Below are 280218 nucleotides of genomic sequence, written 5' to 3'. Positions count from 1 at the left end.
CCTGGATCCATCTGCATTCCCAGGAATCCCAAATCCCACTTCTCCCAAGGACAGGGACAGCTGGGAGCAGGTTCTAGGAGGGATCTGCACCTGGCTCCATCCCCATTCCTGGAAATCCCAAATCCCATTTCTGGGATAGCTGAGAGCAGTTTCTGGGAGAGATCTGGATCTGCCTCCATCCCCTTTTCCAGGAATCCCAAATCCCATTTCTCCCCAGAACAGGGACAGCTGGGAGCAGGTTCCAGGAGGGATCTGGACCTGGATCCATTCCCTTTTCCTGGAAATCCCAAATCCCATTTCTCCCTGTTCTAGGAGGGATCTGAATCTGGCTCCATCCCCTTTTCCAGGAATCCCAAATCCCATTTCTGGGACAGCTGAGAGCAGGTTCTGGAAGGGATCTGAATCTGGCTTCATCCCCTTTTCCAGGAATCCCAAATCCCATTTCTCCCAAGGACAGGGACAGCTGGGAGCAGGTTCTAGGAGGGATCTGCACCTGGCTCCATCCCCATTCCTGGAAATCCCAAATCCCATCTCTGGGATAGCTGAGAGCAGTTTCTGGGAGGGATCTGGACCTGCCTCCATCCCTATTCCAGGAATCCCAAATCTCAATTCCCTCCCTGTCCCTAGGTTGACCTTCAAGCTGTGTCACCTCTACTGGAACTGGCCGGGCACCGTGCGTGTCCCTGCCCCCTGCAAGTACGCCCACAAGTTGGCATTCCTTGTGGGCCAGGTCCTGCACCACGAGCCCAGCGCCCACCTCTGCGAGCAGCTCTTCTTCCTTTAACCTGCCAGGACCCAGGAACCTGGGATTGGCACCGGGAAATCCGGGATTGGCACCGGGAAATCCGGGATTGCACCGGCAAAAATGGGATTGCACCTGGAATTCCTGCTGCTGTTTGTCCCCCCCTGCCAAGGGCGATCTTCCTCAATTCCCCGTTCTGGTGTTAATTTATTCTTTGTTTGTTTGCAGCAGCGTCCCAGCGCTGTGGGGTTTTATTTTGGGAATTATCCCCACAGGGATGACCCCCAAAGGAATATCCTGCTGCTTTCCAGCCCTCCCAGTAAATTGGGTTGAGTTAATGAGCCCCAAAAGTGCTGCTGCTCCCACAGCTCCTCCCTATGCAGGTGCTGGATGTAAATCGAAAAATTTCAGGGTTTTTTTTCCCCTCCAGTTTCTTGCATTTCCATGCAGGTTTAAAGTTTGGGGTTTTTTTTTTGTTTTTTTTTTTTTCCTGGGCTTTTCCAAGCTGCTGTTAAACAAACCAAAGCTCCAGTTTGGCCGGTTCTCCCGTCCTTGAGGAGTCACTGGTTTTCCAAGGAGAATTCTTTGTGGATTCAGGTGGTTACCCCAGGGAAAGGTTGGAGTTTTCACCTATTTTAGGTGCTTTTTTCCAAGTTGCAATCCCCTCCTTTTTCTATTCCCTCTAACCAGTTTTTTTGGTTCTTTCCAATAAAATCGTTGCTGGCAGCTGCTCCCTGGTGGATTTTTGGGGGGGTGCTGGTGGCCACATCCTGCCCCTCATTTTTGGGGGATCCCAGGATGGAGCAGGGACACTCAGGAGGGGTCACAGCAGCGGTGCCACCAGGGCTGTCACCTTGTGCCCTAAGTTAATCATTTATCCCTGTTTATTTGCCAATCCCCGCGGACTTTGGCAGCGTGGCCCAGCCTGGGGTGGGATTTAGGAACAAATCTTGGCCCTGGGGGTGCTGGGCTGGGATTTTGGGGGTCCCCTCAGCTCTGACCCCATCCGGCAGCATTTTCTATCCCAGCTCTGCCTTTTCCTTGCACAAGGAGAGGAGCCAGGGTGGTTCTGCCTGCTTGGATTTGTCCCCCCTGGGTTTTTCCAGGGGGTCCTTGGGGGTCCCCAGCCCCACCCCAGGGGATTTTTGGTGCTGTGACCCCTCGGGAAGGGTTTGAGGGGGGTCCCAAGGGGTGTTTGGAGGGTCCTTGGGGTGCCCTGTACCCCTCAAGGGTGTTTGAGGTGCCCCCAGGGGGGTGGTGGGGGATCTGTGGGGTCCCTTGGTGCCCTCAGGGTGGTGGTCCATGGGGCCCCAGTACCCCCAGATGGGTTTTTGAGGGTCCCAATGCTTCAGGGTGGGTGTTTTGGGGTGATCCCAGCGGATGTTTTGGGGCAGTCTTGGGGGTCCCAGGTGGGATTTTTGGGGTTTTGGTGCTCCTCGTGTTTGGGGCTCTTTGGGGGTCCCAGTGCCACAGAGAGGGGTGTTGGAGCAGTTAGGGGATCCCGGGTGGGATTTTTTAGGGAGTCCTGGATGGGGTTTTGGGGTTTCCAAGTGGGATTTTTTAGGGGATCCAGGATGGGATTTTTGGGGTTCCCAGATGGGGTTTTGGAGTTCCCGGGTAGGAGTTTTTTTAGGGGGTTGTGGGTGGGATTCTTGGGGATCCTGGGTGAGATTTTTGAGATCTTGGGTGGGATTTTTTAGGGGGTCCCGGATGGGATTTTGGGGTTCCCGAGTGGGATTATTTTTAGGGAGTACTGGGTGGGATTTTTGAGGGTTTCCAGGTGGGATTTTTTAGGGGTTCTGGGTGAGGTTTTTGGGGGTTCCTGGGTGGGATTTTTTAGGGGATCCTGGGTGAGATTTTTGGGGATTCCTGGGTGGGATTTTTTAGGGGGTTTTGGGTAAAAATTTTGGGGATCCTGGGTGAGGTTTTTGGGAGTTCCCGGCTGGCATTTTTGAGGTCCCAGGTGAGGTTCTTGGGGGTTCCCGGGTGGGATTTTTTAGCGGTCCTGTGTGAGATTTGTGGGGTTCCTGGGTGGGATTTTTTAGGGGGTTCTGGGTGAAAACTTTGGGGATCCTGCACAATCCTACCCAGAATCCCCCAAGATTTTTGGGGGTTCTGGGTAGGACTTTCTAGGGGGTCCCGGGTGAGATTTTTGGGGGTTCTGGGTAGGATTTTTTAGGAGGTCCCGGGTGAGGTTTTTGGGGTCCTGGGTGAGATTTTTGGGGTTCCCGGGTGGGATTTTTGGGGTCCCAGGTGAGGTTTTTGGTGTCCTGGGTAGGATTTTTGGGGTCCTGGGTGAGGTTTTAGGGGGTTCTGCATAGGGTTTTTTAGGGGGTCCCGGGTGAGGGTTTTGGGTTCCTGGGTAGGATTTTTGGTGTCTTGGATGAGATTTTTGGGGTTCTGGGGGAGGTTTCTGGGGGTTCCCGGGTGGGATTTTTGCGATCTCGAGAGAGGTTTTTGGGTTCCCGGGTGGGATTTTTGGGGTTCCGGGTGAGGTTTTTTGGGAGTCCTGGGTGGGATTTTTGGGGGGTCCCAGTTGGGATTTTTGAGGGGTTCCGGGCGGGATTTTTAGGGTTCTAGTTTAGAATTTTGGAAGGTCTCAGGTGAGATTTTTGGGGTCCTGGATGAGGTTTTTGGGGTCCCGTGTGGGATTTTTGGGGTCCCGTGTGGGATTTTTGGGGGTCCCGGCGCTGCGCCGCTGAGGGAGCGGGGCCTGAGGCGGAGGGGGCGTGGCCAGGGGCGGTGGTAGCCAATGGGAGCGCTCCCCGTGCCGGCGGCCGCGCGTGCGCGCTGCGCGGCCCCGAGCGGCGGCGGCGGGAGCGGGAGCGGAGGTAGGACCGGGATGGACCGGGACAGACACGGGACAGGCACGGGACAGGCATGGCAGCCCTGACGTGTGACGAGGAACCGGCTGCGGGGACGAGCCCCGCGGGGAGGGAGGCAGCAGAGCGGCGGGAGCGGGCTGGGGCCGGCCCCGAGCCCCGGATGGGGATGGGGGATGCAGGGAGGGATGAAGGATGCAGGGAGCGGCTGTTTAGGGTTTGGGGCCGGTCCTTGGGGCAGCCATGGGAGCTCGTTTTGGGGCAGCCCGTGGGGTCTGGGGCAGGGGAGGGTGCAGGTGGAGGTGGGGTCAGAGGTGCAGGACCCTGTTATGGGATACAGGACTCAATTTTGGGGTGCAGGGCCCAGTTATGGGGTCTGGCACCACCAGTGGAAGCTCTGGGACCAGGTAGCGGCGGTGGGATGGGGAGAGCGCTGGGATGGGGCAGGGAGCGGGCGGCAGCAGCAGCTCCGGCCCGGGGGGCACTGGGCAGGACTGGGGGGTCCCTGTGGGGTGCGATGCCCGGGGGATGTCCCTGTGCCGCTGCCCCTCTGCCCGCCCGGCGCTGCGATCACGGGCAAGGAAAGGACAGGGCTGCGTGCGGAGGCTCCAGGGTGTCGGTGACCCAGGAACGGGTCCGCTGCCAGCCCCGGGACAGCCGCAGGGCACGGAAAACCTCCGGAGCCCTCCGTGCCGCAGGACACGTGGAGCGCGGCTGCCCCGGAAGGCCCCGCGGGCTCCGAGCGCCGGCAGCACCGGGACGGCTCCGGGGCTGGGATTCGGGGTCCCGCTGGCCCTGTCCCCCCCCGGTTTGCGGCAATCCCTGCGCAGATTTCGGGGCTGACGTCGGCGGGGTCATGCTCGGCCGTGGCAGCGGTTCCCGTTCCCGGCGTCACCCTGGGGGATGCGCGGATTGCGGCCGGCACCGCAGAGCTCCGGGCAGATGGGATGGGATGGGAAGGGCTTGCCCGGCCTCGGGAGCTGCGTGCTGCTGTCGTGGCATCGCTCCCGGGCACATCCCTCCCGGGCAGCCGTCCCTCGGCGTGGCAGCGCTCTGTCCGTGCCCCAGCCCGATAAATAAAATAGGTCAGGCGCTGGCTCCGGGCTCCCGGAGCGCATCCCGGTGCGAGAACGCCCTTGAAGGTAGCGGGCAGGAGGCCGGGGGGCTCCGCGGGGGTCGCAGCAGGCCGTGGGGATGGCGAGGCTCGCTGTTCTTTGGGTTTGTCCCGGGATGATGGGCTGGGTGTGCTGCTTTGCCCCGGGATTGCAGCAGGTCGGAGCCCCCCGGGATGTGCCTCTTTGGGCGCTTCTCTTCCTCAGGGGCGGCTCCTCCACCTCGTTTTGCCCTAAAACGGAGCGAGCCTGTGCAGCCTGTGGCCGGCTCTGCCCTTCCTGCCTTTCCTTTGGCAGCGAGGGGAAAGTTGAGGTCCGGTTTTCCAGCCTGGATGTATCCGGCTGAGCCCGGCTTTGGGAGAAACCCCCGGGAGGGGTTTTGGCAGCGGGGAGAGCTGCGTGCCTTGGCACTCGGTGTGCTCCATCGGTGTGCAGGGAGCAGGAGGGCTCCCGGTGGCACCGGGGATTTGGGGAGCACCCGGCTGGAAAGGGCAGCCAGCGGGACAAACCTTTGGCACGCTGAGCTGTGTGCCAGCACCTGTGGGTGTCACCGGCAGCCTGGATGTCCCACGGAGCCCACCTGGAAAGGTGGATTGGGATAGGGAGGAAGAGGAAGGGTCTGGCCTCGCTGGGTCCCTCGGGTCCCCCCACCCAGCAGAGTGTTCCCAGCACGGCTCTGGATGGGCTCCCTCCCTCGTTTTGGGAGGAGAGGGGTTAAGTCAAAGCATCCGAGCTAAGCCCTGGCAGGAGAAGGCTAAAAGCTCCCGGAGAACAAAGCTCACAAAGTGGTGGTAAGCTGGTAAAACCTGTGGGAATGTGGGAGCCTTCAGGGGCACTGGGGTCCTGCACGGGGAGCGGGGTCCTGCGAGATCCCTGCAGCCCCTCGGCGTGGAAATCCTGGCCTCAGGTTATTTTTGGAACAATTGCTTGGCCGGGCCTCAAAAATGTCCTGGTTTTTGGAAGAGACTGGAGCCTGTGAGCTGTCAGCACAGGCCAGGCACTGTGAGGTGTCCAAGGCTGGGTTGGGAGCCCCTCCAGGGGGATCAGGAGGTTCACCTGGAGCCCCACATTGGGACTGGGATGGCTGCTGCATTTTTATTTTCTCCTAAATTTGCCATCCACCTTTCAGGGGAGCTTTCCCAGGAAGGCAGCCTGAGCTCCAGGCCCCTGGGTGCCTCCCAAGGTGGACGTGCAGGTCGTGCCTGGCGTCCCCTCCTCTCCTGCGCCCCTTCCTTTGCACCCCGCGGCCGTGCCACCCCTCTTTTATCAATTCCCGGCACAAATGAAAGGGACAGAGAGGGCAAGGATTGATTCTGGGCAAACACTATAAAGGCACCTACAGTTAGAGCGGGGAAGCTCACTCGGTTCATGGTAATTATCCTGGTTAAATTATAACCTAATGAACAGGCCACCTCTGTCCCCGGGGCTGCCGTGTCCCTCCGAGCGCTGGCATTGCGGCGTTGGTGACACCGAGGGGACCCACGCGTGGCCAGGCCTGGAGGGTGACTCCTCACCCCCCTCCAGAACTGGCACAGCTGGGTGTTGGCACAGCTCTGCCCGCTTCCCAACCATCCTGCTCTTCCCAGGGTGCCCGAGGTGCTGCAGAGCTGGAGAGCCCCCAGGAGCCGTGTGCTGGCAGCCCCCCAGGGTGAGTGAGGGGCTTGGGGTGGCTCAGGGTGGAGGAGGAGGAGGGAGTGGTTTTGCATGGAAAGATTGTGGAAAAATGCTGAATCCTCCGTAGGATCCGGGTGTTTGCAGTGCCATTCCCCCTTTCCCTGAGGATAAATCCATCGGTGGGGTGGAGCAGCCGCGGTTGGAGCGCTGGGAATGCCACAGCCAACAGCAGTGTGGTTTCTCTCCCAGCATCCCAGAGGCACCATGATCCCCAGCGTGGGCCCCCGGAGCTGCTGCCTGCTCCTGCTGCTCTGCCTCCTCCCCTGCCCGCAGGTCCGGGCGGGCAGGGACGGCCCCGGCGTCTCGGCTGCCTCCTTCCTGCAGGATCTGCTCCAGCGCTACGGGGAGAGCCAGACCTTGAGCCTGAAGCAGCTCAAGGCCCTGCTGAACCGCCTAGATGTGGGAGTGGGACACGCCAATGTCTCCCAAACACCTCAGCAGCGCCTCAACCTCTCCCGTGTAAGGAGGAGCCCCCCAAAACCTCCCCCAAAACTTCCCTGAAATCTCCCTGCAGAGCTGTGGGGGTCTCAAGGCTCATTTCTGTCCCTTCCCTCCCCCAGTGCTTCAGCTCTGTGGAGCTTTTTGCCATCCACAACCTGAGCGAGGGCTCCCCTGTGGGGCACAGCGAGTTCAAGGAGTTCTGCCCCACCATCCTGCAGCAGCTGGAGTCGGGGGCGTGCGCCTCCGAAAACCTGGAAAATGAGGAGAATGAGCAGACAGAGGAGAGCAGGCCCAGCTCAGCTGAAGGTAATTGGGGTGCTGGGGGTGGGGGTACAGGCACTGCCTGGTTCTGGAGCTTGGGGACATGAGGAACAGCCAGCTCCCACTCCTGGGAGTTCCCTCCTGCAGCAGCTGGCAGTCCTGACCGAGTTCTCCTCGCTGTGGATGATGCTGTGGTGTGGTTTTCTGGGATAACCTCTGTGCCTCCAGGATAGCTGGATGAGGAGGGGACTCTGCTGTGGGGTTCTCTGGGTGGGAGGGGGTGACCTGGAGGGACCTGCTGGCCTCCAGCTGCCGGTGGATGCTCAGCCAGCTCCCACCCACCCCTGTGCCAACGCTGCCCAAGGTCTTGGATCAGCCCTGAGCACAGCTCAGCTTCTCCCACGCTGGGGCTGGCTGGGCAAAACCTTTTCTGAGGAACCCCTGGCTTCATTCCCACCTTCCCTGCACCAACCAGGATGGTTTTATCGCAGCTGGAGCACCCGGAGCAGCCCTGGAGCCTTTTCCACCCACCCGGGTCCGGGCTCTCCGAGAGCCTCGGTAATGTCTGGCCCTCGTTTCTTCTCGTTCCGCAGTGTGGGGCTTTGGTTTTCTCAGTGTGTCCATGATTAACGTGGCCTCCCTGCTCGGAGTCCTCATCGTGCCGTGCTCCCAGAAGGCCTTTTTCAGCCGGGTGCTGCTGTTTTTCATCGCGCTCTCCATCGGCACGCTGCTCTCTAACGCGCTCTTCCAGCTCATCCCAGAGGTGCGGTAGAACGTCCCTGCCTCTCTCCCGTCTCCGGGGCGGCTCCTCTCTGCCTCCACCCCGCCGAATCGATCCGACCCCTCGTCACCCGAGGCTCAGGGCTTGGCTCAAGGGGCTGCACAGGGCTTTTCTCACCTCTCTGAGCACCAGGAAACCCTCAGTGTCCTCCATGCCACGGCTGAGGAGTGGGAATGTGCCGGGAGAAGCTGTTTGCTCCTGCTTTGGGCATCCACGAGTTCATCTGTGCTCAGCCACATTTCTGGCATGAGCCAGAGGGAAAAAAATGTGAAATATCCATGAAAATATGATCAAATATCCATATAAAAGCACAGAGAACAGCCTGGCTTCCTCTGGAATCAGCCAACTTTTACAAATCCCTTAATTGCCTTTTTTTTTTCCCCCTTACCTGATTTCCCAGCCCAGTGTTCCCACAAGGGTTCTGCCTTCCGTGAGGTATCCTGGTGCTCTGATGGGACCGACAGAAATATCGCAAATTAATTGTGTTGTAATTGCGCAGTTCTGGAGCTGAATAAATCCACCCAGATTGGAAAACTTTGAACGTGGTCCAGGTGCCTCCTCAGAGCATGAGCTGGATTTGGCACATCCAACCTTAAAATTCCAGTGGGTTTTTCCCCCTGGTGTTGCCCGTTTGCTGCTGGGCAGTGAATGCTTCATCTGTACTGGCAGTGGGATGTTTTTCCAAGCTTTTCAGCTCCACAACTGCAACTTTTATTTGCTGGACATAAAAACCAAGCGCCTCTAATTCCTGATCTGCCAGGAATTGAAATGCCAGAGGTACCCTCCAGCCCTGCCAGCACCCGGAGCGCTGTGGTTGCAGGATGGGGCTGGAGTGTACACGGTGCTGGGGGGACCTGGCACTCTGTGGCTTGGGAATGGCTCATGGACCAGAGCTGGGGGCTGGCTGGGACATGGCCTGGCTGGAAAACTCAGCTGAGATTCCCAAAGCCGCCGAGCGCCGGGTTCGCCCTGTGGAGGTGGCGCCAGATGAACAACAATCACTAATGAATGTCCTCTTCTCTCCCTCCCTCCTCTCTCTGTGCTGTCGCTGTGGATTCCTCCCCTGCCCATAACCCCACGTTGATCTCCTCCCTTCCCATCTCCCATCTCCTGGGGTGGGTTTGGCTCTGCCAGTGTGGGGTTACGGTTTCCTCTGCGTCTCCGTCATCTCCCTGTGCTCGCTGGTGGGAGCCAGCGTGGTGCCCTTCATGAAGAAGACATTTTACAAGCGGCTGCTCCTCTACTTCATAGCTCTGGCGATTGGAACTCTCTACTCCAACGCCCTCTTCCAGCTCATTCCCGAGGTATGGAGAGGACTGGTGGGTCTGTGCTTTTCTCTCTCTCTCTCTGGGGCTGTTTCTGTCTCTCTCTGGCTGGACAAGGGGAAGGCGGCGTCGGAGGGGAGCCCAGAGCGAGGTATGGAGGGCTGCAAGCCCCTCAGAGCTGGAGTTTGGAAGGGAATGGCTCCAGGGAGATCCCTGGTTTGTTTTGTTGCCTTTTCTGACTTTTTCTAGCCCTGGAGGTAGGTCCCCAAATGGTTTTGGCAGGTGCTGGATCCAATGCCTCAGGGAGGGAGTGAGGGAGATGAAAGGTGTTTCCTGAGCTTGTCCCCAAAGCAGCTGCTCCTCAGAGGGAGCTCAGAGCTGTGTCACCCATCCAGTGTCACCCCAGGGGCAAAGGCAGATGAAGGGCACTGCCAGGGCCTGCTCCTCATCCTCTCCTGGGTCCCCTCCTGCCTGCAGGCATTTGGATTCAACCCTCAGGAAGATTATTACGTCTCCAAATCCGCTGTGGTGTTCGGCGGCTTCTACCTCTTCTTCTTCACTGAGAAGATCCTGAAGATGCTCCTGAAGCAGAAGGACCAGGTGAGGGGCAGCAGGGGATGGTGGGGTGGGAAACAGCAGGAATTTTGGGATGGTGGGGTGGGAACAGCAGGGAAATTGGGATGGTGGGGTGGGAAACCACAGGGATAACAGGATGGCTGGGTTGGAAAGAGCAGGCATGGTGGGGTGAGAAACAGCAGGAATTTTGGGATGGAAGGATGGGAAACCGCAGGGGTAATGGGATGGCTGGGTTGGAAACAGCAGGGATAACAGGATGGAGGGGTGGGAAACAGTAGGAATTTCAGGATAGAAGGGTGGGAAAGAGCAGGAATTTTGGGATGGTGGGATGGGAACAGCAGGGAAATTGGGATGGTGGTGTTGGGATGGTGGGGTTTGAAACAGCAGGAATTTTGTGATGGAAGGGTGGGAAACAGCAGGAATTTCAGGATGGTGGGGTGGGAAACAGCAGAGATATTGGGATAGTGGGGTGGGAAACATCAGGGATAACGGGATGGCTGAGTTGGAAAAAGCAGGGATAATGGGATGGAGGGGTGGGAAACAGCAGGAATATTGAGGTGACAGGGTGGGAAAGAGCAGGAATTTCAGGGCAGTGGGGCAGGAAAGAGCAGGAATATCAGCATGGCAAGGTGGGAAAGAGCAGGAATATCAGATGAGTGCCAGCCCTGAATCCCCTGATCCCACAGCACCACCACGGGCACAGCCACTACGGCCCCGAGGCTCTGCCCTCCAAGAAGGACCGGGAGGAGGGGGTCACAGAGAAGCTGCAGAATGGGGACCTGGACCACATGATCCCACACATCACCAGTGACCTGGAGTGCAAGCCCCCCTCGGGGGATGAGAAGGCTGTGGTGGGCTCCCTCTCTGTCCAGGTGAGCGCCTCATGCCGTGGCATTGTGACCAAATCAGTTAAAACCAGTTCTGCAGCCCAAATTCTCTGTGTGTGGTGGGACCTGTGATGGTGCTCACAGGGGTCTGAGGGTGAGGGAAGAGATGAGGATCTGACTCCATGTTTCAGAAGGCTGATTTATTATTTTATTATATATATTACATTGAAACTATACTAAAAGAATAGAAGAAAAGGTTTCATCAGAAGGCCAGCTAAGAATAGAAAAAGAAAGAATGATAACAAAGGTTTGTGGCTCGGACAGAGAGTCAGAGCCAGCTGGGCTGTGATTGGGCATTGATTAGAAACAACCACATGAGACCAATCCCAGATGCACCTGTTGCATTCCACAGCAGCAGATAACCATTGTTTACATTTTGTTCCTGAGGCCTCCCAGCTTCTCAGGAGGAAAAATCCTAAGGAAAGGATTTTCCATAAAAGATGTCTGTGACAGGACCAAACAGCTCCACTGTGCCGGTTTAATGATTAATGGGGTGGTTTTCCTATCTGGAGGAGGGATTTGGGTGCTGATGTCCATTTTGGGGTGCTGTGGCAGGACCTGCAGGCCTCCCAGAGCGCGTGCTACTGGCTGAAGGAGGTGAGGTACTCGGACATTGGCACTCTGGCCTGGATGATCACGCTCAGTGACGGCCTCCACAACTTCATCGACGGCCTGGCCATCGGCGCCTCCTTCACCGTGTCTGTTTTCCAAGGGATCAGCACCTCCGTGGCCATCCTGTGTGAGGAGTTCCCACACGAGCTGGGTATGTGACTCCTTGGGGCTGCCCCTGCTCCTGCTTGCTCTGGAGTCTGTCCTTTGTCCATCCAGAAAAGCAGATTTGGGGTGGAATAAACAGTGATGCTGCTGAGAGGGGGGAGAGGGAGGGCTGGAAGCTGCTCTGAGTAATCGCCGCTCTAAAAATAACGAGGTAATATGATGTCTGAGATTTAAATTTAGATGGAGGCATCTGAAGACAAAAAAAAACCCTCAACACCTCGTTGGTTTGGGAGGGTGAGGCGGGTTTGGTTGGGAATGTCTGAATTTGGAGAGGTCAGAGGGGGATTTGGGTGGGACTGTCTGAATTTGGAGAGGTCAGTGGAGGGGAAGGGGGTTTGGGTGGGAATGTCTGAATTTGGAGAGGTCAGTGGAGGGGAAGGGGGTTTGGGTGGGAATGTCTGAATTTGGAGAGGTCAGTGGAGGGGAAGGGGGTTTGGGTGGGAATGTCTGAATTTGGAGAGGTCAGTGGAGGGGAAGGGGGTTTGGGTGTGAGTGTGTGGGTTTAGGGACAGAGCTGTGGTCAGTGAGTGGGAGGCAAGTTTGGGTGTGCATGTCCAAATTTAGGGGCAGATGAGGAGGGAGGTGGGTGTGGGTGTGAATGTCTGAATTCAGGAGTAGTGGAATGGTCAGAGAGGCAGGTTTGGGTGTGAATGTCTGAATTTAGGAGTAGTGGAATGGTCAGTGAAGGAGAGGCAGGTTTGGGTGTGAATGTCTGAATTTAGGAGTAGTGGAATGGTCAGAGAGGCAGGTTTGGGTGTGAATGTCTGAATTCAGGAGTAGTGCAATGGTCAGTGAGGCAGGTTTGGGTGTGAATGTCTGAATTTAGGGGCAGTGTGATGGTCAGTGCCCAGTGCCAGCAGCCAAGGGGAGCCCACACTTGAGCTGGCACATGCTGTGATGTTTGGGGTGTTCTGTGCACTCCAGGGGTTGGACTCTGATCCTTTGTGTCCCTTCCAGCTCGGGATATTCCGGGTTTCTGTGAGTTCAAGTTGGTGCTGTCCCAGTGCTGTTGACAGCCCTTCTCTCCTCATCCTCCCACCTTCTTCTCCCTCAGGGGACTTTGTGATCCTGCTCAATGCTGGGATGACCATTCGCCAGGCACTTTTCTTCAACTTCATCTCTGCCTGCTGCTGCTACGTGGGCCTGGCCTTCGGCATCGTGGCCGGCAGCCACTTCTCTGCCAACTGGATCTTTGCTCTGGCTGGAGGGATGTTCCTGTACATAGCACTGGCTGACATGGTAAATCCTGAGCCCCAAATCCTGGAACCCTGAGCCCTGGGATTTTTTCCTAGGAAAAGCTCTGCTTGCTCTCAGCCTGCAGGCACGGCGGGGTTTGCTCTGTCCCCTTGGCACATGCAGATATCTCTGCTTTGGCTGAAATCCCTGGGATGGCAGGCTGGTGGGTGTTTGCTGAGGAAGGATGGGGCTGTCACTGAGCCCTCCACCCCAATGTTTCCCCCTGCAGTTCCCTGAGATGAACGAGGTGAGCCGGGAGGATGAGCAGAACGGCAGCGCCCTGATCACCTTCGCCATCCAGAACGCGGGGCTGCTCACGGGCTTCACCATCATGGTGCTGCTCACCATGTACTCGGGGCAGATCCAGATAGGGTAGGACCAGCCCGAGCTGCAGCCCTGATCCAATTTTTCCATGGTTTTTTTTTGGGGGGGGGGAATGGTTTTTTCTTTTTTTTTGTTATTTTTCTTTCCTTTTCCTGCTGCAAACATACGACGGTACCTGTGCGGGCACTGATGTCACACTACAGGACAGACGTTGCTTTGAAAGCTATTCCATGGATTTTCTGCTGGTTTAAGGCTGAGGGGAGTGGAATTCCCCTTCCCATAGGACTGACCTGACTTTGTCCAGTGTCATATCCCTTCTCTCCTCGCCTCTCCCAGGAAGGATGGAATGGGGAGACAGGAGCTGCTCCAGCCATGGTGCTTGGAGCGTTCCCATGGCACATGAGGCTGTCCTGACCCCTCTGGGGGTGTGTGATGGGGACAGACAGGGACAGACCCTTCTCAGAGCGTTCCCCACAGCTGTGCTCTCTGAGGATGAGGAGGATGTCACCATCATCCAACTGCTTTTGCTCCGTTTCAGCTTGGACAATGCCCTGGCAAGAGTGGGGTGAAGAGGGCAGGGGTTTCAAAGCACATTTTGGGTGTCAGTGCTCGGAGCAGAGCACACCAAACTGGCTTGGAGTGACACTTGGGCTCCTGGGAGAAGCCTGCCAGGATGCCCTGACCCTCCCTTCAGTCCATGCAGCTGGAATGAGGGACAAAGCCCAGCTCCTCCTCCAGAAGGGGATGAGAGCAGAGCCCTGCCCTGCCGCAGGCTCCAGCCCAGGGATTTCTCTTCAGGCTGTGTCCAAGCTCATGGTGACACCCAGGAACAGCCACCAGTTTTTAAACAGTGCTAAGGTTCAGGGTGGGGTGGGGGGTGTTTTTAAAAGCAAAACTCAGACTGTGAACCTCTTTAGGTTGTGTGTTCCCAGCCTTAGGGAGTAGCCAGAGAAGGGTGTTCCAGGCACCCCCCAGCTCTGCTTCCGGGCTGGCGTTCCAGATTCACTAGGTGAATTACTTATTATCATATTGATAAGGTTGTCCACCCCACCTGTGTTGCTTGAGGTTCCCTCACACCCCTTTTCCTCCCTCGTCCTGTACCTGGTGTAAGCTTGTGGCTGTGTGGATTCAGGGGAATCCCTCGTGGTTTGGTGCTGGATTGGGATGGAGGAGAGGTGCAGGTGTTTGTGAAGTGTCTTCCTTCTCTGCCCACCTGTGCCCGTGTGTGGGGTGTGACAGGGTGGTGGCACCATGCTGGAGCTGAGGCTCTCACACCTTCCCTTTGCCCCGTGAGGAAAGCAAACCTGAGGCTGTGCCAGGTGTTATTCCTGCCCATCTCAGACAGAGGGCCCTGGCACAGGCTCAGCACCCCTGGCAGCGTTGTGCCCTGGCTGGATCTCTGTAATCCCTGAATTCCTGTAGTTCCCAGCTGGGTGATGTTGTTCCTAAGCTCCCAACAGCTGTCACCGAGCCCGTGCCCTGTGGCACTGCCAGGATCCTCATGGATCATCACCTGCACTCGGTGGCTTTTCTAGTCTGGGCATTTGTCCCCTCAGCACCCCTGGATTTTGGCTTTGTCCTGCACCCCAAAACCTAAATATCAATTCTGGAGGAGCAGGGAGCCTTTTTGGGATCACCTGAAGGTGTCACACAGTCCTCGGGTGATTCCCTCAAGGAGAGACAGGCTCTGCTTTGTCCCCTGTGGTGTCCCTTGTGGATTGTCCCCAGAAGTCACTTTTCCCACTGGAGCAGAGCAGCGTGGCCTGTGCTGCCTGGGGCAGTCATTTATCACCTGGCAGGCATTCCCTGTGCTGCAGGTTCCAGCACCAAAGGGCCATTGGAAACACTTTTTCCTTGCTTGAGAGAGCAGCAGCCCCAGCTGACTGAGTCGATGTGGAAAATCTGAGTCCTTTCCCTGGCACAGGTGCCCTCTGCTCTCTCTCAAGGAAGCACTTGGAAAACACCACGTGGCTGGCAGAGCTGCTGGAAAAGCCTCTGTGGGGGAGGACAGGGGGCAATGGGGGGTTTGTCCCCTCTGGACAGTGCCTGGAAGGTCCCCAAGAGCTGGGAGGTGGCACAGAGCAGGGCTTGGTGTTCTCAGAGCCGGCAGGATTCACTGTGGGGATCACAACTCTGCCATCTCCTCGTTTCCAGTTTATCCCTGTTTCCTGGGGAATCTGCAACCTGGAGATTTGGGATTGGGGTGAGAATTGAGGCTGCCCTGCCACCAAGGAGAGCTCCTGTTCCCCCTGGGCAGGCACCCCAGAAATTTGGGATTATGGGGTGAGAATTGAGGCTGCCACCAAGGAGAGAGAGCTCCTATTCCCCCTGGGCAGGCAACCCAAAGATTTGGGATTTTGGGGAAGAATTAAGGCTGCCCTGCCACCAAGGAGAGCTCCTGTTTCCCTTGGGCAGGCACCCCAGAAATTTGGGATTATTTGGGGTGAGAATTGAGGCTGTCCTGCCACCAAGGAGAGAGCTGCTGTTCCCCTTGGGCAGGCAACCCAAAGATTTGGGATTTTGGGGAAGAATTAAGGCTGCCCTGCCACCAAGGAGAGCTCCTGTTTCCCTTGGGCAGGCACCCCAGAAATTTGGGATTATTTGGGGTGAGAATTGAGGCTGTCCTGCCACCAAGGAGAGAGCTGCTGTTCCCCTTGGGCAGGCAACCCAAAGATTTGGGATTTTGGGGAAGAATTAAGGCTGCCCTGCCACCAAGGAGAGCTCCTGTTTCCCTTGGGCAGGCACCCCAGAAATTTGGGATTATTTGGGGTGAGAATTGAGGCTGTCCTGCCACCAAGGAGAGCTCCTGTTTCCCTTGGGCAGGCAACCCAAAGATTTGGGATTATGGGGTGAGAATCGAGGCTGCCACCAAGGAGAGAGAGCTCCTATTCCCCCTGGGCAGGCACCCCAGAAATTTGGGATTATTTGGGGTGAGAATTGAGGCTGCCCTGCCTCCAAAGAGAGCTGCTGTTTCCCCTGGGCAGGCACCCCAGAAATTTGGGATTATTTGGGGTGAGAATCAAGGCTGCCACCAAGGAGAGAGAGCTCCTGTTCCCCCAGGGCAGGCTGGCACCTGCCAGTGGGAAAGGGATGGGAACCCACCCAAACCCAGCCCCTCGTGGATTTTCATCCGTGTCTCCTTCCCCTCGAGTTCCATCTCAGTATTTCAAATTATAACTCAGGTGTTGTAGGAGAGAAACAAAGAGCGTTAACTTAAATGTCACGTGAGTTGTACAGATATTTGTAAAATTCCATAAATAAAATATATTCTGTAATGACGGAGGGTCGCAGGCGTGCTGGGCAGTGAAATCCTCTCGCTGCTGCTGGGGTTGGAGGTGTGAAAAACGCCAATCACTTGTTTTTAAAATTTTTAAAAGTTTAATAGTAATAAAATAGTTATTAAAATAGTAACACAATTAGAGTCATAACAATTTGGACAAATTGAATTAAGACAATATGAGACAATAAAAACAAAGAGTTATGGACGTCTGGGTACCTTTTCTGGGCAGCACAAGCCCAAAAAAGGACCCCCATTAACAAAGGATTAACCCTTAAGAACAACAGCCCGTTGCATATTCATACATCTCATCCACGATGCATAAATTCCATTCAAACACAGGATTCTGTCTGGTCTGGGAAGAAGTTCGTTTCTTCTGATAAGAAGGCCATAAATTCTTTTTCTCTGAAAGATTTAGGTGTCCTGTGGCTGCTGTCTCGCTGCAAGTCCTTTCTTTGAAGCAAAGCATCTTACATAGCACAGTTTCTATTTTAACAATTTTTATAACCTAAAACTATATTTAACACAGTACTTAAGAAAATTAATGCAGCATTGCTTTCTAACACAACACATATTATATTCATTTTAATATTTCCGAAAAGCCAATGATAAAATACATGCATTTTTCACAGAGGGGTGGCACCGCTGCTGGCTCAGGATTTTTCCAAGGGGAAGGTTTGGAGCGGGGCTGGGTGATGCAATCCCGCTTTTCCAGCTGGATTTCCCTGGCTGTGCAGTGCGGCGCGGCTGACAGGAGGTGGCACTGACAACCCCCAGCCTGCCCGCATGGCACGGCCTTTGCGGCTCCAAAAACCCTTCATTATTTATATATATTATTTTCTTTTTTTTTTTTTTTATTTTTCTGAAATATATTTCCGAACCCTGGTTTGGCTGGGAGGTGTGGGATGCTGGATTTGTCCCCAGCTTACACTAGCCAGGCTCCTGGCAGTGTTTGTGTCCTTGTTTTCCTACCCTCCATTAGCGAAAAAAAAAAAAAAAACAAACCAAACTTTGCCGTTCTACTTCTCCTTTTTTGCCTTTTTCTACACCATTTCCCCCCCATCTGCCAGCTCTGAGCAGCAAACTCAATTTTTAGAAACCCTGTTGCAGCTAAAGAAACCAAATCTTGATATTCTGAGGTGGTTTATTAAAAAAAAAATTAATGTTTTATTAAGCAAGGAAGGTCACGGTAAGCGTTGGACTTGCTCCTGCTCATCAGCACTTCCAGGGGGGCTTTGGGTGGGCTCTTTTCTGCTGCAAAATTCTCCTTTTTTTGCTGAATTCTGAGCTGTTACCTCAGAAAACGCTGCAGGATGGGGTCATGGAATTCCTGGAATGGTTTGGGTTGGTTAAAGTCCATCCAGTGCCACCCCTGCCATGGCAGGGACACTTTTTATTATCCAAAGTTGCTCCATCCTGACCTTGGGCACTCCCAAGGATCCAGGGGCAGCCACAGCTTCTCTGGGAATTCCATCCCAGCCAGGAATTCCTTCCCAATATCCCATATAAACCTTGCCCTCCTTCTTCTTCAAGTGGTAGACACAGACCATCGTGTCTATTTTGTGTTTCCCTCAGAAATTTTCTGTCTGGAGCCAGGCTGGGAGAGCTGGGGTTGTTCAGCTGGGGAAGGGAAGGATCCAGGAGAGCTCAGAGCCCCTGCCAGGGCCTGAAGGGGCTCCAGGAGAGGGACTGGGGACAAGGGATGGAGGGACAGGACACAGGGAATGGCTTCGAACTGGGAAAAGTGAGATTGGGGTGGGATTTCTGGGAGGAATGAGGGAGGGGAGGGGTTGGGATGGAATTCCAGAGGAGCTGTGGCTGCTCCATCCCTGGAAGTGCCCAAGGGAGAAGAGAAAGTTCCAGAGAGAGCTCAGAGCCCCTCACAGGGCCTGAAGGGGCTCCAGGAGAGCTGGAGAGGGGCTGGGGACAAGGGATGGAGGGACAGGACACAGGGAATGGCTCCCACTGCCAGAGGGCAGGGATGGATGGGATTTTGGGAAGGAAAGTCCTTTCTTATAGACTTTCAGGCACCTTTCTCCATCTCCAGTCTGGTTTTTTTTTCCCAAATGGAAGACATTGAAAAAGCGTGTGGGAATTTTACACCCCTGAAATGTCAGTGTCCGCTTTATGTGGGAACCTCCTGGATGTGTTTCAGGAGTAAACTTGGGACTCCCACTGCCAGAGGGCAGGGATGGATGGCATACTGGTGAGGAATTCCTGCTTGTGAGGGTGGCAAGGGGATGGGATAAAATCTCCAGAGAAGCTGGGGCTGCCCCTGGATCCCTGGAAGTGTCCAAGGCCACCCTGGGATAGTGTAAGCTGTCCCTGCCCACAGCAGGGGCGGCATTGGCTGATCCTCACAGTCCCTCCCAGCGAAGGGAGCCTGGTTTAGGGGATATTCCCCAGCAAAGCTGTGCCCGAGGGCAGTGCCAAGCACCCTCAGCGCCGCCGCCATGTTGCCCCCCCGTTGCTTAGCAACGCCCCCTTCCCCTCCAAGATGGCGGGCGGGGCGGGGCGGGCGTGGCGCAGGCGCGGGCGTGGGGGGGGCCAGAGGGCGGAGGGCGGTGTGGCGGCGGCGGCGGGGGCGGGACGGGGGGAGCGCAGCGCCGCGGAGCCGCCGCTGCCGGGGCAGCCCAGCGGGTCCGCCGGGAGCACCCGCGCGGCCCCCGCTCCGGGTGACGGGAGCGGAGCGGGGCACGGCGGGCAGCGGTGCCGCCGCCGCCACCGCCACCATGTCCGGGCGCGGCCACAACAAGCTGCCGACCACCGAGCGCATCGTCAAGGGTGAGGGGGCGGCGAGGGCGCCCCCTGCCTGCGCGGGGGGCGCGGGGGGGGCTCGGCGGAGGGGGGCCGCGAGAAACGGGGGGCGAGCGAGGTGTGGGGGGGTCCCCAAGCTGGGGGAGCCCCGAGAAAGGGGAGGGGAATCTGCCTGCTTTATGGGGGGGCTCATGGTTTGGGGGAGGCCGGAAAAAAGAGGGGGTTGAAGAGTGATTTTATGGGAGGGAGCGTGGTTAAAGGGGAGCTCCTCCAAAGTGTGGGAACCCGGAGAAAGGAGGGCGGTTCATTTTGGGGGTCCCCAGGTTGGAGGAGCCCGGAGAAAAGAGAGGGAGGGAACGTGATATGGGAGGAGGGGGAGCCTGGTTTAGGGGGATATTCCCCAGAAATATGGGGGTATGCCTGGTTTGGGGGGGTCCCCAGGTTAGCGGAGCCCCCCCGTCTGGGGAAACCCGGAGAAAGGGAAGGGGGATGCCTGGTTTGGGTGAGGGGAACCTTTAATGGAGGGGGAGCTGGTTTGGGTGAGGGGAACCTTTAATGGAGGGAGAGCCTGGTTTGAGGGGGGGTCCCCAGGGTGGGGGAGAACCGAGGAAGGGCGAGGGCAGCGTGATTTTGGGGGGTATTCTGGAGGGGCAGCCCCGTTAAAGGAGGGCTTTGGGGGCTGGGGATGCCTGGAGCAGTGAGGAGGGGGTGTTCTGATGGGTGACCCCCGTTGAGGATGACTCTGGTTTGGGGGGGGACCATCCCCTGAGTGGGAGGAGATTGTGGGGAGGCTGGAAAATCAGGGGGAGAGCATGGTTTGGGGGGTCATCCCCAAGAGAGAGCGCAGGGGGAGGCCTGGAGCAGCCCCCATAAAGGGGAGCCCTGATGGGGGGGTCGAGCTGGGGGGGACACCTCCTGTTCAGGCAGAAACCTCTGCAGAGGAGCTGGGGGGCACCTGCACTGAGGGGTGAGGGGGACATTTTTGGCCCTCCCTGTTCCAAGAGGATGCAGCCCCCTCCCTCCATTCTGTGGGATGGGGGCACAGCAGTGCCAAGGGTGGGGGGGGGGGGACAGCAGGGGACATCCCGTTTGTGGCATGGAGGGAATCCCCATCCTGGCCTGGGCCTCATCACCCCCCCAAGACTGGGGTGCTGTGGGTGGAACTGGGGTTCCCCTGAGGATCTGGGGGAGCAGGGGGATGAGAGCCCTCCCTGCCCTGATCCAGGCCGGCCCCCCGTGCCTTTCCTCCCCCAAATCCCTGCTCCGTGTCTGGATGCCCTGCGGCCGGTGCCAGCTGGCCCCCTCTGCGGCCCCGTTATAGTAGGTACTATTTTGGAAAGAGCAGAAGACACCGAAGCAGTTAATGAGGAGAGAAATACGTTAGCGGAGAAACTCCTGGATCGGGAGGAGGAGGAGGAGGAGGAGGCTGGGGGGGATGCACATTTCGCTGCCCTAATTGATCCGGTGCCATCCTCGTCCCCATGCACCAGGAACATCCACTGGGTGCCTCAACTTTCGCCGGGAGGCTCCAAGTTACACAATCACCCCGTTATTAAACCTCCTCCCGCCATGGCTTCCATCATTCCGGGCCGCTGGAAAGCAGCAGATTTCCCAGCAATGCTTGTAATCCCCGGCCATGGAGCTGTACCCACCACGCTGCCATCCCTCCCTTCCCCTCTGGATGTGTGTCCAAGCCGTTTTTTATTTATTCCTTCATTTATATATTTATTTTTTTTTTTTTTCCTTTTTAGCCTTTAGCCTGTCATGTGGCCGATCACATGTTTGATGTTAATAACCTCAAACCCAGGGAAAGGGGATCCGGAGCGTGGAGGCCCCTCAGGCTCGGGGAAGCTCCACGGTGGGAGGGGTTTTGTTTTTAATGGGAATCATCCCAAAATGCTCCCAGATTTGGGGGGGATCCGGGGTGTTCCCGGAGCCCTGCATGTGGTGTGGTGATTTGTAGGTCTCCAGGCATGCTGAGTGGCCGGTGCTGTCTGTAAATCTGCTAAATCCCAGGCAGCTGCCTGTGTTTAGGTTGGCCTTGTTCGGGAAAGGTAATGGCAATGCAGCCATTATGATTCAGCTGAGTCGGCCGGATCCGGGCGTTCTCCCTCTTCCTGGGGCTTCCAGATCCTGGGAATCCCTCTCAGAGATCCTGCTGGTCCCTCTCAGCGCTTTGGCAACCCCACAAAAATCCTGCTAATTGCTGCCATTAATCCCTATCCAGGTAGGGTGGAGGCTCAGGGCCTGCTCGCCCCGAAATCGCCCCCAAATCACCCCAAAATCGCCCCAAAATTCTCCCAAAATTGCTTCTTGTTGCCCCAGTGCCTGTGGAAATTTGGGGAGAAATATCTCCTTCTCAGGCCAGGGTTATTGTTGAAAGGTGGTGACAATTGTTCGTGGTTATTAATAATTAAAAAGTGAAGATAAAAGCTCGTTTTGTTCCGTGGAAAATGCCTGCAATTAAGTAGGATGTGGAATTTTAACTATGTTTAACCTATATATTTACATCTCCTGGGCCCTGCAGAATGTCTGAACTGTAATTATGTTTAGTCAGTCAGAGGAAATAGAGTTTTAGGCTAAAACTTGTACTGGGGGAGCTTCATTATTAAAATCACAAATTTTGGGGTGTGTCAAGAATGGATTTTTATGAAAATCTTGAATTTTGGGGCAGGCCATCAATTGCTTTTTATAAAATCTCCCATTTTTGGGTGCTTCAGGAAACTTTTTTTATTAAAATCTTGGCTTTTGGGGTAGGTCAGGAACAGCTTTTTAAATCTCACTTTTTGGGGTTTGTCAGGAGTTCCTTTTTATTAATATTTCAAATTTTAAGGCAATAATTGCTCTTTGTAGCACTGTTTTAGCAGGAAGCTGATGGTGATGGAGAATAATGTCCAAATTTTGATCTCTAAAGAGCACTTGGGAAGATTCTGCTGGAAATCTGAAGGATTAGGAAGTCTGGTTGTCTGAATTATCCCAAAATTGGGCTTGAATTACCTGGTGGATCCATGGGATTGATGAATCCACATCCTAAAAAATCCACATTATTCAGGCAGGTGGGAATGGTGCTGCTGCAATTCTGGAGCTCAGGGTGATTAAAAGAAACCTGAAGTGCTTTTTTGGTCATATTTGGTTGAATTTTTTGGTAATTTTTTGGTTGAATTTAGTGGTCATATTTGGTTGAATTTTTTGGTCATATTTGGTTGAATTTGGTGGTCATATTTGGTTGAATTTTGTGGTCATATTTGGTTGAATTTTTTGGTCATATTTGGTTGAATTTGTGGTCATATTTGGTTGAATTTTTTTTGGTCATATTTGGTTGAATTTTTTTGGTCATATTTGGTTGAATTTTTTGGTCATATTTGGTTGAATTTAGTGGTCATATTTGGTTGAATTTAGTGGTCATATTTGGTTGAATTTAGTGGTTATATTTGGTTGAATTTAGTGGTCATATTTGGTTGAATTTAGTGGTCATATTTGGTTGAATTTTTTGGTCATATTTGGTTGAATTTTTTGGTCATATTTGGTTGAATTTGGTGGTCATATTTGGTTGAATTTTGTGGTCATTTTTTGGTTGAATTTAGTGGTCATATTTGGTTGAATTTAGTGGTCATATTTGGTTGAATTTTTTTGTCATATTTGGTTGAATTTAGTGGTCATATTTGGTTGAATTTTGTGGTCATATTTGGTTGAATTTGTGGTCATATTTGGTTGAATTTTTTTGGTCATATTTGGTTGAATTTTTTGGTCATATTTGGTTGAATTTTGTGGTCATATTTGGTTGAATTTTTTGGTCATATTTGGTTGAATTTTTTTGGTCATATTTGGTTGAATTTAGTGGTCATATTTGGTTGAATTTAGTGGTCATATTTGGTTGAATTTAGTGGTCATATTTGGTTGAATTTAGTGGTCATATTTGGTTGAATTTTGTGGTCATATTTGGTTGAATTTTGTGGTCATATTTGGTTGAATTTTGTGGTCATATTTGGTTGAATTTTGTGGTCATATTTGGTTGAATTTTGTGGTCATATTTGGTTGAATTTTGTGGTCATTTTTTGGTTGAATTTTGTGCACCTGCTCCATTCTTCCTGCCAGAAAGTGTAAAATCCTCTGGGAAGCAGAGCTGTGTCCAGTTGCATCCATGACAAATTCTTTCAAAACCTCAGATATTGCTATTTAGACACCAGAGCAAATAATCCACTGGGATTTTTCTCTATCTATGTGTTATTATTATTATTATTTTGTGTATCATGGACAAAATGCTGGGCTGGGTGCAGCTGGGATCCAGTGCTCTCTGTTCAGAGACATCCCTAATTCCTGGCTGGGATTCCTGAAGTGTTTTCCTGCTTTTCTGAGGCTTTTTAATTGAGGAAAATCTGAAATTTAAAGGAAATCCCAGGAATTGTGGTGTAAAGCTGGGGCTGGTGCTGTATCCTGGAATTGGGTGGATTTTCCCAATTTTCTTAATAACTTGCAGGCACCTTTCTCCATGTCCAGTGTGGTTTTTTTTCCCAAATGGAAGACACTGAAAGTGTGGGTGGGAATTTTAAACTGAAATTTCAGTGTCCCCTTGGTGTGAGATGTGTTTCAGCAGGGAGAGGAATTTGGGACAAGGGGTGGGTGATAAATGGGATATTGGGAATGGAATTCCTGGCTGGGATTCCTGAAGTGTTTCCTGCTTTTCTGAGGGGGTAAATCCCAGGAATTGTGGTGCAAAGCTGGGGCTGGTGCTGTAGCCAAAGATATCCTGGAATTGGGTGGATTTTCCCAATTTTCTTAAGGACTTTCAGGCACCTTTCTCCATGTCCAATCTGGATTTTTCCCAAATGGAAGACACTGAAAGTGTGGGAATTTTAAACTGAAATTTCAGTGTCCCCTTGGTGTGGGATGTGTTTCAGCAGGGAGAGGCACTTGGGACAAGGGGTGGGTGGTAAATGGGATATTGGGAATGGAATTCCTGGCTGGGATTCCTGAAGTGTTTCCTGCTTTTCTGAGGGGGTAAATCCCAGGAATTGTGGTGCAAAGCTGGGGCTGGTGCTGTATATTGGAATTGAGTGGATTTTCCCAATTTGTGCTTTGCTGTCATTTCTTAAGGACTTTCAGGCACCTTTCTCCATGTCCAATGTGGTTTTATTTCCCAAATGGAAGACACTGGAAGTGTGTGTGGGAATTTTAAACTGAAATTTCAGTGTCCCCTTGGTGTGGGATGTGTTTCAGCAGGGAGAGGCACTTGGGACAAGGGGTGGGTGATAAATGGGATATTGGGAATGGAATTCCTGGCTGGGATGGAATTCCCAGAGGAGCTGTGGCTGCCCCTGGATCCCTGGAGCACCCTGGGACAATGAGAGGTGTGGAATGAGGTGGGATAAGGGGTGGAATGAGGTGGGATAATGGATGGAATGAGGTGGGATAAGGGCTGGAATGAGGTGGGATAATGGATGGAATGAGGTGGGATAAGGGCTGGAATGAGGTGATTTCAAGTCCCCTTATCCCCCAGCCCATTCCATAATCCACAATTCTCTGCTGTCACTCTCCTGTTTCACACCCAGCCAAGGTTTTTTGGGAATATCCCAGAGCCTCAGTGACACCTCCACCCTCAGCCCAGCTGGAATCACATCCAAGGAGCCTCTCCCTCCTCTCTGCAGCTGCAGACACAGAGAAAATCCCACAGGAATTGTTCCACACACCCTCTGGGGAGCCCAAACCCAGCCTCAGCTCCATCCCTGCCTCCTCAGGGAGTTCAGAGGCTCTTCCAGTTCATCTCACTGCCTGAAGATGCTTTTGGGGGATGAAAAAAAAAATGTGCAGCTTTCTTCCCACCTTGTTTTTAATATCATCTACAACTCTGGGAGCTCGAGTGTTGGATATTCTCCAGGTTGGGAATTTTCATCACGGAGCAAGCGCCGATAGGAAAGTCAAAGTGGTTTTTTTAATTGAGGAAAATCATAAATTAAAGGAGATTGTGGGGTTTTAAACTCAGTGGTTTGTTTAGTGTTGATGTCTTGCAGGAATTAGGGGGAAAAGGAGCTCTGAAAATGGCTAAAAATGGAATAAAGGCCAAGGTCCATGTGCTCAGACCTTGGGATGCCAAGGGAAAAGTGTGAATGCCACCAGGGTCAAGACATGGAGGGGCATCCCTAAACAGCAAGTTGTGTCATAATGCAGCAACTTGGCTGGCCAGAGCTCAAGGAGGAGTGGGGTGAGGCAGTCCTTAAAGGAGGAACCCCATGGGATCCCATGGAATTCAATTACTTGGCAACCTGATATTTTGGGGGGGTTTCCAGAAAAAAAACTCCAAAACTCATCAGAGTCATTCCAATATTCTTCTTATTGTTATGTATAAACAGGAATGTTGTTTCATTATCCATAAATGGGATGTGCTGGGGAAAGGGGCTGGTTTGGGGCTGATTTTGTGGCATTTCATCCCAAAAATTAATCCAGAGGTGAATATCTTGGGATGACACAAAGTGTGTCCCTGGGATGCCCCAAACAGAACCAGAGCTGCCTCATTTTGGGCTCAGACTTCCAGATCTGAGGATTCTGGGATCCAGGGATGTTCTGCTTGCTAATGAATGTTCCAATTAACAGAAATGCTGGTGGCAAACCCCAAACCCAGCCTTGGGCTCAAAACATGGATCCCATGGAATTCAATTACTTGGCAACCTGATATTTTGGGGGGGGTTTCCAGAAAAATACCTCCAAAACTCATCAGAGTCATTCCAATATTCTTCTTATTGTTATGTATAAACAGGAAAGATGCTGCATTATCCATAAATGGGATGTGCTGGGGAAAGGGGCTGGTTTGGGGCTGATTTTGTGGCATTTCATCCCAAAAATTAATCCAGAGGTGAATATCTTGGGATGACACAAACTGTGTCCCTGGGATGCCCCAAACAGCGGCAGAGCTGCCAGATGCTGAGATCCAGAGATGCTCTGCTTGCTAATGAATGTCCTAATTAACAAAAATGCTGGTGGAAAACCCCAAACCCAGCCTTGGGCTCAAAACACCATTGGGGAGCAGTGATAAAGCTTTAGGGCACATGGATTGGGAATTTTCCCTTCCCTCTGGGAATAGCAGCAGCCTCAGGTGAGTGTGCAGGGGGGAAGGCAAAATAGACACGATGGTCTGTGTCTGCCACTTGGAGATGAAGGAGGGCAAGGTTTAGATGGGATATTGGGAAGGGATTGCCAGAGAAGCTGTGGCTGCCCCTGGAAGTGCCCAAGGCCAGCTTGGAACAAGTTTGGATGGTAAAAGTTGTTCCTGTTGTGGCAGGGCTGGCACTGGATGGGCAGCAGCCTCAGGAGCGTGGGGAGGGCAAAAGAGACACAATGGTCTGTGTCTGCCACTTGAAGGAGGGCAAGGTTTAGATGGGATATTGGGAAGGAATTCCCAGAGAAGTGCCCCTGTTAGTGCCCAAGGCCTTCTTCTATTTTGCCTTCCCCACTGCACACGCTCCTGAGGCTGCTGCCCATCCAGTGCCCATCCAAAGTTGTTCCAAGCTGGCCTTGGGCACTTCCATCCCAGCCAGGAATCCCATCCCAATATCCCGTCTAAACCTTGCCCTCTTTCATCTTGGGATTGATGGATCCACATCCTACAAAATCCACATTATTCAGGTTGTTCCTGTCATGGCAGGGCTGGCACTGGATGGGCAGCAGCCTCAGGAGCGTGTGCAGTGGGGAGGGCAAAATAGACATGATGGTCTGTGTCTAGCACTTGGAGATGAAGGAGGGCAAGGTTTAGATGGGATATTGGGAAGGAATTCCTGGCTGGGATGGAATTCCCAGAGAAGCTGTGGCTGCCCCTGGAAGTGCCCAAGGCCAGCTTGGAACAAGTTTGGATGGTAAAAGTTGTTCCTGTCATGGCAGGGCTGGCACTGGATGGGCAGCAGCCTCAGGAGCGTGTGCAGTGGGGAGGGCAAAACAGACATGATGGTCTGTGTCTAGCACTTGGAGATGAAGGAGGGCAAGGTTTAGATGGGATATTGGGAAGGGATTCCCAGAGAAGCTGTGGCTGCCCCTGGAAGTGCCCAAGGCCAGCTTGGAACAAGTTTGGATGGTAAAAGTTGTTCCTGTTGTGGCAGGGCTGGCACTGGATGGGCAGCAGCCTCAGGTGGGTGTGCAGTGGGGAAGGCAAAATAGACACAATGGTCTGTGTCTGCCACTTGGAGATGAAGGAGGACAAGGTTTAGATGGGATATTGGGAAGGAATTCCCAGAGAAGCTGTGGCTGCCCCTGTTAGTGCCCAAGGCCAGCTTGGAGCAAGTTTGGATGGTAAAAGTGGCCCTGCATGGGCAGCAGCCTCAGGTGGGTGTGCAGGTTGTGCCCCTCAGGATTCCCCTGTTTAATTTCATTTTCCTGCCTATCAACCCTGCAAACGTTAATCCCATTTACCCTCCTCCAGGCCATGAAGGGCCTTGTGGCAATAAATGAGCCCAGATTAATTAGCTCCCATGCCAAAAATGTATTTTTTTATTTCATGAAAGGTGTCAGAGTGGAGAGAGCAGTGGCTTTGGGCTGCTCTGGCTGCACAGAGAAGGGAAGGCTGTTCCTTAGGAAGTAGGGCAGGGTGCTGGCTTAAAATAGCTCTGAGCACTGGGCTGTGCTGAAGGAGCTATTTAGGTAAATCCTGGGGTCTCAGTGGGGGCAGAGCTGCCTGCTAATCTAAAGATACTCCTTGGGGATCTATATTTGTCTGGGATCCTTCCCAGCTTGGCTGCTTTGCCAGGTATTCCCTGCCCGTGTTTAGGGCTGGGGATGGCTCAGATCCTAATGGAATGTGACATCATTAAAGAGCAGCAATGAGGGAACAGGCAGAGTGATCCCATAATGCAGGGCTGGGCTCCCAGGGGCTCCTGGAGGTCAGGATTGCTGTGCCAAGGGGCAGGTGTGGAATCCTGGAAGGGTTTGGGTTGGCAAAGGATCCTAAAGCTCACCTCATTGCACCTTCCACTATCCCACGTTGCTGTAATCCCCATCCAGCCTGGCCCTGGACACTTCCAGGGATGGGGGATCTGGAAATATCCTGGGAAAGCCCCTCAGGATGCATGGGGGAGAGGGCAGATTGAGGTGGATGCTCTAAAGAAAAGGAAATTTCAGTGCAGATTTTAAGGATTTTTAAGGATTTTCCTGGCAGGAGGAGGAATGTTGGGCATCAGAGTGATCCCATAATGCAGGGCTGGGCTCCCAGGGGGCTCCTGGAGGTCGGGATTGCTCTGCCAAAGGGGCACATCCTGGTGAACCAGGTCAGGTGTGGAATCCTGGAAGGGTTTGGGTTGGCAAAGGATCCTAAAGCTCACCTCATTGCACCTTCCACTATCCCACGTTGCTGTAATCCCCATCCAGCCTGGCCTTGGGCACTTTCAGGAATCTGCAAATATCCTGGGAAAGCCCCTCAGGATGCATGGGGAGAGGAGTGATGGGTTTGGGCACAGTGAGGTGGGGGGTGGAGGGTGGATGCTGGAAAGAAAAGGAAATTTCAGTGCAGATTTTAAGGATTTTTAAGGATTTTCCTGGCAGGAGGAGCAATGTTGGGCATCAGAGTGATCCCATAATGCAGGGCTGGGCTCTCAGAGGGCTCCTGGAGATCAGGATTGCTGTGCCAAGGGGCAGGTGTGGAATCCTGGAAGGGTTTGGGTTGGCAAAGGATCCTAAAGCTCACCTCATTGCACCTTCCACTATCCCACGTTGCTGTAATCCCCATCCAGCCTGGCCCTGGACACTTTCAGGAACCTGCAAATATCCTGGGAAAATCCCTCAGGATGCATGGGGCAGATTGAGGTGGGGGATGGAGGGTGGATGCTGGAAAGAAAAGGAAATTTCAGTGCAGATTTTAAGGATTTTCCTGGCAGGAGGAGGAATTTTTGGCTGTCCAGGCTGTTCTGATTTTCCAGCCTCTGAACCAAAACCTCACTGCTGCCTGGTGGGAGCACCAGTTGAGTGATGATTTTCTGGGACAAGGTGATTCTTAATGTCCAAATGGTCCTTAATGTCCTTAATGATCCTTCCAACCCAAATCTTTTTGGGGTTCTGGGATCTCAGATCCCATTCTCAAATCCCACTGCCCCTGTTTCCATTGAGGGCCACTGGGATCCCCTCTGATTGGGATCCTGAGGAGCTCAGGGGGAGTTTTTTCTCCAAAATTCTCCACCAATTTTCCACCTGGAGCTTCCTTTTGGCATGGTGGTCCAAAAGAATAAGAGTTTCCAAATAAGAGTTTAAATGAAATAATTTCTCCAAGGAGAATTTCCCAGGATGAATTTCCCAAGTGATTCAGGGTGAATTTCAGGAGAACACGAGGAAGTGCTGTCAGCCTAGATTGCTCCAGAAAATATTCCCTTTTATCAGCTGCTGAGCATAGCAAGATGTGGTAAAATGGCTTCTCAAGCAGAATATTATCCCAAAGGTGATGTCCTGGAAAAATCCCACGAGGGTTTCTTGGAGGAAGAGTGACCAGGGCACAGGAATTGCTGATTCAGCAGGAGCTGGAGCCTCATCTCATCCTGCTCATCCCTGCCATGTGCAGATCTGGGAATCTGCTCTGGGAGCTGCTCTGGGACTGATTTATCCCAATTTTTGGGGCCTGTTTTTTGCTTTGCTCTGGCTGATGTCCACCAGGAAGATTTGAATTCTGTGCAGCTCCCTTTGGACCATCAGCACCTTGGTTACAGCTATTCCTAAATCTGGGAATAAGCACCTCACAAGGAATATTTTATGCAGAGCAGTTGAATCCAATGAGGATCCAACTCAGGGTGAGGGTTTGAGGCCTGAGATGGGAAGAGAGAAGAGAAGAGAAGAGAAGAGAAGAGAAGAGAAGAGAAGAGAAGAGAAGAGAAGAGAAGAGAAGAGAAGAGAAGAGAAGAGAAGAGAAAGGAGAAGAGAAGAGAAAGGAGAAGAGAAGAGAAAGGAGAAGAGAAAGGAGAAGAGAAGAGAAAGGAGAAGAGGGAAGAGAAGAGAGAGGAGAGGAGAAGAGAAGAGAAGAGAGAAAAGAGAAGAGAAGAGAGAAAAGAGAAGAGAAGAGAAAAGGAGAAGAGAAGAGAAAAGGAGAAGAGAAGAGAAGAGAAGAGAGAAGAGACCAAGGCCCAGATTGTGTCCAAATTCATAATTTTGTGCTCACATTTCCCATTTCTCCATTTTGTGCTCACATTTCCCATTTCTTTTTGCTGCTCCAGCAGGAATTTTTCTGGGGGTTGCTCTGTCCAGGATTCCCACGTGGATCAGCCTGTTCCCTGGAGCACAGATCTTGGAAGGACACAAAGTTGTGTTTGCTTAGAGCAGGTTTGAAATGGGCTCCAGAAGCCCTTGGGAGCCGTGGCAGGGTTGGGTTCACATTCCTGGGATTTGCCTTTTCCACCAAGCCCCCGCTGGGCCTCCATTAATGAGCTATTAGTGGCCAGGCTGGAACCTTGGCAAACAGGTGGTGAATTTCCCTGCCTGCTGACATCCAGGAATCCATCCCTGCTCCTTGGGGGAAGTCCCTTTTTTTTTAAAGTAGCTGCAGCTGTTTGCTCTAAACTTCCTCCTTTTTCCTCCTTCTCCTCCTTTTTTCCTCCTCCTGTTTTTTTCTCCTCCTCCTCTTTTCCTCCTTCTCCTCCTTTTTTCCTCCTCCTGTTTTTTTCTCTTTCCTCCTCCTCCTTTTCCTTTCCTCCTCCTTTTCTTCCTCCTCCATTTCTTTTCCTCCTCCTTTTTTCCCCCTCCTTTTCCCCCCCTTAATTCTTCCTCCTTAATTTTTTCCTCCTCCTTTTCTTCCTCCTCCTTTTTCACCCTCCTCCTTTTTCTTCCTCCTTCCCTCCACCTTTTCCTCCTCCTTCTTTTCCTTTTCGCCTCCTTTTTTCCTCCTCCTCCTTCTTTTTCCTCCTCCTTTTTCTTCCTCCTTTTTCACCCTTCCCCTTTTTTCCTCCTTAATTTTTTCCTCCTTAATGTTTTCCTCCTCCTTTTTCCTCCTCCTTTTCCTTCCCTCCTCCTTTTCCTCCTCTTCTTCCTTTTCTTCCTCCTGTTTTTTTCGTCCTCCTGCTTTTTTCCTCCTTTTTCCTTCTGCTTTTTCCCCCTCCTTTTCCCCCCCTCCTTTTTCCCCTCTTCGTTTTCCTCCTCCTTTTCCTTTTCTCCTCCTTTTTTTCCTCTTCCTTTTCCCTCCTCCCTTTTTCCTCCTCCTTTTTCTCCTCTTCTTTTCCTCCTCCCTTTCTTTTCCTCCGCCTTTTCCTTTCCTCCTCCTTTTTTCCTCCTCCGTTTTCCTCCTCCTCCTTTCTCCTCCTCTTTTCCCTCCTCCTTTTTTCCTCCTCAATGTTTTCCTCCTCCTTTTCCTTCCCTCCTCCTTTTCCTCATCTTCCTCCTTTTCCTCCTCCTGCTTTTTTCCTCCTTTTCCTCCTCCTGCTTTTTTCCTCCTTTTTTCCTCCTCCTTTTCCCTCCTCTCCTTTTTCCTCCTCCTTTTTTCATCCTCCTGCTTTTTTCCTCCTTTTGCCTTTTGCTTTTTTCCCCCCTCCTTTTTCCCCTCTCCTTTTTCCTCCTCCTTTTTCTCTCCTCCTTTTCCTTTTCTCCTCCTTTTTTCCCCTCTTCCTTTTCCCTCCTCCCTTTTTCCTCCTCCTTTTCCCCCCTCTCCTTCTTCCTCCTCCTTTTTTCCTCCTCCTTTTTTCCTCATCCTCTTCCTTTTTTCCTCCTCCTCCGTTTTCCCCCCTCCCTTTCCTCTTCCTTTTCCTCCTCCTTTTTTCCTCCTCCCTTTCCTCTCCTCCTCCCTTTCTTTTCCTCCTCCTTTTCCTTTCCTCCTCCTTTTTTCCTCCTCCTTTTTTCCTCCTCCTCCTTTCTCCTCCTCTTTTCCCTCCTCAGTGTTTTCCTCCTCCTTTTCCTTCCCTCCTCCTTTTCCTCCTCCTGCTTTTTTCCTCCTTTTTCCTTTTGCTTTTTTCCCCCCTCCTTTTTCCTCCTCCTTTTTCCCTCCTCCTTTTCCTTTTCTCCTTTTTTCCCCCTCTTCCTTTTCCCTCGTCCCTTTTTCCTCCTCCTTTTTTCCTCATCCTCTTCCTTTTTTCTTCATCCTCTTCCTTTTTTCCTCCTCCTCCTTTTTCCCTCCTCCTTCTCCTCCTCCCTTTTCCCCCTCCTTTTCCCCCTCCTTTTCCCCCTCAGGCTTTGCAGTGACTCCTTGCAATCCCACCAACAAGAGGCAGACACTGGCTTTGTTGAGTGATGATTTTCTGGGAATACATTGATTTTTAACCTCTGGGAAGTTTGTAGAGCTGCAGGCTCTCAAAGAGAGTTTTTCCAGGCTGGAATTGCAGAGTTTTGGGCTCTGCTTGCTGAGCTGGCACTCAGTGATGTCCCTGCTCTGGACTCATTGGCTCAATGACAATCCCAGGAAAATCCGCATCAGTGCCGCTCATTAGGAGCCAAATCTGAGCTGGAAACTTGCAAGCAAATGTGGATTTTATCACTTCAGGGAGGCTGAGGGTGCCCACTGAGAGTATTTTGAGGTCTCTGATCTTTGGGGATCTTTGGCAGGAGCAGGAGCCAGACCAACCCCACAGATCCAGCTCTGGGTTCAGCTTCATTGAGGGTGTGGGGTGTGAGGAGCCCTGGCTGCCATGCCAGGAGGGTTTGGGAGCTGCTGCCTGCTGAGGCTTAAGTCACCTCTGCTCTAATTAAACCCTCCTGGGTTTAATCCTGCCTGGAGCAGAGTTCCAGCTCCACCTGGTGGGACCAGCACCAGCAAAACCTTGGCCCTGAGCTCTGCTGGGGAATCCTCCTCAGCAAAGGTACCTTGCTTGCTCCTGGCCTCACTTTTACTGGCCAAATTCCCAGCAAGACCAGGATAATCACTGCTAGCCCAAGGATTTCAGGGAGCTGTGAGCACAGAGCAGCAGGATAATCACTGCTATCCCAAGGATTTTAGGGAGCTGTGAGGTTTCAGAGGCTGGTGAGGCACTGGGATGGTTTTCCCTGAAAATCTCTGCCTGCCCCATCCCTGGAAGTGGCCAAGTCCAGCTTGGAGCAACCTGACCTAGCCTGGGGAATCCTCCTCAGCAAAGACACCTTGCTTGCTCCTGGCCTCATTTACTGGCCAAATTCCCAGCAAAACCAGGATAATCACTGCTAGCCCAAAGATTTTAGGGAGCTGTGAGCACAGAGGAGCAGGATAATCACTGCTAGCCCAAAGATTTCAGGGAGCTGTGAGGTTTCAGAGGTTGGTGAGGCACTGGGATGATTTTTCTCTGCCTGCCCCATCCCTGGAAGTGGCCAAGTCCAGCTTGGAGCCACCTGACCTAGCCTGGGGAATCCTCCTCAGCAAAGGCACCTTGCTTGCTCCTGGCCTCATTTACTGGCCAAATTCCCAGCAAGACCAGGATAATCACTGCTATCCCAAAGATTTTAGAGAGCTGTGAGCACAGGGGACCAGGATAATCACTCCTATCCCAAAAATCTTTGGGAGCTGTGAGCACAGGGGACCAGGATAATCACTGCTAGCCCAAAGATTTTTGGGAGCTGTGAGCACATTTCAGGGAGCTGTGAGGTTTCAGAGGCTGGTGAAGCACTGGGATGATTTTCCTCTGCCTGCCCCATGCCTGGAAATGGCCAAGTCCAGCTTGGAGCAACCTGACCTAGCCTGGAATCAGCAGCCCTGGCAAAACCTTGAAACCTTGGCCCTGAGCTCTGCTGGGGAATCCTCCTCAGCAAAGGCACCTTGCTTGCTCCTGGCCTCATTTGCTGGCCAAATTCCCAGCAGGACCAGGATAATCACTGCTATCCCAAGGATTTTAGGGAGCTGTGAGCACAGGGGACCAGGATAATCACTGCTATCCCAAAGATTTCAGGGAGCTGTGGGCACAGAGGAGCAGGATAATCACTGCTATCCCAAGGATTTTAGGGAGCTGAGGCACTGGGATGGTTTTCCCTGAAAATCTCTGCTTGGAAGTGGCCAAGTCCAGCTTGGAGCCACCTGACCTAGTCTGGGGAATCCTCCTCAGCAAAGGCACCTTGCTTGCTCCTGGCCTCACTTTTACTGGCCAAATTCCCAGCAGGACCAGGATAATCACTGCTATCCCAAAGATTTTTGGGAGCTGTGAGCATGGGGGACCAGGATAATCACTGCTATCCTGAAGATTTCAGGGAGCTGTGAGCACAGAGCAGCAGGATAATCACTGCTAGCCCAAGGATTTTAGGGAGCTGTGAGCACAGAGCAGCAGGATAATCACTGCTATCCCAAAGATTTTTGGGAGCTGTGAGCACAGGGGACCAGGATAATCACTGCTAGCCCAAGGATTTTAGGGAGCTGTGAGGTTTCAGAGGCTGGTGAGGCACTGGGATGGTTTTCCCTGAAAATCTCTGCTTGCATCCCTAGAAATGGCCAAGTCCAGCGTGGAGCCACCTGACCTAGTGGAAGTTGTGCTGGAATGAGATCATCTTGAATGTCCCTTCCCACCCAAAGCATTCTGGAATTCTGTGGTATTTCCTTGGTTGTTCATGTCTGCCTGAGGTCTGGGTTGATTTGGAGCCTCTTGGACAGCCCAGAGGGGAGCCCTGAGCATGGCCAGGGCTGTGCTCTGTTTGTGTTTGTGTTTGCATTTCCATACCCAGAGCTGCCACCTGCTTTTTTTTTTAGCCTTAAATGCACCTGGCTCCTGCTCAGCCTTGGGGCCTGCCAGCTTCTCCCAACGTGGCCTCAAATTTTGGGTGTTCCTCCTGGGAGCTGCTGAGGCAGGGACAGATTTGCTGCTGGCTCCATTGCTCCATCCCAGCTCTGTCCCCTTCCAAGAAAATCCTTCATCCAGCTCCTACAATGCAGGTATTTTTAGGGTTATTGTGAGGAGATAATTCTGCTTGTCCTACAAAAAGGAATCTGTGGCTGCAGGTGAGGATCAGAGGCACAATTGGAGTTCTGGCTAAAACTGGGACATGATAAACTGGAATTTATTTCCCCTTTATTTCTGGAACTTCTGAAATCTGGATGTTCCTTATCCAGAGCATAAAAGAAGGGTTGGAACGTGCAAAAATTTGGGGGAAAACAGATGGAAATGGCAATAATAATAATAATAATGATGATGATGATGATGATGATGATGATGATGATGATGATGATGATGATGATGATGATGATGATGATGATGATGAATCTGTGGCTGCAGGTGAGGATCAGAGGCAGCTCTCCAAACCAGAAGCACAATTGGAGTTCTGGCTAAAACTGGGACATGATAAACTGGAATTTATTTCCCCTTTATTTGTGGAACTTCTGAAATCTCTATGTTCATTATCCAGAGCAAAATAGAAAGACTGGAACGTGCAAAAATTTGGGGGAAAACATGGAAATGGCAGTAATAAAAGTTCTGCTTCTCAGCCCTGGAAGTTTTTATTTCCCCTTTATTTGGGAGTCTCTGGAGCTTCTGAAATCTGGAGGTTCCTTACCCAGAGCAAAAAAGAAGGATTGGAACATGCAAAAATTTGGGGGAAAACAGATAGAAATGGCAATAATAATAGTAGTAATACTAATAATAGTAATAGTAGTAGTAGTAGTAGTAATAATAATAATAATAATAATAATAACAATAATTTTCCCTTTATTTCTGGAGATTCCTTCCCCAGAGCAAAAAAGAATGATTGGAACATGCAAAAATTTTAGGGAAAACATGGAAATGGCATTAATAATATAATAATAATAATTCCTGGCTCTTGCTGCTTTTATACAAGAAGGTGTTCACTTCATTTGGAGATTTTTTTTCTCTGACATTAATGTTTGTTATTTGGAACATGCAAAAATTTTGGGGGAAAATAGATAGAAAATGCAGTAAGAATAATATAACATTCTTATTATTATTATTATTACTACTACTATTATTACTATTATTATTACTATTATTATTCCTGGCTCTTGCAGCTTTTATACAAGACAATTTTTACTTTATTTTGAGATTTTTCTTTGACATTAATGTTTATTTTAATAAGGGAGAAGTTCATTCTTTCTTCAGGTGGGAGGTGATGAAGCTCCATTTTTATTTTTATTTTATTTTCCACACAGTTCCTGCAGCTGGAACGAACAATTCTGTGCCATGACAGGGTCAGGCAGCCTGTGCCAGCCCTGGAAAATTATTTTCCAGATTATTTATCAGGGCTTGATCCAATAAAAATAAGAAATAATGATATCAAGCACACACACACTTGCAGGTTCTCTAATAATAATAATAATAATAATAATAATAATAATAATAATAATAATAATACTTTCCCCTTTATTTCTGGAACTTCTGAAATCTGGAGGTTCCTTCCCCAGAGCAAAAAAGAAGGATTGGAACATGCAAAAATTTGGGGGAAAGCAGATGGAAATGGCAATAAGAATAATATAATAATAACATTATTATTATTATCATTATTATTGCCTGGGCCTCCACTCAGTGCTCTGAGCTGGGAGTTGCTCACAGAACTTGGAATTTATGGCCTTGGGGGCTTTTCCTCCAAGGGTTTGTTCCTTATTAATAACTCTGAAAGCTGAAAATCCACCTTTTTCCCAGCAAAAAATGCAATTTCTGTGACTTTTCTGGGCTGGATTTCTCCACATTATTCCCTCTGAGCCCTGGACTCAGCTTTGAATAGATCAATGTAGGTTAGGTGTGAATGGGAATAAAATCTGGGATAAAAATAACTTTGGGCTGTTTGGAAATTGGGAAAAGATTTTAAAACCTCACCCTGCAGTGCTCAGCTTAGCCCTGGAGCTGCTTCTCCCTTCACAGGGGTTTGGGTGGACTTTTCCTGGGATATTTCTACATTTGCCAGCCCATCCAGCTTCCTCAATGTCCAAATCCTCAGTTTTGCCCCAAAATGTGCTTTTTTTGTTCCAAAGTTACCTCACACCATGTGCTCTGTGCTGAGGAGCAAGCAGGGAAGGGGCTTTGTTGGGATTCTCTCCCAGCTGTGCACCAGGAGCTGCAGGGAATCCTCTCTCTGCTTTGTTTTAGTGAATTTTGCACCTTTTTGGGGTTATTTTGGGGGATTGAGGGCATCCCTTTTCCAGTTTGTTGTTGTGAATTTTGGAAATTGGGAAAGAGGAAAATAAAAACCCTCCCTGCTCTTTGTCGTGTGCCCAGCTCAGTTCTGGAAATTCTCCCTTCCACAGGGGTTTGTCTGGCTCCTGGTGGACTTTTCTACCTTTACCAGCCCATTCAACCTCCTCAGCTTCCAAATCCTCAGTTTTGCCCCAAAATGTGCTTTTTTTGCTCCAAAGTTACCTCACACCATGTGCTCTGTGCTGAGGAGCAAGCAGGGAAGGGGCTTTGTTGGGATTCTCTCCCAGCTGTGCACCAGGAGCTGCAGGGAAACCTCTCTCTGGTTTGTTTTAGTGAATTTTGCACCCTTTTTGGGGTTATTTTGGGGGGGATTGAGGGCATCCCTTTTCCAGTTTGTTGTTGTGAATTTTGGAAATTGGGAAAGAGGAACAAACCCCATCCCTGCTGCTCGTGCTGTGCCCAACTCAGCCCTGGAGCTGCTTCTCCCTTCACAGGGGTTTGTGTGGAGTTTTCCTGGGATATTTCTACCTTTACCAGCCCATTCAACCTCCTCAGCTTCCAAATCCTCAGTTTTGCCCCAAAATGTGCTTTTTTTGCTCCAAAGTTACCTCACACCATGTGCTCTGTGCTGAGGAGCAAGCAGGGAAGGGGCTTTGTTGGGATTCTCTCCCAGCTGTGCACCAGGAGCTGCAGGGAATCCTCTCTCTGGTTTGTTTTAGTGAATTTTGCACCCTTTTTGGGGTTATTTTGGGGGGATTGAGGGCATCCCTTTTCCCTGCAGTGTTTGGCCAGCGCTGCCTCTCCAGGCACGGAGCTCCTGCTCCTTTTTCAGTAATGAATCCAGCCCAGGGACTCTGGGATGTATAAACAATCATTTGTGGCTCACTCTGTGTTCTCCTCTGGAGGTGGGGATGGGGCAGCCCTGATGAAGCTGAATTTTAAGTGTATTTTAAGGACTGGGATAGGGAGGAATGGGATTTTTTTTTTTTTACCTGTGGGATTTTTATCTGGCACTGAGGGATGAGCACTGCTGGTGGTGGAAAAGCAGCTTTTTCCCAAATTCTCCCATCTTTAACTATTTATGTCCTGTCAAAGTGTTGCAAATACCCCCTTGCTCATAAAATAAATAAAATCCATGTTAATTTGGCAGGAAATGGAATCTTGCCAAAGAGATCCCTTTGATTTCCCTTTTAATTTCCTTTTCATTTTCCCTTGAGCACACCTGACCTTTTAATCCATTTCACACCTCAAACTTGTCTTGCTTTTGTGTCCTTTTGTTGTGGATGGGCCCTCAGCAGTGTCCTGGTGGTGGAGCAGGAATTCTCTTTTCTGGTGGAACAAGAATTGCATTTTTCTGGTGGAGCAGGAATTCTCTTTTCCTGGTGGAGCAGGAATTCCCTTTCCTGGTGGGGCAGGAATTCTCTTTTCTGGTGGAACAAGAATTGCATTTTTCTGGTGGAACAGGAATTCTCTTTTCCTGGTGGAGCAGGAATTGCCTTTTCCTGGTGAAACAGGAATTCTCTTTTCCTGTTAAAGCAGGAATTCTCTTTCCTGGTGAAACAGGAATTCTCTTTTCCTGGTGGAGCAGAATTCTCTTTTCCTGTTAAAGCAGGAATTCTCTTTTTCTGGTGGAGCAGGAATTCTCTTTTCCTCGTGAAACAGGAATTCTCTTTTCCTGGTGGAGCAGGAATTCTCTTTTCTGGTGGAGCAGAATTCTCTTTTCCTGTTAAAGCAGGAATTCTCTTTTCCTGGTGGAACAAGAATTCTCTTTTCCCGTTAAAGCAGGAATTCTCTTTTCCTGGTGAAACAGGAATTGCTTTTCCTGGTGAAACAGGAATTCTCTTTTTCCTGTTGGGGCAGGAATTCTCTTTCCTGGTGAAACAGGAATTCTCTTTTCCTGTTAAAGCAGGAATTCTCTTTTCCTGGTGGAGCAGGAATTCTCTTTTCCTGTTAAAGCAGGAATTCTCTTTTCCTGGTGAAACAGGAATTCTTTTTTCCTGGTGGAGCAGGAATTCTCTTTTCTGGTGGAGCAGAATTCTCTTTTCCTGTTAAAGCAGGAATTCTCTTTTCTGGTGGAGCAGGAATTCTCTTTTCCTGGTGAAACAGGAATTCTCTTTTCCTGTTAAAGCAGGAATTCTCTTTTCCTGGTCGAGCAGGAATTCCCTTTCCTGGTGAAACAGGAACTCTCTTTTCTGGTGGAGCAGGAATTGCCTTTTCCTGACCATGGATTTGGGTGCCCTTGGTGCATTTACAAACCCCACACCTGCACATTTCACTGTTCAGACAAGCCTGGGTGCAACACCTGGGTTTGTGTGCAGAGGGAAGGTGGCACAGAGGTCACAGGGTTGAATTCTTGGAATGCTGGGAGTGGTTTATTCATAATTTTCATTAATTATTTGGGAGCTGGCTCTGAGGATGAGCTTAACCATTGCCTGGGCATTCCACAGACAACCCTGGAGTTGCAGTGAGAGGAGCAATGGATTTGAGCTGAAAAAGGAGAAATTTAGGGTGGATGTAGAGAAGGAATTTTTCCCTGGGAGGGGCTGGGATGGAATTCCCAGAGGAGTTTTGGCTGCTCTGGATCCCTGGAAATGTCCCTGGAAGGGCTTGGAGCAACCTGGGGTGGTGGAATCTCCTTCCATCCCAAGCCATTCCACAACTCTGATTTCTTTTGGTGAGATAAGGACTTATCTCCTCGTTTTTCGGAGAGGAGCAGGAACTGGGTGAGTCTCTCCACCCTTCTCAGTGCCCTGGAGGTACAAAATTCCAGGTCAGGTTGCTCTCAGGGCTGTTCCTGCTCTTGGAGAGGGAACATCTCTTCCTCGTGGCCAAGAGAATGGAGCATGGATAAAGATAAAATTGAGATGGATAAAATTGAGATGTTTCATTAAAATGAGGTGGCTGAAACCCTGGCAGAGCAAAGGAAGAGTTGGTTCCTGGTCGTGCCCAGCTCCTTGTGGGAGTGGAGCTGTGCAGAGCCAAGGAGGGAACTTACATAAAAGTTCTTGGCTGAAGCCTCAGATCTGATCTTGCATAACTTTGCTCGCAGGAAAAGGCAAAGCCAGGAGCTGCCTGAGCATCTCTGGGTGGGCAGAGCTGGCCTGGGGTCACATCCCAGCTTTGCTGAGCTCTCCAGCCCCATTTTTGGGGTTCTCAGTCCCTTGCTGTGGCTCCAGAGGGGTTGGCCATGCTTGAGGCTGTGCTGTGGGAGGAAATGAGGGGAGATGTGGGGCTGGCACCAGCAGGATCAGGGATTGGATATGGAGGGCAAAAGGAAGGAAAAAAGGTGGAAATGGAATGGACTTGGAATGAGGGAAAGACTGGGGTTACCAGGAAAAGGCAAAGCCAGGAGCTGCCTGAGCATCTCTGGATGGGCTCTGCTGTCCTGGGGTCACATCCCAGCTTTGCTGGGCTCTCCAGCCCCACTTTTGGGGTTCTCAGTCCCTTGCTGTGGCTGCTGAGGTTTTGGCCATGCTTGAGGCTGTGCTGTGGGAGGAAATGAGGGGAGATGTGGGGCTGGCACCAGCAGGATCAGCTGGCATGAGGGAGGGCAAAAGGAAGGAAAAAAGGTGGAAATGCCAGCCCAGGGCTTGCAATGAGGGCAGTGCAGGGGGCTGGGGCTGCCTGAGCATCTCTGGATGGGCTCTGCTGTCCTGGGGTCACATCCCAGCTTTGCTGAGCTCTCCAACCCCATTTTTGGGGGTCTCACTGCCTTGCTGTGGCTCCAGAGGTGTTGGCCATGCTTGAGGCTGTGCTGTGGGAGGAAATGAGGGGAGATGTGGGGCTGGCACCAACAGGATCAGGGATAGCATGAAGGAGGGCAAAAGGAAGGAAAAAAGGTGGAAGTGCCAGCCCAGGACTTGGAATGAGGGAAAGACTGGGGTTACCAGGAAAAGGCAAAGCCAGGAGCTGCCTGAGCATCTCTGGGTGGGCAGAGCTGGCCTGGGGTCACATCCCAGCTTTGCTGGGCTCTCCAGCCCCACTTTTGGGGTTCTCACTGCCTTGCTGTGGCTGCCAGGGCTGTGCTGTGGGAGGAAATGAGGGGAGATGTGGGGCTGGCACCAACAGGATCAGGGATAGCATGAGGGAGGGCAAAAGGAAGGAAAAAAGGTGGAAATGCCAGCCCAGGGCTTGCAATGAGGGCAGTGCAGGGGGCTGGGGCTGCCTGAGCATCTCTGGATGGGCTCTGCTGTCCTGGGGTCACATCCCAGCTTTGCTGGGCTCTCCAGCCCCATTTTTGGGGTTCTCACTGCCTTGCTGTGCCTCCAGAGGGGTTGGCCATGCTTGAGTGCTGGGGAATATGGAGGTGAACGGTTTCTATTTCTCTCTTGTAAATCATTAACCAAGCTGAGGGGTGAATCCAGCAGCTCTGGCAGCTCAGCTCTTTTCTCACTGTTTGAGAGCGTAATTTCAGTGGGAATTCCATTTCTGGGTGAGAGGAATACTAGATTTGTGTTTCCAAACAAGCTGTGGGGCTGCTGGTAGATAAAACCAGCACTGGGAAATAAAAGAAACTATAGGAAGGATTCCACTGATTAATGAATGGAAAAAAATATTATTTTACAGATAAACTTTAGATTTGTTGATAAATGAAATTAGATATTGAAAGGTGAAAGAAACAATGAGGAAGAAAAACCCCGAAATTCCATAAGAATTTTGAAAGGAGGATTGTGCATTAGAGGGAAATCTTTGGTGTCAGGTGTTCCAAGAAGTCTGAACCTCTCAAGTAGCTCAGAAATGGGGAAAACCCCTAAATTCAGTAAGAATTAAAAATTAAAAGGGAGGGTTAGAAGGTTGTGCATTAGAGGGGAGTCTTCAGTGTCAGGTGTATTGGGGAGTCTGAACCTCTCAAGTACCTCAGAAATGGGGAACACCCCTAAATTCAGTAAGAATTAAAAATTAAAAGGGAGGGTTATGCATTAGAGGGAAATCTTTGGTATTAGGTCTTCCAAGAAGTCTGAACCTCTCAAGTACTTCAGAAATGGGGAAAGAGAGAAGGGAAATGTGGCTGGAAAATGGGATAAAAAGGGAGGCTGCAAACTCCAAAAATTTCAGATGTTTGAAGGAGTTTAGCCTGGAGAAGAGGAGGTTTAGAGGTGACCTCTCTACAACTTCCTGAAGGACACAGTCTCAGATTTTGTCATGGAAGGTATAGGTTGGATATTAGGAAAAAATTTTTCAGCAAAAGAATAAGAAAATATTGGAATGCTCTTCCCAAGGGGGTGGTGGAATCACCATCTCTGGGTGTGTTTAAAAAGACTGGACATGGCATGCTGGAACAATGGCAGAAGATGAAGGGGTGGACTCGTAGCAGGGGTTAATCCAAGGTTTATTTCAGGAGCTCTGGGGAGCCCCCACAACCTCAGGGCCAAAGTTACATTTAAAGGGAGGTGGAAATTTAAAGTAGATAACATTTTACTGAGCAATAAGTGAATTTAAGGATGGATTCTGGGGAATGGACATTTAGGACTGGCTGATCACTCAACATCTTGGACTGAGAGTTCTGGATGGAGGGGAGGGGATGTGAGTGACTGACAGAGAGCCAGGGTGGGGATTTGGGGATGATCTCAGCAATGGAGGGGGATCACACAGGTAGAGCAAAGGGATGCAATCTTGGGTAAACCATTTGGGAAAAATACAAAACAAAACTATTACAGATTATTACAAAGTAGAAAAACGCACTACAACACTGGGGTGCTGGGAATGGCCTGAGCTCACCCTGCAGAGCCCATCCTGGGGTGATAAACCAATAAATGAATTTAAGGGATGGATACTGGGGAATGGACATTTAGGACAGTGCATGGGGTGACACTTGGGGGGTGACCCCTGGCTGATCACACAATGTAATGGACTGAGAGTTCTGGATGGAGGGGATGGGATGTGAGTGACTGACAGAGAGCCAGGGTGGGGGTTTGGGGATATCTCAGCAATGGAGGGGGATCACACAGGCAAAGGGAGGGGGTAAATCTGGGGTAAATGATTTGAGAAGAATACAAAACAAAACTATTACAAATTACTACAAAATATAAAAACACGCTACAACGCTGGGGTGCTGGGCAGGGTCTCAGCTCACCCTGCAGAGCCCATCCTGGGGTGACAAACCAATAAGTGAATTTAAGGGATGAATACTGTAATGGACATTTAGGACAGTTTATGGGGTGACACTTGAGGGGTGACCCCTGGCTGATCACTCAACATCCTGGACTGAAAGTTCTGGATGGAGGGGATGGGATGTGAGTGACTGACAGAGAGCCAAGGTGGGGGTTTGGGGATATCTCAGCAATGGAGGGGGATCACACAGGTAGAGGGAGGGGCTACAATCTGGGACAGAAAAACAAAACTATTAGAAATTATTATAAAGTATAAAAACACAGCAACACTGGGGTGCTGGGAATGGCCTCAGCTCACCCTGCAGAGCCTGTCCTGGCCTGCCTGGGGTGACAAACCAATAAATGAATTTAAGGGATGGATACTGGGGAATGGACATTTAGGACAGTGCATGGGGTAATATTTGGGGGTGTTGACCCCTGGCTGATCACTCAACATCCTGATCTCAGCAAAGGAGAGGGATTATTTGGGGAAAATAAGGCGATACAAAGACAAAACCATTATAAACCATAAAACCACAGTACAACAACAAACCTCTGGTGTTTGTGGGTTAAATTTCCTAAAAGAAGCAGGGCCTGTCACTCCCTCTCCACGAGAAGCTGACTCCTTGCCTTGCCTTGCCTTTGCAGCTGTGCCATTCCCTCCCACGCAGCGGCTCACCCTCAAGGAGGTGTTTGAGGATGGCAAACCCAGGCTCGACGTCCTCAAGAGCCACCTGGTGAAGGAGGGGAGGCTGGAGGAGGACGCGGCGCTGAAAATCATCAACGACGGCGCCGCCATCCTGAGGCACGAGAAAACCATGATCGAGGTGGAGGCTCCAATCACAGGTCGGAGCTCCTGGGTGTGAAAAGTGCAAATTATGTGGTGTTGGAGATTTTTGCTCAGACATGGCTTGAAGGAAAAAGGCCATGGAAAAAATACAGCTGATGGGAAAGTAAAAGGCTGCTGTAAGCAGCTAATGCTCAGCCTGTTTCTGTAAACAACAAGATTCTCGGGCATGTTTATGTAAACAGCAGAAGTTCTCAGGTTGTTTTTAATAACAAGTAAATATCTTGTACTTGGATAAGGTATGGGAAAGCAAAAGTGACAAACATGGAGGCCTTGAGAACCAGGGTTCTCAGGCAGTTTTCTCATAACAGGTGAACATTCTATCTTTGGCTGTTTTGGGAAAGTAAAAGTAAGTTTTGAGAACACAAATCTTGGTATTGTAAACAAAAGGAGGGGTTAGAGTTTTCTCTGTAGCCTATGGTGAGCTTGAATTTTGCAATATGCATGAAGTTAATTAACACTGTTATAAAAGGTGGCTGATTTGATCAATAAATCGGAGTCGATGCTGGTCAACAAAGATGGGTTGGCTCCCTTCGCTTTCAGCAATGTGGCTCTACACAGATATTTGCTATTTGTATGTTATATTGTGTGTTAATATTTTAATAGGATGGGAACTGTAGTTTTGTCGTTAAAATGGAATTTTTGTAGTTAGAATAGAAACTATGGATGTGGGATATTTTTTTAAAGAAAGGAGTCAGGTACTCACAGCAAGACAGCAGCCACAGGACACCTGAATCTTTCAGAGAAAGAGAATTTATTGCTCCATTATCAGAAGAAAAGAACTTCTTCCCACCTCGAACTTCTTCCCACCTCACTCACCTTAGGATTAAGAGGAAGAAGTTGTCACTGACCAGACAGAATCCTGTGTTTGAATGGAATTTTTGCATCATGTATGAATATGCAACAGGCTGTTCCTTTTAAGGGTTAATCCTCTGTTAACCTGGGTCCTTTTTTGGGCTTATTTTACCCAGAAAAAGGTACCCAGACTGTCCTTAACTCTTTGTTCTTATTGTCTCATATTGTCCTAATTCAAATTGTTCCAATTTTTATTACTCTAATTATATTCCTATTTTTATAACCATTTTATTACTCTTAAACGTTGAAATTTTTAAAACCAAGAATTGGTGTTTTTCACATAGGAATGTGCTCCCTGTTGATGCAGTGACAAAACTATCTTTTGTCCTCTTAAAAAGGAAATAAACTTAGAATTTTCTCTCCTCAGTTAGGTGAAAAGATACCTCATAGGACCTGGGGGACTTCACCTCAAACTTAAGGTGGACAGAAGCCAAAAAGTTCCCCCTGAGCAATTTTCTAGGAAAAGAAGAGAACAAAGAAATTAATTGTTTTTGTGAGGTGTTTTACCAGGGGCAAGGACCTCAGTTTTTCTCTGTAAATACAGAGTTTTGTTATTTTGCCTTTTATTAAAACCTTTTTGTTTCCAACACTACCCCAGGAGCCATCCTGCTGATTTTATGCCTTCTGAGGCAGCTGAGCTATCCTGGATGTGAAATAAATCTTGAAGAGCTTATAAGACCTGGAGAGGAGACCCATATTCCACTAGAGCTCATGGCTCAATTCCTAAATAACAACCTGGATAACCCCAGCAGGTTTTTTTGCCCTGCTCCTTCCACCTTCAAGGTTTTTTTAACTCTGCTGAGCTCTCACAAGAGAAGATTTTGCTGCTCCTCGCTGCTGCCGTGACCTTGCTTTTCTTAGCGTGGTAATTCTGTCCCTCTTTTGTGCTGTTCTTGCTCCCCCAGTGTGTGGTGACATCCATGGGCAGTTCTTTGACCTGATGAAGCTCTTTGAAGTGGGAGGATCACCCAATAACACCCGCTACCTCTTCCTGGGGGACTACGTGGACAGAGGCTACTTCAGTATAGAGGTGACCATTGGGGGGTGCTGGGGCTGGAAGAAGCCAAAGTGGTGAATTTTGGTTAAAACAGAGCTCAGTCAGTTAAAACCAGCTCAAAATCAGTTCAAATTTGGCTCAGAATCAGTAAAATGCAACTCAGAATCACTAAAATGCAGCTCAGAATCACTAAAATGGAGCTCAGAATCACTAAAATGCAGCTCAGTCAAATGCAGCTAAAATCAGTTAAAACCAGCTCAAAATCAGTTCAAATTTGGCTCAGAATCACTAAAATGGAGCTCAGAATCAATTAAATGCAGCTCATAATCAGTTCAAATTCAGCTCAGAATCACCAAAATGCAGCTCAGAATCAATTAAATGCAGATCAGTAAAATGCAGTTAAAATCAGTTAAAACCAGTTCAGAATCAGTTCAAACCAGTTAAAACCAGTTCAGATTCAGTTCAGAATCAGTAAAATGCAGCTCAGAATCACTAAAATACAGCTCAGAATCAGTAAAATGCAGCTCTGTAAAATGCAGTTAAAATCAGTTAAAACCAGTTCAGAATCAGTTAAAACCAGTTCAAATTCAGCTCAGAATCAGTAAAATGCAGCTCAGAATCACTAAAATGAAGCTCAGTCAAATGCAGCTAAAATCAGTTAAAACCAGCTCAAAATCAGTTCAAATTTGGCTCAGAATCAGTAAAATGCAACTCAGAATCACTAAAATGCAGCTCAGAATCAATTAAATGCAGCTCAGTAAAATGCAGTTAAAACCAGTTCAGAATCAGTTCAAACCAGTTAAAACCAGTTCAGATTCAGTTCAGAATGAGTAAAATGCAGCTCAGAATCACTAAAATGCAGCTCTGTAAAATGCAGTTAAAATCAGTTAAAACCAGTTCAGAATCAGTTAAAACCAGTTAAAACCAGTTCAAATTCAGCTCAGAATCAGTAAAATGCAGCTCAGAATCACTAAAATGCAGCTCAGTCAAATGCAGCTAAAATCAGTTAAAACCAGCTCAAAATCAGTTCAAATTTGGCTCAGAATCACTAAAATGGAGCTCAGAATCAATTAAATGCAGCTCATAATCAGTTCAAATTCAGCTCAGAATCACCAAAATGCAGCTCAGAATCAATTAAATGCAGCTCAGTAAAATGCAGCTAAAATCAGTTAAAACCAGTTCAGAATCAGTTAAAACCAGTTCAGATTCAGTTCAGAATCAGTAAAATGCAGCTCAGAATCAGTTCAAATGCAGTTCAGAATCACTAAAATGCAGCTCAGTAAAATTCAGCAAAAATCAGTTAAAACCAGCTCAGAATCAGTAAAATTCAGCTCAGAATCAATTAAATGCTGCTGAGAATCAGTAAAATGCAGCTCCAAATCAGTAAAATTCAGCACAATAAAATACAGCTCCAAATCACTAAAATACAGCTGCAAATCAGTAAAATTCAATTCAGAATAAGTTCAAATGTAGCTCAATAAAATACAGCTCAGAATCAGTGAAATACAGCTCAGAATCAGTTAAATACAGCTCCAAATCAGTAAAATTAAATTCAGAATCAGTTCAGGTGCAGCACAATAAATACAGCTCAGAATCAGTTAAATACAGCTCCAAATCAGTAAAATTAAATTCAGAATCAGTTCAAATGCAGCACAGCAGAGGGACATTTGATGGTGCTGCTGCAGATCCTGTGGGTTCTGGAGCTTGGGATTGAAGGAATTTGAGTTTGTAGTTCATGTTTGCACTTAAGTGTTTATTATTTTTTATCACTGGTATAGTCCTACAACTCTGAGTTTTGCAGCTTTTGATTAGTAAGGCACAAAATGGCTAACTATTCTTTTAAGAATAACTATCTAATTAAGAAATGACACTTGGATTATTTTCCTTTTTAACTTAATAACTGATTTTTTGAAACTTGTAATGTGGACTTTTCTAATTACAAAATACCACCCAAACTCATGGAAAAAAGGGAAGAAGGTAAAGAAGAACAAGCTGTCTCTGCCTTAAAACTTCTGTCTTGCTTTTTATTTATATTTCTGTATTGTAAAATTCTAAGATTTCTACTCTGTGATATCACACACTTTTAACTAATTACACATCCATAATCTCAGTGTTATCAATTAATTTTGGAAGTTTCTTAGGCCAGATGTTCTCCTGTGAGTCCTGTCAGCACAGAAAGTTGAAAATTCTCAGCATCCAAGGTTCCAGCAGGATCCCAGCAGGCGGTGGGAAGGAAATGTTGGAAAAGCTGCAGAATTCAGGATGGAGCAGGAGGAGAAAGAGCCCCGAGCCTGAGTCACTGCTTCCTTCTAAAACCTTGCAATGGGGTCAGGAGAGAGGAGCAGGAGTCACCTGGGCTGTGACAGGGATTCCATGGCCAAGAAATTGGGAGTACAAAGGATTGTGGCTGCTGCTGCCTCAGGGCAGAGCTGGGATGGGACAGGAAGGGACAGCTCTTAGCAAAATGCCACAAATCCCAAGGGATTGCAGCCAGCTGGATTCACAGAGGCAGAGCTGAGTGCAAGTGCAGCACTTAGCCCAGTTGGAAGCAACGCAAGGAAAAGCTTTTGGAGGAGCAGGGGCCTGAAATGTGGCAGAAATCAGCTGGAATAACAGAGGGAGTGATTTCTCTTGGATAAAAGAGGCTGCAGGAACAGCTGAGCCTGTGGCTCTGCAGAGGAATCTCGGGAAGGAGCTGTCAGGGATGAGTGCAAGGGGCTCTTTGAAGGATTCTGCAGAGGATTTAGGGAGAGCAGGGCTGACAGCTTGAGCTCCAGCAGCCCCTGGCTCCCTTCCAGCCCCAGGCTCTGGAATGCTGACAGGGAGCCAAGGTGTGACGAGGAGCAGGGACATAGAGGCAGAGCTGGGGCTGCTGGGATCTGGGATTTGGGGGGTTTGGGGTGGTGCTGGCAGCAGGAGCCCCCAGGGAGGAAGGGGAAGGACACATCCCACTGTGTGTGCAGGGATTAAATTCCAGAGCAGCAGCTCCTTCTGAGAGAAAAGGTGGATTTTTAAATTTTTTTTGAGCCTTCAAATGAGAGGTGTTGGGCCCTGTGTGTGTATGGATTGTGTAGATCCAGGGTGGAAAAGCCCTGCTCCCACTCTCTGCTCTTAACCCAGAAATGCTGGGGATCAGACTCTGATCTCTCCATCACAGACTCATGGAATGGTTTGGGTTGGAAAGAACCTTAAATCCCATCCTGTTCCACCCCTGGGAGAGACACCTTCCACTATCCCAGGTTGCTCCAACCCTGTCCCACCTGGCCTTGGACACTTCCAGGGATGAGGAACTCTTTCCCAGCTCCTCTGGGCATCCTGTGCCAAGCCCTCCCCATGCTCACAGGGAAGAAATTCTTCCCAATATCCCATCCAAATCCCCTTTTAGTTCAAATCCCCCTTGTCCTCTCTGCCTGTGATAATATGGAATAATTCCAAGAGGATGTATGGCCTTGGAGAATGGAGGTGGTGGGACAAAAAAGATGTTTTAGCTTTTATTTCCTTCTTCCCTTTCCCCCTCTTTTGCAGCAGGAATGCCACAATTTCCCCCTGGAAAATCCCTGTGGTCCCACAGCTCAGGGTGGGCTTTGATGGGCACAGCAAACACTCCAAACATCAGGATAAGGCAGAATCCAGAATTTTTCATCCCCATGTGCTTCTCCTTTCCACCTACTGTTATATTTGCTGGGAAATGCCCTGACACAGGCAGGAATGATGAGTATGATTCTATGTTCTCAGAAGGCTAATTTATTATTTTATAATATTATATTAAAGAATACTATATTATACTAAAGAATACAGAAAGGATACTTAGTAAATGTTAAAAAGATAATAATGAAAATTTGTGACTCTTTGCAGAGTCCTGACACAGCTTGGCCCTGATTGGGCAAAGAGTTAAAATAACTCACACCAGAATCCAATGAAACAATCACCTGTGGATAAACAATCTCCAAACACATTCCAGACAAGCAAAACACAGGAGAAGCAAGTGAGATAAGAATTGTTTTCCTTTTCTCTGAAGCTTCTCAGCTTCCCAAGAGAAAAATCCTGGGCAAAGAATTCAGATTCACATTTTAGAGAATGTGAATGCTGCACACCCACTGTGCTCGAAGAGATTCCCCACCTGAATGCACAAAATCTGCTTTCTGTAGTGGAACAACAGCAGGTTTGGAGTGTCCCAGATGGGAAAACATCCAGGTTTTCCCTGTGGTGTGACCTCTGGGAAGGTTTGGAGCAGCAGCAGCACCTCATGAGTCACCACACCGAGTTGGGATGATCTGAGCAGCTGGGGCTGTCCTGGGCAGAGCCAGGCCTTGGAGTCCCTGTGGATTCCTTCCAGCTCAGGATATTCCTTAACAGTGACCTTTTTACAGAATGAAGCAGGAGGGGAGGGTTTAATTACAGGAAATGATGCCAGACTGGGGGCCAAGGAGGTGTAAGGGCCAAATTTCCCTTCCAGGTGCTCCCTGTGGCTCCAGGTGTTTGCTTGTCCAGGTACAAGGAGGAATTTGTGGCTCACACAAAGCCTTCCAAACCCCCAGCCCCTCCCCAAGGCTCTCAGTTCATCAGCTCAGCTGGAAATCAGCAACAAATCATTCAACAAATTCTTGCTGGGCCTCTGGCTTAGGGAAATTCTCATTTAAAAACATGAATTCCCAGCATAATGAGGCCATGGAGAGTGGATTGGTTGATGGTTTGGTGTTTTTTTGTTTTTTTTTTTTTTTTAAAGAAAAGAATTGTGAGGGAAAAGGGGAGGGAAGAAGCGTGTGAAAGCTGGAATGCTGCTGGAAGGGTTTGCTGGCCTCAGATCCCAGCTCCAGAGTGCAGGGCTCACAGGCAGCATGGAAATCAGGATGAACTCCCTGATTTCCCATGGAAATCCCCCCATTTTAGGGAGATGCTGATGAGGCAGGGCCCTGCTGAAGGATCCCCAGTGGGAAAAATGCTCCTTTCATTCAGCAGAATGGCACAAGAGGGGTCTGTGCTCATGGTAGGGAAGGATCATCCCAGTCCACAAAGCTGGAATACAATGAATAGAATGATTTTGTTAAATTAGAAAGTGAATTGTTATGGCCAGGAACAGAATCCATGGAAAGAGGAAATTTATCAGGAAAAGGGGTGTGATCATGGCATGCACCTTTCCCAGTTTTTCCAATCCAATTATGATGGGATACACAATTGCTATCTGATTATGGAGTCATATGTTAATCTAGATTTAATGCACTTTTTATCCAGAATAATATTAAATATATCCAGGGTAATATACAAGAGATGCAGTCAGCCCTGTAAAGTGGGATTCATGGGGGATTTGTGGGGTGGGTTTGGGAGTTTTTTTCCCTCTGTTCCCACCCTGGCAAGCTCTGTGTGTAAAACTTCCTTACAGATGGTTTTGGGAATGGTGAGGGAGGTCAAAGCTGGAATATAATGAAGAGAATGATTTTGTTAAATTAGGAAGTGAATTGTTATGGCCAGGAACAGAATCCATGGAAAGAGGAAATTTATCAGGAAAAGGGGTGTGATCATGGCAAGCACCTTTCCCAGTTTTTCCAATCCAATTGTGATGGAATACACAATTGCTATCTGATTATGGAGTCATATGTTAATCTAGATTTAATGCACTTTTTATCCAGAATAATATTAAATATATCCAGGGTAATATACAAGAGATGCAGTCAGCCCTGTAAAGTGGGATTCATGGGGGATTTGTGGGGTGGGTTTGGGAGTTTTTTTCCCTCTGTTCCCACCCTGGCAAGCTCTGTGTGTAAAACTTCCTTACAGATGGTTTTGGGAATGGTGAGGGAGGTCAAAGCTGGAATATAATGAAGAGAATGATTTTGTTAAATTAGGAAGTGAATTGTTATGGCCAGGAACAGAATCCATGGAAAGAAGAAATTTATCAGGAAAAGGGGTGTGATCATGGCATGCTCCTTTCCCAGGCCACTTCTGCCAATCCAGTTATGATGGGACACGTGATTGCTAATTATGGAATTATATGTTAATCTTGATTTAATGCACTTTTTATCCAGAATAATATTAAAGAGATCCAGAGTAATACACAAGAGATGCAGTCAGCCCTGTAAAGTGGAAGTGAAGGTGATTTTGGGAGTTTTCCTTCTGTTCTCACTCTGGCAAGCTCCATGTGTAAAACTTCCTTACAAATGCCAGGTTTTGGGAATAGTGAGAGAGGTCCTGGTGGGGGCAGGTTTGGCACCAGCCCCTCTTGTATTTTTAGGGTTAAAAGTCCCAATTCCTCTTGGAATTCCCTCCCTGTGTCCTGCTGAGCTTTCACTTTCCAAGTAGATCAAACCCTTGGCTTTGGGTTTCACACTGAGAGACAGAATAAAGGGAGGAGATTATTTAAAATTATTTAAACCCAAAAAGCTCTGACTGCCTGGATTTGCTCCTTGGCTATTGCAATCAATTCCTGGGAAAGGGATCTGTGCAAAACACCAGGAAGCATCTGAGGCATGCAAGTGTAGAAATTCCCTCATTCCTCATCCCAGCCGCTCTGGAGCCTTTGAGGGCTCTCCAATGTCCTTTACCAGTGTCCTCCTGGTACCTGGCATTTCCCACATCAACCTCCAGCCACAGGGAATGGTCTCTCTCCATGTCCCTGCCCTGTCCAGGAAGAATTGTGGTGCCAAATTCAACCCCATTTCACTTTAAACCCCTTCAAATGTGTTTTAAAAATCTCTGCATTTTAAAAATGCATCCCAAACCCTCCCCTATTGATGCTGCATCTCTGTCTTGCTTTGATGCCAGGGCTGCTTCTTCCTCCAAGTCATTTGGTTCATTTATAGCAGCCTCAGAGCTCTCCTGGCAGCCCAGAAAAATGACATTTCTTTGCAAGCACAGGGAGATTAAAGCTTTAAATCCCAAAGTAATTATAAATGGTTTTGTTGGGAGCATTCCTCCTGGTAACAGATGCAATAAAACATGATTTTGCTACTGGCCTTGGCCCCGTTCTCGTTTGGAATTCCCAATTAATCAAGTTGTTAATGTGGGCTTGAATTCCAAGTGAGACACAGGCAGTGCTTTACAGCTCCTCAGGGTTTTTGGGATCAGCTGGGATGATTCCTGCAGAGCTTACCTTGCAGGTTCAGTGCTCCAGCACCACCAGATCTAAACTGGCTGTGCTGGGAACCAACTGGGAACTGCTTCAGTTTGGTTCTGGTTGTTCCCAGCTGGTTCCTGGGATCTGTGCCCCAGATGGGGAATTTCAAATTGGAGGGTTCAGTGTTTCAGCACCACCAGATCTAAGCTGGCTGTGCTGGGAACCAACTGGGAAATGGGTTCATTTAGATTGTGGTTGTTTCCAGCTGGTTCCTGGGGATCTGTGCCCCAGCTGGGGAATTTTAAATTGGAGGGTTCAGTGCTTCAACACCACCAGATCTAAGCTGGCTGTGCTGGGAACTGGTTCATTTGGGTTCTGGTTGTTCCCAGCTGATTCCTGGGGATCTGTGCCCCAAATGGGGAATTTTAAATTGGAGGGTTCAGTGCTTGAACAGGTTCAGTGCTTCAACACCACCAGATCTAAGCTGGCTGTGCTGGGAACCAACTGGGAACTGCTTCATTTGGGTTCTGGTTGTTTCCAGCTGGTTCCTGGGGATCTGTGCCCCAGCTGGGGAATTTTGGAGGGTGTAAAACACACTTGTGGTGGTTCCTGTTTCCCAGGCGTGTCCTGCAGCCTGTCAGCCTCCAGGGTAAGCTCCTATTAGAGCCTTTAATCCAGCTCCTGGAGCTTGCTGTCCTTATGGATTGTCCTTCCAGCACTCCACAGCAAGGAGGGAAATGTGATAACACTTCCCCATGTGAGATAACAGCTCTGCTGCTGTCAGCCCGAGCACATGGGGCTGAGTGAGCCCTCCCAGCCCTTCCCTCAGGCTTTTTTTGGGGAAGCCAGCATGAAATATTTCTGCTAAAACCCCAGTTTCAGGCTGACTTTGGTCTGTGCCTTATCAAAGGCTCTGTTTTGCAGGTGCTGCTGCTCACAGAGGGGATGTGGAAAGCCCTTTTCAAAGGCAGACAGCTTTGCTAAGCTAAGCTTGTTTTTTAGGCTCAGCTTTTCCTGTTTTGAGCTTGAGCTTCACATGACTGTAGCATAAGCAGAAAAACCAGTGGGGGTGGAAATCAGTGGGGAAGGTGAAGTTTAATTTTCCAGGTGTTTCATGGACAAATGTCTGCCTGCTCCTCTCACTGGTCTCCATCCCAGTGGAGCATCTGGAGCAAACAGCTGCTTCTGCTTTGCTGCTCTACAAAAGGGGTTTTTTATCCTTTGGTTTGTGCTGGAAGCAAAGCTGCCCCCACCCAGCCCTGAGCTGCTTTCTGTTGGCCACGACCTCATTTGTCACTTCTCCAAGTCAGCCCTAATATAGAGAAATCCCGGTGGCTTTTCCCCACTTGGCCAGGAGAAGATGCACTGCCCATTATGGAGCTGGGTTCCACTTTGGGTGTCTTCCCAGAACCTCTTAGTGCAGTCTGAGGCTGATGAGTGCCCTGGGAAAGGATTTTATGACCTGCTCTGTTTGCCTCTCTTGCAGTGTGTGCTGTATTTATGGAGTTTAAAGATAAATCATCCCAAAACGTTGTTCCTCCTTCGAGGGAACCATGAGTGCAGGCACCTCACAGAGTACTTCACCTTCAAGCAGGAATGTAAGTATCAGCAGTGGGAGAAGGATTTGAATCCATTTAAATAATACATTTTAAAATATATTTAAAAAAAAATAAGGTGTTGTGAGAAGGCATGGGCTTCAATTTTTGTGCCTCAGAGCTGTAAAAACCTGTTGTCTTGTTTTCCTGCTCTTCTGCTATAAAAAAATACCCCAAACCCCAAATCTTTAAGTTCTGCTAAGCACCAAATGTGGCCTTTTGGTTTCAAAGCCTGAGTGTGGATGGAAGAAATGGGAACACTTCTCTCCTGATGAGGCAGGCACACACATCCTCCCCTCCCTGACTTCCAACGTGTAATCAGTGCCAAAAGCCTTCCAGCTCCAGATTGTGCAGCTGGGATCAGTGATTGGAGCTGCAATGGGGGAAGGATTTGCTCCTCCCTGTTTGCACTGGTGAGGATCATTTACCTTTCAAATGGTTTTTGCAGTGAAAAGATGGGTTTGTGCACGGCATTTGGATGTTTTTAAAGCAGCGCTGAGGGGAGGTCAGGGAATGATGGGTGTCTGTCATTCCAAGGAATAAAAGAGGTGGAGAACTCAGTGCAAAGCTCCTTTAGGGAATTCTTGCTCAAGGACCCGACCTCCAGAGATAATTCTGGGCAAGGCACAAATCCAATCTTTATCCCATCAGCTCTGGGTGGTGCTGGATGGGGGAAGGCTCAGAGGGGATGAGTCGCTGTTCTTGTTAACTCAGGAATGAGCTGGGAAACACCTCCCAGCTCTGTGCTGGCTGCTGTGCCCATCACCTGCACACAGGTGAGCTCCTGCTGAGTCTGAGCCAGGTGCTGGGGTTGGGTTTTTCCCTTTGGAAAACAGGAGGTGCTGCTTTTCCCTTTCCCTGAGAACCCCTGTTAGTGTCTCTGGAAAATGGCTATTTCTGAGCAGATTTGAGCCTTGGTGTAAGAGCCAAACTGTGATTTATCTATGGGAACATCCTCTTCCCCTCTGCTGGGGTGAGGCATCTCTGGAATTGTCAGCCCTGGAAGATCAGTGGGCAAATCCTGCTCCCAGGAGCTGTGGAAAAGCAGTTCCTGCCCCCATGGCTGTGTGAGGCTGCTGTGCCAAATTCAGCAGTCAGGATGAGTCTGGAGGTGCTGTGGGAAGTGATGGGGTGGCTTCAGCAGCATCCCAAATTTATTTCATGATCCCAATTTTCATTATTTGGGAACTCCTCATCTCCTTGGTGCTGATCTCAGTGCAGGTGTTGTGGAAAACAAACCGAAGGGACATTAATATTGTCCAATTCCAGATTAAAAAAACCTTTTCTTTTACACGCCCAACAATTATTTTCCAAATCAGTATTTTCACAAATGCACATGTGCAGTTTGATTCTAAGTCAGTATTTTCACAAATGCACAGGTGCAAAGTTTGATTCCAAATCAGTATTAGCATGAATACACAGGTGCAGAGTTTTAATCTAAATCAGTATTTTCACAATTATTTATGTGCAGTTTGATTCTAAGTCATTATTTTCACAAATGCACAGGTGCAGAGTTTGATTCCAAATCAGTATTAGCATGAATACACAGTTGCAAAGTTTTAATCTAAATCAGCATTTTCAGGAATACACAGGTGCAGAGTTGATTCTAAATCAGTATTTTCACCAATACACAGGTGCAGTTTGATTCTAAATCATTATTTTCACTAAATACACTGCTGATTTTAAATCAGTATTTTCACCAATGTACAGATGCAAAGTTTGATTCCAAATCAGTATTTTCACAAATGCCCAGGTGCAGAGTTGATGCCAGGTGCAGACTTGATCCTAAATCAGTATTTTCATGAATACACTGCTGATTTTAATCAGTATTTTCTGGAGTACACAGACATAGAGTTGATTCTAAATCAGTATTTTCACAAATACACTGGTGCAGAGTTGATTCTAAATCATAATTTTCAGGAATACATGGGTGCAGAGTTGATTTTAAATCCGTATTTTCAGGAATACACAGGTGCAAAGTTGGACTCTAAATCAGTATTTTCACAAATACATCGGTGATTTTAAATAAGTATTTTCACCAATACTTATTTAAAGTACACACAACTGCAGAGTTCATTCTAAATCAGCATTTTCAGGAATACACAAGTGCAAAGTTTTAATCTAAATCAGTATTTTTCACCAATACACAGGTGCAGAGTTGATTCCAGGTGCAGAATTGATTCCAAATTAGTATTTTCACCATTACACTGCTGATTTTAAATCAATATTTTCATGGATACACTGATGCAGAGTTGATTTTAAATCAGTATTTTCACCAATACACAGACACAGAGTTGATTCTAAATCAGCATTTTCAGGAATACACAGGTGATTTTAAATCAGTATTTTCACCAATATACAGGTGCAAAATTTGATTCTAAATCAGTATTTTCATAAATACACAGGTGCAGAGTTGATTCCAGGTGCAGAGTTGATTCTAAATCAGTATTTTCACGAATACACAGGTGCAGAGTTTGATTCTAAATCAGTATTTTCATGAACACACTCCTGATTTTAAATCAGTATTTTCACAAATACAGAGGTGCAGAGTTGATTTTAAATCAGTATTTTCAGGAATATACAGGTACAGTTTGATTCTAAATCAGTATTTTCACAAATACAGAGGTGCAGAGTTTTAATCCAAATCATTATTTTCACAAACACACAGGTGCAGAGTTTGATTCTAAATCAGTATTTTCACAAATGCACAGGTGATTTTAAATCAGTGTTTTCAGGAATACACAGACACAGAGTTGATTCTAAATCAGTATTTTCACCAATACACAGGTTCAGAGTTTGATTCTAAATCGGTATTTTCACAAGTGCACAGGTGCAGAGTTGATTCCAGATCAGTATTTTCACAAATACACAGGTGATTTTAAATCATTATTTTCACCAATACCCAGAGTTGATTTTAAATCAGTATTTTCACAAATACACAGGTGCAAAGTTTTAATCTAAATCAGTATTTTCATGAATACCCAGTGCTGAGTTTGGTTCTAAATCAGTATTTTCACCAATACACTGCTGATTTTAAATCAGTATTTTCACCAATACACAGGTGCAGAGTTTTACTCCAAATCAGTATTTGCAAGAATACACAGGTGCAAAGTTTGATTCCAAATCAGTATTTTCACAAATGTGCAGGTGCAGAGTTCATTCTAAATCAGCATTTTCATGAATACACAGGTGCAAAATTTTTATCTAAATCAGTATTTTCACCAATACACTGCTGATTTTAAATCAGTATTTTCACTACCAGGTGCAAAGTTAGATTTGTGAGCCATTTAGATTTAGGAGCTGGGTTCCTGGAGTTTATTGATCAGCACCTGAGCTGATCAGAGCTTGATTGGGTTCCTCCCTGCAGGTCGAATCAAGTACTCGGAGCGAGTGTACGACGCGTGCATGGACACCTTCGACTGTCTTCCTCTTGCTGCCCTCCTCAACCAGCAATTCCTGTGTGTCCACGGGGGCCTGTCTCCAGAAATCACGTGTCTAGATGACATTAGGAAAGTAAGTCAGCTCCAGGAGCTTTTCCCTTCCCTCCCAGTTCCCTGTGGGGTTCACTCCTGTGTGGATTTGGGGCTGGAAGGGTGGGAATCCATAAAATCAGAGGGTTTGGAGAAAGCTAAAAAAGGCAGGACTTAGAAACAGCAGAACTGTGATTGGAACTAAGCAGTAGCCATGAGATTGGTCAGCAGAAAAATTATGTAAAAAGTAGAAAAGTAAAAGCAAATAGAATAATGGTCTCTATATTAATCAAATAGAACAATGGTCTGTGTATTAATGCTTGTCTAAAATAAATCCATAAGCTACTGAAAAGTATATCTAAGAAGATATTAGGAAGTTCTAAGCTTAATAATGGAGCTCTGTGCATTGTGTTTTAAGGCTCACAAGCAGGTGTTGTATTTGAAATAAGCAAGCATTGTTTAACCAAAGGTACCTGTGCTTATAGTGGTTGGATGGAACTACTGTCAATGTGCTTTTGCTTTGTGTGATTGGTCAAAAAACTTAAAAAGTGAGTTGTAACGTTAAGTTCTTTGTCTGCTACCTAAGATGTGAACTGAAATGACATCTTCCCATTGTCATAACCATGTAATGAAGCTGATGCTGGAAAATAAAACAGCTCAAGAGGTGTCCCACAGCAGTCTCATCCCGTTGGTGATTTGTACTGTCTCAGTTTGGAATGCCAGATGTCTGCTAAGGAAGGCAGGAGCCTCCTTGAAATGGAGAATGTAAATCCCCTCCTTCCTCCAAACTGCTATAAATTTTAAATTAACGGGCTCTCAGGCAAAAAATATGGGAGCAAGAAATAACAGTTCTTTAATAGGGAAGAAAATAAAAAGATAAAATAAACAATGCAGTAAATAAAAAGATAAACAATGCAGAGTCAGCACCCAAGCTGACACCCTGTGGGTCAGGGTGTTGGCAGCAGTCCCATTGGAATTGTGGCTCAGCCCTCCTGCAGTGTCAGGGCTGGTTCTGCTGGAGCAGGGATCCTGGACAAGGGTGGAGTCTCCTCTGAAGGTCCAGGGGCAGAGGCAGCTGCTGTTCCTCTGGGGAATCCAGTGCAGAAGCCGTGCTGGTGTTCCAGAATCTCCAGATTATATCCAGACAGGAATGCTTGGCTGGTGTTCCCAAATCTCCAGATTATATCCAGGCAGGAATGCTTGGCTGGTGTTCCAGAATCCCCAGATTATATCCAGGCAGGAATGCTTGGTTGGTGTTCCAGAATCTCCAGATTATATCCAGGCAGGAATGCTTGGCTCCTCCCTCTGGGCTCACATCTCCCAATGGGATGCTGTAGTTCTTATCAGCCATGCAGTGACATTCAGTGGCCTCTTATCAGCACATGTCTCCCCAGAGGGAGGAGTGGGTGTGGAAGAGATAAGGAAAACTGCTCATTTAATAGAAGACAACTGCCATGCAGATGGTCAATAGAACACAATTTGCTTGGCAATCCAGGACATGAACAGAGGAACAAAACAGGAATCCTGCCCCAGCTCCTGCTGATGTTGTGTCCCCTCTCCAGTTAGACAGGTTCAAGGAGCCTCCAGCCTTTGGTCCGATGTGTGACCTGCTGTGGTCGGATCCCTCGGAGGATTACGGCAACGAGAAAACCCTGGAGCACTTTGCCCACAACACTGTCCGAGGCTGCTCCTATTTCTACAGGTGAGGGCTGTTCAGGGGGCATTTCTCTCCTCTCACACCAAAATCATGCTCAGGCCACTCTGGGGGGCTTTGCAGTCTACGTGAATTCTCCTCACTTGGCTCTGATACACAAATTCTTCTTTGTTTTTTTGCTTCTTTGGATATTGAGTTGTCTTTGGATAAGAATTTCCTATGTCAGGGAAAGTATACGTTGAATATTAGGAAAAAAATTTTCACCAAAATAATAATAAAGCACTGGAATGCTCTTCCCAGGGAGAATCACCATCTCTGGATGTATTTAAAAAAGACTGGACATGGCACTGGGTGCTATGGTCTGGTTGAGGTGTTAGGGCACAGGTTGGACTTGATGATCTCAGAGATCTCTTCCAACCTCATCATTCTGTGATTCCATGAATATTGAGCTGTCTTTGGATAAATGTGAATTTTGATCTGTCTTTGGATAAGTTACTTTGTACAATTGGCATCTCAAGCAGCAGAGATGCTTCTTTGGACTGGCCCTGTGAGTGGTTTGCAGCACCTGGATCTCTAGGAAATATTTTTTCCTTGCTAAAAAAGGATTTGTGCTGATAGTCCACTTATAGGAAGGATTTAACAGAACCCTTTGCAATTAATTTTTGGATAAAAATATATAATTTGAATAATTTTTGAATAAAACATATTTGGTGTTGGAAAAACATCCAGAAACTGGATGTTTTCTGCAAGTGGCTGCTCCCAGAAACCAAGACCACCCGAGCTCTGAGCTCTCCTTTGCTCTCAGCTGAGTTCTCCTCCCTTTTTGTTTTGCAGTTATCCTGCAGTGTGTGAATTTTTGCAGAACAATAGTTTGTTATCCGTAATCCGAGCTCACGAAGCCCAGGACGCTGGGTGAGTGCTGCAGCCCCGGGGCTGGGCGGGGTTTGGGCTGTGCTAAACGAGGTTTGGGCTGTGCTAAGCCGGGTTTAACTCGTGCTCTGTTTTGCAGGTATCGAATGTACAGGAAGAGCCAGACCACGGGCTTTCCCTCGTTAATCACAATCTTCTCTGCACCAAATTACTTAGATGTCTATAACAACAAGGGTAAGGCTGGGGTTTTGCTGCTCTTATGGGGGTCAGGAAATCTCTCCTCCACTCTGCCCTTCCAAAATCACAGGATAATTTAATTGGAAAAGAGCTCCAAGCCATTGAATCCAACCTGTGCCCAATCCCCACCTTTCGCTGAGTGTCACTTCATCTGTTCCTTGGGCACCTCCAGGGATGGGCATTCCAACCCTCCCTGGGCAGTTCCAAGGCCTGAGCCCCCTTTCCATGGGGAAATTCCTGCTGTGCCCACCCTGAGCCTGCCCTGAGCCCCCTTTCCATGGGGAAATTCCTGCTGTGCCCACCCTGAGCCTGCCCTGAGCCCCCTTTCCATGGGGAAATTCCTGCTGTGCCCACCCTGAGCCTGCCCTGAGCCCCCTTTCCATGGGGAAATTCCTGCTGTGCCCACCCTGAGCCTGCCCTGAGCCCCCTTTCCATGGGGAAATTCCTGCTGTGCCCACCCTGAGCCTGCCCTGAGCCCCCTTTCCATGGGGAAATTCCTGCTGTGCCCACCCTGAGCCTGCCCTGAGCCCCCTTTCCATGGGGAAATTCCTGCTGTGCCCACCCTGAGCCTGCCCTGAGCCCCCTTTCCATGGGGAAATTCCTGCTGTGCCCACCCTGAGCCTGCCCTGAGCCCCCTTTCCATGGGGAAATTCCTGCTGTGCCCACCCTGAGCCTGCCCTGAGCCCCCTTTCCATGGGGAAATTCCTGCTGTGCCCATCCTGAGCTGCCCTGAGCCCCCTTTCCATGGGGAAATTCCTGCTGTGCCCACCCTGAGCTGCCCTGAGCCCCCTTTCCATGGGGAAATTCCTGCTGTGCCCACCCTGAGCCTGCCCTGAGCCCCCTTTCCATGGGGAAATTCCTGCTGTGCCCATCCTGAGCCTGCCCTGAGCCCCCTTTCCATGGGGAAATTCCTGCTGTGCCCACCCTGAGCTGCCCTGAGCCCCCTTTCCATGGGGAAATTCCTGCTGTGCCCACCCTGAGCCTGCCCTGAGCCCCCTTTCCATGGGGAAATTCCTGCTGTGCCCATCCTGAGCTGCCCTGAGCCCCCTTTCCATGGGGAAATTCCTGCTGTGCCCACCCTGAGGTGCCCTGGCCCAGCCTGAGGCCGTTCCCTCTGCTCCTGTCCCTGTGCCCTCCTGGCAGGAGCTGGGCAGAGCCACAAGGGCCCCCTGAGCCTCCTTTGCTCCAGGCTGAGCCCCTGCCCAGCTGCCTCAGCCTCTCCTGGGGCTCCAGACCCTTCCCAGCTCTGTTCCCTTCCCTGGATCCCCCCCAGCCCCTCCAGGTCTCAGTGAGGGGACCAGAACTGGACACAGCCCTCGAGGCACCTCCCCAGCACAGAGGGACAATCCCTGTCCTGCTCCAGCTGCCACCACACTGGTTTTGATACAAAAACCACCCTATTTTTGATACAAACCCTCTCCTCCAGTCACATTCTTGTGCCTGGAATGAAAGAGAGCTTTGTGTGCTGAGCTGAAGTGGTTGACTTAATGTGTTACTGTGGCAATTAACTGTGGAGTCATGAGGCCTGGAATAAAGCTTTCATTCCCAGCACAGGAGAATGGAGCCCTTCTGATGGATGCTGCCATCCCACAGGAGCTGATAGTGTAGGACAGTTTTCCACTTCCCTCTGCCCCTAAACCATGGGGTTCATGGTGGAATTTTCACCAGCTGTGAGGTTTTCACCCCTCACTTTGGATCTTGGCTCTGTTTGAGTTTCACTGTTTTAGGCTGAGAATCAACCTGAGGAAACCAAAATTTCTCTTCTCCTTTTGGAGAGTTGGTAGCTTGATGCTACATGAGTGTAACAGGGTGTTGATAATGAAGGTTTTATAAAACTTGCAGAGGGAGCCAGGCTGGGAGAGCTGGGGGTGAAAGAGGAAGAGGCTCCAGGGACACCTCAGAGCCACTGCCAGAGCCTAGAGGGGCTCCAGGAGAGCTGGACAGGGGCTGGGGACAAGGGATGGAGGGACAGGACACAGAGAATGGCTCCCACTGCCAGAGGGAAGGGATGGATGGGATATTGGGAAGGAATTGCTTCCTCTGAGGGTGTGGAGGGGCTGGGATGGAATTCCCAGAGAAGCTGTGGCTGCTCCATCCCTGGAAGTGCCCAAGGCCAGGCTGGGTGGCTTGGAGCACCCTGGGATAGTGGAAGGTGTCGCTGCCCTTAAGATCCTTCAAATCCAGGATTCTGTAGGTGGAAAGTGCCCATGGACATTTATTCTCTCTGCCTTTTCTCCCCCAGCTGCTGTACTGAAATATGAAAACAACGTCATGAACATCAGGCAGTTCAACTGTTCCCCTCACCCCTACTGGCTTCCAAACTTCATGGATGTCTTCACATGGTCCTTGCCTTTTGTAGGGGAAAAGGGTAAGAGAGATTTGGGGTTCTGTTCCCAACTCCCAGTGACTGCTCCTCATATCCTGAGTGTCACAAACCTGTCCCACACTGCTGGCAGAGTGTTGCAACTCCAGGTAGCACAGGAGAGCAGTTCAGGCTCAAGGAGATCTTCATTACTGGATTAAATTCATGCAAAACCAGCTGTTTGAAAAAGCTTTTACCAATAAAACACTCCTTTCTTGCTCTTCCTGCATTGCTGGTGGGGCTGCTCTTGGGTGCTGTAGCCCCACCTCAGAATTTGGAGATGTTTCTCTTGGTTTGCAGCAGAGGAATTTTAAATTCCTGTTGGCTCCTGGCCCACCAAAAAGGAAGCATTCACTTCAATCCAAGGCTTATTTCATTCTGAACAAGGCGAGGCAGCTTAAAATATGACCAAGACTTTGCCTCAGCTTTTCACCAAAAGGATTTTCACCTCTCCTGATGAGATTAAATTCCACCCCAGTCTCATTTGTTTGGGGTGCAGCTTCACCCTCACCACTCCCAAAGGATTTTTTGACTTTGAGGCAGCAAAGGTCGAATCCCCCCCCTCCCCAAATTTGGCCCTTCTCAGAGCCAGGTGGCTTTGGCATGGGTGAGGATGGGGAGGGGGGACCTTGAGGGAGCTCAGGCTGTTCTGCAGGAATGTTGGCACCTCCTTCCCCACGTCTGGTTCCTCTGTGATGTGCTTGGCCTGCATCCACCTCCTTGGCAGAAGATGCAGCGTGTGTCGTCTGCTCCGGCGCCGCTGCGGGCACCAGCAGGCTGTGCCTAAAAGTGTCTTCAGGCTCCCACTTGCAGGGCACAGACGACCTTGAAATCCTTCCCTGGCCCTCCAAATCCCTCTGCATGGCCAGGCCTCTCTGACCTCTCTGTCTGTGCCTCTTGCAGTCACCGAGATGCTCGTGAACATCCTCAACATCTGCTCCGACGACGAGCTGATCTCGGATGGCGACGAGACCTTGGAAGGTAAAATATCCCTGCTGGCAGCAGAGAGCAGCGGGGGGAAAGGCTGGGCAAGGTCTTTCATGTCTGAGCAGCTCTTGATTTATAGCTGGATGCCCAGCCAGGGTCTCCAGTTCTTTTTGCAGTTTTGGGTAGGGAATGTTTGGGGTTTTTTTTCTCCTTTGCTTTTCAGTCACAGAGAAATTAAATGACATTCACTGCGACAGACACTTCTTGCCAGCTACTCTGGGAATGGTTTCCTGCTCCTTACACAGGCTGCTGGTTATTTTTTCCCCCAATTCAGAATTTTCTGCACCAAAATATCCACCCAGTCTTCTCATCTGTTGCAGTGAACTCCTCTGTAAAGTGGCTTCTCGTGTCACCCCCCTCCCCAAAAACGCTGGGTTTGGCCCTGCTTTTGAGCTGTGCATGAAGGGGACAAATCAGTGGTTGAGCTGATGAGCAGTTTGGATTTTGGGGGGACTCAGGAGTGAGGTGGTGACCTGAGGAAGCTGAGGGGGGCAGCAAGAAGTGGGGCCTGAGCTGCCTCGGCCCCAGGTGGAGACTCTAACCCGCTTATCCCATTGCATTTCCGTTTTGTTTTTCTTTTTTGGTTTTTTTCTTTCCTCCCTCCCATGAAAATTAAATTTGTTTCTTCTATCTCTGTCTTCATCTACTTGTTTCTTGGTGTCTCCTCTCCCTGAAGATCACTACATTTCAAGCTATCCGAAAGGTACCCAGCTAGAATTTGCTACAAGCTTAATTATCACTGCCTGTGCCACCAGATCCTTGAAGTGGATTTCCAGAGCTGACTAGTGGGGCAGTCTCTTCATCCCCTTTCAGTTTTAACATAAGCTCCATGTGTTTTTTAACCCTTCTGCGTTCCTCCAGGAACTCTGAGAAACGGGGGTCACGTTTCTACCTGATTCTGAATGCAGCCACGTAGTGCATGGCTGAGCCATGGTGCATGTTAGCCCTGGGTTTGGCTTCCCTGTCCTGATGTGTACTGGGCCATGTGAGGAATCTCAGCTGAGAGGAGATGGATTTGTTCCCTCTTTCCACCCGAATTTTCCCTTTGATTTCAGCTCCCTCTGTGCTTTTTTTATGTTTCTCTCTCCCGTCGGGTCCGTAGAGCGGAAGGGGAGCTCCCCCAGTTCTGTTGTGTCCGTGTGGGGTCAGAGCAGAGCTGCCAGGCTCGGGCCAGCCCTTCCCTGTGCTCCTTGGATGCCAAAGCTGATGCTTGTGTGCCGCTGCGGGCGAGCCCAGCGGTGCCCATCAGCCCCTCCGTGCCCTGCCTTGCAAAGCGCGTCCTCATGGCTGAGTCATTTGTGTCCCATCCTGTGCAGTGTGGGCCCAGCTGGCGACCTGGCAGCCACACCTCCCCGAGGCCGTGTCCTGTGGTGGTTCTACTCTCTTTAGCCCTCTCGAGTTCCGTGTGTGCCATCTCGTTGGTGTTGCCCTCCTCACCGCCATCCTGGTGCCATCCTGATGCCATCCTGGTGCCATCCTGATGCCATCCTTCCAGCACCGTTCTCTCTCCGGTGTAGCTGTGACTCTGTACAAACCATGATTTCTTTTCCTGGAGTCAGGCAGGGGCTTCATGCTGACCTTCCCTGCAGAGCAGGAAGCCTCCAACGTGCTGCTCTCTGCTCTTTTCTCTCCCTCAGGTGGGACAACGGTGCGCAAGGAGATCATCAGGAATAAGATCAGAGCCATTGGGAAGATGGCACGGGTCTTCTCAGTCCTTCGGTGAGGATGGGCTGGGCACTGGGCTTAACTGGGCACTGGGCTTAAATTGAAGACTGGGCTTAAACTGGGGGCTGGGATTAGTTTGGGGACTGGGCTAAATTCGGGGTCTGGGCTTAAATTGAGGACTGGGCTTCAATTGAGGACTGAGTTTAATTTGGGGTCTGTGCTTAAACTGGGGACTGTGCTTAAATTGGGGACTGGGCTTAAATTGGGGACTGGGCTTAAATTGGGGATTGGGCTTAAATTTGGGATTGGGTTTAGTTTGGGGTCTGGGCTTAAATTGGGGACTGAGTTTAATTTGGGGACTGGGCTTAAATTGGGAACTGGGCTTTAGCTGGGGGTCTGGGCTTAAACTGGGGACTGAATTTAATTTGGGGACTGGGCTTAAATTGGGAACTGGGCTTTAACTGGGGGACTGGGTTTAAATTGGGGACTGAGTTTAATTTGGGAACTCAGTTTAATTTGGGGTCTGGACTTAGTTTGGGGACTGGGCTTAAATTGGGAACTGAGTTTAATTTGGGAACTCAGCTTAATTTGGGGACTGGGTTTAAATTGAGGACTGGACTTAAAATTGGGGACTAGGTTTATTTTGGGGACTGGGCTTAGTTTGGGGACTAGGCTTAATTTGGGGTCTGGGCTTAAATTGGGGACTGAGTTTAATTTGGGGTTTGGGTTTAAACTGGAAACTCAGCTTAAACTGGGGACTCGACTTAATTTTGGGGACTGGGCTTAGTTTGGGGACTAGGCTTAATCTGGGGGCTGGGCTAAATTTTGGGACCAGGCTTAATTTGGGGACCAGACTGAATTTGGGCACTGGGCTGAATTCAGGAACTGGGTTTAATTCAGGGACTGAGCTTAGTTCTGGGACTGGTCTTAAACTGGGGACTGGGCCTTAATTGGGGACTGAGTATAATTTGGGGACTGGGCTAAATTTGGGGACTGTGCTTAATTTAGGCACCAAACTTAATTTGGGGACTGGGCTTAAATTAGGGACTGGACTTAATTCAGAAACTAGGCTTAATTCAGGGACTGCACATCATTTTGGGACTGAGTTTAATTTGGGGACTGGGTGGTGGGGAACACTGGTTAGGAAAAGAAAGAAGGGAAAAACTTCCTAGGACAGGTGGTTTTTCCTCACCCTTTCAGGACACATTTTCCTGAAAGAAAGTTGTAGGCAGGTCGGGGTTGGACTTTTCTCCTAAATAACAAATGACAGAGGGGAGGAAACAACCTCAAAGTACAGCACGGGGGACTCAGGTTGGATATTAGGGGAAATTTCTGCATGGAAAGGGTTGCCAGGTACTGGATTGTGCTGTCCAGGGCTGAGAGGTTGAACAGGTGTGTGGATGTGGCACTTGGGGACGTGGGTAGTGGTGGTGCTGGGTGACCTTAGAAGTCTTTTCCAGCCTTAATGATTCCATGATTCTCATGATCCCACAACACCCACCACAGTGTGTAACTCAGTGTGTAACTGCTGCTGTTCCCTGCAGGGAGGAGAGTGAGAGCGTGCTGACCCTCAAAGGCCTGACCCCCACAGGTACCCTGCCCCTGGGAGTGCTCTCGGGGGGGAGGCAGACCCTGCAGACCGGTGAGTATCCCTGCCCCTGCATCCCCCTGCCCCAAACCCCCTGGAGCAGCTCCCACGGGCGGCCTGGAGGGTGCCAGGGGACCCCAGCCAGGGTTCAGGCCCCTTTGCGGGAAGGATTGCCAAGCAGGAGTAAGCAGAGGTGTAGGTGGGGGTGTGGAGAGATGCCAAGCTGTCCCCGTGTACCCTCGAGGAAGAAAACCCACAGCACCCTGCCTAAAGCATGTTTAGTGCTTAATTGTTTGTTTCTGCAACAAGTTTTTCTCCTTGATTTCCCTTCTAACGCTGCATGGTGCACATCCTCTGCCTCCCCTCGCTGTGCTGCTGCTGTGTGACAGCCTCTGTGTGAATGTGACAGTGACACTGCCTCTGTGTGAATGTGACAGTGACACAGCTGCTTGTTTGTTCTTTGTTCAACCACACCCCTCCCAATCTGCCCCTGTCAAAAGTCATGAATTCCAAACAGGAGGAAGGTCCAGCCAAAGGAACGAGGTTCCTCCAGGGCTGGATGGTTCAGAAAAGTCTCCTCTCAGGTTTTGAGGTAGTTTTGGAGGTTTCTTCCCAAATTTGCTGCCTCCCTCAGCAGCTCAGAAAGCACAGCATCCAATCCTTCCCCTCCCAGGGCAAGGAGGTTGGCTGGTGCTCAGGGAATGAGCTAGCCCAGGGGGAATCCTGTAATCCAGTGTGTTAATCCTCCCCTGCCATGGCCTTTGAAGCCTGGCACCTCCCCAGCTTCCCCCTTCCATGGGCACCGGGGATTTCCTGCAGCTCTCCCCGGGCTGGGGCTGGGGTTTGCCTGGATTAAAGAGTTCACGAGTCAGAAACGTGGCAATATCACTGCCTGCTCCCAGGGAGGGTGCAGCAGCACTCCCAAGCTCATGGATTTCTCTGCCCACAGAGGAGGATGGATATTTTTTCCCTTTTTTTATAGAAACCATCACAGCCCCGTCGCCCCAGTTCTGGGAACAGAGCCTGAGTGGGAAGGTGGCTGCTGCAGCAGCTCTGTCCCTGGATCCCGACAGCACAGGGTCATGCTGTGACGTTCTCCAGCACCTTCCCCTCTCAGGGGCTGCTCTCAGGGGTACCAGGGATCTCCTCTCCCCCAAAATAAGCCTCTCCCCAGGACAGAACAAACAAGCTGGGCCTTTGCTGTTGCCTTACCCGCCCTGCCCGCGCCTGCAGGCTGCCCCCGCTGCCCTCGGCATCTCCCGCCTTCTCCTGCCCTCCTCACCCCTTTTCCCTGTCCTCCTTCCTTCTCACACTCTCCTTTCTCTGTCCTTCTTCCTTCTCTGACTCTCCTTTCCCTGTCCTGACCCCTTTCCCTGTCCTTCCCCTTCTCCCTCCCCGCTTTCCCTGTCCTGACCCCTTTCTTTCCCCCTTTTCCCTGACCTTCCCCTTCTTCCACTGTCCCTGTCCTGACCCTTCTCCCTCCTCCCTTTCCCTGTCCTTCCCCCTTCTCCCACTCTCCTTTTCCTGTCCTTCCCCTTCTCCCACTCTCCTTTCCCTGTCCTTTCTCCTTCTCTCACCTTCCTTTCCCTGTCCTTCCTCCTTCTCCCATTCTCTTTTCCCTGTCCTGACCCATTTCCCTCCCCCTTTCCCTGTCCTTCCACCTTCTCCCAACCCCATTTCCCTGTCCTGACCCCTTTCCTTTCCCTTTTCCCTGTCCTTCCCCCTTCTCCCTCCCTCCTTTCCCTGTCCTTCCTCCTTCTCTCACCCTCCTTTCCCTGTCCTTTCCCCTTTCCTTGGCCCTTTTCCCTTTCCTTCCCCCTTCTCCCACTCTCCCTTCCCTGTCCTTCCCCCTTTCCTCCCCCCTTTTCCTGTCCTGACCCTTTTCCCTCCCCCTTTTCCCCATCCTCCCACCCTTTCCCATTTTGCACATCCCTTCACACTCCCGGTGAATTTATGGGAGCCCCGTCTGCTGGGTGAGGAGGAGGGGCTGTGCCCCCCTTTTGGGGTGCCTGTGCACCTCAGAAAAGGGAAACGGGGCTGCAGTGAGGGGGGCCCTGCCCTCCTGAGCCTCTCCCCAGCCTTTCACAGCAGGGCTTGGCAAAATCTACTGAACAAAGTCACGGAATCTGGGGCAGAGCTGTGCAGCCACAGCTCCATCCTTCCTCCGTGGCCTCCCCAGGACCACGTGGCCTCTGCATTGTGTCCAAAGTGAAAAAAGCTGCAGTTTTGAGGCTAAAATCCAGAGAATCTGCTCAAGGGAAGGGCGCCCTTCCAGATGTTGAGGCAGGGCCTACCAAACCTCGGATGTTGCTGCAGCAGATTTAGGAAGGGGGACATTGCTCAGCTCTGTGGTGCCTTGTTGCTTGGTAACACTTGCAGGAGGTGGAGCTGAAGCCAAACTGGGTTTGGAGCCTGATTTTCTGTTACAACTCAAGGCACCGGGAGCGGAGCAGCCCAGTACCTGCTGCTTGTCCTTCCCTGGAAAACAGGCTGCCCCTCTCCTTCCCACTGCTCCAAAACATCCCCTGGGATCCCTTCTGTGTGGTGGAGGGTGAATCCCACATAACTGATCACCCAAAGGTGTTCTGGAGCCACCCAGCTTGGAGCAGAGCTTACTCCGAGCTTGTCCCTGTGCAGTGCACACAGCAGGAAGCCCCCGCTCTCTGCTCCTCTGTCCTTCCATCAGATCAACCCAGAGGAAAGGAGACTCCCCCTGAGCCCTCGGGGGTCCCCTTCCCCCCTTCCTCTCCACCTCCTGTCACCTTTTTCTCCCCTCTCGCCACTCGTTTGGCACCACCGGGGCTGGGGGGCCGCGGGCTCTGCGTCGCAGCCATGATGTCGGATCACTCACTGTCACTCTGTTTTTGTTCCTTTTTTTTTTTTTTTCTGTTTTGTTTTGGTTTTTTGTTTTGTTTTATTTTTTTTTCCCTGTCTTCATTTCTGCATGCCACTGTTCTTCTGTATTGCAGCCACAGTAGAAGCGGTAGAGGCACGGGAAGGTATGGCTAGAACCCGGCGAGAGACTCAAATCATCTCCGTGTGTGCGTGCGCTCATTTTAAAGAGCTTTACCAGCCCTTAACGGAAGCTTTTTACTCTTGCATCACCAGAAGTGGGGGAGGACAAGGCCCTGCTGGGAAGGAAAAAACACCCAGGGGTTTGGTTCAAGGCTGTTGCAGCTTGAACAGTTTATTCCTTAGTGGGACACCTTTATTTGGAGTTGCCAAAGCGGTTCCTGCTGCGGCGGCTCGAGACCTTGGGGTTGAGGTCCTGCAATCTGCCAGCACCATCAAAACCCTTAGAAAACAGGATTTTGTGGTGCTGGTGTAACCCCTGCCCTCCCCACAGGTAGGCCAAGGTGGAGAGGCAATTCTCTGCCTGTAGGGTGTAGGAATGACGGATCCATGAGGATTTTTCCTCGATGCCAAGCGGGGCCACGCAGCTCTACAGAGGCTTTGCTTACCAAGGGAAGTTGTTTGTGAGCCAGCCAAGTCCTTGTAAAAGATTTGGCAGAGGCTCCTTTTCCTTAAATTCTCTGTAGCACAAAGGAGTTTCACATTTGGTCCGTGTCATCAGGGCCAGGGTGACGTGCTCGTCCCCGCGGTGATGGAACAGGGACATAAAATTCCTCCGTGGGATTCATCCCTCCCAAATCTGCCCGTGTGTCTCCTGGTCATGCAAGAATTTTGCCTTTGTGATCCAAGGACTAGCTGTTCCCTCTCCTGGTGTTGCAGTGTGTGGTTTGTGTCGGAGTTCAGAGCCTTGTGGTGGTGTCTTTGTTCTGTTGTTCTGGGTTTTGCCTTTTTTTAAAATTTTTATTTTCTTTTTAATTGTTATTTTTTAGTGTCGTGTTTTTCAGCTTTGAAATTTTCCTGAGATTTCCCTCTCTGGGGACAGCAAGCACCTGTCTGGTTTATCAAGTTCTTCCTATACTATTAAAATCGGGGGAAGTTTGGGATATTGGAAGGAAATTCTTTCCTGTAAGGGTGGTGGGATGGAATTTCCAGAAAAGCTGTGGCTGCCCCATCTCTGTAAGTGTCCAAGGTTAAACCTGGGATAATTTAACTGGGTGATTTTAATCTCCCAGCCCAAATTATTGCATGCTTCCATGAAAAGCTCTTAGGTAGCAGAGAAAGTCCTAAACCTCCCAAAAAAGAACCTCCTCCTAGAGAGCAGAGAAAATCCTAAACCCCTCTTAAAGAAAAAGAACCAGTTCTTAGTGAGTAGAGCAAATCCTAAACCTCCCTAAAAAGAAGAACCTCCTTTTAGGGAGCAAAGCAAATCCTAAACCTCTTAGGGAGCAGAGAAAATCCTAAACCTCCCTAAAAGGAAAGAACGTCCTTTTATGGAGCAGAGCAAATCCTAAATCTCCCCAAAAAGAGCCATCTCTTGAGCAGAGCAAATCCCAAACCTCCCCAAAAAGAACCAGCACTTAGGGAGCAGAGCAAATCCTAAACCTCCCCAAAAGCAAGAACCTCCTCTTAGGGAGCAGAGAAATCCTGAACCTCCCTAAAAAGAACCTCATTTTAGGGAGCAAAGCCAATCCTAAACCTCTCTAAATAAAAGAGCCTCTTCTTAGGGAGCAGAACAAATCCTAAACTTCTTAGGGAGCAGAGCAAGTCCTAAACCTCTCTTAAAGAAAAAGAACCTCTTCAGGAACAAAGCAAATCCTAAACCTCCCCAAAAAGGACCAGCTCTTAGGAAGTAGAACAAATCCTAAACCTCCCTAAAAACAAGAACCTCCTCTAAGGGAGCAGAGCAAATCCTCAACTTCTTAGGGAGCAGAGAAAATCCTAAACCTGTCTAAAAAGAACTGCCTCTTAGGGAGCAGAGCAAATCTTGAACTTCCCCAAAAAGAACCAGCTCTTAGGGAGCAGAGTAAATCCTAAACCTCCCCAAAAAGAACCAGCTGTTAGGGAGCAGAGTAAATCCTAAACCTCCCCAAAAAGAACCAGCTGTTAGGGAGCAGAGCAAATCGTAAACCTCCCCAAAACGAACCTCTTTTTAGGGAGCAGAGCAAATCCCAAACCTCCCCAAAAAGAACCAGCTCTTAGGGAGCAGAGTAAATCCTAAACCTCCCCAAAAAGAACCAGCTCTTAAGGACCAGAGCAAATCCCAAACCTCCCCAAAAAGAACCAGCTCTTAGGGAGCAGATCTACTCCCAAACCTCCCCAAAAAGAACCAGCTCTTAGGAAGCAGAGCAAATCCCAAACCTCCCTAAAAAGAGCCTCCTTTTATGGAGCAGAGCAAATCCCAAACCTCCCCAAAAAGAACCAGCTCTTAGGAAGCAGAGTAAATCCCAAACCTCCCTAAAAAGAGCATCCTTTTATGGAGCAGAGCAAATCCCAAACCTCCCCAAAAAGAACCAGCTCTTAGGAAGCAGAGTAAATCCCAAACCTCCCTAAAAAGAGCATCCTTTTATGGAGCAGAGCAAATCCCAAACCTCCCCAAAAAGAAGCAGCTCTTAGGGAGCAGAGCACCTCCTAAACCTTGCCTCCAGCTGCTCCCGAACACGCGCTGGCACCTCCAAAACCTCCCCAAAGAATCCCCAAACCCAGCCCGGTGCTTTCTGTCCCCTCCACCTGTCCCCGTTGGTGTCTGGCGTGTGCTGGAGGGCTCCTCTGGGGTTAATTCCATCCTGATGCTGACACCTCCTCCCTGTGCTCCCTTCCCTCCCGCAGCCATCCGCGGCTTCTCCCCGCAGCACAAGATCCGCAGCTTCGAGGAGGCGCGGGGGCTGGACCGCATCAACGAGCGCATGCCGCCGCGCAAGGATTCGCTGCACGCGGACGGCCCCGTGAACTTGGTAACCTCGAACTCTGCGGACAAGAACGGCACGGGCAAGAAACCCCAGTAACGCCAGAGGATCCAAAACGTCATGAATTTTATTTATTTATTAGCGGGGTGGGGTGGGGGCAGGGGGAGAAACCGACTTCACCTGGAGGCACGTCCATAAATCCAGTCCGCATCCGTTCTGTAAGAAAGCGACCATTTTGTAATTTTTTTTTTTTTAATTTATGTTCGATATATATAAAAATGTCTTTTTTTTTTTCTTTTTTTTTTTTTTTTTTTTTTTTTTTTTTGAGTTAGAAACCAATCCAACTGCTAGAGCATCCCGGGAGTGTTGCGCTGTCCAGCTGCCCTCCCCGAGAGGCCAAACCTCTGCTGGGGGGTGTTGGATTAAAAATCAAAAATCAGTCAAACCAGGCAACTTGGGTCGTTGGCTTTGGCACAATTTGGACTTAGCCTGAGCTTTCCACAGCAGGTCCTTCCCTTCAGGATACGGTTGGGTTGGTTTTCCTTTACACACCTGTTTTCTTCCCCAGATTTTTCCTGTTCTTTTTTTCCACCTCTTGCCTACCTGCAGCTGCTGCTTTAGCAACCAATTCCCTGGAAGGCAGATTGCTGGGATCCATCCCTTTTTTCCAAGGTGACAGCCAGGGGCAGCTCCAGGGTTGTTAACACCAATCACAGCACTTTTTCCTTCAGGATTTCAGCTTTATCCCAAAGGAAAATCGGGAGAAGGTGGGGGAAGTGCTGCCCCTTGTTGTGGCTTTTCCTCTTGGAGCAGTCAGTTTGTGCAGCAGAATTCCCTTGGGAATCCCTCTCATTCAGAGCAGAGGAATTATCTCTGCTGTCTGATGATCCCTGGGAAAGCTGCAGGGCAAAGTTTTAAAGGAAAAGGGGGTCATTTACACCCTGCAGGCTTCAGCTCCCCCATTCCCCCACCAGCACAGCTGCCCAGCCCATGGCACATTCCCTGCTCCCCTCTCTGCCATCAGCCCTTGCTGAGCAGTTTGGGGTGTTGGGGACAGGGTGGTCACCCCAGTGTCACCCCCCTGTCCCCCCAGGGTGTGTGGCTTTGGGTGTCACCCACCCTTGGCTGTTCCAGAGGAGCCATGGGCAACTCTGCCTTTCCCAGCAGCTGGAGCAGGGGATGGCTGATAAAAGTTTGAGATAAGATTTGGGCACTGCTGGTTCTGGGAGATGTGGCTGGGTGCTGGTGACAGGACAGCCCCTGGACTGGGGAGCAGGGAGGGCTTGGAAGGCAGAACCGAGTGGATGTGGCAGGAATTTTGGCAGGGAGTTCTGGACAGGGATCCTGGGGGTTCCCAGGGGACACCCCTGGGTGTGGGGTGAGGGATTTTGGAGCGGGAGCTGAGCATTCTGTCACTCTGAGCATTCTTCACTTACACTGGGAGTGCTGGGGAAGGGTTTTGTGGGATTCCCGTTGGTCACTTCCCACATGAGCTGTGCAGGGTTTTGTGGGATTCCCGTTGGTCACGTCCCTGTGAGCTGTGCAGGGTTTTGTAGGGTTCCCGTTGGTGACTTCCCTGTGAGCTGTGCAGGGTTTTGTGGGATTCCCGTTGGTCACTTCCCTGTGAGCTGTGAAGGGTTTTATGGGATTCCTGTTCGTCACTTCCCATATGAGTTGTGCAGGGTTTTATGGGATTCTCATTGATGACTTCCCTGTGAGCTGTGAAGGGTTTTATGGGATTCCCGTTGGTCACTTCCCTGTGAGCTGTGCAGGATTTTGTGGGATTCTTGCTGGTGACTTCCCACATGAGCTGTGAAAGATTTTGTAGGGTTCCAGATGGTGAGTTCCCCTGTGTTTTATGGGATTCCCATTGCTCAGTTCCCATGTGTATTATGGGATTCCCATTTGTCAATTCCCATGTGTTTTATGGGATTCCCATTGCTCAGTTCCCATGTGTATTATGGGATTCCCATTGGCCAGTTCCCATGTGTTTTATGGGATTCCCATTGCTCAGCTCCCATGTGTGTTCTGGGGTTCCCATTGCTCAGTTCCCATGTGTGTTCTGGGGTTCCCATTGCTCAGTTCCCATGTGTTTTTATGGGATTCTCATGTGTTTTATGGGATTCCCATTGGTCCCTTCCCTTCCCAGCCGTGCCCATTGCCTGCAGCTGAGGCAGCAGCTCCTGGAGCACTCCCCTCTCCATCTTTCCCTGTCCCCCTTCTCCCGAGCTCTCTGCAGGCAGGGCTGAGCCTCTCCAGGGGATCTTTGCCAAGGCTTTCCCTGCTTGTTGCCGTCTTCCCTCGGCAGTTCCAGCGCCAGAGGAAAAACAGCAGCTTCCCAGGAAGCTTTCAAATTGTCTTAGGATCAGACGTCACCTAATCCCACGGGGCTCTTTAGGATTCTGTGAGCAGACCGCTGGGTTTCCACACTTTTCAGTCACATGCCTCCACTTTCCCCTCTTTTTTTTTTTTTTATTCTTTTTCTTTTTTTGGTTGTTTTTTTTTTTTTTTCCCTTTGATCCCTTTTTATTTTCCACGCCCACCGCTTTTCGAGATGTTTGCTGCGAGCTTCTCTCCCCCCAGTCCGAGGAGTGGGGCCAAATTGCCTTTTGTCTGTGAGTATTTCTTTGTCCTTTCAGGGCCTCCTGTGAGCGGTGAGCCCGTGTGTGGTGCCCAGGGCTGCCCGTGCATGTTCGGGCGTGTTGTGCTGACCCAGGCTGGGATCTCACCCAAGCCAGCCAGGTTTTAGTCGGGATATTTGGGATGGGAATTGCGGGACCCCGAGCCTGGCAACCCCCTGTTCCCGGCGTGGGGGGGTCAGCAGGGCCCTGCCCATCACACAGGGGGATTTGCTTTGCTGGGCAGTTTGTCCCCCCACCCTCTTCTTCTGCTCTGGCATCACCAATTCCTCCTCCTCAAAATCTTCTTGGACTTTGTGCTTCATGGTTTGGGGGCTCAGATCCAACCCCCTGATGATGCTTGGGGCTGGTGGAACTGCAGCTTCCCAGTGTCCCAGCTCTGGAAAAGGGCTGGATCTTCATTGTCCTGGCCCTGGAGAACGTGGCCAAGGGGTGGAATTTTTATCCCCCCTTATCCCTTGAGCTGCACTGTGCCACCCTGGAGATGGTGGCCAAGGGCTGGGTGTTGTCCCTGTGTCCCTGTGGCACCCACACGTGTGGGTGTCACACTGCCAGCTCCCCTGTTCCCTTTGAAGCACTTCCTGAGGGGGTGAGGAGCAGCGATGGGGCTCTGGGTGCTAATTACCCCCTCAATTAATTAACGCCCCCTCTCCATGCCGCGCTTCCCCTGCCACCGCCCCCAGCCGAGATCCCCCTTCCCCTCTTTTGGGGACGACTTGGGAGCAGAATTCCCTGCCCTGATCCCCACCACGGCAAACCAAAAAATAAAAAACCAATCCAGAAACGCCCCCAAACTCCCCCTTTTCCTCCTTTTCCCCCCAAATCCAGCGCCTCGGGGCTGGGCTTGTCTCTGACCCCTCCTTTCCGAGCTCCCGCCCGTCCCTTCCCCTCCCCGGCTGCCACCTGGAGCTTGGACATCCGGGATTGAGGGGACCCCCCCGGCCCGAGGGAGCCCCCAAATCCAGGGAAAGCCCCCACCTCCCCGCAGCCTGGGTTTTTTTGCATGTTCTAGCAAGGTGCATGTCCAAGGAGGGGAGTCGGCAATGGGGCGGGTGGTGGGTTGAGTTCAAGCTTAATTTTCTTTTTTGGGATTGGGAGAACCCCTCTGGCTGCCTCTGGCACAGATCCCACCTGGCCAGGGGAGCTGGCAGGGATGCAGATCCCACCAAACCTCGGCCAGGGAGGACCTGAAGCCCTCCAGGGGTGCAGTGATGGTGATTTTAGGGTTCTCGATGCTGAAGGATCATACGCCCGTTGCCTGGAGACTGCCTCCTTTTTAATTTTTATTTTTATTTCTTGCTTTTTTTTTTTTTTTTTTTTTTTTTTTTTAGTTCTGTTGAAAGGAGAAAAAAATTGGTGAAAATGTTATTTATTGGCAGAAATTATTTAATATAATTTCTTTTTTTTTTTTTTTTTGTGAAACAAGGAATGAATTTGTTAGAACTGTCTCGATGTAAATCGGAGTCATCTTTAAGGAGGAAAAAAAAAAGAAAAAAAAGTTAAAAATTGACACAGTCACTGTGCTCCACTGTGATTTTTTGGGTTGCTGAGGGGGGTTCATTGCTGCCAGAAAGGAGGATTTGGGGGGTTTTAGAGGCTCTTCAGGGCATCTCCCAGCCCCCAGCACAGGAATTTGGCGATTTGGAGAGCTCTCAGCTCCTGCTCCTCGTCCTTCCCTGGGTAAATAACGCGGTGCCAGCAGGGACAGGACGGGATGTGCCAGCTCTTGTTCCACCCCAGCTCCTTCCTTGTCCCTTCTGGGGCTGCTCCCTCCACAGCGAGGATTCAGGGAGCAGCCCTGGGGTCGGGATCTGGGTGGATCCCGAAAGTTCCACGGGTCCTGCTCAGGGATCCCCTCCTGCATCATTCCCTGGGAGCTGCTGTGGCTCCCACCCTGCCTTCCACACCTGGGATCCATCCCCTCTTCCCAGGGCCAGCAGAATATTCAGGATAAACTCTGGAGGACTCCAGGGCGTTACCCCAATCAATCATCCCAATTCCTTTGGGAATTCAGCGCCACCTCGAGCTCAGCTCACCACGTGCTCCCGTTCTGCTCCTCCCCGCTCCCAGGGCCCGCCCCGGCCAGGATGCTCTGGCTCTCACACCCTTTTCCTGGCTGTTCCCACCCAAACTGGGAGCCCCCAAGCCCTGGCACCGCTGGCAGACCCCGCACTCAGCACCGGGTGGATCCAACCCCAAAGTTCCACACATCCTGCTCAGGGATCCCCTCCTGCATCATTCCCTGGGAGCTGCTGTGGCTCCCACTCTGCCTTCCACACCTGGGATCCATCCCCTCTTCCCAAGTATCAGCAGAATATTCAGGATGAGCTCTGGAGGACTCCAGGGCGTGATCCCAATCAGGAATTCCTTCGGGCTCAGCTCACCACGTGCTCCCGTTTCCCACCTGCTCCTCCCTGCAACATTCCCGCTCCGGATGCATCCAGGGCCCGCCCTGGCCAGGACGCTCCGGCTCTCCCACACCCTTTTCCTGGGTGTTCCCACCCAAACCGGGGAGCCCCCAAGCCGCTGGCAGACCCCGCGCTGGGCACCGGGGGACTCCGGGCACATCCCTGCCCAGGGCAGCATCCCTGGGAGCATCCCCGGGCCCGGCCGCGCGTTCCCGGCTGGCATCGCCGCTGAGCAAACAGGAAACACTCGCCCTTTGTTAATCCCGGCCCGGGCTGCGCGTTAAATATTTATCTGTGAGCGGAGGCTGGTGCTGGGAGCCGCGGGGAGGGAGGGAGGGACCGAGGCAGGGCCGGCGCTGGAGGCTCCTGGCCGGGCACGGGAGCGGGAGGTGAGCGGGGATTTGGGCACCCCCAGGGGGGCTGGGGTGAGGGGGCTGCTCCTGGCATCGCTGCGACATCGAGAGGTGTCACTGGGTGGGCTGGAGGGGATTTGTCACCCCTTGGCAGCAGGGATGGGCTCGGGGTCCCCTCTCGCTGGGTTTAACCCCCTCCGGCCCGGCTGCCATCCCTGCCCTCGTCACCCCGGGATTTGCCAGCGGGATCAGCTCCTTGTCCTCGCCTCGGTGTCCCCAGCTGGCAGCAAGGAGCTGCCTCATTCCCAGGCATTGGGGCGGGGGAGTACACCCTGTCCCCTGTGTCCCTTGTCCCCTGTGTCCCCTCTGTCCCCCGTGTCCGGTGTCCCCTGTGTCGCCGGGCGCAGGATCGCAGCCAGCCGGGGCTCCTGCCATGGTCCCCAGCAGCAGCGGGCGGTGGCCTGGTGGGGACCGAGGGGTGGCAGCGAAGCCACCATCGCCCTTGGAGCTCACGTGGGAGCTCACGGGATGAGGAAGGGCTGGGGCAGCCCCGTTTTGGGGGTGTCAGCACTTTAGGGGAGCAGGAAGCGGCCGGCGGGTGAGTGGGGGGTGCGGGGGGACACGGGGCACCCACAGAGCGGGGCACGGGGGTGTTCCGGGCGGGGACCCTGCCTGGATTCCTCAGGGACGGGCGGATGGAGGGGATGGTGCAGTGGGGATGGGGGCTCTGCTCTGACTGTGCCCCACACCAGGGCTTGGGTGGGCACGGGAGCACAGATCCCATTCCAGGAGCACAGATCCCATTCCAGGAGCACAGATCCCACTCCCCACTTCGGCCCTCACCTCTCAGCATTTCCCTCCTCACCCTCTGCCAAAAATCCCCCGAAATCCCCCTCTCCATCGGTGGGGAAGCGGGGACGCTGGAGGGGATGAGGTGGGACACGGGGGGCTCACATGGGGGTCCCCGGCGCCCCAATCCCTGGGGGATGGAGAGATTGAAGGGATGGAGGAGATGGAGAGATGGAGAAATGGAAGGGATGGAGGGATGGAGGGTCACCCGTGGGAAAGCGGCCGGCAGTGGGGATGGGGTCTCTGCTCTCCCCGTGCCCCATGCCGGCTCTCGGAGGCGTTCAGGAGCACAGACCCCGCTCCTCCCCTCAGTCCCGACCTCCCCCCGGAATTCCCTCCCCGTCCTTTCCCCAAACCCCCCCGAGTCCGCGTCTCCATCGCGCCGGGGGGCGGCGGCGCCGGGCTCGCCCCGTTTCGTAAGCGGGGCCGGGTGCGCGGGAACGCGTGCGCGGGGCGTGGGATGAGTTCAGCCTCTTGGCCCCATTCCCTGGATCCCATCCCTGGAAATGTCACTGGAAACTCTGAATGGGCCGGCCCCGCTCCAGAGCTGGGGGGGCAGCGCACCCCGGGGGGGGACCGGGGCACACGGGGACCCAGCGGCGGCCGGGACGGAGCCGGTGCCTCTCGACCCTCCCGGGGGATGCTCTTGGGGGGCTCTCCTGGAGTTCCACGCTCTGAGGGCCCCCCCGCTCCTTCTCCCGGCCGAGTTCGTGCCGTGGGTTTTCCCTCCGTGCCGCTCGCAGCTCCGGCCCGCTCGCCCCGGGGCTCCCCAAAACCCCGGAGCTTCTCGGGGGGCACCGCACAGGAGGTAAGAGCAGGCTGGGGGGGGCCCAAGGGAACAGGTTTGGGGGGAAAGGACAAGGAAGGGGCCGAGCCCCGTGTGGGGCTGCGCTGGGAATGGCGCGGAGGTTTTTGGGGTGCCCTGGGGGACAGGAGCCTGCACCCCACTTTGTGTGCCCCGGGTCCTCAGTTTCCCCACGGGGGTGATTAACGTTAATTACAACCTCGGGGCTGCCGAGCCTCCAGCGGTGCGGGAAACGGGGGGTCCCGATTGGGGGTCCCACACACACAGAGGGCGCCCGGGAGCCCCCAGGACGCCCCGTTTGAGGCGGGGTCTGGCACCTGCGAGCTCCGCTGCCGGGGTGGGGACGGAGCCCAGGTCACGGGTGTCCCCCGAAGGCCCCGGAGCCATCCCTGGGGTGTCGGGAAGGGCTCCGGGGGTCCCGTCTCCCCCAGCCGCCCCCCGGTCCGTTCCTGGTGAGTCACAGCCCGGCCGCGCGTTCCCGGCTCCCCGTTCCTCCGTCCCCTCTCCCTTTCTGTTTGCGCTGCAGGGCGGGGAAATATTTCTGCCCTGTCGTGTTCCCGGCGCTGGCAGCGCTCCCGGGCGGGCGACGCTGCTGCCGCCACGTGCCCGGGCGGGAGGGCAGCGCCCCGGGACCGGGCATGGGATGGGAACGCGGCGCTGCCATCGCCCCCCGAGCCGCTCCGGGCTGATCCATCCCTGCCCAGCCGGGGCAGGCCGAGGGGCGGGGGTCTGGATTGGCATGGAGAATGAGGTGGGCACCGTGCCAGGGCTGGTTCTGAACAGGAACAGCCCCTTCGCTGAGCTGGGGACGCTGCCACCGCGGTTGTCACCCCACACACGGTGTCCCCTGTGCCTCTGAATAACAGGGGACGCTCCCAGCGCCGTTGTCACCCCACACGTGGTGTCCCCTGTGGAATGACAGGGGACGCTCCCAGCGGTGCGGCTGCGGCTCCTCCGAGCCCCCGTCTCTCCGCCAAAGCCTGGGAATGCCCAGAGAACAGGGACGCCATGAGCACCACAGCTGCTTTTCCCACAGGGCATCCCCCGGGCACCATCCCGCGGCCCCCGGCCATGGCGGGCCGGCTCCTGCCCCCCGACACCAGCCCGGCCCTGGGGGTGGAGGACGTTCCCCGCCTCCTCCCCGCCCCACAGGTGTCCCCGCAGCACAGGGTGAGTGGGGCTGGCACATGCTGGGGGATCCGGGGGGGCTGCACCCCCCGATGCTTTGTGGCAGCCCCTCCCTGTGCCACAGGTGCCCATCATCCGCCACCGCGGCTCCAACACCCTCAACTTCCACTTCCACGAGCCGGAGAGCCGCGGCACCGCCCAGAACAGCCCGGGAGCTCCCAAGAGCTCAGGTACAGAGAGCCCCGAGCATCCTGGGGACACCTGGGGGCTCCCCCGGGCCGTGCCCACCTGAGCCGTGCCCACCTTGCCTGCAGTGAATGAGTGGTACCAGACCTGGCCAGCCAAGGAGCCCAAAGCCCCCAATACCCAGGTGCCCGCCCAGCCCAGCCCCAGCCCCAGGGCCGCCCCCGCCTGCCCGCGGCCCCCGGGCTGGTCGGCGACCTGGACCAAGGACAGCAAGCGGCGGGAGCGGCGCTGGGTGAAGTACGATGGCATCGGGCCCGTGGACGAGACGGGGATGCCCCTGGCCTCTCGCTCGGTGAGTGGGGGCGCAGGGCGGGGGTGTCACCCCGCTGTCACCCCCTCACCACCGCACCGTGTCCCCCCAGAGCGTGGACAGCCCCCGGGACTGGTACCGCAGCATGTTCCGGCAGATCCACCGCAAGCTGCCAGGTGAGCCCGGCTGCGCGGGTGGGCACGGAGCGGGCACGGAGCGGGCACGGCCCGGCCCCCGCTCACCTGCCCATCCCCAGAGCCCGACTGGGACACCCATTCCTGCCCCACCACGGCGCCTCCATCGCCCCCCAAGCCGCGCAGGAGGGGCTCGGCCCCGGCTGAGCCCCCCGGGATGCCCAACGGGATGGACTGGTGAGCCTGGCACAGGGACGGGGGTGCCCACGGCGGGAGGGGGGGCTGCGCTGGCTGAACCCCCCCGTCCTCCACAGGACCCGCTGGGGCGGCACCGGTGCCACCGCCGAGCCTGGCAGCATTTTTGACTACGAACCAGGGGAGTTCTGTCCGCGGGAGCAGGTAGGCAGGGCTGGCACAGGGTGAGGGGTGGGCCCGAGGTGGGCACACCCCTGAGCGGCCCCTGCCCTTTCAGAGCCCGGCAGCAGCGCGGCCGAAGCGGGCTCAGTCCATCGAGGTGAGGAGCTGGGGGTGGCAGGGGGTGCTGGGGGTGGCAGCGGGTCCCGGGGCCCGCGGGCAGTGCCAGCCTGGCCGCCACAGCCCCGAATTGCCCGTGCAGGTGCTGCTGGAGCAGGAGCTGGAGCAGCTCAGCGAGGAGCTGGACAAGGACATGAGGGACATGGAGACGCGCCGGGCACCCCGCCAGGTACCCCCGGGCCCTCCTGCTGCCCCTTGGGCACCCCAGGGCATCCAGCTGTGGGCACATCTGGCTGTGGGCACATCCGGCTGTGGGCACATTCAGCTGTGGGCACATCCAGCTGTGGGCACATCCAGCTGTGGGCTGGCTTTGTGCAAGGCTTGGGCATGCACGTGGTGGGATGCACATCTGGATTAATGCCCGGATGGGTGCATGCACATCTGGGCGCATGTGTGGCTGGATGTGTGCACAACTGGATGGATGGATGTGGGCACAACTGGATGTGGGCACAACTGGATGTGGGCACAACTGGATGTGTGAGCAACTGGATGTGGGCACAACTGGATGTGGGCACAACTGGATGTGGGCACAACTGGATGTGGGAACAAGTGGATGGATGGATGGATGGATGGATGGATGGATGGATGGATGGATGGATGGATGGATGGATGGATGGATGAGTGCACGGCTGGAGCCCTGCGCATCTGGGTGCCTGCACGGCTGGATGTGTGCACAACTGGATGGATGGATGGATGGATGGATGGATGGATGGATGGATGGATGGATGGATGGATGGATGGATGGATGGATGGATGTGGGCACAACTGGATGTGGGCACAACTGGATGCGGGAACAAGTGGATGGATGGATGAGTGCACGGCTGGAGCCCTGCACATCTGGGTGCCTGCACGGAGCTGCATGCACATCTGGATGCGCGCACACCCCGCTGCCTGCCTGGCTGGCTCCGCGCACATCTGGCCCCACGCACGGCTGCTCAGCAGCCCTTGGAGCCGCGGCTGTGGGGCTTTAGGACCCAGCCCGCCCGTCCGTCCGTCCGTCCGGCGCTTTATTGGCGCAGCCGAGCTGGACTCCTTCGCTTCCCGCCGAGACTCGGCCTCCTGGATGATTAATTTTTCTCTCCCACCCCCTCCCGCTCCTCCCGGCAGAGCCCGGCTGCTGCTCCCACCGCTCGCTCCCCTGCTCCGGCCTCCCCGGCTGCTCGGTGAGTTCCGCGGCCGCTCCCACCCCCAAACCGAGGGGGCGAGGGACGGGACCCCGCTCTGGGGGTGGCGGTCGGGCTGTCCCCGCACGCAGCGCCCCGCGGGGTGGGAGCCCCCCGGAACCCCCACGGGATCCCCGCACGGGTGGGAGCGGCGCCGGGCCGGCTGCCCGCAGGGTGGGACGGGGCCGGAGCGGGGCTCAGCCTTTCCCCCGGCCCCGAGCAGGGAACGCCGCGTCCCGGCCTTTGGCTCCGTCCCAGGGGAGGTGACGGCGCTCGGGTTCCCGATTCCCACCGCTGTGTCCCTGCGGGCACGGGGAGGGGACAGCTGTGCCGGAGCACCCCGCGGTGGGATGGGGTGGGCACGCCGGGGTGGGGTGGGCACGCCGGGGTGTCCTCACAGACCCCTCTGTGCCCCGCCAGCAAAACAAACAAACCGACAAACAAACAATCCAACAAACCAACCAACAAACCAACGAGTCCCTCCGCTTGTAGGACCCACCGTAACCCCCAGGGGCGCACAGGGCGGGGGTTCTCCCCCTCCCCAGCCCCTCCTCCGGCTTTGGGGGGCGCATTTGGGCTCTTTCAGCGCCCCCCGGAGCGCGGTTATTCATTAGCCCTCCCCGGCGCTTCCTGCTCGGCCGCAGCGGGGCCGCGCTGCCGGAAAACTTCGGACCGGTCCCGCTTGGCTGCCCCGGGAGGAGCCCCGGGAGCGGTGCAGAGAGCAGAGCGGGGGTCCTGGTTCTGGGGGACCCCAGTGTTCTTCCATTGGGGTACCCCGTGGTTTTGGGCTGCGGGATCCCGGGGTCCTGGTGCTGGGGGACCCCAATATCCTGGCTGATGGAATTCAGGGATCCTGGTGGACCCCGAATTCCCGGTCTGTGGACCCGGGGGTCCATGGGATAAAGGGGCCCTGAGGGTCCCTGATGTCCTGGTCCATGCAATGCACAGGACCCCGATGTCCTGCTCTGTGGGACACAGGGGTCCTGCCACACCCAAGGGCAGCAGGGTCAGAGCAGGGAGGGTTCACGGCCCTGCCCTGAGCCACTGTCACCCCTCAGGAGCCCCCTGTCACCCCAGCGGCTGTGGAGCCCCCCTGGCACCCACCACTCAGCTGCCACCCCCAGCATGGAGCGAGCTGGGCTGGGGCTGGCCAGTGACCGGAGCCCTGGCAGAGGTGAGACCCCAGTGAGCCCCCCTTGAGCCCCCCTTGAGCCCCCTTTGAGCCCTCCTGAGCCTCCCTGAGACCCCCACACCCCCGCTCTTCACAGACACCCTCAGGCCAGGGACCCTGCCCAGCCTGTCGGACCTGGGGGAGCCCGTGGAGGCCGTCAGGAGGGAGGAGAAGAAGGTGAGGCTGGGCCGTCCCGTGCCATGGGGGATTTGGGGTGGCGGGACTGGGGGTGTCTCCTGTAACCCCTCCTGTCCCTCCCCAGATGAAAGCTGCTCGCCTCAAGTTCAACTTCCAGGCTGAGTCTCCCAAGTAAGCGCCGGGGTCACCCCTGGGGTCTCTGGGTGACAGATGGGACTGGGGGAGCCCTGGCACTGCCAGCCGAGCCGAGGGCAGGTCTGTGCCCGCGGGCAGGTGTGACAGTGTCCCTTGCAGGGAGCTGACGCTGCAGAAGGGCGACATCGTCTACATCCACAAGGAGGTGGACAGGAACTGGCTGGAGGGGGAGCACCACGGCCGCGTGGGCATCTTCCCCTCCAACTACGTGGAGGTGGGCGCGGGCCCTGCGGGGGCAGCGGGGCCGGGGGGCGCTGGCGCTGCCCCTCACCCGCGTGTGCCCCCCAGATCCTGCCGCCCACGGAGGTGCCCAAGCCCATCAAGGCTCCCACGCTGCAGGTGCTGGAATACGGCGAGGCGCTGGCGCTCTACAACTTCCGAGGGGATGTGCACGTGGAGCTCTCCTTTCGCAAGGTACCGCGGCTCCGTGCTGGGCCATCCCGGGCCGTTCCGTGCCTCTCCGTGCTCTGCCATCCTGTGCCATTCTGAGCCATCCCGTACCAATCTGTGTCTCTCTGTGCTGGGCCATCCCGGGCCGTTCCGTGCTGGGCCATCCCGAGCTGTTCTGTGCCTCTCTGCGGTGCCATCCCAGGCCAATCCGTGCCTCTCCATGCTGTGCCATCCCGAGCCGTTCATCCCAGGCCATTCCATGCCTCTCTGTGCTCTGCCATCCCGGGCCAATCTGTGCCTCTCAGTGCTGGGCCATCCCGGGCCGTTCCGGGCCACCCTGTGCCATTCTGTGCCATTCTGTGCTGTGCCATCCTGGGCCATTCTGTGCCTCTCTGTTCTGTGCCATCCCGGGTCGTTCATCCCGGGCCATTCCGTGCCTCTCTGTGCTGGGCCATCGCGGGCCGTTCCGTGCCATCCTGGGCCGTTCATCCCGTGCCATCCCGCGCTAACCCTCCCTCTGCTCCCGCCGCAGGGCGAGCGGATCTGCCTGGTGCGCCGGGTGAACGAGAACTGGTACGAGGGGCGCATCTCGGGCACCAGCCGCCAGGGCATCTTCCCCGCCACCTACGTGCAGGTGCTGAAGGAGCCGCGGGTCAAAACCACGGCCGAGGACATCCCCGCCTCCCCCGGCCCCGCCAGCCCCCGATCCCCGGCCCTGCAGCGCTCGCCCGGCCCCCGCAGCCCCCAGGCTCCCGCGGGGTCCCCCCGGGAAGCCAAGCGGGGTCCCGGCGTCGGTGCCACCTTCCCCCCGTCCCCAAAGCTGCCCCACGCTGGCACCCCCAGCCCCTTGGTGGCTTCTGCCAGCCCCCCACACCCTGCGGAGCCGCGGCGTCCTGGCTGGAGCCCCGAGCAGGTGAGTGCCCCCCGCCCTGGCACCGTGCCCCCCGCCCTGGCACCGCTGGGGCTGCGGGTGCCACCCTGACCCCCCGTGTCCCCCCACAGCGCCCGACCCCGGCGGTGGCACAAAGCAGCGCCCGGCCCGAGCCCGCCCCGTCCCACAACGGCTCCGAGATCCGGTGGACTCCGTAAGCAGAGCCAGGGGCGGCCCCGGGCGCGGTGTCCCCACGAGGGTCCCACCCGTGTGCGTGGGGTGGGCTCTGCCCATGGTTTGTGTCGCAGGTACCGGGCCCTGTACCAGTACCGGCCCCAAAACGCCGACGAGCTGGAGTTGCTGGAAGGGGACAGGGTGGATGTCATGCAGCAATGCGACGACGGCTGGTTCGTGGGTGCGTGGCGACCTCCTCGGGGACAGGGATGAGGACGAGGTGCCACCCTCACCGCTCACCGCCTCTCCGCGTCTTTGTGCCCGCAGGAGTGTCCAGGAGGACGCAGAAATTCGGCACTTTCCCCGGGAATTACGTGGCGCCGGTGTGACCCGCGGCCGTGGGGACCGCGGGGGCTTCCCCGTGTCCCGCCGTGTCCCCGCCGTGTCCCCGCACGGGGATGAAGCGCCTCCAGCTCCCTCCCGCCCCTATGGGGCTGCTTCTAACAGGGACGGATCCCCCAGCGCGGGGCGTCTCCCCCGCCCCGGTGCCTTAACGCGCCCCCTCCTCACCGCTGCCGGTGCCACCGGCCCGGGATCGCCCCGGGCTCTGCCCGGTGCCGGGCCTGACCATGACGGCCGGGCCCCGCCGTGCGGGTCCGCGTCCGGGAGTCGCCTTCGCTTCTTTTCCGTCATTAAAGCTCCGCTCAGCGCCGCTCTGAGAGTGCCGGGATTGGGGAGGAGCCGCTCCGGGACGCGTCCCAGCGGAGCCGTGGGCGGGGGCGCTGCGTGGGGCCGCGGGGATCCCCCCACGCCCACGGGCGGGCCCGGGGCGGGCCCAGCGCCGCCGTGCGCCCCGTCGGGGAAGGGGGGGAGCCGTGCCCGCAGCCCGGCCCGGCTCCTCCCGAGGAGGCGGCGCCGTCCCGGGGCCGCGCTCGGCTCCGCAGCCCCGCGGGGCCGCCCGGCTCGGCCGCCCCGGTGAGTGCGCGGGGGGCACGGGGGGGTCCGTCCGTCCGTCCCTCGGGGGTCCCGGTGCGCGGGGAGGTCCCCACTGTGTCGCCGGATCCTCGCGAGTGCCAAGTCCTCGCGTCCCCGGGTCCCCGCGCCTCCTGGCATCGCCCGTCCCCGCCGCTCGCCCCGCGGGTGCCAGGCGGCACCGCCAGACACGGCGGGCACAAAGACGTCGCTGTGCGGAGGGGACAGAGCCCGGAGGCAGCGGGGACACAGGTGGGGAGCGGGGGCCGAGGAAGGGAGCACGGAGAGAGCTGGGGACGGGGATGGAGAAGGGGTGCAGGGACTGGAGAAGGGGTGCAGGGACTGGAGAAGGGGTGCAGGAGGTGGAGAAGGGGTGCAGGACACGACAGGGAGGTGCTGGGATGGAGAAGGGTGCCGGGATGGAGAAAGGGAGCATTAGGGAGAGGTGGGGTGCAGTGTCTAAAGAAGGGGTGCAGGGTCCACAGGAGAGGTTCAGGGCTGTTGGGGGTCTGGGGTGGGTGCCCAGCTGCGTGTGGGGGTCCCCGGGCTGCCCAGGGATGCTGAGCGGGGCTGGGCATGGGGAGGGGGTTTGGGGTTTGGGGTTTCCTCCCGGCTCTGGAAGCCCAGCCCAGGAAATTCTTCCGGGCAGCCTCTCAAGCCCCTCTTTGTGCTCTTGGGATTTTTAACATTCCCGGCGGCTGCGGCCGGGGTGCCCGGTCCCAGATGGGGTGCCCGGTCCCAGATGGGGTGCCCAGCTCCCCCAGGCTGTGCCGGGATGGGTGGGATGGGCTCTGGGGTGGGTTTAGGGGATGCTGCTGCCCATTTCCACCCATCCCATGGGGGCCAAGGGCTGCGCCGCTCACCGGGGCGCCACGGGGACCCTGTGCCACCCCCAGGGGACCCTCAGCGTCCTTTACCAGCGTGGATTTGCTGTGGGACGAAGGACTGGCGCTGCTGGTCCTCGCTGGGCGCTGCCGTGGTGCAGCAGGACCCGTCCCTCGCTGCCACATCCTCCCCTCCAAACCCCGCTCAGCTCTGCCAGGCCACAGCGCCGGCCTTGCTGCCAAGGCTTCACCAATTTCCTGCCTTGCTGCAGCTCCTGGGAACGACCTTGGCTGTCTCAGCTGCACCGCCGGGTGCCTGGGACCCCCCGGGCCCGGGGAGGAAGCCGCCAGCCCTGGGCACAAGAGGAAGCGGCGGTGGCTGCTGTCACCCTGCGAGGACCTGGGTCCCCTCCCCGGAAGGAAAGCACCCTCGGGGTGCGGCGGGGACAGGGAGGCCCTCGCTGTGTGGTCTGTGGGTAGGAGGAGGGGGGGGGGTCCCCTCTGCCTGATCCCCTCAGCACCCGGCATCGCTGACACCCCGCTGCTGCCCGCCCAGAGCCGCCGCTGCCATGCCGGTGACAGCGACAGCGACAGCGACAGTGACACTGCCCGGCCCGGCCCCGTGGGGCTTCCGCATCTCCGGGGGCAGAGATTTCGGGAAGCCCATCGCCGTCTCCAAGGTAGGAGCCCCCCGTGTCCCCCGGCCCGGGGAGAGCCGAGGGGGCTGGGGGCTGCCCCGGGGAGCGGATCCTGTTTGGGGGATCCCGTTTGGGGGATCCTGTTCACCATCGTTGGGGGATCCCGTTTGGGGGATCCTGTTTGCCATCCTTGGGGGATCCTGTTCGCCATCCTTAGGGGATCCTGTTTGGGGGACCCTGTTCACCATCCTTGGGGGATCCTGTTTGGGGGATCCTGTTTGGGGGATCCCGTTTGCCATCCTTGGGGGATCCTGTTTGGGGGATCCCATTTGCCATCCTTAGGGGATCCTGTTTGGGGGATCCTGTTTGCCGTCCTCAGGGGATCCTGTTTGGGGGATCCCGTTTGCCATCCTTAGGGGATCCTGTTTGGGGGATCTTGTTCACCATCCTTAGGGGATCCTGTTTGGGGGATCTTGTTCACCATCCTTAGGGGATCCTGTTTGGGGGATCCCGTTTGCCATCCTTAGGGGATCCTGTTTGGGGGACCCTGTTTGGGGGATCCCGTTTGCCATCCTTAGGGGACCCTGTTTGGGGGATCCCGTTTGCCGTCCTTAGGGGATCCTGCTCCTTGGAAATGACCCTGGCGGCTCCCGCGGCCCCTGGACCGGGCCGTGCCAAATTCCCAGCTGTTGTCCCCAAGGCCGGGGTCCCCTCCTGGCAGAGGGGCTGGCGCTGTTCTGGCATGCCCTGACCATTCCAGAGGGTGGGAACATCCCATCGCAGCAGGGCGGGGTTCGGGGGATGCTGCGCTGCACCGGTGTGTCACTGTCCCTTGTCCCCTTGGTGGAGGTGACGGAGCACGGGAAGGCGGCCGCGGGCGACCTCCGCCCGGGGGATGTCATTGTCGCCATCAACGGGGAGAGCACGGCGGAGATGCTGAACGTGGAGGCGCAGAACAAGATCAAGCAGAGCGCGGGGCAGCTGCGGCTGGAGGTGCAGAGGTGGGTGCTGGGTGCTGGGGCAGCCCCGGGTGCCAGCGGTGTCTGGGGGTCCCCAACCACGCGTGTGTCACTTGTTCCCCCCCTCGGTGACTCTTGGGGCGGTGCCATCCCCACGGGAGGCTCTCCCAGCTCTCTAATTAATGAGTCGGGTGCTAACGAGGCCGGGCAGCGCTGGCAGTGGTTACCTGGGGCCAATTGGGGATGGAGCTGCTGCCTCTGCGGCTCCGGGGCTGCAGGAAGGGTCACACCGTGCTGTGCTCAGCGTTTTGGGGCTCCTGGGGCAGATCCCAAACACTGCTGCTCTCCCAGGGCCCCGGTGCCATCTCCCAGCGTCACCAACGGGGACACCTCGCTGGAGGGGTTGGCCACGCGTTTCCAGGTGAGCCCCGGGAGCCCCTGCATGCTCCAACCCCACAGCCAGGGCTGGTGGCAGCTGCTGGTGCCACCCTCCCCTCCCCAGGACGCGCTGCAGGTGCCGAGTGGGAGCCAAAGAGCCCCGAGGAGCCTCGACCCCAGCCTGGCATCCCTCAGTGCCAGGTACGGCTGCACGGGGCTGTGTGAGGGGCTGGCGGTGAGGAGGGGGCTGGGGAGGGGCAGGGACCCCCCTGATGGCTCCGTTCTGTCCCCCAGCTCACAGCCCTTGGAGCAGGAGTTCACCTGTCCCGGCCTGAGCCAGGTGAGCTTGAACTGGGGGGGCTGCAGGGGCCAGGCAGAGCTGCTGGGGGAGCATGTGTGCTCCAAAACCCTTTGAACCCGGAAACCACCCCACTCTGAACCCCCATTTCAAGCCCCAAACCTCCTTGCTTTGAAGCCCCAAACCTTGCCCCTTTGTGATGCTAAACCTTCCCCCCCTGAGCACCCAAATCACCTCATTTTGAGCCCCTAAACCACTTTCTTTTGAGTCCCAAAACAGCCGCACTCTGAGCCCCAAAACCACTCCCTGCGCCTCCCCCCGGCCCCGTCCCCGCTGTCCCCGCTGTCCCCGCTGTCCCCGCTGTCCCGGTGTCCCCGTCTGCCGTGGCTGTCGCAGGTGTCCCCTCCCCGCCGCGCTGGCAGCGCCCCCGGCCCCGCGGGCACCGCCGCACCTGCCCGGGGATGTTTTGCTCCTCTTGGCAGCGGCGCCAGCCTGGGGAGGCCAAACCAGTTTGGGAGGGCCCAGCCCCGGTGCCGCCAGCCCGGGGCTCTGGGGTGTTGGCCGGGCAGGGACCCGCGGCCGTGGGACACCCCGGGATGGGGTCGGGATGCGCCGGGATGGGGATGGAGACGCCCCGAGTGGCTCCTCCAGCCCCGAGCTCAGTGCCAGGGCGCCCTCGGCCGCCCCATCCTCCCTGCGGGCAGCCGCTGGCTCCGGCCTTGGCGTCTCCCTCCTTTCCTCCCTCCCCGCTTTCTCTTTTTCTTGTTTTCCAAGCCCAAATTGGGAAGCAGCGCGGTCCTTCCCAGCTGCCTTTGGCCGCAGCCCCGGCCGCCCCTTGGCTGCTCCGGCCGCCGCTCCCTCCTTCCTCCCGTTCCAGCGCCTTGTTTGCTTCGCTGCCGGCTCCGAGGGCTCCCTCCCTGCCCCACAGGGTCCCTCCCTGCCCCACAGGGTCCCTCCCTGCCCCACAGGGTCCGCAGGGTTGGGGACACGAGGGTGCCGTGCCCGGAGCCCCCACCCAATCCCCTGTACCCCAGGGATGGCGGCCCTTGGGTCCATCCCACTCTTCCTCATCTCCTCGCCTTGGATGAGGCCAAGGCCCGGCTCCCCCCATGCCTCATTTTAGCTCATTTTAGCTCATTTTAGCTCATTTTAGCTCATCCCACAAAGCCTCGGTGCTCCCCTCTCCCCATCCGCGGGTCCAGCCAGGGGGTCCCTGTGCCCTGTGCCCATCCTGGGGGGTTCGTTCCCATCTGCGGGGCAGCTGCTCGCGGGAACATCGGGAACAACATCGGGAACGTCGGGAACAACATCGGGAGCAACATCGGCTTCCACTTAGCCGGGGAGGGCTCCGCTTCCCGGCCCGCTAAGCAGGAGCAGATGAGGGGAGGGGACGGGCTCAGGCTCCGAGTTATGGGCTGGGGGCGCTGCCCTGGCCCCTCTGGGGGTCCCACCGGTTCCATTTTGGGTGGGAAGGAGAAGCAGCAGCCCCACGGAGCATCCCTGTGGAGAGCTGGGCTTGGGGGAAGCCCTTGGCGCTGTCTGGGTGTTCTTGGGGTGCCTGGGGAGACAGCGAAGCTCTGTGACCCCCCAGGACATCCCTCCCTTCTCCCCCACCAGGAGCGACCCCTGAGCCGCCAGAGCAGCTCCCAGGGGCCCGTCCTGCCTCCCCCTCCCCGGCCACCCTCACCAGAGCCCGGAGCCCCCCAAAACCCCTGGGCAGCCCCCCGGGAGAGGCGCCTCTCCTCGCCCTCCGCCGGCGCCTGCCACAGGTACGGAGCGGGCTGGGGGCTCTGGATGCGGACCCCGCTGCAGGGGAGACCCCAGTCCGTGTCCCCACGCGGATTTGTCACCCGTGGGTGCTCAGGGAGCCCGTGGAAAGGGTTAACTCACCTGCAGGCAGGTGGGGCCGAGGGAGGGCCGGGCAGGCCGGGGCAGCTCCCGGGGTGGAGGGAGCAGGTGGCGGACGGGATCTGGGGTGGATCCCGGAATTCGGGCGCTGGGAACCCCCCCAAAATCTCCCCCCCCACCCCCAGCCAAGGCTCGGAGCCGGCCATGAGGCGCTTGGAGGAGGACTCGGAGGTTTACAAGATGCTGCAGGAGAACCGGGAGCTGCGGGCGGCCCCGCGGCAATCCAGCACCTTCCGCCTGCTGCAGGAGGCGCTGGAGGATGAGGAAGGAGGTGAGGGGGGCACGGGGGGCCGGGGCACGGCTGGCACGGGGGTGGCACGGCTCTGATGGCCTCGTGTCCCCCCAGCAGGTCCCGCAGCCCCCTTCCCCAGCCGCCTCTCGGCCGGGGCCCGCAGGCCCGTGGCCGGGGTGCAGAAGCTGCGCGTCTGTGAGAAATGCGGGAGCAGCATCGCGTGAGTGGGGCTGGGGGCTCGGGGGGTCCCGGGGCGTCCCGGGGGTGGGGCTGTCCCTGCCAGCCCTCCTGGCAAAGCCAAAAGGGGGCTGCGCTCAGGCAGGGCAGGAGCTGTCCCTGACATTGCCCCCGGCAGGGATAAAATAATCCGGGGTGTGGCTGGGGCGGGATCCACCCCTGCTGTCACCGCCGGAGGGGTGAAAATGGGGCGGGTTGTGGGGTGGGAATGGGGCTGGGGGCTCAGGGCAGGATCCATCCTTGCTATTGCTCCTTTAGGGTTAAAATGGGGCGGGTTGTGGGGTGGGAATGGGGCTGGGGGCCCAGGGCCCGATCCATCCTTGACATTGTTACTTTAGGGTGAAAATGGGGGTTTGAGTGGGGTCCCGGGGCAGGACCCATCCCTGCCATTGCTCCTTTAGTGTGAAAATGGGGGCGGTCCTGGGGTGTGAGTGGTCCCAGAGCAGGATCCATCCCTGCTGTCACTGCTGGAGGGGTTAAAATGGGGCTGATTGTGGGGTGGGAATGGGGCTGGGGGCCCAGGGCAGGATCCATCCTTGCTATTGCTCCTTCAGGGTGAAAATGGGGGTGTGAGTGGTCCCAGGGCAGGATCCATCCTGGCCATTGCTCCTCCAGGGTGAAAATGGGGCTGTCCTGGGGTGTGATGGGGTCAGGGCAGGATCCATCCCTGCTATTGTTCCTTCAGGGTGAAAATGGGAGCGGTCCCGGGGTGTGAGTGGGGTTCCGGGGCGGGATCCATCCCTGCCATTGCTCCATGGGGCCGTCCTAGGGTGTGAACTGGGGTCAGGGCAAGATCCATCCCTTCTGTCACTGCTGGAGGGGTTAAAATGCGGCCGATTGTGGGGTGGGAATGGGGCTGGGGGCCCAAAGCAGGATCCATCCCTGCCATTGCTCCTTCAGGGTGAAAATGGGGTCGGTCCTGGGGTGTGAGTGGGGTCAGGGTAGGATCCATCCCTTCTATTGTTCCTTTAGGGTGAAAATGGGACTGCCCTCGGGTGTGAGTGGGGTCAGGGCAGGATCCATCCTTGTCATTGTTCCTTTAGGGTGAAAATGGGAGCGGTCCCGGGGTGTGAGTGGGGTCAGGATCCATCTTCGCTATTGCTCCTTCAGGGTGCGAATGGGACTGCCCTGGGCTGTGAGTGGGGCCAGAGCAGGATCCATCCCCGCCATCGCTCCCGGGCCGCGATGGGGCTGACCCCGGCCGGGAGGGGACCCTGGGGACACCGAGGGTGGCTCTGCTCACCGCGCTGTCCCCACCCTGCAGGACACAGGCGGTGCGGATCCAGGACGGCCGCTACCGCCACCCCTCCTGCTACACCTGCGCCGACTGCGGGCTCAGCCTGAAGATGCGCGGCCACTTCTGGGTGGGGGACGAGCTGTTCTGCGAGAAACACGCGCGGCTGCGCTACCAGGGACCCCCGGGGGCGCCCGTGTCCCCCTCGGTGTCCCCCCGCTCCTGAGCACCGCGCGTGGGGTCACCCCGGTGTCCCCGGGGCTGTCCCACCCCGGGCTGGGGGATGGATGGGATTTGGGGGACGCGATGCCACCGCCCATCTTCACCCCTTGGTGGGTGTGTGCGGTGAGCTGGGTGAGTTCTCAGCCTGGGGACATCGGGAGGGGTCGCTTGGGCACTTGGGGACCGCGAGGGGCTGGCACCGCTTGTGCACTGACTGCAAAGGGTTCTCAGAGGAATTAAACCGGATTCTCTTTAAAATATAATATATATTTGCTCCACTGCCGTGTCTGCTCTGTGCCGGGACCCCAGGGCAGGGGGAAGGGGATTCGACCCCAAACTTGGGGTGCACACAGGGACCCTCCAGACCCAAACCCGGGGTGCACACAGGGACCCCCGAGACCCCTCAGCTCCAAACTCGGGGTGCAGACAGGGACTTCTTCAAACCCCTCAGCCCCAAACTTGGGGTGCACACAGGGACCCCCCAGACCCAAACCCGGGGTGCAGACAGGGACCCCCAGATCCCTCAGCCCCAAACCCGGGGTGCAGACAGGGACCCCCCCAGACCCCCCAAACCCGGGGTGCAGACAGGGACCCCTCAGCCCCAAATCCGGGTGCAGACAGGGATTCCCCAAACCCCTCAGCTCCAAACCCGCGGTGCAGACAGGGACCCCCGAGACCCCTCAGCTCCAAACTCGGGGTGCAGACAGGGACTTCTTCAAACCCCTCAGCCCCAAACTTGGGGTGCACACAGGGACCCCTCAGCCCTAAACCCGGGGTGCACACAGGGACCCCCAGACCCCTCAGCTCCAAACTCGGGGTGCACACAGGGACTTCTTCAAACCCCTCAGCCCCAAACTTGGGGTGCACACAGGGACCCCCCAGACCCAAACCCGGGGTGCAGACAGGGACCCCCCAGATCCCTCAGCCCCAAACTTGGGGTGCAGACAGGGACCTCTTCAAACCCCTCAGCTTCAAACTTGGGGTGCAGACAGGGATCCCCCAAACCCCTCAGCTCCAAACCCGCGGTGCAGACAGGGACCCCCCAGACCCCTCAGCTCCAAACTTGGGGTGCACACAGGGATCCCCAGATCCTTCAGCCCCAGACTTGAGGTGCACACAGGGATCCCCCAAACCCTTCAGCCCCAAACCCGGGGTGCAGACAGGGATTTCCCAAACCCCTCAGCTTCAAACTCGGGGTGCAGACAGGGATTTCCCAAACCCCTCAGCGCTGCTGCCTGTACCCCGAACGGGGGTCCGGGTGCTCCGGTGCCGCTCCTTGTGCTGCTCCCAGAAGGTCAGGGCTGCCCTCAGGGCTGGCTGCCCCTCCCTGCGGCCCTGGGAGGTGTCCGGGTTTATTGGGGGCTGTTGGCCGAGGCCTTTGTCCTGCTCCAGGCGCTCTTATCGCCGCTCCCCGCCCTCCGTGCCCGCCTGCACGGAGATGGCTTTGCTGTTATCAGGGCTTTGCTGTTATCAGGGCTTTGCTGTTATCTGAGATTCGCTGTTATCAGCGGCCTGGGAGAGACCTGTCCCTTCCCCTGTCCCTTCCCCTGTCCCTCTGCAGCAGGGACAGCCAGGACCGCCCGTCCCCTCCTGCCTGGGCTCTCACGGGGTCTGTTTGGGGTGTGCCACAGCCCCCCGTGCACCCCGGGCTCGGTCATGGAGCTCTCACCATCGAATTCCCAATTAATCAATCATCCCACCATCGAATTCCCAATTAATCAACCATCCCGTCATCGAATTCCCAATTAATCATCCCACCATCGAATTCCCAATTAATCATTCAACCATCGAATCCTCAATTAATCATCCCACCATCGAATTCCCAATTAATCATCCCAGAGCAGCTGGGGCTGCCCCTGGACCCCTGGAAGTGTCCAAGGTGCCCCATGGCAGGGGTGGCACTGAAAGGGCTTTAAGGTCCCCACGCAACCATTCCATGGCTCTATGACACCCAGGGAGAGAGGATGATGATGATTATGATGATGATGATGGTCCTGCCCTCCTCCCGCCCTCTCCACGCAGGAAAAAGGGGAATAAACGCTCTGAGCCCTGCAGGGATAACACAATTGAGGCTGGGGGCGAAGGGGCTGCGCGGGCAGGGGGCGGCCCCGCACCCCCGCCCCGCCCCGGGGCTGAGCCGCCCCCCGGCCCTGCCCCATAAAGCAGCGGAGGAGCAGCCCCGGTGCTCCGTGCCCCGTTCCCGGTGCTTTCCCCGTGCTCCGTGCCCCGTGCTCCCGGCCCGTTCCCGGTGCTTTCCCGGTGCTCCGTGCCCCGTTCCCGGTGCTTTCCCGGTGCTCCGTGCCCCGTTCCCGGTGCTCTCGGCCCGTTCCCGGTGCTTTCCCCGTGCTCCGTGCTCCGTGCCCGGTGCTCTCGGCCCGTTCCCGGTGCTTTCCCGGTGCTCCGTGCCCCGTTCCTCTCGGCCCGTTCCTATTCCCGGTCCATCCCGAGGATGCTGCGCCGCCGCGGAGCCTTCGCGGTGCAGCCGCTCCGTGCTGACCCCGGTGAGTCGGAGCCCCCCACGTGTCTGGCTGGGCTGGGGGGGGTCCCTCGGGGTCTCCAGACCACGAGGATCATGCTGGATGCTGGACGGGATCTTCAGGGGTCTCTGCTTTGCGGTGTCTGTGCTGGAGAATGAACCTGGGCTCCGTGGAACCCCAGTTTGTGTTGTCTGTGCTTGAGAAGGACCTGGGGGTTCCCCGGACCCCCCAGTTTGTGCTAAAGGGGGTCCCTGGAGCTCTGGTTTTCATCCCACTCCCTGCTGGGAGGGGCTGCGCTGGGAATTCAGGTTTTCCCTTCTCATGTTTGGGCTGATGTCCCCAAATGCGGCGTGGGGGTCCCCAAAACCCAGGGGCCACCTCCGTGTGTGCTGCAGCTCTGGCTGTGCCGGGACACAGCAGCGACATCTGGGAGGTACCAGGGGCTGAGCTGGAGCTGCCAGAGCGGGGGGCACTCCAGGAGGAGCCGATGGGACCCCCACCCCCGTGGGGCTGCGGTGCCACCCCCGTGGGGCTGCGGTGCCACCCCCGTGGGGGTGCCCCTCGGCACGTGGGGTCCTGGAGCCTGTGGAATTGCAGCGTGTGGGATCCGGGCTGCTGGCAGAGGCCAGGGAGCTGCGCTGGAGGGGCTGCCCCCCGGAATTCCTGGGATTCAATCGTGCTGGGGCGGACGCGCTGCTCCGGGCACGGCTGGGATTCAATCCCACTGAATGCGGATTGTCCCGGGGCTCCCCGGCTCCCCTCGGCCTCCCCAGCCCCCGAGGGATGCACGGTGAGTGCTGAGGCTGCAGCAGGGGCAGGAATTTGGGAGCACCGCGACCCCCGAGCGGTGAATTCAGCCCACGCCGGAGCCCCGAGTGAGTTGTGTGGAATCCGGTGGGATGCAGGCGGCGCTGGCTGCCTGCCGGCGCCCAAACCCTCTCGCCTCCCCACTCCTTAAGCACCGGCCCAGCCAGTATCGCCCATCCCAAGCCCTGCGAGGAACCAGTTGGGAACCGGTCCTGTAATGAGGCGCTCTGGGTGCAGGGCCCGCCTGGGGTGGCTTTAAAAGGGAGCGCCGGGACGCGGGCCCGGCTCCGGCTCTCGGCGATGTGGGGCGGCTCCCGCGCCGGCTGGAAGAGGAGGTTCAGCTGCTGTGAGTGCGGGAGAGGTGGGGGGCGACCCCCCGAGAGGGATTTGGGGGGTGGGCAGCCTGCAGGAGGTGCCAAAGCTCCGCTGTCCCCTCCCCGAGCCCGCGGGGAAGGGAGCGAGGAGAGCCGAGATTGCCGTGGGTGCAGCAAAATCCCACCTGGAGCTGCGGGGCGCTGGGGGCACATCCCGGATGGCGATGCCACCCATGCCATGGGGACAAGCTGGTGGCCCTGGAGCCATCCCAGATCCGGGATGCCATGGCTGTGCTGTGTCCTGGGTCCCTGGCACCGAGCTCGAGCGGGATCGAGGAAGAACCCGGCTCAAAATCCCGGTCAGGGCCGTGGGTGCCCCCCAGCAGCTCAGCTTGGGAGGAGGAAGAGGATGGTGGAGGCCAGGGCTGTGTTTTTGGGGAGCAGAGACAACACACTGGGGTTGTAGGAGTGCATGGGCTGCAGGGCAGGGGGAGAGCAGCCTTGGGCACGGCTGGAGCTGCTCTGGCACCCGGTTTTCTGCCCAGGGAACCCCCAGCTGAGCGCCCCGATCCTCCCTTGCCCCGCAGATGGTCCCTGGGAGTCGGCCGAGAGCTGCATCGTGCACACCTCCGCCAGCGTCTACCGCCGGCTGCAGGAGAGCCCGCGGCAGCCCCGGCGGGGAATGAGCACTCGCGGACCCCCCAGCAGCCCCCCGGCCGCAGGGAGACCCCCCAAGTCCGAGTCCGAGGATTCCGGCGTGGAGACGGCCAGCAACGAGCACTCGCCCCGCAGCCCGCTGGGCTCCGAGAGCCGCTTCTCCCTGGATGGTTTCTCGTTGGAGCAGCCCCCCGGAGATGAGGAGCAGCCCCCCAAGAGCCGCCCGGCCAGCCGGAGGCTGCTGCAGGCAGCGCAGCGGAGCCGGAGGCAGCGCTGCCCGCGACAGCTCAGCCGGCGCAGCGCCAGCGCCGCCGACCTGGCCGAGCCCCCCCGGGACCCCGAGAGGGCCGAGGGGTCTCCTCGGGACCCCCGGGCCGTGCCCGAGCTGCCGGGGCAGGGGTTGCGCTACCTGGAGCACGTGTGCCAGATGCTGGAGCGCCTGGCCAGGCTGCAGCAGGACAACCGCGCCCTGCGGCAGCAGGCGGCCGGAGCCCGCACGACCTCACTGGTGAGGGCCCGGGGAGGGGGATGGCGGGGAGGGGGCGTGGGGGTCCCAGCTCACACCCAGCTCACAGCCTGCCTGTGCTCTGCTCGCCCCCAGCCCGGCCGGCAGCAGCCGAGGAGGGATTTGGGCACCTGGAGGGGTGAAGGGTTCCGGCAGCGCTCCTGCTCCGACAGCCAGGCACCAGGTGAGAGGGGTGGGATGGCGAGACCTGGGGCCAGGTGAGGGGGGTGGGCTCGGGAATGGCAGCGCCGGTGCCAGGTGAATGGGCTGGGATGGCAGAACCTGGCATCAGGTGAGCGGGGTGGGCTCGGGAGTGACGGGACCTGGGGTCAGGTGAGCGGGATGGGCTCGGGAATGATGGGATCAGGGGCCAGGTGAAGAGGGGTGGGATGGTGGGACCTGGGGTCAGGTGAGAGGGGTGGGCTCGGGAATGGCGGGACCTGGGGTCAGGTGAGAGGGGTGGGCTCGGGAATGGTGGGATCTGGGGCCAGGTGAGCATTGGGGATGCAGGAATGGCGGGACCTGGCACCACGTGAATGGGCTGGGATGGCGGGACCTGGAGCCAGGTGGGCACTGGGGGATGCAGGAATGGCAGCACCAGTGCCAGGTGAATGGGCTGGGATGGCAGAACCTGGCATCAGGTGAGCGGGGTGGGCTCGGGAATGGAGGGACCTGGGGCCAGGTGAGCACAGAGGATGCAGAAATGGCGGCACCAGTGCCAGGTGAATGGGGTGTGATGGTGGGACCTGGCGCCAGGTGAGTGGGGTGGGCATGGGACAGACAGAACCTGGAGCCAGGTGAGCATTGGGGATGCAGGAATGGCAGCACCCATGCCAGGTGAATGGGCTGGCATGGTGAGACCTGGCATCAGGTGAGCGGGGTGAACTCAGGAATGGTGGGACCTGGTGCCAGGTGAGCACTGGGGCATGAGGGAATGGCAGCACCTGTGCCAGGTGAGGGAGGTGGGGTCGGGAATGGCAGTACCGGTGCCAGGTGAGCGGGCTGGGTCGGGAATGACAGGACCTGGGGCCAGGTGAGCGGGCTGGGATGGCAGCACCTGGCACCAGGGGAGGGGGGCAGCACATGGGATGGCAGCACGATGCCCCCCCGGCCCCTGAGCCTGACCAGCTCCGTTCCCCCTGGCAGCAGCCGAGCCCGGGCCGTGCCGGCGGCTCTGGGGACACTCGGTCAGCTCCCCCAGCCTGCTGGAGCCCGCCGAGGGCGGCGCCAATGGCCCGGCACCGGACCAGGTACGGCCGGGGGGCATCGGGGGGGTCCCTGGGTGTCCCCACTGATCCCCCCCTGTCCCACAGGACGGCCGCTCGCACTGGGGCCGGGTGAAGGAGCCTGGGGGGTGCCGGGGGGGTCCCTGGGGTGTCCCCACTGATCCCCCCCTGTCCCGCAGGATGGGCGCTTGCACTGGGGCCGGGTGAAAGAGCCTGGGGGGTCCCTGGGGTGTCCCCACTGATCCCCCCCCCTGTCCCGCAGGACGGCCGCTCGCACTGGGGCCAGGTGAAGGAGCCTTGGGGGTGCCGGGGGGGTCCCTGGGGTGTCCCCACTGATCCCCCCCTGTCCCGCAGGACGGCCGCTCACACTGGGGCCGGGTGAAGGTGCTGCTCACCCGCCTGACCCGCCGCTCCCTGCGCGGCAGCCGCTGCAGGTAGGACGGGGGGGGGGGTCCCGCTCGCTCGCACCGCCACACCTGGATGGAGGAACTACGTCACACCTCACCCCATGACGTCACGCCAGCACGGGGCCGGTCCCCAGCCTGGCGCACCGCTTCACGTTTTTTGTTTTTCCCTCAATAAAGTCTTTTCACCCACAAACAGGCGGCTCTGAGCGAGGTGCTTGCTGGCGCGCCGTGACGTCACGCCCCTAAACCCGGCGTGACGTCACGCGAGGGCGCGTCACCGCCGCATCACTTCCGACGGCTTTTCCGCCCCTTTTGTCCCGCCGGGGACGGCCCGAGCGGCTCCCGAGCCCCCTCCCCTGGGCATCCCCGAGCCCCCTCCCCGCTCAGCCCCGCTCAGCCCCAGAGGGGTCCCGCTGCCCGCGGGGTGGGGATGAAGCTCGTCCGACCCCCGGAGCCCCCCGGGCCCCTCCGCGGGGTTTGGTGGGGAGGGGGCGCCGGGGGTCCCGGGATGATGGGATGATGCTGCCCGGGAGCATCGCGGCTTTCTCGCGAGGGGCTCCCCAGTTTGGGGGACAGAGGAGGATGAGGGTGAGGATGAGGAGGGCGCTCGATGCTGTTTTGGCGCTGCTGGAGCCCCTCCTGGCGTCGCCAGCTCTGCGCGGGACGCTGAGGAAGATGCTGCCTGTGCCGCGGGTGAGGAAGATGCTGCCCCGAGCCGCGGCCAGGCGCTCTCCCATCAGGTACCCCGTTCTCCCTCCCTTTCCCCCCTCTCCTGCCGATTTCCTACCGTCACTTGGGGTTTTTCCTTCCCGCGTCCCAGCGCTCCCTCCCGGAACCGTGAGCGCTCCTCCCCGCCGTGCCCGCGCTCACGGCAGGGCCCGGGGGCACAGGGGGTCCCTGGCAGTGCCCCCGGCTGGGTCACGGCCTGATCGGGGCTGCTGAAGGGGTTCCGGAGCACAGCTGGCGATGGGGAGTGTTTGATCCCTGTCCCTCCCCTTCCAGCATCAAACCCTTCCCATGGAATCCCCTCTGCTGTTCCTGAGCCCCCCAGGGGGAGGAGCAATGGGGAGGGGCTCGGGGAGGTGGGGAAGGGCATGGCTGGGGTGTGGAGGGGTCTGGGCACCCCCTGCCCTGCTGCCCCTCTGCCACCTCCATCCTCCCCCTCACTGGGACCCCGTGGCTGATCCCCTGGAAATGGCTGAGGGTGGTGCAGGGGATGCTGATGCTGATTCTCCTTCCAGGGCCCAGGTGAGGAGGAGGAAGGAGCTCTGAGCCTCTCTGCGCCACCCCAGAATCACCTGGAACGAGGAGAAGCTCCCGAGCATCCGACAAAGAAAATCCAGGTGTGGATCCAGATGTGTGCTGGTGTTGGCCGGCCTGGAGAGGGTTAATTCATCTGGTTTGTGAGGAAAATCCTCGGGATTGGTGGTGGGCTGGCACCTGCTAAACCCATCCTGAGGGGATTTGGGGAGGAAGGGGGGGACAACCACTGGGCTAACCTGGAATTCCTGATGAGGAGGAAGATTTGTCCATCAGCAGGGAATGCTCCCCACGCTGGGATGGCCCCAGTGCCCCTCATCTTGGGGTGGTGTTTCCCTCCCCTCTGCTCCTGGAGGTCTGGTGCTGGTGAACTCACCCAGGGGTGCCTCAGCACCTTCCTCGTCGTAGAGTGAGTTTTCCCCTCCTGCCAGCTCTCCCTATTAACGCTGGCACCTTGTGGGCGGTGCAAAACCCGCTCATTATCCACTTTTTACTACAAAAGATGGAATTCTCCTCCCCGAGCGCTGCGGAGAGTAGGCAGAGTGAATCCCTGGGAACGCCTGGGTTTGAGTTTCCATGGGTGACATCCTTCTCATGAGTGCTGGGAGGGCAGGAGGCGCTGGTGGCAGGGACCAGAGCTGGTTTTTGGGGTGCTCGGAGTCCAGGACAGGTGGGATGATGGCGATGAGGTGGCTCGGGAGGTCTGGCTGTGCCACACACGGTGACATTAATGCAGACAAAGCCACCAGGTGGGCTTGAATCTGAGGAGGAATCAACACCTCCAGGCCACAGAGGGATCTCTGCCCACCCTGAGGTCTGCAGGGCTCAGATCCCGTGTCCCCTGCTCGGGCTCACGGGCTCCGTGCGTGGCTGTTAAAATATCTATAAAAATATCTATATTCTGTATATTTAGCATCCCTGCTCTGGGTAACCGTGGCAACCGGGTTTATTTTGCTTAAACCTGGCCTGGCATGTGATGTGGTTGGGAAAGAACAGCCAAGGGGAGAGGGAGGGATGAAGTTCTCTCCATGCTGGGAGCTGGGGAGGAGCCTTGGCACGGGATGATCTTGGGGGGGACCTCGCTGTGTCCCTGCACTGGGGACAGCCACCAGCATTCCCATGGTTCTGCTCCATCTGGGAAGGGAAGGTTTAGTTTTTAGGGGTTCCATCCCCATTTTCTGCATCTCAGGACACCCCAAGCCCTGTTCCCTGTCTCGTGCAGGTTGGCCAAGCCCAGGTCCTGGCAGGAAGATGTGCTGGTTTTCCTGGTGTTTGGAGCCGTGTGCCCTCACCTGGAGCAGCAGGAGCCACCCCAAGGCAGAGAAGGGACTTTGTCATGTCCACCAGAACCTCTCCAGGGTGGGCTCCCAACCCCTGATCCCAAGCAGCACCTGCTCCCGCCCAGGACACAGCAGGCGGCTTCTCCTTATCCTAAAAGCCCCAAATTGTGCTGGAATTCTCCATTCCTGGTGATTTGAGGCCGTTTCCTTCCCGTGCCCATGTTCCATCCCAGTTCTCCTTTCCAGGGACACCCCGAGCCCCCCGCGAACCCCTGCAGTGGCGGCCGGGCGCCAGCAGAGGGCGACAGCGGCACGGCGGTGACAGCGACAGAGACAGCGGCGACACGGGCACGGCACCGACAGCGACACCGGCACGGCACCGACAGCGACACGGCCCAGGCGGTGACAGCGACACCGGCACGGCACCGACAGCGACACGGCCCAGGCGGTGACAGCGACACGGGCAGGGCACCGACAGCGACACCGGCACGGCACCGACAGCGACACGGCCCAGGCGGTGACAGCGACACAGGCACGGCACCGACACAGCCCAGGCGGTGACAGCGACACTGACACCAGCACGTCCCCGGCAGTGGCACTGGCACGGCCCCGGTGGTGACAGTGGCACCGACAGTGAGGCAGCCCCGGGGGTGACAGTGACATGGCCCCGGCACCGACACCGGCACAGTCCTGGTGCTGCCAATGACTCTGCCCCAGCGGTGGCACCGGCACAGCCCCGGTGGTGGCACTGACACAGCCCCGGCCATGCTGCCAAAAACTTTATTGGGGACACGCCACGGAGTCCCTGTGGCTCTTCCCTCACACCGAGGAGGGGCTGAAGCCCCCCCAGTTTTCCATAGGTTTGCTCCTGGCTGGGTTGTCTCCCTTAGGGATGTCCCCACCCGTCCCTGCTCTGGGGTCCCCTGTCCCCACCCTGCACCCCCAGCTCTGGGGCACAGGCTCTTTGGAGCATTCCTGGGAAAAGACGGATGGATGCTCACCATGAGAAGCATCGCCTTCTCCCTGTACATCGAAAAAAAGGGATTTGAGTGATTTTACCCTCCCCTGAGAGTCCCACTGGGCTACTAAGGCACAAAATGAGGGGAAGGAGTGGGGGGTCTCACCCTCTGGGTTCTGGGGGTGCCAAGGGAGGCTGGAACCTGGCAAAATCCAGCATCCCACATCCCACTCCCCATCTTTAGTATCGCTCCCCTTCCTGCTCCTCCACACCCCAACCTTTAAGGCAAAACTCATTCATGCACTGACAAAGACGCAGAGCCGTGGGGTGACGGGAGCAGCTCCAGCCCCACAAGTCCATCCCTGGGAGGGGCAGCTGGGCTGAAAACGAGGGGGATCCCCATCTCCATCCCCTCCCCGTGCCCAGCCTGGCCTCAGTCATCAGCCACGATGGAGAGGGCGCGCAGCTCGCTGAGCTTGGCGTCGTTCTCGCGCTCGCGCTGCTCGTCGCTCAGCCCGGGCTGGTCGATCTGCGCCGTCAGGTCCCCAAAAATCTTGTGCATCTCCGTGTAGTAGACAACCTGTTGGATAAAAGGGGGGGATTGGGGAGGGAGGGGATTGGGGGGTCTCCTCCCCACCCCCCCCCGTGGGTGCCCTCAGCCCCTCTCGGCGGCGTTGGTGTCTGAAATAGCTCCCGCCCACGTTGGCCGTGCCGCCCCCTCGGATTATTACAACTCAACACATTTTAATAACGCGCTGCCCTTCTCCGCTCGCTTCCCATCTGCGAGCCGCGCGTGCGGGGCTGCCACCGGCCCCGCCACCCTCCCGTCCCCGCCTTTGTCACCGGTGCCACCGGCACGAGCCGCCGGCCCGCGCTGCCCACGGCCAGGGCGCGCTGGGCTCGGTGAAGGGGGCACGCCGGGCAGAGCCGTGCCCCGTGCGAAACACGGCGAGGAGGAGGAGGGAGGGGTGTGTTAATAACGTGCTAATTAGCACCGCCAATTATCTCCGGCAGCGAGCGGCGCTTGCCGGCGCGGGAGCCCGTGGGTCAGCGCACGCAGATGGCAGCGGGGTGGCTGCTCCAGCGGGGACAGGGGGGCTCCCAGCCCTGCCTGCGGGACCCCCGGGGCTGTGGGACCCCCTCGGTGCTGAGGGACTGCCAGCCCTGACTGTGGGAGCCTCAGCACTGGGGGTGCCCATCCCTGCCTGTGGGACCCCCAAGTGTGGGACCCTCGGTGCTGCAGGACCCCCAGCCGTACCTGTGGGACCCTCGGGGCTGCAGGACCCCCAGCCGTACCTGTGGGGGACCCTTGGGGCTGTGGGACCCCCACCAGGTGTCGCGGGACCCGTGGCACTGCGGGACCCCCAGCCCTGCCTGTGGGAGCCTCAGCACTGGGGGTCCCAGCCCTGCCTGCGGGAGCCCCGGGGCTGTGGGACCCCCTCGGTGCTGCCTGTTGGACCCCCAGCCCTGCCTGTGGGAGCCCCAGCATTGGGGATGCCCATCCTTGACCCCCAAATGCTGCTTGGGCCACTCGTGGTGCTGTGGGAAGCCCAGAGCTGCCTGTGAGACCCCCAGAACCACAGAACCTCTGGGTCCTTGCATTGTAGGACCCCCGGGTGCCACAGGGCCCTCAGAGCCTCCCGTGGGACCCCTGGCACTGCAGGAGCCCCGGGTCCTGTCCTGGGTATGCCCCCACAGCCCTCAGGGAGGGGTTGGGGCACGCAGCCCCCCAGGGTGGGCAGTGCCAGCGCTGTCCCCATTTCCCACAAGCAGCCCCGGTGCTGAGACATGCACGGTCTCCATGGAGACAGCTCCCCTAATCCTGCTCAGAACGATGCTGATTTTGGGAGGCCTGAGGGGGTCTGGTGGGGCCCCACATTGCAATTGTGGCTGCCTGAACCCCCCTTTGCCAGCCTGGCCGTGCTGGGGGCTCGGGGGCTGCGCCGTGGCCGGGGCTCCCCACGCAGCGGGGCTGGCTGAGTCACAGCAATGCTCATTTACACAGTGACTAACGAACCCCACACAGGGCTGAGCTGGCAGGGGCTCCCCAAAAATCCCTGCACGCCCCCCAAAGCACAACCCACAGCTGGGTCACCCTGAACATCCTCTGAACCCCCCCCTGCCAGCAAGAGATGCCAGAAACACCTGAAATCCTTCAGCAATGCCACAGGTGGGCAGGGATCTGGGGGGCAGGGGTGCCAAGGGGGTGCCACAGCCCTGGAGCAGCCCTCCATGTCCCTTGTCCCCAGCCTGCAGTCAGCTGGGCTCTGCTCAGGCACATATGGCCAAGTGGCACTGCCAATTCCAGCACGGAAAAAGCTGAATCCTGTCAGGGTGACAGGCCTGCAGGCAGATGCTGCCCCCAGGGTTGTTCCCCAAGATTTGGGGACATCTGTCCCTCAGCATCGGTCCCAGGATTGTCCTCCAGGATTGCTCCCCAGGATTTGGGGACAATTGTCCCTCAGGATTGGCTCTAGAACTGCCTCCCCCAGCAGGATCCAGAAATCCCTGAGGATTCCTGCAGGACCAGGATTGCGCCTTAGGATTTTCCTCAGGATTGAGCCCCAGGATTTTCCTCAGTACTGACCCCCAGGATTGTCCCCCAGGATTTTCCTCAGGACTGAGCCCAGAATTGTCCCCAATGGATTCAGCCCAGGATTGTCCCCTAGGATTTTCCTCAGGATTTCCTCAGGACTGAGCCCAGGATTGTCCCCAATGGATTCAGCCCAGGATTGTCCCCTAGGATTTTCCTCAGGATTTCCTCAGGACTGAGCCCAGGATTGTCCCCAATAGATTGACCCCTAGGATTATCCCCAATGGACTGACCCCCAGGATTGTCCCCCAGGATTTTCCTCAGGATTGAGCTCAGGATTGTCCCCCAGAATTGTCCCCAATGGATTGAGCCTGGGATTGTCCCCAATGGATTGACCCCCATGATTGAGCCCAGGATTGTCCCCCAGGACTTTCCTCAGGATTGACCCCCCCTGGATTGTCCCCCAGCATCCACACTGCACTGAACAGGCAGAGCAGAGTGAACTCCTTGGTGCTGCTCCCCTTCCACCCACATCCCACAGCCACCAATCCTTCCCCAGGGACCCTCTGTGTCCCCAGGGCCTGGTGGGTGTCCCTGGGGATGCCCCTCTCCCCCAGCAGCCCCAGTTCAGAACCAGTTGGCACCACCCAGTGCCTTGCCAGCTGAGCCTCCCGAGCTTCATCAGCAAAATCCCACTGGCACTGATCCCCCCATGATTCCTCCTGTTGAAACAGGGGTGAAAACCCTCCCAGGGAGGGGATGCACCCCAGAATGGTGACAGTGCCAGGGGGCAGCCAGCTCCCCCTGCCCTACCTGCTCTGCCAGCCCAGTACTTTTCCAGCTATGGATGCCATATGCTGTGTCCCCATCCCATCAAATCCCAGCTCCAGCTCGCCTTTGAGCCCGAGCCAAGGGCCCCGAGTCCACCTGTCTTGAACTAATTCTGTTTGGGGACGTTGTGTTCTGTGGATTTTCTATAGATCCTGGCCACAATGGCCCCGTGGCTGCTTGTTTGGAGCAGCCCTACCCAAAACAAACCCAGGGGTGCTGCCAGGGACGGGCTCTCCCTGCCCACAGCACCATCCCTGCCTGCCAGCCCCATTTTTGCCCCCATTCCATTCAAACCCAAAGGAATCTCGTGTTTTCTAGCTGGAAAATAAAGCTCAGAGCGGGAAGGAAGTGCTGTTCACGCCTCACGCCAGCCACAGCTCCAAAATCTCCCCCTTTCATCTCCATGTGGCCACTTCAAAGCCCCCAGCCAGGGAAATATTTGCCTCCCTTGGCTTGGCCCGGGCCCGTGGGCGGAGAGAAGAATTTGGTGTTGAATGTTACAGCCCTGCGAGCTCGGGACATGTCCCGGCGTCAGGAGCCACCCAGGCCTGGGAGCACAGCCAGCTGTGCCATGGGAACAGCCTGGGGAGGCTCTGGGAGGGTCTCCCTGGGTCACAGCCATGGAGGTGCTCGGGAGCAGGCTCCTTCCCCTGTCCCCGGAGGCAGCTGCTCCCTTCCCAGCTCAGCGTGGCACTGGATGGTGTCACTGTCACACCATTTGTCTTGCTGCCTCCAGGGCTGAAAAATCAGGAGAATAATGTGGTTTTGCCTTTGGATGGTGCGTTTGACCCAAGGAGAGACAACCCCAAAGTCACAGCACCCTGCATCCCAGTCCCACCCCATGCAGCCTTTCCTTGTGGGATTCACCTCCAGCCTCATCCCACTCCTAAAGAGGTACCTGCAGAAAAGGCTGAAAATAGAAATTATCTCGAGGAACACGACCCCCCCCTGGCTGTTAATCAGCTCAGGGAGGCACAGAGGGAGGGAAAGCTGAGCAGTATTTCCAGCTGGGATGGGGATGCTCCTGCCTGCCCTTCCCAGCCAGGTGCCTGCAGGTGAGCAGTGCTGAGCTGACTCAGGGCTCTGGCTGCTATTCCTGGCTCGCCACTGACTCATTACCTTGGGCAAATCACATCTCTTTCCCACTTGATTTCAGTTAATTTAGTGGGAAAACGCTTCACAGAGCTCCTGAGCCAGGGGGGCACAAACATCCCAAGCCCTCTTTCCCTGGGGGTGGAAGGATGCAGCCAGGGCTGGGAAGGAAGAGGGATGCAGCTCCCATGGAGGCTGCCAGGGAGGGAGGGATGTGAGGAGCTGCATCCATCTGGGACCAGCTTTAAGTCCAGCCTACGGGGGATGCATCAGCTTTGTTGTGACGCTGCCTTTTTGGGTGTTAAAGACGGGATTTCGCTCACTTTTCCCAACAAATTCCTCACCTGAAGAGAGGCAGGGCAGAGAGAAAGCAGAGGATTCCCAAGGAAGAAGAGGGATGTGGATGGAGAGTGTCACAAACAGCCCCAGCAGTGACACCCTGGGCATTCTGAGCACACCTATCCCAAAGTCCTCCTCACCCCAAATTCTCTGGGAATTGAGACACGAATGCAGCGAGAAGCCAGAGGGGCAAATCTGAGGAAACTCACGGATCACAAACCCCAAAAAGGGCAGAGAACATTCAGGTTCCAAGGTCTCACCTACAAAAGGGATCCACAGGGGGACAGGGCCAGCAGGACCCTGTGGTGGCTGCGGGAATTGTGGCTATTCCGGGCTGGAACAGGGAGCCCCGCGCCCGATTGCTAAGGGAACAGCAGGAACAGCATCCCCAGCACCCACCCTGCGGCGCAGGGAGCATCGGCACCATCTGCTAGGTGAATCAGCCTGCAGACAACTCGCTGGCAGCTCGGCGCAGAGGCCCCCCCAAGTCGGAGGTGAGATGGAACACGTGCTCCCGGCACCTCCCCCCGTGGCGCACCTGGGGCCCTGCGGCAGCTCCCGGCCCCGAAACGCCGCAGGAAACGCCCACGGAGCGGGCACCGCCCGGTGCCGCCCGCCTGCCCGCGCCGGGAGCCGCCCGCAGGTTCTCAAAGCTCGGGGAGATCCCAACCTGCCCCTCTGCAGCCCAAGGGAAGAAGGGAGGAGGAGGAGAAGGAGGAGCGGCAGCACGTTCTGGAGGAAGCTGGAGGATGGAAATGAAAGCTGGTGGTTATTCAGGGCATCTCTTCCTGCAGATCTTTGGTGTGGAGATGTCTTCTCCACTCACCAGGAGCCCAAACACCTCAAACCTACTCAAGCCCAAGCTCAGGCCTCCAACCTGAAGGAGATGGCAATGCCAGGTGGACAAAGCCATGGAATTCCAGTGGACAAAGCACATGTGGGACAGGACACGACACAGGTACCAGGAAGGGACAATGTCTCACCTGTGCCCGGACCAGTGACTCGAAGCTGGGTTTGAAGTAATCGATGCGGCTGCTGTAGAACTTGGGCATCTCCTCCAGGAGCTGCTTGTTCTTGGCTTCAAAGTCCTCCTTGACCGGGCGCAGCTCCTCCCGGGCCTGGGGAGGGACACAGAGGGGTCACACTCCTGGGACAAGGATCCACCCCAGGACAATGGGGGGCTTTGCTTGGTTGTGGGGATGAGCAGTGACCAGCCTGGGATCATCCAACGGAATCTGGTGGGATCCACACGACCATTCAATGGTGGAACTCAAGTGACCATCCCATGGGACCTGGTGGGATCCAAGGACCATCCTATGGAACCTGATGGGACCCAAGCGACCATTGTATGGATGGTGGGACCATTCAATGGACCTTGGTGGGATCCAAGTGACCGTTCAATGGAATCTGGTGGGACGCAGTAACCATTCAATGGGACCCTGGTGGAACTCCAGTAACCATTCAATGGACCCTGGTGGGATCTAAGAGACCATTTAATAGAATCTGGTGGGACTCAAGTGACCATCCAATGGACCCTGGTGAGATCCAAGTGACCATCCTAAGGAATCTGGTGGGATCCCAGAGACCAGTTAACAGAACCTGGTGGGACTCAAGTAACCATTCAATGGACCCTGGTGGGATCCAAGTTAATCAGTTAATCCAAACTGACCTGTTAATAGAACCTGGTGGGACTCAAGTGACCTCTCAACAGAACCTGGTGGGGCCCAAGTGAGCAGTTGATGGATCCTGATGGGACCATCATGCTCTGACCCTGGAAAGCCACAGGACACCCAGAGAGGTTGTGCCTTCTCTCCTTCAGAAACACACGGCCAAAACCCATTCCCAGAGCTCAGTGAGGCTGGAGAACGTCCCTGGCCACATCCCTGTCCCCTCAGCCTGTGATTCCCAGGAGCGGCGCTCCAGCATCCTGCCCCACCGTCACCGTGACCTTCAGCTCAGTGCATCCAACTGGCTCCTTTAAACAGAGCGTGGGGAGAACGGGAAATGTCTCTGGGATGGTGTGGAAAAGGGCAGGAGGGGGTGGGCTGTGAAATATTAGACCAGTTCAAGTCTGCCACTTAATCCCAGTGCCATTCCAACGGGAGGGGGGAGCGGGAGAGCCCGGCCCAGCCGCGGCGCCGGCCCTGGGGACAGGGACAGCGTGCCAGGGCATGGCATGGACTGGGCTCCAGGCTGGAAAGGCCTGGAATCATCCCAGCAAAGCAGCAAATTCATCACTGGCCATGAGGCTGGGAGTGTGGAAACTCCCAGGATGGAGTTCATGGGGTGGAACTCATGGGGGAAAAACTCCTGGGATGGAGCCAGGGGAAAACTTCTGGGGTGGAGTTCATGGGGGAAACTCCTGGGATGGAGTTCATGGGAAAAACTTCTAGGGGAAAAACTTCCAGGGTGGCGTTCATGGGGTGGAGCTCATGGGGAAAACTCTTGACATGGAGTTCATGGGGTGGAACTTATGGGGAAAACTCCTGGGGTGGAGTTCATGGGGAAAACTCCTGGGGGAAAACTTCCAGGATGGAGTTCATGGGGAAAACTCCTGGGGGAAAACTCCTGGGATGGAACTCATGGGAGAAACTGCTGGGATGGAGTTCATGGGGAAAAATCCTGGGGGAAAACTTCCAGGATGGAGTTCATGGGGAAAACTTCCAGGCTGGAAGTTCCAGGATGGAACTCATGGGGAAAATTCCTGGGATGAACTTCATGGGGGAAAACTCCTGGGATGGAGTTCAGGCGGTCACCTCCTGGGATGGAATTCATTGGGGAAAATTCCTGGGGTGGAGTTCATGGGAGGAAACCCCTGGGGGAAAACTGGGATGGAATTCATTGGGGAAAATTCCTGGGGTGGAGTTCATGGGGGGGAAAATCCCAGGATGGAGTTCATGGGGAAAAAATCCAAGGACAGAGTTCATAGGGGAAACTCTTGGGATGGAGCCAGAGGAAAACTCCTGGGATGGAGTTCATGGGAAAAACTTCCAGGATGGAATTCATGGGGAAAACTCCTGGGATGGAGCCAGGTGGAAACTCCTGGGATGGAGTTCATGGGGGAAAACTCCCTAGATGGTGCTCACAGGGGAAACTCCTGGGATGGAACCCACAGGGGAAACTCCCAGGATGGACTTCACAGGGGGCAGAAGAGCAGGAAAGCTGGAACAAACTATGGATGTAAATTTGCAGCTCAATAATTAAAAATAACTGGATGAGATGAGGCCCTTTCCCATCAAATCCAGACCCTCTGGATACCCCAGGTTCAGGACTGCTCAAGGCTCCCTCTCACAGGTGTTTAAACTCAGTGTTTGGTTAAATTTTTTTTTTTTTTTGGGGGGGGGAATTAGATCAAAAGTTCATTAAGAGGAAAAAATATATGAAATAACTAAACCCTGCTTAATCACCAGGACAAAAGAATTCCCATTTTTCCAGCCCCAGCTTTAGTCGCTGAGGCTGAGCAAAATAAGCTGCTTACTGTTAAACCAGAGGTGTCTTTTGTTCAGGCTGTTACTTAACACAAAAATTCATTTTTTGGGGGGAAATTCATCAGAAAAACACATTTTCTTTGACTCTGAGAATCAATTGTTCCTGGGAGGATCAAGCCACGTGCTGCTGGAGCGACAGATTTTGGGGAAAAACGCTGGGGAAGATTTGATTTAAAAAAAAATAAAAAACCACAAAACCAACAAACTCATCGCGATTTCGCTAAAATTCGGGAGAGAGCAAAAAGAATCTGGCAAAACTTCCTGTTAACCAATTACTGCAATTTTCCAAGGCGAATTTTTTGGGGAACAGGTGGCAAACATAAAGCTGGGAAATGCTCTGATCTGTTCCCTTCCCCATCCAGCTGCTCGCTCAGACGCGGAGGTCGGGGGGAACCTCGACCTCAGCGCTGCCTCCGAGCTCCCCCAGAGCTCCCAGGGCTCTGATTCCATTTTCCCTTGGAAAAAAAATTCCATTTTCTCTCAGAAAAGCAGCTCCTTCCCTTCACCCAGCACTCCAAACCAGCGTTGTGCTGTCAAAAATGTGATTTTTACACGGATAAAAGACATCCTCCCAAAATGTTCTATTCGTGGCAGGGCTGGCGGATAGGAGGGAAAAGCTTTTCCTGAGTTTTCCCAGGAATGCTGCTGGGATTGTGGCTCTGGGGACACCTCAATACCTGGTGCAGCTTGGCCAGGACAGGGCCAGTTCTCTCCTTTTCCTCATATTTTTCCACCTTGGATTGAAGGCGTTTGTAGTCCTGCAGCGTCTGCTCCCGGCGCTTCACTGCCATGTTCAGGCTTGGGAAAACGCTGCTGAACCTGGAAATAAAAAGATGGAAAAGCTTGGGATGGGGATATTTTGGGTGGATGAAGCACCCAAGGAAATTGTGGAGCACCCTGGTCCAGCAGAAGTTCCTTGCTGTGGCACGGGGTGGGATTCTTCCAAGCCAAACTATCCCAGAATTCTGAATATTCTTAATTAATGTTGTGATTCTCCAGTTCCTGGTTGGAAAGGGAAAGGAGAGGTAGAGAAGTTGAAATAAAAGTCCAGAAAAAATAAACAATGAGTGCAAAATAAATATTAACTGCAGATTAAATAAATATAGTTAATATACAGTTAATAATTAAATATTAACTGTATTATTTTTTACACCATTTGTTCCTTTTTGGATATTATTTTTGGCTTGTTTGTTTTATAGTTTTTTGTGCTTTCTTGGTTAATTTTTTTGCTTTTTCTGATTAATTTTTTGTTCTTTTTTCAGCAAATTTTTTGCTCTTTTTGGGTCACAAACCCAGCTGAAGAGGAGCCCTGAGCCCTCCCCAGAAGGATTCACAGCATCCAACAATTTACCCAGGCGATGGGAAAGATTCCTATTATTAAAATGTGTTACAAATTGAGGAAACATGAACATCTGATGGAGAATATTTTTGAATGTGACAGAAAAGGGAAAAGCAGGAACTGGAACGTTGCTCCTGCCTCTTAATTCCAGGAAATCAAATTATCCCAGGGGATACCAGGGCTGTGGGTTGGGATCAAAAAGGTGATGCTCCCTCTGGAGATAATAATTTAATATTCATCAATTCCAGGGTGATTTTGGCAGGGTTGAGGCCAAGGATTGGTGGTGAAAATTTTCTCTGAGCAGCCTGGTGATGGATTTTACTTCCACGAGGGAACAAACAGCTTTTCCACCTCTTAAAATGGGAAAAAAAAAAAACCAAAATAGAAATAGAAATCCAGCTTGGGGGGCCATTAGCAAAAACAAAAGACAAAAATGTCACTTGACAAGTGTCATTTGCTTTGGATGTGACCCAAATCCAGGGTTCAGGCAGAACCATGGGTGTTCCCAGTCACTCCAGCCCTATTAAAATCCCATTTTCTGCTCGCTCTGGAGGGTGTTGATGGGCTGGGCTGGTGGGTGCTGAGAGAAAACTTTCATCCCTGAGCCTCATTTTGCAAAGGGCAAACGCCAGGAGCAGGGAGAAGTTGGGAAGTTTTGTATTCCAAGGGTTTGGAATGGAGGTTTTGGAGCATCCCTGGGTGAGAGGCTGAACTGGGGATGCGATCCTTCAATCCTGCCTATCCCCCGAGGCTGGCACAGAACAAATCCATTTAAATATAAAAATAAATAAATAAATAAATAAATATAAATATAAATATAAATATAAATATAAATATAAATATAAATATAAATATAAATATAAATATAAATATAAATATAAATATAAATATAAATAAATAAAAATATAAATATAAAAATATAAATATAAAATACAAATATAAAATACAAATATAAAATACAAATATAAATACATATCCCTCTGTTGCAACAGATTGGGGATGAGGAACAACCTGGAAAAGTCATTAGGGAGCTGCTCCAGCTGCCCGGAGAGGATCAGCTGCTCTGCCCTGACATTGCTTTTTATGGGCACCATCCCACACAATGCCATTATATTTAAATGGGAACCATGTCCTGCATGCAGCAGGCTCCAGGCATGGCCCCAGCAGCTCCTGGGCTGCTAAAATCTCTCCTACCTCTTTGTAAAGTCCAAAAATCTGCCAGGAGAAGGGGCAGGGAAATAGGGATGGAGGAAGGGGTGGCCAGATCGAGAGGTCTCAGGGGTTTGGGTTCACAGGATCAGGGAATGGTTTGGGTTGGAAAGGACCTTCAGGACACTCCAGTTGGGGCAGAGAGACACCTTCCACTGGCCCAGGAGGCTCCAAGGCCACTCCAGCCTGGCCTGGGCACTTCCAGGGATGTTTTTGTTCCTTTCCCAACATGGCACACACAAAATGCCAGCTGCTCGAGGTCGCAGCTCCTGCAGGAATTTCTCCTTGTTATTAAAGATGGGAAGGAGCATCCCATCAGCCCAGAGGTTTTCCTGGTTTATTTTAATTATTATTACATTACTCCCCTGGCTGGGGGAGGTTTGGGAAGGACACAAAACATAAAGCAGGGAATAAAGACCACAGGGATGAGCTGAGCTGCTCCACACTGGGAATCCAGGCATGGCAATGCCAGAGGAGATTCCAGGCTGGGAAATCCTCCCTTCCCTGCTGTGCACCTTCCTGAGACGTCCCCAAACCACTGAGGCTCGTGCTGGCACCCAAACCCAGCTGTTTGTGGTGCTTTCCTGCCCTTCCCCTGGCACTGCCCAGGGCTCCTGCCTGAACAGAGCCACGGGACTCTGACTTCCACCCCCAGCCCTTCCCCTTGGAAAAAAGCAGCCAGGGAGGGCTCACAAGACGATCAGCAACGCAGTTGCCATTCACTTTGAAGTTAAATCTGGGTTTTAAAAAGGGAGGAAAAATTTTTATTTCATTTTTTCCCCCCTTTTTTTATTCCCGGTATCGACTCGGTGCAATTTCGCAGCCCCGAATGGAAGGACACTGTGCTCAGGCAGAGCTTTAAAAAATATCTACAGGGCTGGATCTGAAGAGGCTGGAAGTGTGTAGGCACAGCAGCTCCTGTCTCCCAAGGACTTTAATGCATAGATTATACGCTGCATTTCCCATTGCAGGGGGGGCCCAGCTCCCCAGAGCCGCAGCCATGGAGCTCTGAGCGTCCTCAGCTCCAGCCTGGCCACTGGGAACCCTGGAATCCCACACTGCCCTGGCTGGGAAGAGACCTTGAATCACCCTGGTCCACCCCTGCCATGGGCAGGGCACTTTCCACTGTCCCAGGGTGCTGCAAGCCCCATCCAAACTGGCCCTGCAGAGATGAGGAAGTGTTTTCTGGCTTCTCTGGGCAACCTGTGCCACCCCCATCCTCCCAGGGAACAATTCCTTCCCAATATCCTCTTTAAATCTCCCCTTTTTTAGTTCAAAGCCAAGCCCATCACTATTGGAGGTTCCCTCAGTGTGGCTGTCCTCCAGGAGGGAAGGGTTGGGTCATTTGTGGCTGAGCTCTCCCTGTGCCAGCTGAGCTCTCTCTTGGTACCAGCTGAGCTCTCCCTGTGCCCAAATGCTCACCCTGTGCCCACTGAGCTCTCCTTGAGATAGCCAAGCTCTCCCTGTAGGAGTCAAGCTCTCCTATGCCCATCAAACTTTCCTTGTGCCCACCTGCTCCAGCTGAGCCCACCAAGCCCTCCCTGTGCCCACCAACCTTCCCCTGTGCCCACCAAGCTCTCCCTAGTCCAGTTGAGCTCTCCCTGTGCCCACTGAGCTCTCCCTGTGCCCAAGGAGCTCATCCTGGGCCCACTGAGTTCTCCTCGGGTCAGTCAAGCTCTCCCTGTGCCAGCTGAGCTCTCCATGGGCCAGCCAAGCTTTCCGTGTGCCCACTGAGCCCTCCCTGTGCCCACCAAGCTCTCCCTGTGCCCACTGAGCTCTCCTTGTACCCACCAAGCTCTCCCTGTGCCCACTGAGCCTTCTCTGTGCCCACCAAGCTTTCCCTGTGCCCACCAAGCCCTCCCTCTGCCCATCAACATTTCCTTGTGCCCACTGAGCCCTCCCTGTGCCCACTGAGATCTCCCTGCTCCAGCTGAGCTCACCTTGTGCCCACCAATCTCTCCCTGTGCCCGCCAAGCTCTCCCTAGTCCAGCTGAGCTCTCTCTGTGCCCAGCAAGATTTCCCTGTGCCCAAGGAGCTCTCCTTGGGCCAGCCAAGTTCTCCCTGTGCCCACTGAGCCCTCCCTGTACCCACCAAGCTCTCCCTGTGCCCACTGAGCTCTCCTTGTACCCACCAAGCCCTCCCTGTGCCCAAGGAGCTCTCCCTGTGCCCACTGAGCCCTCCCTGTACCCACCAAGCTCTCCCTGTGCCCACTGAGCTCTCCTTGTACCCACCAAGCCCTCCCTGTGCCCAAGGAGCTCTCCCTGTGCCCACCGAGCCCTCCCTGCGCCCACCAAGCTCTCCCTGTGCCCACTGAGCTCTCCTTGCTCCAGATGAGCTCTTACTGTGCCAAAGGATCTCTCCCTGTGCCCACTGAGCCCTCCCTGTGCCCACCAACCTTTCCCTGTGCCAAACAAACTTTCCCTGTGCCCACCAAGCCCTCCCTGTGCCCACTGAGCCCTCCCTGTGCCCACTGAACCCTTCCCACACTCTCCCAGGTTTCATTTCCAGGCAGGATCAGCTCAGCTCAGGCAGGACCGTCCCTGGACTGCTCTGATCTCTGGCTCCTGAAGGAACCAAGGAATCCTGAATTCCCTGTCAGCCCAGCAGCCCTGAACTGCCCTGGCATCCAAGGAGAAGGGGTTTCAAGTCCTGCCCAGGATTTTCTCCCTGTGTGTGGACAGAAACACAATCCCAGGGTGAGTGCCAGGGGTGCCAAACACCCGTGCAGGGCGAGAGGGAGAGCCGGGCTCCTGCTGGTGCCAAGTTATTCCGAGGAATTCCTGACTCCACACGTGGCCCCAGTGTCTCCACAACCATCTCATGCACGTTATTGACAAATGCTCCTGCTGCACAGCCTGGCACCAAGGCTCTGCAGAGCCCCTGCCATCCACAGGCACAGCCAAGCCCTCCAAGAACACCCCTGCAAGGAGCAGGAGAGATTCCCAAAGCCTTTGGAGAAACACCACCAACCCCTCCTGGCAGGGACTGGGATTAACTGGGAGTGGGGCAGCCAAGGAACCCTTTGGAAATGGAGCTTGAACAACTCCACAGGGAATTTCAGGACATGGGGAAAGAGCAGGGAAGCCTCACAAGCAAATCCTGGATGTTTCACTCATCCATCCCTCACACTTGGGGCAAGGGAACAATTCCTGTCCCTGTGAACCCTGGAGCAGGCGTGGCCCTAAAACCCAGTGCAAAAGTGCCACATCCATGAATTTTCTGAGCACTTCCAGGGATGGTCACTCCTGGGCAGAATGTGCCAGGGTTTGACAATTCTCACCATGAAAAAAAATATTCCTAATTTGGAGAAGCACCACCAACCCCTCCTGGCAGGGACTGGGATTAACTGGGAGGGGAGCAGCAGCCAAGGAACCCTTTGGAAATGGAGTCTGGTCCACAGAGAATTTCAGGACATGGGAAAAGAGCAGGGAAGCCTCACAAGCAAATCCTGGATGTTTCACTCATCCATCCCTCACACTTGGGGCAAGGGAACAATTCCTGTCCCTGTGAACCCTGGAGCAGGTGTGGGGTTTGTAACAGATCATGGAACCAGCAAAGCTGAAAACAGCCTAAAACTCAGTCCAGAAGTGCCACATCCATGAATTTTCTGAGCATTTCCAGGGATGGTGACTCTTGGGCAGAATGTGCCAGGGTTTGACAATTCTCGCCATGAAAAACATACTCCTAATTTCTGATACTATCAATAATCCCAACACCATCCTCCTCCACAGGGAACGAGGGGCTGTGACAGCCAAAACCACTCCCAAATCCCCCTCAGGACCCTCTGTAACCCAAAACTTCCTTTTTTAATGCAAAGCCAAGAAAATCAAAGCCGACTCCAAAGAAAACGTGGTGGGAATGGTGGCAAAGGGCAGGTGAAGCAGCACAGGGGCTCTCAGAGGGCCTGCCATGAAAGCAGCTTGAGGAATAAGCTGCTGTTGTTCCCTGTCACTTTTCAGGGAAGGCTCTGAGAGGGGATTACAGCCCAGGCAGCTTAAGAGGAGCAGGTGAGGGGAGATCCGCAGGAATAACGAAAAGAAAACACAAATTACTCTGCTCGTGGCTCTGGGGGGAGAGGGGAAACCTGGGGGTGAACTCCTCACAGGATGACAGCTTATCCTTGGAAAAAACACCTAAATCACCTCGTTCCCTGCATTCCAAATCATGTTCCCACCTCGTCTCCACGCCAGGCTCCCTTCAGCTCCCTGTAATTGAAGGATGGGGTTGGGGAGATAAAAGTGCCCCAGGATTCCTGGTGCGGCCAGATTTGTCTCTTACTCAGCCCAGCTGACAAATCTGGGGCATGGAAATTGGAAATTCCTTCCCATCTCTCTGCTGGGAAGCCCTGGGGATGGAAATTGGAAATTCCTTCCCATCTCCCTGCTGGGAAGCCCAGGGGATGGTGGGGATGCTCGAGGAGGAGTGGGAACATTCTGTCACCTCTCTGTCTTCTCATCCTCTCCACCCCAAATCCTCATCCCACTGCTTCCTCCTGCCCCTTTCCAGTGGCAAAGGGGTGCTGGAGCTTTAAAGATGGTAAAATCTTTAATTCTACTTGTTTCCAAGCATCTCAAACACCCTCATTGGCACCTGTGAGCTGGACCTGGCTGGCACAGACATGGCTCTTCCCTAGGGCTCTTTTTGGGGTATTCTGGATAAGAAACCAAAAGGAAGTGGATAAAAGTGGACAAGATCTCCAGTTGGTGATGGATAGGTAAGAAAAAAAGGAATTACAGAGATGGGAAGCACCAGATGCCAAAGGAGGGGAGTGTGGATGAGGAGAGGGGAAGTTTGGAGAGGCACCAGGAGGGGCTGGAGCAGGGAAGGGGATTCCTGCCATTCCTGTGCTCGTGCCCACACATCCGTGGGGGCCCATCCACCCACCAGGAAGGGGGAAATTAAACCCAGCCCTTCCTCCTGGAGGGAAAAGGTGCAGGAATGGAGAGGCTGCGATGAGGAAGCAGCGTGGGGGATTAGGTGGCCATGTGGCTGCTCCAAATCCTCATTAAGGGCTCGTTAAGGACATGAAATCTGCTTTTCCTGCTTCCTGTCCAGCACCCCTGGAGCTGCTCCTGGCCAGCCTGGGCTGCCTTGAGGCACCATGGGGATGGTGGGATGGTGGGAGGGATGGAGTGAGGGATCCTCACTCACTGAGTGACTCCTCCCAGCTGTGCTGGTGACGCTCAGCTCTGATGGAATTTGTCCCTCACTGCTCTGAGCAGCTCCTGGATTGCACCTCTGGGATGTCCCACAGGTCTGACACCCACTCCTGTGTGGTGGCACCTCGGTGGCAGCACCCTCTGTGCCACCCCTGCCAAAGCCAGGGTGACCAGGACATCCCCATGGCAAATATTGCAATTCTGGGAGTGGGACAATGCTCAACATCAAAGGGATTGTACTGTGCCAGGGTGAGCAGGACATCCCCATGGCCAAACCTCTCCAATTCTGGGACAAGGACATCCACATAGCAAACCTCTCAAATTTTGGGACAAGAACAATGCTCCAGTGAAGTGATCCTGTGGCAAGGTGACCAAGACATTCCCATGGCCAATAATTCTCCCATTTTAGGAACAGGAACATGCTCCAAGTGGATGGCACCAATTCCAGGTGACCAGAACACACCCATGGCCAAAAATTCTCCAATTTTGGGAACAGAACAATGCTCCAAGTGGATGGCACCAAGCCAAGGTGACCATGACATTCCCGTGGCCAAATCTCCCCAGTTTTGGGAGACAGACAATGTTCCAATGGGGTGATCCTCTACCAAGGTGACCAGGACATCCCCATGGCCGAAAATTCTCCAATTTTGGGACAAGGACAATGCTCCGGGGGGGTGATTCTGTACCAGGGTAACCAGGACATTCCCATGGCCAAATCTCTCCAATTTTGGGAACAGAACAATGCTCCAAGGGGATTGCACCAATTCCAGGTGACCAGAACATACCCATGGCCAAAAATTCTCCAATTTTGGGAACAGAACAATGCTCCAAGGGAATGGCACCAATTCCAGGTGACCATGGCATTCCTGTGGCCAAATCTCCCCAATTTTGGAACAAGGACAATGCTCCAGGGGGGTGATTCTGTACCAGGGTAACCAGGACATTCCCATGGCCAAATCTCTTCAATTTTGGGAACAGAACAATGCTCCAAGGGAATGGCATCAATTCCAGGTGACCATGGCATTCCTGTGGCCAAATCTCCCCAATTTTGGGACAAGGACAATGCTCCAAGGGGGTAATCCTGTGCCAGGGTAACCAGAACATCCCCATGGCCAAAAATTCTCCAGTTTTGGGACAAGGACAATGCTCCGGGGGGGTGATTCTGTACCAGGGTAACCAGGACATTCCCATGGCCAAATCTCTTCAATTTTGGGAACAGAACAATGCTCCAAGGGAATGGCACCAATTCCAGGTGAACATAATATTCCCATGGCCAAAAATTCTCCAATTTTGGGAACAGAACAATGCTCCAAGGGAATGGCACCAATTCCAGGTGAACATAATATTCCCATGACCAAATCTCTGCAATTTTGGGAATAGAACAATGCTCCAAGGGAATGGCACCAATTCCAGGTGACCAAGACCTTCCCATGGCCAAAAATTCTCCAATTTTGGGAACAGAACAATGCTCCAAGGGAATGGCACCAATTCCAGGTGACCATGACATTCCTGTGGCCAAATCTCCCCAATTTTGGGACAAGGACAATGCTCCAAGGGGGTAATCCTGTGCCAGGGTAACCAGAACATCCCCATGGCCAAAAATTCTCCAGTTTTGGGACAAGGACAATGCTCCGGGGGGGTGATTCTGTACCAGGGTAACCAGGACATTCCCATGGCCAAATCTCTTCAATTTTGGGAACAGAACAATGCTCCAAGGGAATGGCACCAATTCCAGGTGAACATAATATTCCCATGGCCAAAAATTCTCCAATTTTGGGAACAGAACAATGCTCCAAGGGAATGGCACCAATTCCAGGTGAACATAATATTCCCATGACCAAATCTCTGCAATTTTGGGAATAGAACAATGCTCCAAGGGAACGGCACCAATTCCAGGTGACCATGGCATTCCTGTGGCCAAATCTCCCCCAATTTTGGAACAAGGACAATGCTCCAAGGGGGTAATCCTGTGCCAGGGTAACCAGAACATCCCCATGGCCAAAAATTCTCCAATTTTGGGAACAGAACAATGCTCCAAGGGAACGGCACCAATTCCAGGTGACCATGGCATTCCTGTGGCCAAATCTCCCCAATTTTGGGAGAAGGACAATGCTCCAAGGGGATGGCACCAAGCCAAGGTGACCAGGTCACCCCCTTGCTCTGATGGAGTCAGACAGAGTCAGTTCAGCTGAGACCTGTGGCCCTGGAAATCCTCTCCCAACATGAAAGGTCCTAAATCCTGTGGATTTCCAAACCACCTGGCTTGTTTAAGCCGCTTCCTTCCTTAAATACGGACACAATATGGAACACTAAGACTCCATCCCCAATCCCTGACCCTGCCTTGACTGGGAAGAGCTGGGAGAGTGAAGTCCAAACCTGATTTTGTCCCTTTCTGCCCCAAATCCGCTGCTCTGGTGTGAGATTGCACAGGCAGCTCCCAAAGAGGAGCCCATCCCTCCTGCCCAGCTCCTCGCCCAACCCATCCCCTGAAAAATGCAATATTCTCACTGGAGCTCTGCTCTTTCCCTGAAAATAAATGAGTCACTCCCAGCCAAAGGCTTCTTGGGGCTCAAAAAGCCAAATTGTGAATAACCCTACGAGCCCAGAAGCAGAAGGATTGAAACAATACAAAGCCTCCACCCCCCCAACTAAATCTACTACTGCTTTTTTTCAACATGGTTTAACAAATTCCCCAGTATTTGCCTGGAAACTCCAATCCCTGGACAACTGAATGGAGATTTTACTGCCCATGTGCCTCTGATTACAATATATTACCACTAATGATAATTGTCTGGATTATACTTATCTGCTTCTTTGGCTAATAAACTATAAAAGACCACCAGTGAAGATGTAATAAAGTGCAGCTGTTGGAGCAAAAAAATAAAAAAAAATTAAAAAGCCTTTTTTTTCTAGGTCAGAGCAAAGTTGGGAGAGGCTTGGGAGAGCTGCCTCAGAGAGGGGAAGGAAAACCTAACTGGAAATAAGAAGAGCTCCTCAAGGCAGCTTTCATTAATCTGGAACTTTTCTGCCAGAACTGGTGCTGGGGTTTATCTGCCAGCAGGACAAAGGGAGGGAGGTGCAAACTCTGCAGTTCTCTCCTGCATCTCATTAGCCTCAAAATGGACCCTTGGGCTCCTCAGAAATGTTCCTGGGCAGGGATGCACCTACAAAGGGAAGGAGGAGGGAAGGGAAGGAGCAGTTTTGTTCTTGGTGTGCGGATGAAGCTCCCGCAGCATGGAACATAAGCTGGTTAAAGGCACACAGGGTGAAGCTTTGCAGGTGCCAAAGGGCAGGAAAAGGGGAAAAATAAACCTCTCATCGTGGAAATTCAGAAAGTTGGAGAGAATTGCTGGGATGGAAAGCAGCCAGGAGGTTGGAGTAAACACCCTGGTGTGGAACTGAGGACTGGGCAGATAACGGAGTGTCCTGAGTCAGGGAAACAGGGAATGGGCTGGGTGGGAAGGGATCTGAAGGATCACCCAGACCCACCCCTTCCCCACCTTCCACTGTCCCAGGTGGCTCCAAACTCGCCTCAGACACTTCCAGAAATGAGGCATCCTCAGGGAAATCCATCCCAGCCCCTCCTCACCCTCCCAGCCAGGAATTCCTTCCCAAAATCCCATCTAACCCTGCCCTCTGGCAGTGGGAGCCATTCCCTGGGTCCTGTCCCTCCATCCCTTGTCCCAGGTTCCTCTCCAGCTCTCCTGGAGCCCCTTTAGGACTCTGAGGTCTCCCTGGAGCCTTTACCTCTCTCACACAAAATTGAAGATTGGGAATGTCCTGGTCCCCCTGGCATGGTGACCAGGACATCCCTTTGCCTTGGAGCCGGTTCCTGTTGGAAAATTGAAGATGTTTGGGCCATGAGAATGTCCTGGCCAGCCTGGCATGGTGACCAGGACATCCCTTTACCAGGACATCCCAAAACTGGAAAGGTTTTATCCATGGGAATGTCCTGGCCAGTGTGGCATGGTGACCAGGACATCCCTTTGCCTTGGAGCAGGTTCCTGTTCCAAAACTGGAGAGGTTTTGGCCATGAGAATGTCCTGGTCACCCTGGAATGTCCTCCATGCAAAGGAACAGGTTCCTGGCATGAGGTGACCAGGATATCCCAAAACTGAAGAGGTTTGGCCACGGGAATGTCCTGGTCACCCTGGCATGGCACCATCCCTTTGACTTGGAGCAGGTTCCTGGAATGCTGACCAAGACATCACAAAACTGGAGAGGTCTGGCCATGGGAATGTCCTTGTCACCCTGACATGGTGATCAGGACATCCCTTTGACTTGAAGCAGGTCCTGTTCCTAAAACTGGAGAGGTTTTGGTCATGAGAATGTCCTGGCCAGCCTGACACGGTGAGCAGGACATCCCTTTGACCAGGACAACCCAAACTGGAGAGGTTTTGGCCATGGGAATGTCCTAGTCACCCTGGCATGGTGACCCAGGACATCCCTTTGACCAGGACACCCCAAACTGGGAAGGTTTGGAGATGGGAATGTCCTGGTCATCCTGGCACACCACCACCCCTTTGCCTTGGAGCAGATTCCTGGCATGATGACCAGGAGATCCCTTTGACCAAAACATCCCAAAACTGGATTAGTTTTGGCCATGAGAACGTCCTGGTCACCCTGGCATGATGATCAGGACATCTCTTTGACCACTACATCCCAAAACTGGAGAGGTTTTGGCCATGGGAATGTCCCGGTCACCCTGGAATGTCCTCCATGCAAAGGAGCAGGTTCCTGGCATGGTCATCAGGACATTCCAAAACTGGAAAGGTTTTGGCCATGGGAATGTCCTGGTCACTCTGGCATGGCACCATCCCTTTGACTTGGAGCAGGTTCCTGTTGGAAAATTGAAGATGTTTTGGCCGTGGGAATGTCCTGGCCAGCCTGGAATGTCCTCCATGCAAAGGAACAGGTTCCTGGCATGGTGACCAGGACATCTCTTTGACCAGGACATCCCAAAACTGGAAAGGTTTTATCCATGGGAATGTCCTGGCCAGTGTGTCATGGTGACCAGGACATCTCTTTGACCAGGACACCCCAAACTGGAATGGTCTGGAGATGGGAATGTCCTGGCCAGCCTGACATGGTGACCAGGACATCCCTTTGCCATGGAGCAGAATCCTGTTCCAAAATTTGAGAGGTTTTGGTCATGAGAATGTCCTGGTCACCCTGGCATGGTGACCAGGACATCCCTTTGACCAGTACATCCCAAAACAGGAAAGGTTCTGGCCATGAGAACGTCCTGGTCACCCTGGAATGTCCTCCACGCAAAGGAGCAGTTTCCTGGCATGGTGACCAGGACACCCCTTTGCCTTGGAGCAGGTTCCTGCTCCCAAAACTGGAGAGGTTTTGGCCATGTGAACGTCCTGGTGACCCTGGTGTGATGACCAGGACATCCCTTTGCCTTGGAGCAAGTTCCTGTTCCAAAATTTGAGAGAGTTTGGTCACAGTTCCAGCCCTCAGAGCATCTCCCATGGGCACATGGAAATGGATTTACTGTCCTGAATTCACCAGCACAGGATTTCAAACCCAAGGCTGGTTTGCAGGGAAAGGGATTTGTCTTTCATTTCACCAACTAACACAAGCTGAGGGAAAAAAAAAAAAACCCCAGAATATCTCAGAAACACAAGTTCTTCCAATTTTAACAGAATGCTGGAAGAAAAAGTTAATGTATCTTTCATGAGGACAATCTAGATAATAAGCAACACAATTCCACAGCAAAAGGCTGGGATTTTTTTTTTCCTTTTTCTTTCTTTCTTCTTATTTTTTTCCCTTAAATAAGCAGGAATTTCTGGTTGTGGATAGAGGACCAAGGTAAAACTTGAGTCACCAAACATCCCCCAGACAGGAACATGCTGTAACCTCAGGTGTTAAGTGATCCAGGAGATTTTACTTTTAGATTTGGGCAGAAACAACAACTTCAGGGGGAAAAAAAACCCAAACCAACTAAACCACGACAACCTCCTGTGTGTGTCAAACCTAAACTGAAATTGTTATTCAGCAATTTGCAACACTTACTGTCATATTAAAGTAATTTCATTTTATTTTTGCTCGCTGGCTCTGTTCCTGTAACAAAACAGCAAATCTTGGGATTTAAGGGGATATTTGGGAGAGAACTGAATTATCCTGAAAGGTTTGGGGGTACAGCCTGTGACCCTGGGAAAGGTGGAAATTCTGCAGGCTAGATGTGACAGAACTGTGGGATTTGGGCTTTTCCCCCTCATTTCCAACCCCTCATTATCCACCAAATAATATAAATACTATTTATAAATATTATTTATAAACATGCAGGAACTTCCACTTTCTCCTCTTTTATTTAGGAAAATTTCTAAATGAAATAAACTTTTGTTCAACCAGCCAATTTCTCGCCCCCTGGATGATCTCCAGTGGTTTTGTTCCTTTGCTGGAGGTAAAAACCAACACGTAAACAGAGAAAATTGAATTATTCATCCTTTGGGGGTCCCTTCTAGCCCAGGATGCTCCATGATTTTACATCTCAGGAGTTCTTTAAGCTACAGGTGAAGGCAGCAGTGGATCAAAGTGGCAAAAAAGGTTAAAATTATTATTAATTAAGGTACCAAAAGCAGTGTGACCAGCAGGACAGGGCAGGATTGTCTGAGGATGATTTCCAGCCTCTCTCCAGGACCCTAAAGCTCCAGATGAGGACAAACCCCAGGAGATGATGGTTGGTACTCACTTTTTCAAAGGTTCTATGACTGTCTTTTGGATCTGATTCACCTGTGGGAAACAAAAAAAGGGAAGATTGCACATCAGGATTGTTGGAAAATCCCATTTGGGTTTGTAGGGATCCCACTATAGGGTGGGGAGAGACCCTGAGCACAACCACAATGTCCTTTAACCAAAAGAGAAGGAATTTCTCCCATGGGAGCTGAAATCCCAGCCTGGAGAGGGAGATCAGAGAAACTCCAGTGGGAAAAGTCTTGGGGATGATGATAAAAAGGGAAAGGGGTGAGAAATGAGGATTTTGGACATGGCAGGGAGTAACAGGACACAGGGAATGGCTTCCCACTGCCAGAGGGCAGGGATGGATGGGATTTGGGGAGGAAATCCTTCCCTGAGAGGGTGAGGAGAGGCTGGGATGGAATTCCCAGAGAAGCTGAGGCTGTCCCATTGCTAGATGGGAATTTGGGAGGAAATCCTTTCCTGAGAGGGTGGGATGGAATTCCCAGAGAAGCTGTGGCTGTCCCATCCCTAAATGGGATTTTGGGAGGAAATCCTTCCCTGGGAGGGTGGGGAGAAGATGGGATGGAATTCCCAGAGAAGCTGAGGCTGTCCCATCCCTGAATGGGATTTTGAGAGGAAATCCTTCCCTGGGAGGGTGGGATGGAATTCCCAGAGAAGCTGTGGCTGCTCCATCCCTGGAAATGTCCAAGGGATTTCCTTGGAGCCACCTGGGACAGTGGGAGGTGTCCCTGCCCATGGCAGGGGATGGATTCAAATCCTCCCCAACCCCAACCACCCCATGATTCCAGGACACTCCCACCATTCCAAGCCTCCAGGACACTCCCAGCACTCCCAATCTCCAGCCAAAGCCAATCCACCTTCTCCTGGTTGAAGGCGTCCATCCTCTTCATGGCCGTGTCGAAGGCCGTGACCATCTCGAGGAACGAGGGCTCCTGCTCACACAGGGGGTTGGACAGCAGGTCTGAGGAGATCTTCACTGCAGATTTGGACATGGCTGGTGGGAAAGAAACCAGACAGTGTCACATTTCCCACTGCCAGGAGGGCAAAAATCAGGCAGCTGAGGCAGCCAGGAGGGGGTCACACAAGCTGGCAGTTGAGGATGAGGAAAAAAGCAAGGAAAAGGCACCAATTCATTCATGTAAACACCCAGAGAAGTGTTTTTATATAAGTTAAATCTGAAGCACTCCGATGTGAGGCTTGTGATGCTGCCAGAAATAATCCCAGACTAACAAAAGCACTGTTCTCTTAAAAAAAAACACCCAGAGATGGGGGTTTTTATACATCTTCTCTCGACAGACTATTAAGTGTCACTCTCAGCCTCACTACAGCTCTTCCACAACGAGAAAAATCACAGTCCATTAAGTCTTTCAAATGGCTTTACAAAAAACCCCCATGTATTGAAGTGGATTTAGTGGGAAAGGACCAGACTGACAGGACTGGGAGAGGAAGGTTTCTCTTTCCCTCTCCAAACACAAAGAGCAGGGACACAAGTTAAGTATTTCCCCCTCAATAAGCTGAATTTTTTTGCCTGTGGAGAAGGAGCCAGGGGGAATAGGAAGTCCCTACAGGCCCTGGGAGTGCCACCAAGAAATCCAGAAGCAGCAGGTCATGCTCTGACTGAGCATTCCACTTGTTTTCCATCAGCCACATCCCTCTTTATCCAAACACTTGCTCTGCAAAGGGAAAATTCAATGACAGAGCCACTGCACAAATGAGCAAGAAATCAGGGAAGGTGCAGAATGGAAAAAAAGACTAATAAAAAGGAAAGCATAAATATAAACAGGGATAAAATAGACTGAGAAAAAAAAAAAAAAGGCCAGAGGTACTAAAAAAAAATGTTCTTTTTCCTCAGTGCTGGAAGCTATTCCAGTTGGAGATCACAAAGCCAGATGCTTGAGCTGTGCTTTGGAGGAGCTTTGGAAAGACTCCCTTAGATATTAAAAGTTAAAATCATCCCAATAATGGGGCTTAAGATCATAAATCAAGGGGTTAAACATTCTGATTGAAAGGTTACACACAATTATACCAGAGAGAGCTCAGAAGCTGCAGAGCTGGGGAGCTCAGCGCAGAACAAGCCTCTCACTCTGGGATAACAAAGCCACTGTATCCATTTATTATCCAAACATGAAGGCTTTGGGCATTTAAACCTTGAAACAGATGGGATAGAATCCATATGTGTGACCACATCTGAGCAGGGATTTGTGCCAGAACAGGACGGAGTTGAGAACGGCACAACTCCTTTGGCTGGAAGGAAAAATGAAATCTTCCTTGACAGGAAAGGATTGGAAGGGGATGGAGGGAGGGAGTGGCAGGGTCACGCTGGGAGGTTGGGAATTAGGGGTGGTTTGGGTACATTCAGGGGGAATTTGGGGCAGGAATTTCCTCTGCATCAGTGGGATCACCTGGAGAGAGCTGAAATAGTGGGGTCTGAGAGTGACAGGGCAGGAGAGACAAGGAGAAGGACAAGGAGGAGAAGGAGGAAGAGGAGGAGAAAGGATCTTCTGTCCCTCAGCGTGGCCTTCAGGAGAGTCTGCACTGCTCTTTTGCTCATTAAACATGTGAGATGTAATGCTAATTAATTATTCCAAAGGAGAGCTTTCACCTCCAGTTAAAGAACATCCTCCTGCTTCTTAAGATCTATTTTGTTTGGAAAGAGGGTGGGGAAGGGGGAGAGTGATGTCCAGTCCTGGGGCAGGGAGTGCTGCTATCAGCCCATTCCCTGGTTGCTGGTGGAGCCTGCCTGGGATATTTCTGTGCACAGGAATTCTCCTGTTCTGAGCTGAGCTTTTTGGGAAGAAGGTGGAGACTGGAGCCACCAGTCCCATTTTGCCAAGGAGTGAAGAACCAACCAAACCCCTGAGCCTGGAGGAACCAGACAGGAGGGCAAAACTCTGCCATCCTCACCAGATTTGAGGGCTGGATGTTGGGATTGGGCACTGCCAGGATTGATCTGATCCAGCTCCTTCTCCTCCAGCCCTCCCTCGGCAGGCTGTGTGCTGTACCTCTCCCTCCACTCACCATTTCAAGCCTTTAAATGAGAAATCAGATCATCCTGGCTCTGGCCAAGGCTCATTTGTGACTCTGCCATGGAACAGAACGGAAAAAGAAAGTCCTCCCACAGCTCCTCTGGGACTTGAAATGCTCCATATAAACAACGCCCACTGCAAGGGAGGGAGGGGAATCCTGAACAGGGAAAAACTTACCAAGGATCCCTGACAATGACCAGAGTCCTCAGAAAGGGCAGATCTCACCCTGGAAAAGAGTTCTGGGTGGCTGGGGCTTCTCCCGGCCCTCTGCCTGTGCTGGGAAGGGTGGGAGAGCAGGGGAAGAGCCTGGATCTGAGTTTGTGTCAGGGAATATCCACACACACAGACACACAAATACAAATACAAATACAAATACAAATACAAATACAAATACAAACACACACACAAATACATACACACACAGGTGAGAGCCTGGATCTGGGTTTGTGTCAGGGAATATCCACACACACAGACACACAAATACAAATACAAATACAAATACAAATACAAATACAAATACAAATACATACACACACAGGTGAGAGCCTGGATCTGGGTTTGTGTCAGGGAATATCCACACACACAGACACACAAATACAAATACAAATACAAATACAAATACAAATACAAATACAAATACAAATACATACACACACAGGTGAGAGCCTGGATCTGGGTTTGTGTCAGGGAATATCCACACACACAGACACACAAATACAAATCCAAATCCAAATCCAAATCCAAATACAAATACAAATACAAATACAAATACAAATACATACACACACAGGTGAGAGCCTGGATCTGGGTTTGTGTCAGGGAATATCCACACACACAGACACACAAATACAAATACAAATACAAATACAAATACAAATACAAATACAAATACAAATACAAATACATACACACACAGGTGAGAGCCTGGATCTGGGTTTGTGTCAGGGAATATCCACACACACAGACACACAAATACAAATACAAATACAAATACAAATACAAATACAAATACAAATACAAATACAAATACATACACACACAGGTGAGAGCCTGGATCTGGGTTTGTGTCAGGGAATATCCACACACACAGACACACAAATACAAATACAAATCCAAATACAAATACAAATACAAATACAAATACAAATACATACACACACAGGTGAGAGCCTGGATCTGGGTTTGTGTCAGGGAATATCCACACACACAGACACACAAATACAAACACACACACACACACACACACACAGGTGAGAGCCTGGATCGGGGTTTGTGTCAGGCAATATGTACACATCTACACACACAAATACACACACACAATCACACCGAGGTGAGAGGCTGCATCTGAGTTTGTCAGGCAATATTCACACACAGAAATACACACACACAATCACACATTCACACACACACACACACACACACACACTCACATAGACACACAGACACAGGTGAGAGCCTGGATCTGAGTTTGTGTCAGCAATATCCACACACACATACACAATATTCACACACAATATCCACACACACACACACACACTCTCTCACACAGGTGAGAGGCTGGATCTGTGTTTGCTGTGTTTGTGTCAGGCAATATTCACACACACACACACTCACACAAACACAGGTGAGAGGCTGGATCTGTGTTTGTGTCAGGCAATATTCACACAGACAGACAGACAGACACACACACACTCACACAAACACAGGTGAGAGCCTGGATTTGTGTTTGTGTCAGGCAATATCCACACACACACAAACACATTCACACACTCACACACACACACAGAGGTGAGCCTGGATCTGTGTTTGTGTCAGGCAATATTCACACACACGCACAAACACACAAACATACAGACACAGACACACAGACACAGACACACACACAGAGGAACAGCCTGGATCTGTGTTTGTGTCAGGCAATATCCACACAGACACACACACAGAGACACAGACACACACATACATGCACACAATATTCACACATACACACACAGACACACACACAGGCGAGAGCCTGGATCTGTGTTTGCTGTGTTTGTGTCAGGCAATATTCACACAGACAGACAGACAGACACACACACACTCACACAAACACAGGTGAGAGCCTGGATTTGTGTTTGTGTCAGGCAATATCCACACACACACAAACACATTCACACACTCACACACACACACAGAGGTGAGCCTGGATCTGTGTTTGTGTCAGGCAATATCCACACAGACACACACACAGAGACACAGACACACACATACATGCACACAATATTCACACATACACACACAGACGCACACACAGGCGAGAGCCTGGATCTGTGTTCACTGTGTTTGTGTCAGGCAATATTCACACACACACACACACACACACACACACACACACACACACACACACACACAGAGGCGAGAGGCTGAATCTGTGTTTGTGTCAGGCAATATTCACACACACACACACACACACACACACATAGAGGTGAGAGGCTGAATCTGTGTTTGTGTCAGGCAATATTCACACACACACACACACACACACACACACACACACATAGAGGTGAGAGGCTGAATCTGTGTTTGTGTCAGGCAATATTCACACACACACACACACACACACACACACACACATAGAGGTGAGAGGCTGAATCTGTGTTTGTGTCAGGCAGTATTCACACAGATGTACACACACTCACACTCACACACACAGGTGAGGGCCTGGACCACGGAAAGCCCCAGCTCTGCCTCCTTCCCCCTGCCCTGCCCTGCAGTGACCCCGGTCCCACGGGCTGAGCGCTGGCCCAGTGCAGCCCACACCTGTTTGTGCTGCTGCCTCTGCCTTGGCTCTGCAGCTGTGGGGGCCAGGCAGGGACTGCTCCAAACCACACAGGGAAAAACCATCTGGGTTTGGAACGGCTCCCTCCTGCAGGTTCAGCAACCAGCATCCAACAAACCCAGCTCCCCTCTGCTGGATCCCTCTCTGGGCACAGCAGGTTCCAACCAGAGGGATGTGAAGGGAGTTGGGACATGGCACAGGGCACCTGCAAAGGGCAGATGTCACCCCAGACGTGCAGGCAGAGCTGTTTATTGCTTCCTCCATCGCCCACTGCCACGAGGGGAAGCCAAAACAGGCAGGCAGCGAGGGAATGAGCTGGGTTATTCCCAAAGGAGAGCTGCCAGGTCAGCATTTCCCACGGGAAACACGGCCAGATGTGGCCAGCTGTGCCCCCCAGACCCATCCCACCTTCTGGGGCTCCAGAGAGGGAGGTGAAAAAGCACTGCTGGCACAATGGGCTCAGCTGGAGCTGCTCCTGCTGGATAATCTGAGGCTGAACAACCACTCCTGGGTTTTTTCAGTGGCACAAACTGAGGCAAACAAAAGGAAGGGACTTGTGCAAGGCCACGGAGCTCAGGAGAGGGGACTGAGCCCGCAGCACTCCCTGTGTTCCCTGGGCTGAGCTGCCTCTCGCAGATGGCCTTGTAACTAAGCAAACTGAGTGGGACTGAGCTCTGGATTTGTTTTCCAGACTTGTCACACATTACTCATGTGATCTCGAGAAAAGTCACTTCATCTCTCTGTGGCCAAGTTCACAGTCTATGTATCCTCCAGTCACTTACCCAAATCTGCATCTGTGCTTTTCTTCATATCCTTCTGAAGTTTTTTGGTCTGATCTTCCAATCTGAAAGATGGGAGAAAGAAGGCAAAGTCGGAATCTTGGAAAGAAAGAAACCCAAGTGTATCATACGTGCAACAAATCATTTACGGGCTGAATATGCTGGCTTCTGGTGGGAGTTAAAAATATCCAGGCAAGGCTTGATGAAGTTCAATGCAGCTCAACCCTTTCGGGTTGTTTTCAGATGGTTTTTAACCTTTTCAAGTTGGTGATCTCTTATTCATAGTTCGCATATTTCCTGAAAGTTCTCACACTTAGCACAAATGGTAAAGCCAAATGCTTCCAGATGATCCCTGTGAGCTCCTGTGACACAGGCAGGATGGCAAAGCCACTCCTGGTCCTCTGAGCTGTTGGCCTCTACAGGGACCCCGCAGTTTTCTGGCAATTTTACACTTTTTCTTTTTTTTTAAGCTGCCAGAATCTGCAAATACTTCTGAGGACACCTTTGAACAGTCAGAGAAAGCCTGAAGAACTGGAAATTACAGGGCAGTGAGGGATTTGCTCACTGGGAAGAGCATCCCTGGCTAAAATTCCCTGGGAAGATGCAAGCATGTGGCCAGTCCTGTCTGACCAGTGTGGTTGATACTCACTGCTGCAGCTTCCCATATTCCCTTTCAAAGTCTCTCTCCACCTGTGGAAAGAAGAGATGGAAATCAGCTCCAAGGGACTGCAGGGCAGCCTGGAGCACGCAGGGAAAGCTGTCCCTGGGAAATGCTGAGCTGAGCCCAGCACAAGCTGCAGCTTTAATGGGAGTTACACCTCAAAAGTTGGGGATTTGGAGCTCCAGACTCTCGTGGAGCCAGCACCAAACGTGTCAGCTCGAGCCAAGGACGTGCTCCAGGACAAGGATTGGGAGCTGATGGAATAAATAGGAATGCTAGAAAAGCAGGGAAGTCACAACCCAGCATGGCTCAGTGCTGGGGGACAAAACTGTGCTCTCTCCCAAAAACTGAGGGGAGCTGCTGCTCCTCCAGCCCCATTGAGGTGGGTCTGGCTGTTTCCTCCTTCCTCATCCTCATCAGGATGGTGAAATTCCCCCCAAACCACCATCTCTGCATTATTCACCCCCTCCACACACTCCTTACCCCTACAACAGCTCCCTCCCATGAGATTCTTGGGCTGGAGCACAGTCCCAGTGCACTGTGACACCTCCAAAAGGGAGGGGAACCCTGAGCTCCGAGCTCTGAGCTCCAGCACAGCCTTCTCCCGATGCTACCTCAGTGCCTGCTCCCTCCTACTTGCTAGCTGGCAGCAAACCTCCAGTGATAGGAGATATTTTAAGGAACTTTCTTTCCCTGCTGACTGTTTTAACACACTTAAAACATTCATTCCACACCTCGTCAACCAGAGAAGCAAATGGATTTCAATTGACCAGCCAAGAGTAAATCCGTGCGCGTTTGTTGTCATGGGATCAGTGCTGGGTTCACTTGTGTTGTCAAGCTCCCGTGCTATTAAGGAAATGCAGAGTGCTGGGAGCAGCCAGGACTAGAAGGATCCAAAGGTTTGTTCCAATTCTTCCTGCTGGCCCTCAGATTTCAATCCCAGCCTTGATGCAGCACCACAATTTAACGGGGATGTTTGCTTTTCAAGGAGAATTGCTGTTAAAAGCTTGAGGGGGTTAAAGATGGAGATTTTCTTAAAATCTCCTTCTTTAAACATCTTTTTGGGCTGTATTGAACTCCAGGGGCCTGATCTGAGGGCAGGCAGTGCCCAGCCACATTCCAGCCCCATCCCAGCTCCCAGCTGTCCTCACCATCCGCTCCCACCGTCCGGGGGATGCGAGCTGGGCTCTCTCTCTCCCCCCTCCCATCCCTCTGCTCCAAAAAAACCCTCCCAGGAGCTCCAGCTCCCTTTTCGTGCTGCTAAAATTGGGTGCTGGAGAGAACAGCCACGGAGCAGTGTGGGGGCAGCTCACACGACTTGTGCCTGGCGTTCGGGGAGCGCAGAAATGCGCGGCAGCTGGCGCCCTGCAGGTCAGGTAACCAGCACATAGTAAAGCTCACCCTCCATCCCCGTGCCTGTTCCGGCTGCTAAAATCCCCAGGGACTATTGCACTCTATAAATAGGCCTTAGGTGTGAATTGTTTTGGTTGCAAACCGCACAGGGTCGGGCACGACTCGAAAATGTGCCCCCCTTTGAAAGGCTGGGGGTGTCGTTCCTTTATTGTTGCCTCTCTGTGGTTAGGAGGATCTGCTCAGCAACCAGCTCCTCCAAAAGCTTTGGCTGTGGAATACCTGTGAATGTTCAGGGTTTCTGGCCCCTTTTTTGCTGTCAGATTTGCCTGTTTCTGTGCAATAAGCAAAAGGCATCATGCCTTAATGGATATGGAGCAGCTTGCAGGGCCTGAAGGGGCTCCAGGAGAGCTGGAGAGGGACTGGGGACAAGGATGGAGGGACAGGACACAGGGAATGGCTTCAAACTGGGACAAGTGAGATTGGGGTGGGATTTTTGGAAGGGGCTGGGATGGAATTCCCAGGGAAGCTGTGGCTGCTCCATCCCTGGAAGCGCCCAAGGCCAGCTTGGAGCACCCCGGGACAGTGGAAGGTGTCCCTGCACATGGCAGGGGGTGGAACAAGATGAGTTTAACGCTCCCTTCCCACCCACACCATTCTGGGACTTTAGGATTCATTCCACAGAGACAAAACCTCCCCACCCTGCGACCCTCTGGGTGCTGTGAACCCCCCAAACCTCCCGAGCTCCCCCAAGCCCCCACCCCAGCGCCAGAGCAGGATCCACATGGCATCGAGGTGACTCCACACAGACACACTTGAGCTGCCCAGCCTGACTCACATCCCCAGCCCCATCTCTCTGAGACAGCTGCCCAAGGATTGCTCTTATTTTTCACGCCCACAGGCAGCAACTGGCTCCCAGTCCCCACAGTCTGCGAGCTCAGGGAGGCTCCCAGCCGTGGCTGGAGCCCGGGTATCCCACAAAAACAGAGGGAAAAGCTGCTCTCACGTGCTCCCAGCTGCAAGGAGGACAAGCTGGGAACATTTTGCAGAGCACACAGTAATTCCCACTCCCAGCAGCTCTCCACGGTCACACGCAGCCGACAGAGGCTGTGGAGAGGATTAGCACGTTAAGAGTAACGAGAACAAGAAGTACAGGCAAGAAAATTACAATATCCTGAAGGGAAGTTTCCGTATTATTAAAATAATCCCACTGCTCTGCAGCCTCTCTCTGAAAACTCCAAATCAAACCACACTTTCTGTATTGAAGGTTTTTTTTTTTCTTCTTCGAGGCACAGGGGCTGGGTAATGCAAAAATCGCTCGTCTCGGGGTTTTTATTTAAATCTACATCAAGAGCGACGAGCTCTCGAAAGCTTTGAAATAAAACAACGTTCTCTCCTTCACCCAGTTCTTTTTTTTTGTTTGCAAACACTGGGCCTCCCACCTGTGATCAGATCCCTCCTGCTTGAAGGGCAGGATCAGCATCACCAGCCTGGTTATGAGGCAATGGAGCAAGGCTGAAGCCAACACTACAAAGAGATGGAAATGAGGGACTGTGAGGAACCTTCCTATCCCCCTGGGGTTCATGTTTTTTCCTGGAGGAGGAAGATGAGCTGATTTCTGCATCTCCCAGTGGTCTCAGCATCGTTGTGGATTTGGGGAAAAAGAGGGAAGTATTTCCTTCTTCCTCTTCTCCAAACAAAAAGTAAAACCCATAGAAATTAGAACTAAGATTTTCTGCTGAGCTTCTGCCATCCCATTGAGAATTTCAAGGTAAGTCCCATGGGTGAACATTCTGAGCCAGAGCTGCAGAGTGCAGGTGGATCTGGGATGTCACAGACTCCACCCAGCAAGATCTCCACATCCCCATCCTGCAAGAAACTTCCCAGAAAAGTGGCAAAAGGAAAAAGGAGGCATCTCCCAACTGCAGAGACCAATTTGGCCAGAACAGATTGAAGGAAAACCAGCAAAAACTATTTAACTGGCACCACTTGAATTCACCCCACCATTCCCATGACATTCACTCCACTGTGTTGGGATTTCCAGCTCGCTGGTGGAGCCCAATGGAAAGGGCTGCAGTGGAATCCTGCTGCTCACGGAGCTCCTCCGTCCGACACCCCTGGGGAAGGCAGAGCTGCTGGGATGAGTCAAGGAAAGGAGGTTTGGCAGCTCAGGTCTCCACTCCCTGCCAAGCTGACTCAGGCCAGCAAGGAGGAGGAGGAGGGCGAGCGGTCTGAGTCAGCCCAGGCCAGAGCAGGGCCGAGGGAAGCAGGGAGGGAGATAAAACCTCACTGGGGGGATGCAGGGCCAGCTCCTGCCTGCTTGGATCATCCCAGCCCTGGTGAAGGGCAGGGAACAACCTGGGGGGACACAGGTGAACTTCAGCAGCAGCTGCAGGAGAGCTGGGCAGACGAGACAGCTCCGACGGCGGCGCAGCCTCTGCTGGGAGCGGAGCTGTCCCGAGGGAGGGAAGAACATCTCTGCCATAAGAGGCTTCGTGGCTGAGCAATAAACATGCAGAGATATAATTCTAACAGGTTTAACTCCTATCACTGGGCATTAGTTTAATTGGGCTGTGGGCCCGTGGCCCTGCTGACAGCAGGTCCTCTCGGAGCATTAGATCCTCCCACCCGGCTCCCCGAGCCCGGTGACAGCTGCTCTTTTCAGGCAAGAGGAGGGGAGAGATTAGGCTGTCTGGAATTGGATTTGCCCAGGTTAAGGTGGAAACAAAGCACAGCCATGTCTGGGGAGGGGGAGATCACCTCAGTTCACCAGCTGATATTTTCTTACCGGGGTTTCCTTCTCCCTCTGGAGCTAAACTGTGCCTGACACCGTGCCCTTCTCCAAAGGATCACGGGCGAGTGGGCACAGCGAGTCATGACTAATTCCTCGGCAGCCCAGGCAAATTGCTTTTCAGGACTACTCCCGGCCTAGATCTGACACCAGCCCCAGCACTGAGACAACAAAAAAGCCTCTCTGGCTCGCTGAGCCTCTCTCAAAGCCACCCCCTTCTCCTGACTGCAGCCCAGGCCTCATGGAGAGCCAAGGAAGTTACAGCCTCACAAATGCTGCTTTTTTTTAATCCTACCCCCTCACCTCCTCTTTTGTGGTCCGGTCTCTGTGAGTGGGAGATCCTCTCCCCACAACCACTTCCCTTCTGATGGGCTTGGGATGCAGCCCTGGAGATGCCACACCTTCCCACTTCCTGCAGCCCAACATCTGGAACATCCCAGCCCTTGGCTGCTGCTGCTGCTGCTGTTCCCCAACGCCTGCACAGATGGAGCGGCTCAGCCTGCAACTGGGAGGTAAATCTGGGGCCCTGCAGGTCAAAGCAGCCCCATCCCTTGCACACCATCAAAGCAGCCCCATCCCTTGCACACCACTGCACATGGAGTGCCTGATCCTGGGGGATATCCGTGGTTTCCTGCCCTTTGTTCTGCTTTGAAGAGCTGCACTCCACACTGGGTGTGAAGTTCCAAGGTTTTGGGCTTCCTGTTTTCTCCTTTCCCTGTATCTGGTGCCTGGAGAGCAACAACACCACCACCACCACCATCATAATCATCATCATCATTATCATCATTCCAGGGCAAGTGGAAGCCTTTTAGAAATCAACTTTGTTGACATTGAATCTTGTTCCTTGTTCCTAGGGAGCTGAGGAAGGAAGGAAGGAAAAGGAAAAGGCCTGGAAAGGCTCTGGGTGCTGAATGAACCTCTGCCTGCCGGATATTCTGAGCTGTTCTATTTAATACACACACATGTATATATAAGCAAAGGCTGCCAACTGCTTCAGAACAGCACATTCCAGCAGCTCCGGGGAAGGGAAGATCTCAGAGGTGCCACCACTCATCTGCAGGGAGTCTGAGCACAGAGATGGCTGATTTTAGGGGAGAAAAACCTCTAAAAGGGGAGGGAAACAGCAAGGAAATGGAATATATTAAACTGGGATGTGAGAATGGGTGGGCTGGAGATGCCCAACAGAGCTGGCCAAGACACCCAGAACTGCAGAGCAGTTGGTTTTTGCCCCAGCCTGGAAGGACATCAGCACTGGGAGCACTGGGAAAGGCAAAATATTGTAGAGCAAGGAATGTGGGGGCTCCTGACACGAGCTGGGAGAGTGTGAAGGGCTGGGGCTGGGCTGCCTCACCTGAGGGATCACAGGCAGCAGCACCTTGCTGGTGGATCAGCAGCCCCTGGAAAAGGGCAGCTGAAAACACAGGAGAACCACGGAGGAATTTTACCAGTCCTCGTCTTCGTTGCCTGCCTGGCTTAAATTCTGTACTGACAGTTTGGAGCTGTTACAGAAAATTGCTGCTCCACGGCAGCAGACAACCACCAAATCCTTTAAAATAAAACATGACAATCAAGCCCTGAAGGGAGTGGTGGGATTAGCCCTCTGCCTCCAGGGAAATGTCATGTCCCAAGGAGAAACTGCCCCACAAACACGGGTGCCCACGCATCCTGCGGAATTAGCTGGGTGTCCCGGAGAGGAAGGATCAGGGATGTCAGTCTGTGCAGGGGATTAGGGCACCAGTGCCACCAGAGGGACAAGCTCTGCCCCACTCTGCCTCTCAGGGCTCCCTTTTCAGAGCAGGTGTCCAGGTGAGTTTTCAGGGCCAGCTCCTGGGAGGTTCCACAGCTTTTTTTTGCCATGGGACAAATGCAAAGCCAAGCTGCTTAAGAAGGGAAAATACCACAGCCAGCTGCGAGCAGCAGCACTTGGGGTAGGAGCCTCAAATCCACGGGAATACAAAATGCTTTTTTAATTTGCTTTTAAAGCAAATGCTGTGCAGCACAAATTAATTCACGCCCGAGCACTAAGCATCTCAGCTTATAAGCCTTTCTTTGGAAACAGTTATATTCAGCGATCTGAACCACTCCTCCTCCTCCATCTGCTCCGAAAGGATGAACAAACAAGCCATTGCTGAAAGAAGGAAGGAAGGAAGGAAGGAAGCAAACCCGTTCAGCCATCTCAGAGGAAAACTGTGCCAGACCAAGAGAGCTCTTTTCCCCTACCCCGCACACACACTCACACCCCTCCCAAAAAAATTGGAAAAAAAAAAATTCAAAAAATTCTAATTTCAACAGCTCCCAAACCAAAATATTCTGCCTGCATGGGGCTCCCCCTCGCTCCTCGCACGAGGAGCCGAGCGCTGGTCACACGCGGCAACAGGTTCTGCTGCTCCAGCTCCCTCCCACACGCTGCAAAATGGGACGAGTCAAAGTGCTGGCTTGACTCATCAGCCACATGATCCAAGGCTGGAGCTAAAAAGGGGGAACTGGTTTACTCACTGTCTTGGGTACAATCTGTTTCTTGGGCTGCCCGATCTTGAACGGGATCCTGGAAAAGAGAGAGGAGAAGGGGATGTGTGAGCAGCGCTGGGGCTGGGGGTGGCTTTGGGGGGCAGCAGGGGGTGTCCCGGGCTGGCAGCCCCTCATTTCAGGCACTGTGCACCCCCAGAGAGGTGGGAGAGACTGTGGGGAGACCTCTCAGCATTGCAGAGGGGCAGCTCTCTGATCTCTGCTCTGTGACAGCGACAGAACCAGGGAACGGCACCCAGGCTGGAGCTGCACCAAGGGAGAGCCAGGTTGGATTTTAGGGAAAGATTCCTCCCCCAAAGGCTGGGATCATCACTGGGACAGCCCTCCAGGGAACGGGCACAGCCCTGAGGCTGCCAGAGCTCCAGGAGCACTTGAACAACGCTCCCAGTGTGGGATTTTGGGGCGTCTGGATGGTCCTTGTGGGTCCCTTTGATTGGGGTCAGCCCCACACAACCTCCCTGCACCCCAAAGCAACGCAAGGATGCTCCACAAGCAGCTGAAGAGCTCACTCTGCTTCAAACCAAATCTGCTGGGGAGGATAAAATAATACTAAAAAAAAAAAAAAAAAATCCCAAACAAAGCCTGTAAATATTTAGAAAGAGGATATTAAAAAAAGTAACAAGCCGGTGTCTGGAGCTGCTGAGAGCTGCTTCAAAGGATTCCTCTGCTCCAACAGCTGGAGGAGAGGCTCACCTGCCAGCACAGCCTTCATTCTTAAAATCCCTAATTCCCAGGAAAATCTGGGTTACCTGAATGAGAAGAGTACTCTAAATAAATTACACAACATATGTAAGGGTGGCTAGGTCAGCTGGGAGCAACCACGCAGGCAGCCTGAAAATAATTGGATTTCTTTCACCTATCAGTATAATGAAAATCCAGGAATTCAGCTGTTGTTGTCAATGGATTTAATTAAGTTAAAGAGGTGCTGCTTGGTTAAAGCATCTCAGCCAAAATCTCCCAAATGTTTTCTGGGTTGTGATGCTTTAAATAAATAGAAAAAATTGAGGTCATAATGACATTAAAGTGTTTTTTGCCAAAGATGTTTCACCTACAGCTCAGCTTCATCCCATTCCTTTCCAATGGAATCTTCCACTTCCAATTTCCCATCCCAAATCTGCACCAGGAGCTTCTGAGAAAAGTGTCTGAGTCCCCTCCTGAGAATTTGGACTGGACCAGCCCAAACTCTCATGCTGCTACACAAAACTTGAGATAAAACCATGGATTTGGGGATTTTGTGTTGCTGCCTCCCAGTCTGGCTTTTCCCACTGCTGGTTTTCCATTTTTTTCCCACCAACTCCACTTCCAAGCCCCCAGTACTGCCCCAAACAACAGCTTGACCCCCAGGAAATATTTTTATCAGTGCAACCTGCTGCAAAATCCAACTGTGAGAAGGAATTTGTAGTGGAAGAAGGGGCAGGACGACGCAAAAAAACCTGATTATCCAAACTCCAACCCCTGCTCTTCCCACTTTTCCCGTTGTTTTCAAGCCAAGGCTGTAATTACCCACTGGAATAATCCAGGGCTGCACCCCCTGTGACCCTCCCTGAGCAGCTCTGGAGCCAACCTGAGTCACCAGGTTTAAATTTAAATTTTTTTTCGGGAGAACTTCCTGTTTATGGTTCTCCAGCAGGACCGGTGTAATTTTGGGTTTAACCCTTTCCAGCTCAGTGTGAATCACCCTTCTTTTATAAACAAACATCGCTCTGCTGTATAATTTCCCTGTCAATAACTGGGGGTGTGGTGCCTTACAGGAAGAAAACAAAAATATATGGATTTTTTTTTTTCCTTTGTGTTTTCCTCTGTGGGTCAAATATAAACCAAAATGAGGCACCTCTCTGTCACTTGATGTTTTTGGAAGTGATGGCACCAACTTGGTGGTGAAAGGATAAAAAAAAATGAGGATTTTACTCAGGGAGTGTTATCCCACTTAAAACCAGTTTGCAGGGTGGGAACAAGCAAGGAGCTGGAGCCAGGTTGGTTCCTAGTGGGAAAGGACAATTAAAAAGGTGATTAAAGAATTACCTGTGCACAAGCTGTCCCTGTGAGGGGGCACAGAGAGCATCCCAAAGTGGTGTTGTCACTGGAAAAATGGTTCAATCCAGGGAATTTGGGATAGGAAAAGCCACTGGTTGGGGATCAGAGCTGGGAAGGGAAGGCAGAGGGAGCACAGGGGGTGCTGCTCCATCCCATTCCCCATCCTCACCCCACCAAGGAACCCCAAAAATCCCTTTTCTTCTCTCAGAAACAAAGGGAAGTCAGTGGAGCACTGCAAATCTCCAGTGCAGCAGTAAATATCTCTATCAGCATCGTGATGCCACTTGGTAATTATGTCTGTCTCAGTAAAACCTCTAAAAAAATAACCCTGTGCAAGTCAGGTCTGTTCCTCAATTATTGGAGGTTTTTGTTCTATTTTACAATTTTACATAATTTTTCTGGTTTTTAAATCACTGCCTTTTAATATGATTCTCTGGGAGGGTGTGGGGGGGGAAGATGGATGAGCAGGAAAGAAAGAAGGAAGGAAAAAAAAAAAAAGATGAAAGGTATGGATTTTATTGGAGCTTTTAAACCAAATGGATTCACCCCACGCCTCAAAAGTGCTGCTGGCACCGAAGTTTTGTCCCTCTGGGAGTTGTGTCCCTGCCTGCAAAATTGTGGGGGGACAAAGTGCAGTTCAGACAGCACCATCACAACCATTTGCTTCAAAATTTAAAGGTTAGAAAATGCATGATGGGGATAATACAAATAAACTGAGGGGGAGGCGGATCCATATGGATCCATATCCATCAGTGCCATGAATTCCACGGATCTCCCTGCTACCTTCAAAGCTCTATAAACACCAAAGAAAAACCAGAATCGGTGCTGCTTTTTTTTTTTTTTTTTTTCTTTTTTTTTCCCTTTGCTGATGTCTCGTTTCTGCTGAGCGAGAGAAAGCTGGGGTTGTGTTTGGGGTGTGAAATCCCTTGAAATCCCGTTCCTGAAGAGCCGAGCGCGCTGAGTCACAGGCGGAGCGTTCCCAGCCCGCGGGGCTGCGGGAGCGCCCCGGCCCCTCACAGCCCTGCCAGGGCACCTGGAGCTCGGCAAAGCAGCAGGGCTCAGGGGGAGGGAGGGAGGGAGGAGGGTGAAACGCTGCAGGGAGAGGGTGGGAAGAGCTCAAAGTAAGGGAAAAAAAAGTGTGGGTGGAGAGAATCCTGCGAGCTCTACTCGGGGATGCTCAGGAACCCCAGGGAGGGGAAGGTGGGAGAAGCTGTGGCTGATTTTTTCTCTGAAGTTTCCCCAGCAATCTCATCTATTTACTTGGCTTTTCCATGAGCAAACGCAGGGCCACACACACCAAAGCAGTTAATTCTCCTCTGGATGCACAGGAGAGTTGGAAACAAACCTCCCAGGCAGGGGGGGGGACGCAGCTCCATGAGGTCTGTGGGGAGCTGCAGCTTAAAACGTGGAGCTCCCTCTCCCCAGCATTCCTGGAAGGCAGGAATTGCCAGCAGGAATCACTCAAACCCTGCTAAATTAGGGAGGAATGCTCCTTTGTTAGGGTGGACATCAAACCTTGGCATCACCCCTGTGTGGGGAGCTGGGATGGAGCTCAGAGGGATAAATTCCCTGTGGGATGTGTTCCTTTTCCCAGCTCATTCCAGCTCAACACGGCTTTGCCACCCCTAATCAGGCCCCAGAAGACCCTTGGCACATAAGCAAGGGATAAACACCAAATATTTTTGATAAAATGCTCTCCCTGGGGATGCTGAGCTGCCAGGCAGGGATTGGGAAGGGAGGGAAGGACGGACAGACAGATGGACAGGCAGGGATGGGGACAGCAGAGGCTGGGGTGGTTTGGATGATAATTAATTTGGGAAAAGTGACACTGAGCCTCTGAATTCAATATTCCTGCCCCAGGTGGGCATGAGTGGTGTTTGCATGGGACCCACAAGTCCCACTTTGGTATGAACTGGTGGCCAAAACTGGTTTGTACTGGTACCACTGCCAGACCACCGACTAAATCCATGTCTTGTGGGAAGTGCCCGCTTCCCATGGAAAGTTTCAGGGATTTTTTTTTTCCCTTTTTCTCTCTCTCTCATTGAAACCCCAAGCGCCAGCATAGCCTGGATGCCTGCCAGAGCTTCTCACTCTGAATTTCCACCAAAAATCTCAATTCCTTCACCGGAAAGAAACCTCTCAGTGCCTGCAGGCAGGAGGATGACACCCAGCCTCCCGTCACCTGCCAGGGTGACCCTGACCCTCCAAGCCTGGTTTTCCCAAGGATTTTGGCACGTGGGATGATGAGGGATTCTACAAAGCCATCCCTTTACACCTGTACAGACAAAAATCATCCCAAAGCTAGCACAGGAATTGGGTCCTTCCCTTTGGAAGCTGCTGGGTTGGGAATGGATTCAGCTGCATCCAGAGAAGCTGCCTGGTCAGAAAAGCTGCTTGGTCAGAAAAGCTGCCTGGCCATGGGATCAGCTCTGTCCCAGAGAGATCAAAGAGTTCCTGGAAACAGGAGTTCCAACAGGAAGGTCGGGAGCACTCCAGGAAGGATGTGAACCTTCACTTTCCCACTTTGCTACAGAGTGAACTTGGTTGAGCTTCTCCTCCCTCTCCGCTTGGGTGAAGCTCCCCTGAGGGATTAAGGTGTTAGTGAAGGACTTTTCCATCATAGGAAGCTCAAAGCAAGCTGAGAGACCTTTCCTGAGCAGCATTTCTCATGCCAGCCTGCACAAGGAGAGGCAACACCGCCCGCCCAAAATCCTGGAAACCTGGATTGGGCTCCCTAAAACCACCCAAATTCCCGGGCAGGAGGGGATGGCAGCCGTGCCCAGGTGAGGCAGGCAGGAGGGCAGGCTCAGGTTAGGCGTGAATCTCCCGGATTCCTCCTCGCTGCGCTCCAGGCGTGTCCATGGAAACCGCAGGCACCGTCCCACCCCGCTCCCCCCTCCCGGGAACTCATGGCAACCGCTCCAAACACAGCGCCGAGGCAAAAAAAAAAAAAAAAAAAAAAAAAAAAAAAAAAAGAGAAAAAAAGGAAAAAAAAAAAAATTTATTCCAACGGATCACAAACAGCTTCTGTCGAGGGAGACTCTGCGCCAAATCCCCGTTTGGGTGCTCTCCTCGAGGAGATGAGAGGGGAGGTCACAGGGTGGGGAGAGAGAGGAGGGATGTGGGGATGGGATCCCTCGGGAATGAACCAGGTGAGTGCTCCCACCTGGATTTTGGATTTCAGCCCCATCCTTGGGAACTTGGAGGTTTAAGGCACGCAGGGATGTCAGGGCGAGCCGCTGCAGCGGGGGAGAAGGGAAAGAGAGGTGTAAAAAGAGGCAAAAAAAGAGGTGTAAACATCGATTTTCTGGATTTTAGGTCAGGCCAGGGAAAACAAGGCACCTTGCTGAAGTTTGGCAGCGGAGGGATGAGCTCCTGGGAACGGGTCCCTCTGCATCCTGCACGGAGCCAGGCACGGTGTCAGTGTTAAGCAAATCAAAAATAATGTCAGAATCCTCTCTCCCACCCATTCCAAGAGGAGCATGAAAAAAATAATGATATTTTACTCACCCATCAAAAGAAAATTACTCACGCCAGGCGCGTGGGCGAGCAGAATTTTGCAGGGCTGTTTTAGGCCCTGACTATGCTACAAAAATATCCATTTTAAGCACGGTTGTGAAACACGGTTGTGGCTCAACCAGAGCATTGGCTTGGAGCTACCTGGACAAAACAGGTGGAAAAATGAACAATTAAGGAATAAGCACTCTGAGGCCTGTGATGGTGGCAGGGGAGGTGGCAGGTAGCTCTTCCCAGCTGCTCCACCCCGGGAAATGCCCGGCTGGCGCTCCAGTTTCACCATGTTAAAAACTTTGGGATGTGCAAAGCACCTTGCACAGGTAACAGGGAGGTGTTTGAGAGCCTCACTCACTGCTCTGGTATCCACTTGCTTCATCCCAGGTAATTTTATCCATGCTCATCTCCTGATCCCAGTATCACTGAAACCTGCAGGGAAGGGGGAGCGGTGCCACGGGCCACAACGGGCTCCAAAAAACATCAATATTGATTCAGAGGGAGGAAAACAGAGCCTGGGGCTGGGTTTGCACCTGCCCAGCGTGGACACAGCTCAAAAACAGGGAAAATGCCGGGAATAACCAACAACATGTGCAAATCCTTAAGAGAAATCAACAGGAATAACCTGCGCAAATCCATAACGTGGAAAACACCAGGAATAACCAACAACCTGTGCAAATCCATAGCATAGAAAACATTGGGAATAACCAACAACTTGTGTAAATCCTTAACACAGGAAACACCAGGAATAACCAACAACCTGAGCAAATCTGTAACATGGAAAACACCAGGAATAACCAACAACCTGAGCAAATCTGCAACATGGAAAACACCAGGAATAACCAACAACCTGAGCAAAAATCTGTAACATGGAAAACACCAGGAAAAATCAACAACCTCTGCAAATCCATAGCATGGAAAACACCAGGAATAACCAACAACCTGTGCAATCCATAACAGAAATCACCAGGAATAACCAACAACCTCTGCAAATCCATAACAGAAATCACCAGGAATAACCAACAACCTGGGCAAATCCATAACAGAAATCACCAGGAATAACCAACAACCTGGGCAAATCCATAACAGAAATCACCAGGAATAACCAACAACCTGGCCAAATCCATAACGTGGAAAACACTGGGAATAACCAACAACCTTTGCAAATCCATGATAGGGAAAACATTGGGAATAACCAACAACCTCTGCAAATCCCTAACACTGAAAACACCAGAAATAACCAACAACGTGCAAATCCATAACAGGGAAAACACCAGGAAGAACCAACAACCCCACTTTTGAGGCTGTGCAAACCCATCCAGCCTCCCATCCTCTGGGAGAGACAAAGACCCCCTTTTCCTGTGGGAATTCACCTGGGGGGAGAGGGAAATAGGAGCAGGGGATGTTTGGGAGTCTGGTTTTGAGGTTTGGTTTGATGCAGTCTCGGGAACCTCAAAAAACACTTTATAAATAAAAAATGGAGCACTCAGGGCAGTAAAATCCAGCACTCCACTCCTTTTATTTTTTGAAGGAGGGATGGCCAAGGGAATCACTGGGTTGCACATGAGGAAGAGGGGGATGAGGATGCCCCAATCCAAAGCCCAAAGGAAGCCATGGAGCTCAGCTGAGATTCCAAAAACATCCCAGCTGTCCATGCAAGGCTAGAAAAGCAGAGCTGCCTCACTGCCTGGGTGCAGAAATTGGAAATTTGGGGGTTTAATCCGGGCTCTGTCATCAGCTGGAGCCCTCTGGAGTGATCCCTGTGTTCTAGGGAGTGATCCCTGTGTTCCAGGAGTGCTCCCCATGTTCCTAGGAACATTCCCTGTGTTCCAGGAGTGCTCCCCATGTTCCTGGGAACATTCCCTGTGTTCCAGGAGTGATCCCCGTGTTCCAGGGAGCAGTCCTCCTATTCTAGGGAGCATTCCCAGCCCTCATGCAGCACAGAGAACTCACAAGGAAGGAGTGATGGCCCAGGATTAACTCCACCCCACTCAAAGCACCAACCTGCCAACAGTCCTCAAATCTCTGGGGATTCCCCTTACAAAAAAATTAAGGATATGAGTGCCCAGGAGCCCAAATGGTGGCAGTTTGTGCCACTTCCAGCTCTGCAAGACAAAGCTGAGGACAAAGCTCCATCCTCTTCCTCAGCTACAGCATCTAAACCCTGGAAAAGGAGGGATCAACCCAGGACTAATGGTGCCCAACGCCAGAGAGAGACGCACATGGAAGCTGAGCAAAGTCCCTTCTTCCCTGAAGGAAATGAATTTGTAGAGCATTTTTAAAGCTTGACAGAAAGTTCACATAATGTATGTATGCATGATCCAACGCTTCCCAAAGCATCCAGGGCTGGAACAAAGCTCTCCCTCCCCGGAGCGATGCCAGGGCCGGAACTGTGACATTTCAGCAGTGGGGCACGACCCCACGTGTGTCAGCACTGCCACGGACGTCATGGACACCACGCCGGGCCCTGCAGCCGTGAATGGCCCGATTGAGGCCGGGAGGGAGCCCCGGGACAGAGCAACCGGGAGGGCAGCGCCGGGAGGGAGCGGCAGGGACGGAGCGGCTGCACTGAGGGCAGTTGCGGGAGGGCAGGCCCGAGAGGAAGCGGCCGGGAGGGCAGAGCCGGGAAGGGGCAGCTGGACTGAGGGCAGCTCCGGGATGGAAGAGCCAGGACGGAGCAGCCGGGACGGAGCAGCTCCGGGAGGGAGCGGCGGGACTGAGGGCACACAACACACACACACACACACATACGGTTTCACTGAGGGCGCACACACACAGGGAGGGACTGAGGGCACACACACACAGAGGGAGGGACTGAGGGCACGCGCACACACACACACACACACACACACACACGGTTTCACTGAGGGCGCACACACACTCAGGGCCAGACTGAGGGCACACACACACACAGGGCAGGACTGAGGGCACACACTCAGGGATGGACTGAGGGCACACACACGCACAGGGCAGGACTGAGGGCACACACACACACACACACAGGGACGGACTGAGGGCACACACACACACACACACACTGGGCCAGACTGAGGGCACACTCACAGGGCCAGACAGAGGGCACACACACACATACAGAACTGGACTGAGGGGACACACACACAGGGCAGGACTGAGGGCACACACACAAACAGCACTGGACTGAGGGCACACACACACAGGGCCATACTGAGGGCACACACCCAAGGCTGCACTGAGGGCACACACACACACAGGGATGGACTGAGGGCACACACACACACAGAGCTGGACTGAGGGCACACACACACAGGGAGGGACTGAGGGCACACACCCAAGGCTGGACTGAGGACAATTGTGCAGCCACGCTGGAACCCCGCGGGCTCCGAGCCCCTCGTGCGTCAGCCGCGCTCCAGAGGGTGACGCAGCCAGAGAAGAAAGAGACTCAAAATTCCCCCGGAGTTCCCCCCGCTCGCCGGGCAACTCTTGGAGTTCTGGATGCTGAGAATGTCAGACTTTCTGTACACACAGACTGTGACTCCCAGGAGAGCACTGCGTTTGACCTGAGGCTGTGGAGAAGGCTTTTGTGGTCTTTCATTAACAAGGCACAAAACAGTTAACTATCTGGAATATGACTATTTGGAATATAACTATATAACTATCTGGAATATAACTATATTGGAATATAACTATATAACTATCTGGAATATAACTATAGTGGAATATAACTATATAATTATTTAGGATATAACTATATTGGAATATAACTATATAACTATCTGGAATATAGCTATATTGGAATATAACTATATAATTATCTGGAATATAACTATAGATCTATCTGGAATATAACTATATTGGAATATAACTATCTGGAATATAACTAGAGTGGAATATAACTATATAACTATCTGGAATATAGCTATATTGGAATATAACTATATAATTATCTGGAATATAACTATAGATCTATCTGGAATATAACTATATTGGAATATAACTATATAACTAGTTGGAATATAACTACAGTGGAATACAACTATATAACTATCTGGAATATAACTATATAACTATTTGCAATATAAGTACATTCCAAACCTCTGCTCACCAGGCAACTGTTGGAGTTCTGGATGCTGAGAATTTCAGACTTTCTGTGCAGACAGACTCTGACTGCATTTGATCTGAAGCTGTGGAAAAGGCCTCCAAAATGGATTGACAGCACTGGGATTACAGGGGTGGAGTTAGAAGTGTGTGATATCACAGGGTGGAAAACTTAGAGTTTGGGGTTTTAGAATACAGGAATAAATATGGAGCAAGATGGATGATTTCAGGCTGAGGCAGGTTGTTCTTCTTTACCTTCTTCTTCGTGGTTTTGGGTGGTATTTTGTAACTGAACAGAAAAGTCCGCAGTGCAGACTTCAAGTGATCAGTTATTGGGTTAAAAGTGAAAATAGTTTAGGTGTCATTTCTTAATTGGATAGTTTAGCCTTAAAAGACCTTGTACCAAGAGATAGTTAACCATTTTGTGCCTTGTTAATGAAAGGCTACAAAACTCACTGCTGTGAGACTGTAACTGATAATAAATAATAAACATCTGAGTCTAAATTATCATCTCAATCCTGACCTCAACAGAGGTAGAAAAAGGAAGCCAAAACCTGGCAGGCAACAACCTCAGATTCCTCCCCAGAAAGAGGTGAAAATACCCAATTTCCCTAAGAAAGGGATCCCAGGAAAAGCCACGTGTGTTGTGGTGACAAGGGACAGTCCCTGGGGATGGATGGACACAGGGAAATGGAAGTGTGGATACCCTGCACCCAAATTATTCCTCATCCAACACATGAGGAATCATGCAAGGAATGATTTATTCCTCACATTTTGCCTCTGAAGCCCCTCCTGGACCAGAGGGTCCCTTCCAGAGTCCCTTCCCTCAGATTCCCTGGGAGAAGTTGGCTCCAAAACCTCGTTAGCCAACGCTGTCCATAACTGTTCCTGTTCTGAGACGAGTCCAGAGCCATTCCAGTGGATAAATGTGTATTTTTAGCCCAAATGCCAGGTTTTAATCAGTACCTCTGTGTGCCTCATTACATTCTTGCAGTACATTTCCAAACCACAACTTCCACAGCACCCAACCCAAAAAATTTTCCATTGTCACCATGGAACTCAACCTGCCAGGCAAGGAAAAGCCCTTTGAGCTCTTGATCCATCCCATCCTTTGCCTCCCACAACAGCCCTGGATCTCCAGAACTACCCAGCATGAGAAATCACACACAGCACTCCAGATTGATTTCTAATATTATTGATTTCTAGTATTATTGAGTTATAATACAATTCAATTAAATAAGCACCAGTGTGTCCATACTGAGCCCTCATCAGCTTGATTCAAACACACAGGAATTCTTCTTTCCTCTTGTTTTAAAGGAAAAAACTTTTACTTTGATGGAGTTGAAGAAGCAACGGGGACATCGGGGACCCTCCATGCACCTGCAGCAGCTCCTGGGCAGGGACAGGCAGGAGGGGGAACGGTGGGAAGGGTCAGGGGGGCTGTGGGGGCACAGGTGAGGGGGTGAGGGGGGCACACCTGACACCTGTGGGGGTGACGGCAGGGACAAGCCTGGCCAGGACTGGGAGCCCACCAGAACAAACCTGGGCAGGACTGGGACAAACCTGGGCAGGACAGGGACAAACTTGGCCAGGACTGGGACAAACTTGGCCAGGACTGGGCACCCCACCAGGGCCAGCACTGGGACAAACCTGACCAGCACCGGCTCCACTCCAGGGCCAGCACTGGGACAAACCTGACCAGCACCGGCTCCACTCCAGGGCCAGCACTGGGGCCCCTCCAGGCCCAGCAGTGGGGCCAGACCCGGCCAGCACCGGCAGCCACTCCAGGGCCAGCACCTGGCCAGCACTGTGAACGCACCGGCTCCGCTCCAGGGCTTGCACCGGGACATCCCCGGCAGCACCGGCTCTGCTCCAGGGCCTGCACCGGGGCTCCCACCGGGCCAAGGCCGCTCAGCACCGGGGCCGCTCCGGGCCCGTTCCTGGCTCCTCCTCACCCGCAGCGCCCAAGGTGAGGAGTCGGGACCGGGCGGGCCGGTGCCAGCGGTTCCGGTTTCCCCGCCCTGCCCCGGTGCCGGTTCCGGTTCCTCCGCCCGGACCCAGTCTCGGCTCTCCCGTTCCCCCGCCCTGCCCCACTCCACGTCCCGGTTCCTCCGCCCTGACCCGGTCCCGGCGCTCCCGTTCCCCCAGCACCGCTCCCGGTTCCTCCGTCCTGACCCAGTCCCGGTGCGGCGCTCCCGTTCCCCCTGCCCTGCCCCGCTCCCGGCCCCGCTGGTCCCAGTCCCGGTGCTCCCGTTCACCCGCCGTGCCGGGGTCCCAGGTTCCGCTGACCCAGTCCCGGTTCCGCCGGTCCCAGTCCCGGCGCTCCCGTTCCCCCTGCCCTGCCCCGCTCCCGGTCCCGCTGGTCCCGGTTCCTCCTCCCGGAGCCGCTCCCGGCGCTCCCGTTCCCCCGCCCTGCCCCACTCCCGGTCCCGGTTCCCCGCCGGTCCCGTTCCGGTGCCCCGGGCTCCCCCCGCACTCACCAGCTCATGTTCCCCCTCCGCCCCGCGCCGCTCCCGGAAGTGCCGCCAGTTTTAGCCCCGCCCCTTCCGCCAGCGCTCACCCGCCGGGGCCGCGCGCTGCCGTGACGCCACGCGGCGGGGGCGTGACGTCACATGGCGGGGGGGAGCGTGACGTCACGGGGAAAATCCCGAAATTCGCCCGGTTTCGGTGAAAAGGGCTGCAAATGGGGCGGGAGGGGTGGAGATGAACGGCTGGGAGCTGTGGAGAGTCCTTGGGGTAGGCCGGGAGAAGGAAGTGCCTGGATCAGCCCTGGGATGGGCAAGGAGAAGGAATTTCATGGATCAGCCCCAAAATAGGCAAGAAGGAATGGCCTGGATCAGTCCGGGATGGGCAAGGTGGAATTGCCTGGATCAACCCCAGGGTGGGCAAAGAGAAGGAATTTTGTGGATCACCCCTGGGGTGGAAAAGAAGGAATTTCATGGATCAACCCCAGGGTGAGCAAGGAGAAGGAATTGCCTGGATCAGTCCGGGATGGGCAAGAATGAATTGCCTGGATCATCCCTGGGGTGGGCAAGGAGAAGGAATTGCCTGGATCAACTCCAGGTGGGCAAGGGGAAGGAATTTAATGATGGGCAAGAAGGAATTGCCTGGATCAACCCCAGGATGGGTGAGGAGAAAGAATTTAGTGGGTCAACCTCAAGGTGGGCAAGGAGAAGGAATTTAATGGTGGGCAAGAAGGAATTGCCTGGATCCAGCTCAGGGTGGGCGAGGGCACAGGGAGGGAATGCCCAGGAACACCCCAGAAGTGGGTGAGGGCAGGAGCGCGGAATGCCCAGGAACAGCCTGGAGTGGGCAGTGGCACAGGGAGGGGATGCCCAGGAGCATTCCTGGGATGGGCGAGGGCCAGGAACTGCCTGGCAGCATCCTGAGCTGGATGAGGGCACGGAGAGGGTGCCCAGGAGCATTCCCTGGGGTGGGCCAGGGCACAGGGAAGGGATTCCTGGGATGGGCATGGGCAGGGGGTGCCCAGGAACACCCTGGGGTGGGCGAGGGCACAGGGAAGGGGATGGGCAGGGGGTGCCCAGGGTTATTCCCTGGGGTGGGTGAGGGCACGGGGAGGAGCAGAACTGCCCCAGTCAGGGAAATCCAACTGGAAGAGCAGGAGCCCCCCAGTTTTGGGCAGAAACCCCCCCCAAATCCATCTTGAGGAGGCTGGACAGGGGTGGGAGGGACAGCAAAGTCCTTTTGGTGACCACCAACCCACCGTGCCCTCAGCACTGACCCATCAGCCCCATCCATCCGTGAGCCCAGGATGCAGCAGAGCCCCCCCAAGGTCGGGGTGCCATCCTGGCGTGGGGACAGCCCTGGTGCCACCGGGCTGGTGACAGCAGCCACATGCCAGCGCACGGGGCGGCGGCCCCGGGCCGGGCGCCAGGGCTGGCTTTATCAATTAGCAGGTGGAGGTAAACAGCACGGTAATTACAGGCAGGGAGGATGATGCTAAACTGGGAAGGTGTTACCGACACCGCTGAGGACAGGGATTAGCCCAAAAGGAGCAGGGAGGAGGCAGATCCGGGCAGGGGGGGGCACCATGCCAGGGTGGCAACCGCCACCATTGTCCCGTTTTGTGCCAGGGTGGGTGCAGAGGGGACGTTGGGAGGGGGGCTGAGGGGAAGGGATGGGTTTTGGGGTGCTGGTGGGTGTCAGAGCAAACCCCGAGGGGAGGCAGCCATGAGGGTCCCGCATCCCATCCAAGTGATGAGGAAGAGGAAGAGGAAGGCTGGGACAGGAAGGTTTTGCCGCCTGCTGGGCCAGGTTGTTGCTCCTGGGCCTGTCCCCACCGTGGTGCCCCTCAGTGTCACCAGGATGGGACAAGACAGAGCTGGGACGAGCCTGGGTCTGACATCCCGGTGGCCACGGGGAGCACCTTCTGTGGAGGCTCTGCTGTTTGTCCCCCTGTCCCAGGGGGAGGATGAGGGTGGCCTGTCCTCCAGAGGGGATGGGGATGGATCCACACGGTCCCACGGGGCGGGAGATGAGGTCAGATGATCCAGAACCATCCAGGCCTTCTGTGGGTGATGTCTCCTGCTGAGCCAGAGGTGAGGAGATCAGGGAAGGATCCCACCAACATCTGTACTCCAGCTGCAAACCAGGGGCTTCTGGCTGTGGGTCCTCTTCACTCCTGACCCAGGGACGGGGTCCCAGCTCTTGGTGCTCCTCCTGAGCAGCAAATCCCATCCCGTGGAGAGCTCTTGGATCCATCCACATCCTGCAGAGCCCCGAGGACCCTCAGCAGGGAGGAGCGAGGTGTTGGTGGCCTCCTCAGGACCCCGCTGCTCCCGTTGAGAGGCGAAGGCAGCAAGTTGTGTGGAGCTGGTACGTGACTGGAAGCCCTTCCCTCCTCCCCAGAACACAGATAGCCCAGAACGGGGATGGAAAGTGCCGTGTTTCCGTAGCAACCAACATTTTTCGTGCAAGGTGCTGCACGCACTCCCCGCGCTTTGCCACCCAAGGGTGCTCCTCACCTTCCTGCTCCATGCCAGGGGGGTCCTGCCCAGGCCTGGCTGCCACAGAGGGTCCCCAGGGCCTGCTGGGCTCCTTCCCTGCTCCTCGCCCTCAGAAAGAGCCCAAAGCGTTGGTGGAACGTTGGGTGGCTCCTCACCGGGGCAGCTCCTCTGCTGTGCCCGTTCCCAGGGTCTCCAGCGTTTTCCAGCATGAGCCACCGGTGGAGATGGGCAGATGGGCACCTCCAGCAGCACCAGCAGCAGCACAGCACCCTCAGGTGATGCTGGGGGCCGTGGTGGCTCTCCCTGTGTGTGGCAGCTCTGGTTCCTGCCCCCTTGAGCCACGCGTGGGGACACCACGGGGACACCGATGGCTCCCAAACCGTCCCGCAGCCCCTGCTGGCTGCAGGACCTCCAGAGCACACAGGGGAGGACAATCCCAGCTCATCCCAATCCAGCCTCACGTGGCCACCAAACACTCCAAGAATCAACACAGAGATCTGGTGCAGCACCAACGCCAAGTCCTCAACAGCACGAGATGCCATCCCCGTCTGGGCCAGCTGTGCCCTGAGTCACCTTCAGAGCCTGGATTGTCCCCAAAATTAAACATTTCCAAGCCAGGGAGCTCAACAAACCCCCTGCAATGGGCAGAGCTGCCCTGGAATGGCCAGAACAGCAACCATTCCAGGCCTAGCTGCAGATCCAAATCAAAATCAGGAAATCTGACAACAATGCCAACGCTTTCATACCCTGGGAACACCAGGAAAGACCATGGTGCCACTGCCTGCCACCAGCACTGCCAGCAAGGCCCTGGGAAGGGGACACTTGTGGGACACTCAACCGGTCACGCAAAGCACCAAGGGACCCCCAGACCCTGTCTGGGATCCTCCAGCACAATCCCAACTCCAAAATTCTGGCTCCATCCCAAACCCGGGGAAGGATCCAGCCACCGCGCTCCACCACTCCAAACATGCGAGCGCCTCCAAACTCCTTCTCCCACTCGTTCCTCGTGCCCGTGCGAGCGCCAGCGCTGAAACCCAGCGATTTATTTTTATCCCCAGCGATCCAGGCTGGGAAAAAAAATCCCCTGCAGGCGCTGTCCCCGGGGCGATTTGGCGGCGGAGGGCGCGGGGGCATTACCGGCTGAAGCGGCGCGATCCTCTTTGGATCCTCTTTGGTGGCCCAAAGTTATCCCGGCAAAATGGTGACGGGGTCAGGGCGGCGGCGGCACGAGCGGGGGGAAACAGGATGAGGGGTCAAGGGCAAAGCAAGGACACGGGGGATTTTTGGGGAGAGAGGGTGGGTGCCCCCATGCTGGTTGGGTGTCCTCATGCCAGGTGGGTGCCCCACATGCTGGTTGGGTGCCCCCATGATGATCGGGTGCCCCAGTCCTAGTTGGGTGCACGCATACCAATCAGGTGACCCCCATCCAGGTTGGGTTCCCCCATCCTGGTAGGGTGCCCCCATCCCAGTCTGGTGCCCCCCATCCAGGTTGGGCACCCCCATCCCAATGGGGTTCCCCTGTCTCAATGGGGTGCCCCTATCCTGGTCGGGTGCCCCCATCCTGGTTGGGTTCCCCCATCCTGGTTGGGTTCCCCCCATCCCAGTGGGGTGCCCCCATCCCAGTTAGGTTCCCCCATCCTGGAGGAGTGCCCTCATCCTGGAAGGGTTCCCCTAATCCTGGTGGAATTCCACCATCCTTGTTGGGTTCCCCCATCCTGGTTGGGTGCCCATATCAAGATTGGGTTCCCCCATCCTGGTTGGGTGCCCCCATCCTGGTTGGGTTTTCCCCATCCTGGTGGGGTTCCCCCAATCCTGGTGGGGTGCCTCCATCCCAGTTAGGTGCTCCCATCCTGGTGGGGTTCCACCATCCTAGTTGGGTTCCCCCATCCTGGTGGGGTTCCACCATCCTGGTTGGGTGCCCCCCCATCCTGGTTGGGTGCCCCCATCAAGATTGGGTTCCCCCAGTCCCAGTGGGATTCCACCATCCTGGTGGGGTTCCCCCAATCCTGGTGGGGTGCCTCCATCCCAGTTAGGTGCTCCCATCCTGGTGGGGTTCCACCATCCTGGATTGGTGCCCCTCATCCCAGTCAGGTTCCCCCATCCCAGCCTGGTGCCCCCATCCTGGAGGGGTGCCCCCCATCCCAGTGGGGTTCCCCCATCCCAGTTAGGTTTCCCCAATCCTGGTGGGGTTCCCCCAGTCCCAATTGGGTTCCCCCATCCCAGTGGGGTTCCCCCATCCCAATCTGGTGCCCCCATCCCGGGAAGGACGGGACGCGAGGACGGAGCCGGTCGCCGTCGGGGTCACCCAGCCGGGTCTCGCTGTGCCGTCCTGTGGATAGAACCGAAGCAGAGGGAGGGGGACTGAGAAAAAAAAAGTGGGTTACTTTTTTTAAAAAAATCATATAAAAAATAATATTTAAGGAAATACAGCACTAGGAAAAAAAATTCTGTACAGACAGGTTTCAAAGTCGCCCGTAAAGAGAAACAGCACCCACTTCCCTGCACATTTCAGCCCTTTTTACACTCCCCTTACACATTAAAACCTTGGTTTTTTACTTTCCAAACCAATATAGATCAATTTAAGCAAATAAAGATATTTACTACAGATTTTGATTGTCAGCAAACACAATATATTTACTGCATTAGCATTTGCTCACAGTGCAAATGGTACAACAATACATCAGTTCAATATTTCTGATTTTTTCCCTTAAAAATGCTGTATGCATTAACTATCATATTTGCATTACAACATGACAAATGAGCAAATGAAATGTGTGTGAAAATTATCACCTTTTCACAATATCAAGCATAATTTTTTTAACCTTAGTATAAGGTACTATAAATCCAAGAAATAAAAACATCCACAAAATATATTACATCTGGTATGATTTTTTTTTCTCTAAGTACTCAACTTTATACAAAAGTCTTTCAAAAAATATCATTCCCTTAGGTTTGTGTGGTTAAACCTGATTGTGGTTTGTTTTTTTTGTTTTTTTTTTTTTTTTGTTCCTTTCAGTTCACATAAATTAGACTGCATTCTTCCTCTTCTCTTTATTTTTTGTACGTTTTTAATGTGTTTTTTTGTGTTTTTTTTTTCACATGCAGACATCAAACCTGGATAGCACGACCTTTTGGCAACAAAGATTTTTTTTTCTTTTTAAGTCATTATTATTTTTGCTTAGTTTAGCTTAAATGTCTGAGCACAGTTTTATTAAAACAAAAGAAGAAAAAAATCAGAGCAGTCATGCAATGACATGCACATACCAGAAGGAGAAAGAAAAAAAAAAATAAAATAGAGGACTAATTGATTTTTCTCCTCCATAGTTGGGTGGTTGTTTTAAAGTGACCAAATAAAATAAAATAAAAATATCTCACATTATAAAAAGTATTCAGCAAAATACTGGGGTGCTTTTTTTTTTTCCCTGTATTTCTGTAAAGAATTTCCCTTCTGCTGAAAACAAAGAAAAAAAAATAATAATAAAAAGGAAAAGAAACCAAAAATAAGTAAACGAACCCAAAAGCTGCTGCCGGGACATTGCTCCCCAGAGTTGGGGGGACCCGCAGAGCCGCCCCCCGCCCCCCAGCCTGGCTTGGGGGGCTGAGCCCTCTTACCTCCAGCACGGGGAGCCGGTGCTTGGGGACACGGGGGGGACACGGGGCTGGGGAGGGCAGCGGGAGCTCCAGGCCCAGCGAGGAGAGGAGCCAGATGAGCTCCATCCATCCATCCATCCATCCATCCATCCATCCTTTATCCATCCATCCTTTATCCATCCATCCATCCATCCATCCATCCATCCATCCATCCATCCATCATCCATCCTTTATCAATACATCCATCCATCCATCCATCCTTTATCAATACATCCATCCATCCATCCATCCATCCATCCTTTATCAATACATCCATCCATCCTTTATCCATCCATCCATCCCCTCACGGATCCTGGAGCGCGCAGCCCCGGGGCAGCCGGGCAGGACGGGACCGGGGTGGGGGCAGATCCTGGAGCAGCCACCCGGACCGAGCCCCGGGATCCGGGTCAGCCGGGAGCATCCCCGGGATCGGCCGCCCGGGCAGCCCCGAGCCGGGAGGTGCCGGGTGAGGGCCGGGATGGGGCAATCCAGCCGGGATCCGGGCGGTGCGAGTAATCCAGGAGCCGGGAGAGCCGGGCAAGGAGGGTGCGGACGGCCCGGCCCCGGGCGGGATCCGGGAGGTGCGGGAGCAGGCGGCCGGGATCCGGGCAGTGCGGGCGGCCCGGGCCCGGGCAGGGCAGGTGGAAGCAGCCGGGATGTGGAAGGTGCAGGAGCAGGCAGCCGGGATCCGGGTGCTGCGAGCAATCCCAGCGCGGGCAGCGCAGAGTCCGGGCAATCCGGGTGCGGGCGGTGCGGGTCCCATCGATCCAAGTGCAGGCAGGATCCAGGTGCGGGCAGCCTGGACCCGGTCAATCCGGGTGCGGGCAGAGCGGACCCGTCGCAGCGCAAGCCCGGTATCCTGAACACCGTGGGGTTCCCCCCGGAGCGGTGCCGAGGGCAAGGGGAGGAGAAGGGGTGCCACCGCGCCGCCCCCCACAATCCCTCAAGCGCACGTGGTGACGGCGGGGGCGAGGGCGACGGGCGGCGAGGTGGTGGCGGTGGCGGCGGGGGGCGCGGCGGGGGGCTGCACCCCCGAGCCCTTCTCGGCCTTCTTCTCCTTCTGCTTGAGGTGGATCTTGGCGTGCCGCTTGCGCTCGTCGGAGCGGGCGAACTTGCGGCCGCAGAACTCGCAGGCGAAGGGCTTCTCGCCGGTGTGGGTGCGGATGTGGGTGGTGAGGTGGTCGCTGCGGCTGAAGCTCCGCATGCAGATGCGGCACTGGAAGGGCTTGTGGCCCGTGTGGATGCGGAGGTGACGGGTGAGCTCGTCGGAGCGGGAGAAGCGGCGGTCGCAGCCCTCGGCCGGGCAGGCGTGGGGCCGCTCGTGCAGCGGCGTCTTGCTGGGCCGGTTGGGATACTTGCGGGGTCGGATGGGCTTGAGCGTGAGCGGCGGCTGCGGCAGCCCCCCGAAACCCGGGTGGATCTGCTTGTCCTTGAAGGCCTTGATGGTCTCCAGCGGGGTGATGGGGGGCGGGTTGACGCGGATGGGGTCCAAGCTCTGGAAGGGTTTGTGCTCCGTGATGGTGCCCATGTCGTTGGGGTGGTGGTAGAGGTTATAGTCTGGGATCATGGGGAAGAGGTTGCTGTCCAAGGCGGGCTTGGCCGCCTGGTAATCCTGGGGGGAGTAGGTGAGGCCGGGGTTGCTCTGGGGGTCGTGGAAGGAGACGGGCTCTGGGTAGAGGTCACTGCAGGAGGAGTAGGGCGGCAGCGCGGGGTACATCTGGTCCACCTCGCCCTGCGGCGGCCCCATGCTGCCCGCCGAGCTCTGCGTGCTGGTGAGCGCGCCCGAGGACGGCGGCACCCCCAGGATGCCGGCGCTCATCAGGCTGATGATGTTGTCCTGGCACCAGTTGGAGGGCGAGTCAAAAGCGAATTTCCCCAGGTAGGTGACAGTCTTGTTGCCCGGGGCGGGTTGAAAAGTGCCCGAGTAGGAGGACAATTCCTGACCGGCCTTTTCGTTCGCTAAGCCAATGTCCATAACATTATCTGCAAAGTGCGAGAGAAGCGGGGCACGGTAAGCCGGGAGGGCCCGGGGATGCACCGGGAGATGCTCCGGGGGATGCTCCGGGCAGCGGGGATGCGCCAGTTCCCCCTCGCCTCGCTCCCCCCTTCCCCTCGCCGCTTCCACCCCGCATATGCGGCGCTGCCTGCCGGGGGTCCCGACGATTCGGGGCCGCCCGCGCCGCCCCCGCGAGGAGCTGCCCCGGGTGGGTGGGTGGGTGGGTGGGTGTGTGGGGGGGACACCCCACCGCCGCGCCGCCGGAGGAAGGAGGTACCTGCGGCTACAGGTAGGCTTCCTCCCCGTCCAGCCCCGGCAGCGCTGGGCACTCCGCGGAGCCGGGGCTGCGGCCGCCGACGCCGTTACCAACTCGCCGCCTTCCCTGCGCCGAGCCCCGGCGAGGAGAAACACGGGGATGGGGATGGGGAGGGGGGGTTTAGCCTGGCAGGGCTCCGCGTGGGAGCGGGGACACGCGGGGAGCACCCGCCCCCGCCGCCCTCGGCGCTCACCTGTGCCCCCCAGATCAGACCCTCCCTCTCTCCCGCTCCCCCCCGCCCCGCTTTCCCCAGCCCCGCGCTCCGGGAAAGTCGGCGCCGCGTCCCGGGGAGCCCACGCTGCCGCCGCCGCCGCTGCGGGCTGTGGGGGGGCGGCTGCCACGGCCACGCGCGTCCGCGGCGCCTCCGCACCCGCGCGGATCCCGGCGCGGGCGGGCGGCCCCTGCGCGACTCGGGGGTGCCCGGCCTTCCCCTGGTCCCCTCGGCCCTCCGGCTTCTCCACCCGGGCTCTCCTCCCCACGGAGCGCGGCCGCCGTCCCCGTACCTGCGGCGGCGGCTCGGCGGCGGCAGCGCTCGGCGGAGCCCTGCAGCGATCGCGCGGAGACACGGCGAGGAAAGGGAAAGGGGTGGGTGGGTGCGGGGGGGGGGACGCTCCCCAGCCCCAGCTCTTCCCTTCCCTCCGAGGCTCCATGACACCCTACCCACAGCATCCTCCTCCTCGCCCCACCGGCTCCCCCCCTGCTCCTGCCTTTTCCCCATTTTCCTCCCCTCCCGCTTTACCTGCAGCCATCTGGTTGTAGTGAGCCACCGAGTCGCTGGTGCTGGAGAAGATATTCAAAGAGTTGGGGATCTCCTCTGGGTACAGATTGTCAGGCAATTGGTTCATCAAAGTGTTCATGGTCCCCGGCAGCTTCTCCAGTAGTTTGCCTGTCATAGCACTGGAGGAAAAGGCTGGTTCAACGTGGCTCCGAGCTCGGCTCCCGAGGAAACAACATCCGAGTGGCAAATCCGTGCGAGGGAAATCATGCAAGAAGAAAAGTTGGGGCGGGGGCGGCGGGGGGGAGGAGGAGGAGGAGGCGGGGGGGGGGCTGGGGGTGGCCGCGGAGGAGGGGGCGCGGGGGGGGCGCGGTCCTCCGTGGGTCCCTTGGTGGTGTTTCCTCGAGGGGGAGGGGGCGATCTGGCTGGCAGATGTGGTTGTAGAAGCTGGGGGGGTGGTGGTGGGGGGGGGGGAGGATTTAACCCCTCCTCTCTCGCTCTCTCTCAATCTCTCGCTCTCTCTCGCCGGCTCCCGGCCCCGCTTCCCCCGCGCTCGGCCCCGCTCCGCTCGCCGGTTCCTTCTCTGCCGCCCGACTGCTCCGCCGGGGACTCCGCGGGGCCTTTATGCGGGAGCGCTCCGTGACGTAGCTGCCCATATATGGACAGACAAAGCCGAGCCGAGGCCGAGACGTCACAATGGAAGCTCCGCACAATGGAACGTTGGGGAGAGCAGGAAGCGGGGCCGGCGAGCGCGGGGACGGGGGACAGGGGAGCGGACCGGGGCAACCGGGCACCCTGCACCGGCCAAGGGGAGCCGGGCACCGGATACCGGCCTGGGGGAAGCGGCAGCGGGGCAAGGTGGACGGGGCAGCGGATGCCGGGCAAAGGGGATCGGGCAGCAGGCATGCTGGCATCGGAGAAGGGGTGCCCGGTACCGGGCATCCTGCACCGGGCAGTGGGGCCGGGACCTGGGCATGCCGCATCGGATGAGGGGTACCGGGCTTCCTGCAGCGAGCGCCGGGCATCCTGCACGGGGTACCAGGCTGCCTGCACCGGGCAGTGGGCACCAGGAACCCTGTGCAGGGCACCGGGCATCCTGCACTTGTCACCGAGTCCGGGGTACCGGGCGTGCAGCAGGCATCCCGCACCGGGCACTCTGCACAGGGCACCCTGCACGGGGCACAGCGCACCGGGCCGGGGTCTCCCTGTCTGCGCTGCATCCCCCGCGCCGAGCGGTGCCGTCCCCGTTCGCAGGGCGGGCGGCGGCGGCTCCAGCGCTTCCAGCCCGGATCGTCCCCCCGGGAAGCAGCGGGGGCGCCCCCGCCCAGCCTGACCCTGCGGCCGCCCCCGGCGCTGCTCACAGCCAGCCTCTTACCGGGAGGCGTTTTTCCTCCGGTGGAGGCCAGGACCGGCCGCAAACCCCATCCCGCAGCCCGGGCTGGCACAGGAACGGGATGAGAGCTGCGCAGGGAAAGCCACAGCGCCAGGCAGTGGAGTTTGGTGGGAAGAAGAGGGTCAGAGTGGGGGGGCTGCAGAAGGCTCCAGCCCCTCGGTGTGGTGGCAGTGGTGACAGAGGTGACAGAGGGGGTGGCTCTGCCCCGAGCCGCCCCCTCCCCATGTCCCGAGTCCCGTGGAGAACAGAGCTTGGAATACTTTGAAAACAGGTAACACTTGTTGGTCGCCTGTGATTTTAACCTCACCTCCCCCCTTTAAAAGTTTGGCACTTCCAAGGCGTCAGTAATTAGGTGGTTTCGTGCTAAGTGTGCCAACTGATGCTATCTTTAAAACCCTCCGAGTTATATAGCAAATGTATGGAAAAATGCTGTGTTGCAATAGCTCCACTTACCCAATTCCTGCAGGGCCGGCTTTGCCATGGGAGTGAAATCCGGGCTACGGGAGGGGACCGGGCAATGGCCGCGGGGCCGCGGGGCACGGGGGGCTCTGGAGGGGCGGGGGGAGCGTTCCGGGGGTGGGCGGGGGGCAGCGAGCCCCGGCTTGGGCTGTTTGTGACCGCGGGGGGAGGAGGGGCCTGTGTGTGTTCCACCGACCGCAGGGTCGCCATTCACTTCAGAGCGCCCCGCATCCGCTTCAGGGCCCCCCACATCCACTTCAGGGCGCCCGTGCGCTCCAGGGCCGCTCGTTCACTGCAGCCCCCCCGGCACTGCAACCTCGGCCCTCCATCCACCGATCCCCCTTTCCACTAGAAATTCCCCCTACACTGTTCCTGTGCAGAACCCCCATCCTGCGCAGACACCCCACCCTTTGTAGAGCCCCCACACCTTGCACAGGACCCCCATGCTGTGCAGAGCCCCCCACCCTTATTAGACCCCCAAATCCCGCACAGAGCCCGCCTCCCTCGCACCCTCTTCACCCCCATCCTTGGCAGGACGCTCTCCTTGTTTTCCCCCCCTCTCTCTCGGTCTCTCACCCCGCCTCGCCCCCTCCCGCCGCCCCCTGCCCAGCGCATCCCCCGCCCGTGGCCCGGCGCGGCCCGGGGGGAGCGCGGCGGCGGCGGCGGCGGCGGGAGGGGAGCGGGGGGAGCGCGGGGCGGCGGCGGGCGGGCGGCCGAGGGGAAGCGCCATACAAGGCCTGGATCCGGCCCCGCCTCCGCTCCCTTCTTTGGCCGCCGGTTCCGGCGCCCCCGGCGCTGCCGAGGCGCGGGGCGGGCGCGGGGCGCGGAGGGGGATGCACGGCCCGCGCCCCCCCGGGCAGCACCGCCCCGGGCCGCGGGGGTGACGAGGGGTCCCCGCTGACACCCCCGGCCCCCGGGGGTCCTCCCCCGACACCGCATTCCCACGGTGGGAGCGCGGCCCAGGCTCAGCACCGGGGATGCTGCGGGGCTCCCGCTGCGTGTCCGGCCCCGTCGATCTGAGCAGGGACCCCCCCAAAATGAAACCAACCCTCCTGAACCCTGCGGTTGATGCTGCGTGTCCGGCCCCGCAGGTCAGAGCAGGGAGCCCCCAAAATGAAACCACCCCTCCTCAACCCTGCGACCCCGCAGGTCAGAGCAGGGACCCCCCCAAAATGAAGCCACCCCTCCTCAACCCTGCGGTTGGTGCTGCGGGGTCCCCGCTGCGTGTCCGACCCTGTAGATCAGAGCAGGGACCCCCCAAAATGAAACCAACCCTCCTCAACCCTGCAGTTGATGCTGCGGGTCCGGCCCCGTAGATCAGAGCAGGGGCCCCCCCAAAATGAAACCACCCCTCCTCAGACCTTAGTTGTGTCCGGTACCAACATCACCCCCCGGTTCCTCCCGGTTTGTAGCGGAGGGCGCGGGTTGGCTCAGCCTTATCGGCACCCACGGGTGAGGGTCCCGTGGGGAATCCCTGCTCCTCGCCCTGCTCTGGAGAACTCCGCATCCCCACGAGTGCCAGCCCCACCGGCCCGGGTGGGTTTCTGCCCCCCGAGGGTGACAGGGACACGGGAGTGGCACCTGCTGCCCGCTGGGAATGCAGCTGGCTCCCGCCCGCTCGGGGCTGTGGGTGCACCCCAAAGTGGGGTTTAGGCTGGGTTTAAAGCTCCTGTCTCGTGGGGACCTGCCGCTAAACCCGGCTGGGGAGAGCGGGACAGTCAGGCACTGACAGCGGTTTGATTGGGAACGGCCCGGAGCCAAAATAAACCGAGGCAGACTCAGACTGGCACGGGAGCGGCCGCATGGGGGTTGGACTGGCTTAGTTACAGCTCAGCTTAGTGGGTCAGAGCATCCCGAGCGCAGCTCTTCACCCATGGGAGGGAAACAGAGAGAAACTCACCCGGGATGGCTCCGGATGGTTTTAAATTACAGCCCAGGCTGGATGGAGTCGGCAGCCCAGAGGTTTCACTCTTTTTCTCGACAGCCCACACACCTGCCTCGTGTGAACCCCGTCCTGATCCAGGTGTTTCTGTGACCTGGATCACCGCTGCTGGCATTCCATGCCCATGGATGGTCCCCCTGCCCCACCGGCGGCGCTGGATCCAGGTCCGGGCAGCGCGGGGAGGAGCTGGAGCTGGAGAGGGGAACACGGAGCTGCTCCAGGGCTGGAGCCCCGCAGCTCTGCAGCCAGGCTGGAGAGCTGGGGGTGCTCACCTGGACAGGAGAAGGCTCCAGAGAGAGCTCAGAGCCCCTTGCAGGGCCTGAAGGGGCTCCAGGAGAGACTTTGGACAAGGGATGGAGGGACAGGAGCCAGGGAATGGCTCCCACTGCCAGAGGGCAGGGATGGATGGGATATTGGGAAGGAATTTCTGGCTGTGAGGGTGGTGAGGGGCTGGCTTGGAATTCCCAGAGCAGCTGCGGCTGCCCCTGGATCTATGGCAGCGCCCAAGGCCAGGCTGGACAGGGCTTGGAGCAGCCTGGGGCAGTGGGCGGTGTCCCTGCCCATGGCATGGGTGGCACTGGGTGAGCTTTAAGGTCCCTCCCCAGCCGAACCATTCCAGAATTCCCTGAAACGCTGCCGTCCCTCCTCAACCCCGTGCCCCACACCAGCGCTGCCCCATCCCCCCTCACCTCCCAGCATCCCTGCAGGGGTTGTGACAAACGGTGACATTATTTAACCGTGTCCCACCCTGCCCGGTTCCCCAATGCTGGCGAGGAACCGAGAGCCCCCAGCTCCCACCCCGACCCTCCCTCGGGGCTCAGAGCAGCCCCACCCCATCCCCAAAACCCCGCTGGCCCCCGTGGGACCGGGACCTGTCCCCCCCTGTCCCCCTGGGTGCTGTCACCTGACGGGCGACATCTCCTCTCGGTCTTGTGACCCACCGGGCCCTGACTCATGTGCGGGAACCCTGCAGGTGCTCGGGCTGCGCATCCTGGGGGACCCCCGGGCCCCGAAAAGGGGAACTCGTCAGGGTTTTTCACCTAATTAACGGCAGCTTAATTGTACTTACAGAGAAGGGAAGGCCAGCCCTGTTTTCGTGCCTTGTGGCCAGGCTGGTGGGCTGCTCGCTCCCCAAAATTCACCCGAGCTGAGCCGTGAAGGCTGGGGGACATCACGGGCTGCTCCTGCTCGGGGTCTCAGGAGCTCTGGAAAGCTCCACACAGGGCTGGGCTCTGTGTTTCAGGCTTTTAACCCGACAGAGGGATCATCTGTAACGATGGCGATGATCACCGGCGTTGTCACCTCATCCCGGATCACAAAGGATGCTCAGGCTCGGAGCCCGAGGCACAAAGCAGAACGCGGAGCTTTCCCTCCTCGGGTTCAGATGCGGATCCGGGGCTGGGGAGGTCGCGGAGCCGTAAACAGAGTGTGGCTGCTGGGCACCCGAAAGGTCACCGGGCTCCTGCCCCTGGGGACAGCTGTGCCAGGGATGTGTGGGCGGCTGCCGGGATGCTCGGCAGCGCAAACTCCGCTCGAGCGGCTTGGAGAGGGAAAAAACGCAAAAAAACACACCCCGAACCACGGGGTGGGCGTCGCGGGGGTATCTGATCAAGCCACGGTGTGAGTTTAGTTTTGTTTTGTTTCGTTTTGTTTGCAGGTGCTGAGCTGCTGTGGCACTTCAGGGCAAGCAACAGCTGCCCAGATGTGGCTGCAGCAGCAGCAGTTTGTTCTCTGGGCATTCCATGGCCTGGCATGAAAGAGATGCTCAGCACTGGCAGGGATGGGATTCAGGGCAATCTGGAATTTCTGGGGGAGGAGAGACTTTGTGTGAGGGAAATCCTCATTTCAGGCCAAACTCTGACTGAGGGAACTTCAGCCAGGAGAGACTGCTGGGCAGCCTTCCTGATCCCAGAGCAACACCCTCCCAGCTCTCCTGCCTCACCTTGGTTTTCCTGATTTGCCTGTGAAAACTCCACACCCTCCTCCTCCTCCTCCGGAAATGTTTGGAAACACTCTCGCTGAAATATGCATGGAGAAAGAGATGGGCATCTCCCTCATGGAAAAGGAGACTGGCATCTCCCTCATGGAAAAGGAGATGGGCATTTCCCTCGTGGAAAAGGGAGATGGGCATTTCCCTCTTGGAAAGGGAGATGGGCATTTCTCTCTTAGAAAAGGAGATGGGCATTTCCCTCTTGGAGAAGGAGATGGGCATTTCCCTCATGGAAAAGGAGATGGGCATTTTTTCATGAAAAAGGAGATGGGCATTTCTCTCTTAGAAAAGACTGACATTTCCCTCTTGGAAAGGGAGCCTGGCATTTCCCTCTTGGAAAGGAAGATGGGCATTTCCCTCATGGAAAAGGAGATGGGCATTTCCTTCATGGAAAAGGAGATGGGCATTTCATTCATGGAAAAGGAGATGGGCATTTCCCTCTTGGAAAGGGAAACTGGCATTTCTCTCTTGGAAAAGGAGATGGGCATTTCATTCATGGAAAAGGAGATGGGCATTTCCCTCATGGAAAAGGAGATGGGCATTTCCCTCTTGGAAAGGGAGCCTGGCATCTCCCTCCTCCTGCAGAACTTGCTGCCCTGGGGTGCCCCTGAGTAGATGCCAAAGAATGGATCCCCACAAGCCAAACCCCAGGGTGGCTGCTGGGGGCAGCTATGGGAGCCTTGTGGGTGGCTGTGGGAAGCCATTTCCTGCCTCAGTTTCCCTCGTGGCAAGGCAGGGATCGGCCCTGCCTCACCCTGTGTGGCAGCAGGATGAGAATCTTGGGATGGGGAGGAAAAGCCCTTTGGAGCAGAGCTCCAAACACCTTGCTGATGCTGGGAAATGGGTTCTGGGTGGCCAGGCTTGGCTCCTGGAGGGATGGCTGGAGGCCAGGCATGCACCTGCAGGAGGGTGGGAGCTGCTGGGGGGGGAGGCTCTTCCCAAAGAGCATCCCCACAAATTCCTGCTGCTCCTGGGGGTGGGGGACTCCAACCCCACAGCTCTGGGTGGGGAACTCCAACCCCACGACTCTCACTGCTCCCAAAGGTCTGAGATTCCAACTCCACAACTCTGGGGTGGGGAACTGCAACCCCACAACACTGGGGTCAGAGACTCCAGCCCCACAACTCTCACTGCTCCCAGGGGTTGGGGGACTCCAACCCCACAACTCTGGGGTGAGGGACTCCAGCCCCACAGCTCTCACTGGTCCCAGCCTTCATCCTTGTGGAGTCCCCCGCCAACCCCACAACTCTCACTGCTCCCAAGGGTTGATGGGGGACTCCAACCCCACAACTCTGGGGTGAAGGACTCCAACTCCACAACCCTGGCTGCTCCCAGGGGTTGGTGGATGACTCCAACCCCACAACTCTGGGGTGAGGGACTCCAACCCCACAACTCTCACTGCTCCCAAAGGTGGGGGACTCCAACCCCACAACTCTGGGATGATGGACTCCAACCCCACAACTCTGGGATGATGGACTCCAACCCCACAACTCTGGGGTGGGGGACTCCAACCCCACAACTCTGGGGTGGGGGACTCCAACCCCACAGCTCTGGGGTGGGGGACTCCAACCCCACAGCTCTGGGGTGGGGGACTCCAGCCCCACAGCTCTGGGATGATGGACTCCAGCCCCACAGCTCTGGGGTGGGGGACTCCAGCCCCACAGCTCTGGGGTGGGGGACTCCAGCCCCACAGCTCTCGCTGCTCCCAGGGGTTGGTGGGGGCTCCAGGCTGTGCCAGCCAGAGGCTGCTGGGTGCCCTGGAGGAGCTGGGACCTCTGGGTCACCTCAGTCCCACACAGGTCTGGCTCTCCAAGCCCTTCCTGTTATTATCCAGCTGGGGAACAATAGCGGCGGCAGCTGGCGTGGTGTGACCTGGAGATAAGGAGACAGCTGATTAACAGGGAAACTGCAGAGCAGCCCCACAGTGAAAGTGGTCCCGAGTGTGGGAAGGATGGGATTCCAGCCAGGGATCAGGAGCAGAGAGGGCTGCAAACCCAAAGATGATTTTATGGGACCAGCAGCAACCTCAGCCCCAGGAAGGAACCCTGGAGTGACCCCACGAGGGGTTTGCAGACCACAAAGGCATTTTTTAATGTGAAACCAAGAAACAGAAGAGGAACTGGAGCCTGGAATTGCAGCTCGCAGAGCTGTGCCATGACAGTGAGCGCTGAGAGGAGCAGAGAACGTCAGAAGTCCCCAAATCCACCACATCCAGCGGAAAAAGGGCTCGGTGTTGGTGTTGTGTCAGCACAGAGGGGTGAATCCGGCCTGGTCCGAGGGCGGGGTGTCCTCCCAGACAGAGAATTCCAAGGGCTGCGTGCCTGGGAAAAATCTCAGCCTGCTCCCCAGGGCTGAGCTCCAACCAGCCCAGGAGAAACTGGGGAGAGGCCAAAGGCGAGGGATCCGTGAGCCATTGAAACCAGCCCGGGGGGAATTTGCCATTTCCTAGCAATGAGGAAATGGGAGGTTGGCTGAGGAGCAGGGAATGGGAAGCGAGAGCAGCCGGCAAGTGAGGACAGGCCGGGCCGGGGCCGCGGGGCGAGTCCGTCCGAGCTGCCCGGGGAGGGGAGAGCCAGCATCGCCTCCTCCCACCGCACCTGGGCATGCAGAGCCCGCCGGGGTACGCAGGGCAGTGCCAGGCACGGGGGCACGGCAGCTCCCGGCCTGGGACCCCCGTATCACAAACGCTTTGGTTGTTTTTGTTCTGCCGAGGAGCGTTTTGGGGCAAACCACATCTGAGGGTGCTCGTGGCTCCCGGAGGAGTGGGAGAGGCTGGGAGCTTCCCACAGCCGCGGACAAACCCGGCTCAAAGCGACTCGGGAGCAGCTGAAAGAGGAAACAAAACCTGCGCCGAGTTTCTCCCCGGTGAGCATCCCTTGGGTGCTCACCCAGGATGCCTGGCAGCGCCTCTGGGCACGGCTGAGCTGCTGCTTTCCCTCAGGAACTGCTGGAATTTGCATCCCAGGGTGCTGCCAGAGAGAGCACGGCTGAATGGCCCAGCCCCAGTGAGCAGGATGGGGGTCCAGGACCCCAAAACCAAACCAGCTCAGCCCCACAAAGCCCCTCTGATATTATACAGCATTTTGGAAACCCAACAATAATTTATTATTGCTGATGAATGAAACCACCACTGCACGGACGCAGAGGTGGGGACACATCCCTGCGCTCACCTTTCCTGCCTCACCTATTACTTCAGGAGCCCTAAATTCCTGCCACGGCCCAGCTGCCCCTCCCAGGGCCCGCCCAGGCCCAGCGGCAGCTCCAGCGCAGGTGGGGACCCCCAAACCGGGGCTCTGCGAGTGCCCAGCACGGGCATGGAGGCTGGAGCTCCTCCCTGGATCATCCCAGCATCGCCCACCCCTGGCTGACGTGCGATCCGGGTGCCTCAGCGTCCCGTGGGGCTCAGCTGGCCGCGGGATTCTCCCACGTCGGCTCCCAAATCGGGCAGCGCCGCCCGGCCCCAGCAGCAGCACGTGGGGATTTGGGGATTATCCCTCCTGACCTATTTCCCGGGGGGGGGCAGCCGGGCTGAGCTCAGGGAACGCTTGGGGAGCGCGGAGATGCGCAGATAGAGGAGCTCCGAGGTGTGAGATATCAGAATTAATTCGCAGGTTGATATAGTTATGCGCTTAGATCATCATCAGCTGATCCTGCTAATCCCTTCTTGAGCAAGTCCCTGGCTGAGGGGGAGCTGCTGCCAAGCTCCTGCCAGCGCTGTGCCATCCCCAGGTGCCACCAAGGCTTTGGGGGTCCCCCAGTACCTGCTCCAGCCTTAAATCTGCATTTTCCTGGGGTGAGCCCTCTGCATCAGACCCAGGGGTTGAGACTTTCTCCCATTAATTATTTCAGTGATTATTAAAACCAGGTAATTGTTATCCTGTTGGCTTAGGGCTCGTGTTCAGCACGAGCTTCTCCTGGCCTCCAGCCCAGTTTTGGCAAGGAACACCCCCCATGTGCTGCTGGGTGCTGCTGCTCCTCACCAGCAACACTCAATTTTCACGGGTTCATTGTTAATTTTTAAACTCCACGTCCTCTTCTCCCTCAGTCACGCCATGGAGTGGGTGGGTTTGCTTTGAGGAGGGGCCGGAATTAAACCCAAACCCAGCTCAGAGCCCCAAACTGGGTGAGCAAAGGGGAGCTGTGTCCATCCCACAGCCATGCCTGGGCTCAGCTCAGCTCAGAGCCCCCAAAATCCCTGGGATTCTGTGTTTTCGTGGGTTTGTGGCCTTGGAATCCATTGGGCTTTGCAGAATCCATGCTAGAATTCCTGGGATGTGCCTTTGGTGCTGTGGGTCCCACACCTGAACTCGCCCAACTCTGTTTTCTCCCGGCCCTTCACATAAAAAACTCATGAAGCCACGACAGTGGAAAGTCGAGGTAACAAATACAAATAAAACTTCCTCTGGAGGCTAAAAATGACACCTAGACAGTGAAAAAAAAAAAACTTCTCTGGGTGACAATAACAGAGCGTGGAGCTATTTCAGTGTTGGGCTGTTCCATTGCAGCACTCGGCGCTGGGGTTGTGGCTGCTCAAAACCAGCCACTTCCCCAGGGACGTGACGTGTTTCCTTTCCATCACAAACTGATTTAGAAGCAAAACTTTCTACATTTAGGCAGCTGAGAGCCTCAGCTTCTCTTTTCTCTCTCACACCAATGGTGAGCGAATGGAAGGAGAGATAAAGGGGGTGGGACCAGCACCAAGTGACTCTACGTGGCTTCCTCCCTGGCAGTTTTTTCCTTCACTCTTTCTAAATAATCGAAAAGTGAACCAGAAAACCACAATTAATATTTTCCACGCCGTGGAGGCCTCGTGTGCAATCCCAGTGAGAGTTTGTGGTGCAGGGCTGGCCAGGGGTGCTGCGTTTGCAGCTCTGAGTGCTCCCACAGGGCCACGGTGCTGTGTCCTGGCAGGGACAATCCCAGCACAGGGATATTGCAGCCAGCTGGGCAGATTCCTGGTCTGATTGTTCCCGGCTCCATCTCCATCTCCATCTCCATCTCCATCTCCATCTCCATCTCCATGCCTACCTTCATCCTCATCCCTATTCCCATTCTCCATCTCATCCCCGTTTCCATTCTCCATCCCCATCCTCATCCCTGTTCCCACTCTCAATCCCTATCCCCATTCTCAATCCTCATCCCATCCCATTTTACCTCCATCTCCATCCTATCCCCATCCTCATCTCCATTCATGTTCCACCATCTTCATCCCATCCCCAATCTCCACTCCCCTCTCCTTCTTCATCTTCACCTCACTCCCGTCCTTGTTCTCCATCCCATTTCCCACCTGTCCCATCCACATCCCCACATCTATTTCCATCTCCACCCCATCTGTCCCCTCATCCCATTCTCCATCTCTGCCCCCATTACCACTCCCATTCTCCATCCCATCCCATTCTCCATCTCTGTTCCCATTCCCATTCTCCATCCCATCCCATCCCATCCCATCCCATCCCATCCCATCCCATCCCATCCCATCCCCATTTCCCTTCTCATTCCATTTCCATTCTCTATCCTATTTCCATTCTCCATCTCATTTCCGTTCTCCATCCCACCTCATTCTTATTCCATTTCCATTTCCATTCTCCATCCCATCCCGATTCTCCACCTCTGTCCCCATTCCCATTTCCATTCTCCATCCCATCCCATCCCATCCCATCCCAACCCCATTCTCCATCCCATCCCATCCCAACACCATTCTCCATCCCGTTCCCATTCCCATGTCCATTCTTCATCCCATTCCCATTCTCCATTCCCATTTTCCATCCCATCCCATCCCCATTCTCCATCCCATCCCCATTCTCCATCCCATCCCCATTCTCCATTCCCATTCTCCATCCCATCCCATCCCATCCCATCCCGTCCCATCCCATCCCATCCCATCCCATCCCATCCCATCCCATCCCATCCCATCCCATCCCATCCCATCCCATCCCATCCCCATTCTCCATTCCCATTCTCCATCCCATCCCATCCCATCCCATCCCCATTCTCCATCCCATTCCATTCCCATTCCCACTCTCTGTCCCATTCTCCATTCCCATTCTCCATCCCATCCCACAGGGCCATGGATCACTCTGGCTCCCATTGATCCCAATCCCAGCCCAGCCCAATTTGTCCCATGCCCGTTTAAGCCCAGCAACCGTGGTGATCCTTTCCTAGAAGGACAAACCCCCGTTGCCTTTCCTGCCCCCAGGATAACCAGGGCAGGCACGAGGAGCAGGGAGGGGAGGCTGCTGGGGCCGGGCTCAGGATGTCAGCCCAGCCCTGACCTCTCATTTACACCGAGCCTCTCTCCCATCTGCCGGGCCAATTACACCCTGCTCCGAGGGCAGGAGAGAAAAAGGAGAAATCCAACTTTAGCAGACTTCCATGACATCTCAGTGTCATTTCCTCTGCTGCTAATCTTAGCGCCAGTGGCAGCGGGGTTCGTGTTTTTTTTTTCCCTGCCTTGTGGTGTTACCCAGCTTCCTTTTTTTGTTGCTTTCCTTCCCGCCAGCTCCTGCAGCTTCACCCAGCCTTGTGTGCACCCAGGGCAAGGCTGGATCCTGCTCCTGCTGCCCCTCGGGCACCCTGATCCTCCCCGGAGGGGACGAGGGGACGGAGCTCTGCAGGACCCCGTGTGATTCAGCCCCTCCGAGGCACAGAGCCACTTCCTGCAGGGAAAGTCCCGGCCAAGTTTAACCCCCCAGTGCAGGACTGAAATTCACATTTAACTCCCAGTGCAGGACTGAAAATCCACATTTAACCCCCCCAGTGCAGGACTGAAAATTCACATTTAACTCCCAGTGCAGGACTGAAAATCCACATTTAACCCCCCCAGTGCAGGACTGAAAATTCACATTTAACTTCCAGTGCAGGACTGAAAATTCATATTTAACCCCCCAGTGCAGGACTGAAACTCACATTTAACCCCCCAGTGCAGGACTGAAACCCATGTTTAACCCCCCAGTGCAGGACTGAAATCTATGTTTAAAAACCAGGACTGGAATCCAAGTTTAACCCCCCAGTGCAGGACTGAAATTCACATTTACCTCCCAGTGCAGGACTGAAATCCATGTTTAACACCCCAGGACTGAAACCCAAGTTTAATCCCCCAGTGCAGGACTGAACCCCATGTTTAATGCCCCAGGACTGAAATCCACACTTAACCCCCCCAGTGCAGGACTGAAATCCAAGTTTAACCCCCCCAGTGCAGGACTGAAATCCATGTTTAACCCCCCAGTTCAGGACTGAAATCTATGTTTAACAAACCAGGACTGAAATCCAAGTTTAACTCCGCAGTGCGGGACTGAAATCCACACTTAACCCCCAGTGCAGGACTGAAAATTCACATTTAACCCCTCAGTGCAGAATTGAAACCCATGTTTAACACTCCAGTGCAGGACTAAAATCCATGTTTAGCACCCAGGCAGGACCAAAACCTGCTCTCACTGCTGGGGACCCAGGGAAGGTGACAGCAGGATGGCACAGAGATGTATTTTTCGGGATCAGGTTGCTCTGTTCCAGGCACGGAGGCAGAGCTGAGATGCAGCATCACAACCAGAGCATCACAGCCCCTCTGAATGACCCCAGGCCTCCCTGCCCAGCCCTGAGCCACTCATTCCCTCGTGCCTCAGTTTCCCCAGCCTGCAGAATGTCCTGGGCTCCTGCTCTCCGTGGTTTGCTCCAAGAGGAACATTTATTCCTGGCCACGGGCAGGCCAGAGGTGGCTTTGTCACAGCGCAGACAGAGGGATGTGCTCCAAGGAGGAGCTGCAGGCGGGTGAATCTGAGCCTTGGAGAAAACTGAGTCTTAGATGAAAGCCTAATTAAGGAGCTAATTAAAGGGGAGGTCCGGCTAAGTGGCCAGTAGGCAGAGCTCTGCTGATTTATGCCTTTAATTTGGGTTTTGCTTTCCAAGAGAAACGGGCTGAGGGCACAGGCAGGGCAGTGCCCGTTCCCATGTGGTGCCACCCAGGGACCCCTGGACTGGCATCACTGTCCCTGTCCCCTCCTGGGTGACCCTGGGGTCACCTAAACGAGGGTTTGCCTGGCCACCCCTGCTCCCATTGCCCACAGATCCCAAATTGCCCTGCCCACACTCGTTGCCGCCACAGAGCCCCGTGTGCTCCATCCAAACTTTATTCAGGCACCAAACTCCGAGTCCCCAAAGTGCCAGGGGGACATGCAAGGGGTCAAGTCAGAAATGGGGTGAGGGGGGGAGAAGGGGAGATGCCAGAATTCCTGGGATAACCAGGCGAGCTGGGATGTTCCCCAGAGGGAGAGAGAACTTGGCTGTGGCAGGGGAGGGGTCGGGGCTGTGGCTCTGGGTTGGGAGCAGGGTGGGCTCATCCTCGGTGGGTCTGGGGTACCCTCTGCTCCGGGCAGGGGTGGCTCTGGGCTGTGGGGATGTGCAGGGCATGGGAGCGATGGCTGCAGTTAATCCTTGCAGTTTTTGGTGAGGAACTGGGTGGCGGCCACGGGGTGGCCCAGGTGAAAATCCTCCACGAAATCCTTCAGGTCCCAGGTGCCTGGGGAGAGAGAGGAAAGGGGGTGAGCAGGGCTGGAGAGGGGAGCAGCCCTGAGCAGCTGCTGCTCTGCCCCAAACCACATCCTGCACACCCAGGAGGCCCCAGGGACAGGAGGAGCCCCGGGGACCCCAATCTCAGCATCCTGGGGGTACCAGGCTCCCCTGCTGCCCCCTGACCTTTGCAGCAAACCCTCCTACGAGCCCACCCGGGGGTGGCCTGGCTGGAAATCCCCCTGGGGATGTCACAGAAGATCCCCCATCCCCCGGAGTGGCATTCACTGCGCTGCTGCTCCTCAGGCTGCTGGAGCTCAGGGGGTTCCTCATTCCTGACCCTCCTCCCCCGCTGCCCCAGCACCCCCGAGTTCTGGGGCAGCTCCTGCCGGCTCCAGCTGTGGTTTATCCCACGTGGGCAGCAGGAAACTCTCTGCAGGTCCAAAGGCAGCAGGGATTCCCTCACACCGGCCCCTGTGGGGCAGAAATCCCCCTGTGCCCTGCCGGGGTCGGGCACCCAGCCTGTGTCTGTGCGAGCATCCTGCCCTGACGGGGGGGGCTTTCCCTGGCGCCCAGAGAGCTCACGCTGCCCCTCCTTGTGGGCAAAGGGGCCCGTTGTTTATCTGAAACCTGTCCTCTCCTCTTCCTGGCTGCTCTGCAATGTCACGCGGCAGCCTGGCAGGTTTATCCGCTGCCGCATCTCGGCCCCGAGCGGAGCACAGCGTCCCCTTTGCTCCTGCAAAAGTGCTGAGCAAAACCTGAGCTGCTGCATCACCTCCAAGGGGTGCTGATGGCTGGGGGGAGCTGCTGGAGCTCCCACCTGCTCCCCACCCCGGGCACGGAGCTCCAAAAAAAGCTCTGGAGATTCTCTGGTGACGGCAGCGCGCCCTGGAGCTGCGGGATGCTCCAGGGCCGGGGAGGAGCTGACAGGATGCTCAGCAAGGACCTGCATCCCACATTCCAGTTGGGATGAGATTTGGGATGCACCAGGGCCAGGGAGGAGCTCACAGGATGCTCAGCAAGGACCTGCATCCCACATTCTGGCTGGGGCTGGGATGAGATTTGGGGTGCTCCAGGGCCAGAAAGGAGCTCACAGGATGCTCCAGGGCCGGGGAGGAGCTGACAGGATGCTCAGCAAGGACCTGCATCCCACATTCTGGCTGGGATGAGATTTGGGGTGCACCAGGGCCAGGGAGGAGCTCACAGGATGCTCAGCAAGGACCTGCATCCCACATTCCGGCTGGGATGAGATTTGGGGTGCTCCAGGGCCAGGGAGGAACTCACAGGGTGCTCCAGGGCCAGGGAGGAGCTCACAGGATGCTCAGCAAGGACCTGCATCCCACATTCTGCTGGGATAGGATTTGGGGTGCTCCAGGGCCAGGGAGGAGCTGACAGGATGCTCAGCAAAGACCTGCATCCCACATTCTGGCTGGGATGAGATTTGGGGTGCACCAGGGCCAGGGATGAGCTCACAGGATGCTCAGCAAGGACCTGCACCCCACACTCCGGCTGGGATGAGATTTGGGGTGCTCCAGGGCCAGGGAGGAGCTCACAGGGTGCTCCAGGGCCAGGGAGGAGCTCACAGGATGCTCAGCAAGGACCTGCATCCCACATTCCAGTTGGGATCAGATTTGGGATGCTCCAGGGCCAGGAAGGAGTTGACAGGATGCTCAGCAAGGACCTGCATCCCACATTCTGGCTGGGATAGGATTTGGGGTGCACCAGGGCCAGGGAGGAGCTGACAGGGTGCTCAGCAAAGACCTGCATCCCACACTCCGGCTGGGATGAGGTGTTGGAATGCACCAGGCTGCTGCTGCCGGCTCCCAGGTGTCCCCTGCCACCCCCCGAGGACACAAACCGCGCTTGGGTCACCTCCAGCCGGGCCACAGAGCCCCAAATTCCACCTCGGCAGGAGGGGCCGCTCCTCCCTTGGGGGGTCCCAGCCCAGCCCCCCCCGTGCTGGGGTCCCCACGAAGGTGGCACCGGGGGGAAGGAGCCTCGGGGGGCCGCTCCCGCTGTGCCTGCGGGTGCCTTTCATCCGCAGCTTTCAAAGCTCCGGAAAAGCCCCCGGGAGAGGCGCGGGTGCCCCGCGGGGCCGGGGTGCGAGCGAGACGCGGCAGCCCCGAGTCCCGGGGGTGCCAGAGCTGCCGCCGATGCGCGGAGCCCCCGCAGGGGAGGATGAAAAGGAGCCGGGGGAGGCAGAGCCTCGGCGGGGCTGCAGGGCCGGGGTTTTTCCTGACCTACTTTCCTACCTGCCCTGGCACCCACTGTGCCCGGTCTGGCCAGGGAAAGCCCCGGGGCAGCGCGGGTGTGGTCAGGGAGGGTGACGGATTTGGGGTCCCCCCCAAACCAAATCCAACCCCTCGGGCGCATCCTGAAGCCCCATCCTGGCATGACCAAATCCCTGTGCCAGCCATCCCAAATCACCCGGCTGGGCACTCTGGGTCACTGCGATCACGGAGCGGAGAAAGGGGCAGAGGGGCCGGCCGGGGTCGCGGTGCCACCGTCCCCTCTCGCTGCCACAACAATACCGCGTTTCATCCGCGGCTTGGTCCGTTTTCAAGCTCGTTTCCCAAAGGATTAAATCATCCCACTTGGCTCTTATCTGCACGCCCGCCGGAGGAAGAGGAGCGCCCGCTGACACCCACACGAGCCCGGAGCGCCCGATGGGGAAACGGAGGCACGGGGCGAGCGCTGGACTCGGGGATCTCGACATTCCCGCTATCCCACAGCTTTGCCAGCGCTGCCCTCGCCTCCTGCCCACCCCCCAAACGCCGCTCCCCTCCTCCCCCGGCCCCCCGGCTGTAATTTATCAGCCTCATCAGCCGCGATGTTCGCCCTGACGCTTCCATGCCAAGATTAATGATGTCCCGGCGGAGGTGGGCGGGAGGCCGGCAGCGGCTTTGGTCACCATTAAGCGACACCCGGGGACTCGGGGGACGGCACCGCGCTGTCCCCGCAGCCCTTGGCCGCCTCCCGTGCCGGCCGCAGCCTTTCCCTCCCCGCCGGGGCCCGGTCCAACCCGATTTTCCAGCTGGGTGAATCGGGTTGGAGGCGCACAAGGTCGGCTCATGAGTCAATGCGGCCCCGATCCGGATCCTGATGCAGAGCTGGAGAGGGATGGAGGCACGGGCTGGCCGGGCTCATCATCCCATCCCTGCTCCCGGAGGTACAATTTCTGGGAGGAAAAAAAAATCCATTCCCGGTTCTAAAACATCTTTCCAGGGCAGGAAGGACTTTGTGAATGTGGGAGCATCTCCCCAGCTTCCCGGAGGTGGAAGCACAGGGATGAACTCAGGTGCAATTAAACCTCGAGATTCTGTGCTAATTAAATCGATGAAAGCTGTGGGGGAACTTTCATTGCCCAGCACCACAGCCGGGGTCTGGTGGGTGCCTGAATTCCCCAGCTGAGGGATTTCCCGTGGATCCTGTGGTGGCCTCGGGATGCGACGGCGGCTGTGACATTTCACAGACCACAAATCATTATCTTGCATCTCCCCAAAACACAGGCAGGGCTTGTGACACTCCTGGCTGCGAGGGAAGTGGGGTGAGCGACAGGAAGAGCTTGGGGACACCCCAAACGTCCCCACCTTCGGTGCTGAGCGGGGACAGAGCTGCTGCTTGGTGATAATTTGGTGGCATGGCCAAAAACTGAAGTGAATCAGACTCAGAGGAGAAACTGAGGGAAAGATCAGGGTGGGTTTTTCCCTGGTGAAACAAGATTTTTGTTCAAGAGTTGCCTTGGAGAAACACCTTGACCATAAAAAACTGATTTCCACATTGTCACGAGTGCCAGGGGAACGTGTCCAGGTCCTGCAGCCATTCCAGCACCCACCCGTGCCCGTCAGTGCCATCCCAAGCGGGATGGGTGGAAATGTCCCCGTTCCCTCTGCACTGCCGGGCAAGGAGGGAGAATAAACCGGGATTTGTTTTCCACACTCGCCATCCCCTCGTGTTTTCTCAGAGGAGAAACTGAGGCTCTGAGTTATTTGCCTGAGGTCACACGGAGCCGGCTGGTGCTGGGATTGATCAGAAACACTCACAGGGAAGGACCAGGGTGGGTTTTTCCCTGGTGAAACAAGATTTTTGTTCAAGAGTTGCCTTGGAGAAACACCTTGACCATAAAAAACTGATTTCCACATTGTCACGAGTGCCAGGGGAACGTGTCCAGGTCCTGCAGCCATTCCAGTGCCCGTCAGTGCCATCCCAAGCGGGATGGGTGGAAATGTCCCCGCTCCCTCTGCACAGCCAGGTGAGGAGGGAGAGTAAACCGGGATTTCTTTTCCTCGCTCGCTGTCCCCTCGCGTTTTCAATTCCCAGGGATCTGTTCCAGGAGCAGGGACAGGCGACGCGGGCAGGTCCTGCTTTAGTGCCCTCTTCTGGAGGCTCGGGCCGAGCTGCTGCCATCCCGCCTGGCACTGTCACCTCCCCCGGGCCCGGCCTGGCCTGGCCCGGCCGCCTCAACACACCCAGGGCCAGCCGGGAATTGGATTTTCCTGGGAGCTGAATAAACAGAAACTGCTGGGGCTCAGCTCTGCCAGGGATGTGCCCAGCACAGGGATGGAGGCTGGACACATCCCGAGGCTGGCATGGGCAGTGCCACTCCCCGTGCCCGGCCAGTGCCACTCCCTGTCCAGGGATGGGGATGAAGGGTGTCCCCAGCCTCGGTGAGACACAGATGTCGCTGTCACCAGATGCAGGACAGAGTGAAAGCGGCAAGAAGGGTTCATTTGAGGCCAAATAAGATGGGAAATTCTGAGCAAGGATGCAAACTGTGCCTGCGGCATCGCCGGGAGAACCTGCATGGCTTTTAGTGCAGGAGAGGAGCCAGGCAGAGCCCGGGCTGGGCTCTCCTCCTTTGGGATCCTTTGGGATCCTTTGGGATCCTTTGGGATTGGGGTCACCCCCTCCTCGTTCCCACCTTCTGCCAAGGTGTCTGCTCCTCCTCCCCTGTGCACCACAGGGCTGGATGCTCCAGCAGATCCATCGGCGTGCATCCCACTGCCTTGGGGATGGATTTATTTAAAACCCCCGAGACACCAAAATCTCATCCTTTGGCCGCTTTTAGGGCTCATTCCCTGGGAATAAAGATGATGGGCTGGCAGTGTCTGAATCCAGCAGCATCCCCCGGCCAAGCCGAGGATGTGATGCAGCAGTGAAAGGGTTAAAAATCGCCTTTAACCGGCTCCTTAAACACGAGCCCCACAGCTGCCTGACAAACGATGCTGAGGCATCGGATCCTGCGGAAAAATATCCCAAATATCCGCTGGGTCTTTCCCAGGAAGCGCGGGAAGGGCTGGGGGGCACAGATGCGATGGGGAATGCCCGGCCACCCCTGCCTTGGGGACAGCGAGGTGACATTCCCGGGGTGACATCTGGGGGGGCTGGAGCCGCAAATCCTGCTGGAAAGAGGATTTATCTGGAAAAAGCTCCTCGGTGGGTTCTGCCCCGGGATGCTGCGGTGGGAATGTGGGGACAACGCGGAGCCACAGGGATGCGGGGCTGGCAGGGGGGTGACATCGGCGGGGTCATTAAGAAGCGCAGCTAATGAGCCAGAAAGCGAAGCCAAGGGCAGGGGCAACCCGCGGGGAGCCTCGTGGCAGCCTCATCCCGCGCCGGCCGTGGGCAGGGGATGTGTGAGAGCCCCCCGGGGCAGCCCCCGCTCCGGGCACGGCGTGAGTCAGGCACAGCGCAGCAGCCCAGCCACACCGACCTGACCTGCCCGTCCGGCCCTGCTCGTGTGGTCCCAGCTGGGAAAGTTTGGAAATTTCCCTTGTGGAGGCCACGTGAGGCTCCGAGCCCCGAGTTCCAGGCAGGGCAGGGAAGAACCCACGCTTGGATGGATCCCTGCCCATCCCGGCTCCTGCAGCCCCAGCACGGAGCACCAACAACGCTTCCCTCCGTGTTTTGGGGGTCTCGCTGCTCCATCCCTTCCGTGAAAGGTGTTGGGAGGAGCTGGGAGTTGGCGGGCGTTGCGTCAGCCCGGTTTGAGCAATCCTTGATCCTTATCCTCCGCTGCGCTCCGAGGTGATGCAACTGCTGGGGCTGGGGGGATGTGCCAGCAAGGGCTGCATTTCACAGCCCACATCCCTCCCTGCTGCCGATCCCGCTAGCCAGGCCGCTACCAGACCTTTTCCAAGGGTTTTTCTGCTGCCTGGCAAGGATTTCACACCTCACCCACGTCCCCCTGCGAGGATCCCTTTGCACCGAGCGGGGCATCCCCAGCCCCGCAGCCCTGGAACGGCCCCTGGGGGCGGGGATGGAGGCCAGGCGGGTCCTTACCCAGCGATTGCTGCTCCTCGGAGCTCAGGGAGATGGTCTGGTGCTGGGACTGCCGGTACAGGCGGAACTGGTAGCGGTGGTAGCCGCTGTAGCGGGCGGGCTTGGGCCGGGTGTAATCTGGGGTGCACAAGAGAAAGAGCATCCCTCTGAGCTCAAACCCCCACCAGAACCAGTTATCCACACCCTCCTCCAGGCTGGCATCAGCTCTGCCATGCAGCTCCTTGCACTGGGACCCCTCACTGTGGAGCAGCTCAGGGGTTCCACCAAAACAGCTCCTCAGCACATCCTGGACCACCCTGACCCCTCCTCATCCATCCCCTTCTCCTGTCTGCACCCTCCCCTGGGCAGGGGGGGCAAACCTGGGACCCCCAGCCCTCAGCAGGGCATGGCCAGCACCCTAAGGGGGTTTTGGGGTCCACGCTGTGCTCCAGGCTGGAGCTGCCCAGATGTGGGGCCCACAGCTGGCTCAGCCAGCTGCTGTGGACAGAGGTGCAAAGGGACATCCATGGGAGGAACAGCACAGCCACCCCTTGGTCTCCATCAGGGACAGGAGGATGTGACACCAAGGGGCTGAAGCTGCACCAGGAGCCAGGTGAGCCCCCAGCCCCTCTCCCCTGAGCCACGTCTGGCCCATTTTGAACTGAAAGTCTTTGTTCCTGCAACATCACAGGAGTTGTTGGGATTCACCCGCTTTTATCTTCTGTTTTTTCTTTTGGGTTTAACCCTCCCCCCTCTTTTTTGCACTGGTTTGGAGCCTTTCCAACCGCTGGGGAGTTTTTAAACCACTTTTGCCTCTAGAAAAAATTAGAGAAAAAGTGGCTCCTGTTTCAGACAGTGCCCAGCTGTGCCCCAGGGAGCTCCTTGTGTCCCCCCCTTGTGTCGTGGTGTGCCCACCCCAGCCAGCACTGCCACCCTCAGACCCCATCCCCTCATTTGGGGTCTGCACTCACCTGTCAGGACCTTCCCTTTGATCTTCCCAACCCTCAGATCCGAGCCCTGAAAGGACAAAAAAAGGTTGGTTAAGTGAAACTGGAATCCTCAGGAGAAACACACAGAGGGATGGACCCTCCTGTGCCCACTTCTCCCCAGGGATTCATTTCCCAACATTTTCTGTGTTTGCCTTGTAAAGATCATTCTCTCATCACTTCTTTGTAAAGGGGATTTTCTTTAAGTGGGTGTGCCAGGGCTTTTCTTTGGCTCTTTGGGATTTAGGGGCTCGATCCACAATGCCCTGGCACTGGTGACACTGCTGCCACCTGCACACAGAGATTGTGTGGAGATCCAGGCCAGGGATCCAGGCTGTGGCGCCCTGGGAAAGCCACAATAATTCCCTTAAAAGCCAAATGCTCAGCACACCAAGATTTGGGAGATCTGGCCCATTCCAGGTGGGATTGTGCTCATTTCCAGCAGCATTCCCATGGCAAAGCTTTGGCTTTGCTCTCAACAAACTCCTGCTCACAGAGCTTGTCCCACTGGAGGCTTGGATCTCCATCCCCATGCTGGGATGATTCCCAGGAGCAGGGAGCCATTCCTGGGACACCCAGGATCCTGTAGGGACCATATGGGTGACAAAGGGACAATACTGCAGATATGGCTCTCCATCCTCATCCTTGGGGTGCTTCCCAGGACCAGGGAGCCATTCCTGGGACACCAAATATCCTGTAGGGACAGTATGGGTGACAAAGGGACAATACTGCAGGCTTGGTTCTCCATCCCCATCCTGGAATGGGGAGCAGGGAGCCTTTCTTGGGACACTGAGGATCCTGTGGGGACTGTGTGAGTGACAAAGGGACAATACTGGAGGCTTGGCTGTCCATCCCCATCCTGGGATGATTCCCAGGAACAAGGAGCCATTCCTGGGACACCAACCCTCCTGTATGGGTGACAAAGGGACAACACCAGGAGCTGCACCCCCATCCTGGCCCTGCACATCCCACCTCACCCCTGACCTGCTGTGCTATTCCCGGCCATTCCCAACCTCCCAGCGCTCGTCAATCCTCTCCTACAGCACCCGTTATTCCAGTCCTGCCCACACACGCTCCTCTGCCAGGCCTCCTCCGTCCTAACCTGCCCTGGGAGTTGTTATCCCCAAAAAAAAAAGATGCCTCAGATAACTCCCAGCAAAGGTGCACGTGGGGAGCAGGGTTTGGTGCCTCGGCTCCCTGCGGTCAAAGCTTCCCTTTGCCTCCGAAGGAAACTGCTCTGCCCTGAGTCACGGCTGGGGACAGCCTCCTGCCAGCTGCCCCAAAGGTCACCAGGGATCCTGGGATTTCGGCTCCCTGGCTCTGGCTGGGCTGGAGCTGAAATCTGCCGGTGCCAGGGAGGTGATGAGTGAGGACCTGGGCAGGTCCGGGTGCCTGGGATGGCAGCGGGAGGGGAGGGCAGGGCGGGATGTGAGGGGAGAAACACCTGGGAAGTGCCTGAGGGGACACACGGGGCCGTGGGGCTGCTGTGGCCCTGCCCAGATGTGCAAACCCGCTCCACCCAGATGTGCAAACGCGAGCCATCCAGATGTGCAAATCCGAGCTACCCAGATGCGCACACCGGCTCCGCCCAGATGCTCGGCAGCGCCCATCCAGATGTGCCCCTCCAGCCCACCCACCCGCACGGGCTCGCCCCTCCTCCGCCCAGATGTGCGCACGTGCCCGAGCCCTCCAGCTGTGCCTGCTCCCCCAGATGTGCCGCTGCTGCCCACGGGGGCGGGGGGGGGGGAAGCTGCCGGTGCATCCCGAGCTCATCCCGAGCTTATTCCAAACTCTTCCTGAACTCATTCCAAGCTCATCCCGAGAACTCAGCTCGAGCCCATCCCGAGCCCATCCCGAGCTTATTCCAAACTCATCCTGAGCCCATTCCAAGCTCATCCCAAGCTCATCCTGAGCCCATCTCGAGCCCATCCTGAGCTTATTCCAAACTCTTCCTGAACTCATTCCAAACTCATCCTGAGCCCATTCCAAGCTCATCCCAAGCTCATTCCAAACTCATCCCGAGCCCATCCCGAGCTCATCCTGAGCCCATCCCGAGCCCATCCCGAGCTCATTCCAAATTCATCCCGAGAACTCATCCCGAGCCCATCCCGAGTTCATCCTGAGCTTATTCCAAACTCATCCTGGGCCCATTCCAAGCTCATTCCAAACTCATCCCGAGCTCATCCTGAACTTATCCTGAGCTCATTCCAAATTCATCCCGAGAGCCCATCCTGAGCCCATCCCGAGTTTATTCCAAACTCATCCCGAGCTCATCCCAAGCTCATCCTGAGCCAATCCCGAGCCCATCCCGACCTCATCCCGAGCTCATCCCAAGTTCATTCTGAGCTCATTCTAAACTCATCCCAAGCTCATCCCGAGCCCATCCCGAGTTTATTCCAACCTCATCCTGAGCCCATTCCAAGCTCATCCCGAGCTCCTTCCAAGCTCATTCCAAGCTCATCCCGACCCCATCCCGAACTCATCCCGATCCCATCCCGAGCTCATTCCAAACTCATTCCAAATTCATCCCCAGCCCATCCCGAGCCCATTCCGAGTTCCTTCCAAATTCATCCCCAGCCCATCCCGAGCCCATTCCGAGTTCCTTCCAAGCTCATCCCAGCCCATCCCAGCCCATCCCGAGCTCTCGGTGCGGCCGGGCCCGCTGCCAGCCCCGGCTCATCAAAGGCACGGACTGCGGGTTTCCCTGGCAGCACCGCTGCCGTGCGGGGACCGCGCTGCTATTCCTGGCTTTGCCAGGGGCTCATGGGGCCGGGCCGAGCCTCCTCCCCGTGCCCTGCCCGCCGCCGAGCGCTGCCGGCTCGCCCCGAGATGCTGCGGCTTCCTCGCTAGCCCCGGGCATGGGAGAGTCAAAGGATAAAACTCCTTTTTAAGAGGCGAGAACAGGAAGAGGGCGGGAGGGAGAAAGTCGCGATGAGCACTCCAAACCCTGCCTGCCTTTTTTTTTTTTTTTTTTTTTTTTCTTTGATAGTAAACAGCAATGCTGGGAGCAAGGAGCAAACTCTGGGCACGGCTGCGGGGATTCGGGAGGGATTGAGGTGGGGTGTGACGCCCTGCGACATTTTCTCCTTGTGTTTTGCTCGGGGAATGGTTTGTCGGGGGAATAACCCCCCCCTTCCAGCCCCTCTCCCCTTTGCTGACACGCCGGTGAGGGCGAGGGGAGCATCACACTCCGGCAGCTCCCGAAGATCCCTGCCACGAGCCGAGCTAATGGACACTGATGAGCTGCCGCCTTTATTAATGCCCTTTTATGAGAGCATTAATAGTTCCTAATGACACCATTTGAGCTTCCCAGCCTTTTATCTCCTCTTTCTCTCTTTCCCCTGCCGAGGACACGGTGTAGGAGGTGGAATTAGATATTCCCATCCTCCGGTCTGCGGCGGGGCACGGGATGCTCGTGCAGAGACCTGGGAAGGCTGGAAGAAATCTGTGCCAAACACTTCGAGCGCCAGGAGCTGCTCTCCGCGATCTTTTGCACGGCCAAAGGAGTGGGGAATTTTATCCCGGTCGTTTCTGGTGCCCTGGGCACCGAGCGAGGCTCCCCGGGCAGCCCTCGCTGTTTGCCTGCACGTCGCAGCCGAGGGTGGGGGGGAATAAATAAATAAACACAAATAAATTAAAGGCGGCGTGAGTCACCTTGTGTTTTCCTCTTGATCTTTTTTGTTTTCTTTTCACCCCCTTCCCTTTCTTCCCCCTCTCCTGAACGTGTCTGATCCCATCGCAGAGGAGGGGAAAGGGATGGGTGGCGAGCTCTCTCGCCAGCGATTCGCCCGGGCGAGGACCGAGGCTTTATGGAAAGTGGGTGTGGGAAATCGGCACAATCGCTGGCAGGGCACCAGGACAAACAGATGACGGATGGGACCCGAGCAGGGCTGGGCTGCTCCTGGAGCGGGAGCGCGTCCCAGCCCGGCCCGGGGACCTCGGGACACCGAGGGGGCTCCGCCAGGTGCGGGGGCTGCATCCCATGGGAAGGGCCCGGCGTTAACCAGCGATTACCGGGGGGAAAGCGATCCCAAACACCCTCCTCACCAGCAGGGGTTTGAGCGGCTTCAAAGCCGGCCCAGCGGGAGCCCAGGTTTGTTCTCCTCCGTTGCTGTGATCTTTGCAATGAGGTCAGCGTGGAGGAATTGGCTCAGCATCCCGGCAAAGGCAGAGCCGCTGGGATGGCAACCCAGCTTCCCTGCGAGGCTGGAACGGGCAGTAAAAGGATGAGATGCTAATTGCAGGTGGATCTGGATCTGTTCCACCGTGTCCTTGCAGAGGAAGGTGAAGATTTTGGGGTTTTTTCCTCCCCACCAAACCAGCAGCCCTGGGGAGGATGACCGCTCCTCCCCCGGCTCCCAAAAACATCCAGGCTCGTCCCGCTTTCCAACAAGAAGCATGTGAGCTTGGAGCCATCCAAGAGAAACTCTCCCTCCAATTATCCCCGTGCTCAGGGAGGCCAGCACGGAGCAGGGCAGGGCCTGGGCAGCTCCCAGCACTCCCAAACTCTGGCATTTCCCAGCTCAGCCTCCTGTTTGAGCAGCAGCTCGCTTCCAGGGGGATCCTGGAGCTGCATCTGGGCCAGGGGATGCTCCCAGGGGGCTCTGGCTCGCCCACGACCCTCCTGCTCTCAGCCCAGCCTCGCTTTTCCCGGGGTTTGGTGCCTGAAGGAGCCTGTCAGCCCCGAGCCTGAGAGGCCTTTTGTGATGAGAAATGTCACATCCCATTATGCCAGCCCTGCTGCGCCGCTGGATTGGCGTGGGCTCTCCGTCGGGGAAGAAACTGGGAGAAAGAGGAAAAAATACGGAGAAACACAGAAATGGTTTTCATGCAAGAACCAGGATGGGGAAGGTTTCATTGGGAATGGCCTCTCCTGGCTGCTCCATCACTCCAAAGTGTTTTGACAGCATTCCCAGGGCAGGGAGGAGACCCCACAGAGGTTGGATCCCATCACACCCAGCTCCAGAGAAACCTCCCCTTCCTGCTGGAGCCAGCCCAGCTTTCCCAGCCCAAACCTTCTCCTCTGGTGCTTCCCCACAGCCCCAGTTCCTGGATCCTGCCATGACTCAGGGCCTGGCTTTGTGCTCCCTGCTGGTTTCACTCTCCGGGCATGGAAGGAGACGTGGCCAGGCCACCCCAGGCCTGAGGCAGGAACGATTCCCAGAATTTCCCTGCACCCCACACATCCACCCAAACTTCCCACCTGGATCCTCACTGCCCAGATGCTTTGTGAGGAACAGGACTCCATCCTCTCCCCAGAGCCTCCTGCTCCTCTCACAGGCTCCAGGGATGTCCCCAAGGAGGGTGGGACGCATGGAATCCTCCCATCTCCAGCTGCCAACCCCCTCACCCGGAGCTCATTGTTTTACTTTATTACATTTTATGTTCATGGAATTTCACCATTCCAAGCCATATTTGACTTGTTCCCTGTCAGTCTGCACCTGAAAAATTGACAAACCACCATGATCTGAGCCACACCCAGGCAGAAAAAGAGTAGAGAAGGCACTTTTCCTTCTACAGGGAATTCTTTTCAGGGCAGATCCAGAGCCTCAGGAAAGCCACACCTGGGTGGGTTGGATTTGTCTGTTTGGGGGCTGACACAACCACAAGCACCAACACTGGGTGATTTTAACCCCAAAATCACGCTGGGACACCCTGTCCCAGCAGGCACTGACCAACACTGACTGCACACCCTCATCCCAAAAAATTCCCCGAGGCTCATCACAACTCCTGGGGAGATGTGCTGAGGGTCCCCAAGGAGCAGGAGGGGTCCCATTGTCACCCTTGGGAGGCTCAGGAATGTCACCTCTAAAACACAGATCTGAAGAGCCTCTCCCACTTTTCCAAGGTCTGAACTCCAAGGATTTGCCCCTGCAGCCTTTAGGATCCTTAGGCAGCTCTTGGCACGGCCTGGACCTTTTTCTAGCTCACAATAAATGGGGAAGGCGACCATAAAAATATATTAAAAAATAAATACCTGGCACGGTTGTAATTTAAACGCAGCTTTGTCTGATCCACCCTAACGCCGCAGGGGAGGACGTGCCACGGGTTATTAACTGAGCAAAATAAACATAAATCACCTCCGTGCCTGCCTTTTGCAAGCTTTCCTTAATCTAGAAATAAACCCCTGCACTCCATAACCTGAACCATCCCTGGCAGGGACCTTGCCAGGCTCCTGGCAGCCCCAGGATGGCATTGCCAGTGCCAGCATTGCCCTGTGCAACCAGGGAGGCTCTGCTGGGTGCATTTCCAGCCGGGCTCAGGCTGCTGTGCCCATCTGCACCTTTCCTGCAGGATATAGGTGAGGGGTTTGAGCCAGAGGGGAGGAGGAGGAGGCTGTGATGACACCAAGGAAGGTTTTGAAACCTCAGACAAAACATTTGTGTTGGAAAAGGAGAGGGATTTTGTTGGTTTTTTTTTTTTTTTTTTTTTTTTATATAAAACACCCGCAGGATTGTGGAGCAGCTGGGGATGGGGATGGGATGCAGGATGCTGGGCTCCTTTCCCAAAAATGCAGCAGGGCAGGGGAGATGTGGCTTTGCCAGGACAATCCTGGCATGTTTGGAACGCTGGATTTGGGAGTTGAAGCTGGTGGCTTTGCCAAGAAACTTCATGGAGGAGTTTCCCTGCTACCCCTTCCTCTGCACCCCAACAGGGAAGCACCAGGGGTTTGCTGAAGGGAGAAAGTTGAGTGAGATAGAGGCTGAATAAAATCAAAATTAAATAAAATGGAAGTCGAATAAAATGAAGGTTGAACCAACCACGGCTGAATAAAATGACGGTGGAATAAAACAGAAGTTGAATAAAATGAAGGTGGAACAAACGATGGCTGGATAAAACAAAAGTTGAATAAAATGGAAGTTGAATAAAATGAAGGCTGAACCAAGCATGGTGGGGTAAAATGGAAGTTGAATAAAATGTTGGTTGAACAAACGATGGCTGAATAAAACAAAAGTTGAATAAAATGGAAGTTGAATAAAATGAAGGTTGAACCAAGCATGGTGGGGTAAAATGGAAGTTGAATAAAATGTTGGTTGAACAAATGACGGTGGAATAAAACGGAAGTTGAATAAAATGATGGTGGAATAAAACGGAAACGGGATAAAATGAAGGTAGAACAAATGATGGTGGAATAAAACGGAAGTTGAATAAAATGATGGTGGAATAAAATGGAAGTTGAATAAAACGATGGCTGAACAAATGGTGGTTGCACCAGGCTGTGGAGAGGGCTGTGCACTCCCTGCTTGCCCTGCTCTGGACCCCGGGGATTGGGGGGGATTTGGCTGCACCCCAAAGCCCTGCACGGTCCCACCCCGGCCCCTGGGCAAAGCCGGCATGATAAACGAGGGATGCGATCGCTAAGAACAACAGGGATGTTGATAGCAACCCCAGGGGTGTGTTAGGAAGCTGCCTGCATGCCGGGCTCGGCGCTGGCTGCCTTCAGCAGCCCCACGGTGTCGCAATTCCGGGCGAGCTCCCGGCCGAGCTGGCTGCGGCATGAATCACCCTGACCCGGGGCACGGCTGGGCTGGGATTTGTCCGGCCCAGGATCCGGCCAGGGAAGGGGTGCTGGATCTGGAGGAGCAGAGGATGAGGAGGAGGAGAGGATGAGGATGGCTCAGGCACAAAGACAAGGGCGCTTTGTGCCCCTCGCCGCTCCAATGCCACCTGTGACACCCAGGTGAGACCACACCTGCGTTTGGTGCCCTGGGCTTTGTCACCAGCCCAGCCCTTCCCAGGAGCTCCACCAGTGCTGGGAAGGATGAAAGTTTGAGAAATTCCCACCGATATCTATGCTTAGCAGAAAGGTTTTTAAATGTAGAGTCTGAGGAAGGAATAGAGATGGCAGCAAGTTTTGATATAGAATAAAATAATTGCTGAGCCAGTCTCACTGGCTAACCAAAGAAGCAAAGAGTTTGCTGGTTAGAAAGAGATTTTAGGACTTAGAGCAAAGGATAAACCCACCCCAAACAAGAAGATGTTTTTACCAAGCAGGAAGAGAGCACAGGCAAACAAGGCGGCAAATGTGGCAAAAAAGGCTTCAGAATTTTCCACTGCAAGAAAACTGAAACACAACTTAAACTGTAGCTTAAACTGTAATGTACTGACTTTTAGTGATTGGAGAACAGTAACATGAATATGGTACTTACAGTAGTTATGACGGGCTATAAATAATAGTTAAGGTATAGATGGGTTCTATCAAAGAAGAGTAAATAATGCAATGTAACCAAACCCAAAGGGTCTCCAGGCCTGCCTGCAGCTGGAGCTGACAGCTGTGGGCACAGCTCTGTCACCCACAGCCCTGGACTGCTGTAACCTCCTGGATGGAATAAACTGCATTCTGTGTACAATAAACTGCATTCTGTGTACAATAAACTGCATTTTGGATACAATAAACTGCATTCTGTATACAATAAACTGCATTTTGGATACAATAAACTGCATTTTGGATACAATAAACTGCATTTTGGAGACCTGCCTGGAGTCCCACATCTCTCATTTCACCTCTTACACACCAGGATCTCCCTTCACCCACCCCATGGATCTGGGCTCCCTTGGGTCCCCCTCCATCACCCCCAGTTCTGATGGGACATCCCCAAAATGCCACAAGAGCTCCCAAAAAAGGTGAACTACAAGAGGTCACCCTGAGATTCCAGCAGGAGGAACAAGCTTGACCTGGCCAGAAAAAAGGGCTGGGTAGGACTGGGAAGGTCTTTTCCATCCCACTCCTTCAGAGTGGAAAACTTGCTCGCCCTGTGTGCGTGTAGCTTTAAGATGAGTTTGCTTTTCCAGCAGCAGATTTCCGGAGGATTCTTGGAGAAACACCAAATTTTGCCTAATTCAGTCATTTAAAGGCCCTTAGCCTGAATTCTGTGTGGATGAGAGCAGAGCCTGCTCTGGAACCTCCCCTTGGGATGCATCCCTGGTTGGCTCTGCTGCTGCTGTGTCACCTTTGGGGACAGGGATGGCACATTCCCAGTGCTGCCACCAGCCAGGCTGTGGTCACCAGCCACAACCACGGCCCTGGGGCACCTCTGAGCCACACATCCCTCTGAGAGGCACAGCCAAGCTGGAATCCCACAAAGGTTTGGTGGGAAGGGATTTAAACCCACCCAGTGCCACCCCTGCCATGGCAGGGACACCTCCCACTGTCCCAGGGTGCTCCAGCCTGGCCTTGGGCATTCCAGGGATCCAGGGGCAGCCCCAACTCACTGGGAATTCCATCCCTCCCTCCCAGGGAACAATTCCTGCCCAACATCCCATCCATCCCTGCCCTCTGGCAGTGGGAGCCATTCCCTGTGTCCTGTCCCTCCATCCTTTGTCCAAATCCCTCTCCAGCTCTCCTGGAGCCCCTTTTGGACCTGGAAGGGGCTCTGAGCTCTGCCTGGAGCATTCCCAGCTTTCCCAGCCTGGCTCCAGAGGGGCTCCAGCCCTTGGATCAGGCACAAAGTCACCGTGTCCCATTTAAGGTCTCCATTGCCAATGGCACCTCCCAAACCCTAAGGAACAGTGGGATTTTCTCTTTGGGAATTTGATGCTTCTACTTTTTCGCTGGAGCTTTCTCTTCTCCCTTGGGCACTTCCAGGGATCCAGGGGCAGCCACAGCTTCTCTTGGAATTCCATCCCATCCCCTCCCCTCCCTGCTTCCTTCCGAAAATCCCACCCCAATCTCACTTTTCCCAGTTTGGAGCCATTCCCTGTGTCCTGTCCCTCCATCCCTTGTCCCCAGTCCCTCTCTGGCTCTCCTGGAGCCCCTTCAGGCCCTGTGAGGGGCTCTGAGCTCTCTCTGGAACTTTCTCTTCTCCCTTGGGCACTTCCAGGGATGGAGCAGCCACAGCTCCTCTGGAATTCCATCCCAGCCCCTCCCCTCCCTCATTCCTCCCAGAAATCCCACCCCAATCTCACTTTTCCCAGTTTGGAGCCATTCCCTGTGTCCTGTCCCTCCATCCCTTGTCCCCAGTCCCTCTCCAGCTCTCCTGGAGCTCCTTCAGGCCCTGCCAGGGGCTCTGAGCTCTCCCTGGAGCATTCCCAGCTCTCTCAGCCCGGCTCCAGAGGGGCTCCAGCACAAAGTCTCCGTGTCCCATTCAGGTTCTCCATCACCAATGGCACCTCCCAAACCCCAAAGAGCAGCGGGATTTTCCCACTTTTGGGAATTTGATGCTTCTACTTTGTCCCCAGTCCCTCTCCAGCTCTCCTGGAGTCCTTTTTGACCTTGCAAGATGCTCTGAGCTCTCCCTGGAGCTTCCTCTCCCCCAGGTGAGCATTCCCAGCTCTCCCAGCCTGGCTCCAGCCCTGGAGCAGCTCCGTGTTCCCCTCTGGGTTCTCTCCATCAGCACCACATCTGTGTGACATTGGGGACCCTGAGCTGCAGCTGGGGTGTCCCCAGAATCCCCTCCCTGCCCTTTGGGCTGATTTTGGGGTTGCACCCAGCCCTGACACCAACAGATCCCAGTGAGATTTGGGGTCGCACCCTGAGCCCACCTGGACACCAATCCCAGCCCAGAGGCGGCCTGGGGGGCTCCGGGGGTGCTCTCAAAGCCCTCCCCTGCAAATTCCTCCAGCCTGGGGTGTCTGATCCCCATCCCAGGCCCCGTCCCGGGCGCGGGGGAGGATCAAAGCCATCGAAGCCGCGCGTGCCAGTCCTGCTCCCGTCCGGGCCAATTCGGGCATTTCGGCTCCCGAATCTGATGGCAGAGGGAGCTTGGGTTTGGGGGGGGGGCTCGTTTATTCCTCTGATGCTTTTTTGGGGTGTTTTGTTTTATTTTTTGGGTTTTTTTTTGGTTTTTTTTTTTTTTTTTTTTGAGGGTTTTTTTGTTCTTTTTTGGGGTTTTTGGTTTGGTTTCTTTGTGGGGTTTTGTGTTTTTTTTTTTTTTTTTACTTTGTTTTGTTTTGGTTTCTTTGGGGGGGTTGTTTGTTTTTGGTTTTTTTGTTTTTTTTTTGTTTGGTTTTTTTTGGTGGGCGTTTGTTTGTTTTCGGTTTTTTGGGGTTTTTTGTTTGTTTTTGGGTTTTTGGGGGGTTTTTTGTTTGTTTTTTAGTGAGCTTTTTCTGTTTTTTTTTTTGTTTTGTTGTTTTGGTTTTTGGAGGGAATTTGTTTGTTTTTGGATTTTGGTTTTTTTTTGTTTATTTTTTTGGTTTTTTGTTTTTTTTTTTTTTGTTTTTTTTGGGTTTTTTTGTTTTTTGTTTTTTGAGTTTTTTGGGGGGAATTTGTTTGCTTTTGGGTTTGGGGTTTTGTTTGTTTTTTTTTTTTTTTTTTAATTTTTTGGGTTTTTGGGGGGAATTTGTATGCTTTTGGGTTTTGGGGTTTTTTTTGTTTGTTTGTTTTTTGGGGTTTTTTGTTTGTTTTTGTGTTTTGGGGGGTTTTGTTTGGTCTTTTTATGGTTTTTTTTGTTTTTGTTTTTTGGGGGGGGGTTGTTTGTTTTTGGGGATTTTTTTTTTTTTCCGGGGGGGGTGTTGTGGTTTTTTTTTTTGTTGTTTTTTTTTTTGTTTTTGTTTTTTTTTTTTGTTATGGTTGTTTTTTTAAGTTTTTTTGTTTGTTTGTTTGTTTTTCACTTCCTTCCGCCGGCCAAAAATTCAAATTTCTCCCTTTCGCCCCCGTTGACGGCCGCCCCAGCCGGGAGGGGACGGCTCTGCCCGGGCCCCGCCAGCGCATCCGGGCGGATTCGGCCTCTCCCCCCCTCCGAAATCCCCCCAAAGCCGCTTCCTGACCGCTGAAACCGCCAACACTCGGAGGGAGAGTCCAGAGCTGCCCTTGGGACTGCACAAACTCCAAGCGGAAACTTTCCGGAGCTGCACAAATTTCCCTCCTCACTTTTCCCTCCCGCCTGGGGAGGGGGTGCTCGGGGAGGATGGGATGCTCAGCAGCGCTTTGCATGGATTTATTGAATACAGAGGAGCCAAATTCGCTTTTATTTGAATTTTGTTGGCGGCTGAGCATCCCACGGCCCGCGGAGATGCTGATCCCCCCCTAAAAACGCAGCAGCAGCAGGAGGAGGATGATGAGGGGTTAACGGGAGCGCTGCTGCCGCTCTCGCCTGCCAAAAGCCGCTCCGGCGGTGCCCGGATTTCCCTTTCTTCCATAAAAGTCCAACGGATGCGGCTCCCGTGGGATGCTCCGGGAGGGAGGGGGCTGAGCCGCCCTACCTGGGGCTCGTGTGAGCGCCGGGGGCTGTTTGTGCAGCGCCTCCCAAAAAATAAAAACCAAAACACCCCAAAAAAAACCTCCTCGGGAGCCGGGAGGCAGCGCTCGCCCCGCTCCCTGCCCTGGCTCGGGCTCCGGAGTGGGGGAAAAAAAAAAAAAAAAAAAAGTTTATTTTCCTTTTCTTCTTCTTTTTTTTTTTTTTTTTTTTTTTTTTTTTTTTTTTTTTTTTTTAAGGTATTTTGGGGGCGGCCACGTTCCAGCCGGGCTGGGAAGGGATGTGGGGGAAATCCGGGAAGGGATGGCGGGGTTGGAGCAGCACGTGCTGCTCCTCACGGAGTTCCAGCATCGCTCCAACATCCCTGCTCCCCTCCAGGAGACCCAGAGCTCCTTCCCCACCCTGCTGGAAAGGCTGGTGGGAAGCAGGGAGAGGAGAAACACAAGGGGTATCCCCCACATGGAGCCTCCTCCTGCTCCATCCCCTTCCCAAACCAAGCTTGGACCACCCCAAAATAGCCCCCTCAGCTCCAACCCGGATTATTTTGGGGTGCTTGAGGATGGCGGTGCAAATATAAAAGAGCAAGAGGATTTTTCCCAGCCCTGATCCCAAACCAAGGGAAGCTGTGGCTGCCCCAGCCTGGGCAGTGTCCAAGGCCAGGTTGGACGGGGTTTGGAACACCCTGGGCTGGTGGAATGGAATGAGAGGAGTTTTAAGGTCCTTTCCAACCCAAACCCACTCCAGGATTTGTGAAACTGCGTTTTCCCAGGAATTTGGACGGAGCAGAAACGTAAAAGCAGAAACATCACCAGGAGCTGAGATGCTCAAACTCCCCCCACACTGCTCTGAGCTCAAACCTCACAGATTTGGGATTTACACCCCAACCCCCCCCGGGGCTGGTCCTGGGGACACCACAGCAGATCCCAATGTTCGTGTGGGTGTCCCCAAGGCAGGAAAAGTGGGGGGGGTCCTCCCTTGACCCCCCCTCCCCGGCAGGCAGCTCGCCCGAGCCCCGGCTCAGTTACAGCAGCAGACGAGATGTCATCACACCGAGAGCCCGGGGCTTGCATCACAAGTGTCTTGCAACGAAGAAAGCCAAATTTTTTACAGGAGGAGCAGCACACACGCTCTCTCTCTCTCTCTCTCTCTCTCACACACACAGCCTCGGTAATTAACTTAATAGGTTTCTTACAGAATGCCCCGTGAGTGATGCTCAACATATTCAAGTGTTGACAAGACGGCGCTGAACCCGACGCCTACACAACGGGCAAACGAGGCTCGGAGCGCAGACACACCTTCATTGTCTGAAACTTGTAGTAAAACTCCGAACCCGCCCTTGTGAAATGGGGAGCTGAGCAGATGGGGCTGAGTAACCCTTCAGCTGCCAGGACCTGGCGCAGCACCTGGCAGCACCCAGGTGAGGTGATGCCCAAGACCCCCAAAATTAATTTATAGGTGGAGATCACAACAGATGCTGCCAGATATATTTGGGATGTGTAATTAGGAGTTTTTAGCCCTCTGGGATCATTGTCCTTGATCCTTGTGGGTCCCTTCCTGCTCAGGCTGTTCCACATTTCTGTGGTTTGCTGGGCACTTAAATAAACCAGCAGCTTCTCACTCTTCTATAAAAATATTCACCCTTCAGAAATTATCTGTAGATCCAAGGGGATGAACACGGTGCTGTCCTCTGGGTTGTTCCAGATCAATATTTGGGACATTAATATTAACAAAAAGGCTGCTGGACAGTCCCTCCCTTGTGTCACCAGCCCAGTTCCAAGAGGAATCATTCCCTTCCCTCCTGCCTCAGGAATTGTGTCCTAAAAGACACAATTTTGGCTTAGATCCCCATCTGAGGAAAACCAGCACCAAAAACCCTCCTAAAGAGCCAACAGCACCCACAGTCACCCCCAAAAAAAAGGGAAAAAAATGTCACTGGAGAAAGGATTAATGGGAAAACCAGTTTGGATGGCGTTGTGTTGCAAGACGCAGCACAGATCCATCTCCTGCTGATTTGGGATGGGATCTTGAGTCAGGAAAATTGCCTAAGAAAGGGTGGTCGTGTGTACAGGTTCCTCCAGGTTGGGAAACGTCCTGCCAGCGGCGGGGACCCGATTGCGTGGAGCAATCCCAACCCCAGCCTGGCTGTCAGCACCGACGAGCTCCCAAACCCGTCGGGCTCCTCGGCGTCCCCTGCACCTGCACGGGGCCCCACAGCTGCACCCTGTCCCGGGATCTGAGCTGGTTGGATCCGGGGGAAAGTCTGTCAGCAGCTGTGGTGCCACCCCAGCAGCAATGGGATCATCCCCACGTGTCACTGCCAATGTCCTTCAGAAGGGCTGGAACCACAAATTGGTGCCTTTTCCCCGTCCTGCTGCTCGTTGTGGCCTCAGGGCCACTGCAGGGATGCAAGATCCATCATTGTTCCCAATCTTAAGAGTTGCAAGAGCATTTCAGAGGTTTTGATCCACAGAGCAAAAACCCTAAAACTTTGGGCACACTTTTGGGGGATTTTTCCGGCACCAGAACCTTGGGAACAGCAATTTTGGAGGGATTTTTACAGTATCAGAAGGTTGGGCACAGCAATTTTGGAGGGATTTTTACAGTATCAGAACCTTGGGCACAGCAATTTTGGGGAGACTTTTCCAGCATAGATCCTTTGACATAAATATTTTGGGGGGATTTTTCCTGCACCAGAACATTGGGCACATTTTTGGGGGATTTTTCCAGCACCAGAACCTTGGGCACAGCTGGGGAATTTTTCCAGCACCAGAACTTTGGGCACAGCAACTTTTGAGGGATTTTTTCCAGCATCAAAACCTTGGGCACAGAAATTTTGGGAAATTTTTCCAGCACCAGAACCTTGGGCACATTTGTGGGGCATTTTTCCAGCATTAGATCTTTGGGCACAGCTATTTTGGGGGATTTTTCCAGCACCAAAACCTTGGGCACAGAAATTTTTGAGGGATTATTTTTAAAACCACAACTTTGGGCACAACTATTTTGTGGGGAATTTTTCCAGCACCAGAACCTTGGGCACAGCAATTTTGGGGAGATTTTTCCAGCACCAGAACCTTGGGCACAGCAATTTTGGGAAATTTTTCCAGCATCAGAACCTTGGGCACAGCAATTTTGGGGAGATTTTTCCAGCACCAGAACCTTGAGCACATTTTGCGTCAGAACTTGGGCACAGCAATTTGAGGGAATTTTGCAGCATCAAAACCTTGGGCACAGCAATTTTGGGGAATTTTTCCAGCACCAGAACCTTGAGAACATTTTTTGGGGATTTTTCCAGCACCAGAACCTTGGGAACATTTTTGGGGGATTTTTCCACACCCAAAGATGGATACTACAGACAAGACCTGGGCTGCAGACAGGCAGAAGAATCCACAGGGCTAAGGTGCACGGGAATTAAGGATTTAGCTGGGAGTTAGCTCGGCATTGTCAGGGAATTAAAGGTTTACCTGCACGTTGCAGACGGAGGCTTAAAGATTTTACAAACACACGAGATTTACAACTCTCCCAAATTTCGACACCCTCGGCTTTACCCCGCCAGGGAGGATTTTGACCAGCTCTGGATGGTTTTCCTGATGAAACCTGGTGGCAAAGGTGGTGGGAATTGGGGCTGAGGTTTAACCCACGGCCACGTGGCACCCGAAATCAGCCCAAAAGCCTGAACCTGTCTGGGCTCTTGCGGAAATGGAGCCAAGAGGGATCAAACCCTAAAGCTGCATGAGGTAAAGCATTGCCTCAGAAGGAATCTTTGCATTAAAATCTCTTTTCTCTCCTCAAAAATCTCAGTGATATCTCAGATTTTTGGGATTGGGAGCATCCTTTCCACCAGCACCTCCAGCAGTGATTGTTGGACCTTAAAGCACACAACCAAGGTGAGACATCTGATACTGACACTTTGTAGACGTCGTGTGATTATTCCTCTACATTTTTACCTACTGAGGAGGATCTCACTCTTCTAGTATATTAATTACAATTTACTTCCAATCCTTAGAATCTGGTTTAAGCCCAGAGAAGAGTAATAAACACAATCCTGTTCATACTGACCCTAAGCATCCTCCTAACTGCACTAAACTTTTGACTCACCCAAATAACCCCTGACTCAGAAAAACTATCCCTATACAGATGTGGATTCGACCCCCTGGGATCTGCTTGACTTCTCTTCTCAATCTGCTTCTTCCTAGCAGCCATCCTCTTCCTCCTATTCAACCTTGAAATCGCCCTACTCCTCCCGCTACCATTTGTGGGGCAGCAAATCCTGCACATCCAACAACCCCTTCCCAAGCATAAATCCTGATGGAGGGTGAGGGAAACACATCCCAAACACCCTACAAATGCAGGGCTGGCAGCCTGGCCTGCTATCAGCTGCCCATCGGGAATTGCAGCCCTTGAATGCGTGGAGCGAGGCAGGGATTTTTGGGATTTGGAGCGTCCCTTCCACCAGCGCATCCAACCACACAACCACTGTGAGGCTGAGGGGCAGCAAATCCTGCACATCCAACAACCCCTTCCCAAGCATAAATCCTGATGGAGGGTGAGGGAAACACATCCCAAACACCCTACAAATCCAGCTGCTATCAGCTGCCCATCGGGAATTGCAGGCCTTGCATGCATGGAGCAAGGCAGGGATGCATTTCAGATTTTTGGGAGTTGGAGCATCCCTTCCACCACTTAACCACACAACCAAGGTGAGGCTGTGGGGCAGCCAATCCTGCACATCCAACCACCCCTTCCCAAGCATAAATCCTGATGGAGGGTGAGGGAAACACATCCCAAACACCCTACAAATCCAGGGCTGGCAGCCTGGCCTGCTATCAGCTGCCCATCGGGAATTGCAGCCCTTGCATGCATGGAGCAAGGCAGGGATGCATTTCAGATTTTTGGGAGTTGGAGCGTCCCTTCCACCACTTAACCACACAACCAAGGTGAGGCTGTGGGACAGCAAATCCTGCACATCCAACAACCCCTTCCCAAGCATTCCCAAGGGTAAATCTTGATGGAGTGTGAGAAAAACACATCCCAAACACCCTACAAATCCAGCTGCTATCAGCTGCCCATCGGGAATTGCAGCCCTTGCATGCGTGGGGCAAGGCAGAGGGGCAGGAGCTGTGCAGCAAATCCTGCACATCCAACAACCCCTTCCCAAGCATTCTCAAGCATAAATCCTGATGGAGTGTGAAGGAAACACAACCCAAACACCCTACAAATCTAGCCTGGCCTGCTATCAGCTGCCCATCAGGAATTGCATGCATGGAGCAAGGCAGGGGTGCAGGAGCTGTGCAATTCCCAGCCCGGGGCGAGTGGCTCACCCACACACTGGGAACGGGAGCTGCAGGCCGGGCCCCGATGAGGGAGGATAAAGCTGCCCTTACGTAAGGCCTGGGGTTGCGTGGAGGAGCCCTGGCGGGAGCAGACTTGCTCTGGGCTCAGCCCAGACCGTGCCAGAATATCCCAGTATAGATCTGGGCTGGAATATCCTGGGATGTGGGGAAAACCTCACCCTGCTGCCCCCCACGCTGGAGGTTCTGTCCCCATCCCAACCCCTTCCCAAAAAAAGAGGTGTGAAATAGGTTGTTGTTCACCAGGGTGGTTATTAATAATAACTCGTGGCGCTCCACTTTTCCCGAGCTCCCTGGCAGCGTTCCGCCGGGCCCGGTGATTTAGTGCAACTTAATTATTCCTGGCGTTTCATCATCTCTTGTTTTTGATGTCTGTGTCTCTGTCAGGGCCTCACCTTCGTGACTAAGAGAGCCAGGGAAACAAACTGCTGGAAAAGGGAGGGAAAAGGGGAAAAACCCTGAGCTGGAGGGTGCTTGGAGGATGGGAAGGCTCAGGAAGGTGTCCCATGGGGATGCTCCATGCATTCCTGCTGCAGGATGGGATGTGCACGGGGATGGAGTCCCTCATGGGCTCCCAGCCCAGGTTTCAAGCCTTGGCTGTCATTCCCAGAAGCAGAGGGAGCAGCATTCTGTGTCTGCTCCTTCCCAGAGGGAAAGGATGGTGCTGGGGCTTGTGTGCCCCTTAAACCCCTCAGTGATGAACTCGCGGCTCCCTCAGCCCTGGGAAGTGTTGGATTTGCTGGATTTGGCTCCCAAAAACCTGGGAGCTGCCAGGTGGGGGCTGGTAATGGAATTCCTGTGGCTCCAAACCCTCCATGCCAACCATGGAGCCCAAAGGAGCCACGAGCAGAGCCAGGAGCAGCTCCTGGAACCGTGCCTTGATTCCAACTTGTACCTTTGAGGGGACACCAAGAACGCTCAGAGGGACACAGGGAGGACTCAGGGAAGGAGCAATTCCAGCTTCAGGGCTGGCAGGGGGAGCATCCTGCAGGGATGGGGATGAGGGATGCACGGCAGGGCGAGCACTGCCCCAGAGCTGCTGGGTTTGCCTGAGAAATGAACACCAGGAGGAGCTGGGATGAGGTGAACACACAATCCAACATTTTACACGCCATGGAAAGTGGGAAGAGTCCCTTGGAATGGCTAAAGAGCCGCTTTGGGCTGCAAAAATGGGGTGTAGGGCTGGGATGCAGGGGTGGGATTGGGATGTAGCATTGGGGTACAGGGTTGGGATGCAATGTTGGGATGAGGGGCCAGGATTTAGCACTGGGATGTAGGGTGGGGATGAAATATTGGGATGAAGGGCTGGGATCCAGGATTGGGATGTAGCATTGGGGTGCAGGGCCAGGATTTAGCACTGGGATGAAGAGTGGAGATGAAATATTGGGATGTTGCATTGGGATGCAATATTGGGATGAGGGCCCAGGATGCAGGGGTGGGATGTAGCACAGGGACATAGGGTGGGATGAAGGGCTGGCACTGAGGATTGGGATGTAGGGCTGGGGTGTTGTACTGGGGCCCAGGTCTGGGAGGCAGGGCTGCAATATGGCACTGGGATATGATCTGGGGATGCAGCAGAGGGGTATGGAACTGGGAATTGGCACTGGGACATGGAACTGGGATAGGGAACTGGGAATTGGCACTGGGATTTGGAACTGGGACATAGCACTGGGATGTGGAACTGGGATGTGGCATGTGGGATATGGAACTGGGATGTGGAACTGGGATGTGGAACTGGGATGTAGCACTGGGATTTGGCACTGGGATATGGCACTGGGATGTGGAACTGGGATACAGCTCTGGAATGTGGCACTGGGATGTGGAACTGGGATTGGGATTTGGCACTGGGATGTGGCACTGGGGTACAGCTCTGGAATGTGGCACTGGGATTTAGCACTGGATTTGGCACTGGGATATGGAACTGGGATTGGGCACTGGGATACGGCTCTGGAATGTGGCACTGGGATATGGAACTGGGATTGGGCACTGGGATAGAGCACTGGGATTTGGCACTGGGATACAGCACTGGGATACAGCTCTGGAATGTGGCACTGGGATTGGGCACTGGGATAGAGCACTGGGATGTAGCACTGGGATAGAGCACTGGGATGTAGCACTGGAATTGGGATTTGGCACTGGGATGTGGCACTGGGGTACAGCTCTGGGATGTGGCACTGGGATTTAGCACTGGATATGGCACTGGGATATGGAACTGGGATTTGGCACTGGGATGCAACACTGGGACGTGGAATTGGGATATAGCACTGGAATAGAGCACAGGGATGTGGCACAGGGATGTGGCACTGGGATGTGGCACTGGAAGGTTGCCTGGGATGTTCCCACTCTGGGCCACAGCAGGGCAGCTCAGCAGGTGCCCAAGCAGAGCACAGGATGCTCCTGGATCCGTTTGGGATCTGCCAGCACCTCTCTGGCACTGCCAGCCTGGCTCAGCATGCCAAGGATTTCACCCAACCCTGGGAAAACCCAGGCTCCACTCCAGGCCGTGCCAAACTCCACGAAACCGGGGGAGAAAGCCAGGAATTCTTACAAAAAGGAGGAGAGAGAAGATGAAGAAAAAGAAAAAAAAAAAAAATCCCAGAGCATTCCCAGTATTTCCCTGTGTGTCTGTGGCCTGGCGCAGCCCTTCTGCTCACTGCTCTGTTTATCCATGACAGACAACTAATTAACATCGGAGCTGGGATATGGAACTGGGATATGGAACTGGGATACAGCTCTGGAGTGTGGCACTGGGATTGGGCACTGGGATAGAGCACTGGGATGTCGCCCTGGAATTGGGATTTGGCACTGGGATGTGGCACTGGGATACAGCTCTAGGATGTGGCACTGGGATTTAGCACTGGATATGGCACTGGGATATGGAACTGGGATTGGGCACTGGGATTTGGCACTGGGATTTGGCACTGGGATATGGAACTGGGATTTGGCACTGGGACGCAACACTGGGACATGGAATTGGGATATAGCACTGGAATAGAGCACAGGGATGTGGCACAGGGATTTGGCACTGGAATAGAGCACTGGGATGTGGCACAGGGATGTGGCACTGGGATGTGGCACTGGAATGTTGCCTGGGATGTTCCCACTCTGGGCCACAGCAGGGCAGCTCAGCAGGTGCCCAAGCAGAGCACAGGATGCTCCTGGATCCGTTTGGGATCTGCCAGCACCTCTCTGGCACTGCCAGCCTGGCTCAGCATGCCAAGGATTTCACCCAACCCTGGGAAAACCCAGGCTCCACTCCAGGCCGTGCCAAACTCCACGAAACCGGGGGAGAAAGCCAGGAATTCTTACAAAAAGGAGGAGAGAGAAGATGAAGAAAAAGAAAAAAAAAAAAAATCCCAGAGCATTCCCAGTATTTCCCTGTGTGTCTGTGGCCTGGCGCAGCCCTTCTGCTCACTGCTCTGTTTATCCATGACAGACAACTAATTAACATCGGAGCCTCTTGAAAGGTCTTTTCAGAGGTAATGTTCTGACAGAGGATGTCAGTGAGGAGCAGTGATTTGTCTAAGCAGTGATCACATTGTTTCAGACTGAATGAGGTGAATATTAAACTGCTTTAAATGCACTCTTCATAAAGCACTAATTACATACTCCCGGGGGAGTACGGGCAAGGAATACTAAACAGCCGAAAAGTCAACAGAGTGCTTTTTATAGTATGTTGCTGGGTTCTGTGTTTTTCTGTCTTTCTTTCTCTCTCTCTCTCTTACAGTAAAATCACAGCACGCTGAAGAATACACATTTATAGCACAATGCTTCACATCTAATTATATGGCAATCATTAGTTTTAACCTGGGTGTATTATATTTTCTTTGATATATCGTGCCCCCCGGCATCTCTTTGCATAGAACACTTCCAAAAGCATTTTCACCCCTCCCTGGAAAAAAATGTGCTTTTTTTTTCCTCCTTTCCAGCGTTAACATTTGCTTATAATTTTTTTTCTTCCCCCTAAACAATTTTTTTTTTAAATTGGCAGGAATAAAAAGGGGTAAAAAGAGGGGAGGAGGAGAAATCAGTTTAATCCAAATAAGAACCTGTTCCCTCCCTCCTGGAATCATGCACTTTATTATTACCAAGGTAACTCCACTGGGGTTTTAAAGGGGAAAGGAAACACAGAATGGGCCATTAATGAATTCCTGCAGATCCTGCTGCACTCCTGGTCTGGCTCGGCCAGAATTCCTGATGGGGGCAACAACTACTCCATGAATTATTTATTTTTTTAATAGCACAACTTGGGCGGAGGGGGGAGATTGAAGTAACCACAAATAAATCCTCAGACCTCGCGATCTTCTCATCCAAGAAGTGGAAAAATAAAAAGAGCAGCGTGTGACGGGCCTGGGTGTCCTCAAGGAACCTGCTGCTCCCTCCTGGGAAACCATGGGAAAGCTGGGAAGAGCTGGTGGGGACACAGATGAGGGGCACCAGGGCTGTTGGACCATAAATATTCCCCTAAACGCTCAAGGTCTGGCTCAAAAGCTCGAGGTGTGGCTGAAATTTGTGAGAAATGGCTCAAACAACAGAGGATCTGCCTCCAATAGCAAATTTGCTGCCTCCCAGCACATTCCAGGGGGTCTGATGGGGCTCCAAGGAAGAGGGAGATGGACTTTTCATCCGGAATTTTAGTGCCGGGACAAGGAATAATGGATTCAAATGGAAAGAGAGGAAATTTAGCTCAGATTTATGGGAGGAATTTTCCCTGGGAGGCCCTGGGATGGAATTCCCAGAGGAGCTGTGGCTGCTCCATTCCTGGCAGTGCCCAAGGCCAGGCTGGAGCACCCTGGGGTGATGGGAGGTGTCCAGCCCATGGCAGGGGTGGGATGGGATGGGATTTAAGGTCCCTTCCAACCCCAACCATTCTGGGATTCAAGGATTCTGAATGCCCAGGGCTTGCTCCATAAATGTGGGGCCTGGCCCAAAAGTGCAGGGTAGGAATCACAAACAGGAGTTATGGCTCAAATAAATGGAGCTGGATTCACGTGCAGAGGTCACAGCTCAAAAGCAGAGGCCACAGAATTGCAGAATCATGGAATTGTTCCACTTGGAAAAACCCTCCAAGATCACTGAGTCCAACCTGTGCCAGATCCCCACCTTGTCACTGAGTGCCACCTCCAGGTGACCCCTCCAGGGATGGGCACTCCAACCCTCCCTGGGCAGTTCCAATCCCTGAGCCCCCTTTCCATGGGGAAATTCCTGCTGTGCCCACCCTGAGCCTGCCCTGAGCCCCCTTTCCATGGGGAAATTCCTGCTGTGCCCACCCTGAGCTGCCCTGAGCCCCCTTTCCATGGGGAAATTCCTGCTGTGCCCACCCTGAGCTGCCCTGAGCCCCCTTTCCATGGGGAAATTCCTGCTGTGCCCACCCTGAGCTGCCCTGAGCCCCCTTTCCATGGGGAAATTCCTGCTGTGCCCACCCTGAGCTGCCCTGAGCCCCCTTTCCATGGGGAAATTCCTGCTGTGCCCACCCTGAGCTGCCCTGAGCCCCCTTTCCATGGGGAAATTCCTGCTGTGCCCACCCTGAGCTGCCCTGAGCCCCCTTTCCATGGGGAAATTCCTGCTGTGCCCACCCTGAGCTGCCCTGAGCCCCCTTTCCATGGGGAAATTCCTGCTGTGCCCACCCTGAGCTGCCCTGGCCCAGCCTGAGGCCGTTCCCTCTGCTCCTGTCCCTGTGCCCTCCTGGCAGGAGCTGGGCAGAGCCACAAGGGCCCCCTGAGCCTCCTTTGCTCCAGGCTGAGCCCCTGCCCAGCTGCCTCAGCCTCTCCTGGGGCTCCAGCCCCTTCCCAGCTCTGTTCCCTTCCCTGGTTTCATCCCCAGGACCGTCTCTGTGTCCATCCCGAGGGTGCAGCTCCTCCTGCCACTTTGTCACTGCTGTGTCACTCCAAGGCCACCCCAAAGCACCCCACGAGGCCGTGGGTGCCCTGTCCATGCCCACACACCCCATATCCATGCTCAGTCTCTCTCCGGGTGCCCACAGATCCGTGCAGGAGCATCGGGAACGTCGCTTGGAACCGGTGCTGGCTGGGCCCTTCCTTCGAGGTTCAAACTTCCTCGGAAAGGAAGAGTCATGCAGCCTTTAGAGTTTTTTTTTCTTTTTTTCCCCCCTCTTCCTTTAAAGAACATGAAAGAATCTGATAATTACTTCTATCTACCACCCAACTGTACTAATTACCAACCTATTTCTTCACAGTATGACAGACACAGGCTCTCCAAAACACATAGAGATAAATTAGCACTAATTGGTTTTCCTCTGGCTGTTTGAATTAGTATTTAAAGCTCCAATTACAAAGCAGAATAATTACTATTAATGTCCTGTCGCAGTACAAAAGGCAGATATCTCTGAGCGGGTCCAGGTGTATTATTACACCGATTACAGAATATTTAACCTGGCTCGTTAAGACAAAGACACGGGAAACTTTAAAAAGAGGGGGGAAAATAAAAGGGAAAAGAAAAACCACAGATGGTGGCAGGTCCCTGCAGGGGATGGATGGGAGGGGGTCTTTGAAACCTGGGATGAGAGAGGTACGAGAAGGAGAGAGGGAAGAGGAGCAGGAAAGGAAAAGAGGGGGATGAGAAAAGAGCAGTTCTTGGGGAAGGAAAGGAAATTAGGGGGGGTGAGAGGATGCAAGTGCTGCTCTCCCAGGCACAGTCCAGAGCACAAAAGGCAGAATGTGGTGCTGGAGTGTCCCAGGGGTCATCACCCAATGCCTTCCTCCTCCTCCAGGATGTTCCACATCCCTCAAAAGAGGAGCAAACCCAGCTCCTGGCCAGGGACGCTCCGGAGCCAGAACTGCCCCATGGGATGGAGATGGGAAGGGGCAGGGCCAGGACACCAGGATCATTCCACATTCCAGCAGCTTCTTCATCCCGGTGATCCCAAGGGTCAGGAGGGATCAGGATGGAACATCCCTGTCCCCAGCAGCTCCTCCATCCCGGTGATCCCAAGGGTCAGGCAGAATCAGGATGGAGCATCCCTGTCCCTGCACTGCCATCATGCCACCCCAAATCCTGTAGGCCTGGGCTGGGCATCCAGCTGGGAGCACACAGCCCCATCCCTGACCTGCCCAGAGATGAGAGGAGGGTCTGGCTGTGCTGTGCCACCACGGGGACAGTGCCACCACGGGGACAGTGCCACCACGGGGACAGTGCCACCACAGGGACAGTGCCACCACGCTCTGCCTGGCACTGGGTGGTCCCTCTGGCAGAGGAGGGGAAATGGGATGGCTCCTTCCTCTTCCCTCTTCATCCATCCCCAGAAAATCTGAACTGGAGGATTCCTCTGGGCTGGGTCACCCACACCTGCAGCCCCAAGGTAGACCCCAGAACCTGCCCCAAAAGGGGAACCTGGAGATCCTGCCCATGTGGGCAGTGTTCCCACATGGATCACATCCCACAGCAGCCAGGACAGCACGGGGACAGGAAGCAAAGTCATTTTGGGCAGTGAAAGCTGTGCTTTTACCACCCTCAGCTCTGGCAGACAGGGGGACTCCACATCCCCCTCCAGCCACCACCCTCTCCGTGCTCCCCAGGGCTGGCATTTGCTTCTACCAGCGCTCTGGGCTGGCAGGGATGGCACGGAGGGACAACCCAGCAGTGCCCTCTGGTGCTCCCCATCCCCTGCCACCAGCCCTGCCCTGCCCTGGGGTCCCCACTTTCTATGGGGGGGCTCCATGGAGCTGCTCTGGCCAGGGCAGCCCCCGGGAGTGAACGAGCAGCTGGAATTTTCTCCTGGCAGGACCTGGGGGCTGCCCGGGGATCTCCATGCCAGGGAGGGATCCCGGGAGCTGGGGCAGCTCCTGTGGGGCCAGGGGTGCTGTGGGTGAGTGGGAAAGAGGGGACGATGGCCCGGCAGTGCCATCTGGTGCTCCTCATCCTGCCCTGGGGTCCCCGCTTTCCATGGGGGGCCCTTTGGGGCACCCCCACGGGGCTGCTCTGGTGTTCCCCGTCCCCTGCCACCAGCCTGGGGTCCCCGCTTTCCATGGGGGGCTCCTTGGGGCTGTTCTAACCGGGGCAGCACCCAGCAGAGGATGAGACACCAGAATCTCTCCTGGCAGGACCTGGGTGCTGCCTGGGCATCCCCATGCCAGGGAGGGATTCCGGGAGCTGGGGCAGCTCCTGCGGGGCCGGGGGGTGCTGTGGGTGAGTGGGAAAGAGGGGAGGACAGCCCGGCAGTGCCCTCTGGTGCTCCCCATCCCCTGCCACCAGCCCTGTCCGACCCTGGGGTCCCCACTTTCCATGGGGGGCTCCTTGTGGCAGGGCAGCGCCCAGCAGAGGATGAGTGGCTGGAATTTTCCCCTGGCAGAACCTTGGTGCTGCCCGGGCATCCCCATGCCAGGGAGGGATCCCGGGAGCTGGGGCAGCTCCAGCGTGGCCGGGGGGTGCTGTGGGTGTGTGGGAAAGAGGGGAGGACGGGGAGGGATTTCTTTTTCCGAGCGAAGGTGGGTGGCGTGCGGGGATGCCAGCTGGCGATGGGCTCTATTTCTACTGACAAGGCTTTACCCTGTAGGTGTGAGGAATTCCAATTAAATATTCAGCCTATTTGTCTGTGTGTGGGAGAGGGTTTGCTGTGCAGGAGGAAAGCCTCACATTCAGCTCCGGAGCTAACCATTAAGAGAGAAATTAGCTCAGTTCATCAAGGGAAGCCAGCGGAGGGTTTTCCCTCGCTCTCCTACCTTGTTCCATCCCTCTCGCTGAACGAACCCCGCTCTGAGCCGGCCGCTGCTCCTGCACTGAGAGCCAGCAGCACTTCCCAAGCCGGGAAAAGTCATTTTTCCCCCGTTCCTGGGGGATGCGACCCCGGTTCTGCCCACCCCAGAGGCGGCAGAGGGAGATCGATGTGGCGGGGAGGGCTCGGAGGCGTCGGGGCACTGAGGATTTAATTGTTCTCGCATTTACCGGCCACCTCCTTCCCCAGCCCTTTACAAGGCACTAATTAATCAGCGCGAAGCGAAAACTCTCGCTTCTCGATGATCTTTTTAAGGTGGGAATGCCCCGTGAGAGTCGATGCCTTATCGATGAGGGGCCCTTTAGCCGGATCGATGGGGCTGCAGCGATCGTCCCTCGGCACCCCCGCGGGTTTGGGGTCGGGTTCAAGACTCTGAAGGGAGGAAAATCCCTCAGGAATACACCCAGAGCATCAGCTGAGTGAGAAATTGGGGTGAGAGATTGGGGTGAAAAATGATTTTACTCCAGAGGCATTAAAATCCCTCAGGAACACACCCAGAGCATCAGCTGGGTGAGAAATTGGGATGAAAAATGATTTTACTCCAGACGGATTAAAATCCCTCAGGAATACACCCAGACCATCAGCTGGGTGAGAGATTGGGGTGAAAGATTGGGGTGAAAAGTGATTTTACTCCAGAGGGATTCAAATCCCTCAGGAATACCTGAGCAAAAAATGATTTTACTCCAGAGGGATTCAAATCCCTCAGGAATACACCCAGACCATCATCTGAGTGAGAGATTGGGGTGAAAAAATGGCATTTTGGTACCAGGATGCTCCTTGAGCAGCACTGGGACAAATGCAGGATCCTGCACTGGGGGAGTTTGGGGGAGAACTGTGTTTCCAAAAAAACCATAAAAAAATTTAAGAAAAAAAAAGCCACCATGGAGCTGATTTCACCGTTTTCTGGAGCTTGACGTGTTTTTGCCCTTTTGAAATAACTTTCCATCTCAGAATACCCAAATTTTAAATAGAACCTCAAGTGACGAGGATAAAAAAAAAAAAAAGAACAAGAAGAAGATGACTTTTTCATGAAACCACAAACGATATCCTGTTTTCCTGCTCTGTTTTGAGGAAAAGAAGTTGTTCCTGACAGCCCCCTCCTGAGGGAAGGCAAAGTCCAGGCTCCTCCAGGTGAGGGGCACTGAGGGGGACTCAGGGTTTTGGGACCCCACTCTCCACATTTTAAATTAAAAAACCACCTGGAAGTTGAAGCCAAACATATTTTGGAGGAAGATTAAGTGATGGGCTGCTATGAGAGGGAGATGGGACATTTAGGGGGGCCCCAGTGCTGCTCTGTCCCCTTGGCTGATCAAACCAGACCGTGGTGCTTGGCCCTGCTGGGAGGAGGAACTGGTTTTAAAGGGTTTAAAATCCCCACTGGGAATTCCAGGCAGGAAAATGAATCCTGTGGTTCAACTCCAGCCCTGCTGCCTCCTCCAGACCCAGGCTGTGCGGGGACTGTCCTGCCATCCCTGGGACAGACATCCCAACCCTAGGGCTCCATCACCAGGGATTTTCCTGATGCCTCTGAGAGTTCCAAAGTTCATTGGGAAGGAAAAGCCTTGCCTGGATCCCGTGGGATGCTCCCAACCATGCTGAGCTTCCCAACCTCCTCTCCCCCACAGGATGCAGGGATCCCTGCCCCCTTCCCATACTTCAGAATGAAGGAAGGAGTTTTCCTACTCCTTGCCAAGCATGGGATGCAGAGATCAGCTTTCCTGCCCTTTTCCTCGTGTGTGGAAGGCAGAGAGGAGCTTTTCTACCCTTCTCCATCCCCAGGATTCAGGGATGAGCTTCCCTGACCCATTCCCACACTGCAGAATGAAGGAATGAGTTTTCTTACCCCTTCCCACGCACGAGAATCAGGGATCTGATTTCCTACCCCTTTCCATCCCCAGGATTCAGGGATGAGCTTCCCTACCCTTGCCCTACACAGGATTCAGGGATAAGTTTTGCCTACCACTTTCCATGTTCAGAATTCAGGGATGAGTTTCCCTACGCCTGCCCTACACAGGATACAGGGAAATGTTTCCCTAACCCTTTCCATATTCAGAATTCAGGGATGAGTTTCCCTGCCCTACACAGGATTCAGGGACGAGCTTTCCTACCCCTTTCCATACCCAGAATTCAGGGATAAGTTTCCCTGACCCTTTCCATGCCCAGGATTCAGGGATGAGCTTCCCTGCCCTACACAGAATTTAGGGGTAGATTTCCCTGCCCTGCCATACCCAGAAATCAGGGATAAATTTCCCTACCCCTTTCCATCCACAGAATTCAGGGATCAATTTCCCTACCCCTTTCCATCCCTAGGATTCAGGGACAAGTTTCCCCGACCCTTTTCATGTCCAGGATTCAGGGATGATCTTCCCTGCCCCTTGCCATACCCATAATTCAGGGAAATGTTTCCCTACCCCTTTCCATCCACAGAATTCAGGGATGAGTTTCCCTGACCCATTCCATTCCCCAGGATTCAGGGATGAGTTTCCCTGACCCATTCCATTCCCCAGGATTCAGGGATGAGTTTCCCTTCCCTTTCCCATACCCAGGATTCAGAGATGAGCTTCCCTGCCCCACACAGGATTCAGGGATAAGTTTCCCTGCCCTGCCATACCCAGGATTCAGGGATGAGCTTCCCTAGCCCTTTCCATCCACAGAATTCAGGGATAAATTTCCCTGCCCCTTTCCATGCTCAGGATTCAGGGATGAGTTTCCCTGCTCCTGCCCTACACAGAATTCAGGCATAAGTTTCCCTAGCCCTTTCCATGTTTAGAATTCAGGAATGAACTTCCCTGCCCCTTACCATCCCCAGAATTCAAGGATGAGCTTCCCTGCCCCTTACCATACCCAGGATGCAGGGATGAGCTTCCCTGCCCCTTACCATACTCATAATTCAGAGATAAGTTTCCCTACCCCTGTCCATCCGCAGAATTCAGGGATAAATTTCCCTGCCCCTTTCCATACCCAGGATTCAGGGATGAGCTTCCCTGCCCCTTACCATACTCAGAATTCAGAGATAAGTTTCCCTGCCCCTTTCCATGCCCAGCATTCAAGGATGAGCTTCCCTGCCCTGCCATCCCCAGGATTCAGAAGCCTGACACAGTTTCCCATCAATCCCAAATCCCGACACATTTATGGGTCACAAAACACCTTTTTGTGGCCGAGCATCCCCTCAAGGAGCCGAACCCCTCATGGACGAGCCCTGCACCTTCCCCATCCCATGGAACCACCACCACCCCTACACCCATCCCCACAATTCCCTTCCTTTCCTCCTAAAACCCAAACCCCGGGGACTCCATAGCAACCCGCAGCTCCGGGGTCTGACTCCAGCGCTTCTCTCGGCGCTGTCACTTCAGTTCCAGGCTACCCCCGGGTAGGTGTGAGGAACTCCAATTAAGCATTCCGCTGGCTCCCTGTGTGGGGGGACAGGCTCTGCTGTGGAGGAGGGAAGCCTCGGCGGTGACTAATCGCTCAGACACCGGGTGTCTGTGGCACCAGGGGAGGGCAGGCACAGGGTTTTCCTTCACCGTGCAGCTGCCTCTGCATTCCCTTTTCGGGAGCGATCGCGGCTCCCCGCCGGGCTCGGGGGCTCCCGGGCGGAAGCTGGAAAGATCCCAAGCATCTTTCCGGCGATGCCGCCGCTGCTGCTGCGGATCTCTGTGCTGCCGCAGCCTTCGCTGCTCTGCCTCGCACAGCCCCAGGGGAACTTTATTTTCCCAGGGAAAAGCGCATTCCTGGGGTTTGAAGGTGCCCCGCGCATCCCCTGCCCTGGAGGGGAGGTTGGTGCTTTGGTGCCCTTTGGCTGAGCTCCTCAAATTTGGGTGAGCACCATTAAATTTGGGTGCTGAGCCCCCCAAAATGAGTTCTTTGGCTGAGCATCCTCAAATTTGGATGTTGAGCCCCAAAATGCGTATTTGGCCGAGCATCCTCAAATTTGGGTGAGCACCATTAAATTTGGGTGCTGAGCCCCAAAATGCGTATTTGGCCGAGCATCCTCAAATTTAGGTGAGCACCATTAAATTTGGGTGCTGAGCCCCAAAATGCGTATTTGGCCGAGCATCCTCAAATTTAGGTGAGCACCATTAAATTTGGGTGCTGAGCCCCAAAATGAGTATTTGGCCAAGCATCCTCAAATTTAGGTGAGCGTCGTTCAGTTTGGGTGTTGAGCCCCCAAAATGAGTATTTGGCCCTTGCAGAGGATCACACCCTCAGCCACTGCTCCAGTCCTGACTGAGATGTGACAAATCGGCCACCACGAGGTCATCACTGTGAGCCTCATCAAACATCACTTCCCGCATCCATTCCCTTTGGAAAATCCCAAATCCATGCACCCAGGTGAAAGAGGCGCCCCAAGCACCCCAAAACTGCCCAGAGGGGTAGGACAATGACAGAGGGTGACACTGAGGGTGGATCCCACCCTCGACCACCGCTCCAGTCCTGACTGAGATGTGACAAATCGGCCACCGCAAGGAGCCCCATCAAACATCGCTTCCCACATCCTCCCATTCCCCATGGAAAACCCCAAATCCACACACCCAGCTGGATGAGGGGACCCCAAAACTGCTCCCCTTGCCCAGGACACTCCTTGGGGACAGCGACAGAGGGTGACACCCAGGGTGGATCCCACTCTCAACCACCGCTCCAGTCCTGACTGTGACAAACTGGCCACCACGAGGTCATCACCATGAAGCCCATCAAACATCGCTTCCCACATCCTCCCATTCCTTAAGGAAAATCCCAAATCCACGCACCCAGCTGGATGAGGGGACCCCAAAACTGCCCCCCATGCCCAGGACACTCCCTGGGCACAGCGACAGAGGGTGACACCGAGGGTGGCACACGGGTGTCAGTGCCAGCTTGGTGACACTGCCCCGCTCCAGGGGGACACCGAGGGTGGCACACGGGTGTCAGTCCCAGCCTGGTGACACTGCCCCGCTCCAGGGTGACACCGAGGGTGGCACACGGGTGTCAGTGCCAGCCTGGTGACACTGCCCCGCTCCAGGGTGACACCGAGGGTGGCACACGGGTGTCAGTGCCAGCCTGGTGACACTGCCCCGCTCCAGGGGGACACCGAGGGTGGCACACGGGTGTCAGTGCCAGCCTGGTGACACTGCCCCGCTCCAGGGGGACACCGAGGGTGGCACACGGGTGTCAGTGCCAGCCTGGTGACACTGCCCCGCTCCAGGGGGACACCGAGGGTGGCACACGGGTGTCAGTGCCAGCCTGGCGACACTGCCCCGCTCCAGGGGGACACACCGAGGGTGGCACACGGGTGTCAGTCCCAGCCTGGTGACACTGCCCCGCTCCAGGGGGACACCGAGGGTGGCACACGGGTGTCAGTCCCAGCCTGGCGACACTGCCCCGCTCCAGGGGGACACCGGGGCTCTCCCCCAGCCCTCGCAAGCTCTGCCTGAGCCCGGCCCAGCCGCGGCTTCGCCCCCGCTCCCCGGGGAGGCGAGAAGGGGCCGGCGGCCGCCCCCCGCCACCGCCGTGGGCAGCGGCAGGATGTGCTGTCCCTCCCCTGCACTTCCCAGCGAGCACTTTACATAACTTCTGCTGCTTAGTCACAGCTTCGACTCTCTTTTTTTTTTTTTTTTTTTTTTTTTTTTTTTTTTTCCCCTTTCCCTTTCCCTTTTTTTTTTTTTTTTTTTTTTTTTTTTGGAGCGATTTTCTCAGCCGCATCAGAGCGCGAGTCATTTCGGCAAGGGAAGTCCCTTCCTTTCTTCCGTTCCCTTGGTAACTGCACAAATTTGCTCTTCAAATGATTCATGACCGGGGTGCTGTAGGAGTTCCCTCCTCCAACACAAATCGCTCCCACACAACCACACATGCCCGATTAATCATTGATCAGTGTCTCCTCCTCAAGGTACGCCCAGCGCTCTCCTCCGGCCACCAGGATGCTCCTGAGCTCCCTGGATGCTCACAAGTGTCCCCAAAGAGGCGACACAGGCGGGAGTTTGTAAGGAATCCCATCCCCGGATAGGTTTTGCAGGCTGTAAATGGAATTTTCCCGTGCTGGTGGCACGGGTTGGTGACAGGAGCCAGCGATGGGGTTGGAGCTCGGCGCTGCTGATGGTGATGGATAAATCTTCCCTCAACTCCCAACTGCATCAACTTATTCAGGATCTGAGTTGTGATCCCATCCCAAACTTCCTCAGATTAAACAGAAAGGGCAGAGGGTTGCTCCCCACTGTGATCATGTTAGAGGGATAGAAACCAACAGCAGAAAAAAGAGCCACAAGAGAGCTAGAAAAGAGCCAGAAAAAAGCCAGAAAAGAGCCAGAAAAGCGCCAGAAAAGAGCCAGAAAAGAGCCATTAAAAAGCCAGAAAAGAGCCAGAAAAGCGCCAGAAAAGAGCCAGAAAAGAGCCATTAAAAAGCTAGAAAAGAGCCAGAAAAGAGTCACAAAAAAGCCAGAAAAGAGCCACAAAAGAGCCACAAAAGAGCCAAAAAAAGCCAGAAAAGAGCCAGAAAAGAGCTAGAAAAGAGCCAGAAAAAAGCCAGAAAAGAGCCAGAAAAGAGCTAGAAAAGAGCCAGAAAAGAGCCAGAAAAGAGCTAGAAAAGAGCTAGAAAAGAGCCAGAAAAAAGTCAGAAAAGAGCCAGAAAAGTCCTTTTTGTACCCCTGCTAAGCAAGGCCAAGAATCATCCCAAGGCCTCACACACCTGCACCCGCACAGGGAAGCAGCTTGGGATGGAAGTGGGAGCTTGGCTGCCAGGAATACCTCAGCTGGAAAATGAAATTAATCTGCAAAATCTCTCCCTGCCGTTTTTTTTTTTTTTTTTTGGTAGGTTTTATCTGATTTATTCTCATCTCGTTATGAGGAGCTAATTAACAAACCATCGTTTAAATAAACAGCAGCCAGGGTGTTTGTAACCTTGGCTTTATTGAATTGTGACAAATTAGTAGCCTCTGCATGTTAAATGAAACAGAAGCATGAGGGGAAAAAAACCTGAATTCCCATGTGGATAACGATCCTTGCTGTGGACACGGAGCAAAGGGAGCAACTCCTGGCCAGTGTGGAAAAATCCCAAATAACCCCAAAACCTGGCAGGTGCTGTGGCTTCACCCTGAATCCATCCCTAGGGAATGGCAGGGTCAGGACAAGGTTGGGGTGTGGATAAATCTGGGAGCCTCGTTAACACCCCATTCATCAGGGATCCATGATAATTATCCTAAAAGGCACATTTGTGCTGAGGAGGGAGCAGAATTCCCAAGGGATGAGCAGGCAGCAAAGCCATGGCTGCTGTCCCAGGCCAGGCCTACCAGAAGGAAGGGAGATTTTGGGGTGTTTTCCCCTTTTTCCTACTCCCCAAAGGGTGCAAGCAACACTCTCCATCCTCCCTGGCCCTGCTGTGGGATGGCCATTCCCAAAATTCAGCACAGCCATTGCCGGGATGGCCATTCCCAAAATTCAGCACAGCCATTGCCGGGATGGCCATTCCCAAAATTCAGCACAGCCATTGCCGGGATGGCCATTCCCAAAATTCAGCACAGCCATTGCCGGGATGGCCATTCCCAAAATTCAGCAGAGCTTCCAGCTCCTGCTGTCCCAGTGGGAATTGCTCAGTGCCAGCTCTCTCAGGGGCTTTGCGAGTGCAATTAGCTGGCAGTGTTAATTACACTCCAGGTGAGCACAAAGCTGAGCAGGGCAGCTGAGCCAGCAGCTCCTGTGCTGGTGGGAATGCTGGAATTTGCAGGAATCATCCCCCAGCATCCCAGGACAGAATTTCCCTCTGGACAGAGCACCCCAGCACTGATGGAATCATGGAATTATGGAATTCTTTGGCTTGGAAAAGCCCTCTGAGATCAGCGAGTCCAAACCCCCAACGCAGCCAGGGCCACCACCAAACCATGTCCCCAAATGCCACATCCACATGGCTTTAAAATCCCTGCTGAATAATGATCCCACCTCTGCCCTGAGCTGGACAACCTTCACAGGGCAAAAATCTTCCCAAAACCTGACCTAAACATCTCCTGGCACAACTTCTGCCCTGTCATTTGATACCTGGGAGAAGAAACTGGTCCCTGCCAGTCCACAGCCTCCTTCCAGGCACAGAATCTCCTTTCAAACATCTCTCAGGATGGGAAATTAATGAAATCAAGAGTGGTTTGGGTGGGAAAGGACCTGAAATCTCATTCAGTTCCATGGGCAGGGACACCTCCCACTGTCCCAGGTTGCTCCAAATCCTGTCCAACCTGGCCTTGGACACTTGCAGGGATGCAGGGGCAGCCACAGCTTCTCTGGGAAGTCCATCCCAGGGCCTCACCACCCTCACAGGGAAGAATTCCTTCCACAGGAGCTTGGAGAGCAAAGAAAACTTCCCCCTGAGCTGCACTCTCTTTACTTACTTTGTGTTGTTTTTTTTTTCTTCCTTTAATTTCTTTTATTAATAAAAGCTTCATTAACGAGCAGCGACAGAAACTCACACCAGGGAACTGAGTATTCTGAGGAGCCAAGTCATCAATTAAACCAACATTTCCCTCTGTTCTTTCCCTTTCAAACCCTTGGTTCCATCACCAAAAAGCAGAGTCGAGAGGGCTCCAGCGAGGAGGAACAATAGCAGGGCACCAACTCCTACATCTGCCCCTTCTCCCCCCCAGGGAGGAGGGGATCAGAGATCCCACAATTCCAGGGATTTATGGGAACCATGGATGCTGCATGGCACAGCCAAGGAAAGCTGCCCCAGCACCTCCAAAATGCGCAAACCCCTGTCTGCAGGGTACCCAAAAGCTGATTATTTCCCCCCTTTAACATCAATTAATGATTAAAATAATTCCTTGCCCTGACTTTTTTCTCCTGCTGGGATGGTGAATGCACCTGGATCACAAATGCTCAGCGAAAGTGTCCCCAAGGTGTCCCTACAACTCTTCACCCAGCAGCTGAGGAGCTGGAACAGCAGCAGCCAGCAATTCACTGTCTCTGATTTTTGATATCACTGATTTTTGATAAATCCAGCACTCTGGAGAAGCTGGAGCTGAGCTCCATGTGCTACAGAGGAAAAGTTTCCCGCAGAGCGCACGTCCCTTTGGGATGGGGACAGAGCCAGGGGACAGGGCCACGGGCACGGGCGAGCAGCCTGCGCCCTGCAGCTCCATTTCCATCCTTCCCTCGTGCAAAAACCCCATAATTTTTAAGGTTAATAAAGCCCTTGTTTGCTTAAGACAGCACCTGTTTCTATGGTGACACTTGCAACCCGGAGCCTGTTTATCAGCGGCGCCGCCGCGCGCGGTGACAGCGCGGCCGCCACCGGGGAACACACGGCGGGCAAGGCCGGCGGTGCTGCCAGCACCTCTGGGGACAGCGGTGCCACCATCCCTGGGCACCCAAATGCGCCAGCGCCCATCCCTGGCATCCCCATCTGCCCTACAAAGCCGCAGGAGGGGCTGGAGCTGCACCCACAGTGTGGGGAAGGCCGGGATGAGCCATGGGTGGGGATGGTTCTCCATCAAAACCATTGGGTGCACTTCCCCTGTGCCACCCCAGAGCAGCTCCGTGCCTCAGTTTCCCCAGTGCCCTGCCCTGGGAAGGGTGCAGGGCTGCTCCAGGCGGTGCTGGTGGCAGCAGAGCCCGGCGGGTCCCGCTCGGTTCCATCCTGGCGCAGGATTTCTCCCGGCTGGCAGAACCCGTTTCCATAACGACTTTCTGTTACAAACATATTTTGATAAAAATAAAGTTAAAGCGGCGAGGCTTTAGTGGAGTACAAATTCGCTGCTCTCGCCCTCCCCCTTCCTCCTCCCCAAGGAGGGGGAATAAAGATGGAAAGCTTTCCATTTGAAGGGCAGTATTTTCTCCCTTCTTTTTCTTTCCCCACTGAATACAAAATGGAAAACCTTGTTTACCGGGGATTCGCTGTAAACCGGTTCCGACTCTGCCTGGTTACCTGATGCTCTACAGTATGTACAGGATAATGTGATAAATTCATTTCCAATTCACTGCATTATCCTTTGAATATTTTAATGACTCATTGAATGGAGTAAAAAAAAAAAAAGAGAGAGAAAAAAAAAGCTATTTCAAATGAACAATTATGCTGCATTAGAGTAAAGGCTGATTATATTTAAACACTGCTTCCATGGATAACGGGACATATCGACCTCCGCCTATAAGAGCTAATTTGGCTCTTATCTCTAAATAATTTTACACTGCAAATTACCATGAAAACCTAAAGGGCTTTAAAAACATTCATCAAAAGATATTATTCCACTTTGTAGCAACATTTTTATTTAAATTATTTTGAATAGGAGTGAAAGCATCTCTCGTGTTTGACAATCGGAGCGGCGACGGAGCAGTGGCTGATAAGGAACGGCGAGCGGCGCCCAGGGGATGGGATGGTTCCATCCCAAAAACCCACCTGGGAGAGCAAATCCCGAGCCAAACCCCGGAGTTGGTGGCGTGCCAAAGTACTGCAGCACCCAGGAGTGGCATTTAGTGCTGCTGGAGCTGCTTCCCTCCAAACTGGGGGATGGCAAAGCCTGGGTGATGCCAGAGGGATGCCAGGGCGATACGCAAGGGATGCTGGGGGAGGCTGGGGTGGCACCCAAGGGATGGTGAGGTGGTACCCAAAGGATGCCAGGGTGGCACCCAAGGGATGCCGGGGTGGCACCCAAGGGATGCTGGGTGGTACCCAAGAGATGCTGGGGTGGACCCAAGGGATGCCAGAGTGGTACCCAAGGGATGTCAGAGGGATATCCAAGGGATGCTGGGGTAGCACCCAAGAGATGCTGGGATGATACCAAAGAGATGCTGGGGTGGTACTCAAGGGGTGCTGGGGTGGTACTCAAGGGATGCTGGGCTGGTACTCAAGGGATGCTGGGCTGGTACCCAAGGGATGCTGGGGTGGTACTCAAGGGATGCTGGGGTAGTAATCCAAGCGATGCTGGGGTGGTATCCAAGGGATGCTGGGGTGACACCCAAGGGATGCTGGGGTGACACCCAAGGGATGCCAGAGTGGTACCCAAGGGATGCTGGGTGATACCCAAGGGATGCTGGGTGGTACTCAAGGGATGCCAGGGTGGTACCCAAGAGATGCCAGGGTGACATCCAAGGGATGCTGGGGTGACACCCAAGAGATTCTGGGGTGGCACCCAAGGAATGCCAGGGTGGTACCAAAGGGATGCTGGGTTGATACACAAGAGATGCCGGAGTGGTACCCAAGAGATGCTGGGGTGGTATCCAAAGGATGCCAGGGTGGTACACAAGGGATGCTGGAGTGGTACCCAAGAGATGCTGGGTGATACCCAGGGGACACTGGGGTGGTATCCAAGGGATGCTGGGCTGATACCCAAGGGATGCTGGGGTGATGCTGGTACAATATCCAAGTGATGCTGGGGGGAGGCTGGGGTGACACCCAAGTGATTCCTGGGGGATGCTGGGGCAAAGCCAGGGCAATACCCAGGTGATGCTGGGTGATACTGGGGTGATACTGGGGGGATGGCCTAGTGATGCTGGGTGATACTGGGGTGATACCCAAGGGATGCTGAGATGATGCTGAGTGATACTGGGGTGATACCCAAGGGATGCTGGGTGATGCTGGGGTGATGCTGGGGGCATGCCCAAGTGATGCTGGGTGGTGCTGAGATGATGCTGGGTGATACTGGGGTGATACCCAAGGGATGCTGGGTGATGCTGAGATGATGCTGGGTGATACTGGGCTGATACCCAAGGGATGCTGGGTGGTGCTGGAGTGATGTTGGGCAATGCTGGGTGATGATGGGGTGATACCCTCATGGTGCTGGGCACCACTGGAGTGATACTGGGGTGGTATCCAAGCACTGCTGGGTGATACTGGAGTGATGCTGGATGATACTGGGGTGATACTGGGGTGGTACTGGGGAAGTCCCAAGCACTGCTGGGCAATGCTGAAGTGGCGCTGGGTGATGCTGGAGTGATACCAATCACTGCTGGGTGATGCTGAGTGATACTGGGATGGTACCCAAGCACTACTGGGTGATACTGGGGTGGTACCGAACACTCTGGGCAATACTGAGATGACACTGGGTGATACTGGGGTGACACTGGGGGATACTGGAGTGGTACCCAAGCACTGCTGGGCACCCTGGAGTGACACTGGGTGACGCTGGGGTGACACTGGGCAACGCTGGGGTGACATTGGCGACACTAGGGTGACACCGGGCGACGCTGGGGTGACGCTGGGTGACACTGGGGTGACACTGGGTGATACTGGGATCACGCTGGGTGACACTGGGGTGACACTGGGCGACGCTGGGGTGACGCTGGGTGATACTGAGGTGACACTGGGCAACGCTGGGGTGACACTGGGCGATACTGGGGTCATGCTGGGTGACACTGGGTGATACTGGGGTGACACTGGGCAACGCTGGGGTGACACTGGGTGACGGTGGGGTGACACTGCGTGATACTGGGATCACGCTGAGTGACACTGGGTGATACTGGGGTGACACTGGGCAACGCTGGGGTGACACTGGGCAACACTGGGGTGACACTGGGTGACGCTGGGCAATGCTGGGGTGACGCTGGGTGACACTGGGATCACGCTGAGTGACACTGGGGTGACGCTGGGCAATGCTGCGGTGACACTGGGTGATACTGGGATCACGCTGAGTGACACTGGGGTGACACTGGGTGATACTGGGATCACGCTGGGTGACACTGGGGTGATGCTGGGCAATGTTGGGGTGACACTGGGCGGCGCTGGGGTGACACTAGGTGATACTGGGGTGACACTAGGTGATACTGGGGTGACAGCGGGGCACCGGCGGGCGCGGGGGCTCCTCCAGCCCCCCGGCACGGCACCGGCCGCCCCATCCCTCCCGGAGAAAGGCACTTGCAAGCCCCTCTCTGCACCAAAGCAACAGAAGGTGTCATGTAAAGCCTACACGGTTATTTTAGAGCCAGTGTGCAAATAAGGCTGTCAGCTGAAGCTCCTCGGAGCCAAGACTTCCATATCCCCCCAAGGATCTGCATCTCAACGAGACACCATGTGGCTGAGCCCGCCGGCTCCGCACCCGGATTTGGGGCTGGGGGATCGGGAAAACTCCTCCCAGACATGCCAGGACCCCCCCACTGCACCCCCAGCCACGGGCACCGAGCTGAGGGGGTTTGGTCCCGGTGTCCTCATGGGATAGGGGAGGATTTTTGGTGGTTCATTGGGCATTTGTGGGATTTGGGGGATTTATAAGCGTTTCTGTGTGTGTAGAGGAGAGATACACATACACACACCCACGGGAGATGGAGGGGATATATTTATCCCATCATTATAGGGATCATATCAATATCTAGGTTTTATATAGAATATTGCATGGAGTCAGTGAATATCTCACGTTGGAAGGGACCATCAAGAGCACCGAGGCCAAATCCCTGCTCGGATATGTGTGTTTATATTTATAAATGTATTTATCTCGTGATAAGAAAGCTTAAGGAATTGTTGGGGCTTGGATCCACCCCATCCCTGGCAGATAGGGAAAAACCCTTTTCCCTCCCCAAAATCTCCTTTTTCCCGCCCTCTTTCATGGCCTAACACAGAATTATTGACCTTAGAGATCACCCAAACGCCAGGGGAAAAAATCCCACCTTCCATTTGTGCTGGAGGTTTGAATCCCACATTTCCCTTCTTTGCTTAAAGGATTTTACGCTCCAAAAAAAAGAGAAAAACCACAATAATTAGCAAGAGGGAACGGCTCCGAAGGATCTGTGTACAGAAGGAAACACAGGAGCTTGGGCTCCTTTGCGTTTGGTAAATATTAAAATTAATGAGAGACTTTCAGGACCCTGTTGTTAGAATTGCAGAAGGGTTTCTGTGAAGGATAAAAACACAAAACAACATGAAAAAAAACCCCCCAAGCCCTGTACACAAATTCCTGCAATTATTCCCGATGCTTCCTATTTTTCATCCAATTATGGAATTCATGGAAAGTATTAATATCCTGTTTTAATTTGCTTAATATGCCCATTAACAATAAAAAGTCTAATTAAGGTATCTGTACAAAGAGCCCTCAGCAGTAATTTCAGAGAATAATAGAGGAGAGCGACGTGATATTTCTTGTTAAATGCACTCTGCAAATTAATTGATATCTTAATTAGGCTTTAGTACCCAGATTATCAGTTAGATTGATTTAGGGCTGCAACATCTCATTTTTTGAAGACATAAAAACAAGCAGGAATGGGAAAAAACTGCTTTTCCAAGATATTTCTGGGAGCAAAGCCATGACACACTGGGACAGGGAGAAGGACACAGCGCTGGGAAGTGCCACAATTCATCCCAAACTCATTTTCTCACTGAATTCAAACCATTTTTAATAAAAAAAAAAAAAATCAAAAACTAGAAAACTAACTGAGATTTTCACCAAACCCACTTTTTAAAGCCCAAAACTCAACCAGCAGCAGGAGCTGTTTGGAAGGACGCGCTGTCTCCGCAGAGAAAACCGGTGGTGGGGAGTTGGCAAAGTGTTTTTTGGGCTTTTTTTTCCAGCATTTCCTTAGGAGAAGGAGGGGGAAAAAAACTCCAAAAACCCAAGCAGCAATATTTTTGGACCAGCCTGGCTCTTTATAGCCTGAGGAAGCACTTCCCTACCTACACGCCCAGCACCATTTACATTTCTCTGGCAAACACTCGTCCTCCCCTCCGGGGTTTCTCCAGGAGGAGTTTGCATCCCATGGGATTCCAGCCCTCCCTGGATGCTTGGGAGTGATCCCAGGAGGATTTTGCATCCCATGGGATCCCAGCCCTCCCTGGGTGTTGGGAATGACCCCCGTGGACTCACCTGGATGTCGGTGACCAGCCAGTGCCTCCAGAAGCGGAGCCGGGGGTTCTCTCTGTTGGGAGCATCGGGGTCCACCATCACCAGGACGTATTTCTTGTTCTGCAAGAGAGGAGAGGGGGATGCTGTGGTCATGGGGTGACAGCAAAAAGCCCCCAAATTCACATTTTCCCACTCTTCCCCAGCTCTGGTGGTATCACCCCAGAGGTGAGCAAGGAATGGGCTCCAGGGAAGGAAAAAAATCACCTGGGGATGATTTAATCCCAAATCTTTCCAAAGGAACAATGTAGGTTCTGACTTCTCCAAAGGAGAATTCCCTCTGCTTCCCACCACATCCCACTGAGGCACAGGATTGCAGCCACTCTGGTATTTTGGGGATTCAGAGCTGGTTGGGGACAAGCTGGGTACCCCATCCTCCATGGGGGTGGCTGTGGGGAGCCAAACTCTGCCCCAAACATCCCAAAATAACCAAAAGATGTTCCTGAGATGCTGCAACGAGCAGCACCTGGGGGTCAGGCAACACTCCTGGGTGATGGAATTGGGCAAGGAGAGCTGGGATTTATGGATAACACTGGTTTAACCCCCAGGAAACCCTCCCAGCCCAGCCCAGGCTGCCGCTGAGGGTACCCAGCACCCAAAGGTGCCACCAGCACGGAGCCCACGTGAATATTTTGGTCTGCTGAGATGGAGCTGGCTTGCGAGTGACCTCTGAAAGGAAAACCTGCTGATCTCCAGGGATTTGGCAGGACCTCAGGCACCAGATTATCCCCCAAGCACGCAGATTAAGGGATCTATATCCGAATAAAAGCTCCAGGTGCGTCTGTCAGGGAGCCAGGCTCGGCTCCAGCCGCCCCGGGGGCTGGGCTGTCACCAACAGCCCTGGGATTTAGCGCTGCAATTCCCACTGGAATTGGCTGGAGCTCTGTGGCTGCCCTGTGAGACCTGGCAGGGATTTGCACAGTGAGGTTCCTGGGTCTGACTCAATATTTTTGCACCATTTCCCAACCTCTGGTTGGGGTAAGGAGGCAAAACCCCCCTGAGGTGTTGCCATAACCTGTGCCCCCCTCCCTTGGCATCCCACACGTCTCATAAACCTCTTGAAGACCACAGACAGCACCATTTTTAACCAGAAAATGGAGATTTCAACCCATTTAGCTGGCAACAGTCGCAGAGAAAATCCCAAACTCCCTCAAACTGCCCCACCCAGAAGTGCCACCGCCCTGATCCACAGATGCCAGCCTGGCATCATCCAAGGTGGGGGAATTACACCAAGGCTGCAGATGTGAGCATGGGAAAGGGGCTGTGCTGGTGTCACCACGTGAGGCTGAAGGTCAGGACCTCGAGGCACCCCTTGGCATCCCACACATCTCATATAAACCTCTTGAAGACCACAGGGAGCGCCGCTTTTAACCAGAAAACGAGCATTTCAACCCATTTAGCTGGCAACAGTTGCAGAGAAAATCCCAAACTCGCTCAAACCGCCCCACTCAGGAACGATGCTGTCCTGATCCACAAACCCCAGCCTGGCATCATCCAGGGTGGGGGAATTACACCAAGGCTGCAGATGTGAGCATGGGAAAGGGGCTGTGCTGGTGTCACCACGTGAGGCTGAAGGTCAGGACCTCGAGGTATCCCACACATCTCATATAAACCTCTTGAAGACCACAGACAGCACCATTTTTAACCAGAAAATGAGGATTTCAACCCATTTAGCTGGCAACAGTCACAGAGAAAATCCCAAACTCCCTCAAACTGCCCCACCCAGGAATGATGCTGTCCTGATCCACAAACCCCAGCCTGGCATCATCCAAGGTGAGGGAATTACACCAAGGCTGCAGATGTGAGCATGGGAAAGGGGCTGTGCTGGTGTCACCACGTGAGGCTGAAGGTCAGGACCTCGAGGCTGAGCCGCCACCACCATCCCCACCACGCTCCCAGCTGCAGCCTGCTGAGAAGGAAAAAAAAAAAACAAAAAAAAAGCAGCAAAATTCCTTAACAGCGCCAAAATCAGCGCTTAATAGCAAGGAGGAGGAGGAGGGGAGGGGGAGAAGAAGCCCGACAACCCAAAAACCCTACGCTGGAAGTGTGAAGGAATTTGAGCTCTAACTTTGGGGAGGGTGCGGAGCCGAGCTCGGCGTTTCTGAATCTCTCGGCTCCGCTCGGAGCCCAGCTGGTGGGAACAGAACGTGTAGTCATGGGACTGTCATCGTGTGCTGTCCAGGTTAACATGTAGCATTTCTATTACTATTAACAGACTTTCTGCTCCTCACTCCATCTGTTCTTCGAAATAATTGCAGTTGTACAGACCATGCCTTCGCTCCAGGCAGGCTCTGGGGAGAGGATAGTGTTTTTATGCAAAAAAAAAAAAAAAAAAAAAAAAAAATTATTAAAAAAAAGGAAAAAAAACGGGGAGGAGAAAAAAAAAAAAGTGTTAAAAAATAACAGCAAACACGAGAATAGAGTGCAAGTGAAGCTAACAGCAGGCTTGGAATTGGGGACAGATTGTGGCCTAGAAAGGTGACGGCGCACGCGGCCGGGGCCGGCAGGGCAGACCCCGCTGGGGACAGGAGCTGGGGTCAGAGCCCTGAGCAGGGCTGGCCCCAGGGGGATTTTTCTCTCTCCTCACCTGCCGGCCACCCTAAGAGCCACAATCCCTCACCTTCCACCTAAAGATAGCAAAGCCCTCCCCGAGCTGAGTTAATCCAGGCTGCTCATCCTGCGCCACTCCCGAGGCTGCAGCAGCCCCCAAAGCCACCCCAAAACCCCCTGTGTGACATCCCAGGGCCATGCCGGGCACCCCAAACACGGGGGGATGGTTTTGGACTGCTGGCAAGCAGCAGAGCAGCCCGAGTGTGGCGATTTTGGGGGTTTTTGATGCTGAAATCCCTCCTCTACACGGGCTAACAGCATTAGCTGCTGTCAGGGCTGCAGACGGGAGCTGCTCGGCTTTACAAGCATGAGCCACCCCCAGGGATTTTGGGAGAGGAGGAAAGTGGCTTTAGATCAGAAAATTCCTCCGGTGCACAGGAACAGGAGGCATCTCGCTGTGCAAAGGGAAGGGAGGAAGGGCGAGAGGGAAGAAAAAGCCGCTTTGAATGACAATTTGGGGGAGAAAAACAGCCCCAAAGCTTTGTTGCTCATTCCTGCTTGGCCCAAGCCGTGGAGGAGCTGCTGGAGAGCAGCACCCAGCGTGTCCTATCAGTGTGATGAGATCATGGAATGGTTTGGGGAAGAGAATGGAATGTCATGGGAAGAGAACTTGAATTCCATCCAGTTCCATCCCCTGGGCAGGGACACCTTTCACTGTCCCAGGCCAACCTGGCCTTGGACGCTTCCAGGGATCCAGGCGCAGCTTCAGCTGCTCTGGGGATTCCATCCCAGCCCTTTCCCATCCTCCTAGCCAGGAATTCCTTCCCAATATCCCATCTCTCTAGCAGTGGGAGCCATTCCCTGTGTCCTGTCCCTCCATCCTTGTCCCCAGCACCTCTCCAGCTCTCCTGGAGCCCCTTCTGAGGCTCTGAGGTGTCCCTGGAGCTTTCTCTTGTCCTTCGTGCACTTCCAGGGATCCAGGGGCAGCCACAGCTGCTCTGGGAATTCCATCCCAGCCCCTCCTCACGGTCATGCCTTCCAAAAATCCCACCCCTGACGCAGACATTTCTCCACAGAAATCCTTTCTTTCGGATTTCTGTGTCTTCGGAGGCCTCTGGTTTGGGTGGGAAGGGAGCGTTAAACTCATCTTTTTCCACCCCCTGCCATGTGCAGGGACACCTTCCACTGTCCCAGGGTGCTCCAAGCTGGCCTTGGGCGCTTCCAGGGATGGAGCAGCCACAGCTTCCCTGGGAATTCCATCCCAGCCCCTTCCAAAAATCCCACCCCAATCTCACTTTTCCCTGTTTGAAGCCATTCCCTGTGTCCTGTCCCTCCATCCTTGTCCCCAGTCCCCTCTCCAGCTCTCCTGGAGCCCCTTCAGGCTCTGGAAGGGGCTCTGAGCTCTCCTGGATCCTTCTCTTCTCCTGGCTGATGTGTGACACCAACTGGGTCACCCTTCCATGGCCACCCTTCCCTTCCTCCCCACCCCAGGACACTTTAAAACCAACATTTAACCACTGACAGGAGCTGCTGCCTTCCCAAGCACTCAAACCCACACCTGCAGCACCCAGCCTTGCCCCCACAGCCCTGGGAAGGAGCGTCCTCACCCTGCTCCTCCACCTGCCACCAAGCTGGAGCAGCAGAGCTGGTGGCAGGTGACAAGAGCCCTGCATTTCCCTGCTAATTGTTTCTAGAGGGGGAAGCAGCAGCAAAATACCCAGTTCTTCCTGCAGAAAGCATTAGCTGCTCCAATTAGGCACAGGTTTAGGGAAGTCGCTCCGAGCAGGCAGCGACTTTTCCAAGAGGCAGGAGAGGGATTTTGTGCGCTGAGGATACACACGGAGCTCAACAGATCCCGCCGAGCCGGGGCTGCTCAGGAATTAAAGACTTATCCAAATGAAAGCAAATAGGGTGTTAAGTGACACACATGTAGAGCGAGCGGTTTCCTTGGAAACCAGCGCACATGGAAGCAGCACACATGCAGGGCTCGGGTGTTTTCAGCTCTGCCCTGCCAGGGATCCCCAACTTGGGCTGGGCATGGAGCTGGGTGAGCCCAGGGGTGGCTGGGGTGGTGTGACCATCCCGTTGGCATCGCTTTATCCAGGGATAAAATGGATTTAAATGGTCTTTATTCTGTGGAGGGGAGATGGATGGTGCCCAAGCTTTGCTGTAGGAATTCCATCCCAAAACTGGGCCAAGCCCCAGCGCCTGCTTCCCACCATGGGAATGAACAGGTTTGGATGGATCCAGTCTGGATCCTCCCAGCTCACCCCACCCACAGCACAGGATGTTCCCTGCACCAGCCCCTCACCTCTCGAGGGATGAGGTGAAATTTCCAGCTGCCCCATTGCCACCTTGACAGCTCCTAAGGAATTTCCCTGGGTGCTGAAGGAAATCATGGAAATCACGGACAGGTTGTGACGGTATCTGAGCCAAAAACCTTTCACCTCCCTGGGAGCTGCAGCCTGGCATTGCCCAAGCCTGGATTATCCTGCTGGGGAGGATTTTGATGGCATGAGATGATCCAGGCTGGTCCCACTGGTGTGGAGATGGGACAGGGGGATGGAGCCAGGGAAGAGCTGGGTTTACACAATTACAAACAAAAAAGCCTCAATCTATCCCAAAATCACTTTCCAGAGCTGGGCAGGGAGCTGGGAAGAGCACCCAGATCTCTGGGAAACATCCCAGCTCTCCTCAGGGGATGCTTGGAGGGTCCAGCTCACGTCCCACCAGAGCAGGAGTTGAGGTGGAAGCGCCGCCAGCACCAGCTGAGATTTGAGATCAATCTGGGCTTTTTTCTTGGCTTGTCCCCAGTACTAAAAAGTTTCTATAACAGGCACCAGCTTCGCAATTCTGCTGCTGCTGCCTCGCCAGAGACAAATTCCAGCTCCTTCCTTGGCGGCAGAGAAATTGTTTGTGCCCGAGTTGTGCTGTGGCTCGGGGAAGGAGCTGCAGGATTTCACCTCCTCCCTTCCCACCTGCACCTCGCCACTTCCACGGGCAAAACAAACCAGGTCAGCAAAATTAACCCTGCTCCGCAGGACTTGCCCAAGGGGACAAGTGGCACCTGCTGAAGGTTTGACCCAACTCTCCCAGGCCTGGCTCCCACTGCCCAAGGGAACTTCATTGAATTTCCAACTGCAGCTCTCCCCATCCCTCTGCTCTCCCTTGGGGCTCCCTCACCGGCCAAATATTTATGCAGCCTAATGTCCTAATGAGGATTGATTCATCCAGGGTGGTTAAGGAGTGTGTGTGAAAGGTCTGTTCCCAGATTAAGGGCTTGGGATGCTTTAAGGAATGGATTATTTGCTCTGAAAGAACAGTTTGTTTTCCCTCATAGCAGCAATAAAGCAGCAGTGGGGGTGCTACACACCCAACACAACCAGGCAGAAAGTGGGATAAATATTCCAAAGGGTCCGTGGTGCTGGAAATGCAGGTGATGGTGCCTCTGGAGCACTTTTGGGGAGGGAGGGGAGCAACAGGCTGCGATTCCTCAAATCAGAGACCCCACTCTGCTTTGGCTTCCCCAAATCGAGGCGATTCCACCAAAACCCTCAAAAGGGGAAACACCAGGGAATGGGGCCGCACATCCCAAATCCAGGAGGGAACCAACACCCCCAGAACCGCTCCAGCCCGCTGCAGCTGCCCCCCTTTTCCCCGGGAGCTGTTTGTCACCACTGCAGCCTAATGAGCACCACGCACTCGTCCCCGGGCTGGGGACAGCGCGGCCGGAGCAGCCGGGACGGACTCGGGAAGCGACACATCTCCCGAGCCCAGAGTGAGGAGGAGGAGGAGGAGGAGGCGGCCAGCGGCCGCCGTGGCAGAGCGCAGCCTTCCAGCCCAATTACTATCACGCGGCGGGACACATGGATTGGTGACATTTGACATTTTCTACACAATATTTTGATGCAGAATGGCACCTCCGTCACAAATTATTTTGCAAAACTTGGCTTGGGTTCTGATGGGTTTTTTAATTTTTTTTTTTTTTTTTTTTCTGGGGGAAAAAAATAAGGAAATAAAAGCGTTGCACAGGGGTGGCATTTGCAGGCCAGCAATGGGAAGGGTCATGGTGTGCCCTCAGTGAGCTGTGCCACCAAGGGGAAACTGCACCCAGAAATTCCAGGCTTTGCTCCCATGCACCCACAAGGCCCTTGGGGACCCTCAAAAGCTTTTTCCCTGCTCCCTCCCATGATTTCTGAGATAGCTCGGGAGCATCGGGGGGACCAGACCCCTCCTGGCAAGGCAGGGGCTCTCAGCGCTGGGAATTGCTGAACTCGGCGCTACCAGACACCTCGGCGAAGCTGAAATGACTTTAAATGCCTAAACATTTTAAAACAAACCCTGGAACAATTCAGCTCCGAACTCCTCGCCTGCTTTCTCTCCCTCCTCGCTCTCTCTCTCCCATTTTTACGGTTTCCAGAGCTGTTTTACGCCTCATTACCTGCACACTGTGAGTGATGTCTGTCGGTCCTAGAGCTGTAAATACCTTAAATCATGCTTCATTAAGAATATCTCTGGTGCTATTAAAGAGCTATAATAGACAACGAGTTAACAGATGATTAAATATGAACTCCATTTGTGTCACTCACCGCGGGCAGGAAGAGGCTTTAAGTTTTTTAAACTCGCTCTCATTATCTGGGGAAGTGGCGGGGATGGAGGGGGATGGAGGGAGGCTCGGTGGGATGGAGGGATGCTGGCTTGGAAATGTGAGGATGAGGATGGAGAGGGGCTGGAATGGGATGGAGGAGGCTGGAATGGGGTGGAATGGGATGGAGGGAGGTTAGAATGGGATGGAGAGAGAACGGAATGGGATGGAGAGAGAATGGAGTGGGATGGAAGGAGGCTGGCTTGGAAATGTGAGGATGAGGATGGAGAGGGGCTGGAATGGGGTGGAGGAGGCTGGAATGGGGTGGAGGAGGCTGGAATGGGGTGGAATGGGATGGAGGGAGGTTAGAATGGGATGGAGAGAGGATGGAACGGGATAGAGGGAGGCTGGCTTGGAAATGTGAGGATGAGGATGGAGGGGGGCTGGAATGGGATGAGGGAGGCTGGAATGGGATGGAGGGAGGTTGGAATGGGATAAAGGAATGCTGAACTGGAAATGTGAGGATGAGGATGGAGAGGGCTGGAATGGGGTGAGGGAGGCTGGAATGGGATGGAGAGAAGATGGAATGGGATGGAAGGAGGCTGGAATGGGATGGAGAGAGGCTGGAATGGGATGGAAGGAGGCTGGAATGGGATGGAGGGAGGCTGGAATAGAATTGAGAGGCTGGAATGAGATGGAGGGAGGTTGGAATGGGATGGAGAGAAGATGGAATGGGATGGAGAGGGGCTGGAATGGGATGGAGGGAGGTTAGAATGGGATGGAGAGAGAATGGAATGGGATGGAAGGAGGCTGGCTTGGAAATGTGAGGATGAGGATGGAGGGGGCTGGAATGGGATGAGGGAGGCTGGAATGAGATGGAGGGAGGTTGGAATGGGATGGAGAGAAGATGGAATGGGATGGAGAGAGGCTGGAATGGGATGGAAGGAGGCTGGAATGGGATAGAGGGAGGCTGGAATAGAATTGAGAGGCTGGAATGAGATGGAGGGAGGTTGGAATGGGATGAAGGGAGGCTGGAATGCAGTGGAGGGAGGATGGAATGGAGTGGAGGGATGGGCACACGGAAATGGAGAGATGGAGATGGGGATGAGAGATTTTCATATGGGATCAAAGGATGCTCACACAGAAATGGGGGCATTGGGGTGAAGGGATGCTCCTGTGGAGCGGGAAGGATGAGAATGGAGGGGAATGGATGGGAATGGAGAGGAATGGAGGGGATGGAGGGGAATAATGGAGGGAGCCTCACCTGGGATGAATAGATGTAAACATGGAAATGGAGAAGATGAAAGGATGTTCATATGGAAAAGGAGGAGTGCTTGCATGGAGATGAAGGGATGCTCCTGTGGAGCTGGAGGGATGGAGAAATCCTCACATTGAGGGATGGGAATGGAGTAATCTCACATGGAGATGGAGGGAGGGGAGTGGAGGAATCTCACATGGAGATGGAGGGATGGGAATGGAGTAATCTCACATGGAGATGGAGGGAGGGGAGTGGAGGAATCTCACATGGAGATGGAGGGATGGGAGTGGAGGAATCTCACATGGAGATGGAGGGATGGAGATGGAGGAATCTCACATGGAGATGGAGGAAATGGAGGAATGTTCACATGGAGATGGAGGGATGGGAATGGAGGAATCCTCACATGGAGATGGAGGGATAAAAATGGAGGAGTGCTCAATGGAGATGGAGGGATAAAAACGGAGAAATCCTCGCATGGAGATGGAGGGATGGGAATGGAGGAATGCTTAACGGAGATGGAGGAATTCTTCTGTGGACATGGAGTGATGCTGGTGAGGAGCTGGAGGGACAGGAATGGAGGAGATGGAAGGATTCTCTCATGGGGATGGAGGGCTGGAAGGATGCTGTTAGTGGAAGAATGGAATGGAAGAATGTTGTGGAATGTGGGTGGAAGAATGTTTTGGAATGTGTGGAGATGGAGAGAGGGGAATTGAGAGATGGATCCTCACATGAAGTGAAGGGATGGAGATTTAGGGATGCTTAAGAGGGGTTAGAGGGATGTTTCCATGGAGACAGCAGGGTGTTGGCCCCATGGATGGGGTTCTGCACCAGGAACACCCAGGAGGAACCAGCTCCTCCATGCTGTGACTCCAAACTGATGATCCTTGCTCAGATTTTCCCAGCTGGGGTCTGGTAGCTGGAGATCATAAAGAAAATCAAATAAAGGGGGAGGTGGACAATGGGGAGATGCTTTGGATGGGACAGGATGAGTTCTTGGAAGGAAGGTGGATGGGATTGAGGGAGGCATTGATACCAGGGAAGAAGGGCTGGAGAGCAGCAGCATGAATGGAGATGCAAAAGGGATTGAGCATCGCTGGCTCTCAAATACCAGAATAGCTCAGCACAAATGAATTGCCAAAGTGCAAATTAAATAATAATTAATACCATTAAAATCCCATGAGCACACAAAAATACTGAGGAAAATTAAATAATGAGTGTTTTCCTCTCTTCTGGATTAGATTCTGCTCTGTGAAAAGAAAGAGCATTTTCACAGGCTCCAGCACAAGTGGAATTATCCCAGTGTCACAATCCTGGCTGGGATCGAGGCTGTGGATGGTGCCAAACACCCAGCGCAGTGTCCCAAACTGTCCCAAACAGAAAAATGGAGCTGGGGAAGGGTCTGGAGCCCCAGGAGAGGCTGAGGGAGCTGGGCAGGGGCTCAGCCTGGAGCAAAGGAGGCTCAGGGGGCCCTTGTGGCTCTGCCCAGCTCCTGCCAGGAGGGCACAGGGACAGGAGCAGAGGGAACGGCCTCAGGCTGGGCCAGGGCACCTCAGGGTGGGCACAGCAGGAATTTCCCCATGGAAAGGGGGCTCAGGGCAGCTCAGGGTGGGCACAGCAGGAATTTCCCCATGGAAAGGGGGCTCAGGGCAGGCTCAGGGTGGGCACAGCAGGAATTTCCCCATGGAAAGGGGGCTCAGGGCAGCTCAGGGTGGGCACAGCAGGAATTTCCCCATGGAAAGGGGGCTCAGGGCAGCTCAGGGTGGGCACAGCAGGAATTTCCCCATGGAAAGGGGGCTCAGGGCAGCTCAGGGTGGGCACAGCAGGAATTTCCCCATGGAAAGGGGGCTCAGGGCAGCTCAGGGTGGGCACAGCAGGAATTTCCCCATGGAAAGGGGGCTCAGGGCAGCTCAGGGTGGGCACAGCAGGAATTTCCCCATGGAAAGGGGGCTCAGGGCAGCTCAGGGTGGGCACAGCAGGAATTTCCCCATGGAAAGGAGGCTCAGGGCAGGCTCAGGGTGGGCACAGCAGGAATTTCCCCATGGAAAGGGGGCTCAGGGCAGGCTCAGGGTGGGCACAGCAGGAATTTCCCCATGGAAAGGGGGCTCAGGAACTGCCCAGGGAGGGTTGGAGTGCCAATCCCTGGAGGGGTCACCTGAAGGTGGCACTCAGTGACAGGGTGGGGACTGGGCACAGGTTGGACTCAACGACCTTGGAGGGCTTTTCCAACCTCAACCATTCCATATTTCTGAGGGAGGAGGATCTGGGAATGAGGACAGACCTGGCTGGGGGAAATGCAGGTGCCCTGAGCATGGCCCACATCAGGAACGTGGCCACTGTGCCTGCAGATGTTCCTGTGCTCTTTGTGAGGGATCTCACAGCAGCACCCAGAGGAGCCTCCCTGGCTTTCCCCAGTCTCTCTCCCATCCCCTCCTCCACTGGGATCAGCCTTAAAATCACCCAGACATGGAGAGGCCCCCATGGCTCTGTGTGGAGATGGGGACACGGGACCATCCTCAGGGCACCACGGCCACCAAACCCCAGTTCTGCTCCAAGAGAAAACCCATGACCTGATTCCTTACAGGGATAAATTCCCATTCCTACAATCCCCTGTCACTGTGATATTTTATGAAAAATCCCTTCACCAGGATTTCTTCTCCTGGGAAAACGGGAAGCTTCAACTTCCTGAATGTGATTTGGGGAATTTTTCACCCAGCATGTGAATTGTTTTAACTTAATGACCAAACGCAGTCCAGCTGCGCTGAGACGCTGGTCAGTCACGGGTTTTTATTATTTGTTATTTTCTAGCCTTCTGATGTTTCCTTTCTCTTTCTTTAGTGTAGTTTTGGTATACCATTTCCTTTAATAATATCATATAATACATATAATATATTATAATAATATAATAATATATAATGTAATATATAACAATAAAATATATAATATAATAATATAATGAAATATGTATAGTATATCATGAAATATATAATATACAATATACAATATACAATATATAATATATAATATATAATATATAATATATAATATATAATATATAATGAAATAAAATAATAAAATATTAAATGAAATAATGAAATAAAATAATAAATCAGCCTTCTGAGAGCATGAAGTCAAATTATCGTCTCTCACCTGGTCCTGGGGACCTCACAACATCACAACCCCCTGCTCATTCTCATTCCCCAGCACATCCCGACCCCTCCGCAGGGACCCGAGGCCGCCCCCGAGGCCACCGGGGGTCCCGGGCTGGCGGGGGGACGGTGACCCTGCTGTCCCCGGGGACGGCGCTGCCGGGGCCCGTAATTGAATCCGGGGTTGGATGAGGTGGAAATGCCATTTTGGGAGCGCCCCCCGCTCCCCATCAGCGGCCGCGGGTCCCCCCGCTCCCCGCGGCCCCTCGGGCAGGGTCAGGCGGCTGCGGCCCCCAGGGTCACCCCGGGAAATTAATCCCGGAGCCCCTTGGGAGCAAAGATACAGAGGGAAAAAACACATCTCCGTTCCATTTGGGGGGAAATTAAAGAGTTTCAGGAGCGGCCGGAGCTGCTCGGTCCGGCTCCATCCCTGGGGATGCGGCACCGACCCGCCCACGACATCATTTACCTGCTGGAACCCCCTCCCAGCGCTTGGAGTTTGCTGCTGCTGAGTTGTGAGTGACCAAAAGAACAGACAGGGCCCTTCTCCCACCCCTAAGCACCAAATAAAATAACTTATAAAACAGATAAAATATATAATATTATATATAATATATTTTATATAATAGTGTATAATGGTTAATACATTATATTACATATTATATATTATATATTATATATTATATATTATATATTATATATTATATATTATATATTATATATTATACATTATATATTATATGTTATATGCTATATGTTATATGTTATATATTATGCATATACATAAGAATATACATAAAATATATAATATTATGTATATATAAAATATTATATATTTTATATCATATATCACATATAATATATAATACATTGTACATAATATATAATATATGCTATATAATATATGCTATATGCTATATAATATATATTTGGAATAAATATTATATCTACATTTCCATCTATAATAGGTATATTTATATCTTTTAATAGATATTTCCAGAATTTAAAAATATATTCTACATGGAAATATAGACGATATTCTCTCTATATTCTCTGAATATTCTCTATGTATTATCTATATAATGTTCACTTATTCTGTATATGTGCTGCATGGAAATATAGATTATATTCCAGATAAATAGAGATATATTGGAAGGTATATTCCCAATATTGCTTAGGAATAGGACCCTGCCTTAGGATCTCATTAAAAAGCTGTTTAAATGTGGGAATAATGGGAGAAATCTACACCCAGTTACCCCCAGAAAGAGCTTCGGGAAAACAACCAAGAGCTCACCCTCCCTCCACACAAACTGCTCTTGCCAGGAACAGGAGGGAAAAGATGCTCAGCTCAGAACTTCCCTCCCTGGTAAAATATTTAATAATAAACTCAGAGGAGAAGCCAACTGTCTCCCTTGGATGTGGTTTTCATTTGGAAGTTAATGGGAGTTTTATTTCCAATCCAATTTTTTTTTAATTTTTTTTTTTTTTTTTAATTCCTGATGTATGTTTTATTCTGATTAATCCATCCTGTCACGGCGAATAAATTCCAGCTGGGATGGACAGACAGATGACATCCGTGTCACATTCCATTCCCCTCCAGCCACCCTTTCCCCGATCCCCGGCACTTTGTTAATGGATCCCGGGAACAACATTTGGAATCACCCCGAGCCCCACAACAGCGTTAACGCGTTAATTCCCACCACGCCTCGGCGCTTTGAAATCCGGGGAAAAAAAAAAAAAAAAAAAAAAAAAAAAAAAAACAAAAAAAACACCCAAAAAATCCAACAAAACAAAACAAAAAAAAAAAAGGGGGGGGAAGCTGAAATGAGTCCTGTGAAAAGGAGCAGGGCATCATTAACGCAGCCGGATCCGTATCACAGGCTGCAGCAATTATTCCCGGGTGGAACACGGCAAGCTGTGAAGAGCTTTCATTACCAGGGGTGTTACAGGTCCCTCACCTCTGGCCAATCTCCCGCTAAAACGGGCATTTTCTGCACCACGGATTCCAGCTCCATTTAAATCCGTAATTGCTCTGATTGGGGGGCATCTGGAGCACGGGGAATTCATGACTGAGAAATCTATTAGGCAATAAGTTGATTACTTTTAGGCACCTTGAAGTCGGCTGGCCTCAATTGCTGCCCGGCTCAGGGGGGTGCCTGGAGGTGCTGATTTCCAGGGGGTGCCGGCTGCCCCGGCTCCCCTGAGCCTCAATTACCTTCCCGGGTCACCAAGGGGGAGTTCAATCAGGCTTGCAGCCCATGGGATGCTGCTCCTGCCTTGGAAATGCAATTCCCCTCTCCAACCCACCCACAATGGATATCGGGTGAGGTTTCAGCATTCCCCAGGCCAAGCAGGAGGTGTTTGCTCCAGGGATGCTCAGGTGTGCATCAGGAATGATCCTTCCACAGTAATTCTCCTTCTTGTATCTCTCATTCTGTACAGGGATGCTCAGGTGTGGATCAGACACGATCCCTCCATCCCTATTTCCCTTCTCCTGTATCTGTGTTTGGTCTAGAGATGCTCATGTGTGGATCAGATCTGAACCCTCCATCCCTATTTCCCCTTCTCCTGTATCCGTGTTTGGTCTAGAGATGCTCAGGTGTGGATCAGACATGATCCCACTATCCCTGTTTCCCTTCTCCTGTATCCGTGTTTGGTCTAGAGATGCTCAGGTGTAGATCATATCTGATCCCTCCATCCCTATTTCCCCCTCTCCTGTATCCAATTCTAGTCCAGGGAGGCTCAGGTGTGGATCAGGTACGATCCCTCCATCCCTATTTCCTTTTTCCTGTATCCATGTTTGGTCTAGAGCTGCTCAGGTGTGGATCAGACATGATCCCACCACCCCTATTTCTCCCTCTCCTGTATCTAATTCTAGTCCAGGGATGCTCAGGTGTGGATCAGGTGTGATCCCTCCATCCCTATTTCCCCTCTCCTGTATTCCTTGTGTACTCCAGGGATGCCCAGGAGTGGATCAGAAGTGATCCTTATTTTCCCTTCTCCTATATTCCCTGTTTGCTCCAGGGATGCCCAGGTGTGGATCAGCTGTGATCCCTCCACCCCTATTTCCTCCTCTCCTGTATTCCCTGTGTACCCCAAGGATGTTCAGGTGTGGATCAGGTGCAATCCTTATTTTCCCTTCTCCCTGTTTACTCCAGGGATGTTCAGGTGTGGGTCAGGTGAGATCTCTCCATCATTATTTTCCCCTCTCCTGTATTCCCTGCTTGCCCCAGGGATGTTCAGGTGTGGATCAGGAATGATCCCACCATCCCTCTTTCCTCCTCTCTTGTATTCCCTGTTTGCAGGTCAGGTGAGATCCCTCCATCATTATTTTCCCCTCTCCTGTACCCATGTTTGGCCCAGGCTATGGATCAGAAGTGATCTCACCATCCCTATTTCCCCTCTCCTGCACTCCCTGCTTGCTCCAGGGATGTTCAGGTGTGATCCCTCCATCCCTATTTCCCCTCTCCTGTGTTCCCTGCTTGCTCCAGGGATGCCCAGGAGTGGATAAGAAGTGATTCTTATTTTCCCTTCTACATTCCCTGTTTGCTCCTGGGAAGTTCAGGTATGGGTCAGGTGTGATAGCACCGTGCCTATTTCCCCTCTCCCGTGTCCCCTGTTTTCTCTAGGGACGTTCAGGTGTGGATCAGAAGTGATCCCTCCATCCTTATTTCCCTTCTCCTGCATTCCCTGCTTGCTCCAGGGACGTTCAGGTGTGGATCAGGTGTGATCCCTCCATCCCTATTTCCCCTCTCCTGCATCCCCTGTTTTCTCAGGGATGCTCACGTGTGGGCCAGCCACGATCCCTGAATCCCCATTTTTCCCTCTCCTGTATTCATGTTTGGCCCAGGCTGTGGATCAGAAGTGATGCCACCCTCCCTATTTCACCCTCTCCACTTTTCCCCCAAACAGCCCTTTGGAAACCAAATAAAACAGATTTCTCTGCCTTTTTTTACCACTCTGTTGCACCAAAACGGGCACATCCACCAGAAAACTCCGAATTTCCTCGCTGCCACTCCCCCCTCCCTCACTCCCCTGGGTGAGCTGTGCATCCTGGGGTTATCCATTCCCGGGGGATGCTGCAGAAAGTGGGAGACAATGCTCCATTCTGCTGCTCCTCCCCATCCCTGTATCCGAGTGCCTTCCAGGAGTGCATTAAATGATGCGATTAACATCTGTCACACGCGCTTCAGTCTCTCTCTCAGCCTCTCCCGGGGGAAGCAGCCACACGTGCAGGGAAAGGGTTTGTTTTGGTGGATTCAGCTCCTTCCTCCAGGCTCCTGGAGCACGGGGGGAGTCGGATCTCTGTGGGTGGAGTGTCCCAGGATGGGGGGGATGGAAGTTTTCAGCCAAATCTCGCTTTTTGGGATGATGGGTTCAGCCAAAAGCTGCTCCTGGGGTGAGGGGGGGTTTGGGGAGGATGCTGAGGGGTTGGAGCAGCATTCCAAGATTCCTGCAGTGGGATGGCCCTTCCCTTTTTTTACTAAACCCCAAAAAACCCCAAAGCCCTTTCTGGGGATAGATGGGTGCAGATTTCTCCCATTATCCCTAAATAATTTTTAATAGATGTCATGGCAGGGTCCTGTTTCTAAGGGCTGATCTCCCTTCCCTTTTTATACTAAACCCCCAAAACCCCAAAGCCCTTTCTGGGGATAGATGGGTACAGATTTCTCCCATTATTCCTGAACATTTTTTTACTGAGATTTCATGGCAGAGTCCTTTTCCTAAGAGCTGATCTCCCTTCCCTCTTAATACTCAAACTCTAAAAAACTCCAAAGCCCTTTCTGGGGATAGATGGGTATAGATTTCTCCTATGATCCCTAAATACTTTTTACTGAGATCTCATGGCAGAGTCCTCTTCCTAAGAGTTGATCTCCCTTCCCTATTTATACCCAAACCCTAAAAAACCCTAAAGACCCTTCTGGGGATAGATGGGTGTGGAATTGTGTGATAATGGATTTCTCCCATTATCCCTAAATATATTTTACTGAGATCTCATGGCAGGGGCCTCTTCCTAAGAGCTGGTCTCCCTTCCCTGTTTATACCCCAAAATTCAAACCCTGCTGGAAAAAAATGCCCATTTCCTGCTCGTTTCTCCTGGCTGGACCTAAGCCCTGCATCTTTACCCAACCATCCAACATGTGGCTGCTCCCAAAAAATCTCATGTGGACATTGGGACACACCCAGGGCAACGCCTCCACTCCCAAAATCCACCAAAATCAACACCAGCAACGAGGCTGGGACACCACAGGGCAGGGATGCTCCAGCATCCAGGAGATGGGGAGGAAAAATCCACATTTAGGGCGACCAACCCATCCAGTGGGATTATTTTGGGGTGGGGAGAGAAAGGATGAAGCAGCATGTTAGCAGGACAGGCAGGAGGGCTGGGATGCTGCTCCCACAGGCAGGATTCCTTTTAATTGATTTCTCATGGTTTGGTGGCTCCTGGCTTTAATTACAACACAAATGTTTGCTGGTGCAATTACGGTGCACACGCCATAAAGCTGTTAGAGGGTGCCACCAGGTCGTGGCTCTTCATTTATTTATGGCCTCGAGAGGGAAAAAGAGAGATCCTGATTCCTGTCCAGATCCCCAGGGATCAATCCTAATCCCAAATTGGGTTTCTTTGTGGCTGGGTGGATTAGTTTGGATTTTTTTTTTCTCTCTTTTGGTTTAATATATTAAAAAGGAAAAAAAAAAGTGCCTTGCAGCAGCTCGTCTGGGGGTGAAATAATCCACTCAACATTCCGATTATCAGCTAATGCACATTTGCATTAGAATGGGTTAGAAGAGCTCCCAGGATGGAGCAAGATCCCCACGGATCAGCCACTGGCCTTACACAGAAAAGCCATGGATCCTTGCCCTGAGCACAAAAACACTCAGGGACGCAGGGCCAGATACGGCATTAAATAGATGGAATAAAAAATAAATGTATAGGAAAGCTGTGCTATATATAATATATTGGGAATATAAATATTATATATAATAAATCTGGAATATATATAATATATGTAATATATTGGGAATATAAATATTATGTATAATAAATTGTGAAAATACATAATATATATAATATATTGGGACTATAAATACTATCTATAATAAATTGGGGAAATACATTATATATAATATATTGGGAATATAAATATTATATAGAATAAATTGGGGGAACACAATACATATAATATATTTGGAATATAAATATAATATATAATAAATAGGGAAAATACATAATATCGATAATATATTTGGATTATACACAATATAGATATAATATATTTGGAATACGGGGAAAATACATAATATCTATAAAATATCAGGAATATACATTATATATATATATATTTGGAATATTGGGAAAATACATAATATCTATAAAATATCAGGAATATACATTATATATATATATATTTGGAATATTGGGAAAATACATAATATCTATAAAATATCAGGAATATACATTATATATATATATTTGGAATATTGGGAAAATACATTATACATATAATATATTGGGAATATACATAATATATATAATATGTATTTGGAATATTGGGAAAATACATGATATATATAATATATTGGGAATATACATTTTATATATAATATATTTGGAATACTGGGAAAATACATAATATATATAATATATTGGGAATATACATAATATATATAATATGTATTTGAAATATTGGGAAAATACATTATATATATAATATATCGGGAATATACATAATATATATAATATATATTTGGAATATTGGAAAAATGCATGATATATATAATTTATCAGGAATATACATTATACATATAATATATTTGGAATACTGGGAAAATACATAATATATATAATATATTGGGAATATACATGATATATATAATATGTATTTGAAATATTGGGAAAATACATTATATATATAATATATCGGGAATATACATTATATATATAATATATATTTGGAATATTGGAAAAATGCATGATATATATAATATATCAGGAATATACATTATACATATAATATATTTGGAATACTGGGAAAATACATAATATATATAATATATTGGGAATATACATAATATATTTAATATGTATTTGAAATATTGGGAAAATACATTATATATATAATATATTGGGAATATACATTATATATATAATATATATTTGGAATATTGGAAAAATGCATGATATATATAATATATCAGGAATATACATTATACATATAATATATTTGGAATACTGGGAAAATACATAATATATATAATATATTGGGAATATACATAATATATATAATATGTATTTGAAATATTGGGAAAATACATTATATATATAATATATCGGGAATATACATAATATATATAATATATATTTGGAATATTGGAAAAATGCATGATATATATAATATATCAGGAATATACATTATACATATAATATATTTGGAATACTGGGAAAATACATTATATATATAATATATTGGGAATATACATAATATATATAATATGTATTTGAAATATTGGGAAAATACATTATATATATAATATATCGGGAATATACATTATATAATATATATTTGGAATATTGGAAAAATGCATGATATATATAATATATCAGGAATATACATTATATATATTTGGAATATTAGGAAAATACATAATATATATAAAATATTAGGAATATATATAATGTGTATTAAAAATAATTGGGAATATATGTAAGATTATTTGGAATATATTCACAATATTCTTTGGAATTAAGACCATGCCATGAGATTTCACTACAAAATGTTCAAATTTAGGAATAATGGGGGAGTGGAAAAAGCCAGAATTGGCCAGAATTGGCCAGGGCAGCAGGTCCTGAGCCATGGGGTTCTCCTAAAGGTTGGCAAGTGCCTCACACTGGGATGGCCGTGGAAAATCGTGGAAAACCAGCAGCACCCCTGGGCTCTGGGGCTGTGCCCATCTCAGCTTTAACCCCCAGGAAATTCGGGAGCAGCGGCCTCAGCCCAGTGAGGGAAGAAGCCGGAGGAAATTCCACATTCCCGGAGCTGCCGAAGGAGCGCGGCCCCCGGAGCTGCCCGAGCCCTGACGCTGCACCTTTCCCACCTCAGCTGTCAAAATGAAGCCCTTGCTCCCCCCGGAGCCTCGTTAAAAATGAGATGCTTCCCTAAGGCGAGCGAGGGAGACATGGCCAAATTAATGAGGATGTGACAGAGTTTACAGGGCGGATTAGACTCCTCTTCCCCCGGAGTAAACCTGGGCATTGAGGGAGAAGAAGGGAAGGCGAGGCTGAGGGATGGCCGGGGGTTTGGGGAGCATGTGCGCTCACCAAAAGAGCAATCCTGTCCTTGTCACTGTTAATCAGGCACAGGGAAACGCTCGGCCCTGCTGGGGAAGGATGGGAATTAAACCTCCCTGCCCCACGGATCCGGATCCGGCCTCCTCTGGGTGAGCTGTGCCAGCAGCAGGTTTGCAAACATGTCCTTGCAGCTCTCCCACTTCATTTCCCCGTTGGAAAATAAATAAACATCATTGTTTGGTTTTCTTTTTCCTTTTTTTTTTTTTTTTTTTATCTCTCTTTTTCTGCTTTTCTTTGTCCAATCTGGGAAGCAACAAATTTCCAGCTGGGATAGGCTGGAGGTATCTCCAGCTGGGCAAGGGGCACCTTGTCTGTGTGATGAGGATGGATTTGTGCCCCAAAACCCCACAGTGCCTAAAACACGGAGCATCCATGGTCCCAGCCCAATAAACTGGGACTTGGTACCTCTGGAAGAATCCAGCTGATCCCACTGGAAATGCTGCTTCCAAAATGCCCACCCCTATAGATATAACCCTAAAGCCATGTCTGGAGGGGAGGGAACACCTGTGATCCCCTCTCCTGCCATCAACAGCATTTGATGGGATCAGGGATTTTGGGAAAGGTCCTGTTTGAGGGCACCTCTTTAATCCCAACTCCACAAAACTGAAATAAAGCTCGAAACAATCATGAACCAACCCCTCGAGCCCAAACAGCAGCGAGATTTGGGAGCCAGTCCAAGCTCTGCAGCTTAGGCCCATCTCCAAATATCTCCCAACAAGTTTATTTATGGAAAATAAAATCAGTCCAAGATGTTCACAGCTCAGGAATATTTAATGCTATTTGGTGAGAAAGTATTTCCAGCGAGGAGGGAAGCGCGCGGCTCACGGCGTCGCACCAGGAACCCACAGCGGCCACCCAGAGCCCTGAACTGGTCTGACTGGATCAAATGCCTCCCTCCATTCATTCCTGATTAATTAATTGGCTCTGGAAGCCAGGATGAGGTGAGCTGTGGGAAGAGGAGGCGCTGAGGGATCTCTGAGGGCAGCGCTGCCCCTCGGTGCCACCGCATCCGTGAGGGGGGGACACCTCATAGATCTGTCCCCAAGGAGCAGGAGGGAAATTTCCCAGCGTGGAAAATGGGAGGGAAGGGCCGCAGAGTGAGCCCTGATGATGCTCAGACACAGATCCCCCCCTCTGGCAGCCAAAATCCCTGAGGTCACCCACGGGGGTCACGTGTGACACGGAGCTGTCTGCTGGGCCAGCCCCGGGTCAAGGGCAGGCTGGAGGCAGCGGTGATGGGAGGCACGTTAATAGACACCTGCCACCTGATGGGGAGCGTTAATGCATCCCCCTGATCCCACAGAACGTCCCCCTGATCCTGCAGGACACAGAGGAGCATCCTCAGCCACATCCCGGCTGTCACCTTGGCCAAGGGGGGGACACCGAGCAGCCAGGGAGGGAGGGACAGCGCCAGGGCAAGGCCTGGACTTTACAAACAGCTCTAATATCCCTGGAAGACGTCTCCGAGTCATGCACAGGGTTGGAAATGTCTCCCATTATAATTCTGAGTCACTCGTGACTCAGTGACATTTCTGGAATGGAAAAGCAGTGGCTGGCCCAGCCCTGTGCTGGGGCCACACCACAACTCCAGGGCTTGTTTCTGATCCTGTTTCCCAAACAAACAACCCCCCAGAGCCGTCACTTCCCAGCCCGGATGTGCAGCCGCTTGTGGATGGTCCTGTGGGATGGCAAATTTTGGATTTCCAGCCCCAGAGGTTTTGTTTTGTGTGGGAAAAGTTGGGATCTGAGCCCAGGTGTGGTGGCAGTGGCTGGAGCTGCCCCAGCAGTGCGGGATTCCCTAAATCTTTATGTTTAAACATAAAATCCTTAAAAAGAAATAAAAACAACCATAAAACAAATAAAAGCAACTTCCAACAGCCCAGGACTGACACACACAAAGCCAGGGTCATGCTGCTGTTGCAAATTCTTGCAGGAAAAAGGTGTTCAGGTACCCTTGGACACAACAGGGTTGGAATGGTCAGACTGGTGTTTCGTAGGGACAGGCATTCTCATTAAGGCAGCCCTCATGACTCAGTGTTATCCTGGGTATGGCCAAATCCAGGCCAGGAAACACTTGGTGAACTGATAACTCTGGATCACACAATTATTTCCCCCTTCTCTCCACGGTCCTTTTACAGCCTGTTATTAAAGCACTTGATTTTAGAGGCTGGGAGGAAGCTGCCCCCGAGGAAGGCACGGGGCCAGGATGCTCAGGGCCAGGGATGCTTGGAGGCAGGATGCTGCAGGGGCAGGATGTTCAACAGCTGGGGGACTTGGAGGATGGAATGCTTGGGAGTCAGGATGCTCAGAGGTCAGGATGCTCAGAGGCTGGGATGGTTGGGGGTTGGGATGATTGGAGGCTGGGATGGTCAGGATGCTTGGAGAGAGGGTTGGTCAGAGCCAGGGTGCTCAGGGGTCAGGATGCTCAGAAGATTGGATGCTTGGAGATCAGGATGCTCAGGGATCAGGATACTCAGAGATCAGGATGTTCAGGGACCAGGATGTTCTGGGGTCCGGATGTTCAGGGATCCAGATGCCCAAGGAGCAGGACGCCCAAGGATCAGGATGCTCAGAGATCAGGATGCTCAAGGATCAGGATGCTCAGAGATCAAGGTGCTCAGAGATCAGGACCCTCAGATATCAGGATGTTCAGGGATCAGGATGTTCAGGGGTTGGGATACCCAAGGATCAGGATGCTCAGGAATCAAGGTGTTCAGAGATCAGGATGCCCAAGGATCAGTATGCTCAGGAATCAGGGTGTTCAGGGATCAGGGTATTCAGGGGTTGGTAAGCTCAGGGATCAGGATGCCCAAGGATCAGATGTTCAGGGTTGGGATGCCCAAGGATCAGGATGCTCAGAGATCAGGACCCTCAGATATCAGGATGTTCAGGGGTTGGGATGCCCAAGGATCAGGATGCTCAGAGATAAGGACGCTCAAGGATTAGGATGCCCAAGGATCAGGATGTTCAGGAATCAGGATATCAAGGGGTCGGGATACCCAGGGATCAAGGTGCTCAGGGATCAGGATGCCCAAGGATCAGGATGCCAAGGATCAAGATGCCAAGGATCAGGATGCTCAGGGATCAAGGTGCTCAGGGATCAGGATGCCCAAGGATCAGTATGCTCAGGGATCAGGGTATTCAGGGGTTGGGATGCTCAGGGATGAGGATGCCCAAGGATCAGATGTTCAGGGGTTGGGATGCCTAAGGATCGGGATGCCCAAGGATCAGGATGCTCAAGGATCAAGGTGCTCAGGGTTCAGGACCCTCAGATATCTGAATGTTCAGAGATCAGGACCCTCAGATATCAGAATGTTCAGAGATCAGGACCCTCAGATATCAGGATGTTCAGAGATCAGGACCCTCAGATATCAGGATGTTCAGGGATTGGGACCCTCAGATGTCAGCATGTCCAGGGAAAAGGATGTTCAGGGGTTGGGATGCCCAAGGATCAGGATGCATAGGAATCAGGTTGCCCAAGGATCAGGGCACCCAAGGATCAGGACGCCCAAGGATCAGGATGTTCAGAGATCAGGACACTCAGATATCAGGATGTTCAGGGATCAGGACCCTCTGATTTCAGGATGCTCAGGGATCAGGACCCTCAGATATCAGGATTTTCAGAGATCAGGACCTTCAGATATCAGAATGTCCAGGGATCAGGGCCCTCAGATATCAGGATGTTCAGGGATTGGGACCCTCAGATGTCAGCATGTCCAGGGAAAAGGATGTTCAGGGGTTGGGATGCCCAAGGATCAGGATGCTTAGGAATCAGGTTGCCCAAGGATCAGGATGCTCAGAGATCAGGACCCTCAGATATCAGAATGTTCAGGGATCAGCACCCTTACATGTCAATGCTCAGGCCCTGCTGTGACGCTCACATTCCCCAACACCCCAATCCCTCCACCAGCGACAGCACCCACAGAAACCCAGCACAGCTGCAGCAGGACAGAACCCAAAACAGGCCCCAAAACAGAACCAACCCCCGACCCAGGGACTTTGGAACACCAGGAAAACCCAGCTTGGTGCAGGAGCCTTCCCTGCACACCCTGCTTTGCCACCTGCAGCTGGTGATCACAGCTCAGCACCCAGGGAAGGCTCTGGAGGCGCCAGGACACATCAGAGCAGAAATAGACCCGGAGCCGTCGCCCCCCTCCCGTCCCTGCCGCCCCCTTTTTACTATTATGTCTGAGAGGAGACGTCTCTCCTGGGTTTTTTCCCGCTGATTTAATCGCTTGGTGATGAGGGCTGCCTGGCTGGGATACAACTGCGCTCTGGGCATGGCCAAAAGAAATGGGGGATCTCAAACGAGGAGGAAGCATCAGTAGCAGCGACGCTGATTGACAGCGAATGAAATGGAGCGGCCAAATTCCATTGGCGTGGTTTGAAATTCCCAGGACGCTGCAGAGAGCTGATGGCTCCTTTCCTAGGGTTTTGCCAGAGCTGGCATTTGCCTTTCATTGTCATTTAATTCACTCTTTGGAGGCTGCCACGGGTTCGTGTGTGCGCGTAGCGGGGTTTTAATTGCACGCTTGGCCTCGTGGAGGAGGTTTTTCGGTGTGTTGAGGTGTGCAAAGAGGAACCTGAGCCTTTCCTTGGCCACAGCTCTGCCTTGTGGCCTCAAGCCCTTGGGAAAAGTGCAATTCCTGCCCTGGATGTGGGTGGTTACATGGTTTATAAAGGATTTTCCTGGAAAGATGGTGTCTGTTAGGGTTTAAACTCCGGGTGTCTGGGTGGGATATGGGTGGCATCGCTCAGGTAGGGACCCCACAGGGATCCCCCCATCCACCTGCAGGTATCCCTATCCCAAATACTGGATTTTGCTGGGACAACCACATGTGTGAAGGCTGCAGTCACTGCAGGGGCCAGAGCGGCTTTGCTCATCTCTCCTCTGTCCCCACAGTGACATTCCAACAAGAGAAGACCAAAAGGTAACAAAAATCCTGTTTGGCAAACATTCCTTCACTTTCCAAAGGGAAAGGTGCCAGACAGCAGCTCCCTCTGCCAGCAGCCTCTCCTGGACCATGGATATCCCATGAAAAAGGGAAAGGGAAAGGGAAAGGGAAAGGATTTAAAGGAAAGGGAAAGGGAAAGGATTTAAGGAAAAGGAAAAGTAAAAGGAAAAGGAAAAGTATTTAAAGAAAAGGAAAAGGAAAAGGAAAAGGAAAAGGAAAAGGAAAAGGAAAAGGAAAAGGAAAAGGAAAAGGAAAAGGAAAAGGAAAAGGAAAAGAAAAAGAAAAAGGAAAAGGAAAAAGGCCAAACTGATCATAACCCAGCAGCCAAGCTGCTCCAGTCCCCAGCCACCAGGAGCCCTGATCTCCCTCATGGCCAGCTCTCCACCCAAATTCCCAGGCTTTTCACTCCAGCTGGAAGAAATTTGGCAAATCCGCAGGCTGCTGTGACCTGCCCCTCTGTGAGGAGGGAGAACTCCCGGGAGCAGCGAGGACAGGATGAGGTCCAGCAGCTGCCCCACAAACCAGGGCAAAGTCCCAACTCAATCCTGACCCCACACGTGCCCCCTGTTCCCATCCAGGGTCATCCCCCCAAAACAGCCGTGTCCAGGCAGGAATTTAACAGTTTTAGTAGAGAAAAACTCTGATTTTGCAAATCTGGTGGGTGCAAGACACTGCTGCCACCCCAGGGCAATCCTGGCTCTGTCCTTGTCCTCCTCTGGGCTGTGAGTGATGGGGAAGGGGCTGAGGAGCATCTTAAGGGGTGCAGAATATTTGGGGGTGCAGAATTTTGGGGGGCTGGGGCATCTTGGGGGGCTGCAGCATCCTAAGGGATTGCAGCATTTTGGGGGCTCAGCACTTTGGGGGAGTGAAGCATTTTGGGGACCTCAGCATTTTGGGGGACTCAATATTTTGGAGGGCTCAGCATTTTGTTGGGGTCAGCATTTTGGGGTAGTGCAGCATTTTGGTGGGCTCAGCATTTTGGGGTAGTGCAGCATTTTGGTGGGCTCAGCAATTTGGGGCAGTGCAACATTTTGGAGGGTTCAGTATTTTGGGGGCACCCAGCATTTTGGGGGCACCCAGCATTTTGGGGAGCTGCAGCATTTTGTGGGGCTTAGCATAATTTTGGGGGGCTTAGCATTCTGGTGGGCTCAGCATTTTGGAGGGCTGCAGCATTTTGGGGGTTCAGCATTTTGGGGGGTCTGCAGTATTTTGGGGGCTCAGCATTTTGGGGTTCTGCAGCATTTGGGGGGCTCAGTGTTTCTGGCAGCGCAGCATTTTGGGGAGTTGAAGCATTTTGGGGAACCCAGCATTTTGCAGGAGTGAAGCATTTTTGGGGCTCAGCATTTTGGGGCAGTGCAGCATTTGGGGGAGTAAAGCATTCTGGGGACCACAGCATTTTGGTGGGCTCAGCATTTTAGGGGCTCACTATTTTGGGGTAGCGCAGCATTTTGGGGATCAGCATTTTGGAGAGGTCAGCATTTTTGGAGGGCTCAGCATTTTGAGGCGGGGGAGTGCAGCATTTTGGATGGCTCAGTACTTTGGAAGCTCAGCATTTTGGGGGAATGAAGCATTCTGGGGACCCCAGCATTTTGGTGGGCTCAGCATTTTGGGGGGACTCAGCATTTTTGGGAACCCAGCATTTTTTGGGAACCCAGCATTTCAGGGAACCAAGCATTTCGGGAGCCTCAGCATTTTGGGGACTAAGCATTTTGGGGACCCCATTATTTTTGCGAGCTCAGCATTTTGGGGAGCCCAGCATTTCGGGGAACCCATCATTTCGGGGGAGTGAAGCATTTTGGGGACCCCACCATTTTTGTGGGCTCAGCATTTTTGGGCAGTGCAGCATTTTGTGGGGCTCAGCATTTTGGGGAACGCAGCATTTTGGGGAACCCATCATTTCGGGGGAGTGAAGCATTTTGGGGACCCCATCATTTTGGTGGGCTCAGCATTTTTGGGCAGTGCAGCATTTTGTGGGACTCAGCATTTTGGGGAGCCCAGCATTTCGGGGAACCCATCATTTTGGGGGAGTGAAGCATTTTGGGGACCCCACCATTTTTGTGGGCTCAGCATTTTTGGGCAGTGCAGCATTTTGTGGGGCTCAGCATTTTGGGGAGCCCAGCATTTCGGGGAACCCATCATTTCGGGGGAGTGAAGCATTTTGGGGACCCCACCATTTTTGTGGGCTCAGCATTTTTGGGCAGTGCAGCATTTTGTGGGACTCAGCATTTTGGGGAGCCCAGCATTTCGGGGAACCCATCATTTCGGGGGAGTGAAGCATTTTGGGGACCCCACCATTTTTGTGGGCTCAGCATTTTTGGGCAGTGCAGCATTTTGTGGGGCTCAGCATTTTGGGGAGCCCAGCATTTCGGGGAACCCATCATTTCGGGGGAGTGAAGCATTTTGGGGACCCCACCATTTTTGTGGGCTCAGCATTTTTGGGCAGTGCAGCATTTTGTGGGGCTCAGCATTTTGGGGAACGCAGCATTTTGGGGAACCCATCATTTCGGGGGAGTGAAGCATTTTGGGGACCCCATCATTTTGGTGGGCTCAGCATTTTTGGGCAGTGCAGCATTTTGTGGGGCTCAGCATTTTGTGGGGCTCAGCATTTTGGGGAACACAGCATTTTGGGGAACCCATCATTTCGGGGGCTTCAGCAGCGCTGCTGCCTCCCCTCCTCTCCCCATCACCAAATATTTATTTAAGGAGGGAATTCCCATCCGTGCGGGGAGCGCGGCTGCCTCCAGCATTCCCAAACCCTGGAAAACCCCTGAAGACAGGGACCCACGAGCCCCTGGAGCCCTGGAGGTGACAACCCCTGGCCGTGTCCCCCGTGTCCCTTTAGTGCCACCACAGCGCGTCCCCCTCCCCTGCCACCGCCGCGCTTTGATCCGCTGCTTCATTCCTGCTTCCCATTAATTCCTGATCAGGCTCTGAACCTTCTCGCCGAGATGCCGAGATCAAATGCGTAGTTAAGAGACAGCCGGGCCGAAAGGCAACATGAAAGGGAGAAGTTTTGTTCCAGGCTTTTTTTCATCCCCTGCAGAAAGCGGCGGAGTTGCGAGCCGAGAGCTCCCTCTGCTCCCAGAAAAAACCTTCCAGGATTCCTAAAGCTCCCAACCTCCTTCCCCGGCCCTGCACACTCGGCACACCCCCAGGGGACAGGCACAAGCTGCTGCACAGGGAAATGTTTGCTCCGGGGGGGATGGATTGTTGATTAAAAAGTGGCAGGAAAAGGATAAAATGGTCACAAACCGCATGGCACCCCAAAAATGCAACAGCTCCCACAGCAAGGGAAACCCCCGGATGTAAAATATCCTTTATAAATCATAAATATCTCATTTATCGATTGATTAGAGACAGCCCGAAGCAAATGGCAGCACTTGGAGCTCCCCAGGGATGGGGGGGAAGGAGGGAATTTGTATTTCCATCATTAGGGAAGGGAAATAAATAAATACCAGGCCAGCAAGGGGGATTTGGGGCAAAGAAAAGCCCAACACCCAAAATACAGGGGGAAATCAGGGTGCAGAAAACTCTTTCAATTCCAATTCCAATAAAATTCCAATGTATTTTATTAGAGGAAGCAGATTCATCTTTGATCCTGGATCCCAAGAAAAGCAATATCCAGGGCTGTGATATCCCATCTCGCAGGGAGAATGAGTTATTAAAGCACAAGATGAATGGCTTGCAGTGCAGCTAAGTGCTCCAGTTAAGAGAAAAATACTTCTAAACTTACTCTTTGCCCCAAAACACATTCCTCCCCCTCATCCCCGGGCCTCAGCTCTCCCCTCGGATGAAGCTCGCTCGTGTGCCTCATTTTTTTCTGGCTTATCAAAATTCCAGAGGGGAAATTTTAATAGAAGTAAAAATAAGGTGAATTTAGACGGGTGGTGATGCTTGGGTTTTTTGGTTTTTTTTTTTTTTCTTTTCTCCTCCCCTTCCCCCAATCTTTCTTAAAAAAAAAAATTTAAAAAAAGGAAAAAAAAATACACATGAGGAATAAAAATAACCCGGATAAGTTCAGTTGTGGGGAAGGAGGGAGGATGTAAATGAAGGAGCATTCTCATGGAGAGCAGGGCGCCTCGCCCCGCGCCTCGGCTCTGCATGAATAAATAGGGATAAAAATGTAACACACACGCAGCTCCCATCCCAGCACCTCGACAGGGCTCCTCTCCTCACGGCCTGGAGCAGCACCAGCCACCAACATTCCCTGGTTTTTGGGATTATGGGGAAAAAAAAGCATTAAAATGGTGATTTTGGTGGGGTGCGGAGCTGGTTTGGAGCCCCTCCCTCAGGTTTTGAGGCTGGTGGTGCAGATCCACTGGGGACAGTGGGAAATGAGGGATTTTTCCCCCAAATCCTTGGATCATTCAGGTTGGAAAAGAGCTGCAGGATCACCGAGTCCCAGCTGTGCCCCATCCCCACTTTGCCACTGAGTGCCACATCTGGGTGTTCCTTGGACACCCCCAGGGATGGGGACTCCAAACTTCCCCTTCCAAGGTTTACCAACCCTTCCCATAAGGAAATTCCTGCTGAAATCCAACCTGAAATTCCCCTTGGGACGATCCCAGGAGCTGCAGGAGCGCTCAGGATCAGGCCACCTCCTCCTCCACCAAACCATCGCTGCTGTTTTCTTCCACTCCAACACTGAATCTCATCACAAAAATCCCTTTCCTCCCAAGAAATCCAAAGGAAACGGGGATGCTGGGAAGTCACCCAGTGACTCAATTAATTCCAAATCTGTGCTGAGAGGTGAGAGCAGCCCAGAGCACCCCAAAACCTCCTGGCAGCGCATTTTCACATCCCAGCAGCCGCATTTTCTGCACCAAGGACTTTTCCCACTCCTTCCAACGCAGCCATCCCTGCTTTCCCCCCCTCCCAAGGCAGGATCTCCCGACCCCCCCCCTCCTCCCGGCTGCCTGGCTCCCCGTTACACAACCCTGCTCGGGAGATCCTACGTGGGCAGCCGTGGGTTTTCCTGGGAATCGACAACAGCTCTTGCTGCAGCTCAGCAGAACATGAGCATCTTACATAAACAGCCCCGCGAGTTCCCCTGCGTGGGGGCTGCCCGCAGCCCCCCGGGCTGGGAGCCGCCTTTTCCCCCCTCCCCATCCTCATCCCCATCCCCATCCTCATCCCCATCCTCCTTTTTTCTTTTTTTAATTTTTTTTTTTTTTTTTTTCCATTTAAACCAACCCAAACCCTTGTGGGGGAAAAAGGCAGCGCGCTCGACAGAGAGAGAAATGACTCAAGTGTTTTGTAACTTGTCACATTCGGAGCTGCAATTTGGAGGCAGGAAGGAGGGATCCAAAATAGTCGCCCCAACCCTCGGATTGTATAACCGAGATCCCCCCCGCCCCTCCCCTCCTGCCGGGGAAAAAAAGAAAAAAAAAAAAAAAAAGATTACAAAAAAGGGGAATTTCTGCTGGAGATGGCAGCTGGAAAAAGAAAAAGGCAGGCGAGCTCGGGGTTGTTACAGCGCAGGAAGGAGCCCCCAAATTGGGAAGAATTACTCATCCATGGAAAAAAGGCTCCTGTGCTGGCGGGGAAGGAAGATGCTGCAGGGGAGGAGGGAAGGAAGGCTCCGGGAGTGATGCTCCGAGCCCGGGGCTGAGGCTGAGCTCCCCGGGATGCTCCCTGCAGTGGGAGGTGATGTTTGGGAAGTGCAGCTGGAGCGGCAGAGCAGGACGGAGCAGGATTCCCTGCCAGCAAGGGACCTGGCAAGGGCTGCTCAAGGGCGTCTGCTGCCAAAATTCGGGCTCCGAGCAGGCTCGAGGCGTCCCAGATGCCAGAGCCGGGCTGGGAGATGCCTGGATAATCCCAGGGGAGGGTGGCAGCACAGGGGCAGGCCGTGTTTGCCTCTCCCACACCTCGCTGCCCTCCACCCAGCACCTGGCAATTCCCAATTCCTGATTTTTTCAGCCGTGCATCCATCCAGCAGCTTTCACACCCCAGAGAAACCCAGCAGAGCCTGGCTGCTCCCAGAGCCCCCTGAAAATCAGGGAGAGCAACACCTGCCTGGAGTGGGGAGAGTGATGGAGCAAGGACTCCCTCAGCACAACCAGCCCAGAATTCCAGAGGTCCTGGAGCCTTTCCCAGCCCTAAAAATGTCCTATAAACCCTCCTGCCCACCCCAAATGCCATTAATTCCTTGTGAAAAAGCCCAGGTGGGTCTGGGGCCTTACCCAGCCCTAAAAATGTCCAAGGCCAGAGCAGGGAACATCCACAGAGTCAGGATGAGCTGGGGAGAATGAGGATGATGCCAGGAAGATGAAAAGGAGCCATGCCCAGCTCCCCCATAACTAAACACCATTCCAAACTCCACAATTTCAATTTTCAACCATTGAGAGGATCCTGCCTGCTGCTATAACCCCCCCTGCCCACCCCGAATGCCATTAATTCCTTTTGAAATATCCCAGGTGGGTCTGAGGCCTTTTCCAGCCCTAAAAATGTCCAAGGCCAGAGCAGGGAAGCTCCACAGAATCAGGAGGAGCTGGGGAGACAAGGAGGATGCCAGGAAGATGAAGGGGAGCCATACCCAGCCCTAAAAATGTCCTATAAACACTTCTGCCCACCCCAAATGCCATTAATTGCTTTTGAAAAAGCCCAGACGAGTCTGGGGCCTTTCCCAGCACAAAAATGTCCAAGACCAGGGCAGAAAAGTTCCACAGAGTCAGGAGGTGCTGGGGAGAATGAGGAGGATGCCAGGAAGATGAAAAGGAGCCATACCCAGCTCCCCCATAACTAAACACAATTCCAAACCCCACAATTTCAATTTTCAAGTGCCAGGAGGAACCTGCCTGCTGCTATAAACCCTCATACCCACCCCAAATGCCATTAATTCCTTTTGAAAAAGCCCAGGTGGGTCTGGGGCCTTACCCAGCCCTAAAAATGTCCAAGGCCAGAGCAGGGAAGCTCCACAGAATCAGGAGGAGCTGAGGAGAATGAGGATGATGCCAGGAAGATGAAGGGGAGCCATACCAGATCCCCCATAATTAAACACAATTCCAAACCCCACAATTTCAATTTTCAAGCATCGAGAGGAACCTGCCTGCTGCTATAACCCCCCCTGCCCACCCCAAATGCCATTAAGTGCTTTTGAAAAAGCCCAGGCGGGTCCAGGGCATGTCAGGAGACACCACCAGGGTGACAGGTCCCCTTGGGGCTCATTGATCTGCCATCGATCACCCCATGGGAGCTCTGAAACCCAGATGGGCTCCAGCCTCTGTGGGGGCAGCGCTTCCTAAGGGTCTCCTCAAAAATAAATCCTGGAGTTGGGATGAGGGGAGGGCTCTTTGCAGCTTTTTCTCCAGTGTCACCTTTGTTAAAGGCTCTGAAATTCCAAGTGCCCCACGACGCCCACGCTGGCACATCACAGGCTGGGCATGTCAGGAAAATGCAAAGATGGGGCAAGGGGAAAGAAAAATTGTATTATTTTAATCAGATTTATGTGTTTCTACAATTCAGTTTGGCTCTGCAATTAATAAAATTCATGTAAAATCGATATTTGTTGTGGCAGGTGCATCCCTGCAGTTTTGGGATTTGCAGGTGAAGATAAAGTGGATCTAAAGCACTTGCCCATGCAATAAACTGAGACAAAAAGCAAAATTCCCAGAAAATTCCCAACCAGAGCATGATCACACCTACCCCGGGATGTTCCACTGGAATCCTGGGCAGCCCCTGGCACATCCCATCCCCTCAGCCACAGCAGCCCCAATTCCCACTGGTTAATTCCACACAAAACATACATCTGCGGGAGCCACACAATTATCTCTGGGAGCAAAGCGTTGACGGATGGAAGTTTTAATTACCAAACCTTCTCATCCTCCCCCATGCACAAAAAGTGCATTTTCTGGCATGTTTATTTAATAATAAAACACGGCCAAATTCCACATTGGTGGAACACGTGCGCGGGGCGCGGGAAGGACCAGAGACGAGCTGAAATCTGTTTTGTCACCAGAGCTGGGAATTTAAAGTCCCTTTGATCTCTCTGGAAGGAAGCAGAGAGCAGCACACAGAGAATGCTATCCCAGGGTGTGGAGGGGTTCAGGGATGGATCCAGCTCCTGCCTCCGCACGTGTGGAGATTGACAGCTCCACTCGCCACACGTCCCCATCCCTCCGTGTCCCCACAGAGAGAAAGCACAAGCCTTAATTGCCATGGACAGGGCTAAAGGGTGCCCCTGTCACCCATCAGTATCATTTAAGGCTTGGGAAGTGCCCAATTCCCGTCGGGAACGCCCGGTGGAGCTCCGTGCTCATATCAATCCTCATCTCGTTTGGTCCTTCACACCGGTGTCTGCTCCATGCATCCGCCCTCTGCTCCCAAACCTGGCTGGCATCCGGCAGCAGCTCCAGCCTGTTGGAGCCCAGTGTGATCGAGGTTACTCATTCCCAGCGCAAAGACGTGCGGAGGTTGAGGTTCCCCCCCTCCCCTTCCTTCCTTTCGCGAGCAAATCCTCCAGCAGGAATTTTCCCCCCTTCCTTGGAAATTCACAGCCAACCTGCTAATGAGTCTTTGTGAAACTTGTGCCTTCTTACCTCTAATTTTACAGCCTGTTCGGATTTGAGCTCTGTGGACAGCCTCACATTTGGTTGGGAATTATAGGCTGAGTGGCTGTTCTCTCCTATTATTGTGCTGTCAATCTCCTATTAGCACATTATAATATGCTACACTGAATGCATCTGTTCTGTAGATCACAAGTCCTAATTGTCATTTGTTGAATCACTTTGTCTTATATGATTGTTAAGCAATTATTTCACCCAAAGCAGCTTAAACTTTGATTACTGTATAGTGTTTACAGGGATCAAAGGGAAAAATCAGCGGCGCCTTCAAACATTTTTTTTTTTTTGCTGTGGAAAACGAGGAGCGAGCGGGGGATGCCGAGGCACGGGGATGACCTGGAGGTGCTTCCCGGCCTCTGCCTTCGGGAAAACGATGTTTGTCCAGGGTGGTTAAAGGTCCAGAGAACGGGGAAGTCAGGAGATGGATGTGAAGTGACATTCCTGCCAGGATTGCTCATGGAACGAGGCTCTCCTGGCGTGTGGCACCAGCTGCCCTCTGGTCCCCTCCGGTGGCACCAGGGCCTGGTGGGGGACAACACCCCAGTGATGTTGAACCACTCCGTTCCCATCAAGGGGAAAAACCTTCCTACTCCCCAAAAGGATGAATTTGAGCAATGCTTGGCTTGGAGGGGTCACATCCCAATAAATCCCCCATGGAAGCGGTGGCAGGAGAGGACAGGGCTGAGGCAGCACACAGGGGGGACAACACCCCCTGTGATGTTGAACCACTCCAGCCGTTCCCATCAAGGGGAAAACCCTTCCTGCTCCCAAAAGGATGAATTTGAGCAGTGCTTGAGTCGTTGGGGTCACACCCCAATAAATCCCCCATGGAATGGGTGGCAGGAGAGGACAGGGCTGAGGCAGCACGCAGAGCCCTCAGCACACAGGGGACAACACCCCAGTGATGTTGAACCACTCCAGCCATTCCCATCAAGGGGAAAAACCTTCCTGCTCCCCAAATTTGAGCAGTGCTTGGCTCGGAGGGGTCACATCCCAATAAATCCCCCATGGAAGTGGTGGCAGGAGAGGACAGGGCTGAGGCAGCACGCAGGGGGGACAACATCCCTTGTGATGTTGAACCACTCCATTCCCATCAAGGAGAAAAAACCTTCCTGCTCCCCAAAAGGATGGGAATTTGAGCAGAGCTTGGCTCAGAGAGGTCACATCCAGATAAATCCCCCATGGAAGGGGTGACAGGGGGTCAGCAGAGGACAGGGCTGAGGCAGCACGCAGAGCCCTCAGCACACAGGGGACAACACCCCAGTGATGTTGAACCACTCCAGCCGTTCCCATCAAGGGGAAAACCCTTCCTGCTCCCCAAAAGGATGAATTTGAGCAGTGCTTGAGTCGTTGGGGTCACACCCCAATAAATCCCCCATGGAATGGGTGGCAGCAGAGGACAGGGCTGAGGCAGCACGCAGAGCCCTCAGCACACAGGGGACAACACCCCAGTGATGTTGAACCACTCCAGCCATTCCCATCAAGGGGAAAAACCTTCCTGCTCCCCAAATTTGAGCAGTGCTTGGCTCGGAGGGGTCACATCCCAATAAATCCCCCATGGAAGTGGTGGCAGGAGAGGACAGGCCTGAGGCAGCACGCAGGGGGGACAACATCCCTTGTGATGTTGGTGAACCACTCCAGCCATTCCCGTCAAAGGGAAAAACCTTCCTGCTCCCCAAAAGGATGAACTTGAGCAATGCTTGAGTCGTTGGGGTCACATCCCAATAAATCCCCCATGGAATGGGTGGCAGGAGAGGACACGGCTGAGGCAGCACACAGGGGACAACACCCCTGTAATGTTGAACCACTCCAGCCATTCCCATCAAGGGGAAAAACCTTCCTGCTCCCCAAAAGGATGGGAATTTGAGCAGAGCTTGGCTCAGAGAGGTCACATCCAGATGAATCCCCCATGGAAGGGTGACAGGGGGTCAGCAGAGGACAGGGCTGAGGCAGCACGCAGAGCCCTCAGCACACAGGGGACAACACCCCAGTGATGTTGAACCACTCCAGCCATTCCCATCAAGGGGAAAACCCTTCCTGCTCCCCAAAAGGATGAATTTGAGCAGAGCTTGGCTCGGAGGGGTCACACCCCAATAAATCCCCCATGGAAGGGCAGCAGGGGGTCAGCAGAGGACAGGGCTGAGGCAGCACGCAGAGCCCTCAGCACACACATTCATTTTGGCTTTGCCACCCCTCTCCAAAGCCCTCAGAGGCCCTGTGGAAGCTCAGATCCCTCACACCATTCCCCCTGTGAAGTCTGGGGTGCTGGAATGCCACGGAGCGATCCCGGGGCATGGGAACCAACCCAGCAGGGAGGGGCTCATCACCGGGGGCTTGGGCTAATCCCCGCAATCTCGGCTGACAGCAGCGGGGAGGAATGTGGGGCCATTGTTTCTGAGGAGCCCAGACAGGATTGAGAGAGAGGGAGAAAACCACGCTGGTGGCTCCTCAGCTCCAGACGGCTCCATGAGCCAGCAGGGATACACAAACTGTCAGAAATCTTCTGCTTCCAACCCATCTTCTCCAGCGAGGCGTGGATGGAACCTGAGTGCCACAAAAAGGTCCCTCCCCAGCCAGCTGCACGTCCCCTCCTGCCACCCCTGCAGCACACCCCGGGAGGGGATGGAACAAAGCTGAACTTGCCTTTGTTAAAAGAAATGAATTTCCTCACACAAATGAGCGCCCAAATAATGGGAACACAAAACTCTTTATGAATCAGGCTTGTCCCAAGCCAGGCCTGTCCCCAGCCAGGCCACCAAGTGCTTCACAAAAGGGGGAGAAGTGGGGAAAAGAAGCAGAGTTGATTTTGTGTGGGTTTTTGGGAGAAACAACTCCTCCTGCTCTTCCCTCCCTGGGCTCCCATTCCCAAGGGCACAGCTCCCATTCCCAGCACCTCTCCAGCCCCATCCCTGAGTGCTGGCCACAGTTTTAGGCACAAAAAGCTCAAAGACCCAACCCTGAAGGTCCCATCCCATGGGTTACACAGCTCCGGGGGCTTTTCCCCATCCCTATTTCATCCCAGCTTGGAAATGCCTTCATCCCAAAAAGCTGAGGGACAGCAGGAAGAAGCTGAGCTCAAGGATGTGCAAATCGGCTGCTTTGCAAAAACAAGTTTTCAAAAGTTGAGTTTGGGGTAGAAACCCTGAGAAAACACTTTATTTCTAGATTTTGTTGTGAAAAAAAAAAAAAATCCAATTCCTTCCTGTATCCTAAAAAAGTGATGGCACGGCCTAAAGAAGGCTCTAAGGAAGTTGTCAAACCTTGGGATGAAAACAAATCTGGAGGAGCAGGTAAAAGGTAGCAGCTCCAGCCCAGGTAAATTGCTTTTTAACAAGGAGACAAGGCCCATCCCTGGCATCTGCCGTATGTTTTTATAAAGCCCAGAAATATGTTTTTAAAAGGCCAGTAAATAAAGTTCCTATCGATTTGATCTCCAGTGTAATCTGTTTTTCTGTCTGCCACCACGAGTGGTAATAAAAGGGAATCAGGGGACGCAGCTTTGGGTTAATGCAGCGATCCATCACCGTCGGGGGCTTTGCCACGCTGCACAATCCAGAAACTGCCCCAAATTGGTGCAGGGGCCAATTTTCTTTTCCAATTTATTTTTGCTTGAGCGAAGCAATATCGAGGCAGGACAAGGAGGACGCGTTTCCCGTTCTCCCAGATGTTCTCCTGCTCCCCTGGGCTGGGAAAGGGCCCCCAGCAGCTCCTGGGTTGGGGGTTTTGGGATGATGCTCCGGGTATTTGGGTGTTTGGGGTTTGGAGGTCAGGTCTGGGCAGTGGGATCCAAAGGGGGATTGGGATGTGCTCAGGAGAGTTTTGCAGTGAGGATTGGGCATTCCAGGGCTCATCTCCCATGGATTGAACATCCAAGGACTGATCTCCCACAGATTGAACATCCCAGGGTTGCATCTCCCATGGATCAAACATCCTGAACACCCCAGGGCTGATCTCCCATGGATGATGCATCCCAAACATCCCAGGGCTGCATTTTCCATGGACTGAACATCCCAGGGCTGCATTTCCCATTTATTGAGCATCCCAAACGCCCTAGAGCTGATCTCCCCCAGATTGAACATCCCAGGGCTGCATCTCCCATGGATGATGCATCCCAAACATCCCAGGGCTGCATTTTCCATGGACTGAACATCCCAGGGCTGCATTTCCCATTTATTGAGCATCCCAAACATCCTAGAGCTGATCTCCCATGGATTGAACATCCCAGGGCTGCATCTCCCATGGACTGAACATCCCGAACACCCCAGGGCTGATCTCCCATGGATGATGCATCCCAAACATCCCAGGGCTGCATTTTCCATGGATTGAACATCCAAGGACTGATCTGTCATTTATTGAGCATCCCAAACATCCTAGAGCTGATCTCCCATGGATTGAACATCCCAGGGTTGCATCTCCCATGGATCAAACATTCTAAACAACCCAGGGCTGATCTCCCATGGATTTACCATCCCAAACATGCCAGGGTTGCATCTCCCATGGATTCAGCATCCTGAATATCCCAGGGCTGATCTCCCATGGATTGAACATCCTGAACATCTCAGGGCTGATCTCCCATGGATTGAACATCCCAAGCATCTGAGGTTTGCATCTCCCATGGATTCAGCATCCTGAACATCCCAGGGCTGCATTTTCCATGGGCTGAACATCCTGAACATTCCAGGGCTGATCCCCCATGGATTGAACATCCCAGGGTTGCATCTCCCATGGATTGATCTCCCATGGATTGAACATCCTAAGGTTGCATTTTCCATGGACTGAACATCCTGAACATTCCAGAACTGATCTCCCATGGATTGAACATCCTGAACATCTCAGGGCTGATCTCCCATGGACTGAACATCCTGAACATCTGAGGTTTGCATCTCCCATGGATTCAGCATCCTGAACATCCCAGGGCTGATCTCCCACAGATCAAACATCCTGAGCATTCCAGGGCTGATCTCCCATGGATTGAACATCCCAGGGTTGCATCTCCCATGGATTGAACATCCTGAACATCTCAGGGCTGATCTCCCATGGATTGATCTCCCATGGATTGAACATCCTAAGGTTGCATTTTCCATGGACTGAACATCCCGAACATTCCAGAACTGATCTCCCATGGACTGAACATCCTGAACATCTCAGGGCTGATCTTCCATGGATGGAACATCCCAAACATCTGAAGGTTGCATCTCCCATGGATTCAGCATCCTGAACATCCCAGGGTTGATCTCTTGAGGGACATTCCAAGATCTTTCCCCACCAGGACAGGGCAGTTCAAGGTTTTCCAGGGTATCCATCCATCCAGAACCCCTCTCCTGCCCCTGGCAGTGCATCCCTGACTCCCTCCCTGGAGCCTATGGCTCACTGAGATGCCCCCACACACACCAGGTGCCCTCATGGCACTAAAAATTGCCCCAAAATGGGTTTTTTTTTGGGCAGCAAATTGATGTTTGATAAAGCTGGGTTTGACAGCTCAATGTTTAAACATGACAAAATATTCAAATCCACCCTAAAGTGATGCACTGAAGTCCCCCAGGCCAGATTTTGCTGCCGTCAGAGCTCAGATTTGCAAGATGCCACCCCACTTCCAGCTCCTCACCTCAAACCATCGATATTCCCTTCCCTGAGGAGCTGCAGGGACAAACCTTGGGCACAAAGGTGACCCCAAACCCATCCCAAATATCTGGGACGAGAATGGGAAACCTCCCATTCCCCCCTCCTCCTTTCAGAAAACTGATAAATATTTCTAGAGAGAAAAACAAACACTCCGCATTTGGCTTTTTTGGTGGTTGTTTTTCTTGAAGAGACAAAGTGTTCCACAGAGAGCCGACACTTCCTACACAAGTTTGCATCCTCAAACCCCGAGATTTTCTGATTTGGATGGGAAAAGCATCTCCAGCCCTTCAGCCAGCCCTCCCCACCCCATCCAGGATCACTGGAGCACCACAGGGAGATGGAGATCTCCCCGCTTTGCCAAATTTTCCCGCTCCCATTTGGGAATAAATTAGGAATAATCAAATTTCCTGGGTTTAGAAATACCCACATCAAGCATAAAAACAACTCTCATGCCACAGCTCTTGTTCCCACTCAATTTAGGGTGAGCTTAGGAGGGAAAAAGATTATCCCAAAGCATCCTTAGGGGTTCGGGAGTAAAAAAATTGTATATTTCTATTAAAAATAAACAAAATTGAGGAGAGACAGGGGGTTTAAGGTTATATAGAATGAACTGTGGACACTGCAGCTGGATCATTCCCAGCTGTGCAGAGCTGGGGAGGCATTTTTGGGGATGGCCAGAGGAGAAACCCACCCCAAAGCCCGGGAGGCAGCGGGGCCCCGTGTCCTCAGATGCCGCCTCAGCTCAAGATGTGCCGAGATGTCTCGGAAGGAATCGGTGCCAAATCCTCGGCGGAGCCGCTCCCGGTGCCAGCGGGAGCCGCCGCCCGTGCCAGGGGCTCCCTGGGGACCTGCCACCCCCGAGGCACAGCTGGAATTCCAGCCCAAAATAAACAGGTGCCACCCCCAAGCTCCCGGCTCTGCCTTCCCTGCTTTCTGTGCATTCCGCGATGAGGATTTTGTGCATTCTGGGATGCTCAGCCTGGCAGGGTCTGGCTCTGCTCCCCAAAATCCTTCCCACAGCCGCGTTCCATGCCCGGAGAGTTCCCTCCCTTCTCCCGGCCCTGCTTTGCTTTCCAGGACTAAAATTAAAGGGAAAACAACTGCCCACATCCATCCCTGGGAAACTTCAAACTCCTGGAAAGCCGGGGATGGGTCTGTGCGCAGCAGCCGCTGCCAGCAAGGAGGATTTTTTGGTTTTTTGGACAATCAGACATCTTTAGGGAAAAGTTCTCCTTCCAACCATGTGATCCGCAGGGGGAAGAGACTTCCCAGACAGGAGGGGGGGAAGAGGCGGAAAAATGGATTGTGCACACTGCGAGGTGACGCCAGCAGAGCTGACTTCTCCCTGAGCAGCTCCCGGGGCTGGAGCTGCCATGGGAATGACAGAAATTATTGGGATAAGGCGGTTTTGGGGTGCCAGCGAGGATTCCACAGGGATTTGGGATCGCTACGAGACGGTGCCGCATCCTGGGATGGATTTGGGATCACAGCAGGGGACGGCGCGGGGTGTCCCCTAAAATACCCCAGTGTCACCCCATTTATTGTCCCCTCCCCGTGCCCGCGGGACGCTCAGCACAGATCTCGGTGCTCCCAGTTCCTCCCAGTTCCTCCCAGTTCCTCCCAGTCCGGGCGGCGCTGGAGCTCGGGCAGTTCAATGCTGCCACCTGGTGGTGGCGAGAGGGAACAGCAGCACCGGGATTCCCCCCTCAACCGATCCCAAATCCCATCGCAAATCCCAAATTCCATGTCAAGTCCCAAATCCCATCTCCGATCCCAAATTCCCTCCGCCAATCCTAAATTCCATCACAGATCCCAAATCCCAACGCTGATCCCAAATTCCAATGCTGATCCCAAATCCCATCGTGGATCCCAAATCCCAAATTCCACGTCAAGTCCCATCGCCGATCCCAAATTCCATGCCAAATCCCAAATCCCAAATCCCATGTCAAATCCCAAATTCCATCACAGATCCCAAATCCCGACGCCAATCCCAAATCCCCACTGCAGATCCCAAATCCCATTGCCGATCCCAAATTCCATGTCAAGTCCCATCACCGATCCCAAATTCCATTGCAAATCCCAAATTCCATGTCAAATCCCAAATTCCATGTCAAATCCCAAATTCCATGTCAAATCCCAAATCGCACAGCCGATCCCAAATCCCATTGCCGATCCCAAATTCAATTGAGAATCCCAAATCCCACCGTGAATCCCAAATTCCCATTGTGAATCCCAAATTCCAATGCCGATCCCAAATCCCACCCACGATCCCAAATCTCATCGCCAATCCCAAATCCCACCCTGAAGACAGAAGAGCTTTGAAAAATTGACTACAAAAAATTATAAAAATAAAATACGCGGTGGAAAATTTTAGATTGCATTTTTTGAGGTTTTTTGATTTTTTTTTTTTTTTTTGGCTGAGTTGTGGCAAAAATTGAAACTGCCACAATGGGGTGAAAAAAATCCAGTGGTCAGGATATATCAAAAATTAAGTGGTCAAAGTAGAGCAAACTAAATTGAAATGGCCAAAATGTAGCAAAAATTATAAATATTCAGTGGCCACAACATAGATATAAAATTAATTAAACTTTTCTTTACTTCTGGCCATTTAATTCCTATTTTTCCTACTTTGTGGCCATTTAATTCCATTTTAAAAATAGCCGTGATGGAGCACAAAATTAAATCATTAGGAGGCCACAAATAGCAAAAAATTTAATTATTAAGTGGCCACATGTAGCAGGAAAAAATAACTTAATTGCTTTGCTATGCTCTGGCCACTTAAATGGTCACAGTATATTAAAATTTAATTAATTGTTTTAAAAGTGAATGTAGGGGAAATTATAAATTACTGCATTTATAGGGGAAATAATGGTTACGATGCAGCAAATATTCTAAATTGAAATGTGGTGACATGGTGAAAAGAATTCATTAAATGGCTACAACGTGGCTGGAATAGCTGTAAAATGGGTACGATGTAGGAAAAGAAAATTATTTAGTAAATGGCCAAAGGAAAAAATACCAAATATAAAATTAAAATTAGAAATGTAAAAATTTTAAAATATATAAAAGTATGAAATATATAAACATAAAATATAAAAGTAATAAAATAGAAATAAAATATAAAAATAATAGCATATAATACAAAGATAATATAATATAATGTAATATAATATTAATATAATGTAATATAATGTAATTAATATAATATAATGTAATGTAATGTAATGTAATGTAATATAATATAATATAATATAATATAATATAATATAATATAATATAATATAATATATTGTATATATAATATATAATATTACATTATATATTATATATACTATATATGTGTATATATTATATAATGTAATATATTATAAAATATAATATAAATTATATATAATTATATATTATGTATTATGTATATTATATTATAAATATAATATAATATAATATAATATAATATAATATAATATAATATAATATAATATAATATAATATAATATAAATTATGTTATGTTATGTTATGTTACATTACGTTATATTCCATTATATTACATTATATTATATTACATTACATTACATTTATTACATTAATATAAAATATAAAACTGATTTCAGTGTAGTAAAAAGAAAGGCTGAATGTGAGAAAAGTTGATTTAATGGCCACAGTGCAGGAAAAAAATTAAAAATAAATGACAAAAAAATCACGAAAAAAACCAATTCAATTTATCCACAGCTCAGCCTCCAACCAAACCCCTGAATAAATGAGGAAAAGTGGGAAAAAAGCTCCCAAAGTCCCCCAGAGCCCAGGAAAAGCTGGAATTGAGCCTCACCTTCTTGGCCCAGGGGTAGCGCACGCAGGGCTTGCCCCACTCCTCGCTGAGCTTCTGGCGGTAGCCGTGGCACTTGGGGATGTAGGAGCAGCTCACGTCGCCCACCTCGGGGTAGATGATTTCCAAATCCCCCCTGGAAAAAGGGAACAGGGAGCAAAATGAGGCTGGAAGTGGGAATGGGTGACAGGGAGGGCTCGGGATGGGGTTGGGAATGCCAGCGGGGTGAGAGGGTGGGAGAACGGGAATTATTATAAATTATTATCATTCTAAATGCCTTCGCTAAATCTGCTGAAGGACATTTGAATCCCTGTGCTCCTGGTGTGCTCTTCAGCAGATTTTGGGAAGGAATTCCTCCCTGGAAATATGTGGAGGGGCTGGGATGAAATTCCCAGAGGAGCTGTGGCTGCCCCATCCCTGGAAGTGCCCAAGGCCAGGTTGGATCAGCCTGGGATAGTTGGGGTTGGAGCTGGATGGGTTTTAGGGCTTGGGATAATTGGGTTTGGAGCTGGATGGGTTTTAGGGTGTGGAATTGTTGGGTTTGGAGCTGGATGGGTTTTAGGGCTGGGATAGTTGGGGTTGGAGCTGGATGGGTTTTAGGGTCTGGAATTGTTGGGTTTGGAGCTGGATGGGTTTTAGGGTCTGGAATTGTTGGGTTTGGAGCTGGATGGGTTTTAGGGTCTGGAATTGTTGGGGTTGGAGCTGGATGGGTTTTAGGGTCTGGAATTGTTGGGGTTGGAGCTGGATGGGTTTTAGGGTCTGGAATTGTTGGGGTTGGAGCTGGATGGGTTTTAGGGTCTGGGAGAGTTGTGATTGTAGCTGGATGGGTTTTAGGGCTTGGGATTGTTGGGGTTGGAGCTGGATGGGTTTTAGGACCCCTTCCCACCCAAAGCATTCCAGCATTCCATGGAAAAGCAGCCTCCTTCCTCTGAAGCTTTCCATGGAAAACTCCTGTCATCCCTGATGCCGCCAAAGTCACTTCCCAAGGCTCTGCACAGCTGGGGAACAACCCCAGAGATGTCAGATCCAGGCAAAAGGAGCAAAACAGCCAAAACTCACAGGCAAGGGGACACTGGGATGAACTGTGCCAGGAGGTGACGCAAAGGGAATGGCAGGGGCAGGCAGGGGACAGAGGCCAGGCTGGGCAAAAGGGGACACAAAGAGAATGGCCAGGCTGGGCAGGTGACAGAGGCTGAGCAGGGGACAGCCAGGGGACAGAGGCCCGGCCGGGCAGGTGACAGAAGCCAGACTGGGCAGGGGACAGGCAGGTGACAGGCACCAGGCTGGACAGGTGATAGAGGCCAGGCCAGACAGGGGACAGGCGGGGGACAGAAGCCAGATTGGGCAGGGGACAGAGGCCAGGCCGGGAAAGGGACAGAGGCCAGGCTGGGCAGGAGGTGACACAAAGGGAATGGCCAGGCAGGGGAGGGGACAGAGGCCAGGCCAGGCAGGTGACAGAGGCCAGACTGAGCAGGGGACAGAAGCCAGGCCAGGCAGGAGGTGACACAAAGGGAACGGCAAGGGCAGGCAGGGCAGGGGACAGAGGCCAGGCAGGTGACAGAGGCCAGGCCAAGCAGGAGGTGACACAAAGGGGATGGCCAGGCTGGGCTGGGCACAGAGGCCAGGCCAGGCAGGGGACAGAGGCCAGACTGGGCAGCGGATGGGCAGGGGACAGAGGCCAGGCCAGGCAGGTGACAGACAGGGGGCAGAGGCCAGGCTGGGGACAGAGGACAGGCTGGGGACAGAGGACAGGCTGGGGACAGAGGACAGGCCAGGCAGGGGATGGGCAGGGGACAGAGGACAGGCAGGAGACAGGCAGGGGATAGAGGACAGGCCTGGCAGGGGAAGGGCAGGGGACAGAAGGCCAGGTAGGAGGTGACACAAAGGGAATGGCAGGGGACGGGCAGGGGACAGAGGACAGGCAGGAGACGGGCAGGGGAGAGAGGACAGGCCAGGCAGGGGACAGAGGCCAAGCAGGGGACAGGCAGGGGACAGAAGGCCAGGCCAGGCAGGGGACGGGCAGGGGATGAAGGCCACACTGGCAGGGGACAGGCAGGTGACAGAGGCCAGATAGGAGGTGACACAAAGGGAATGGCAGGGGACAGAGGCCCCGGAGCGCGGCTCACCGGCAGAACTCGTGGTCGGCCTCGCTGAGGGTCTGGAAGATGCAGGTCCGGGAGGCCTCGCTGGCCCAGGCGCCCGGCAGGAGCAGGGACAGCGCCACCAGCGCGGCCCCCAGCAGCTTCATCCTGCCCTGGGGACACGGGGACAGCAGGGTCAGCCCCAGGGCAGCCAGCACCCCCAGCCCAAACCAGCCCAGGCCCATCCCAGCCCTGGTCTGTCTGATCAGGGTCTGGTTTGATTGAGAGATGGGGCAACTGAGAGGCACTTCAAAAACTTTTATTCTATTTTTAGTCCCATGTGAAGGGTGAAACAATACAGATATAATTCCATTTATACATCTATTTCATTTTTATATTTATATTATATATTCATACATATTATATATCTAATATATATATATTATTTTTATATATATTATATATTCAATTGTTATAACTCACACCATTACAATAAGAAGCCAACTATTTTTTAATTACAATTAAAATATACTATATATATAAATATAAAATGTATATAATATATAACAAAATTATAATATTATTATAATAATTGTAATATATAATAACATAATAGCATTAAAATAATCTATTATATAATAATATAACATCTTATAATTAATAATATAATTATATATTGATAAAAATATAATGTATAATGTATTATATATTGTATATAATATATATACAATATATAACACACATATATATAATATATAATACATATGTATATATAATATAGGTATTATATAATACATATATTACAATACATTTTTTGGCCTATCAGCTTTTGCCATGCCATACTGTAAATGCTTTAAAGTTCATTATCTAGAATTACTCCTCATGGCTTTTACTCTAATGCGTCATTCACAGTTCTATTTATCTAAAGTATTTAGCTTTATTTGTGAGGCCATCCTTTGAAACTTGCTCCTAGTTATATTTCTCAACAAAGTCTGTCCTATTCTATGGTACTTCTGAGTTTCTTATCTCAAGGCCTGCAAACTGTGAAAAGTGCATATTATATGGAGAGATTTACTATATGTATTATATTGTATTGATTAGTAATGCTGTATTAACATTTTAATAGGATGGTAAAGGTAGTTTTGTAGTTAAAATGGAACTTTTGTAGTTAAAACAGAAACTGTGGATGTGGGATATTTTTTTAAAGAGAGGAATGAGGTACCTGCACCAGATAGCAGCCACAGGACACCTAAATCTTTCAAAGAGAATTTATTGCTCCATTATCAGAAAAAATGAACTTCTTCCCACCTCACTCACTTTAGTATTCAGAGGAAGAAGCTGACACTGCCCAGCCAGAATCCTGTGTTTGAATGGAATTTATGCATCATGGATGAGGTGTATGAATATGCAACAGATTATTGCTTTTAAGGGTTAATCCTCTGTTAACGGGGGTATTTTTTCGGGCTTATTTTGCCCAGAAAAGGTATCTGGACTGTCTGTAACTCTTTATTCTTATTGTCTTGTATTGTCCTAATCCAAATTGACCAAATCTTTTTTACTCTAATTATATTACTATTTTTACAGCCATTTTATTACTATTAAACTTTTAAAATTCTAAAACCAAGTGATTGGCGTTTTTCACACAAACAGATGCAAAGCTCTCAGTTACCCCATCTCCGAGTCACAAAAGAACCAAATCCGACACTCGTCCATCATTTCCTCCTGCAGCTCCACAACTTTAATCCCGTTTATTCCAGAACGGAACTGTGTCCTACTCTTCTTTTCCAGGAGAAATTGATTTTTCCGGGCAATGCCGAGCCCAGCCCAGCTCCGAGGAGCCTTTCCCATAAGGGCTGGTCCTTGTTCCCCTCCACGTGTCCCCGGGAATGTCCCCACGTGGTGACACCGCAGCCATCCCGGGGACACCGAGAGGGGACAGAAACCCCATCTCCACCTGCTGCTCTCCCAAACCCGACAGAAAATCGGGATCGGGGATGGCTGTGGTCTGTCCGAGGACTCACACCCAGCCAGGACAGCAGGACATGTCCCCAATCCAAGGCTGACCCAGCCACCCCTCCAGCGCTTTTCCCACATTCCGGCCACCCCTTTTTAAGCCTCGAGGGGGACAAGGGGACACGGGGACACGGGGATAAGGGGATAAGGGGACACGGGGTTGGGTGCCCGCCCCAATGCCGAGCCCAGCAGCCAAACTCACAGCCCCGGGCCACCAGAGAGCCACTTACCGGGGTCCTGGGGACGGATGAGCAGCTCCGAGGCACAGCCCCGAGGTTTGAGGTTGCCGTGGAGATGGTTTCCTTGGCAGGAAGGGACACAGGGGACCGGGAACGAGAGGCAAAGCCCAGGGAAGGGGCAGGCAGCCGCTCCGGCTCTGCCAACGGCTTTAACCCCCGGCAACCGCCCCAACGGCCCCGAACGGCCCCGGGCGCTGCCCCCCAACCCCCGGGCGCTGCTCCCCAACCGCACCCGCGCCTCTCGGGCTGCTCAGGAGCGCTGCGAGCCCCGCTGGGCTCTGCCCGTCTCGCCCATTGCCCGATGGGCTCGGGGGAAGAGGCACATGAAATAAAATACTAGTGAGAGAGAGCCCGGTGTGAGTTGGGATTACAGCAGCGGGGGGATCGTTACATAATGGAGCGGCGGCTGCACGCTCAGGGAACACGAGCGAGCCCGCCGAGGGGAAAGAGGCGGCCGGGTTTAACTAATTAGGGACATTAATGGATTGGGAATGATGGGGAGCTTTTAGGGGCTTAATGGGTCCCGTTCCCACGCTGCCGAGATGGGCACAGCCCGTAATTAAAGCCCTGAGCCGGCAAATGGGCTCGCGTGAGTCAGGCTTTTCCCAGGGATGCCGGGCTGGCTGAGTCAGGCTTGGGGTTTGCATCCTCACACGGATGGGGAGGGATGAAAATTCGGGGTGCCCAGCACAGGGCACAGCTGGTGATCAGCAGAAAATGCCCGGAAATGTGGTCATGGGATGGTGAGGAGGGCAGGGATTTCCTTGGAGAAATGGGGATGTGGATGGAAGTTGAGCAAGGGGCAGGGCAGGGAGTTGGGCACAGGGAGAGGTGGAGATGTGGGCAAGGAGCTCCTGGCAAACCATGGAATGGTTTGGGATGGAAGGACCTGAAGTCCCATCCAGAGCCACCCCTGCCAGGGCAGGGACACCTCCCACTGTCCCAGGGTGCTCCAAACTCCCCTTGGACACTTCAGGGATCCAGGGGCAGCCACAGCTCCCTGGGAATTCCATCCCAGCCCCTCCCCACCCTCATTCCATCCCAGTATCCCACCCAAATCTCCCATTTTCCAGTGGGAGCCATTCCCTGTGTCCTGTCCCTCCATCCCTTGTCCCCAGTCCCTCTCCAGCTCTCCTGGAGCCCCTTCAGGCCCTGCCAGGAGCTCTGAGCTCTCCTGGATCCTTCCCTTTCCCAGATGAACATTCCCAGCTCTCCCAGTATGCAGAGGAGCTCCAGCCCTGGAGCATCTCCATGGCCCCAGGTCTGGCTCAGGATCCCCTCCAGACCTTTTGCACTGTTTTGTTGGTTTTGGGGGTTTTTTTGTGAACCCTTTGCAAAGATTCCCCATACAACACCAAGAACCCAAAACGCGATGAACTCAGAACAGAGATTTGGGATTTCTTTTTTTTCTTCTTTTTCTTATTTTTTTCCCCCAAGCCCAGAGGCTGAGAAAAGCCCTTTGCAGAGCCAAAATCAGCCCCTTCCCATCTGGAGGCCTCTCACAGGTCATCCCAAAAGGAATTATTATATTTTCCCAATGGAAAAGGTGCGGGGGGATCTCCCAGGGATGCTCAGGAAGCAAAACTCAAGGGAGCAACAATTTTATATTTTTTTTAAATGTAAAATTTTACAACTTTTCATCTTCCTATGTAAGGCGAACCATGGCTTCCTCCCTAAAAAAAAAAAAACAAATTTTTTTTTAACAAAGATTTTATTTCCTCCACTCAGGAGAGAGTTTAAAGGACAACAGGAAACTTGTCCAGCTTCTACCAGGATGAAAAATTCATGGAAAAATGCCAGGGTTGGACACCCTCTGCTGTGTAATGCTCCCGAAAGGCAGGAAACCACTGGAATATTTAATTTTTAAACCCCTGTGGTCTCCAAACCCAGGCCAGGGTGACTCCAGAGCTGCTGGCTTTGCTGTCCCTGCCACATTTCTGGAAATCTGACCCCAGAGATGGGTGATTTCCACCAGCATCCTCCTCCTCCATCCTCCTCCTCCTGTTTGTGCCTGGGAGAAGCAGGAAAATCCCCAGCAGAGGCTGCAGGCAGCATTTTCCCCTCTGGAGAGGATCCTGCTGCAGGAAAAGGCAGCTTTGGTGTCAAACCAGCTCCCGGGGTGGGGGGAAATGGCACCTCAGGTTTGAGATTTTCTGGTTTTCAGTTTCTGTGCTGCTTTAGTGTGGGGGTCTGGGGTTCATGTTAGGGGATGGGGAGCTCTGTGCACAGAGCAAAACAATTTTTTGGGAGACAAAACAATTCCTGCTCCAGCTGGGGACCAAGGACAATCAATGCAGGAACACAAACAACGTGGGCTGAAGAGACAAAACGAGGATAGGACTTCATAACCAAAAGCTGGAATTGGACAATGAATGTGATGATGGACCAAAACTTATAAAAGTGAGAGATCCTGTGACCTCATGCATTTTGTGACCATTTTGGTTCATCTTGGGACCATTTTGTGACCAGTTTGGTTCATTTTGTGACCAGTTTGGTTCATCCTGGGTTCATTTGAAGAATTCAAAAAAAGACTGGATGTGGCACTTGCTGCCATGATCTAGTTGAACAGTTAGAACATCGACTGGACTTGATGATCTTATAGGTCTCTTCCAGTCTTGAACTTCTGTGATTCTGTGATTCTGTGATTTTGGGACCATTTTTGTTCATCTTGGGACCGTTTTTGGTTCATCTTGGGTTCATTTTGGGACCATTTTGGTTCATCTTGGGACCATTTTCGTTCACCTTGGATTCATTTTGGGACCAACTTGGTTCATCTTGCATTTGTTTTGGGACCTCTTGGGTTCATTTTGGGGCCATTTTGGTTCATCTGGGGTTCCTTTTGGAACCATTTTGTTCATCTTGGGTTAATTTTGTGATCATTTTGGTTCATCTTGGAACCATTTTGGGACCATTTTGGTTCATCCTGGGTTAATTTTCTGACCATTTTGGTTCATCTGGGATTCATTTTGGGACTATTTTGGTTCATCTTGGGTTTGTTTTCTGACCATTTTTGTTCATCTTGGATTCATTTTGTGACCATCTTGATTCATCTTGTGTTCATTTTGTGACCATTTTGGTTCTTTTTGGGTTCACCTTGGGAGCATTTTAGTTCACCTTGGGTTCATTTTGGGACCAACTTGGTTCATCTTGCGTTTGTTTTGGGACCTCTTGGGTTAATTTTGTGATCAGTTTGGTTCATCTGGGGTTCATTTTGGAACCATTTTGTTCATCTTGGGTTAATTTTGTGATCAGTTTGGTTCATCTTGGAACCATTTTGGGACCATTTTGGTTCATCCTGGGTTAATTTTCTGACCATTTTGGTTCATCTTGGTACCATTTTGGTTCATCTTGAATTCATTTTGGGACCATTTTGATTCATCTTGAGTTCATTTTGGGACCACTTTGGTTCATCTTGGGTTCATTTTCTGACCATTTTTGTTCTTTTTGGGTTCATCTTGGGACCATTTTAGTTCACCTTGGGTTCATTTTGGGACCAACTTGGTTCATCTGGGGTTCATTTTGGAACCATTTTGTTCATCTTGGGTTAATCTTGTGATCATTTTGGTTCATCTTGGAACCATTTTGGGACCATTTTGGTTCATCCTGGGTTAATTTTGTGATAATTTTGATTCATCTTGGAACCATTTTGGGCCCATTTTGGTTCATCTTGGGACTATTTTGGTTCATCTTGGGTTTGTTTTCTGACCATTTTTGTTCATCTTGGATTCATTTTGTGACCATCTTGATTCATCTTGTGTTCATTTTGGGACCATTTTGGTTCATCTTGGCACCATTTTGATTCCTCTTGGGTTCATTTTGTGACCATTTTGGGTTCATTTTGGGACTATTTTGTGACCATTTTGGGTTCATTTTGGGACCATTTTGGTTCATTTTCGGTGCAGCCCTGGCTGAGCTCTTGTGCTTCCCAAGGTGGAGCCATGGAGATCCTTTTAATAAATCCCTGTTTTATTCTTTAGCTCTGCCTGGTCTCTGCTCCAGCTCAGCCCTTCCAGGACACCAGATCCAAGCCCAGCTCCTGTCCTGGCCACCTCAGGGTGTTCCCAGGCTCCCTGTCCTGACTAAACCCTGTGGGACTGCAGGAATCTGGTTTTTCCAGCTGGGAAGCCTCTGGCACCGTGCTGGGTGTGATGCTCAGAGCCCAGGGAAGTCCAGGAATTCCTCCCTCATTCCAGGCTGGGATGAGAAACAAAGAGATGCTGCCCTGGGCTTCAAAATTTTCACCTTTTTTGGGGTAAAAACACCATTGAAAACCTGTTTAAAACCTCTCAGTTCTCCCAGCTTTCATGAGGGATATTTCCCAATATTCTGGAAATAAAAAAAAAAAAATTAAAATCCCAAACCAAACAAAATTATATAATGATAATTAATAAATAAAAATAAAATAAAAAATGAAAGTAAAAATAAAAATAAAATAAAGCTAAAATAAAACTAAAATAAAATAAATAACAAATAAAATAACAAATAAATAACAAATAAATAACAATAAATAACAAATAAAATAAAGCTTTCAAAGTAATCAGCACAAGATTAATTTAATTAATCCAGTGAAGGAATCAACAGAATAAAATTACTGCAGTCCCAACATCAATTCACTTGGGAGCAGATATTTAAATAGACATACAAAAATAAATATATTTTGCATTTGCATCCCCAGCAAACAGCTCCAAAAGCCTCTCAGAGCTGACAAAACAGAGAGGTGGATGAGGAAATTATTTTCCTGTTAATATCAGAGATTAAAATGCTTTTAATAAAAGGCAACCACCTGAAGGCAGGGAAGGGAGGGAGAGGTCTGGGGCTTGTTTTAACAGCAACAAAGCGCCCGTGAAAGCCAAACCAGCCAAGCTGGGAGCCAAGTTCCACCTGGGCTGAGCCATGGGGCCACAAATGGGGCGGTGAGAGGGAAAGGAAGGGGCAAAAGAGGCAAAAACCACCAGGATATCCCACCTGGGTGCTGTCCCATTGCTGCCAAAGTGCCACAATATTCTTCAGGGGAGCTTTAAGACGCAGCTGAGGCAAAAATAGAAAATTTTCGAGGCTCCCCATGACCATCAGCTGAGAGTGAGGAGCTCTCAGAGCTCCCCCACCCGTGCAAAGCCTCCAGCTCTTTGTTTATTTAATGCAGAACCGTCACTTCCCGAGCAGAGTTTCACTTTAAAAGTTCATTAAAAATCTTGTTTTCACTTCCCAGGAAAGCATTGTTTGGAACTTCCCCCCCTTCCTCCTTTTCCTGTTGATGTGAAACCCAGATAAACCAGGGCCCACCTTGGCGTTTCTGCTCTCCCTGCTCATAAAAAAGGCAATTTTGGAATTTTCTTGGAATTTTCAGCTTGTTCCCATCCCATTTTGTTGACGTCTCAGCTGTCCCCAGGTGTGAATGGCCTGCAGGGACGGGGAGGTGACACCATGTCCCGGTGTCCCCAGTCCTGTGAGGTTTCTTTTGCTCCCAATTTCAGGCTGGGCAAAATTTTAAAGTCACCACTGAAGCCATTAAAACCTCAAATCCTTCCTCACCAGCGAGCCAAAGCTCTGGAAAACAAGGATTTATTCTGCTTTTCCCAAGCAAAATTATTTCTGAGCAATCAAAATGCTCCTTGGGCTACCAACAAGACCCACAAGCATCAGATACTCCAATATTCCAGCATTTTCTTCTCATTTGGGAAGAAATCTGAATTTTTCCAGGTGGCACCTCAATGGAGTCCACTGAGCAAACTGCAACAAAACAACACCTACAGGCTGAAAAATCACTGAAAAAATGTATTTACACTGCTGATACCGAGCAGCAAGGCAGCACCATTTATTCTGCTTTGCCAACAAGAATTATTCTTTTTACCAGCAAGACCCCACAAGCAGCAGATCTTCCTTCAATATTCCAGCATTTTCTTCTGAATATTTCCAGGTGGCACCTCCATGCCCCACATGAGCAAACTCCAACAAACCAACACCTACAGGCTGAAAAATCACTGAAAAAATGTATTTACACTGCTGATACCAAGCAGCAAGGCAGCACCATTTATTCTGCTTTGCCCAAACAAAATTATTTCTGAGCAATAAAAATGCTCCTTGGGCTACCAACAAGACCCACAAGCATCAGATCTTCCTTCAATAATCGAGAATTTTCTTCTAATTTTGGAAGAAATCTGAATATTGCTAGGTGGCACCTCCTAGACCCAGAGTCCGCTGAGCAAACTCCAAAAAACCAGCACCTAAGGGCTGAAAAATCACTGGAAAAATGTATTTACACTGCTGATACCAAGCAGCAAAGCAGCACCATTTATTCTGCTTTGCCAACAAGAATTATTCTTTTTACCAACAAGACCCCACAAGCAGCAGATCTTCCTTCAAAATTCCAGCATTTTCTTCTCATTTGGGAAGAAATCTGAATATTTCCAGGTGGCACCTGAGCCAACTCCAAAAAACACAACACCTCCAGGCTGAAAAATCACTAAAAAAATGTATTTACACTGCTGATACCGAGCAGCAAGGCAGCACCATTTATTCTGCTTTGCCCAAACAAAATTATTTCTGAGCAATAAAAATGCTCTTTGGGCTACCAACAAGACCCACAAGCATCAGATCTTCCTTCAATAATCGAGAATTTTCTTCTAATTTTGGAAGAAATCTGAATATTGCTAGGTGGCACCTCCTAGACCCAGAGTCCGCTGAGCAAACTCCAAAAAACCAGCACCTAAGGGCTGAAAAATCACTGGAAAAATGTATTTACACTGCTGATACCGAGCAGCAAGCCAAGCAAACTTGGCAGGGCCTCGGTGGCCGGGGGAATTCCCTCAGTTTGGGCCCTGCAGGAAGCCCAGCAATCAGCAAAGGAAACAAAACCCACATCCTCCCTCCTCGCTCAGCTGTGCCCTGCCTCCCTGTGCCTCTTATCTCCCTCCTCCATGGCTTGTCCTCACTTTTCCCTCCTTCCCTGGCCACGAACTCCACGCCAACCACCCCAAGGTCGCCTTCACCTTGTCCTGGCCGAGCCCCTGGGCAGGAGCTTTGTGAATCAAAAACCCCACTGGGCCCCGGCCACGCCATAAATTTGCATCTGAAGCGGTTGGCGGGGCTGGCTCTGCTCCTTGGGGGATTTTTAAGTGGATTTCAGGGATGTGACAGATTTATGGGGCTGGGAGTTCCCCTGGGTCTGTCCAGAGCCACTTGAGGGGCAGGGGTTAAAGATCCCACAGCATAAAAAGGGCTGAGCTACGTGTTAAAGGGAAATTTTGGGGTTTTTCCAGCATTTATGAGATGCTGGGGCAAAATTTGGAGTGAGGGGGTTGAATTTATCCACCCAAACCCTTCCTGTGAGCCTCAGGCTGGAACAGCAGAGCTTTAGGCACCGAATGCAGATCCCTGGTGCAGCCTGAGATTAAGAGGGGAGGATTTCTGGCTTTTCCCTTGATACATGTCAAAGCTCCAGCTCTGAACTCTCAGCCCCTCCTGGCCCATTTTCCTGGCCAGGCTGGATTAAACCCTGTCACCAGGACGGTCAGGAGTGACCACAGGGACAGCTCAGAGCCCCAGAAGGGACTGGACCCACAGGAAAAGGTTGGACCCACAGGAATCTCTGCGGGATCAGGGAAGGGATCCACGGTGATTTCTGCCTTTGGAGATGACAGCAGCTCGGCTGCTGCAGGGATCCCAACAGGAGGAGCTGCCAGGGCAGCACAAACCCAGCAGCAGAGCAGCCTTGACCCCCAAACCTTTCCCTGGCATCACCCCCACTCCTCTGACACAGCCAGGTATTCCAGCAGGAGAAGAGGAATATCTGATAGTTTCTGGGGAAAAGCAATGAGCTGAGTGAGCCCCCCAGAGCTGCCCCCTTCCCACCCCAAACCTCAGGTTTACACGAGCAGGAATGATCCCAACCCCATCTCATCCAATCTCATCCTTTGCAGCACCCGTTGGATCACAGGATTTAGGGATGCAGCCCCCACCCCAGCCCCAATCCCCATCCCTGAATTCCTCTGGTGAGCCCCCCGAGCCGCCCCCTTCCCACCCCAAACCTCAGGTTTACACGAGCAGGAATGATCCCAACCCCATCGCATCCTTTGCAGCACCCGTTGGATCACAGGATTTGGGGATGCGGCCCCCATCCCATCACCCCAATCCCAAATCCCCATCCCTGATCTCCTCTGGCAAGCCCCCCGAGCCTGGCAGCAGCCCCCAGAGCTGCTCCCATGCCATCCCAAACCTCAGCTCCAGCACAAGCAGGAATTATCCCAATCCCATCTCATCCAATCCCATCCTTTGCAGCACCCATGGGATCACAGGATTTGGGGATACAGCCCCTACCTCATCACCCCCACAACCCACCCCAATCCCAACCCAAATTCCAACCCCAGTCCCCATCCCTGATCTCCTCTGGCGAGCCTCCCAAGCCTGGCAGCAGCCCCCCAAAGCCGCTCCCTTCCCATCCCAAACCTCAGGT

At 53.4% G+C, this 280218-nt stretch overlaps 9 protein-coding genes across 14 annotated transcripts in view; 6 read left to right on the top strand and 3 right to left on the bottom strand.

Moving 5' to 3' along the window:
- PIWIL2 (piwi like RNA-mediated gene silencing 2) overlaps positions 1–1348 on the top strand; it is a 14988-nt gene extending 13640 nt beyond the window's left edge. The window contains exon 21 of the mRNA XM_059490881.1: positions 628–1348. Coding sequence (XP_059346864.1) covers positions 628–784 — 157 coding nt within the window. The 3' untranslated portion in view covers positions 785–1348. The remainder of the gene's footprint in view (positions 1–627) is intronic.
- A 4857-nt stretch (positions 1349–6205) lies between these two features.
- Positions 6206–16314, top strand: SLC39A14 (solute carrier family 39 member 14). Its single transcript, XM_059490937.1, has 9 exons — positions 6206–6324; positions 6540–6809; positions 6911–7097; positions 7646–7815; positions 9576–9698; positions 10361–10546; positions 11117–11324; positions 12393–12577; positions 12804–16314. The coding sequence occupies exons 2-9, from the start codon at positions 6555–6557 to the stop codon at positions 12948–12950; spliced, it is 1461 nt and encodes a 486-aa protein (XP_059346920.1). The 5' UTR covers positions 6206–6324; positions 6540–6554; the 3' UTR covers positions 12951–16314.
- A 2460-nt stretch (positions 16315–18774) lies between these two features.
- PPP3CC (protein phosphatase 3 catalytic subunit gamma) lies at positions 18775–73063 on the top strand. Of its 3 annotated transcripts, none has more exons than XM_059490759.1 (14): positions 18775–18959; positions 43642–43839; positions 45601–45725; positions 54230–54341; positions 57706–57851; positions 59371–59510; positions 60297–60374; positions 60472–60566; positions 62812–62937; positions 63835–63912; positions 65556–65637; positions 67128–67225; positions 70141–70170; positions 72851–73063. In XM_059490759.1, exons 1-14 carry the CDS (start codon positions 18908–18910, stop codon positions 73024–73026), a joined length of 1536 nt encoding a protein of 511 aa, XP_059346742.1. In that variant the 5' UTR covers positions 18775–18907; the 3' UTR covers positions 73027–73063. The 3 variants fall into 3 exon arrangements, with proteins under 3 accessions (XP_059346742.1, XP_059346741.1, XP_059346743.1); XM_059490758.1 differs by having other exon boundaries at positions 70141–70212; XM_059490760.1 differs by lacking the exon at positions 70141–70170.
- A 5244-nt stretch (positions 73064–78307) lies between these two features.
- On the top strand, positions 78308–87087 carry SORBS3 (sorbin and SH3 domain containing 3). The gene is made up of 19 exons (XM_059490832.1): positions 78308–78363; positions 81018–81151; positions 81234–81339; positions 81424–81647; positions 81718–81781; positions 81862–81976; positions 82054–82138; positions 82212–82253; positions 82356–82442; positions 83381–83436; positions 84495–84610; positions 84705–84784; positions 84870–84916; positions 85040–85154; positions 85229–85354; positions 85863–86243; positions 86333–86415; positions 86510–86616; positions 86703–87087. Exons 2-19 carry the CDS (start codon positions 81053–81055, stop codon positions 86762–86764), a joined length of 1995 nt encoding a protein of 664 aa, XP_059346815.1. The 5' UTR covers positions 78308–78363; positions 81018–81052; the 3' UTR covers positions 86765–87087.
- Positions 87088–87244: 157 nt separating this feature from the next.
- On the top strand, positions 87245–94556 carry PDLIM2 (PDZ and LIM domain 2). 4 transcript variants are annotated; one of them, XM_059490864.1, is made up of 10 exons: positions 87245–87350; positions 88728–88851; positions 89659–89810; positions 90120–90189; positions 90271–90347; positions 90441–90486; positions 92062–92213; positions 92478–92623; positions 92699–92804; positions 94086–94556. In XM_059490864.1, exons 2-10 carry the CDS (start codon positions 88741–88743, stop codon positions 94279–94281), a joined length of 1056 nt encoding a protein of 351 aa, XP_059346847.1. In that variant the 5' UTR covers positions 87245–87350; positions 88728–88740; the 3' UTR covers positions 94282–94556. The 4 variants fall into 4 exon arrangements, with proteins under 4 accessions (XP_059346847.1, XP_059346849.1, XP_059346846.1 ...); XM_059490866.1 differs by lacking the exon at positions 87245–87350 and adding an exon at positions 87438–87599 and having other exon boundaries at positions 92702–92804; XM_059490863.1 differs by lacking the exon at positions 87245–87350 and adding an exon at positions 87438–87599.
- A 2142-nt stretch (positions 94557–96698) lies between these two features.
- C30H8orf58 (chromosome 30 C8orf58 homolog) lies at positions 96699–100793 on the top strand. The gene is made up of 5 exons (XM_059490973.1): positions 96699–96778; positions 98463–99040; positions 99134–99221; positions 100184–100287; positions 100618–100793. The coding sequence occupies exons 1-5, from the start codon at positions 96727–96729 to the stop codon at positions 100699–100701; spliced, it is 906 nt and encodes a 301-aa protein (XP_059346956.1). The 5' UTR covers positions 96699–96726; the 3' UTR covers positions 100702–100793.
- Positions 100794–103972: 3179 nt separating this feature from the next.
- On the bottom strand, positions 103973–152956 carry BIN3 (bridging integrator 3). Its single transcript, XM_059490843.1, has 9 exons — positions 152922–152956; positions 140791–140839; positions 134142–134182; positions 133496–133557; positions 127724–127860; positions 126859–126899; positions 113129–113270; positions 109947–110081; positions 103973–104748 (listed from the first exon to the last, which is right to left on the bottom strand). The coding sequence occupies exons 1-9, from the start codon at positions 152927–152929 to the stop codon at positions 104602–104604; spliced, it is 762 nt and encodes a 253-aa protein (XP_059346826.1). The 5' UTR covers positions 152930–152956; the 3' UTR covers positions 103973–104601.
- A 6252-nt stretch (positions 152957–159208) lies between these two features.
- On the bottom strand, positions 159209–162302 carry EGR3 (early growth response 3). Its single transcript, XM_059490871.1, has 3 exons — positions 162090–162302; positions 159271–161021; positions 159209–159227 (listed from the first exon to the last, which is right to left on the bottom strand). Exons 1-2 carry the CDS (start codon positions 162241–162243, stop codon positions 159982–159984), a joined length of 1194 nt encoding a protein of 397 aa, XP_059346854.1. The 5' UTR covers positions 162244–162302; the 3' UTR covers positions 159209–159227; positions 159271–159981.
- Positions 162303–175954: 13652 nt separating this feature from the next.
- PEBP4 (phosphatidylethanolamine binding protein 4) lies at positions 175955–271954 on the bottom strand. Its single transcript, XM_059490914.1, has 7 exons — positions 271758–271954; positions 269560–269687; positions 267437–267569; positions 224547–224645; positions 183584–183629; positions 182634–182750; positions 175955–176361 (listed from the first exon to the last, which is right to left on the bottom strand). Exons 2-7 carry the CDS (start codon positions 269679–269681, stop codon positions 176270–176272), a joined length of 609 nt encoding a protein of 202 aa, XP_059346897.1. The 5' UTR covers positions 269682–269687; positions 271758–271954; the 3' UTR covers positions 175955–176269.
- Positions 271955–280218: the final 8264 nt, after the last annotated feature.

Source organism: Ammospiza nelsoni, chromosome 30, assembly GCF_027579445.1.
Source record: "Ammospiza nelsoni isolate bAmmNel1 chromosome 30, bAmmNel1.pri, whole genome shotgun sequence".
Taxonomy (NCBI): Eukaryota; Metazoa; Chordata; class Aves; order Passeriformes; family Passerellidae; genus Ammospiza; species Ammospiza nelsoni.
Note: the sequence above shows the minus strand (reverse complement) of the source record. Positions and strands in the feature narration are given on the sequence as shown.

Excerpts from the sequence above, each read along its gene's own strand:
- SLC39A14 (XM_059490937.1), top strand. The coding sequence starts at position 6,555 with ATGATCCCCAGCGTGGGCCCCCGGAGCTGCTGCCTGCTCCTGCTGCTC. Across the intron at positions 7,816-9,575 it reads TCTTCCAGCTCATCCCAGAG|GCATTTGGATTCAACCCTCA; the intron begins GTGCGGTAGAAC and ends TCCTGCCTGCAG. Across the intron at positions 10,547-11,116 it reads TGGGCTCCCTCTCTGTCCAG|GACCTGCAGGCCTCCCAGAG; the intron begins GTGAGCGCCTCA and ends GTGCTGTGGCAG.
- PPP3CC (XM_059490758.1), top strand. The coding sequence starts at position 18,908 with ATGTCCGGGCGCGGCCACAACAAGCTGCCGACCACCGAGCGCATCGTC. Across the intron at positions 67,226-70,140 it reads GAGGCAGACCCTGCAGACCG|CCACAGTAGAAGCGGTAGAG; the intron begins GTGAGTATCCCT and ends TCTGTATTGCAG. Across the intron at positions 70,213-72,850 it reads GACTCAAATCATCTCCGTGT|CCATCCGCGGCTTCTCCCCG; the intron begins GTGCGTGCGCTC and ends TCCCTCCCGCAG.
- SORBS3 (XM_059490832.1), top strand. The coding sequence starts at position 81,053 with ATGGCGGGCCGGCTCCTGCCCCCCGACACCAGCCCGGCCCTGGGGGTG. Across the intron at positions 81,340-81,423 it reads GGGAGCTCCCAAGAGCTCAG|TGAATGAGTGGTACCAGACC; the intron begins GTACAGAGAGCC and ends CCTTGCCTGCAG. Across the intron at positions 84,611-84,704 it reads TGACCGGAGCCCTGGCAGAG|ACACCCTCAGGCCAGGGACC; the intron begins GTGAGACCCCAG and ends CGCTCTTCACAG.
- PDLIM2 (XM_059490864.1), top strand. The coding sequence starts at position 88,741 with ATGCCGGTGACAGCGACAGCGACAGCGACAGTGACACTGCCCGGCCCG. Across the intron at positions 88,852-89,658 it reads AGCCCATCGCCGTCTCCAAG|GTGACGGAGCACGGGAAGGC; the intron begins GTAGGAGCCCCC and ends CCCTTGGTGGAG. Across the intron at positions 92,214-92,477 it reads TCCGCCGGCGCCTGCCACAG|CCAAGGCTCGGAGCCGGCCA; the intron begins GTACGGAGCGGG and ends CCCCACCCCCAG.
- C30H8orf58 (XM_059490973.1), top strand. The coding sequence starts at position 96,727 with ATGCTGCGCCGCCGCGGAGCCTTCGCGGTGCAGCCGCTCCGTGCTGAC. Across the intron at positions 99,222-100,183 it reads CTCCGACAGCCAGGCACCAG|CAGCCGAGCCCGGGCCGTGC; the intron begins GTGAGAGGGGTG and ends TCCCCCTGGCAG. Across the intron at positions 100,288-100,617 it reads ATGGCCCGGCACCGGACCAG|GACGGCCGCTCACACTGGGG; the intron begins GTACGGCCGGGG and ends CCTGTCCCGCAG.
- BIN3 (XM_059490843.1), bottom strand. Across the intron at positions 126,900-127,723 it reads ACGCCTTCAACCAGGAGAAG|GTGAATCAGATCCAAAAGAC; the intron begins GTGGATTGGCTT and ends TGTTTCCCACAG. Across the intron at positions 110,082-113,128 it reads TCCTGGCCAAGCTGCACCAG|GCCCGGGAGGAGCTGCGCCC; the intron begins GTATTGAGGTGT and ends GTCCCTCCCCAG.
- EGR3 (XM_059490871.1), bottom strand. The coding sequence starts at position 162,243 with ATGACAGGCAAACTACTGGAGAAGCTGCCGGGGACCATGAACACTTTG. Across the intron at positions 161,022-162,089 it reads CTACAACCAGATGGCTGCAG|ATAATGTTATGGACATTGGC; the intron begins GTAAAGCGGGAG and ends CGCACTTTGCAG.
- PEBP4 (XM_059490914.1), bottom strand. The coding sequence starts at position 269,681 with ATGAAGCTGCTGGGGGCCGCGCTGGTGGCGCTGTCCCTGCTCCTGCCG. Across the intron at positions 182,751-183,583 it reads CAAAGGGAAGGTCCTGACAG|ATTACACCCGGCCCAAGCCC; the intron begins GTGAGTGCAGAC and ends TGTGCACCCCAG. Across the intron at positions 176,362-182,633 it reads CGAGGAGCAGCAATCGCTGG|GCACCTGGGACCTGAAGGAT; the intron begins GTAAGGACCCGC and ends CTCTCTCCCCAG.